At 47.6% G+C, this 286,541-nt stretch overlaps 5 protein-coding genes across 16 annotated transcripts in view; 2 read left to right on the top strand and 3 right to left on the bottom strand.

The window, feature by feature from the left end:
* DDX31 (DEAD-box helicase 31) overlaps positions 1-45,650 on the bottom strand; it is a 78,676-nt gene extending 33,026 nt beyond the window's left edge. For 3 of the 4 annotated variants that reach the window (XM_084821041.1, XM_084821043.1, XM_084821042.1), the window contains exons 1-16: positions 43,054-43,444; positions 41,767-42,014; positions 39,905-39,980; positions 37,627-37,670; positions 36,507-36,577; positions 35,457-35,521; positions 34,407-34,451; positions 33,319-33,360; positions 31,564-31,628; positions 27,820-27,939; positions 27,553-27,659; positions 25,412-25,653; positions 23,847-24,026; positions 19,239-19,298; positions 10,798-10,848; positions 7,113-7,252 (exon numbers count right to left, since the gene is read on the bottom strand). In XM_084821041.1, the coding sequence (XP_084677167.1) occupies positions 7,113-7,252; positions 10,798-10,848; positions 19,239-19,298; positions 23,847-24,026; positions 25,412-25,653; positions 27,553-27,659; positions 27,820-27,939; positions 31,564-31,628; positions 33,319-33,360; positions 34,407-34,451; positions 35,457-35,521; positions 36,507-36,577; positions 37,627-37,670; positions 39,905-39,980; positions 41,767-42,014; positions 43,054-43,353 (1,856 nt within the window). In that variant the 5' untranslated portion in view covers positions 43,354-43,444. Of the gene's footprint in view, positions 1-7,112; positions 7,253-10,797; positions 10,849-19,238; positions 19,299-23,846; positions 24,027-25,411; positions 25,654-27,552; positions 27,660-27,819; positions 27,940-31,563; positions 31,629-33,318; positions 33,361-34,406; positions 34,452-35,456; positions 35,522-36,506; positions 36,578-37,626; positions 37,671-39,904; positions 39,981-41,766; positions 42,015-43,053; positions 43,445-44,742 lie in introns of those variants that run through there. The other variant, XM_084821045.1, reaches the window with a different exon arrangement.
* Positions 45,651-45,746: 96 nt separating this feature from the next.
* Positions 45,747-57,061, top strand: GTF3C4 (general transcription factor IIIC subunit 4). The gene is made up of 5 exons (XM_084821040.1): positions 45,747-46,154; positions 48,975-50,798; positions 53,073-53,203; positions 55,883-55,971; positions 56,553-57,061. The coding sequence occupies exons 1-5, from the start codon at positions 45,768-45,770 to the stop codon at positions 56,615-56,617; spliced, it is 2,496 nt and encodes an 831-aa protein (XP_084677166.1). The 5' UTR covers positions 45,747-45,767; the 3' UTR covers positions 56,618-57,061.
* A 5,596-nt stretch (positions 57,062-62,657) lies between these two features.
* Positions 62,658-195,773, bottom strand: AK8 (adenylate kinase 8). Of its 4 annotated transcripts, XM_084821048.1 has the most exons (15): positions 195,598-195,746; positions 192,558-192,642; positions 171,343-171,392; positions 168,428-168,541; positions 157,610-157,678; positions 138,864-138,945; positions 136,955-137,026; positions 135,236-135,436; positions 129,978-130,109; positions 126,117-126,206; positions 106,092-106,233; positions 84,850-84,931; positions 68,313-68,393; positions 66,144-66,394; positions 62,658-62,888 (listed from the first exon to the last, which is right to left on the bottom strand). In XM_084821048.1, the coding sequence occupies exons 1-13, from the start codon at positions 195,679-195,681 to the stop codon at positions 68,367-68,369; spliced, it is 1,230 nt and encodes a 409-aa protein (XP_084677174.1). In that variant the 5' UTR covers positions 195,682-195,746; the 3' UTR covers positions 62,658-62,888; positions 66,144-66,394; positions 68,313-68,366. The 4 variants fall into 4 exon arrangements, with proteins under 4 accessions (XP_084677174.1, XP_084677173.1, XP_084677175.1 ...); XM_084821047.1 differs by lacking the exon at positions 62,658-62,888 and having other exon boundaries at positions 65,363-66,394; XM_084821049.1 differs by lacking the exons at positions 62,658-62,888; positions 157,610-157,678 and having other exon boundaries at positions 65,363-66,394; positions 195,598-195,773.
* A 1,739-nt stretch (positions 195,774-197,512) lies between these two features.
* SPACA9 (sperm acrosome associated 9) lies at positions 197,513-216,124 on the top strand. Of its 2 annotated transcripts, XM_084821157.1 has the most exons (5): positions 197,513-197,726; positions 204,425-204,588; positions 213,282-213,484; positions 214,628-214,775; positions 216,058-216,124. In XM_084821157.1, exons 2-5 carry the CDS (start codon positions 204,445-204,447, stop codon positions 216,064-216,066), a joined length of 504 nt encoding a protein of 167 aa, XP_084677283.1. In that variant the 5' UTR covers positions 197,513-197,726; positions 204,425-204,444; the 3' UTR covers positions 216,067-216,124. The 2 variants fall into 2 exon arrangements, with proteins under 2 accessions (XP_084677283.1, XP_084677282.1); XM_084821156.1 differs by lacking the exons at positions 197,513-197,726; positions 216,058-216,124 and having other exon boundaries at positions 204,438-204,588; positions 214,628-215,021.
* Positions 216,125-219,144: 3,020 nt separating this feature from the next.
* TSC1 (TSC complex subunit 1) lies at positions 219,145-278,633 on the bottom strand. Of its 5 annotated transcripts, XR_014785928.1 has the most exons (24): positions 278,540-278,632; positions 268,208-268,275; positions 257,527-257,720; positions 255,128-255,231; positions 254,460-254,612; positions 253,008-253,152; positions 251,096-251,250; positions 250,330-250,403; positions 248,569-248,747; positions 246,704-246,804; positions 244,800-244,920; positions 244,145-244,260; positions 243,828-243,900; positions 241,019-241,123; positions 239,899-240,466; positions 237,232-237,275; positions 234,393-234,559; positions 232,469-232,651; positions 230,158-230,268; positions 228,453-228,575; positions 227,620-227,807; positions 226,395-226,556; positions 221,788-222,752; positions 219,145-219,781 (listed from the first exon to the last, which is right to left on the bottom strand). XR_014785928.1 is itself a non-coding variant. In XM_084821153.1 (23 exons), the coding sequence occupies exons 3-23, from the start codon at positions 257,630-257,632 to the stop codon at positions 222,239-222,241; spliced, it is 3,489 nt and encodes a 1,162-aa protein (XP_084677279.1). In that variant the 5' UTR covers positions 257,633-257,720; positions 268,208-268,275; positions 278,540-278,633; the 3' UTR covers positions 219,145-222,238. The 5 variants fall into 5 exon arrangements, 4 of the variants coding, with proteins under 4 accessions (XP_084677279.1, XP_084677277.1, XP_084677278.1 ...); XM_084821153.1 differs by having other exon boundaries at positions 219,145-222,752; positions 244,145-244,257; positions 278,540-278,633; XM_084821151.1 differs by having other exon boundaries at positions 219,145-222,752.
* Between the last annotated feature and the right edge of the window lie 7,908 nt (positions 278,634-286,541).

Here is a 286,541-nt window from a genome sequence, read left to right as displayed (position 1 = left end):
CCAGCGGGGATCTTCTGATGCTCTTATGGTCTCACGATTCCACTGTGGAACGCCTTCTCAAGAGAGGAGAAGGCAACAGAGGCAATCTAAGATGAACAATGGGAAGAACAGATGGAGGAGGAGGAGATGGCCGTGGATGAGTACCAGGATGCAGCCTTAGAGCTTGTTTACAGTTGGAAATGAGGACTTCGGGAGGGGCCCTTCTTTCAAGACCACTGCCTTCAGAGGCACGTTTGGTGGCGACACAGAAGAGGGCCTTCTTGGTGGTTGCTCCCAGGCTCTGGAACTCCCTGCCGAGGATCAACCTTCCCCAACTTGGTGCCCCCCATATGTGTTGGACTACAACCCCCAGAAGTATGTCAACACCAGCAGCTCACATTAAGAACACGTTAACAAGGCATTCTCTGCCTCCCCACTCCATAAACACACCCACCCACCCAAAAGGAAAAAGAGGGACAATGATTTATCAGGAACTAGGAAACAGGACAGTATCCAGCTGCGTCATTCTATTAGCGCAAACGGCATTGCGCTAGCAGAAACTTGGTTCTGAACGATGCCCAGGAGAAAAATCCAACTAAAGTTACATTTGTGCAACCGGTGGCACATTCCACTTGTGCGACCGATGGTGCACTCCGCTAGTGCAACTGCTGCATAAGGATAATGGGAAACAGCTTGCGCATCAGAAAGGTTCAGTGGAGCTCCAGTAGTGCCACCTGAATTTGTGGAATGATGCCGTTGGATGCTGCCCTGGGAAGCAAGGCAGGTGGCTACTAAGAAGAGAGCCTTTTCGGTGGTGGCACTCTGGCTATGGAATGAGCTCTCCAGAGAGGCTCGCCTAGTGCCTCCATTGTGGTCTTTTGGGCACCAGGTGAAGACTCTTTTATTCTCCCAGGCCTTTTAGTCCTTCTGTTTTAAAATCGTATTAGCATGTTTTCGGATCTTTGCACCGCTGCTGTTTTTTATCTTGGTTCCCCCTTTGGTTTTATTCTGTTTTAAAGTTATAGTTTTATATTATGCTTTACTATGTTATTGTATATTATGGTTTTAAGCCTTGTCTTGTAAACCAGCCAGAGAGCTTCGCCAGATGGGAGGTAAAGAAATGTTAATAAATAAATAAATCAGCCCAGTCAACTGGGCCAGTTGGCGTGTACGCAACACATTTGTCAGTCTTTAAAGCACACCACAGAATTCTGCTTTTCCTTCAACGTGCAAACGCAGCCGCCCCTCCAGAAGCTCCCAGAGGATCTGCTGAAACAATAAAGCAATTTGCCTGTTCGTCAGCTCAGCTCAGCGGAACGGTGTTCTCTGCCTTGAAACGTGCTCAAAACTGCAATAAATATGACCAGTCTGATACTGTCGCCAGTATTCAGAAAGGACGAGAGGTAGCTGACCAACCTTTCAAAATGTGGGGGAGCGGTTTTGCTTCCGAGCCAGGCATTTACACGCCAGACCAGCACATGGCGATCCTTCCGCCTCGTTTGCCACACTGAGTTTGTCAGGACAAATCTCCGCGAGGCTCAATTTATGAGCAGGAAGGGCAATTAGATTTGATGCCACGTGTTGTCCTGGGCATGCAGCGGTCTGTCCAAATCTGATCTGTAATCCATTTAGCCCATAACCTATGACCAGTCCCCTCTTACACACACACACACACACACACACACACCGGGGGGGGGGGGGGAGACAGAGAGATCATCCACTTCCACATAGATGCCTGTATCACAGAGCAACAAGAACCTACCAATTGTGTGATATCCTCCCCAGAAGGGCTCGCCTGGGACCTACGTTTGGTCTTTTCGGCGCCAGGTGGAGACATTTTTATTCCCCCAAGCTTTTCAGTGATTCCATTTTTTAAAACTGTGTTCGCATTTTTACAATCTTGTACTGCTGGTGGTTTTTAATTTGGTTTTAATTGTGCTGTGGTCTTATATGTTTTTTTTTTTAATTATATGTTTCATTACATTTTTATATGGTGAGGGTTTTAAGCTTTCATTCTGTGAACCATCCAGACAGCTTTGGCTATTGGGCAGTATAGAAATTTAAGAAAGAAAGAAAGAAAGAAAGAAAGAAAGAGAGGGAGGGAGGGAGGGAGGGAGGGAGGGAGGGAGGGAAAATCCACATTTCCCAATTAGGCGTGTGATTCTGAAATCAGGGCTTCATAATACTCCACTGTTCTTAGGTGCCATCATGCACCAAATGGCTTGAGTCGTGTTTCTAACCTCCCACCCCACCCCCCTAGGATCAGGGCCTCTTGGGTGAAGAAAAGATGGACCTAGATCTTCACAGGGCAGGGCTATTTCCAGGAAGATGATTGGGTAATGTTTCATCTCAGCCGGAGAAGAATCCCAAGGCTTGTAAAGTTAGCTCTCCTTTGAATACAGTCTTTAACAAGCCCCTGAGTTCTTCTCCAAGCCTTGCTCAAGAGAACGTGACTGCCATCAATAGTAATAAATGTTTTTCCAATTACTTCTAATGTTAGCAACGAGCATGGAAATGGTACAACGCTGAAATCTGCAGAACCACCCAATCCAACATGCTAATAGCAAACTCATTCTCTAGGTGCCGATCATTTTGTGATCAAAATGGCACCATCCACACACAAAGGGTGTCAGACGGCTTTGGGGAACCCCTTTGTGAAAGTACAAAAGGTATTCTGGGGGGAACCTTTTTGCGGGGGGGGGGGCAGAAACAAGTCAATGAAGACTGAGCATGCTAAGTGGGCACAGAATGCTGACTGACCATGGGGACCAGGAAGAGAAATTGAATTGGGTACTCTAGAAGTCGGAACCCTGAACAGGAGCACTCCATGCTGCAACATTTTCTTGCAGGTTCCACTCATACTATAAAGCTGGTGTACTGACAAAGAAATGGGTGGAAAATTGTCCACTTCCAATCTGGAAGATGTAACCAAACAAGACCCTCTTTCATTACAAAAAGATATCCTTTTATTTCATTTTTGCAAAATGGCAACTGTCTGGCCAGGAGGCCTTCTTCTCTATCATTCTGGGAGGATACCATCAGTACATAATACTCTGCACAATTATACTATGTAATAGCTTAAATTGGGGGTCTCCATCTTTTGGGGTTAATAGGCACAACTGGCCCCTTCATGGATCACTGCCTTGTTGTGGCGAAGGGGCTTGCGTAACTCAGTGAAGCCATAAGCTATGCCGTGCAGGGCCACCCAAGACGGACAGGTCATGGCAGAGAGTTCTGACAAAATGTGGTCCGCTGGAGAAGGAAATGGCAACCCACTCCGGTATTCTTGCCAAGAAAACCCCATGGAACGTATCACAAGGCTAAAAGAGATGACGCCGGAAGATGAGCCCCTCAGGTCGGAAGGTGTCCAATATGCTACTGGGGAAGAGCAGAGGGTATTTCCAAGTAGCGCCAGAAAGAGTGAAGCAGCTGGGCCAAACCCGAAAGGACACTCAGCTGTGGATGTGTCTGGCGGTGAAAAGAAAATCCGATGCTGTAAAGAACAATATTGTTTAGGAACCTGGAATGTCAGATCAATGAATCAAGGTAAGCTGGAGGTGGTCAAACATGAGATGGCAAGATTGAACATCGACATCTTGGGAATCAGCGAACTAAAATGGACAGGCATGGGCGAATTTAATTCAGGTGACCATCATATCTACTACTGTGGGCAAGAATCCCTTAGAAGAAATGGAGTAGCACTCATAGTCAACAAAAGGGTGGGAAAAGCAGTACTGGGGTACAATCTCAAAAACGACAGAATGATCTCAGTACGAATCCAAGGCAAACCATTCAACATCACAGTAATTCAAGTCTATGCCCCAACCACTGATGCCGAGGAAGCTGAGGTTGATTGGTTCTATGAAGACCTACAACACTTTCCAAAACTAACACCAAAAAAAGATGTCCTCTTCATCATAGGGGATTGGAATGCTAAAGTAGGAAGTCAAGAAATCACTGGGATAACAGGCAAGCATGGCCTTGGTGTACAAAATGAAGCAGGACAAAGGCTAATAGAGTTTTGTGAAGAGAACACGCTGATCATAGCAAACACTCTCTTCCAACAGTACAAGAGGCGACTCTACACATGGACATCACCAGATGGCCAATATCGAAATCAGACTGATTATGTCCTTTGCAGCCAAAGATGGAGAAGCTCTATACAGTCAGTAAAAACAAGACCTGGAGCTGACGGTAGCTCAGATCATGAGCTGCTTCTTGCAAAATTTCAGCTTAAATTGAAGAATGTAGGGAAAACCACTAAACCATTCAGGTATGACCTAAATCATATCCCTTATGAATATACAGTGGAGGTGAGGAATAGATTTAAGGGATTAGACCTGATAGACAGAGTGCCTGAGGAACTATGGATGGAGGTCTGTAACGCTGTTCAGGAGGCAGCAACGAAATCCATCCCAAAGAAAAAGAAATGCAAGAAAGCAAAGTGGCTGTCTGATGAGGCTTTACAAGTAGCTGAGGAAAGAAGGGAAGCGAAAAGCAAGGGAGAAAGGGGAAGATATAGCCAACTGAATGCAGAGTTCCAGAGAATAGCAAGGAGAGACAAGAAGGCCTTCTTAAATGAACAAAGCAAAGAAATCGAGGAAAACAATAGAATGGGAAAGACTAGAGATCTTTTCAAGAAAATCGGAGCTATCAAGGGAACGTTTTGTGCAAAGACGGGCATGATAAAGGACAAAGAAGGCAGGGACCTAACAGAAGCAGATGAGATGAAGAAGAGGTGGAAAGAATACACAGGAGAACTATACAGGAAAGATCTTAATGTCCCTGACAGCCACGACAGTGCAGTCACTGAACTTGAGCTGGACATCCTAGAGAGTGAAGTCAAGTGGGTCTTAGGAAGCATTATTAACAACAAAGCTAGCGGAGATGACAGTATTCCAGCTGAGCTATTTAAGATCCTAAAAGATGATGCTGTTAAAGTGCTGCACTCAATATGCCAACAAATTTGGAACACTCAACTGCGGCCACAGGACTGGAAAAGGTCAGTTTACATTCCAATTCCAAAGAAGGGCAATGCCAAAGAGTGTTCAAACTACCGTACAATTGCGCTCATTTCACATGCCAGCAAGGTTATGCTCAAAATCCTACAAGCTAGGCTTCAGCAGTATGTGAACCGAGAACTACCGGAAGTACAAGCAGGGTTTCAAAGAGGCAGAGGAACTAGAGATCAAATCGCCAACATTCGCTGGATCATGGAGAAAGCAAGAGAATTCCAGAAAAACGTCTATTTCTGCTTCATTGACTATGCTAAAGCCTTTGATTGTGTGGATCACAACAAACTCTGGCAAATTCTTAAAGAGATGGGAGTACCAGACCACCTTACCTGTCTCCTGAGAAACCTGTACGAGGGTCAAGAAGCAACAGTAAGAACCAGACATGGAACAACCGATTGGTTCAAAACTGAGAAAGGAGTACGACAAGGCTGTATATTGTCGCCCTGCTTATTTAATTTATATGCAGAGTACATCATGAGAAACACCGGGATGGATGAATCAGAGGTCGGAATTAAGATTGCCAGGAGAATTATCAACAACCTCAGATACGCAGACGATACCACCCTAATGGCAGAAAGCGAAGCGGATCTAAAGAGCCTCTTGTTGAGGGTGAAAGTGGAGAGTACAAGAGCTAGTTTGAAACGCAACATTAAAAAAACGAAGATCATGGCATCTGGCCCCATCACTTCCCGGCATATAGAAGGGGAAGGATGGAAGCGGTGACAGATTTTACTTTCCTGGGCTCCAAGATCACCACAGACAGTGACTGTAGCCATGAAATTAAAAGATGCTTGCTCCTTGGGAGGAAAGCTATGGCACACCTAGACAGCATAGTAAGAAGCAGAGACATCACCTTGCCGACAAAGGTCCGTATAATCAAAGTTATGGTTTTCCCAGTAGTAATGTATGGCTGTGAGAGCTGGACTATAAGGAAGGCTGAGCGCCGAAGAATTGATGCTTTCCAACTGTGGTGCTGGAGAAGATTCTTACGAGTCCCCTGGATTGCAAGGAGGTCAAATCAGTCAATCCTAAAGGAAATCAACCCTGACTGCTCATTGGAAGGACAGATACTGAAGCTCAAATATTTTGGCCACCTAATGCGAAGAGAAAACTCCCTGGAAAAGACCCTGATGCTGGGAAAGATTGAAGGCAAAAGGAGAAGGGGACGACAGAGGATGAGATGGCTAGATAGCATCACCAATGCAATGAATATGAACTTGAGCACACTCCGGGAGAGAACGGAGGACAGGAAGGCCTGGTGTGCTATGGTCCATGGGGTCACGAAGAGTTGGACATGACTGAACGACTGAACAACAACAACAAGGCACAACTGTAATTCTGAAAGTGTGTTGTGGCACTATCACAAAATGGCTGCCATGGGCGGGGCTTGCCCCTTAATAAAATGGCTGCTGTAGTGGGCCTGGCTGGTCACAAAACACTCATTTCCCAGAAGGAAAACCGGTGAGACTAAAAGAAAAGTGAGAAAACGTGCCCAAGAACCTAGGCAGAGGTGGGGTTTGAGTTCCAACACACAAAACCATTCCTTTGAAGCCAAATAAAGATGGCGCCAGAAGCTGAGACTTTGCTTTGCAGCATTGAGCAGGGGGCTGGACTCGATGGTCTTGTAGGCCCCTTCCAACCCTACTATTCTATGATTCTATGATTGATTAATGCCAGCCTCCCAGTTTAAATATAATCAATTCTTAAAAATCGTAATAGAAAAAGATCAGAAGGGGTGGGCAGCCTGGCAAGTTCCAAAGGCGGTGTCCGTGGGCAAACTGGGGCCTACAGGCCCTACGTTGGAGGTTTAAATATTTTAAATTGCTTTTAAAACTTAAATCTCCAGTTATATTGTTTTGCTCAGTAATGCTGCGTTTTATTTTATGCCCTTTTTATTCTCCCTTCACTTTTCTTCTTTGTGTAATTCAACTTTTTAAAAAAGATCTATTTTAACAGCAAACTTGGACTGTTATTTAACATTAAAAAAAAAGCCTGCTGAAACAAGGTAAAGGACCACCATCCGCTCACAACGAGACGCCACACTGCAGCTGCTTTATTAGCTTGGGTTGGCGACGAAGTTTGGTTGGGGGGGAGGTAGGGGGTGCGGTTGTGACTCACTTAATCTTGTGAGAAGCCAGGAAGCTGACATATTCTGCCTCAGAAGGTGCAAGGATGAGCAGGCTGTTCCCGTGACTGCCAATTCGAGCCGTCCTCCCGATTCGATGGACGTATTCAGCAAGCGAAGGAGGAGGATTATACTTTTTTAAAAAAGGGATACACAAGGGAAGGAGCAGAGGGGAGAGAAAAGAAGGAATTAGCAGATCGCGAATGTGGTTAATTATAACAGAGCTTTGCATCAGAGGTCATTAAAAAAGAAATCCCCAAACACAGGGTCTCGTGGTTCCCTTTAAAAAAAAAGGGGGGGGGGAGAAATGGCTTATCAGAACTCATCATACTCATCCCTGCAACCATCACTCACTGCTACAGCCATAACAAGGTTTTTTGACATATGAATATGACACATTGGCCAAGCTGTCTCGCTGCTATTTCTGTTTTTTAAACAAAATTCATTTCTACACAGGGCTCCATTCGTGACCTATTTGCTTCCTTTCTTAAACATGCGTTAGTCGCTCGCCATCGGCTCGGGACAAATAAAAAAAGGGAGAGGGGGAGACTACACTGGTGCCCTTAAAATTATACCAGCTTAAGGCTAGGATAAATAATTTGCTAAAAGCTTTTTGATACCCGTTACTCAGCAGAGAAATACCAATAAGCCAGCTTAGTTAGGAAGGCAGGATATTTTAGGGCAGGTCCACAGGTTATGATTGTACTATGGGAGTGCAACTGAAGATGTTTTAACGTGTGTACTTGAAAATGTAAAGCCTAAATGATGGGCAGGGACAAACCTGCGTTTGATACACTCACGTGCCTGCTTTGCACATACATGTTCCATCACTTAATGCAGGGATAGGCAAGCTTTTGGGACTGTGAGTACATCTGGCAATTTGAGAAACTGTCCTGGGCACCGCCACAAAATGGCTGCCATGGGAGGTGGGGCAAAGGACAAGGAACCTGCCCAAAGAACTACGTACAAGTCAGAGGTGGGGTCTGAGCCACAACATGCTAAAGAATTCCTTTGAACCCAGTGGAGGCTGGTAGCTCCAACATCAGTGGGGTGGTGAATTTGCTCCAGGTTTCAGTCAGAATTCTAAAGGAGCTCTCCAGGGTGCAGAGCGCCTAGAAAGCTAGTATGTCAGGGTCAGAGTTAGCTTAGAGCGGTCTTCCCCAACCTGGTGGCCTCCAGATGTGTTGGACCTGTAACTTTTCTCCTTGATATGCCAGTGTTGTGTACACAGGGAGGGTGTACAACAGGGAAGTCTGAGGGGGCTGGCAGATGACATCAGTGTCCCTCTAACATTATATTCAGTGCTATATAAGTACCACAAATAAAATAAAAATGAAATAAATTTTCAACACCAACAGAAACCTACGTCACACCAACCCCAGCCGCCAGTCAGAAAATGTGTGAATTAAAAAACAAACGTGGGAGGGGGAGGACATCTTGGCGGGCGCCAAGGGAAGCGTCTGGGGGTGCACTGGAGCCAACTGACACCACGCTCTCTACGCCTGACTCCATGATGACAACATTGAGCACCGTTCACACAACACGACAGCCCCCTGTGGGTTATTTAACCCACAGTGAGGCTGCGATGCATGCAGGGCGTGTGCGGCCGCCATTTCCAACATCCAGCCCCCGCTCAGAGGCTGTCGTGCCATGCAAACACGACGTGCGCAGGTTACGCGAGGGTTAAGCCACCTGCGCATAGCCCGTGGCCTGGCCACTCCCACCCCGCCTCGGGAGAGCATCCCGACACGCCACCCCCACAGCTGCTGTCTGAAGTGGCACAGTCCTTGGTCAGCCAAGCGAGGACGCTGTCGTTTATTTCCTCGCCAGAGATACAGAAGCCCAGCTAAAGAAAGCCTCCACTTTGAGCACTTACCCCGTGCCCGCTGGCAAGGTTCCCGTTGGCTCCAGGGCCACGTGAGATTCTGGGAGCAATGTAATTGCTCCCTGCAGGTCTCTGCTCAGGCTCACGCTGCTTCTCCGGACAAGCCCTCGCAGCCGAGCCCTCTAGACAAGCAGAAAGCTCCCCGGGGCCTCGGAGAATTTTTGACGCAGCCCGTCGTCTTCCAGGGGAGCTCAGGCCAAGCCTGGCCCACGAAGGGGGAGCGGGAGCATTTGGGGGGCAGCATGGAGCAAACACACAGAGGGCAGAAGAGTATCGCTCTTTCTCTTAGGGACTAGCGAAATGCCTACCACTGTGACCGGCACAGCATGCCTGTGGAGGGGCAGCCGGTATGTTAGAACATAAGAAGAGGCAACAGCCGAAGTCCTAGTCTAGCATGCTGTTCACACGGTGGCCAACCAGATGCCCAAATAGGAAACCTACACGTGGAGTGTGAGCGCAATGCGCCCTACCGCTCACACTCCCCAGCCACTGGCATACGGCCTCTGATTCTGGAGGTAGCATCCAAACTGGTGGCCATCACTACACCTTGTGGAAGTGAATTCCACAGTTTAACTATGTGCCGTGTGAAGGACTTCCTTTCATCTGTCGAAATCTCCTCCCATTCAGCTTTGTGGGATGACCCCTTTGGGTTCTAGTATTACGAGGGAGGGAGAAAAAAGGTCTCCCTCTCCACTTCCTCCATGCCAGGCATCACTTTGTACATCCCTATCACGACTCCCCTCTCTCGCCTTTTCTCTAAGCTGCATGTTGGTCCAGCCCCTTGATCATTTTAGGACGCAACCCTATAGGGTGCGTCCTCAATGATCGGAAGCGTCCGAATTTGGAGGCTTCCGAACATCCAATGCAGGGCAGGAGGAGCAGCGGGGTCTCCCTGTCCTCCTGCCCTGCATCTTGCGCTAGATGGGCTTTTTTGCCTGTCTGGCAACGGTGCTTCAGAGGAGGAGGGAAAGAGGCCAGAGAGGCCTCCCTGCCCACCTAAATGCCCCCTTTCCCCCTCTCTCCAAGATCACTTTTCTGACCTTGGACGGCAGCCAGTGCAGTTCTTGCACCGGCTGCAAGGGGGAGGGGGCTCAGATCTCTGACACCCCCTTCCAAGGTCAGAGCACTGTCCCAGACCCTGGAGAGGAGATTATCCAGTGCCCTATGGCCCCTCAGAGAATGTCTAGGGGCCACAGCATTGCTCCCTTAGTTGCCCTTTTCTGCACTTTTCCCAACTCTACAATATCCCATTTTAGGTACAGCGATGAGAACCGTACACAACATTCCAAGCGTGGTCACGCCGTAGAGTCGTATAAGGGCAGTATGATCTTGGCAGTTTCGATTCCTTTCCTAGTACGCCCCATGGGATTTGCCTTTCCCACAGCAGCCACACAGTGGGCTGGCCTTTCCATCAAGCGGTCCACCACGACCCCCAGATCTCCCTCCTCTTGGAGCGATGTGCGTGCGCACACATATGCGTGCAGCGTGTCTCCATACGTACACAGTGTGCACACTCTCCAACAGGGTTCTCACCGGGGGAAACTAAGCCATACAGTGGTGGGGCAAGCAAGCAGGTTTTGGCCCACTGCCCCACTGTCCCCAAAGCACGGTGGGTTCGGGGACAGAGCAGCCCTTGGGGGCAGAGCACATGGTGTGTGTGCAGAAGGTCCGAGGTTCAGTCCCCTGGCACCTCCAGTTGGAAGCCCCACACTGAGGCTCTGGGGCGCCACCACTGGCAGGAGCGGATGTCTTGGAATAAAACTCGCATCATCCCTGGTGGGTAGAAAGCTTACCTGGACAACCCAGGTAACTTGCGGCAGGTCTAATCCACGAGCAGCAACATCCTTAAAAGAAGAAGAAGAGGTCACTAAGCACTATGAGCTTCTGAGCTCGATTCAAGGTGCTGGTTTTAACCTGCAAAGCCCTACACTGCTTGGGATCACAATACCTGACAGCGCGCCTCTCCCAAAATGAACCGACCTGTACACTGCGCTCTGCATCTAAGGTCCTGCTCCAGGTGCCTCCTCTGAGGGAAGCTCGGAAGGTGGCAACAAGGGAGGGGGCCTTCTCAGTGGTGGCCCCCAATCTATGGAACGCGCTCCCCAATGAGCGCACCTGGCGCCAACGTTGTTAAGACCTCTCTCTTTTCCCAGGCGTTTGGCAACACATGATGAGTTTTAATCGGTCCTGGATGTGTTTTTAGTTATGACTGACAGTTCGAAGTTGCTTTAGTTATATGTTGTTTGTGGCTACTGTCTGTGTGCTTTTATGTCAATGGCTTTTAAACCTTGTATATTGCATTTTAATGTTTTAACTTCTATAAACCGCCCAGACAGCTTCAGCAGTGGGGCGGTATAGAAATGTAATAAATACTAATATGATGATGACGGCGAAGAAAGGACTTTGTTGCTGGCCTAAAAAAGTCAGTTTCATTTACTGCAGCCTTCCCCAACCTGGGCCCTCCAAATATTTTGGACTTCAGCTGCCATCAGCATGGCCAAGGGTCAGGAATTCTGGGAATTGCAGTCCAAAACTTCTAGAGGGCAGTTGGGGAAGGCTCATTTATTGTATTCTATTTTGCTCCAGTCGTTTCTCTAATTAGGAGACCATTAAAATTGTCAGGAGGCAATTAAAACCAACTTTTCGTTGTTGTGGATGTGTGGCTTGGTTCAGGTGCGACACCAAACCAAGGTTCGGCACAACAGAAATAAGCTCTGTGCTCATGCGCTGTTCTTCTCCTGGCTTCAACAAGTTACTCCCCAGTTAGCATGAGCCATTTTTACCGCTGCATCTGATCTGGCAACTGTGGTTTGCACTTGCCTCCCAAACCAGGATCGCAAACTACAGCTGGAAGCTGGTTTGCTAGACAACTGCAAACCATGGTTTGCCAAGGATTAACTCATTTGGAGTGGAGTGAGCAAATGGGGGGAGGGAGTGCACAAGCACAGGGCTCATCCCCAAAGCACCAAACCAGTACACTTAAAATAAGCCTGTGTGTGTGTGTGCATGTGTGTGCATGACGACGTTTCTACTGACAGCTTGGCTGATAGCTACAGTGCAACCTTAGAATAACTGTTGAATGCAGGCAGGCAGGCAGGCAACGTGGATCATTGTTCTAAACTGAGAAAATTAAAAAGGCCCTAAATATGGTTTTGCAAAATGTGGAATTCCAAGCAGATTTGCGCAAAGCCTGTGAGCAAATGCGCTATGAGGTAGGTTAAGCTAAGAGTGTGTGATTGCCCCACGTGCAACTATTGAGCTTCATGACCTGAATGGGGATTTGAACCCCCAGTCTGAATGGGGATCTGGTCTCCCCGGTCCCAGTCTAACATCCTAACCACTAAACTGCAGTAGCAGCAATCGCAATTCCAATTTCTGTTACAAAATATCAGCTTAGCAGGCTGGGAAAATACCACACACACAACATTCTGAATTCTGCAAACGAAAACCCCTCCACCCCAAAAGTGCTATTTAGAAGAGCACATAAGACTAGGGCTGGCAATCGAAATTGCCCTCTGCCTAATTTAAAAAGCCCTTTGAAAGTGATTATTTTCAGACCTCAGGAAAAAGTAGTGGCAAAGAGAGAAAAGGGGTGGCAGAGAGAGAGACAGAGAGAGAGAAAGGGGTGGCAGAGAGGGAGAGAGAGAGAAAGGGGTGGCAGAGAGAGGGTGGCAGAGAGACAGAAAAAAAGTGGGCGACGCCACCGACTTCTTGCTCTGTCTCCACCCATCACCAACATGTGGCCCCTGACAGATTATCCCCAAGGGATTATCCTTTGACCAAAAACAGGTTTCCCCACTCCTGCCATAAGACGATAAGAAGAGCACTACTGTATCTGAACAAAAGTCCTTCTAGCCCAACTTCCCGTTTCCAACAGTAGCCAGTGTGAGGCCTCCATGAAACACATGCATTTTATTCATGTCTCTCCCCATTTTAACCTAATCCCCAAATCTGGAAACTTATGGTTGCAAAATCTGCGCTTCGCAGCTCACGCAACCTCGACTCAAAAATCAGCCTTTCAACCTACACTGGGCAACGTTCCTACACCACACATGATTAACAACAGCCTAGAGAAGAAACCCAATTATTATTTTATTTTTTTTGGCATGCTAACTATAATGACCCCATCTAGTCCAATTTAACCAATCTTCACTATAGTTCTGCTTTCCTTTCGCAGTGCCAAAAAGGGGAGGGGGGATTTAAATTGGATTTGACCGATCACTTGAGCTTATTAGATGCCATTATGCCAAGATATTGGATTCAGTTTCAAGGAGCCACCGAGTAAGAATGGGGGATTTATTATACCCAGCAGCGATCGGTGCGAGTCGCCGCCTGTTCCCAGTCCACTTGATGAAGCAGATACGCTGCCAAAAGAGGTTATTAGTTTAAGCGGATCAAGGCATAACACCATGCAAAGCAGTAATGAGTATGCAAATATATCATCACTAGTTACAGCCCTTCGCCACCAAGGTTTTCCACTCTTCTGGTGCAATTAAAGCCAGCTACCTCCCACCACGGTCACACTTACAATCTCTCTCTCTCTCTCTCTCACACACACACACACACACACACACACACAGACAAGCAGACACTTTGTGCCCAGTCACCTCCATTTCTACAGGTATAACTATTATCCCCGTAAAATGTTATTGGGCTTTTGAATGAATGGGGTAAATATCTCTACACTAACAATGTGATCTCGTTTCTCGGACATTCCAGGAAGGGAGGAAGAAGAAGGGCACACACTTGGGGAAATGGGTTAAATCAGATTTTCAGGGAAATGAGAGTTTTGTAGTTTTCGATAACGGACACAAAGCAACATGGAGGCTGGCGCCTAAAAGTGGAGTTGTCTGATGATCCACTGAGCAGGCAAAACCTCCTGGTATTTATACCAAGGCTAGCCAATCCAGATGATTAATACTGCTGGCCAATCATAGGGGCTGATGTTGCATGCTTCCCTTCTGAACCTCAAGAGGCTCTAAGGCCTAAGGGTTCACCCATGGTAGTTTTTCTAGTCCCAGCTTGAGAGGTTCCTGGTTGAACCAAGTCTCTCTCTCTCTCTCTCTCTTACCCTCACTGCTGTGTATCAACAGCCACCCCCCAACACACCTGAGCTTGGAGTGAGCCCTTCTTCAAGTGATCCCTGAATCTGAGATTAAGGGGATGGCAACAAGAGAGAGGGCTTTTTCGGTGGTGGCCCCTCCCAGCTCTGGAATGATCTCCCAAGGGAAGCACATCCACACTATTTTCAGCACCAGGCTAATATTCTCCTGTTCCCTCAGGCTTTAAAAAAATCTTTTTAAGGGCACAGACCTATGCATGTTTAGACTGGTTGAACAATGCTGGGAGTTGTAGGATTTATTCTGCTTAAATATGCATAGGGTTGAGCCCTAAAATATTTTTGTGTCTTATTATTTTCACCCTACAGTGTGGTTGTACATCTTATACCTGACATTGTAGCTTACGCTGCACTGGCACGTTTATTAGTTTTATTTTGTTTTTATTGCAAGTTTATTTGTATTATTATTGTTGTTGTTGTAAAATACCTAGAGAAATTTATGTTATATGGAGTTTATTAATAAATAAATAAAACTCCAGGGGTAGTGGGCATGCATTCTAAAATGCATACTTCTCATTCTAGAAACCAGCTACCATGGGGTGGTACTTGGGACGAATGGGCAGACCTGCCACAATTCTTGCTCTCAAGAATTCTCGTCACGTTGCACTAAACAAAAGAAAGCAAAATGAAACCAAGAAGAGGGCCTTTTCTGCTGTGGCACCCGTTGTGGAAAGAGCTTCCCAGAGAGGCTCAACTGGCACCTACACTGTGCTCTTTTCAGCACCAGGTGAAGACCTTTTTATTTTCCCAGGCATTTTAGCATTTCAGTTTCTGTTTTAAATCTGGTATTGTGTTTTAAATCTTTGCACTGAAGCTAGGTTCTATTTGGTTATTATTTTCATTTTTATCCTGTGGTTTTAAACCTTAAAATTTTTAACTGTATTTTATTGCCTTGTATTTTACAGGTTAAATTGTTGTGAACCACACAGAGAGCTTCAGCTCTCGGGCAGTATAGAAATGTAATAAATATATAAAATCAATCAATGAGGTCCCAAGATCTCAAGGCCACACGACATTTAGCAGGAGCCCCGGGATCAACAATTCCTCATGTCTGGGGCCTAGTGCAGTGAGCCAGTGTGTATGTTCAGGCCTCAGAGCCCTCTTCAGGTGGAGAAGAGAACAAAAGTGTGAGATCAGCCCCTGTGATTGGCTGGTAGCATGAAGCCTCTGGATTGGCCAAGCCTGGTATAAATACTACGCCTTCTGTCCTCGTCTAGGCCTAGTATCAATACCTTCTGCCTCACTACAGGCCATAGCCAAAGTCCTCACTCAGGCAACTTACTTCAGGGATTCTGGGATGGAGGACAAATAAATAAATAACCAAATCCGGATCCAGCCTAGAATCCCAAGCCCAAACCCAACGCTCATATCCACCAACGTCCCAAATTTAGGGCGACCGAAATGTGGCAATGTCGTTTCTGAAAGGCACTCGGCAGCAAGGCCTTGAAGGCCTCAGTCTTGACAACTGGCAGGCTACGTGAGGCCTCGAGGTACAGATGGAAGGCAGCTCATTCAGGTGCCAGGCTGTCAGTTGGATTAAAATGACTCATTTATTTACCAAAAGAAGCGCATGAAGCGCTTGAGCTAAACAAGGGGAGAGAAAGAGAGGCAGAGGCAGAGAAGGCCAAGGCGGAGGTAGGAGCTCTCGCGTCTTCCCGGCCTGCCAAGAGTCATTACAGCCGAGTGTGGAAAGCCATCAGCGGGGAAGAGACCCCCGTCGGCCGGGTGACAGATTGGACTGCGTAATCAGAGGAGGAAGGGGGGGGACGCAGAAAGCTGTCAGAGGGCGAAAGCGTTTGGCCGCACCCGCCAGAAAACTGGCAAGACGCGTTAGTGTGATGGAGCCAGCGAGCAAACAAATCTCCAAACGATCTTCTCTCGCTGAACTTGCTTTAAAGAGGGCACCTCCCCAGGACGGCCAAGCAAAAACTTTGGTGAAGGAGAAAGGAAGACACGTTTGTGCCCTGGCTTTGGGGACTGTTGTTTATCCTACCTGGGCCAAAAATGGGCTATTACTGCTGCTCTGTCAACTTCTACGACTAATTACTTGGTTTCTGAGGGGTGCGCTTGACATTATTGCCTCTATCTCTGTGCTGAAAAAAAATGGTGTACAGAAGGTGACAGAAAGAGATGGCAGGCGCCTGGGTTATGACAGGAATGGGATTCATAAGCTCCAGAGAAGGTCTGAGGCCACACAGGCCTTATATACTCTCTCCTCAGAAGGAGACATTTCGATTCCCGAGACAGACAATTCAAGTGGCTTCCCACCCCCATGGCAGAAACTGTATATAATACGGAAGTGTAAAGCTTATTACTAGAAATCCACCAGACCGATTTTGCTCATTTTTTGTTTTGAACTGAAGCTCGAGCAGTGCAGACGTGCAGAAAATGCTGAAACTCTGAAAAAGTTCAAAGCTCGAGCTCTGGGCAGCTCAGGAAGGGGGAAGGGAGAGGGATGAGGCAAAGGGGAGATTAATGCATATACCCTACACTGCGCATGTAATGTCGCATGCGACACAGCGTGTGCACGCACATGTCAGAATGCTTCCTCCTGTGAGCTGTTAGAGTGCTGGGCCAATGAAAGAACAGGCACAGAACGTTAGGGAAAGAGCGGAAGAAAAGTCCACTGGTGATAGAGTAGGAGGAAGAGAAGCTGAGCAGAAGGAGCTGAACGGACACCAGAGGGAGGAGAGAAAAATCTTACGTCACGTGTTTTTGATCTCAAACTTCAAGAAATGGTGAACCATCTTTTTTAAAAGAACTTTTCTTGTTGTTTTCACCTTTGCTAGTTTATTTGTAGTACATTTATTTTATAAGTGTAAAGCTGTTCCCGTCGCAAGGGAAATGGGCAAACATATTTTTATCCAATCTTTCTCAGACTACTAGGCCCCGTGGCAAAGCGGGATTTGCACTAGCTAAACTAAAATACTTGATAGATTTGTTGCCCTCAAATATAAAATCTGCCACCTGAGGAAGACTGATTCCCCTTGCCAAAATGCACGTGGCCTATTTGTCTCTGATCTCTGGGCATTACCAAGGCCTGCATTCCTGGCTGTTTTCCTCTACCATTCTGTTTCCTTACTTGTGTTTCAATTATCAGGCCCCTGGTTGAAGGAAACCCTCTAAGGTGGAACGGCTGTAGCCAGACCGTGATGCAAAGTGAAGTGGTCACCTCAGAGATGGTGGATTAACAGTGCCTGTTCTGAGAATCAAAGTGGGAGGCTCTGACTAATGTAGATAGTGGACAGAGAGAAAAACAGTTTCTCCCCTTCACATAATAGTAGATCTTGGGTCTCACCCAATGGTCCTGTTCACATGTAACAACAGCCCATGGGTTAAACAAACCATGGGCTGTCGGGGATGAGCAGGAGAGAGCACGCAAGCTGGCTCCCATGTGCCCGCCACTTCCGCTTTTAATCAACAACCTACAATCGGTTCCTTTGTAAGTTGTTGAGTGTGACGTCTAAGCCCGGAGCGTGAGTTGTTTAAGGGCGAAACAACCCAGCAGTTAACCCAACAACAAACCATGGATTAATTGCTGGGTTGCTTAGCCCCTAAACAACCCAGCAGTCCAGGTTCTGATGTCATGCTCAACAACCTATGAAGGAGCTGATTGTGGACTGTAGAGTAAAAACGCGCTCACTCTCCCCCACTCATGCACGGAAATCCATGTTTTGTTTAAACCATGAGTTGTCATTATGTGTGAGCCACTGAAACTGCGCCACAGTAAGTTACCTTATCAACGTTTAATCAATTAGGATCATTCAATCAATTAAGATCAATTAAACGTCACGGCAAGGGGAGACCAACCTGGGCAGAAAAGGAACAGCCACAAGGGAGCTTGTTTCACCCTTCCCTACCAGAAACACCTATAAGAACTTTGAAGCTAAGACCTGGCGCCTGAGTTTGGCTTCCCTCCTCTTCCCTCCCAATCCCCATTCCTTTTGTTTCCTCTCTTTTAGATTGGAAGCCTGAGGGCAGGGACTGCCTTATTATTAACCTTTGTAAGCCACTCTGGGAGCGTTTTTTGGCTGAATAGCAGAGTAAAAATGCTGTAAATAAATAACAATAAATAAACAATTTGGGACCCAGGTACCCTAGGGCATGCCTCCCCCATCACCAGCCAACTAAGGCTCTCTGATCTGCAGGAGATGTCCTGCTAGTGGTCCTCCCTCCCTCAAATAAGGTGAGGAGGGTGGGGATTCAAGGGAGGGCCTTCTCAGTGGTGACCCCCCATTTCTGGAACTCCCTCCCAGGAGAGGTACGATTAGACCCCACTGCGACTGTTTTTAAACATAAGTCAAATACTTTTTCTATTTACGCAAAGACTGGGCTCCTGATCTGTTGGTTTTGGTGTTTTTAGGTTAGATTATCACTGTTGTATTTTAATTGTTTTAGTGAGAAAATATGATTTTATGGTGGTTTTATTGGTATTTTTTTAATCATGCTGTCAGCCGCTCTGTATTGCTTTTGGAGGGAGGACAGGGGGAAAGAATTTGAAAGAGAGAGAGAGAGCTCCTGAAAATTGCTACTGTTTTTCCAACAAAAAAAAGTCGGCAAGCAAAGCCACATGGTGGCAACTCGAGAAACGTCTGAGGAGGCCAAGAGCTCTTCAGCTCTAATGATTCCCGATCGCTGTAATTTACACGTTTGCAGTAGGTAGCCATCGCCAAGGCATTTTTTCCCAGACCGACAGCTGCTGCGATTAGTGAGCAAATTGTGTAGTGATGCAGCAGCCTGAAGCACCAGGAGGTCAGAAACCGAGAAGGCAGTAAGAGAGGAACAAACCCAACACCAGCAAGGAACAGTCGCCTTCTATCTGTCCTTGAAGAGCAAACTACAACAGGCAACACGGAAAGACCTTTTTAATCAGATAGGCTGTTGAGTTTTGGGCTCAAACCCAGTGTTCTTGATTTTCTAGGTTAATCATGAGGACTAGCCACAGTACACTGCAGCCATGGTAATTAGAAATCCACAGGGCATGAAGCAGTCACCCACCTCTTCTCTATTATGGACACCTCCTCTGAATTAATTCCCCCCCCCCACCCCCAGATGGCAGGATAAACCAGGCTTTAGTTATATTTGGTTACAGCCAATTCTTACTTGGCAACTTACAGTGCAGAGCAAAACACCTGTGTTCAATTGCAAGAAATCCTGGAAGACAGACGTCCTCTCCTAAAAGAAGAAGGGGGGAAAAGTGAGACAAGAGTCACTCACCTTGCAAGTAAAACTAATCCCATAGATGGGGAGAATGTGAAAGTTACCAAAGATTTTCAGCTGTTTGGGGACCCTTTGGAATTTGCCCACTTCTAGGGACCAAGAAGATTATGCAAACTAGACATGAGTAAATTAGAGATGCAAGACTTGATTGGTTTTTAATTATTTAGACTGTATGCTCCTTGGAGCCAAGGCCGAACGTTTGCTTATGTTATTCTCGAGAGCCATGCACACGGATGGCGCTACAGAAATAACGGACTGATTGACGCAGGGGTGGGCAACTTCGGGATATCCGGGGGCCATCTTTGCCCCACAGCCCCGCCCCCTGATGGGCCGCACACATGCCGGCACCCTGTGGAACTCCATGGGCCACCAGCAGCAAACGAAGAGCACCAGTTTGCCACCGCTTTTCGGTGGCAAATGATCTTTTTTTGCTGCTGCCACCAATTTCTGCAGCGCAGGCCGCGCCGAGGGGCAGCCCGGCAGCGGGGGCACATGAGACTGATGGATTAAAGCTTTAGGGAAGCTGTTCAGTGGGGGTAATTTTAATAGGTACGGTGGGTTATGAAGGGCTCAGTTGTTTGTCTGAAGCTTACCTTGGTGCTGTAATACGGGGTGAAAAAGAAAAATTAAACATGCCCTTTCCTTCTAAAAATGACTAGGTATGGAGCAGATGATTAATGGGATGAGAGCAGGCATGGAGGGGGGATTTAACCCTTTCCTCCACTGCTATGGTCCCAAGCAAAATCACTCTTCTGAAGCTAGTATTTGCTTGCGGGGGGCCGGGGCAGAAATCTCCCACTGGCTCCAAGCACACCTTAGATGCAAAAACGTATTTAACTTTATGTGTCTTTTAACCCTAAGTGTCACATGCTACCACACTGCCAAGAAGGCACCTATATTTAGGCGAGGGTAGCACGCCGACTTGCTTAAAAATCAATTGATTAAACCAGATTTATCACCAGATTTGCACGTAAGCTCTTTGGGGCAGGGGCCTGCCTTCCTTGCTTAGGCTACCTAGTGGTGCTGCCTTTAAAAAGTGTTCGGAAACGTCATCCGATCCAGAATGCTGCAGCCAGTCTGTTGACCGGGGCTGGTTCACGGAGCACGCAGCTCCCTCATTACAAGAGCTTCGCTGGCTACTGGTCTGTTTCCAGGCACAATTCAAAGTGCTGGTTATGATCCATAAGGCCCTAGTTTACTTATTTATTCATTTACAATACTTATACACCTTTCCACACCAAAGATTTAGGAGCGGTGAGCAACAAGATAAAAGAATAAAACACCATATTGACACAATTAAGACATTTAGAAAGAAACAGATCTGAAGGGATGCTCTTGGTCTGGGGGATGCTCTTGGTCTGGGGGATGCTCTTGGTCTGGGGGATGCTCTTCGGTCCAATGTCGTCACTGGAGGCACAGGTGGTCTTGGAGACTTGGATCAGCTTTGGCTGATATACCAACCTTTCATCAGCTTTGGCTGATATACCAACCACGACCCGACCTGGACAGAGATGGCCTTGCGACCGCCACGCACACTCTGCCAACCTCCCGCTGGGACGACTGCAACGCGCCCTGTGCGGGGCTGCCTTCGAAAACGGCCCAGAAGCACCAGTCAGCTCAAAACAGGGCAGCCACAGGGCTAAGTGGCGCCGGCCAATGTGATCATATCATGCCAGTACATCTCCATCCGCACTGGCTGCCTGTCCGTTTCCAGGCCCAATTCCAAGTGATGGCTTTGACTGTCGAAGCCCTAAAAGAACGGGGCCAGGTGACCTGAAGGAACGCCTCCTCCCATACTTACCTACCTGGACATTAAGGTGCCCCTGCCAAATGAGGTGGCTCTGAGAGAGGCCTTTTCAGTGATGGCACCCTGGTTGCAGACTGCCCTCCATGCCGAGAGGCTTGCCTGAAGCCTACCGTGTGGTCTTTTCAGAGCCGTTTTCTTCTCCCAGGCATTTTACAAACTGCTTTTAGTACTCTGTTCTGCTGCTTGTTTTAATCAGGTTTCACGACATTGTAATGGGTTTATTGTTTGCTGCTGGTTTTATCTTGGTTTTATTCTGTGCTGCTTTTATTTTTTTGTTTTCATATTTGCACTGTACGTTTTTAATGTATTGTATACGGCCCAGAGAACTTTGGCTATTTGGCTGTTTACAGGTACAGTTTATTTATTTATTTTATTACATTTGTACACTGTCCAGTAGCTGAAGCTCTCTGGGCAGTTCACAACAATTACAACTGTAACATTCAACATAAAAGTTTCAAAGTTTAAAACTACAGTATAAAATAAAAATAAAAAACCAAAATAAAATAATTAAATAAGACGGCTTGAGACCAGGCTACCTGAAAGAATGTGTTGTTCCACACAAGCCTCCTGGGCTTCAAGCTTTTTGGGTGAGGCCTTCCTTTTGGTGCTGCCACCACCAGAGGTGTGTTTGGTGGGGAAAGGAGACAGGGCCTTCTCGGTGGCTGCTCCCAAGCTCTGGAACTCCCTGCTGAGGGAGGCTAGGTTGGCCCCCTCTCTGCTGTCCTTCCGCCAGCAGGCAAAGAGGTTTCTATTTAGGGAGGGCTTTGGTATATAAGCTGCCCTGCTGCAAAAGGAGAACTCTATCGGGTTGGGTGCTATTTACGTTTTTTTTGTTGCATTTTGTAATTTATTTGTTGTTATGCCGTGTGTTAATTAAGATTTTGTTTTTAATCTGGATTTTATTGTTAGCCACCTTGAGTACCGTTTTGGGGGGCAGAAAGGCATGATACAAATTAAATAAACAAACAACATGTAATAGTGAAGCGCCGTATCCATTCATGAGGCTGCGTCTATCTTAACAGCTAAGATATAATTAACAATCAGCAGACAGTCCTAGTACATAAGAACGTAAGAAGAGCCCTGCTGGATCAGAACAAGGGTCCATCTAGTCCAGCATTCTGTTCACACAGGGGCCAACCAGCTGCCCACAGGGAACCCACAAGCAGGACACAAGCACGACAGCACCCTCCCGCCCATGTTCCCCAGCAACTGTGTACATAGGCTCACTGCCTCTGGTGCTGGAGGTAGCACACAGCCACCAAGACTAGTAGCCATGGGTAGCCTTTTCCTCCAAGAATTTGACTAACCCCCTTTTAAAACCATCCAAATGGGTGGCCATCACTACATCCTGGGGTAGCCATTTCCATAGTTTGACTCTGTGCTGTGTGATAAAGTCCTTCCTTTGATCTGGCCTGAACCTCCCACCACTCAGCTTCATGGGATGACCCCACTGGGTTCTACTGTTATGAGAGAGGGAGAAAAACGTCTCCCTATCCACTTTCTCCACGTCGGGTATCATTTTGTACCCCTCTATCATGGCTCCCCTCCCTTGCCTAGTAATATACGTATGGCAAAGTATCACAGTAGACCCTGTTCTCCCCCTCCCCCCAAATCCGGATGCACCAGTGTTCAGAAAGTGACCTGGCCAAGTCACACACACCTCCACCATCACTCCTGCAACCCAAATCACGAGAAGAGAGTCCAGTATTGTCGAGGGCAGCCATGCTCAGCAGTACCATACGGGAGCCACACTTTAGCTCCATTAATGCTCTTAATATGAAGGCACCGAGCACTAAGTACACACTGGGTACTAGAAGTCGAATCCCTTCTCCCCTGGTGCCCGCGTCCGAGTGGTGTTGCAGTGGCCTTAACAGCCAGTCAGGTTCGAGTCAGGCCCGGCCCGGTCAGCTCTTGCCTCTCTCAGTTCAAAGAGGGGCCAGGATCCAAGGGCACGGAAAGCACACGTTCCTGGGCGCCCTGCAGCAGGAACAGGCACAACGAAACAGCGGCCTTCCTCACCGCTCGCTGCGGCTGTGTTCTGTTTGCTGCCTGCAGCATGGCTCGGAAATGTGACAGGGCCGCCATGCTCAAGCTGGACACTTCCTCGAGCCCTGCAAAGGACGTCCTGAACCATCACGGAGGAATCTGGGGTTTTCCCTAAATTGCGCCCTGGTAGCCATAGCCGGGATGCCACTAGGGGGTTTCGCAGCCAGGGGAGGGGGCCCTACGTGTCCACCCAGGGAGTGGCTGGTGCAGAAGCAAACACCATTTTATACCTGTAGTCACAACACTGCTGCAATCTGAGTGAGCTTAAAATGCAAAACTGCACATGCTCAGAGCACTATTATTTTTTCAATCAGGGGTCGGCAAACAGTTTTGTTGTTGCCCTAACATGTCAGTAGTGTAAAAGCAGTCGCAAAGTGCTGGACGGCTGTTTCGTTTTAAAATAATTGTACAATACCTAGGGGAACAGGCTTTATAGCTTCATGTATGTATGGTGTATCAATACAAACAAACACATAAACACCTTCCGCAAGGTCAGGCAGGGTAGCGGCAGATACTTCGCCACCAGAATCAGTTCTACGCCAGGGATGCTAGCACTGCTAGGCGGAGAATGTGGGCCGCAATCCTACCCCGCGGAAATAGTATATGGGGGGAAAAGTCTGGCAAGAACAGATGCCCAGGGGGGCGCTCACCTCCTGCTTCATGCCACCATGCAGGCGAACGAACTCCAAGGGCGAAGGAGGACGCAGCAGTGACGGCCGGGGCCGCTCGCCCTCCGGCGCTCCGCCCAGGACTTTTCGGAGGAGGGCGTGGTGAAACTCCACTTGCTCACAGCTGGACAGGAAGACCGCCATCTTGGTGCATTTCCCAGACTGCAAGGAAAGGACGCATGTAAGCATGCACATGCGAACACCCGAGGCCGAGACCTTCAGCTATTGGGCGGCATAAAAACGCGATCAGTGCATAGGCAGACAGCAGACAGACTGACTGACGGACGCCGGCACTCCACGGGAGTAGAGGGAGAAAAACTCCCACGGAACATAGTACGGGGCACGGAATCCACACTCCCGAGAAGCTCCGCTTCCTTTTTTTAAAAAAGACACATGCTTCTAGCCCAAACAGCTGCAAACATGTGCCTGAAGCTGCGTGGGTGAAATCTCAGAACCCAGATGTGTGGCCAATCAGCGTCGTCGCTCGGCAGGAACAGGCCTCCCACACTCTGCATAGCTCCCGGCCCCTTCCCAAGACAAGCAAAGCGGGACTCAAGGACGCAAAGTTGTAAAACTGCGACGTATGTTAAGCAAAAGAGGACTTGGGAAGCTAGTAGGATCAGCTTTTGTCAGAGCAGAATCTGGATGAACTAGGCACAGGTTTGTTTATTCTTTAAACTTAGCACTAATGTGCTTCACGGCAGAAGCTTTCATAAGGAACATAAGAAGCGGCCTAATCGTGGGTCAGGCTGTAGGTCCAGCTAGCTCAGCACTGCAGCGTCAGCCCTGGCTACTACTTGGATGGGAGGCCGCCTGGGAGTCAGGCTTCCTGCGCTGAGCAGGGGGTTGGACTCGATGGTCTTGTAGGCCCCTTCCCGCCCTATGATCCTATGATGTAGAGAAAGGGCTGGATGTGCCCAATCTCACCTGATCTCGGAAGCTAAGCAGGGTCAGCCCTGGTTAGTACTTGGATGGGAGACCGCCTGGGAGTCAGGCTTCCTGCACTGAGCAGGGGGTTGGACTCGATGGCCTTATAGGCCCCTTCCAAACCTATGATTCTCTGTCTATATGTCTATGACACTGGCCTGGTTAACATATAATGCCAACTCATGGTTTATTTAACCCATGGTTTGTTATCCTACCCAGGATTTGTCTGGCAGACTATCAAACAAACCATAGTTTAGTTTTCTCAATCCCTGGGTTGTTTGCTTCCCTTAAGAGCATAAGAACAGCCATGCTGGATCAGACCAAGAAACTGATGACAGATGCATCCACCACTCCATGTCTATAGGAGCTGGGGGGCTCCAAAAAAAACTGAACCATCACCTCTGCAAATGTGCAGCCAGGACGTCATCTTAAGGGAGGCAGGAAGAGGGAATATCCAGGGTAGCTTACTACAATGCCCTCTACGTGGGGCTGCCCGTGGAGACAAGTGAGAAACGTCAACTGGTTCATCTGGTCAACCAACCATTTCCATTGCTCAAAGAAAAGACTGGGACAAGAAAGGCCACCCGCTACCTGCCAGGTGACAAAAAACAGTGCCTCACCGTGAACTTCCCGAGGATAAAAGCCGCCAGCGTCACCAGCCTCAGCTTGCTCGGGACCACCACGACGTTCTGATGGAGTTTTCCTGGCACGGCAAAGCCCTCTCCTTCCAAACTTGCAGGAGGAGCAAGGGCTGCCTCCTGAACGCAGGATTTCACCTCGGAAGCGCTCAAACCCCGGGATTCCCCCACAATAGAAATGCAGACTGGATCGTGCAAGCTGATGCCTGCCAATCGCGAGACTCCTGTTCCAGGCAAGGGGGAAAGCAACAATGAAACTCAGCATTGTACAATCTGCTTTGCAAGCCAAAAGACACCACCCCCTCCACTCCCCAGACCCTGAAAATAAACCCCTTCATGATTCTCTAGGATGTTAGCAAAGTGAACCCATGAGCATCTTCTGATGCCTCGACCCTTAAAAAAAGCCACCGATCTAAATACATACGGTTCACAAGCCATGCTTTGTGGCCTGCAAGAGCCTTTGTTTATTTTACTTATTTGCAACTATAACTGAAAGAAAGGGGAAAGGGGGAAAAACAAAACAAAGAACAAAGCAAAAAAAATCCATTCATGACAAACGTTCACAACACATTAATGCATACAACAGTCCATATAACTCAGTAAGAATCCCAATGAAACTGAAGAACATAGGCCTGCCAAATACTTGATAATGCCTCTGCTTCTGCAATTCCAGGAATGAAGGAGAAACAATGTGGTGCAGTGGTTAGAGCACCGGACCAGGGAGACCCAGGTTCCAATCCCCACTCAACTGTGAATTTCATCAGGTGATTTGGGCCTTTGTTATCTTTCAGCCACACGGAGCTGTTGGGAGGATAAAATGTGGGATAGCCCCCATGGACACCACCCTGAGCCGCTTGAGTTGCTTGCCGGAAGGGGGGGGCAGGGTGATGATGGCTCTTTCTGTGCCAGACAGGCAGGAGGGGCGCTGCCCTGCCGGCACAAAGCAGGAGACCCCCACTGAAGAAACAAGGTACCCCAAGCAGGCTATTGGTTGATTCAGTTTATATCCCATGCCAGCCCAGAGGCTCACCGTGGCTTACCTAACATTTAGAAGCAGTCTAACAGTCATGCCTACGTGCTTGGCCAGCAGTTGGGCTGGGGGCCAACTGCCCTTCCCCGTCACCTCTGCAGCCACAGGGCAACTGGCTATAGGTGGGGGAAGCTTGGGTGGGAGAAGCAGGTCGTCAGTCACTGTTGGTTCTACTGGCTGACGGATGGGCCCAGGCTGGCAGTCTTCCAGCAAGAGGCCAAGACAGGCGCACCTCTCCCAGTAACCCCTCTGCCTCTGGCTGGTGCCTAGGGCCAGACTGCCCATCCCCTTGTTTTGGCAGCCATGAAACAACTAAGCCCTCCAGCAGCTTCTTCACAGAGCAGGTGTGGCGTCACATCCATATCCTCAGGCAGAGCCCACTGCTGGTGGTGACAACTGTGGGGGCCGCCCCCAAAAATAATAGAATCATAGAACAGTAGGGTTGGAAGCGCCTGTAAGACCATTGAGTCCAACCCCCTGCTCAATGCAGGAATCCAAGTCAGAGCATCCCTGACAGATGGCTGTCCAGCCTCCTCTTGAGCGCCTCCAGTGTGGGGGAGCCCACCACCTCCCCAAGTAATTGGTTCCATTGTCATATTGCTCTAACAGTCAGGAAGTTTTTCCTGATGTTCAGCCGGAATCTGGATTCCTGTAACTTGAGCCCATTCTGGGATGATCGAGAAAAGATCTTGGCCATCCTCTCCATGACAACCTTTCAGGTACTTGAAGAGCGCTATCCTGTCTTCCCTCAGTCTTCTCAAGGCTCAGCATGCCCAGTTCTTTCCGTCTCTCCTCATAGGGCTTTGTTTCCAGTCCCCTGATAGCCTTCGTTGCCCTCCTCTGTCATTCTGTGGCATTGTGGATTAAAAATAAACCATGGTGGCTACCATGGTTTTGTGATGGCCGCCGTTTGGCATCCTGTTGGGGGCCCACTAAAGCCTGGAGCTGGCCCTGTCTGGGAGGGTGGGGAGGAAGGAGACACCCTGCGGCTGATGATCTGATGGCTGGAACCAGAGCTGCCTGGGATCTGTCCCTCCTGACTTCCCCCCAGCAGCCACCCCAATGAAAAGACGGACGCCACTGCAGCGCTTACCCTCTGTGAGCGTGGCTGACAAGAGAACATTTTGCCGTGTCTCGCTGTCAGCGTTTACGGCATTCAGCACCGCTGTCACAGCCTTCTCAAAACCCAGATCCAGGATCCTGAGAAATAGGACAGAGATGGAGAAATAAGCCAGAGCAAGGAGGATAAGCAACACATCTAACCTCCTGGTATATGGAGGCATCCTGGTACGCAAAGAAGAAGTCCCGCCTCCCCCACTGGCAGATCTCCCCATCAACAGCGATAGGACCGCTTGCTTACCTGTCGGCCTCATCCAGGATCAACCACCGGACATGGCGGAAATGGATACATTTGGTGGAGTTGATATGGTCCACCAGGCGACCAGGAGTGGCGATCAGAATGTTTATGCCTTTGCGTAGTCTGTTTATGAACAAAAAGAGAGAGCATTTGCGGAACGGGCCTGGTTTAAACGGAACAACTATGTCGTGTTTTGGCTCTCAGGACCGTGTCCCAGGCTCAGCATTCCCTCCACCCCCTCGCACTCTCCAATTCCCACCCCAGAACTTCCCACTTTGCCGCTAATTATCTTTGCGATTACATCAGAGCCAAACAACCTGTAGCTGGCCTGCAAACCAGAATGGGAAACCCAGGCAAACCGACCATTTGCACAAAGCAGAGTTCCCCCAGGTCAGATGTAACAGCAAACTATGTTTTTGTTACAAACCAGGAAGTCGGTGCAGGATCGGAGAGAGCAGAAGGAGGAGGGAGCATGTGTGGCCGAAGCTCATTCATGGCAGCCAAACCATACCTTGGCTGCTATTCGTGAATCAGACCGTACTAGACCCATGTCCCAAGGTTCTGGAACACTGCTAGAGCCGGTCATCCCAAACTGCTAATAGCTGCGGCAAATGCTTTTTTCCCGAATTACGTTTGGAGGCTTTCTTCATTCATATACTAACATTCATTCATTCAAAGTGTTTTTATGCCTCTCCTCAGGCAAAAGTTTCCCACAGCGGCTTACGTCCAATCAGTAAAACAAGACAGACCCTGCCTGCAGGTTTGCAATCTAAAAAGACACAACACACAAGGAAAAAAGAGTGCGGAGGGAAGAGGAATAAAGCAGCTTTTCAGCGGGGCTGGTGGAATGAAGGCCCTGTTTCCCACACATCTCCCTCTGTACAGCCTGCTAGAATGGCTGCTGGTGGTGACAGGATACGGTATTTATTTATTTCATTTCATTTCTATGCCGCCCAATAAACGAAGCTCTCTGAGCAGTTCACAAAAATGAAAAACACAAAATACAACATAAAACAACATAAAATATGAAGGCTTAAAACTACAACGTAAAGGTACAACCAGAATAAAACCTAGCAGCGATGCAGAGATTTAAAATATATATTTAAAACAGCAGAGCTAAAAGACTAGAGCGCTAAGATGCTGTGAGAATGAAAAGGTCTTCACCTGGCACCTGAAGGAGTACAATGTAGGCACCAGGCGAACCTCTCTAGGGAGCTCATTCCACAGCCGGGTGTCACAGCAGACGAGGCCCTCTTCCTGGTAACCCCCTTTGGCAGGGGGCCCAGATATCTGTGGCCCTCCAGATCTTGCTGGACTACAACTGCCATCATCCCTGTCTATTGGCCGTTCTGATGGGACTTGGGAGCCCAGCATCGTCTGGAGATTCCCCATCCCTCCTCTAAAAGGAAGCCCTTTTCAGCTGAGGGCACAATCCTATCGGGATGGCCGTGAGCCTCCGGCCTCTTCGCCTCCACACTCCTGCTCTGCATTTTGGTTAGACGGGCTTTTTCGCCCATCTAGCTGGGGCTCTGCGGAGTGGGAAGGGAGGAGGCTGAGGAGGCCTAAGGATACAACGTAAGCCGGCCTCCCCAGTCCCCCCCCAATCCACCAGCAAGCCCCCTTTCCCTCCTCTTCGAGGTCACTTTCCAAGAGGCAGCCGGCACAGGTCTTTCCACGCCAGCTGCAAGGGAAGGGGGAGGGGAGCTCATCTTCCTGGCCCCAAGGTCAGAGCAGTGTCTCCGACCTCGGAGCCAGGAATCCAAACTATCCTAGGCCCCTGCAGGATTGCTCCTTTACGTTCCGGGTTGGGACCAAGACTGATGCAGAGCCTCACCAGACAATCTCCACAGCACCCGCTGCAAACACCTAGCTGGGTTGCTCCCAGCGTGTGAACGCACAGCAAAATTCACCGCCCCGCTCCAAGGAGGCCGACTGGAAGGAGGCACTCTCCCAGGAGAGACAAAGGACGGAGGTCTTCCCACAGCACAACGTTCAACGATGGAATTCGCGTCCACAAGACACAGCAGTGGCACCCATTCGGATGGCTTGAAAAGGGGACTGGACACGTTCCTGGAGAAGGCGGTCGATGGTTACCAGTCCTGATGGCTCTGTGCTCCCTCCAGGATCAGAGGCAGTGTGCCTGTGTACACCAACTGCTGGGGAACACGGGTGGGAAGGTGCTGTCCTTCTTGTAGGCTTTGAATTGGGGTAGCTAGATGGCCACTGTGGGAACAGAATGCTGGATGAGCGGGGCATGTAGTCTTCTTATGAGGAAAGCGAGGACTGGAGCAGCAGCAGAGGCCGGAGGGTGCTTCCTTTCAGCTCTGCAGTCCCACGGCAACAGTGATTTAAACAACCCTGGGACGTGGTGATGGGTGAGCCAGGCCCCTGAGTACTGACAAAAACTGCAGATGGCAAGAACCGTCTTGAAGATGGAGGGGAGGAGGCATTCCTTCCCGTGTGAGACGGGGGCGGTGAAATACCTCTCCTGAAGCAATGCCTGCAAGGGTGGGCAGACATCAGGCTCCCGGGATCGACTTTGCTAGGTACTAGAACCCCCAGGTCCAAAAAGCGTGGAGCCTGGTGCAAAAGATTTAAAATTCAGATGTAAAGAATTTGGAGCCCAGGAGTTTGTTTTCAGGAGCACAACTGAACAGCGCTCACAGTCCTTCCCTGGGCTGGCCCGACCATGGGGCAGAGTGGAGCAGTGGACTCAGGCGGCAGTTGCTGGGAGGCGGCAGCAAGGTGTTGGAGGAGAACCTTGGCCCCTGAAGTTAGCTTGCTCCCTTCAGGTGCAGTACAGGATGGTGTCCCATCGCCAGTGTTGAAGACAGATTCATTGGCCAGCCCGGTCGGCTTTTATACACAGAGGGGGCACCCTCATGCCCTTCATCTCAGGCAGCAAGATGTCTTGGGCCGGCCCTGGTCCTTCCACACACAAATCCACTCTGGGTTACCCCCAGCTTTCTTCATTTCAGCGGTATAATTGAGGGAGGGTGGGGAGTTGCTTTCTTGCTGCTAGTGTTAAATAACGGGGAGTAAGGAATCTTTGCCAAACTACTGTCAGTCCCAAGAGATCTACCAGCGTGTCCAAATCTACCTTCTGCCTAACCGTGACATAAGGGCATCCTTGAAAAACAAACGGAGCAGGCTTTTCCATATGCAAATCCAATTAAATAAGCGTAAAGCACTTGGAGCACTCGGGTGAGCTAATAGATGCCATGTACCATTATCTTTATTGGGTTTAGGTTGTGACCGGTCCTCGTTTCAAGCAACCCTTGTTTCGACGACACGTTCAGAGCGGCTGACTGGACAGCAACGCAATCTAAATTGCCCTTTTCTGGCTCCCCCCAGCAAAAACATGACATATTTCTATTGCATTCCAAAACTATGTGCTAGGCAAACACAGGCACTGGCAAGAGATCCGGGTGGGAATGGCAGATTTGGAGGGCTGGGCTGGGCAAGGGGAGGGGGGTGCAAATAGGAGCGAAGGAAGCCCACGGATGGCTAAGAAAGCTCATCAACATTGTAAAAAGCGGAGAGATGTGAACATACTTCCCGCTGGGCCGTCCGTCCATTTTCTGTAAGATCCACAGCGGGGGTTGCTCACAGCCTGATCCAGAGTCACAAGCCCCTCTCCCCACTTAAAAAAGACACCCCGGGAGAGAGTGACAGATGAAAGAGACGGAAGGAGAGAGCATGAGCTCAAAAGAGGGAAAAGATGAATTCGTGAAGCTGCCGTCCTACCTGGCTTTCTCCGATTTCTTCTTTTCTCCTCCCATCAGCACACCAGGCACAATCCAGGTAAATGGCTACGTGGAGCAGAAAAGGGCGGTGAGGTGGAGAGGAAGAAAGTGAAATTTTGAAAAAGAGTAGCATAGGGTTTTATATTGTGTTCTAACATGGACAACCCCGGGATTTGACAGTGGGATGGTGAGTAAGAGGGAGGGGAGAGCGCATGAAGCCGAGCATCATGCACGCAACGCTAAAGCCGGGGACGGCAACCACCCAGCCCTCCATGGGCGAATGATGGTAGGAGGCCGGGTCATGCCCCCGGGCGTCATTTGGTCCCTGACTAATGCGCTGGGTGGATGATGGCTGGGAACCAGCTTCACGGAGCATGGGGCTTCCCACACTGGGGAAGGCCCGTGCGCAGCGAAGCCGCCCCAACCAGCTTCGCCTGCTCATTGGGTGAGGCCATGGGGCAGGTGAAGCACATGCAGCTAGTGCTTGCGGGAGTTTCTGCGAGCGCCAGACAAGCGCTCAGTCGGGTTCGCTTACCCTTCGCCCGCGAGGGACAGGTGGTAGATGAGCAAAGAGCACTCGGCTGGCGCTGGCAGGAACTCCCGCAAACGCTGGCTCCATGCGCACTGCCTGCCCCATGTCGTCAGCGGGATATTCAGTGGTACACGAATGCCACAAATAAATTCTCCTCAACCACAGCAGTGGCAAGGAGATCAGAAACTTCAGGTTACAATTAACTGCGGTTTACTGTTCCATCTGAACCCTAAACTGAGGTCAAGCTTAACTGTGGTTTACTGAAACAAGCCATCTTCACAAACCACAGCTTTAAGCTAGTTTGCTTAGTTAAGGGGGCCAATGTGGTGTAATGGTGAGAATGCTGGACTGGGAGCCGGGAGATCCAGGTTCTGGTCCCCACTCGGCCATGGAAGCTCACTGGGTGACTTCAGGCCCGTCACAGACTCTCAGCCCAACCCACCTCCCAGGGTGGTTGTTGTGAGACTAAAATGGAGAGGAGGAGGAGAACGTAAGCCGCCTTGGGTTCCTTGCAAGAGGAAAAAAGGCAGGACATAAATGCAATAAGTAAAGACTAACCATAGTTTGTCTCGGTACAGATGTAACGCTATGGTTAGTTCAAAATGAATGCAAAGCTTCCAATCTCCCCAGCTAAAGGAGGAGGGTGTGCCTAAGTCTGAGGCTCATGAACTCATGTTTTTTCCCCAATTTGAATTCTTTGAGTAACACAATGGATCTCAGCCCCTGCAAACAGTACAAGTCTGTGCATCTACCGTTCCAGTTTGCCCTATCAATTGTATTGTCTATTTATCCATCAACATTTCTATTGCACCCATTCCAACCAGCCTTTCCTACAAGGAGCTTATTGGGACTTACACTAAGGTTCTCCCATCCCCATAAGTACTCTGTAAGACCTGGCTGGGGATGACAGGACTTCTGGTCTAACACATCTGAAGGGAACCAGGTTGTGGAAGGCTGCTGCAAGATATGTTAGGTAGGCCAAGATCACCCCCAGCCCATGGGCCTAATCCTGCCTGACAGGATTACTTAAGATGCCAAGTTCCTTCCCCACTCCACCCCAGAATCCACTCAGTCCAGGGGCTCCAACAAGGTCCTTGCTCCTTTAAATCTCTCTCTCTCTCTCTCTCTCTCTCTCTCTCTCTCTCAGGACAGCAGCGGAGGGTGGCACCAGAGAGAAAAATAAAAAACAACCCCCACCTCCTGCAGTCCCCAATCAATCCTTACCTTTAACAGTTTCTGGACTGTTTCAAAACTTTGTAGGGCCAGCTGCAGAGAACAAGGAGTTAAATCAAATTAAGAAATACACACCCATAATTTGCATCAAAGTATCTTCATCGTGAAGGCTGGATTTAAAATGCTGATTCTCTTGGCACCGAGAATATCCAATTGTGCCTTTTTCATATCCGTTACATTTGTCATGAACTGGTGGGGTCTCGAACCGGCAGAGTCCAGACCTTTTATTCACTGCACCTCCGTGGCAGCTCACAGGAAGAGGGAACCGCTGGCTCACGCCCTGTTGCACTGCAGCACCATCACCACCAGTGGCCGGAAGGTGGTGCTGCAGCTGCCAGCAAAGCAGACGTCACATGACACCAAGAGCCAATCGGATCCCATCTGGTGCTATAAAACTCTGGCTCGTTGTTCAGTCCAAGCAAAGCCTTGTTCTGAGCTGCTCACACGCCTTACCCATCCCCGCTGTGGCTCCCACATGCCACCAGCCCCAAATACATGGCACCAGCTTGAAGTTACTTAATGGGGAAAGAGAGGAATGGAACGCCAAACACAACATGGTACCTCTCTCTGGAGACAGGGCCTCGTGAATCTTATCCTGAATCAAGCCCACAATGCTTTGCGACTATTTCCGAGACCACAGTCACCCTAAATATGGCACAGAGTTGGCATCCGCGTAAGGCGCCAGGGAGCCTCCATCCAGGGCCTCTTGCAGGCAGCCTCTCTGGTGCTGGACCACTGCACATCCAGCACTCTGGCCCCTCAGTCAGAGACAACACTGACCGTGTGAGCAAGGAGACCCTCGAGGATGCAGGACTTGGCATAGCTACAGGGGCAGGGGAGAAATCTTCATCAGGATCACAGGGGGTGGGAAGAGTTCAGCCTCTCGTCCCCACTGCGATCCCCACCTTCTGCGCGTCTCTCTTTGCTTGAGCGGAGGGAGGCTGCGCCCCCTTCCCCCAGGCAGAGAAAGCCCTGCCACATGCAGCCCACGGGCTGCCCACTCCTGCCCACATCACCAGCTGAGAAACCAGCGTGGTCAGGAGCAAAATTAGCCATGGACATCCAGCAGCTTAACTTACCTCTCTGGTTGGAACCAGCACAAGGGCGTACGGGCCGTCGCTGCGCTGTGGAAGCAAGGGAGAGGAATGGAGAATTGAGCGGCAAAAGGGAACACGGAGGGCCGTAAGAGAGACAAGCACTTGGCGTCTTGGATCAATCCACCAACTCAACAGCTTCCTACAGCGCCGGTGTCTTTTTGGATCAGTACGTTTACCGCTATGGCGCTTCCAGAAAGACTTGCTAGGATGGGAAAAGAGGGCCGAGGGAAATGCTAGAGTAGTCCCCTGTCATTCTGAGCTGAGGGAGATGAGAAGGAGAGCAGGTCCATTCCACCAGCCCTGCTAAAGGAATTAGTTGTTTCCCTCTTCTCTCCCTATCCTTTTTTCCTTGTGTGTTGTGTCTTTTTTCATTTTTAAGCCTGCGGGCAGGGACGCTCTCTTTTAATTGATTATATGTAATCAATTATTGATTATATGTAATCAGTTAAAGGGTCTGTTCCGGGAGACTTTTCCGGGAGACTGAGGAGCTGCATAACAAAGACTTCAAATGAAGAAAATAAATAATCCTGCTGAACCTGGCTCTCCTTGCAGTTTAAAAAATGGCGTGCGTACTCCTACACGTGGGATCCAGGGTTGGATCCAGGATCTGCCTTCCACAAGAGGAAGGGCTCCGCTCGCGGAAGGTCCCGCCACCTGATTTTGGGGGATCCCTCCCCCCACATGCACACACAACTCGCCCCATCCAGCAGGGTCTCCCAATTCTCTGGGTAGCATTTTCAGGGAGCTGGAGCGGCTGCCGTGGACAGGAGGGGCAGGGAAGTGCGCTTCTGTCAACATAGCTGGATCCAGACTGACGCTGGATCAACCAGAAGAGTGCAAGAACTGCAGCCCGTAGACCTGAATCCGCCCCGTGGGTGCCCGTTGCTTTAAGACCCCGCTGGCGGCATTTCTGGCTGACCAATCTCCCAGGACTGTTGTGAACAATTACTAACAAATGTAAAGGACTTAGGGAAAGCAGTGTTCTTATTTAGATGAGAAAGAGAGATAGCAAGCTGTTTGCAATGCACCTACCTGTATTTTCGGCTCCGTTCTTTGCAAGGTTTGTACAAGAGGGATACCGTAGGCAAGTGTTTTACCTTCAGGAAACCAGTGACCCAGGGAGGTGGGGGAAGAGAGAATAAAAATGTGTTCAGCTTTTTATAAAAAGTGGGAGGCATTAGATTTCCACAGCCCATCTCCATAAACGCATGGGGGGAAGGGCACGGTCGCACCCACCTGCAAAATATAGGCCTTGATGAAAGACTTTATTTTTAGGGGAAAGACCATAGCTCAGTGGTAGAGCCCCTGCTTTGCCTGCAGAAGGTCTCAGGTTCGATCCTGGCATCTCCTGGTAAGGCTGGAAAAACTCCTGCCTGAAACCCTCAACAGCCGCTGCCAGTCAGTGTCGACACCACTGGGCTAGATGGACCAAGGGCCTGACTCAGCAGAAGGCAGCTTCTGACGATCCTATTTAAATCCACCCCTTATTCAGAACCACAAGGACTAGAAGCTTACTTCATTTAGGGGGAAGGTGCCATCGTTCAGTGGCAGAGCGCCTGCTTTGCATGCAGGAGGCCTGAGGTTCAATGCCTGTCAGCAACTCCAGGTAGGCCTAGAAAAATTCCTGCCTGAAACCTGGGAGAGTCACTGCTGCCAGTCACTGTAGACCAGGTGTAGCCAACCCGGCACCCTCCAGGTATTTTTGGACTACAACTCCCATCTGCCCCAGCCAGCATGGCCAATCGTCACGGATTATGGGAGCTGCAGTCCAACATCACCTAGAGGGCACTGGCTTGCCTACCACTACACTAGATGGACCAACGGACCAACTCTGTGTAAGGCAATTCCTATGTTTAAGTTCCCATCTTAAATGTACTGAAAGACATGGGTGGCCATCTCCAGGGAAAAAAGATAGAAAACAAAGGCTCCTTGCTACAAAACGCCACTCCAGGCTGTGCACCTGCAAAGGAGATTTTGTTTCCTCAAGGTGTGAAAGGCAGCCATGCGGACAACGCTTCCGTCTCGCCCTGCAAAGCCCACGGCGTCCTGAGCTGGCAAGGCCTGGAAAGCAGAGCAGCTCACCTGAACCCGTCTGCGATCTCACCAGGGCGTCTTTGCCTTGCAACAGCGCGGGAATCGTCTGCTTCTGAACACTTTGCAGCAAAGTTCAAGAGACGGAGGAGGAGGAGAGAAAAGACATTAAAAACGTTGACAATCGCTTTGCTCATTGGTCTAACAATGTCGGGGGCCCAGGCTGGTCTTTGGGCTAGGAATAAGCTTGAAAAAGAAAACAACAGATTAAATGCAGACTCCCTCAACCTGTGCTCCTCCCGCTGTGCTGGACTACAACTCCCATCAACCACGGCCAGCATGCTGTTGTGCTGGCTGGGGTGCTGGGAGTTGTAGTCCAAGCACAGCTGGAGGGCACCAAGTTGGGGAAGGCTGTTTTAGCTTTTTATGGCTGCTGTATTTTATTTATTCTTGTAGAACACTTTTAAAAAAAAGAAAATCATTAAGGGAGCAATCCTCTGGCTCCGAAACAACATCTAGGGAGCCATAGGATTGTTCGGAGTCCCCCCTCTGAGGTCGGAGACAGTGCTCCGACCTCAGAAGGGGGAGTCAGGGATCCAACCCCCTCCTCCTCACAGCCAACATGGAAAGAACCGCACCAGATGGCCTCCGAGGTCAGGAACCCGACGTCAGAGAGGGGGAAAAGGGGGCATTTGGTGGGCAGCAAGGGGAGGAGACTGGAGAGGCTGGGATACGAACTATCCTGAGCCTCTTCCAGCCTTCTCCCCCACCCCCGAAACGCCTTTGCTACATTGGTGAAAAAGCCCATCTAGCAAAAAATGCAGGGTGAGAGGACGGGGAGCAGAAGGTCGTCTCCGCTACTCCTCCTGCCCTGCATAGGATGATCGGAAGCCTCTGAGTTTGGGGATTTATGATCACCAAGGGTGCAATCAATAGGACTGTGCACCCCAGGTTAACTTGTGCTGTTAGGCTACTGGAGTAAGTTAGCCTAAGAAAAGAAGGGAAATAAAGGTTTTTAATAAATAAATGTGAGAACCACATCGCTCCAGGCCATTCAAGCAGGAATCTCGTGTTATGTAGAGACATACAGAAAGCCAAATGGAGAGTTAAACCAAAGGTCTCAATTCACTCAGCCAATTACCACGCACACGCACACACGAAAGCTTTTTACCTGGTCATGCTAGAGATTTTCAAGACAGAAGTTATTGTTGAAACCTGATGGAAACAAACAATTGCTGCGTCAAATGCTTGATTCTAGAATGGGAGGTAAAGTTCTGATGGCACAGCGGCAGCTAAGGCCAAGTCATGCCCCCAAAGTAAGCACAGATCTGAGAACCAGAAAAAGGCGGCAACACGGATTCAACAGGGATGTTCAGCATTAGGAGCTCTCCTTCACTGGAGGCATTTAAACTGTCAGGATGCTGCTGTTAGCAAGATACCTGCACTGAACAGGGGGTTAAACTAAATAATCTCCAAGGTCTCCTCCAATTCAATAATGCTATGATCAGAATAAACTTACTACTAAAAATAATTCCAATAAAAATAGAGGGAAGTATTCAGCTAATCCCAGCACTGGATAAGGAGCTATACAACAGGACACTGAAGTTTCATCCTTGAGCCCACCTTCTGAGATTTTACTCAACATTGCCCCACACACACTGATGTGGTTCACACAACACAACAACCCACACTCAACCCATACTCAAGGCTGAGTATGGGTTGAGTGTTGGCTGTCGTTGTACCATGGTTGTTACTGAATTGTGGGTTGTTCTATTGTGTGAACCCAGCCACATGAATAAACCATGGTTTGATAACCACAAAGAACACATGAAGAGAACCAATGGTTTGTTGTTGGGATGTGAATTTTGGGTTGGTCATGTTTAACAAACCTTGCTTTGTTACCACGGCTGGGTTCACCCAACACTACAACCCATGGGTTAATGACAGCTCATACTCAACCTTGAGTATGGGCTGAGCGTTGGTTGTCGTTGAACCACGCCTTGTTGTTGAATCATGGGTTGTTGTGTGAACCCAGCCATTCACACCTAGCATCACAGTCCTAAGAACATCTAGATGATGTGCCCTGTCCCAAATTCAGCAGCTGACCACACTACACACACACCCAAATGCTCAAGACATAGGAAACAATAATTTAGTGCTGTGTGTCAGGTACCATACAGCAGAGACAGGCACACTTCAGGCTTGCAGGATCTACTTTGTGTGGGGTAGAGGGGAGGTTACTAGAACCCCAAGAACCACCAACAGGAGCCCTGATACAAAATAAATACACTCAGCATAAAAGCAAAAGAGTCTTGTGGTACCTTAAGAGACTAACACATTTATTCTAGTGCAAGCTTTCATGGAATACAGCCCACTTCATCAGATGCATGACATCTTATGGACAGTTTCAGGTTTATATACACTGCATATGGTGGGGCGGAGGGGAGAACTCCATGAAGTAAGAAGGAAATGAAGTAAGAAGGAAATGAAATTCAGCAAGTACTGATGGTGAGAATCATGTTAACCACAGTGGCTGCTCACAGAGCAGCTCTTGCTGATAGCACAAACGTCCTGGCACTAGGTAAGCCAATTAACACATGCAGTGTGATAAAATACCCTTTATCCTGATTCAAGCCCCTGGTGATAGGATTAAACCTGCTGATGAATTCTGACTGAGCCAGAGGCTTAAATCAGGATAACCGATTTCTTTGAAAAAAATCACACTACAGGCGTTAATTGGCTTACCTAGTGCCAGGATGCTTGCATTATCAGCAACAAATGAAAGCTTGTGCCAGAATAAATTTGCCAGTCTTCAAGGTGCCATGAGACTCTCTTTAGGTTTTGCTGCAAAAGGTTAACATGGCTACCCTCTGGAAATACTTAGAATAAAAGAATTCTGTGCCCATGAATTGGTTTTGAGTCCCACAACTGAATGGAGCCCACGGACCTTCTGCACAAAATTCACTCCTGATTACCCCGAACCACCTTCATTTCAGCAGTCTAATTTAGGGTAGGGGAGCGTTATTTGGTGGCCACTGCTATTAAAGCACTGAGAGTCAGAAATCCTTGCTGATCCACTGCAAATCACCCAAGGATCTACCAGTACAACCATCTTTGGAACAAGCTGCCATCGGAGGTCCGCCATGCCCCGTCACTGCAGGCTTTTAAGAAGGCCTTGAAAACCTATTATTTTACCTTGGCCTTCTATTGATATGACTGCTACTGGTGCTGTTGCTGCTGTTAACGTCACTGTTGTTTTAATTGTTGGCTTTTATTGTTTTTATTTTTTTATCACTTTTAATATTTTAACTGTTTCTATGTATTTTATTGTTGTAAGCCGCCTTGGGGGGGCTTCTGCCCTGAAAGGCGGCCAAGAAATATTTTAAATAAATAAAATAACATCTACTGTCTGCCCACCTCTGCTGTACAGAGCACAAAAAAGCACTCACCAGATGAGGATGGAGGCCCAGCTGATCAAAGGAATCGGAGGTGAAAACCTTCTCCTGGACTTGCTTCACTGATGTCCTATAAGTGGAGTGAGTGAATGAATGAATGAATGAACAAAATCAAATCAATCAGTCTTTATTTTGCTTAAAACCAAAGGCCTGTGCAAAACAGGAGAGAAGGAAAAGCAAAACCCAATCCACAATAAAGGGTCAAATAAGAGCATTTCCACCACTAATAAATACAATTATACATAATTGCATCTAATTTTAAAAGCAGCCTTTGCAAATAACAAAATTCAATATGTTGCCTATTTGTTCTGATCAGCCAAAAGCATGAACATTTTCTTAAAATCTGACATCTCAGGGCAAGAAAGAAAACTGGATAAAAATCTCTCTCTGGGCACCTCATACAATGGGCAGTACCAGGGCTGGTGTCAAGAGTTGGCATGGTCGGGCTCCTGCCAAGGGCCGACACCCCAGCAGGGGCCCACTGACAAGAGCCCCCTGGAGTTGCTCCTCCTCTTCCCATTGCAACCTTGCTTGTTCGCCTGCGTCTTGCTCTGGCCCAGGCAATGGAGGAGATGAAAAGGAGGAGGAGCAGATGCAGCTGCCTTCTTGCTCACTGGCTCTGCCTGACAAGCAAGCAGCAGAGAAAGAGGAGAAGCAAGGCGGTGAGAAGGCAGACTCACTCGGGGAGAGGGGCCATTGAGGGTTTCTTGCACAAGGGCCCTCAGAAACCTGCAGCCAGCTCTGGCCAGCACGACAAAAATGACAGAGCTCCTCCACCTCTCCCTACTCGCAAACACAGGGCCGTTGGTCTCAGAGAAGATTAAGGAGCCTTCCTTCCAAACAAGCAGTAGCCAGAGTAGGCAGCTTAAGAAAAGCCTTTCTTAAAAAAGGAAGCGTACACTTGTGTAAATACTGCTGCAGGGCGAGGTTTACCTTTACATGCCTATACCACAAAGAGAACTTGGTAGTTGCTCAATTTTCCATATCCCAGTTACAATATTTATTGAACACTTTATCCTTAATTATTTTAGAAAAGAGGCCCCAAACCTGGAACCTGGTCGGAAGGCATGGTTCCAGCTTAGTGGAAGGGAGAGTTCCTTCCACTGTATGGGCTTACAACAAATGGTTGCACATGCCTGTGACAATAAACACATCGGTAACAAGGGCTGCTGGCCCTTTGACAACACCCCTTTTTGTGCCTTGATTTCCCTTCGGGAAACAAGGGACAGGGCTCAACATCATAATCGTCAATATTCCTCATTTCTTTGCCATTTGTTTGGAAAGGGAGAAAAAAGGATAAGAGAGGACCTCAGCAACAACTGGAAAACAGGTTTACTAAAATGAACTGCTGAAGACCAATAGAAACTCTCTGGGCAGCTTTCCCAACTTGGTGTGCTCCAGATGTGTCGGACTGCAATGCCTATCATTCCCAGCCACGCATTCCTTGACATATCTGGAGGGCGCCAGGTTCGGGAGGGCTGCTTTAGGGAAAAGCCATAGCTCAGGGGTAAAGCAGATGCTTTGCATGCAAACGGTCCCGGGTTCAGTTTCTGGCAACTCTGAACCCAACGCTCCTGCACCGTTGCCTCTGAGAACACTTTTTCTGTGGCTGCAACTCCCTTCCTTGCTGATCTCTTTGATGGCCTTCCAAAACTCCACAAAGGCCTAGCTGTTAATTTTCGCTCTCTTGGTATAATAATGCAAAAAACTATTTTACCTGCTGTGTTGGCTTTCTTTTCTTTTTTTCCCCCTGTTGCTATTATTGCTCATCACTGATTAGTCTTTTATTGTATTTCAAAGCTCTGCTGCAAGATGTCTCCAACATTTACAGGAAAGGCAGGATAAAAATCAAATACCTCTGAATGTTTGGAATGTCAGGATTGTTTTTGAAGAGGCAGGAAGTCTTAACGAACGGTCTGCTACTGCCTGCGTTGCGGTCTTTTGCGTAAGTCAAAGGCTTCTTCAGAGGAGACCTTGGCAGTCTGTCTCGCTCAACGCCACTTTCAGGTCCCTTCTGTTGTTTCTTGGTTTGGAGTGAAGTTGAAGCTGGCTTCCGCTTTGGGGGGATCCCTTCCTGAGCCCATTCTGACATTCTTTTCACAGGCTTAGGAAAAGAAATGAAATGAAATAAGACTAAAAAATAAGAAGATTTAGTGACAAGTGCAGGGAGGAACCACAATGACCCCCACCCCACATACATACACTTTCCTCCTGCATGACCAGGAGGAGCTGAAAACTTTTGCTTAAGTGCACTTGGTCATGTCATGCAAATTCCATGTTGGGGATCATTAGGAAAAGAATTGAGAATAAAACTGCCAATATCATACTGCCCTTCTACAAAGCTGTGGTGTGATGACACTTGGACTACTGTGTACAGTTCTGGTCACCACACCTTAAAAAGGATATTGTAGAATTGGTCAAGGTGCAAAAAAAAGGGCAACCAAAATGATCATGGGGCTGGAGAAATTCCCCTATAAAGAAAAGTTACAACATCTGGGACTGTTTGGCTTAGGAAAAAAAAAGGGGAGACATGATAGAGGTGTACAAAATTATACGTGGTTTGGAAAGGGAGACTTTTTCTCCCTCTCTCATAACACTGAAACCCAAAGGGATCATCCCATGGCGCAGATTGGAGGGAGATTCAGGCCAGATCAAAGGAAGGACTTCTTCACACAGCACAGAGTTAAGCGATGGAAGTTGCAGTTGCTACACCAGATGTAATGATGGCCACCAGTTTGGATGGCTTTAAAAGGGGGTTAGACAAACTCAGGAAGCAGAAGGCTATCAATGGCCACTAGTCCTGATGGCTATATGCTACCTCCGTTATCAGGGGCAGCGTGCCTATGGACACCAGTTGCTGGGGAAGACGAGAAGGGTGCTGTTGCGCTCGTAGGTCTCCCAGAGGCAGCTGGCTGACAGAACGCTGGACTAGATGGGCACGTGCTCAGATTCGGCATCCCCTCCTTTTAAGTTCTTATTATCCCAAGTAAAAGTTATTACAAAGTAAAAGTTATTATCCCAAAGATTCTTTCACCTGCAGCCGCAGTAAGGCTTCCCCGGCTTGGTGCCCTGCAGATGTGTAGGGCCACAGCCCCCCACACGTCTGGAGGGCGGCACACTGGGGGCGGCCGCGACAGGCGTACCTTTCTTTCCTTGGCACGCTGGGGGTTCGGAGGTTTCCTGCGACCGGCGCGGGGCTGCGGCCCCGGCGGCGGCGGAGCGCTCGCGTTGCTGAGCAGCCCTTCGCCGGCTTCCATGGCTGGCTGGAGCAGCCCCCGTCTCGGCACCGAGCTAACACCGGCCTTCGGGGGGAGCGGGGGCATCCGCCGCTCCCCGCGGGAATCCCCGGCGAGCGCCTGCAAGCCCCCGGCCGCTGCGCAGGCAGAGCTCGCCGCTGGGCCGGCGACCCACGTGCGGCGGCGGCGGCGGAAGGGCCCCAACATAGGCGTCTAAGGAGATCCCTCACCAAACGGAGCGGGCAGAGACCGGCGCGGCTCAGTCCCGCTCTCGGCTTAAAGGGCAAAAGAAAATACATTCCAGCTGAAAGGCGGGGTTTTGTTTCCCCGCTTGAACTGCGTGCAAAGTAAGGGGTCCGCCGCAAAACCAGCGGAGGCCTGCAAAGAGACGTGCGTGCCATTAAACCGGACTTCGCCAACTCAGCACCCCTTGTTTTGGGCTGCGACTCCCATCAGCCCCAGCCAGCATGGCCAATGGTCAGGAATGCTGGGAGCTGTAGCCCAAGGCATCGGTACTTGAGAACACGCAACCTTCCCCGACCTGATGCCCTCCAGATGTTTTGGGCTGCGACTCCCATCAGCCCCAGCCAGCATGGCCAATGGTCAGGAATGCTGGGAGCTGTAGCCCAAGGCATCGGTACTTGAGAACACGCAACCTTCCCCGACCTGATGCCCTCCAGATGTTTTGGGCTGCGACTCCCATCAGCCCCAGCCAGCATGGCCAATGGTCAGGAATGCTGGGAGCTGTAGCCCAAGGCATCGGTACTTGAGAACACGCAACCTTCCCCGACCTGATGCCCTCCAGATGTTTTGGGCTGCGACTCCCATCAGCCCCAGCCAGCATGGCCAATGGTCAGGAATGCTGGGAGCTGTAGCCCAAGGCATCGGTACTTGAGAACACGCAACCTTCCCCGACCTGATGCCCTCCAGATGTTTTGGGCTGCGACTCCCATCAGCCCCAGCCAGCATGGCCAATGGTCAGGAATGCTGGGAGCTGTAGCCCAAGGCATTGGTACTTGAGAACACTCAACCTTCCCCGACCTGATGCCCTCCAGATATTTTGGGCTGCGACTCCCATCAGCCCCAGCCAGCATGGCCAATGGTCAGGAATGCTGGGAGCTGTAGCCCAAGGCATCGGTACTTGAGAACACGCAACCTTCCCCGACCTGATGCCCCCCAGATGTTTTGGGCTGCGACGCCCATCAGCCCCAGCCAGCATGGCCAATGGTCAGGAATGCTGGGAGTTGTAGTCCAAAGTATCTGTAGTCAAAAAGGTTCAACCTTCTCCAACATGACGCCCTCCAGATGTTTTGGACCACAACTCCCAGCATTCCTTACCATTGCCCATGCTGGCTGGGTTTGATGGGAGTTGAAGTCCAAAAGATCTGGAGGGCACCCAGTTGGGAAAAGGCTGGATGAGACAAATTCAGCGCCTTTAAAAAACACACACACAAATCAGAGTCACTCAGATACTGAATAACCACTGTGGTGTAGTAGTGGTTAGAGCGTTGGACTCAGATTGGGGATACCCAGGTTCTACTCCCCACTTAGCTGTGGGTGGCTTTGAGCCAGTCCCTGACTCTCAACCTAACCTACCTCACAGGGTTGTTGTGACGATGAAACGGGAGAGGAGGACCCTGTAAGCCGCCTTGGATTCCTTGCAAGACTGAAAATGGTGGGGTATAAATGTCATTGCGAAGAGGAAACTCCCTGGAAAAGACCCTGATGCTGGGAAAGACTGAAGGCAACAGGAGAAGGGGACGGCAGAGGATGTGATGGCTAGATAGCATCACCGACGCAATGAATGTGAACCTGAGCACGCTCCGGGAGAGAGCGCAGGACAGGAAGAATCATAGAACAGTAGAGTTGGAAGGGGCCTACGAGGCCATCGAGTCCAACCCCCTGCTCAGTGCAGGAATCCGAGTCAGCATGGATTTGGACCCATGGGGTCACGAAGAGTCGGACACGACTGAACGACTGAACAACAACAACAATAAATGTAATAATAAATGAAATGAGTAATAAAAGCGTTCTAGTCCCCGCTCGGCCAGGAAGCGCAATGCGTGGCTTTGGGCCAGTCCCTGGCCCTCGGCCTCGCCTCCCTCACAAGGCTGTTGTGGGGATAAAGAAAGGGAGAGGAGGCGGCCCCGTAAGCCGCCTTGGGTTCCCCGCAAGGGGGAAAAGGCGGGGCGCAGCCGTAGTCCGAGATGGAGCCAAACGCATGAAGGCCTGAAACCGCCCCGCCAACAAATGCCGACCGCGGAGGCGGCTTCAGAGCCCCGCGGCGCAGGGCGGGCCAGGCCGGGCCAGGCTCCGGGGCAGCCCGTCCCCGGGTTTATCTCCTTGGGGCTGCCGCGGGGGGGGGGGGGGTCCTAGGTGCTGGATTCTTCGGCGCCGGCGGCGCGACTCGCGCCACCGCGTCTCCCGGCTGCCGGGAGGAGCTCGCGCGAGCGGCTCCGCCCCGGGGGACAGATGAGCGCCGCGCCTCTTTTCGCTCAGGCGGCACGGCGGACACCCCTGCCGGGCGCCGCGCGAGGGCCCTTTCCCGTGGCCGCGCGCGGCGCATGCGCGCGAGGGGGTTGTCGCGCGGCCTCTGAGGCGGCGGCGGCGGCGGCGGCAAAATGGCGGCGGCTGCTGAGGGGAGCCCGGCGGCCGGGCCGGCAACGGCGACCTCGCCGCCGCCGCCTGAGGGAGACGAGCCAGAGGCGGAGGAGGAGGCGGAGGAGGAGGACGCGGCGGCGGCGGGCCCGAGCTCCGGCGGCGGCGGGAGCAGCAGCAGCGCGGGGTTCCGCCTGACGGCGGTGCGCCGCGACCCAGCGGTGCGGCTGCAGCACGGCGTGAGCGGCCTGGAGCCGCTGGCGTGGTCCGAGGACCACCGCGTGTCGGTGAGCACGGCCCGCAGCATCGCCGTGCTGGAGCAGCTCAGCGACGTCCACGGCGGCGGCGGCGCCGACCTCGTCATCCACCGCACGGCCGTGCCCGCCCCCGCCGCCGCCTGTCACCTCAAGGTGGGCGGACGGCGCGGGAGAGGGGGAGGAATCGGAAGGGGCCCCCGGGGGAGGCGCGCGCGCGGCGAAGTCGCGCCTAAGCCACCAGCCTCCCCCACACACACACACCTGGCGCCCTCCGCCACTACAACCCCCATCAGCCGCAGGCAGCCTGGGATTATGGGAGTGGTGACCCAAAACAGCTGATTGGGGAAGGCTGGTATAAACTTGTTCGACGGGTGCAGCAAGCGAGGCGTCCTAGGGTAGTATCCGATGTTAATTGTACTTGGAGCGCGCTCATTAAAATGAACGAGACGTTTAAGTCAGCCAGTCACAACTAAGTGAAGTACCATTCCTTGCAATGGGTCTACTCTGTGTAGGACTAACACTGGATAAAACCTCTGATTTTAAGGAAGATTATTTATGGCACACGGTTTTAGTTTATTTCCTCTGTGAAAGCCCTTCGAACTTTTGATCGAATTCCAAACAAGAACAGTTGCCTATCTATTGCTGTGTCTCTGTATGTGTTTAATTGTAACTTGTATGTTCATGCTTTTGTAATACTATAAGCCACCTTATGAGGGGAGTGTGCCCTGAAAGGCGGGTTAAAATAATAATAATTTCTGACTAATACACACATGCACCTTATATATGCTATAAAACTTGTATTTTCATTCTTTCATTAGCAAGTGAACTTTTACTTAGGCTGTTTTACTCTACCCCAGGGTTAGGCAACTTTTGGCCTTCCGAGTGTTTTGGCCTACAAGTTGCCTACCCCTGTAAACATATCAGAAACAGACTAAGAATTGTCATGGGGGGGGGAGTATTTAGTGATCTTGTTCTTATTACATATGTTCTTCTTATGCTGCCTTTTTAAAAACTTATTTGAAAATAAAATAACATTCCATGATATAAAAAAACCAAAGAGTAAAGCATGGTTAACTTGTGGGACTCACTGCCATAAGATGTTGGGACAAAGGCCAACCCAGTGCTCAAATTACTGGGAAGGGAGGAGAACATTAGAAGAGACCTGCTGGATCAGACCAAGGGTCCATCTCATCCACCATTCTGTTCACAGCTGCCCACAGGAAACCCACAAGCAGGACAGGAGTGCAAGAACACCCTCTCGGTCATGTTCCCCAGCACACATAGGCATACTGCCTCTGATACTGGAGATAGCACATAGCCATCAGGACTAGTAGCCATTGATAGCCTTCTCCATGAATTTGTCCAATCGCCTTTTAAAGCCATCCAAGTTGGTGGCCATCATTACATCCTGTGGATGTGAATTCCATCATTTAACTGTGTTCTGTGTGAAGAAGCTCTTCCTTTTATCTGTATTGGGATGACCCCATTCAGTCATGGGATGACCCTATTGAGTTCTAGTACTATAAGAGAGGAAGGGTCCTTAATCAGGAATAGTCAACTTGTGTTCTTTCAGGTGTTTCGGCCTACAATTCCCAACAGCTGTAGCCAGCATAGCCAATGGTGAGGGATCATGGGAGTTGTAAACCTCCAGATGTTTTTGCCTACAAGTTGTCCACCGCTGCTCTTAATGAGACCCATAAGCCCCACCCTTGTCTCCTAGTTTTAGCCAAACCATATTTCTAAAAACAGTAGCTAAGGGGGCCATCACAAAAGCCAAGGGGCTGAAGTCCCCTCTACACCACCCCATCCCTGTAATTCAAGCAGTGACTGCAGGGATGGATCTGGATGGGCATCTTGAATAAACAAAGCAGCTGAATAGCAGATTGCCCTCATCTGGGCACACAGCCTGAAGATGCATGGTGGAGGAATCCAAGCAGCTGGGCCATGGGGGAGCCCTTGAATGGGGGGTGGGGTGGAGGCAAAGTATAGGCCTTCCATAGTCTTCTAAAACAGTAGCTAAAGAGGCCATCACAAAAGGTTGTGCCATGCTTGTGAGCCTCCCAGGGAGATCTGAGTGGCCACTGGGGAGACGATGCTGAACTCCACAGGCTTTTAGTCTGATCCAGCTGAGCTGATCTTACACTGTTTCAAGGATTTGGCAAGTTTACAGAGGAGATGGTTATGAGTCATGACAATTAAATAGGATTTCCATGTTTGGTGGCAGTCTGATGTGCCCTATTTGTGAGCTTCTTGACTTGCTTCCTAGTGCAAACAGTGTCCTGACCACATGTGTGGCTCAGGAGAAGCAGACTATTAACACTGCACCCACCCTCTGTTCTGGGTCTCATCAGGCAATGCGGGAGTCACATCAGGACCTTGGATAGCGTACCGCAGGAGGGGCTGGCTGGAGCATTCTCCCATAAGGAGCTGTTGCCCCAGCACAGGACTGCAGTCAACCAAGACCTTAAGGAGCTTGGTCTTTCAGTGGCTCCACCCCCACTGACTGTAGTTCTTAAAGGGCCAGTGTCTGTTTCTACAGTCTCACGCTCCTACGTAGGTGAGGGTCAGAAGGAGCTACAGGGGAGTCATCCTCAGATTCAGATGATTGGAGAGCTTTGTCCTCAGGTGGAATGGTATAGAAGGGGGGTGCCCTGTGACCCACTTGAGCCCAAGTCCTTGGATTAACATGGCGCCTCAAAACCAGGGGACATGACAAACAGAATGCTAAATTTAACGGACCTTAGTCTGGTCCAGAAAAGCAATTGTTAGGTTCCTATGAGGCCAAGAATTCATAAGTAATACTGGTTAGTGCTTGTATTCTTTAATGCTTCAGAGGGTTCAGCACTGTGGCAAGGGCCTGCTTCATCACGTGCTAGTAGCTGACAAAGTCGGCTTTTGCTAATGAAAGCTCATCTGCCTGTCTTTCAATCTTCATTTTGAATGCACTAATAAAACATATAATTTCTTCCCCAGGTTGGCTCCAAAAAAGAAGTTGCCGAATGTAAGGAAAAGTTTGCGAGTTCTAAGGATCCGACGGTGAGCCAGACGTTCATGCTGGACAGGGTGTTCAACCCTGAGGGGAAGTCGCTGCCATCAATGCGAGGTTTCAAATACTCCAGCTGGTCTCCTCTGGGCTGCGATGCAAATGGCCGGTGCCTCTTGGCAGCTTTAACCATGGACAGCAGACTGACCATCCACACTAACCTTAACAGGCTTCAGTGGGTGCAGTTGGTTGACTTGACTGAGCTCTACGGAGAGCGTTTGTATGAAAACAACTACAGGCTTTGTAAGGGGGAGGCGCCCCGGGCAGATTTAGGAGACTTCTCCGAATTCCAGAGAAGGCACAGCATGCAGACCCCAGTCCGCATGGAGTGGTCTGGAATCTGCACCACCCAGCAAGTAAAGCATAACAACGAGTGCCGGGACGTGGGCAGCGTGCTGCTGGCTGTGATCTTTGAAAACGGAAACATCGCCATCTGGCAATTCCAGCTCCCTTTTGCAGGCAAGGAATCGATCACGTCTTGCAATACCATCGAGTCAGGAATCACTTCCCCCAGCGTCTTGTCATGGTGGGAGTACGAGCACAACAACCGAAAGATGAGCGGACTCATTGTGGGGAGTGTTTTTGGCCCGGTTAAAATCCTCCCCGTAAACCTGAAAGCAGTCAAAGGCTATTTCACGCTGAGACAGCCGGTGGTTTTGTGGCAGGAGATGGACCAGTTGCCGGTTCACAGTATCAAGAGTATTCCCCTGTACCATCCATATCAGAAATGTAGCTGCAGTTTAGTGGTGGCTGCAAGAGGATGCTACGTCTTCTGGTGTCTCCTCTTGATATCCAAAGCTGGCTTGAATGTCCATAACTCACACGTGACAGGACTCCACTCTCTGCCAATTGTTTCCATGACTGCAGACAAACAGAATGGCACTGTCTACACATGTTCTCTTGATGGGAAGGTAAGGCAGCTGATTCCCATCTTCACGGATGTTGCATTAAAATTTGAGCACCAGCTGATAAAGTTGTCGGAAGTGTTTGGCTCTGTGAGGACTCACGGGATTGCAGTGAGTCCGTGTGGGGCATACCTGGCAGTCATCACAACAGAGGGCATGACCAATGGCCTTCACCCCATCACCAAAACCTACCAGGTTCAGTTTGTAACCCTCAAAACATTTGAGGAGGCGGCAGCTCAACTGCTGGAATCGTCTGTCCAAAACCTTTTCAGGCAAGTTGACCTAACGGATCTTGTACGCTGGAAGATCTTGAAAGATAAACACATCCCACGATTCCTACAGGAGGCTTTGGATAAAAAGATGGAGAGCTTTGGGTCCACTTATTTTTGGCGCTTCAAACTGTTCCTCTTGAGAATCTTGTATCAGTCACTGCAAAAGGTTCCCTCCGAGGCCCTGTGGAGGCCCACACATGAGGACACAAAGGTCTTAATAGCACATTCCCCTGGGACAGGCAGTGTGGAAGAGCATCTGCAAGATGAGGGGGCGTCAAAACAGGGCAGCAAGCAGCATCTGAGCGAAGCAAGCAAAGGAGTGGATATGGATGATCTGGCAGATGACTCCCTTGCCCACTCGAGCGACATAGGAGGGCGGGAGCCGATGGAAGAAAAGCTTCTGGAACTCCAAGCCCAGATTGAAGCCGTGGAAATGCATTTGACTCGGGAACACATGAAACGAGTATTGGGGGAAGTCTACCTGCATACATGGATTACGGAGAACACCAGCATTCCCACGAGGGGAGTCTGTGACTTCCTAATGTCTGACGAAAGCTACGATGACAGGACGGCCCGGGTAAGTGCATCTCGATGTAGAAACCATGGGGTTGTGCTAAGACATTGACTCTGTTTGGACATAACTGTCAGCCAGAATCGCTGAGCATTCTGGCTTAGTGTTTACGAGCAGTGTGCTGGTGCCTGCCACCCAATAGCCCCCACTTGGCTCCCTCCACCATTGGGAGTGGCTAAACTAACCAGGAATTAACAAGGAAACAAAAACTTCCCATACGTGTGAACCCAGACTCCTGGTTTGTTGCTCCCCTAACAAACCAGAGTCTGAAGCCAGGAGCTGAAATGGGTTTCTTTGTTGGTAAGGGGAGCAAAAAGACAGGGTCCGGTTTTGGTGGTGTTGGGAAGCTTTTGCTTGCTTCATAGTTTAGCCCTGTCTCCCTCAACCTGGTGCCTTCCAGGTGTGTTGGACTACAGCTTCCACAGTAGCCATGCTGGCTGGGAATTATGGGAGTCCAAAACATCTGGAGGGCACCAGGTTGAGGAAGGCTGATTTATCCATTCCAGCTGGAAGGAGGAGCTAAGCTGCTCATGCACAATAAGCCAGAATTCTCAACAATGCTCACTTATTGTTATGTCTGACCACAGCCAGAGCTGAAACACAACTTCAGATCAGAAGCAAAAAAATGGTGGATAGAAATGGGTCTGGAACAACTGCCTATCAACAGACTTGCATCAGAATGGAGGATGTTATTTTTCTAAGTTTTAGTATCATATAGGGGAGCCTGAGAAAATAATATAATTTAACCTTAAGATGGTGGTGGTCCATGATGCCCTTTCTGAATTTAAAAGGTTATGGAAGGTCTTGGGGATCGCGATCACAAAAACGTAACTGCTGGTAAGCAAAAGTATCATTTTTGTTGAAAAGCCTCAAAGTGCTACACCATAAAACAGATGCAGCCTTGCCTAATTTTGTGTATTCTGCTGTGGCTGAATTTTTAAAAGTTATTTTTGCATAGCACTATCTACGAACATGGCACTCTGTGGCATAAGAAAAGGCTATATGGTATCCTGCCTCAGGAGCTAATAGTGGGGAGGTAGCAGGTGGACGTGCTAGGGTTTCGTTCGGTTACAATTTGCCTGTGTTAGGATGCACCAAGTCCTCAGTTGGCTCAGCCTGATGTGAAGTAGGTCAGAGTAGCACAAGAGAGGAAGCCAAAAAAAAGATGGGCAAAGTGAGGTATAGAAAAAGCCAAGGAGAAAAGGAGGAGTGGCATAAATGTATTGATATGGAAGAGGTAAAGGTGATATATCGGTTAAAAAATGTAAAGTGAGCTGATTGAGGTTCAAGGTGGGTCTCTGGTTTGGGAAGGTCAAAGGCCACTGTGTGTAGGTAACTGGTACAGGCCTCATGATGCCTTCCAGTGTTTGCATCCTTGCTCCCTATGTAGGTTTGGTGACACTGGGCAGGGTCCCATCGGAAAATGGATCTTGGGGTCCCCTGCATCCACAGGCAGGCATTGCATGACACAACTAGAAGGGATCCAGGAATAGAAAAGTTGCTTCCCTTACACACACACGCGTGCATCCACACACACACACACACAAGTAAGTGGTAGGTTGAAGTCCTAATAGTTTGTACTGATCTGACAGAGGATCAGCATAACTGCTGTTATTGTCTGCTGTAAATACTTGTAAGAGTCAAAACATCAACAGTTTTCTAGGGTGACAGGTGAGGCCTTGCTGGAGCCAGGTAATTCTTCCCCTCCTCCTGTTTAAATTTTAGTTGTAAACTCCTTTGAGCAAGGCCCTGTCTTCATTTACATTCCTCTGTAAAGCACTGCATCCATTGATGGTTCTGTATAAATAACAATAGTGCAGTTCTGTGGTTGCCAGAATCCTGTGTTTTATTCCTACAGGTTCCTAAGTAGTTAAAACTTGGAACTTCACTGACACTAGAAAGAGTGTTCAAAAATATCTTATCATGTTCTCTGAGTGGTAACACGTGCTTCGAGGCAAAGCTTCTTTCAGTTTACCTTCAACCATTGGTTCTCTGTTTCTTCTGAGAAGTGTGGGGGTTAGGTCAATTAAGTTCCTCAGACTACCTCAGCGGCTTGCGGAGAAGTCATTCACTCTGCGTTTTGCATGCCTGAGATGCCTGCGTTGCTTTTTCTTTCCATTGTATCCCGTTTTAAAGCAGGGTTGGGCTTTTGCATCATGTGTTCTTCTGAAAGCCCTGCTTGCACTCCTGTGAGATTTCTCCACCTTTCAGCAGGCAGCTGTCTCTTCCTGTAAGTGCTGCTGCTGCTGCTGACTGCTGCATGTGTGTGTGTGTTCTCAGGTGCTGATTGGGCATATCTTAAAGAAAATGAATAAACAGACTTTCCCAGAGCACTGCAGCTTGTGCAAAGAGATCCTGCCGTTCACAGATCGCAAGCAGGCAGTTTGCTCCAACGGACACATTTGGCTCAGGTAAGTCTGACTTCCAACGGGTGCTCTGTGGAGGTATGGTTCCCTTCTTTCTGGTTTAGTCTATTGGAGAGGGGTTTGAGCAGCAATTGTGAAATGTGTCGCTGTACATCAGGGAAGTGAAGGACCAGAGATTGTCTTGTCTCCCCTTTCACAAGGAAGACAGCAAACAGGCAAGGTGCCTCGCTGTCTTTCAAGTGTTTGAGAAGTGTGGCTTGCTGGCAGACAGGTTGAAATCCTTCTAAATGCTGTTTTTTAGGCATCAGCAGTTGCACGCCTGGGTGCCTAACTCTCCATTTGTTCGTTCTTTGCCCTTTCTGTTTGCCTTAAGTTTGCAACAGACATCAAAATGCAGCCTCTCCTCTTTGGAAGAATGAAGGAGTTCCTGGGAGACAAGTAGGCATTCAACACCCAGACAGTGTTTTCCACATCAAATTTACCAGCCTGTGCTGTTAGGACAAACCCATGCATCTGCACATCCTGGGTTATTTTGAAATTATGCTAGAATGTAATTGTTTTTAGCATTGTTCTTGTATTTTAGTATGTGCAAACTTTGTGCATTTGTTTCATAAGCTGTCTTGGGGGCCAAAGTTGGGCTGAAAGGCAGGGTATAAATGCAATAAATAAGAATAAATTAAATAGCCAGGGGAAGAATCCTGGTATAACACTGCAAATCCTGTAGCTGAGTGTTTCAGGTCATCACCATTGGAATCTATTGTTTGCCAGTGCTTAAGTGAAACTCTCCTTGGTGCATAGTTTGTTGTTGCCAGATTGATTTGAAACCAGAGCTGGATCCAATAGGGTAGATTCTAATCCGCAAAATCTTATGCCACAATGAACTTGTTAGCCTTTAAGGTGGCACAGGACTCTTGGTCATTCTGACTTGACACTAGTATATCTCATATTTCTTGTTTTCCTCATTGACAGTGATGTGGGTTCTCCAGAAAATTAATTTCCAATACTGTAAAAATTGACTGGGACCCGATTTAGCATGTTTATTTGGCTTACAGAAAACTAAACATATACGCCATCTTAATTTTACATGCTGTAGAAATAATTGTTTTGTTTCCAGTAGCCAAAACATATTTTTCCTGTAACATTTGATTAAGGAAAGAAATCATTAAAGCACCCATAATGTGATTTAAATGTGATATTCAAACGAATTCAAGGCTTTGCTTAGAAATTGGAATATGTTTAGATATCGTAAGACTTGACAGTCTCATAGCATGCACTTTCCTTACATGGTTTAAACCAGCCTTCCCCAACCAGGTGCCTTGCAGATGTGTGGGGCTGCAACTCCCATAATTCCCAGCCTGGGAATTATGGGAGTTGCAGCCCCACACATCTGCAGGGCACCTGGTTGGGGAAAGCTGGTTTAAATTGTACAAGGTGGTGGTGGAAATGAAGGTGCTGGTACCTCTCGACTTGCTAACTTTACCGCGCTCTTAGTGCGGTCTTATGCATGTCTACCCCGAAGTAAGTCCCATTGAGTTCAATCAGGCTTTCTCCCAGGGAAATGGGCATAGGATTGCAGCCTCAAAGAGCTGCATCTTGGATACATAGATATGTCCTAGGTAAAATTTCTCACATCCCATCCGGGGTGGGGTGCATCTGCTGGCTCTGTCCTGACCTCCAGGCATTCAGTGGAAGGTGAGAACATGCTTTGTGTTCGTGGAGCCCAACCTTCCCAACCTGGTGCCCTCCAGATGTTTTGGACTTCAACTCCCATCATCCTCAGCCAGCATAGTTAATGGCTGATACAGACTGTTCTTGTCATCTCCCGCTGTTTGTTTGGAGGTTAGGATTGCAGACACACACGGGGGGGGGGGGGGGCTGGCTGGCTATGATCCCCTACCACAAATTGAGTGAATACAAGGACAGAATGTGAGAAGAGGAATAAAGCTGCCTGAAAAAAAGTTCTAATTACAACTCTGAAATTGCTTGATTCAGCTGCTACTGTACCTATTTGTTATATTACTAATTTTATGAAACAGTACATTTTTAAAAATTGGGGGGGGGTCCCGTGGACCACCACCACACGCACACATCGCAGCTCTGACTTTTTGGAATGATGATTTGCACAATGTGTTTGTGACGATGAGTGGCAGACATCCTTAAGTTATAGTAGCACTGGAATAGGAAACTTCAGCTGCTGTTATGGGGCCCTTAGTCCAGAGACCTTAGATCAGGGGTGAGGAACCTTTTTGCTATCGAACACTTGGAGGTAATATGTTGGGAGCTACATGCCAGTGCTGGAACGGGCTGAAGAAACAACATTCCCTTTCCTCGGTTTCTTTCTCTGTCTCACTGCCCTCCGGGCTGTTGGGAAAGGGACAGATGACCTCTTGTCTGAGGTCAGAACTGTTTGTTTACAGAGGGCACATGGAGTTAGGCCAAGGACTGGGGGTCACCTGCAGCTCTAGTTCTTCCTATTTATAGTGGGTTGGATCCTGACGGGTGTAGTGGGAATTAGGTCCCATTGAAATCAGTGGGACAAGTTAGTAATGATTTACATTTACATGACAAGTTAGTCATGATTTACCCAAGCTCAGCTAACTTAGTCCAGATCCAGCTCAGTATTTCCTTTCTTGGTATCATTCAAAGGATGGCATGTGTGGTATTTTGAGAAGCATATGACTATTAAGAATGAGCTTTCCCATAATTCTGTTCCACCTTCTGCAGGTGCTTTCTAACTTACCAGTCCTGCCAGAGTTTGGTGTACAGAAGATGTCTGCTTCGCGACAGCATCGCACGGCATCCAACCCCAGAAGGTGAGCTCTTTCCTTTTGACATGGGACGGTTTGATGCTGCGTGTTGATACTCATTTGCTTCAAACAGCTATCACCTTATTCCCCCTTAGCCTTGTTCCTTGCCAACCCAGATATCAATGGGATCAACTGATCCTGACTTTTCAGTTAGTTCTGACCATGTATTTCGTTCCTTTATTTCAAAAACAGCTTGAGGTTTTGCGACACTCATGAAGAAGCGACACTCATTGAAATTGGGTGTGGTCCTCTTTTTCTCTATCCTTCAAGAGACAAAAGGCAAGGGAAATTCCCATTGCACAAAATACTTCCTTGACCCAATGCTTCTGGAAGAAAATCCCCACTCTCCAAATACCCTTTTTTGCAAGTAATCACACCACAAAAGAGTATTTGGAGCACAATAGAGTGCAGAATGCTCTGCTTCACAGAGAGCCTGAGGGAAATTTTCTTCGGAAACACGTTGGGTTGGACCAAGTAATACTTTGTGCCCCTCAGGGCATCCTTCCCTTTGGTCTTGAAACTGGCATTTCCCCTCCTTTTCTTCTTTCCTCATTCAGTCCTTCAACCGCTTCTTTTCTTATTTTCAGATCCTGAGTGGATCAAGAGGTTATTGCAAGGACCTTGTACTTTCTGTGACTCTCCTGTTTTCTAGAGGAACAGCTCAAGCTTGAGGTTCCTTTCTCCAGTGCACAAAAGCACCACCCGGCCTGGGAACCGGCGAAGGCACAGTTGTGTGATTATTCAGAGGGGGAGCTTTAAATAGAGTGCTGTGAGCTGGAGACACTCAGTGCCCCATTTCAAACATGAGAGGCAGTAAAGCCTGCTCTTCAGAAAGCACAGACACTTTGGAATCGGAGCTGACCCCAATTCCGGAAAAACATCAGCACTCAGCCCGTGACTTTTTAGCAAGCAGGGTCTGGATTCGGAGGAGTGCACCGCTGACCCCCTTTCGATCAGCAGCAGGATGCTTTTCTTGCAGCGAGGACGGGGCCCGCCATGGTGCATCAGCAGGAGATCAGCCCGTGGTACTTCCTTCATTAACGTCTAACCAACATCGGCCCTGCTGTACCAGAGACGATTAAATTATTAGAAATAATGTGTGGGTTTTCAACATGTTTTAAAACGTCTTGCATGCCAGTGGTAGTCAGTGCAGAAAAATTGACCATTTTGCTTCTGCAGAGGTTAAGCAAAAGAGACCTGTGGCTTGCCCCATGAAAGCTCAGGCTGCTGAAATCCCTCTGGGCCAAATATGGGATGCTAAGGTTTGAAACGCCGGTTCAGGTAAGTTAGCAATGAGGCATGTTATGCAGAGCCTCTGTTCTAATATATTGCGGATCGGTATTTTTAAATCCAGTTTCCCAGCTCCTGCCAGTGATCCCTTTTTCTCGCCCAGCCGCCCAGCCACCTCGATCACATGATCACTTCAGATTTATGCCAGTGCCTCGTAGACTCCCAGTCTTTTTAGCAAGAATTGTGCTTGCATCCTGCCAGGAGTTTTCCTTCTTCCTCCATTTAAGTTGCCAGGTGTAGATACAGAAATTCTTGGTTGCTGTGGGGTTGGGCAGCAAATGCACTCAAAAATTCAACTAGGCCAAAGTCTAGCTATTCCTACCAGACTTCTGGGGCAGTTCACTCCGCCTAGTAAAAGGAAGACATGCAGCCCTGAGAATTAACTGGCCAAATGCATTCGTTCTTTCAAGATTTTTTTTAAATTAAAAAATGTTTTTAACTGGGAGGCTGGCATAGTGCAAAGCAAAGGGCCACCCTCCAGCGCCATCTTTATTTGGGTTCAAAAGGTTGGTTCTGTGTTTTGGAGCTCAGACCTCCACCTTTGCCTTGGACTTCGGTTCTTAGGCAAGTGACTTTTCTCACCAGTTTGCCTTCTGGGAAATGAGTGTTTTGTGACCGTCTGCGCCCACCCTGGCAGCCGCTTTTTGAATTGGCAAGGCCAATCCCTATGGCGGCCATTTTGTGAGGGCACCAACGCACTCTCTCAAAATTCCAAATGTGCCCACTGATCCAAAATGTTTTGGGGTGCTGGTCTAGCTGTGTGCAAGAGGTCCTGGGTTTATATTCTGGACATGCCCTTGCAGGTAGGGACAAGAGGACAGTACCTTTTCTGTTTTTAAAATCAAAATGAGGGCAATCTCCAATTAAAACACATTTTAAATAAGTGGCCAGGGAATGCTGGGAGTTGTAGTCCAACACATCTGGAGGGCATGGGCTGGGCAAAGCTAGCCTAAGGGTATAATTTCATATGTACATTTGTTTCCCATGGTGGAAATAAGTGGCCCTGCTGAAGGAACTTGTCGTTTTTCCCAGTCATCTCTTTTCCCTGCAAGCTTTGCTTGTTGTCGGAGGCCATTCACTGCCTGTTGAGAGGACCTAATAGTCCACATTAGAGAGTAATGCATACAGGGTTAATTGGATTAAAACAGTGTAAAAGGCTAATTAAATATTGAACAATGTGTTCTTGCTGTGCGGTAAGACGAGCAAGAATGAAGAGCCGGCGGAACTGAACCCTCATCCATCAGCACTGCTGAAGAAATCCAAACTGCTACAATAGATTGGGGGAGTGGGGGTCACACACAGGCCAAGCACAGCACCCATTCTGCTCCAAGACAGGACTTAAGTTCCTCTGTTTTGAATCCAAAAGAATCTCAGCTTCCAGCTTTTTTTCCCTCTTCCAAAAATAAACGTCTTGCACAAGGGTGGGGAACCTTTCCTGCTGTCGGAGCCACATCGAAAAGGTGAACACAGCTGGAGCCAAAAGTCGTCAGGGTGCCCTTTTCTCTCTCTTTCTGCCACTATCTTTTCTCTCTCTCTCTTCCTCCCTGCCCAGCAGCAGAGAATGGGAGAGAGCTCTTGCCAGAACTCTGAACTAATCACTTGCAGAGGGCTTTTGGAATTAGACCAAGTGCCACAGGCTGACCACCCCTGGTCTAGCAGTTGTGATTACAGAGTTCACAACCCGGTGGGGGGGGAACAGAACCCTGAAAGCAAGAAAGAGAGAATTCTGAATTCCTTGTTTTTCAGCTGTCTCACTCTGCATCAAGACCATCATCCAAGACCCGATTCAAACCTGCCCATGTGAATTGGGGCTTCAGAATGTTGTAGTATCAGTGCTACAGGGATTGCCAGTCATAACTTGCCATTGGTGAAATGGCTTTTAAGTCAGCTGAAGTTGTTGGGCTCATGGTGTATTAATGCATTCCTGAGCAACTTGCCCATCTCTAGATCTCTTCAACTGCAAGAGACATCACTCCCTGCCTTGGTCAAGCTGGGCTGACTCTAGAAGGAATTGAGGATAAAATGGAGGGCAGCTTACCGCCTTCCTTCAAAGGCCCAAAGTTTCATAGGCTGACAATAACATCAAGCATCCTCTCTGTTTTCTCCTTTTGCTTACAGATGGGATGCTCACCAATAACAGTTGTTTAAAAAAATAATAGTCCAGGACCTAGAATGGGTGGGCAACCTCCGGAGGTCCGGGGCTCTGGGACCCCTGCTAAGGGCAACAATCCATGGGGCGCCCCACCTCAAGAGACTATCAGGAGGGTTTTGTGAACCACCCAGAGAGCTTCAGCTATTGGGTGGTATAGAAATTAAATAAATAAAAATAACAGCATTGCCAGTTTGTCACTGAAATTTGGTGGCAAGTTACTCTGTAGTGCTAGATTTCGCTTGCAAAGAAGTTAAATGTGGCCCTTTGGGCACACCATAGCCATTACAGATGCCTTTTTGTGAAGGGTGCAGTACTCTAGGAGATTTTCCAACTGGTCATCCTATAATTCTCTTGAAATGGACTTCCCATTTTCCTTCCAACTGCAGAACTTTAACTTTGAATTAAAATCAATGTGGCTTCGCTCCCAGCACAGACTTTTAAATCTGGTATTGTTAGAGCAGTAACTCCACTGGTTTTAATGAAGTGCCAGCCCAGCTTGAATATCTAGACAAAGCCAGGCTTCTCTAAGAAACTGCAGAATTTCTGGCAAGATACAGAGCAGGTATTTCTGAAAGGTGACATGGAGTTCATAGACTAGTTCAGTCTCATGAGGAGGGATGGGGTGCCCTGTTGTGCAATCCACAGCCAAATTATGTTTCGCGACGCATCAGCTCACTGTAGTCTTTTACGCTGTAGCTTCAAAACCAGTTGTTTTGAAACTAGAGAATTCCCAAAAGCTGTTTTTCCTTTCTAAAAGGATACGAAGAGAACTTTGCTCCTCTTTTTACGAGGCAGGAGCCAATGGGCAGAACCCAACCAGGTCCTTTCGTTGCTTGCACTAGTAGGAACTAGGTTCCAAACTATGTGCAAGAGGAGAATCCACCTAAATTAACATTTGCACAACTGGTTATGCAAGTGGCTGTCCAACCGGTTGTGCAAGTGGCTCTGCAACCAGTTGTGCAAGTGTAATGTGCAAGCTCTTGCACAATGGAACGATTTGGTGGAGCTCCACTGCCACCGTTTGAGTTTGTGGAATGGCATCATGGGATGCTATCCAGTGGCTGCAGTTTTGATGGGTGGTGTGCATTTGGAGATAGGCTTGCATGTTACAAGGATGCTGGGAAGCCATAGTGCATCTCTGTGCATGGACATATTTTTCCTTCTGTGGAGATTTCTCCTTCTCGGTGAGAGTAAGGTCTTCCAGTGCCGGGGTGGAGGGCAGGTTTTCCCTCACCGCAGAATTATCTAAATGCAGTGTTTTGCTTTTCTCCATGACAGTGAGTGGCACTTATACTTCGGGGGGAGAGGGGGAAGAGGGTCATTGAGGGGATGAGGGCTGAATCTCACCCGAGCCCCTGGTGACCCCAATAACCCCATTGGTCACAATAAGAGTGTGACAGAGCCTTGGGAACTGGTTTTATAGATATTGTTGGCTAACTGATTCAGCATCCTTTATGTACAAAGTAATGAGCTCCCGTTTGAACATGTAAGTTGAGGGGGGGGGGTTGCAGGGGGAGGGGATTGGTGCTATACCCACATGGATGGTATGTGGGATGCTGCATAAGATGACACAACAAGATGGGGCCAGAAGGAAAATGTAACTTTGTTGCCATACTACAAATATGGGGTTGGATCCAGAATCTGCAAGGGGAAGGGATCTTCCTCGAGAGGAAGGGCTCTGCATGCAGAAGGCCCTCCACCTGATTTTGGTGGATCCCCACACACACCATAGCTCACCCCATTCAGCGAGGTCTCCTGACTCTGTGCGTAGTATTTTCAGGTGGCTGGAGCAGCTGCTGTGGGAAGGAGGGGGCGGGGAAATCCTCCTCTGCCCATGGAGTTGATCCAGGGTCAATCTGGATCCAACCCAATGGGTGTGGAGTCAGGCTGTTCACAACAGTTCTTGAGATCTTGTTCCCATACTGATCTACTCATATGACCGAAAAAGTCTGAAGCCCAAATGAAGAAACTAAAGCTGGGTTGAAACCTCATTTTGAATTACCTTTCCATTTTGAAAAGCTGACTTCCTTTTCCACCCTGTTTTATAAAATAAATAAAATGGCATGGCAAGAGACTTTACATACTGAACCATCAATCCTAAGGAGAAAAGTCACTGAAAAGGAGACGTTGTAACTTGTAAAGACATGAATCTACCTGCCAGTTCAACATAAAGATCAAATACATGTACATATGTCCATTACTGATTGCAAAGGTTGACTAACTGCAGATATGCGCTCATCTTTAAAACACTACGATGCAATAAGGGGATATGATTAAGGTTTCATTCCTTAATCTAGTATCTTTTGCATCTTGTTTAAAAAACAAAACAAAATTAAGAGTGTTGTAGAGAAGGAATATTAAACTAGCTGGCTCTCATGTTACCAATTTGACTGAACTGAGGCAGCGTTAACAAAATGCTGGTTCCTGGTATTTTCCAATCCTCTTTTGGATTTTACGTTACTGTGAATATTAATTCTGTATATACTGTTGACTTCTTTTTGTAAACGTGAAACATTATCTGGAGAATGTGTTTTGTATACTGCAACAGTAGCACTGTTACATGAACCCCTTTCTAAATAAAGAAATACACAAGGTGTGTATTGGTGTTGACATGCATTTTAACAGAGTGGGAGACAAGAGGATTGTCAGGCACCTGGTTCTTGGGTGATCTAGCAAAACACTGACTTTTGTTCAGCAACCAACCCAATGGACAAAACACTGAGCATGAATATGCATCACGTTATTCGCCTGTAGTCTCCACGTGTAAGCCAGGTAGTGGGAGTTAAGAGAATTCCAATGGGCCCCTGACCGCTCTTTCTTATTTCTCTGCATTTTTCTCTCCTTTTGGCTGCCAGAATGGCAACCCATTTTGCTTTTTAACATGCAAAGGATCCCACAAATAATTTCAATGTCCATCTCTAAGTGCAAGTGGAGGGACCAGCAGCAGGAGCTCTAAGGAAGCCGGACCAACAACAAGCATCTCGAGTTGAAACCAACACCTTGGTTACTCTCCGTTGCAACATTAAGAACCAAAGGACATTGTCCTGTCTAAGGATTTGGTGCAGAGTCCCCACCCATCAGTATCTATTGAGTGAGAGCCCACCCCCATGTGTATGCCTTATTCCCCTCCCCATTAAACATGGCTTGCTGGAGCGTCTGGGATTCTCAAGTTTTGCCACACGCCTTTCTGCACACTCTGCTCTGAACTTAGCCTCAATTCTGGGTGATGACGTTGCCCTACAAAACTTACTCCGGTTCCTGTGCTCTGTTGGCCGGCTGTTCTCTTTTTAAGACTCTTGAATGATTGGGAACCAGTCTTGGATGAAAGAACGGCTCTGCATTTTCAGCACAACTGGTGAATGGTGTAATGAGGCTTAAATGCTGTTGTGCCATAAGCTTCACCAGGCCGGCCAGCCCCTGTCCTTTTAGCAGCTAGTTATCCCTGTTGCTCCTCTTCTGAACCCTTAGGGACAGCAAGCCGCTAAAGGAGAAACAAGAGAAATAGAAAGTGATGGAGAAAGGCAGCCAGCAGCTCCTGCTTCCCTGTGAGCTTCCTATCCATTCCAGCTTTCCATAAATGGCTTTGAGGAGAGCATCCTCCTCCTCAGCTTTCCTCGTAATAAATGTAGCATGTGGCCAAGCTGACTGTCTCCTACAGTCCTCAGATTGGGGACAAAGGAAGAGTGCAAATAAAAGGTGAGGCAGATAGTCAGCTGCCGTATGGACAGACGTGTTCTAGTTTGGGAACAACTGCAAATCAAATGTCCTGAAAGTCAAGAGCTTCTCGTAAAGAGCCTGCAGAGTAGGTGAAGATTCTTGGTCCGTGTATATTTCCCTGGCACGCACACATGCACATACACACACTTCTGTTGTGCCTTTGTATATCTTCAAGGGCACAAAAGAAGTGGCTTCTGTTAGGAGAATAGGAGAATCTCCTAACATCTTCTGTTAGGAGATGGCTAGGAGAATATAGGAGTTGTAGTCCAACACATAGTCAACAGAATATCAGACTAGGACTGAGGAGACCTAGGTTCAAATCCCCACTGAACCTTGAAGCTCACTGGATGACCTTTCATTCTCTTCTGGCATGACATGCCCTTCCAGTTCTGCATCAGGGAGGAAAAAGTATGCCAGCAATCAGAACTTGGGAAACACCGCTCTTGGGGATGTGGCAAGGGCAAACAGTACAGGAGGGCTGTTCTAAGAGCCATGCAAACATCCCTCAAGTTGACATTGTCACCTCTTGTGCCCTTAACCTGCCTGCTTGTTATCCTAGTGATCTCCTGGCCTGATGTTTATTTGGCCGAATCAGACGCTAATCAAATCGAGCCCGGGTCCCAAATTGGTTTTGAAGCATCGTCTTCCAATTATAAAAGCCTAATTCCTTCTTTTGCCTGCTGAACCTTTCTAGCATTAACAGGCCCTCTTACTATGCAAAGTGGATGCAAAGGCCTCTTTCGTTTCCCAGTAATTAAATGAATGTCAATTGTTTTAGTTGTTTCTGAGGGAGAGTCCTACAAGAGTATTAGCATGTTCTGCTAACCCAGACAGCCTGCACTCCAGGCCTGGCGAAAGCCCTTGGGGGGGTTGACCGCTGACCCGAGACACTCCGGGCGGACACACCGGCTGCATCTCAATGAGATGGGCTCCTTCAGCTCTGGTTTCTGTGCAACCGGCTGAGCGGAACTAATATTGTGGCTGCATATAGATGAAAGAATTGTGGGGGGAGGAATGGCTTTATGGCTAAATTAATTAAGCAGATGTACCTGTCTAATTAAAGAGCTGCTGTCCCCTTTGTACCCTCACTTGCACAGCAAACAGTATTTAAATGCACGGCCGAACCATTTCGCCTATCAATATTTAGTAGGAACACTCTGATGGAGGTGATATTAGCAAGATGTACTCTCTATTTATTATTAATAGCAGCCCTTCCAATTTATGCATGGGAGCAGCAGTGTATCTTTACAACCGGGGGGGCGGGGGGAGCATCTGCTCAGGTAAGCAGCCACGCAACACGCCAGTAAGGGGAGACTCATCACAAATACCCCTGGGTCAAGCTGCTGTGACCCTTTTTGGGGACATACCAACGTCCTACCATCTGGCTACAGGCTGACAGCTATCGCAGGGTTGTACTTGGACAGATGTAACCATCAGAAGCAATCGGTGTGCAGGAGCTGGCAGACTGTGAATTGTTCAGGAGCCCACCTGTTGGGCTGTGGGGGGCAGGGAGATAAGCCCCATCATCCAGGTCTGTTCTGGAACTCCTTGCTAGGGATCGCAACCAGATGCAGGTGGCGGAGCAGGTCCAGGTAGTGGTCGCTGGACGCGCAGTCAAAAGCACAGGCCTAAAAAGGCAAGGCCATGGGGCCACGCCAAAGAGATGGTGAATGGAAGGCTGAATAGAAAAAAGGGCCAGATGGTTAAGCAATGACTTGGGCTTCAGCAGAGGGATGATCTCACCCCTGGTTCCTATGCCACTGGGGACACAGGAAAGGCAATCCTTTGGTGAACAAGAGCAGGTCTCTCTGTTGCTCAGGCTAGTGACCAAGCCTGAGCCAGAAGCTCTTGTAAGAGTTGGGGGGAAGGTATAAACTGACAAGGAGGCCTGCTTGACTGGGGAAGGCTTATTCTGTGCTGTTCTTTTCTTTGGCCAGAGCTGGGTGTGTTGCGCATAGCTTACATCCCTGACTGATATTCGCAGGGGGATTTGCAACGGCGCAGAGTGGTTTCTGGCAAAAGGTGAAGCAGCCTGGCTTCACTGGGTCATCTGAGGAAGGCTCAGCAGGGCCCAGCCACAGCGTGGCAGGCAGAAGGCTCACCGGGTCTGCAGCACCTCCTGCCAGGTCCTCTGCTCTAGGATTCACAGAGCCTAATCCAAAATGTCTGTCTGGTCGGCTCTTGAGGCAGCTGGATGGCTTCCATCCTTGTTGTTTTTAAAATTATTATTCACAATGTCCTTAAAATAAGATTATTATTAAATATCACGTCTTTAACAAACGACATTATGACCCAATCCTATGCACAGCTGGCTGGGGAATGCTGGGAGTTGTAGGGCTTTTTTCTGTCTAAACATGCATAGGATTGCACCCTTATGTTCTTTTTTACTGCCCCATTTCCAAACACTTCTGATTACCCCCATTAGTTTTTCCCGGTGCAGCTTAGCGAACTTCACAAGAAGTACACCCAAGGACCTGGAACAGCAGCGTTTGCAGTTTGAAGACCTTTTAATAGCCTACACACACCAAACCAAGACACAACAGCCAAACCATAGGGCAGTCATACACATTTCCCTGAACAATCACCAAGATGGGAGAGGACACAACAGTGGAAAATATTTTCCTTTCTTCCCTCTGTCACTGAACCACCTGGGATTACCAGGACACAAAATTCCTTTTAATTTCCCTTGTGATTAAACAATGGGATAAATGAAATCAAATTCACTGGGGTGCAGCGGGGGAGGGGGTTCTAGTCTCTGGATATTCTCAGTTCTGACTGTCAAAATGTATACACTGGCAGCCCCATCTCTACCACTTGTTTTGGGGAGGATGCTTCTAGGGTTTTGTGGGGTGGGGGGGCATGTGTTTTCTTGCCCTCTTGATATTCTACAATATATTTGGGGGGTGGGGGGACTTAAAGGAAAACCAACTCATGGCCTAGAAAGTTGCAAGAAAATAGTTCCAAGCAATCTTAGATTTAGAGGTTGCGTAGAGCTCCGGCTATCAGGGGGGCAAGTTACCGTAAACTCAGAAACCTTCATTTTTGATTGGGAGTGGATTGATGACATAGCTCTCGATGTACTCAAAGACTGTCTGAGGGTCTTGATCAGTATTGATAAAAATAGCATCTTCAAAGAAGGTCTCCAGGCTGCCAGAAAGCCGGAAATAAGCGTCCACCTTGAGTTTCACGGTCTCCTCGATATCCCTTGGGTGCACAAGGAGGCGGTCATGAGTTTCCTTTGTGGCAGCTGGTTTGTACATGGTGTGGTACCTGGAAATCAGACGAAATGGTGAGAAGCTCAGGGAAGCGCCGTCCCACCCTTGAAGATGCTCCAGCAACTGCCAAGGCAGTGTGAAAACAATCATAGCAAGACTATATAAGGACAAGCTTAAAAATCCATAGTGACATTAGCACGTGCCCAAAACGATGGATGTCACTCCCAGAGCCAGCACTCTGCAGTATGATTGATGTTGATAAACACAGAGGCTGTTTATGTCTGCTCTCTTGATCAGGTCTATTATTTAAAAAACTGTTTACCAAAATTGTTTTTAGCTGTTTAAATTGTTTTGCATTTTGTATGTTAAAAAGGTTAGTCTGTTTTTATCATAATGTTGTATTTTGTAATGATGTTGTTGTATGGTTTATAACTTGTTGCAAACTGCCCAGACAACTTCAGCTATGGGGCAGTGTAGAGATGAATGAATGAACGAATGACTGAATGGCTGATATACCAACTATGACCCTATCTGGACAGAGAGATAGCCTAGCTACAGTTATCCATGCTCTTGTAACCTCATGTTTGGATTACTGCAATGTGTTCTACGTGGGGCTGCCTTTGAAAATGGTCTGAAAACTTCAGCTGGTCCAAAACAGGGCAACAAGATGGTTAACAGGAACTGACTGATATGCTTTGATATCTGCACTGGCTTCCAGTCCATTTCCTGGCCCAATTCAATGAGATGGCATTACTTTTAAAGCCCTAAGTGGTTTGGGATCAGGTTGTCTCTTCCCATATATACATGCCTGGACCCTGAGATCATCTTCAGAGGCCCTCCACCAGGTGCCCCTACCAGATGGGGTGAGGCAGGTAGTTACTAAAGAGAGGGCTTTTCCACTGTGCTACACTAGTTGTGGAATGAGCTTCCCAGAGAGGTTCACCTGGCACCTACATTGCCATCTTTTTGGCGCCTGTGGAAGACACTTTTTTTCACCAGGCCTTTTAAGTTCTTCAATCTAAAAAAAAGTGTTATTGAGTTTTGAGACCTTTACACTGTTGCTGGGTTTTACTCCTGTTTTTCTTGGGGGGGGGGGGTCTGTTTTAAACTCCTAAAGGTTCTTATATTTATTACATGGTTGTGTTTTATGGTTCAAGTTTTGTGAGCTGCCCAGACAGCTTTGGTGATTGGGCAGTATAGAAATATAATATATACATTATGAATATAAAGCACCTAACATTTTCTAAGCGCTGTACAAATATTACAAGATAAGATAGCTCCTGCCCTCTAATAAATGGGATACAAAAGGAAAAAAGAATGGGGAGGGAACAAAAATGATCAAGGAGCTGGAGCAACTTTGCTATGAGAAAAGGTTACAACATTTGGGGCTTTTTAACCTCCGAATGGCAGCACTGTTGCCAGTCGGCACCAGCTAAAAGCATGTTTATTTGTACAGGGTTTGGGTATATAGGCAAGGGTTTTATCTATTCCAGTGATGGTTTTACTGTATTTTATTACGTATTTGCAATGTTAGAGTTATGATTTTAATGGTGTATATGTTGTACTGTTTTGGATGGGTTGTTAAATGATTTATTTGAGTTATACGTCACACAGGCAAGGGAGGATGGGATAGAAATCAAATAAATAAGTAAAAATAACAACTCTCATTAGCCCTAGCCACCATATCCAGTGTTGAGGGATGATGGGAATTGCAGTCCAACACCTGGAGGGCCACATATTCCCATCCTTGGCTAATAGCCATGCTGGCTGGGGATGATGTGAGTTGTAGTCCAGCGCAGCTAGAGGGCACTGGTTGAGAAGGCCGTTGCCTTCACGTCCTGCCTGTGGGCCCCGACATCGCACCACAAGGCCGTCCGTTTCCTTTCCCTTCCACCCAGTCTTTCTAGCTACTGATCAGCCTTACAAATCAGTGAAATCGTGCCCTCCCAGCGTGGTAAGGCAGTGCTGCTCACCTTTCCCCAGTGACTGGGTCCACCATACGGTAAGACAGGCGCTCCAGAATGGTTTCAGTTGTGAGAGTCAAGAAAAACACCCTATTGTGGAGGGAGAGGGGGGGGGTGAAATGGTTAAAGCCTTTAGCAGGTAGCATGCAGGTTGATTTGGAGACCAATTGGTTTCTTCCTAAAGTTTATTGTGTTGGACTGCAACTCCCACAATTCCCACCCAGTCCTACACACCCAAAGGGTATCAGCTTGGGGAAGGCTGGATTAATAACGTAAGAAGCTGCCTATACTAGGTCAGATGATCTGTTCATCTAACCCAATATTGTCTCTCCAGGTTCTCAGGCAGAAGAGGGCCTTTTTTCATCACCTGCTACCTGGTTCCTCTTATCTGGAGATGCTGGGATTAAACCTGGGACCTTCTGCTTGCAAAACATGTGCTCTACCGCTGAGCAGGGCTGGCTGCAGGTTTGAGGGTCCCTGGGCAAAGTTCCCTCTTTCATCAGTAGGCTGCTACCAATCTCACTTGGCAGTGGCAGGCATCACAAGCGGCCTCCCAGCAGCACCAAGTCGTTGGGTCCGGCCACCGTTTTAATCTCCCACAATCCCCCCAACGTCACTCTGGGGCATGGGAGAAAGTTACATTTTTCTGCCGAACTTTGCCACTAAGAATCTAGTAACTGAATTTGCTTTTTCCCCTCCTCCCTCCCAGTTCCCTTTCATGTCGTGTCTTTTAGACTGTAAGCCTGCAGACAGGGACTGTCTTATCTTTGCAAGCTGCCTTGGGAGCCTTTTTGGCTAAAGGGCGGGATAAAAAATGCTATAGACAAATAAATACATGCATACATACAAAATAAAAAAAAATAGTGACTAGACCTGGAGTGCCTGCTCTGAATTTTTTTAAAGCACAGTAGAATTTAGTGGATTTTTAAGAGCATTCAGATCTGGCATCCCCCACTTACAGTCTGAAATGGGGCAGTCCCTGCTAACACCTCATGTAGATCGTTTGGCCTAGGGAACAGAGATTCAACCAGTGACGTTGTGGGAGAAGCCTTCTGTCCCTTGACTGCAGGAGATGCACTCCCTTGCAAAAAGCCCCCTGTATGTAGCAAGGTAGCATGTCAGGGAGAAGAATCTCTCACTACTTTACTGTATATATTTATTTACAATCAGTACAATATTTGTATACCACTCCCATTCCAAAGACAGCAGTGAGATTTGCATAGACAGAGCTTCCTACAATCATCAATGAATACCAAATTGCCACCATCCCTCCTTGCAGTGTGAAATGGTACAGTCCAGGGGCTGGATTCAGAAATTATATGGGATCAACCACACTGACAGAACTGTGCTTCCCTGCCTGCTCCTTCCCACGGCACACACCCTCCTCACCAGCCCCCTGAAAATGCTATACAGAGACTCAGGAGAGGATGTTGAATGGGGTGAGCTCTGGTGTGGGGCTGAAGGATCTTGAGACCTTTCTCTTGCGGAAGGCAGACCCTGAATCCAACCCCAGCATTCCGTCACCTCGGTCTGTGTAATGGGTAGTATGGTTCCATGGCACATTCCCAAGACTTTTCAGACTTAGTAGTAGTACTAGGTGCCTCCATCAAATGAAGTGTGGTGAGTAGCTACTAAGATGAGGGCCTTTTCCGTTGTGGCACCCCGGTTGTGGAATGAGCTTCCCAGAGAGGCTTGCCGGGTGCCTACACTGTGCTCCATTACATGCCACCTGAAGACCTTCTTTAGTTAGGTATGTTTATTTGTGTATTTCATTTCTATACTGCCTAATAGCTGAAGTTCTCTGGGTGGGTCTTATTTGAACAGGCATTTTTAATCTTCCAGTTTCTGTTGTTTTTAAATCTGTTACTGTATTTTTGAATCTTTACACTGCTGCTGGTTTTTACTTTGGTTTCATACTGTTTCATACTGTTTCATACTGTCGTTTTAAACTTGGAAGTTTTATATTACGTTTTATTGTGCTATATTTTATGGTTTTAATTGTTGTGAACCACCCAGAGTGCTTCAGCTATTGGGCGGTATAGAAACGAAATAAATTATAATCGTCATCATCATTATTCTATCCATGTACATGATGCTTTACAATCCCCTACCCCAAGGCATGAGTAAGCAGGGGATGAATACATGATTATTTTAAGTTACAAGTACTTCGGCTTAGTTACAATAGCATCTAGAGACATGGGAGGGAATCCAAGGGCTTCCCAGGAAAGCTACATTTTGAGGAGGGACTTAACGGAAGTAAGGGAGTGGTCACACAGAGGCGGCTCCAGGCCTAAGGGGCAGCAAGGGAAAATGGAATGAGTCATTTCAGGAAATGACGAAAGTGTATCTGCAAGGCTGAGGGATGGTGGAGTTGGATGAGCAAAGGGCTAAGTTGGGATATAAACACAGAGAGATGAGAAGCAAGGCGTAAGTTAGAAGAGGGCAATCTCTGTTATATGTTTAGTTTTCTGTCTTATTTTTAAAAGAATCCATTCCAAATTCATAGAAATGGACTTGTATTTGGAACTGTGGAGGGGGAGAGGTAAGTTCTTTGGCAGGCTTTCTTCACAGCACAATTTCTCCTTCAAGTCTACGCTGCTTAGCTTTTTATATATTATTTTTATTTTATTTTCTGGCACTTGTGCCTCTCAGACCGGTTAGTGTAAGCTTTAGACATTCACCAAAGGGAACATTTTACATTTACCAAGGAGGATCAGATCAGATGAAAGCCAGAGGTTTTCCCGTGGCATGCGCATAACAGATTACGAGGTTCCTTTGTAGAACTTAAAGTTATGAAAATCATCCCAGCCGCCCTTCAAATGTTTACAGATAATGACTTCCATTCACATTGCAGGTTGTGTGTGTGATTTGTTTTTTAAATAAAATAAAAAAATAACTCAGCCCAGCATTAACAAAAAGCTGAAGATCTCAATGATTCCAAAGACAGGAGGAGAATATAACAGTTTTCAACAGTCTTTTATCCCTTATACTCCAAACATTTTGTTTCTCCTTTGTTTCTGTTGCCCAACAACCGTATGGAAACGTGATTGTCAGAACAGGTAACTTGTGACGATGATGATATGTCTCCAGATGAATATTCTAGCAGAAGCAGGGGAAGAAAAAGCAGCACCTCCTTATACAGCCCTGATAATTGATACGGCTCCCCCTATTATATACCAAAATAAACAAAAAAAAGTGAAAGGATTATAACCTGGCATATCAAGAAGGCTTGTCGCAACTCATAGTCACTAACTTAAGAAAGGGGGGGGGGAATGTCGCAAGAGGCTGAGATGGAAGAGCCAAAAACACCCACAGCACTTAAAAAGCTGCCAGCAAAATGAACCTTGAAAGATCCTTGTTGGAAATACTCTTCTTTTTTTTTCTTTCTTTTTTTTAGAAGAGACATGTCTTATTATTCAGTCTGGTGTCAGCATTGAAGACAGGCAGAAGGAGGGAGGTGGGAATGTTGCAGAAAGCAAAGCTGGTGTTCCTTAGGTGCATTTACTGTGTAAAATGATGCAGGCATGGAAAAGACAGTGATAAACTGCTGGCAAGCTGCTAGTCCCTTCCGGCATCGCCTAGCAGTGGAAGAAGATACAACCGCGCTGCGGAGGGGATCGCCAGTCCCCTTGTATGCAGTGGCGCTGCGGTAAATTTTGATCTTCATGACAGTGCCATTGGACATGCCCCCAAGGAGAGTCCAAAAAGCCAGGCAGCGGAGGTTGATACAGATCAACAAACCAGTTCTAGCAGTTTTCATCCCCACGAGGAGCAGGGGCAAATGGGTCTTCTTAATTGCCCATTCAAGACCAAGCCACCTCAAGCCACCCTTTGCATTGGAACAGGGGGAAAAAAATTGTTGCTGTGAGAATCCATCCCCTGCCCTCCCCACAGCTACTGCGAGACTTGCAGCTAAGCTCAGAAGGAACAGGGAAGTCTGAGGGGGGTGGCAGATGGTGGCAGTATCCCTGCGATTAAAAAAGTGCCGTCGCTACGTCCCTGCGAGCCCTGGCCCTGCTACACCACTGCTTGTATGCTGTCGAAACTCCACAGATCACCCAATTTATCCGGTTCCCGTTTATCAGGTTCCCGGGCTGATCATTTGCATGTGAGGAGCAAAGTCAAGGTTGGAGCACAACTGAGGGAGACACAACTGCTATGGTTATTTGTTCTTTTTTATCTGTATCCTGACTTTCCTTATAAAATAAACTCCAGGCACCTTAGAAGCAAAATTTTAAACCAAGCGGGTTGGATCCAGAATCTGCCTTCGGCAAGAGCTCTCTCCACCCACTCACCCCACTCCACAGCTCACCCCATTCAGTAGGGTCTCCCAACTCTCCATGTAGCATTTTCTGGGACAGCCGAGGCTAACGGCCCCCAAAAACCTCAAGTTGGGACTGGCACTGGTTTCGGCCCTGACGTGGATGATGGTGGTTTGCTGGATGTGAAGTAACAAGTCAGGAACATCCTTGTGACACAACTTGGACCGAGATCTTCAGTCCCGGATTGTTAAAAGCTACTTTGAACGCGCTGTTTAAACTTTTGTTTTGCAGTGAGACTGCAACTTTCAAAAATAGAAGGCCATTTATCTTGCTCTCCTTTGCTAAAATAGTCTATATATCTTCTCCCTGGTATGCAGGGACCAGCTGCCCCCTTCCAATTCTGCCGGCTCTGCAGTCCTTTCTTTCCTTTCCTTTTTTTAAGGCGAGGCTCCCACGGCCTGCTTCTGGTTTAAAGGGAGCATAATTGATCATGCCACTCTTCCCCAGCTGTTCCTAAACCTTCTCCAGAGGCAAGAGAGAGAGAAATAAACTTCCTGTGATTACCGCTGTTAACTACTACATAGCCAAATGTTCTTTGCCTGCTTTTGTCACAGCCCCACGGCAATATATCCATCGAGAGGAAGATGGGCAAGACAGCGGTGAGATTCTGCCTTCCTCCTAAGCTAGGGGGAGCAACCTTTTTGCTCCTGAGGGCCGCCTGTGGCAATGGGCCATGGGTGAATGTGTTTGAGGAATACGTTTGTTCTTCCTTGGGGTTACTCCAAGCATGCACAAGCCCTTGTTCCTCAGCAGCGCTCTTTCGGCTACAATCCCGTTGGCCCTCACCACCTGAGATTGCTAGTAGCAGGAGTGAAATCTAAGTGTCCCGAAATCCAAATCATAATCTAAATTTCATACACACACACACACACGCAAAAACTCCTGCACGCACACTTCCTGTCGGCACTCACTACCTGAGGTTGCTGTTGGAAGGAGTGATATATATGTCCCTAAATCTAAATGAACCTAAATCTAAATTATAATCTAAATGGGCCAGACAATGGTGGTGGTGAGAAGAAAGAGCAGGAGATGCCAGGGCCTGCTTGCTCCCTGGCTCTCTGCCTGCCAAGCAAGCAGGAGCCATGTTGAGAAAGAGGAGGAGAAGCAATCATTCCTGGTGACAATGATAGTGAGAAAGGAGGGGGCCCACTGAGGGTCTCTTGCCCAAGGGCCCTCTGAAATCTGAAGCGGGCACAGGCAGTGACCACTTATTCTATTGTAAAAGTATGATGACTTATATTTCGATAGATGTTTTGAAAACTCCTCCTCCCACCCCAAGTGGCTGGAAGGTTCTGGGGCAGCTCCCGTGCCAGGAGAGGGGACTGGAGAGGTTTTCTGCATTTGTAATCTCTGTTAATTTACAAATAGCATGTGGGAGCAGGCAGGTCTCCAGACAGACAACAGGCATCTCTAAAGCAGACTCCGTTTTTGCCAGAGCCCAGGATTCCTCTCCTCCCTCCTGCCTCCTTCACTGGCTACCTTCAAATGGCCAAACTGGTTCTCTCCAGCCTTTGCCAGACAGGCTGGGTGTGTACTGGGAGTAGCCGCCAGTCCCCAAGACCCTGGATACTCACTGAAGTGTGCTCTTGTAACCATCAGTACCCATCAAAGAAACATTTTAACTATTAGTTATACAAAGATGACAAGGTCTTCATGTGACCACACACAATACCATTCCCGTTAGTGAGAACAAGCCAGGATCAAACCATGATTTATGATCCTAGCTTGTTCACTAACCATAGTTTGAATTGACCACAGTTCCAATATTGAGCCATAGCTGAGAACCCTGGTTACTTTAAAAGTGGAAGCAGATGCTTCTAATTGCTTCGCTGCCATGCCAGGAAGGAGGGAGAACCACATGAGCCCAAGACTTGCTGCAGCGCGTGCACATAATGCTAAACTATAGTCTAGCAGCACATCTGAACTGAGGCTGTGTGTGTGTGTGTGTGTGTGTGTGAGAGAGAGAGAGAGAGAGACAGAGAGACAGAGAGACAGAGAGAGAGAGGTCTGACGATGGACAAACAGAGTCCACCCAGGACATCAGTCTCAGTCCAGCTCACTAACACGTGAAGGCTTCTGATCCTTTAACCATTGACACACCTTTCCCTGATTCCAGGGCAAGTATGTTTTTATTATGATTACATAGAATGATAGAGGTGGAAGAAGCTGCTGAATACATCGAATCCAACCCCCGGCTCAGTGCAGGAATCCAGTTCAAAGCAGCCCTGACAGATGGCTGTCCAGTCTGTGCTTGAATACCTCTGGAGACAGAGTCCACCACCATGGCTACATTTACCCACGGGGGCGCTCGTGTTGTGCCATTCACCTGCTGGTGGCATTTTTGCATGGCACTCGTAGGCACCCGGCTTGCCGTGTCATGCTAACCCAGACAGCAGGGGTCGTTTGAGGGTTAGGCAACCCTCAAGCCACGATGGGTCAGTGTGTTGCGTGAACCAGTCCATTGCTCTGACCGTTATGATGTTTTTCCTGACGTTCAGCTGAAATCTGCCTTCTTGTAACTTAAAACCACCGTTTCACGTCCTACACTCTTGGATGATAAAGAACAGGTTGTGGCCATTTTGTGTGTGGCAACCCTTTAGGTAGGCAACACGAGGGCCGTATGGGCCCCCGCTGCCCCCCAAAATGTTTGGTTTTTTTTAAAGGTGTCTGGAGTGACCATTTTGACTTTTGGGGGATCATTTAAGTGCTCCATAGCTACTATGAAACTCCCAAAGGGCCAAGATTAGGTCAGAAACAAGCTAACTCTGTGCATTAAATTGCAACCTATCTTACACTTGCTTTGCTGCTTCAAAAAAACCACACCTGGTGCTGATATTTTAGCAAAATACATGTGGATTTAAATGTCATTAACTGAGTCACTGTTTCCAGGGCAGAAGCCAAATCAACTAGAAATTCTCCCAGGGGAAAAGCACTCTGTACCTGCTCAGAGGTATTTTTCTTTTCTTATACAATGTTGCTTCACTCCTGTTTCTTTAAAGAAGGGATGTGGCACAGATGGGAGGCATGTGGGGCTGAATGGATGGGACACCAAAAGAAGGGGAGCCGCAGGTCCCCGAACAACAGCATCTGCACGAGATTTGTTTGCTCTGTTCCCATCACCAGATCTAAGATAGCTGAGAATATTATCCACTGTGTTAATGTTATATAAGCAAATGGTGGGGGGACTTCACTCTTCCTCCTCCTTCACACTCATACAGGGCAAATGTTTTGAGGGCCTTTTAAAGCCTCTGAAAAGCTCCTTTAGAGAAACCGTTCATCACACACCCCCTTTTCTTCTTCTTCAAGATTGCAGGCTGGGAGCTGGCGGTTATCAGCATCTGCTTCTGAAACGGCATTACATCTCCCCTCGCCTCCCTCATTTTTATTCTTTGCCTCCTCCTTGCTCTCGTTTGTTATGCCATCATTGCCAGATTCCCCCTGGAGTTCGTTCCGACGGCGCTTCACGGATCAGGGAGAAAGATGGCGGCAGCAGGAGCCCCGTCAGCATACTGCTGAGCTGGCCCCGTTTCCCCTAACTGTGAGCTTAATCGCAGCAGATTTCAGAGGGGGTAAAGCCTGCATCGGTTGTGAGGCCAGGGGTTAGTGGAGGCGAGGGCATCACCCTTATAAAGGGCCAGCCCCAGGCATTTTGCTGCTGCAGGCTTCTGGGCCTTGCAATCGGAGAGAGGAACACTTAGGATCCCTTATAACAGGCACGGGGAAACTCTGGATGTGGCCTTCAGGAGGTTCCTCATCCAGCCTGCCAGCTTCCCCCTCAGGCCTTGCGCCCTCTCCCACCAGGGGAAAGCTCTTAGCTCTGATCAACTGCTGATTGGAAGGGCCTTTTCTCCACTGAGCACTGAAAAAGGCTCCCTTTCGCAGCACTCCGCAAAGCTCTTATCTGCCATCAGCTGCTGATCAGAGATAAGAGTTTTTCCCTGCCCAGGAGAGGGGGCGAGGAGGAAGTGACTGAGTAATTCAGTCCTGCTTACTTCTGAGCAGACATACAGAGCCCTGTCCTGCTTACTTCTGAATAGGCCTGCTGCTCCTGCTTACTTCTGAGCAGACATGCAGAGGCTTCATATTTGGGATGCTATTTGAAAGTGCAGCTGAGTGATTCAGTCCTGCTTCCTTCTGTGCAGACATGCAGAGCCTTGTCCTGCGTACTTCTGAGTAGGTTAAAAGGGGTGAGAATCACATGCTGGGCTCTCCCACTGTGTCTTTGGCCCTGCCCACTTTGCCTTCTGCTGCACAATCCCCCTACTACCACAAGCAGCTCCCTGGCTGGGCGCTCCACAATCTCTGCTGGTGGGGCACTTTCTCTTTCATTTGAAGTGCAGCGGACTCCACACTTCAAAGAGAAGGGAGCAGCCACCAGGCATTCCATGACCACCAGTGGTGTAGTGGAGGCAGGGCTTACAGGGACGTGGCCCCGACACTCTTTTCTTAGCAGGTGATGTCACCTGGCACCCCTTCCATCTGAGCTTAGTTGCAATCTTCCCAGTAGCTGGGGAGGAATGAATTTTCCTAGCAAAAATATATTTTGTCCCCTGTTGTAATGCAAAGCGTTTGGGGGTGGCTTGGTCTGGAATGGGTACTGAAGACCTGTTTGCTTTACAGAAGGCCTCCACATGAAACCTGCTAGAGATCTGGTTTGTTGATAGGAATCAACAAAGCTGCCTGCAGTTTTAGACTCACCTTGGGGGTGTAGCTATGGGGATTTTCATGATGAGCATCTAGGGATGTCAGAGAAATCCATTTGGGGGATGGAGTTGGATGAGTTTCTCCCCGGACTTCATTTCGGTTCCTGCTGCAGAACCTGACTCAATCTGCAGCAAGTTGGGCCAGTTCATGGATTTTCTGGGAATTCTGCATGTTTGAGAGAGGAAGGTTCTGCAATTTGCGCAAATTATTGAGGTATCTGTGCAAATTTCTGAGCGATATGCACAAATTATGCAAATTCAGCCGTAACTTGCACAAATTCGGCCATAACTTGGGCAAATTGCAGAACCTCCCCCTGCCCCCTCCACTGCCCCCTCAAATGCACAAATGAAGTTCCCAGAGTTCAAGGAACATCCCACAGCTCGGCTCACAGACACAAAGCAAGACATACATACCATGGAACTCGGTTGAGCCAAAAAAGAACCAAATTTCCCAGCAACAGACACCCCTATGAGCAGCAGCACTTCAAAACTTGCCACTACCCCACTGGTGGCCACCAGTATTCATCTACGCCAGCCACCATCTGGAGCAGGAGACTGGGCAGTGGCCAGGGACCAGGCCTTGTGGGGAGGGGCCTTCTATAAACCCCTCCCATGTCTTGCCCAGGCAAGTCTCATGAGAGAGACACTGCAAACTGTTGCGTGGCTCTGCCAAGGCACCTGTGGTAAGTGGAGGCCTCTAGGACTGCTGGAAGGGCTCTGGCTCGGGTGGCAAAATGGCTTGGGCTGACCCAGGGGGTTCAGTCTTTAACACAAAAGCTGCCAGGGTTCCCTTCTGATCAGGACACCCTGCCAACTGAAAGAGCTGCCTGCGGTGAGTGTCGCTCTGTGAGGTAGGGATTCTGCATATGCTCAGAGACATGTGGCAGGGCTCACTAACCTTGACTTGAGATGAAATCATAGAATCATAGAAGAGTAGGGTTGGAAGGGGCCTACAAGACCATCGAGTCCAACCCCCTGCTCGATGCAGGAATCCAAGTCAGAGCATCCCCAACAGGTGGCTGTCTAGCCTCATCTTGAAAGCCTCCAGTGTGGGAGAGCCCACGCTGGAGGTTGTTTGTTTGTTTATACTGGTCCAGCTACAGCACTACAGAGCATGTCATATTCTCTCCATCTTCATATCCTATAAAGCAGGGGTGCAGAAGCTTATGCCTGGGGGCCAAATCCACCCCTCCTGGGGTTCCAATGTGGTCCTCGAGGGGGTCGCCAGAGGGCCACACACCCCACCCCCTTCCCCCTGACTACCAATTGTTTGGTGGTTTCCTGGCTTTTGTGCAGTTTTTCCCCCATTCTAAAAGGTCAAAATGCCTCTTCTGAGGCTTGATTATGGGCAGTAAGACCGTTAAGCTAATGCTGGCATTGTGCGGGGTTTGGCACTGTCCTTTTTGCCTGTGGCCCCGCCCACCACTGGAATGCAGCTGCCGAGAACTTCTCCGAAATTGACTTTTTGAGTAGTAGAGTGTTGGACAAGGACTTGAGAGACCCAGGTTCTGGTCCTCACTCAGCCACAAAGCTCACTGGGTGACTGGGGGCCAGTCACTGATTCTCAGCCTCACCTACCTCACAGGGTTGTTGTGTGAGAATAAAATGGAGAGGAGAAGGACCTTGTGGAAGCCGCCTTGGGTTCCTTGCAAGAGGGAGAATGGTGGGACACAAATGTAATAAATAAATAAATAAATGCAGCCCTCGGGCTGAAAGAAGTTCAACATCTCTGCTGTAAGGGACCAGAGGCCTGAAACCTCTGCATGGTGGGGGCAGCCACCTTACTCCCTCCACTGCCAGGACAGCTGGCAAACAGGAACGGTGTGATCAGGGGATCTGAGGGGCCAATAGGGAGGGCCCACTGGGCCTTATATAACTCCTGACTCTGGTGTAGTTCCACAGGGTGGGTTGAGCAGCTTCATAGACGTTCTGCCCCGGAGCTAGAACTGCTACTGCATCATGTGCCTCCTGGCCTCCAATCTCAACAGATGCTTTCCAAGCCTGCAAAGCAAGCTGGGAAAGGAGGGGAGGGGCTGTAATACTTTGACAATGACATCATGGTGCTGCCTACGATGGGATGATGTCACAGGGGTGTCCGTTAATAAAAACCGCATGGAGCACCAGAGCCAATTGAATGAAACATCAGTGAGAGCAAAGGAGGGCAAGAGCAGTGAGGGCAAAGGCAGGCAAGGGCAGTAAGGACAAAGGACGAGAAGGGCGCCGAACAGCATCGAAACCATGTTAGTGTCATTTATTTGGCTAGGTCAAATGTGTGGATTTCTATGTGAATATCAAAATTAGAGACTATTCAAAATAGCAGAAGATGAGTCAAGAACGGAGAAGTCCCAGATTCAAACCCATCGGCCAGGGCCACTGGGCAGCTGTACCCCTCGCCTCCCAGGAAGGCCATCACAGCAAGGGGGAGACCAACCTGGTGCCATCCACCAGCCAGAGAAGGGACAACAGCCCCTCCCTGCCAGAAAAAACTCCTATAAGAACTAGTGGTGGAGCTTGCTTGGTTTTTTTTTCTCCTCCTCCCTCCCAATCTCTTTTCCTTTTGTGTCGTTGTCACTTAAATGGTAAGCTGGAGAGCAGCAACTGCCTTATTATGAACCTTAGTAAGCCACTTCTCAGGAGCCTGTTGTCACTAAAAGAGGGGTAAAAATACAGCTTCAAATAAAGAAACCTCACCAGGTGACTTTATGCAAAACACTATTTTGACAGCCTTTTCACCTGTAATACAAGGAATAATATTGACCAGTTGTACAGCTTACCAAGAAAACAATATATGCAGGCTTTAAACACTTGGAAGTACTCTCTAAATGCAGGGTATTAGCAATAAATAATCAATGTTTAATCCTGGCTGCCACCACAACACAATATTAGTTAGTCCTTTGTCCCACGCTGCCCCCGAACAGTTTTGGTGGATACTTTTGTAGGGGCTAGATCTATATATGACACACCAAAAATGCAAATGAAAGAAAAGAAAAGAGCGAATGATGTGTCACTTTACATGCATGTCAAAAGTAACCAATTTACTAATAGGGAATAAATTTCCCCTATTTAAATACTGTCAAATAGAACCTCTCCAGTCTAACAGGGTTCGCTTCGGGGGGGTGCAAAATAAATCTGATTAAATATTTATATTTCATCATATTAATTGAGAGGAAGGAGGGAGGCAGCGTTTGCATGTGGGGGAAGCAGTCCATCAAGAGAACCCCAATATGTTTAGCGTGTCCCCAGGAAGCAGGGAAAGAAATTTCACAATCAAGTGTGTAAGTGTTCCAAAAAAGGGTGCTGAATATTTTATGAATATTTGTCATAAGACAGAAATAATAACCACTGTGCAGAGCTATTAGAATTAATATTTATGCTGCCCGCCATGAAATATTCATGGGGGACAGAGAAGGGGGGGCCCCCGTAAGACAAGAAATAATTTACATTGGGTTTGGTTTACCCGCCGGCTTGATGTTTAAAAGACGGGTTTGACAAGCTTCCATATGAATCCGTCAGTCACTTCCAGCTAGTGGGTGGGGTGACGGGAGGAAAGGAAAAAAGGAGAAGTGTGGGGCAGGAGAGAAAGGCGGGAAGAAAGGGTCCAGGCTGTTGACAGCTCACAGATTGAGTTTCTGACAGCCCTTTAAAAAAACACACACACACACCTAAACGGCCCCCCCACCATTCTCTCCTTCTTCTATTGCCGGAGGCGGTCTGTATTGCCGCCGCTCATGCAAGCTCCCCTTCCATCTGCTGAAATTAACGAATTAATGAGCGCGATACATTTTACAGTGGGGCCCTAGGAATGTTTACTGGTGATTAAATTATAATGTGGCCCGAGCTGTATAATTCATGAGCCAATTAAAGGAAGTGTTAGTTGATTTGATGGGGAGCGCAAATACAAAAAGCATTTAACTAATAGGGAACCGTGAGCTGCCGGACCGCCTCGGCTCTCTCGGATTACGCGGCTAATTGCTCTGCTTTATAGGGCTGCCACAGATAGGCATGCATATTTCATTGTTCTCAAATACTTCAATTGTTTGCAGCCGTCTCTGCTGTAATACGTAGAAGCCCAGCCAAACTTCGGTGTAGTTAAGGCACTCCCTGCTCCGAGGGCCGGAGCTGCGGACGTGGGGTGCACCGGGTAGAGCACAGTAGGCGCCCGACGAAGGAGAAACGTAATGCCGCCGAATTGAATGACACACGGCAATTACGCGATTAAAAAAGCGTGGCCCGCTTTTGGACAGTGACTGTTTCGGTCATGCGCTCTGGCGCACACTCAAACAGAGGACTATCCGCTAAATGCTTCCTTCCCGCATACGCACCTTGTTGTTGTTTTTACACGGATGAAAAGAGAATGGACTGAAAACCAAAAGCCGGAAGAGGAGTTGGATCATGACAGAAAGCATGGCCCCAAAAGTCAAGTGTTACAATGGAAATCCAAAGGTTAGCATGTCACATTTTGAGGGCCAATGTGTGTCGGCAGCTCTGTGGAGTGGGTGTCTAAGTGGAGGGGAAAGGACTTCCCGTCTCAGCTGATTCAGAAATCAGACCCACACACACACAAACACACTTTCCGCTCCCTAGCTGCTGTGTTGGCAAAACAGTTCCAGCTTGGCTAGGCACTGCATTCAAATTCTCCGTTGAAAACAGGTGTCTTTTCTTAATGAGACTACAAAGAGCAAGAAACGCTAGAAGGAGTGTGTTGATTTCTTATATATATATAAAAGGAGCACTCTGAGTGCATTTTGTGAGCCCTTCTGTAGCCCTCTCTGGAGGATAATATCAAAAATTTACAGCCTCTGGAGGGAGGCATCCTTCTGCCCAAATCTTTCTCTTTTTTTTAATAATACATCTTTTGTACACCTTCTGGAATTTGTTGTTCTCTAGTGGAGCTGCCCAAAATATCTGCTGGTTTGGATTTCTTTTCTTTTCTTTTCTTTTTTTAATTTAATTTTAAAAAATTTTAGTAGGGTAGCAATTTCTCCTGGGGAGGGGGGAAGTAAAGATTGGGCAAATGTTCTCTCTTTTGATTACTCTGTTCAGAGACACTGACCTGGCTCACACATAATGCTAACCCATGGCTTATTTAACCCATGGTTTATTGCCCTACCCAGAGTTCATTAGGTAGACGACCGAACAAACCATGGTTTGTTTTCTCAATCCCTGGGTTGTTTGTTTCCCTCCTCCTTTTGCCCATTCCCTCCCTGTATCCCAAACGCTTTTGTGGCACTCTGCTACTGTTATGCAGAATGGCTGGGGTTTTTACCACTTTTACCTGCCACCTCTGTAACCTGGCAAAACAACCCAGGAACAACCCACGGTTCTAGGTTCGCACTTAACAACCACCCACGGTTTAAACCACCCAGGGTTTACCACCCTAAAACAAACCATAGATTCTCTTTCTGGGTTGTTAGTGGTTAACAAACCATGGTTTGTTAGTGCCGCTGAGTTCACAGAATTCAACAACCCATACCATGGGTTAGCACTAAGTGCTAACCTATTTCCCCTCCCTGCTGCTTCTTTGGTGCCTTTCCTACCTCTCAGCAGGAGTTCCTTCCTAGTTCCTAGATCACAGGTGTCATCCCATCCAATCAGGGATTATGTAGCGAACAGGATGACATCATGAGCTAACAGCTGACATGCTGATGTCACTGGACATTGGTTTAAAACCCCTAAAACTCCTTAGACTTGGCTATGTGCTAACATTGCTGAGGATAAGGGCCCACTGAGAGAACGGTAGCAATAATGAGCATATTTGCAAGGAGTGCTAAACAAAATCCCCCACAAAGTACATGTGTTTTTAGACACAGTTGACAATGGATTGGATCCAGGCTCTGCCTTCAGTGAGATGAGGGGACCTTCCATGAGAGCAAGGGCGCTGCCTGTTGAAAGTCAGAGGGCCTGGATTTGAGGATCCCCCCTCACTCCCACACAACACAGCTCACTCCATTCAGCCAGGTCCCCAGACTCTGCATAGCATTTTCAGGGGGCTGAAGGGGCTGGCATGAGAAGGACAAGGCAGGGAAGTCCACTTCCATCAGCACAGGGGATCCAGCATGAATCAGGATCCAACCCATTGTTTGCAAAAAGAACAGAAGGTGTTTATTTTGCTTTGTTTTGTTTAATGCCCTGGACAACATTTGCAAAAGCAGCAAGTAGTTTTAGCTCAGTATCCCATTCTCTCCTGTTTTAAGATGCTACACTCTGTCTGTTTGGACCTGATGGAAATGACACTGTGAATATGTCCAAATGCTCCCCGACTTTCTAACAGAGAAGTTTTAGAGATTGGGAGAGCTGGAATGCCTTCTTGAGCCTCACAGTCTAAAATCTGCAGGCAAAGCAGCAGAAAGTCTGGCAGTGCATGGTGCCACCCGGAACAGGCTGCTTGGAACAGGACCCTGACCTCTGAATACCAAGCTACCCCATGCCCCAAAACACAGAGTTCAGCTTCAAGCTGTTCCTGCCAGTAACTCACTCTTAGGAGAGGCATTTCAACCTTTTGGAATGAGGGGAAAATGCACAAAAGCTGAGAAACCGCCAAATGATTGGTGGACGGGGGGAAGTGGGGGGGTGGGGAAAGGGGCGTGGCCCTCTGGGGCCAGGAGGGCCGGATTGCGACCCTGAGCCTCAGGTTCTGCACCCCTGCCATAGCATTGACTAACCCCTGGTTAACAGTACACCACACCAAATTTCCTGCTTGGGCCCAATATGTGATTGCCGCTGAAATGGATCACAGCTGAGAGAAGACCACCCAAAAATAACCAAATCAGGAAATGGAAAGCACAGTGGAAATTATTTCCTGGGCTGCTTTTGAAGTTCTGAGAGGGGAAGTGAGGCCATTCCACTAGCCCTGCTGAAAGACCTCCCTCGTGAAGGATCCTCCTCCCTCAACTGTTGCTACCAGCAGCTATTCCAGCAGGCTGGGAGATGAGAAAGGCCATCATTCCTCCCACCCTGCTGAAAGACAACTTCTTTTTTCCCCTCTTCCCTCCCCACCCCTTTCTCCTTCTGTGTCGTGTCTTTCTAGACTGTAAGCCTGCAGGCAATAGCGACCGTCTGGTTTAACTGACTGCGTGTAAGTTGCTCCGGCAGCCCTTTTTGGCTAAGGAGCAGGATAAAAAAAATACTACACATAAATAAACGAACCAATGAACGAACTAAGCTCTGCCAATACAACTGACCTATCCCTGTCAGCATGGTATGGAAGTGGCAGTTTGTATCTCAGTATGTCTGGAGGAGGAGGAGGAGGAGGAGAAATTGTAATGCAAGGAAGAAGTGATCAGCTTTCTGAAGCGGAGAAAACAAGAAAGATCATCGTGCCGACCTTTCAGATAAAACTGCTCCTTTTTGCCTGGAATGTTTCCCTTCCTGATATTTCTGGTCAAGCAGCTTTTTAGATGAGATCAGTTAGCATTAGGGATGGCAGAGAATTCCGCCACAGATCACGGTGAGGCCCGAACTCCGTGGCGGAACAGCCTGCCCCCCCGCCCCCCCACGGATCCCTCCTGGGACGAGACTCACCTGGGGCGGATCTTCCGGGCAGCGGCGGCTCCGGCGGCGGCAGCTGGTCTTCCGACTGGCTGCCACCGCCGCCATTTCCACTCTTGTAAAAAAAAAAAGAAGAAAGAAAAATAAAGATGTAATAGGCTACGTAAAGATATACGTAGCCTATCATGACTAGGTTTAAAAAAAAACAACAACACATGACGTGATAGGCTATGTAAAGATTTATGTAGCCTATCATGGGCTATCCACACCAGGCATAATGGCTGGGCCCACCCCCAGCAGGGGCCCACTGGCCGGAGCCCCTGGGAGTTTTGCCTCCTCCTCCTCACCAGAACCTGCTTGTGCACCTGCCTCTCGCGCTGGCCCTGGCAGCGGAGGGGCTTCTGGGAGGGAGGGGGGAGGGGGGGAGGAAGCAACAAACTGCAACATCTCCCTCCTGAATCCCAAACATGCAACACACACTATTGGGGTGGGGGGAGTTTCCCCACAAGTCTTTGCAGCCCAAGAAACCCACTTCTAATCCAGTCAGTGATTTCTTCTGCCCTCACTTGGATTTCTGCCGCCTACGTTCTTAGGGGAACATGAGCTAAACTGCCAGAAAGCTGTTCTGTTCTACAGTCAGGTCATTTAAATACTGAAGAGCAATTTAACTAATTTAAAATGTTTGTATCCCAACCTTCCTCCAAGGAATTCAGTCTACCATATCTATGGCCTTCTCCCCCACCACCACCACCACCCCAATTTCACCTTCACAACACTCCTGTGAAGTAGGTTGGCCCGAAGGTGAGCAATCTGAGGTCAGCCAGTGAACTTCGTGGCTGCAGATATGAACGGAGCTCCCCCCGAGTCAGAGTCCAGCGCTTTAACCACTATTCCATATTGTTTCTATTAGGAGTGCAGAAACTCAGGCCCAGGGGTCGCATCCGGCTCTCCAAAAATCCCCAGATGGCCCCACCCCCTTTGCCCCAGCCCTAACCCTTTTGCCTTTGGCTCAGCCCCCTTTTGCCTTCGGCCCCGCCCAACACTGTAATGCGGCTGCTGAGAGCTTCTCCGAAATGGAATTTGTCCCTCAGGCTGAAAGGGATCCTCCACCCCTCTCTTAGATATATGGAATGCGGGGAGAGGCGGAATAAAAGGACCAACTCTGTTATTTCCCCTCTTCGAGAGCCTCCTTTGCTGTCCTGGTTTGCTCGGTCTCCCACACAGCTGCCTTGCTGTTCTAGCTGCCCTCTGAGCCGACTGGCGCAAGCAGCCGGCTCCACTTGGCGCTTGCCAGGGAAGACGGCGAGGAGCCTGTGTTAACTACTGCCCTCCCCGCCTCCCTCCAAGTGCATCTGCCATGTGCCCTGCCCCAAAGTGAACCTCACCCAGCTTTTCATGCCCAGCTTTGAGGTCACTTTCCCAACTCCGATGGGATTAGAAATCTCATTACCGAAGGGCCGCAGGGACAGAAGGGCTGTTTTCCTAGTGCGGCCTCTTGGCCACAGAAGAACGTGTGAAGCTGGATGGCTTGAGTTCAAGCAAATGTGGCCAACTGTCCTGATTTCAGGAAGGAAGGAAGGAAGGAAGGGGATCATGGAGCACTTTTTCAGGGCAGGGGAAGCGTCCTGAATTCTTTACACAGTTAAGGAAATGTACAGCAACCCAGATTTGCTTGGTCAGTGGAGGCTGGTGTTTCAGTCAGAACCAGAACCAGCCAGAACTCCAAAAGAGCTATCCAACCTATTTGGGGATCGCATTCAGCACCTTGGATAGCTCCTTTGGAGTTCTGGCTGGTTCTGATTGAAACCCAGAGCGTTTCACTACCCCACTGACATCGGAGTCACCAGCCTCCACTGTACTTGGTCCAAACTTGGGGAGGTGCAGAAATCCATCCCAACCAGCACCTAGGCCAGAATTTCGGGTGTCAGTAAGGATGGCAGGGGGGTTTGTTCGGTTCATTTTTGGGGATAAGAACTTACCAGAAATCCATACGTCTCTTCATAAACGTTGCAGAAAGAGCTTGGATTGGATCCTGGATCTGCCTTCCATGAGGGGAAGGGCTCTACTTGCAGAATGACCATATGCCCAATTTTGCGGGATCCCCCTCCCCTACACAGCACAGCTTACCCCCATTCAGCAGGGTCTCCTGACTCTCTGTGTAGCATTTTCAGGGGGCCGGAGGGGCTGACGTGGGAAGGAGGGCAAGGCAGGGAAGTCCACTTCCCTCAGTCCTGTTGATCCAGCATGAATCTGGATCCAATCCAAGGAGAGTTCAAAAATTTGAATGTGGGGAAAACCCAAAACTGACAGATTCGGCCAGCGGAGGCAAGTATCTCCGATTTCAATGGGGCTGTGGGTCCATTCTGGCTTTCAGTCAGAACCAGCTCCAAAGGAACTATCCAAGGTGCTGAACCCATTTTGGGACTTGAGTTCAGCACCTTGGAGAGCTTCTTCAGAGTTCTGCCTGGTTCTCACAGAAACCCAGGATGGAAATAGAGCCCCACCGAAATTGGGGCCACCAGCCTCCACTGTATTCATCCCTCCAGGCAGAGGAATCCCTCTGTATTAAGCCATGTCTGTGGTGCTGAATTAGGGTTGCCACCGTGTCGTTTTTCTGGCAGGCTCTTCATTTCGAACAGCGACATGGCACATTGGTCCAACACAGTAGTCTCTATGCTGGGAACAGCCCTACCTGTTGAATTCGGTTGGTGCAGTTGTGTGCAAATTTCATTTGGTTCAGTTTTTTCCTAAGAACTTGCCAAAATTTGCAAATTTCTTCATAAACAGAACAGAAAGAAGTTGAGATTTTTTTAAAAAAATGAATGTGAGGGCTTATTTATAAGGCTGCCCTAACTCCAACTGACATGATTGACAGGTCATTGCTTTGATGCACCAGATTTGGAGGGGGTGGGAATCAGTGCCAGTTCCAGGTTTTTGATGCTCCTGAGGCAGACAACCTCCATGGGCCCCCTCTTTCAGTGAGCCTACCTTCTCACCGTCATCGTCTTAGTTCTCCTCCTCTTTCTCCTCACTGCTCCCACCTGCTTGCTTGGCAGGCAGAGAGCCCAGGAGCCAGGTGGCCGTGGCGTCTCCTGCTTCTCCCCCTCCCCACCTGCGTTGCTTGGGCCAGAGCAAGAGGCAGGGGAGCAAGCAGGTTGTGATGGGGAAGAGGAGGAGCAACTCCAGGGGGCTCTGGTCAGTGGGCCCCTGCTGGGGTGTGGGCCCTCAGCAAGTGCCCAACTATGCCTACCCCTGATGCTGGCCCTGGTGGGAACGTGCATACATTTGTCTTCATTGTTCCAATTACATCACTAGAAAGGGTAGCTATATGGCATCTTCAAATAACTGAACATTTAAAAACATTGTTAAAAATGCCTAATTCTGGACTGACTAGGAATGGATTCTTATGGACCATTCAACTATCCAGTTTTTAATAATGTTATGTGAAATGCAACACCTCTTCTCTCAGGTGGGTTGAAATGCAGGCATTTTCTAAGATGTCAGAAAGGGTTTTGTAACTTGATGCGTTAGCTGCGTTAAAAAACAAGCTGTCTCATACTCCTATCACTGCAATACACACACTCACACCATCAAAATTAGTACCTTGAGACTCTCACTCATCTGATTTCCTCTGATCTACTTATTACCCAACAACTAAATGTTTCACAAAGCCATTTCCCAGAGAAATATTTATGGCCCCCCAATGTTTATTGAGCCCTCCATCACAATCAAAGTTTTACGAGCACTCTGTATACAGCTCTGAATTAAAAAACATAATTCTTGATCTATCAAGCCTCAGCTTGATGCGGCATTTCTCTCTGTTACACCAGTCAGCCTCAGAACATCTTACAAGAGAATTCGTTTGTCAACAAGGACTACTTCATCTCAGTCGGTGACGGCAGCGGGGCTACGTGGGGTTGCAAAAATGCAATGCAAGTCAGGAATGTCCTAGGTCTGAACCTAGAACGGTCTCCCCAACCTGGTGCCCCCCAGATGTGCAGCCGCTCACAGGTTTGCCAAAAAAAGAGAAGAAACGCGTCACCATGAAGGGGGAAAAAAGAGGAGGCAGATTTTCATAAAGCTTGCATATGCTATGTACAAATGCAAATCTGGGTATAAGTACTATGACTTAAATAGTAATACAGTATATCTCACCACAGTGGGAACGGCTGACCAGGTGGCCTCTGTGCCTGGCTCTACAGACTTGTGCCCAGGTGCTGCTAAGTGTTGATGGGCAACAGTTCTTATGGTTCTTTAAACCGGAACTGGACAGGAGAACCCTTCCGGTTTTGACCTTTAAAGCTTCAAACAGTTTGGGACCAAATTACTTGAAGGACCGCCTTCACCCATATCAGCCTAGGGTTGTCGGAGAAATCCGCAACGGAATCAAGCGAATTTGGATTTCTATGAATCTAACACACAGATCCTGCAGCAGGCTGGCTTTTCCCAAATTGCATGGATTCCACGGACTTGCAGGCCATATTTTTTTTTTACTTCCAGAATTTTATGCAAATGCAGTCGCAGAAAAATACATAAAATTAAAAAACACCAGCCAAAAATGTGCATTTCCCCCAAAGGCTAAAGCATGAAAATGCACATTTTGGGGGGATATGTGCATTTTGAGGGCATTTGCACATTTTCACAAGTGTAAATTTGCGCAAATGTGAATTTATGCAAATGTAAAATCACGGAAATCGGAAAAAAATCCAATTCTGCTAATAAATGGACGGCGGAACAAAAGGCACCTGAAAATCCACAGAATGCAGAGGGAACAGATTTTACAAAATCTGTACATCCCTGTAACAGCCTTCCTGCACTTTCAGATCGGCAATAAAGGCCATTCTCAGTTGCCCACCTGTGGGAGCAGTTAGATGAGTGACCAAAGATGAGGGGGCCTTCTCTGCAGTGGCCTCATACCTCTGGAATAAGTTGCCTTGGGGAGTCCACCATGCTCCGTCTTTGCAGGCTTTTAAGAAGGCCTTGAAAACATATTATTTTACTCTGGTCTTCTCCTGATACGATGGCTGTTGTTACTGTGTTTGTTACTATTTTTATTGCTGGTTTTGTGGTTGGCTTTTATTGCTGGTTTTATTGTGTTCTTACTGGTTTTTGTATTTTCGCATTTTGCACTTTTGTCGCTTTTAATATTGTATTGGTTTTATGTATTTTATTGTTGTAAAGGGCTTCTGCCCTGAAAGAAGAAATATTTTTATTTAAAAATAAAAATATTTTTATGGCCAAGAAATATTTTTATTTAAAATAACAACAACAACAACAACAACAACCCTTCAAGTACAGGATGCCTTCAAAGAGAGGACAGTTCTCTGTAAATTGGGACCAATGGCCTGTGGTGCAGTGCTCAGCGTTAAAGTGCAGGTGCTCAGGATGCCTTCAAAGAGAGGACAGTTCTCTGTAAATTGGGACCAATGGCCTATGGTGCAGTGCTCAGCGTTAAAGTGCAGGTGCTCAGGACGCCTTCAAAGAGAGGACAGTTCTCTGTAAATTGGGACCAATGGCCTGTGGTGCAGTGCTCAGCGTTAAAGTGCAGGTGCTCAGCATGACAGTCCCCATAGGGGACTCCAAAACTTGGGCTGATCCATATCAATGAACCAGTTCTAGCAGGTTTCATTTCCACCAGGAGCAGGGCTTCTGGAAAGCCAGTGGGTCTCCCTTGCCTGTTCAAGACCAAGCTGCCCCAAAACACTTCACATTACAACAGGGGAAAATGTAGCATTGTTGGGAAATTCCCTTTCCCCCTAGCTACTGAGAGGATTGCAGCTAAGCTCGGCGGGAACAGGGAATTCGGGGCGGGGGGGGCAGACGACTTCAGCATCCCCGATTACTTCAGCGGTGGCAGTGCTATGTCCCTGCAAGCCCTGGTTCCACTGCGCTTGTGGCTTGGATCCCTGCCTTGAGCAGGGGGCTGGACTTGATGGCCTTGCAGGCCCTTCCAACCCTACCACCCTATTCTATGATAGAATCATAGATTCTATGATTCTACACCACTGCAGATGGTCAGTACTATGACTAGTAGAGTAGGAACAGTCACTAGTACTACTAGTAAGGCTTTCGATTCCAAAGAAAATAAATTAAGTGGTGCTGCATTAAGGAATGTAGATGTGACACCTGCCACTAAAGAAAATCTGTAAATCGGTGTTTTATAAAAGCTGCAGAACGGGGATGAAAACCCACCCCAAAAAAGTCTGCAGACAAGCCTTCTGCAAAGAGGTAGCCCCTGTTCTCATCCATAAATTGCACCAGAATTTATTAAGGATACTGCAGACTCTGACATTAGGAGGAGGGAGGCAAGCTTTGCTTTTCTTTTTTTCTGCCAAATGCTATTCCTTCTAGGTAATCAGATAGCCGTTAATTAATAAAACTGTCAGATTAATTGTCCCGGTCTGGTCTGGACATCCTTATCCGTTCTGTAACACTACCCCGCTAGCATCCCCCCTCCCATCCTTTGCCCTATAGCTTCCAGCTCAATTAACTTAATGCTATGCAAATGAGAGGCTCTCCTCCTCGTTAGCTTCTAGCCTGCGAATGTTAATAGCATAATTGGGCCTTCAGCAAGGTAATTAGACACGATTTCTTCCATTAGTCTTACAAGGCTAATTATTGTTGATGGGAGAGAGGGGACCCAGTCCCACGGCTGCAGGCAAAGAGGGGGCACCGGGGTTAAAGCAAATATAGACAAAACATTGACAAGGTAAAACAAGCACGGAGATCTATAGCGGGGTCAGGTAGAGGATGGGGAGAGGGAAATGAGTCAGTGCCAGGGGCAATGGAGTCATTGCGGACGTTGTGAGAGCAGGAGCCTTGGATGCAGGGAACTCTGTAATCGCTAAGAATGAGCCAGAGAGGAGGCGTCTGTTATTTTACAGAAATATACACAGAGAGAGACACAGAAGGGGGACCTGCAGTAAACTGCTGCAGTGAATCCACAACCCCCCAAAACAGGGGTGTGGAAGCTCAGGCCCATGGGACAAATGCAGCCCACCTGGGGTCCCAGCAGTGCCAGCTCCAGGTTTCGGAGGGCCCTTGGGCAAGACACCCTCAATGGGCCCCCTCCCTCAGTGTGTCTCCGTTCTCACCACCATGGTCAGCAGCTGCTCTTGATCCCCCTCCTCCTTCTCAACATGGCTGCCACTTGCTTGCTCGGCAGGCAGAGGCCACGGCATCTCCTGCCCCTCCTTCGCACCACTGCTGCTGCCTGGGCCAGAGCGAGAGGCAGGTGGACAATGGGGAAGAGGAGGAGCAAACTCCAGGGGGCTCTGGTCAGTGGGCCCCTGCTGGGGTGTGGGCCCTCTTCAGGTGCCCAACCATGCCTACCCTGATGCCAGCACTGGATCCCAATCCAGTTCCCCAGGTTACCATATCCCCTTCCCTTGGCCCCCTCAGTAGAGGTGTCCTTTTTCCTTCTCTTTCTCCTGAACCCTCAGTATGGGGGTGATTTTAACCTCATGGCACATATTCTCCCTAACTCTAAGTGCTCCCTGCTCCAAGATACTCACTACATGCTGTATGGAATGTGAGCGGGTCAATTCCTTCTCTCCCTTTGCCCTCCATTTTCGGGGGGGGGGGGGTTGCTTTCAACTGACTCACAAACATTCCATGTCTCAATTCCCTTAACTGTGGACTCAACTGATAGACTCATACAATCTGCCCCATGTCTGGTTTCTTCAGACCATTTCCCCCCGCCACCCCTCGTGTTCTCTTTAGGCTCGACTGTCATCAGCGTTCTGTAATCTCACAGGTTCTTGTCGGGTAGTTTTTATCTTTTAATGTACAAACCTTGATACTTCTGTGTGCTTAGGGAGTTCCCTAAGTATGTAGAAACTACTCCCTTATTTTGGGGTAGCACCATTCTGCTTCTAAACTGATCAGTACTCCACCACCTGAGTTCACTATTAGAGGGAATGCTGATGATTCGTGTTGAAAGAGCAACCAACCAACCCCCCAAATATTACAACCCATGTGTGATCTGGAGGCAAATCCAATGATAAGGTAAATTATAGAGATATTGAATCAAACTATTATGAGATTTCAATTGTCTAGTGAGCACCTAAGTTTACCCATTCATGAGGCAAATTATTATGTTTCAACTAATGTGGAAATATCTCAGTTTACCCAGTTACGAGGGTTATCTTATGAGGGTCCAGTTGTCTAGCTAATAGGGGTGTACACAGAAAAGAAATTCACTTTGGAACCCACTGCCATGTTCCAGAAATAGGGCTGCTTCACATCAGTCAAGAACCTGTTTTGTTTTGCACTGGAGGCACCACCTCACATCTGTTCTCCAAAGCTTTAGATGTCTCCCCATTGAGGGTCCTGGGTAGGGTGGGTGAGGAGTGCCACCACTATTTCCTGGGTGCAGACTTTATTTTCCCCTAAGCAAGTCAATGGAGACTGCGCTACTTCCACCGAGTTGTGGAGAGGGGAGATAAAGTCTGCACCCCTGGAGATGGCTGGGTGCAGGGAGCCCATCCTCTGCCAAAGACCCTTGGGATGATAGGATTCTTGCCCCCCAGCCATTTTCAGACTTTCTTTTATTCCTTTGATTGCTGCCCTGCTATGCACATTCAGAGCTGTCAGCACCAGGAGGGATTGCTCTGAAGGTGTCCATGTTGAGGTGTCTGTGTCAAAGTCACCTCGAAGTCATAGAGGTGTCTCTATGAAATTCCATAGCAGATCTGAAGCTTTGGCACTGGTATACTTCACTTTGGACTGCTTCAGGAAAGACCTGCTTCATGTCAGAGGAGGTCCAAATACCTCCATAGCAGCCCACTTTGGTTTGGCATTTGAGCTTCGTTCAAAGCAGATGCCCAACCAGACTACCTCATACTGAAAGACCTCCCCATGAGGGCTCTCGCTCCTCCACCAGCAATCACTCTAGCAGGCTGCAACAGAGGGAGATACGCCCTGTCGAAAAGACTACTTAATTTTTTTCCTCTTCCCTCCCCATCCTTTTTTCCTGGCTTGTTGTGTCTGCTTAGATTGTAAGCCTGTGAGCAAGGATGGTCTAGTTTTACTTATTCCATGTGAACCACTCTGGGAGTCTTTTTCACTGAGGAACAAAATAAAAATACTTTAAATAAATAAATAAAATTAGTTTATCCATTTATGAGGTATACTAGTATGGGTTTTCAGCTCCCTAGTCACCAGAGAACTGATCAGTTCACAACTTGGGTCACCCACCTTACTCCAAGCAAAGTCCCATCTGTCTAACAGAACATCTTCCAGGGATTGGGGTCCCTCTCAGCTGACAGCATCTAGCTTTGCGCTTTTATTCCCAAAGTTGCCAGGAGCTAGCAACCGTGGGTTCAAAGGTAATGTACATTTTTAATGTAGTTGCTTCAAAAGTAATTGCTCCAGGGCTCTCAAAAGGCAGATGGCGAATGCAGTAACAGACTTTCTTAAACTAAGTTTTAACCCTTCAAGAAGCAAGAGTGACCTTTCCACATTTACACAGAATAATAATATTCACCAGGTTCCCCCACACACACAAGCACAAACACTGGAAATAAATAGTCTAAATGTCAACTTGGAAATAATAGGTCAGCTTTACTTTTTCATATCTTTCTTTTTCCTCTCTCAGTTCATACTTCAGTCCTTCTGCATCAGGGTGGGGAACCTCTTTCAGCCGGAGGACCAAATTCCATTGTGGAGAAGCTCTCGGGGGCCGCATTCCAGTGGTGGGCGAGGCCAAAGGCAAAAGGGTCGGGGCCAAAAATACCACACACAAAAAAACCCCAACCGAGCACAATGTAGTTTAAAGCTCTTACTGCAAGTAACAAAGCCTTAGGAAAGGCATTTCAATCATTCTGAATAGGGGGAAACTGCTCAGAACCTGGGAAGCCACCAAACAGTCAGTAGTCAGGGGAAAGGGGGGGCAGGGAAAGGAGGCATGGCCATCTGGGGAGGCCCAGAGGGCCTGATTTGGATCTGAGGCTCCCCACCCCTATTCTGTGTGCAAAAATCCCCTGATCTTCCCAATCTCTAACTTAAAGCCCAGAAGAATTGTGTTTACAAGGTTAAAAGATTATTACATCATACTGTTTCTCCCAAACCCATTGTCTACAGTGCAAGGGGGCAACCTGCTCTGGATGCAGGAGAGCCAATGCTTGGGGTCTTTCCGGGAACTGGGGAGGTGGAAGCCTTTTAATGCCTTTCCGTGGCTGAATGCCCTTGCTGGGGCCTGCTCTGGGGTCACTCTGGGGCCTGCTCGGAGGCTAAGCCTAAAGGAAAAGTAACCTGCCCAAGAACCAAAGACCGAGGCAAAGGTGGTGCCTCAGCTCCAAAACACAGAACCGCTCTTTTGAACCCAAGGAAAGATGGCACAGGCAAGCGGCCTTTTGCTTTCTGGCATGCCAGCCTCCCAGTTAAAAATGAATAAGAAATCTCTTAAGAAATGAAATTAAAATCAGGAGAGGGAGAGAGTCTGGCGGGTGCCACCAAATGCTTCGCATTGCAGACCCCTCGGCCAGAACATCATCACATAACAGAATACCACCGCTCCCACTGGGAGAAGGTTAGGTCTGTAAGGGCACAACCCTATGCATGTTTAGACAGAGAAAAGGCCAGCTTTGCTGGCTGGGGAAAGCTGCGAGTTGTAGGCCTTTTCTCTGTCTAAACATGCATAGGATTGCGCCTTAAATGGCTTACTTTTCCCCTATCGAAATTGCTTATATACATCACCTCCTTTCTCTGCAAACTTCCATTTACAAAGCAAGCCTATAGTGTGGGGAAAAACAATCCAATGCCTAGCTTCATCCAAGTATTAATTAATCCTGCCATCAAAAACAGTCACAGAGGTTCCCGGAATATAGTTGGCCTTTTGACTGCTCAGCATACCATGGGCTCAGAAACTTCCCGTGCTTACTCGACGGGACCTTAATTAAGTCACGTACGTTCGTCCCTGCACTGATTTCGATTTGGTCATAGAAGGCGGCAAGTAAATGTTAAGAGGGGGAAAGAAAGGAGGATTTGAAGTTGGGTGATCTTTAACCAAAATCTTTCTTCCAACAGAAAGCGGAGCATCCGTGGAATACATATTCAGCTATAAGTATTCCAGCCCACGTCTGGCAAACTCACAGATAATGGCACCATGCGAAGGTCACAGAGGTTCTATTAGCTCAATTAATAGAGGAGTAAGATAGGGCTAATACCAAGCTCTTCAAATGGCTAAAGAATAGAGCTGGTAGTAATAGAGTTATTAACCTCTCCCAACCATTGAATTTTGCTGCTGGTTCAAACTCCATCTCCTAGTTCAGGCCTCCATTAATGGGCTGTTTATTATCCCTAATCCACCCTGAAAATCAGATGCTGGAATAGGAAGGCCCAAATCAGGACCAAGAGGTAGACAATAAAAATTCAATTCCCACTTTTCCACCCTTTTTTTAAATCTTGAAATTTAAACGCTCGTCCTACATCTGTTGTTAGGGAAACAGTGCCTTTGCCTCCTTTGCCAGGAAGGAAAAACGCAAGACAGAAAGTAAGTGATGTCATTGGAGCCAGACACCACCTCCTTTCAGTACTGCCTCAGAAAGCTCAATATTTAAATGCATAAACATACAACATTTAATGTTATTGGAGTTTTTCAACCTGGACGATCTTGAGTCTGCTTTTGTTTGGCCCTGATCAACCTAAAGCTAGTTGTGACTTGGGCTGCAACATTTATCATGGCACCCTAGGAAGTAAGCTCCATCAAACTTACTTCCAAGTAAACATGCATGGGATTGCACTCTAAGCCCCATTCAAGGTTCATCCCAGGTTTTTTGCTGCCTTTGGTGAATTAAAACTTTGCCACAGCCACCAAGACAATCAAGAGTTGACTGGGATGCTATTTCATTTTGACAGTGCAATCCTATATGTCTCCTCAGAAGTAAGGTCTAAATTCAATGGGACTTACTCCTAGGTAAGCATGTATCAGATCTCAGCCTGGATTGCATCCCACATTAGACTAATCTGGACTAACTGCTACCACTGGTTTTTAGGCATCATCACTGGCATAGACTGGGTTCACACAACATGCTAACCCACACTCAATGGTTGAGTGTGGGTTGTTGTTGAACCATGAGTTATCATGTTGTCTTAAGCCAGCATGTTTTGCTCGAGATGGTTTGTTGACCATACAGTGTGGCTCATTTTTCTCAAACAAGCCACATTCATTCATTCATTCCATTCCATTCCATTCCATTCCATTTCATTTCATTTCTATACCACCCAATAGCCAAAGTTCTCTCGACAACCCATGATTTGTTGTTGGGTTGTTCAGGGTGGTTTACAAGCCACCCTACAGAAAACGCACTGCATTCAGACAACATGATAACCCACAGTTCAACAACAACCCACGGTTCAACAACAACCCACACTCAGCCACTGAGTGTGGGTTAGCATGTTGTATGAACCCAGCCATAGATTGAAAATATGCAACCATTATCTCCAAAGGTCTCTCATTTCTTTACTCCTTCCCCTTTAGAATTGTATCTGTGCCCCAGATAGCCAGTGGACATCAGAAGGTTCTCAATTGTATTTATCTCCTGGAATGCAGGGAATATCACCTAGCAGCTAGACTCCTGGGGGTGGGACTTGGGCAGCATCTGGGGGAGGAGCCAAAGCCTCTCCAGGCCAGATGGGGACCATCCATGGGCCAGGTTAGCTGAACATCTGCCCAGCAGCTCTCTTTCCAGAACATTTACAAGCTGAGGCAGCCCCCCTGGAATTTTTGCACCCCAGGTGATTGCCTGGTTTGCCTCTATGGGTGGGTATCAAGGGCTCCTTGGAGGCCTCTCTCAGTCTAATCCAGTAGCCAAGTCCAGACACAGACAAAGGGATTCTTTTCAAAGCTTTAGTCCTCTTTTACAACTTAACAACTCTACTGTTAGCAACTAGATATGAGAAGCTGAGTACCTATGCCCTAAGTTGGAACAGTTGGTCCCCGTTTGAAAGGGAATCACTGGCAGACCCTGAACTTAAGGGCTAGGGAGAGTCCCTCCCCTTTTCCCTTGGATCCTCTGGGCGCAACCGTTGTTTGCGCGCCTACCGGGCACTACGCCTCCTTTCTGCGCCCTCCATTTGGCGCCGCTCTCTGCGTCGGCGTCGCATGTCCAGCAAGTCTGTTTCCCACACTCTGTCACTCCCAGGACTGCTATCTAAGCTAGGAATGCCGGTGGGAGGAATCTCTGTCAGCTATTGGCCCTGGGAAAGATGAGCGCACTCCTCTCCCAGGAGCGACTCCTCTTCCTCAGAATCAGAACTACTCTGGGATTCTATGGGCTCAGTGTCCACCCTGACAGTGGGCCAGCCCTGGTCCCATTCAAAGCAACAAATGTCTTCCGTTGGTTATGATGGGACTTCAGCCCGGTCTATGCATGCAGCAAAAAGAAGGGGCAAAGTGGGGGCAGTTTGGATGGAACCATTTCAGACTACAGGTGGGGAAAAGCAGATTTTTAAGGCTCTCCTACCTTAAAAACTTCAAAGCCACCACATCAGACAAAGTACGGCATTCAATTTTTTCTCCCTGATGTGCTACTTTTTCTATTTATATGGACTCCCATACACACATGGGGAGCATTCCAAAGTGGTATCTCCCACTAAAGTGATACACTCCATTCTCCCACCTTGGCATACTACTGCATTTGTGGACCCTGACAGCGTTTTTTAAACAATCCTATAAATGTCTACTCAGAAGTAAATCCCACTGACTTTGATGGAGCTTCCTCCCAACTAATTGGGTATAGGATTACAGCCTTACTTTGGCTGGATGGGGGCCTGCATGTTGAACATCACTTCACCCAAAGCACTAAGTGCATAATATATCTCAAGGAATATCTTTTATTTATTTCTCAAATTTCTTATTTCTCTGCCCTATCCTCTCGTAATTGGAAATAAATAAAAGACAGTGAACAGGTATGGTGCAGTTTTGATTATGCTTCCTTCTTTTCAATCTTTTCATATTGCTGCCTAGTATTTTTAGAACATGCCTGTTTGACCAGAGATGCTCGCGAGACAAAGGAAATGAGTCCATACACCACCGACAATGACGGCCCTCTCATGCCACCTTTGACTCTCACAAGAACGGATGTCTGTCTTGCTAGGCACAGAGTAGATGATTAAGATCCCTGTGGCTGAAAATATATCCGCAGCCCACTGTTTGATCATGGCGGCTTATTGCTATATTAGTGTTTACGTTGATGCTTTTAACTGACATAAGCTGCGCTGAGAACCTGATGAAGAGTAGGTTTGGGGGTTTCCTGATGAATGTAGTGAATTAAAGAGAAACCAATCAATTTCTTTATGGAAAAGGTAAGTCTGTTCAAAAACATGTTTTCCCCTTTTCAATGAGAAGGCCCTTGATGGATCAGACCAAAGGTCCATCCAGTCCAGCATCCTATTTTCCACAGTACCCAGAAGGACACTAGTTCCAAGGCCTGAAGGCAAGAGACTTCTCCCAGTTCTTTGTCCCCAGCTTTTATTATTCACAGATACACAAAAATAGCCCTATCACAGGAGTAGACAAGCTGGTGCCCTCTGGTTGTGTTGGACCCAAACTCCCATAATCCCTGACCATTGGCTATACTGGCTGGGGATTATGGAAGTTGTGGTCCAAAACATCTGGAGGGCACTAGCTTTTCTACTACTGATACCCTATAGGCAGATGGCCATCAGCACATATCACAGTGAATTCCGTCAGTTAATTATGTGCTGGGTGAAAAAGTACTTCCTTTTGCCTGGCAGTACATCTTGCGCCAGGCTGCAGCTCTTTCATGGCCAATGTTAATTTAAGAAAAATCTAATACCTTCTATTGGCGGTATGAAATAAATTATTTTCCTCTTTGCTTGGGGGCAGATCTGTGGATGCTATGGCTGAGGCTACAAGGGATCTCTTCTTTTTTATTATTACATATTAAGAAACTTTATAGCCCAATTTGTTTCTTGTTGTTGTTGGGGGGATTTCCCCCCTCAAATAACTTTATTTTTCATTCTTTCCTGCCATCAATTACTGGGTTTGTTTTCTCTCCCTTTCCATAAGATGGAGGAGCTGAGAGACTGATACTGCTCAATGGTATATAATTTAGTATTATTTGCACCAGGTTTATGAGATGAAAGTCAGATAAAACATCGTATTTGAACACTAAACCATTTATTACTTCTAAGAAACAGACTTACAAGTTGATGTCCCGACAATAATTCTGCTTTTTGATCAGCAAGAGAGACCTACTTGGAGTTACAGGCACAAGTAACAAACCTTTCCCACCAATAACTTTGTTTACTGATGTGACGGGATTTTAATAATAAACTTGATATATATGTAAATTTATTTTAATCTAATTTCATCAACCGGAGCCCACCTAAAAATGAGAGAGGGGGGGAGTTGCTATTGGTTTGCGGCTTATGATTTATACCTTTCTGCTTCTATTCCCAGATTGATTTCCAAGTGCTAATTCTATCTGGGGGTTTTCTCTCCATGTCAGAAACACACTTCACTGCAGGCCGCGTGTTTTATAACCTGTGCCGCCGGCGAATGATTTGCAGCCTGGCTTCCAGCAGGCCGCTCTATGTGCTACTGCAGATCGTTTCTCTCTCGCCCGGCGCATGCTGACAAGCTACCTTGCGTGGAAGGCGTCAGCCCCGGAATCGATCAGGTCTGCAATCCCCTAAAATCGTCCCCTAATGAAAGCCAAATCTAGCACTCAAACGAACACACACACACACTCACACCCACCCCTCTTATCAGAATCAGTTGCAATTTCCACACTTGCATCTATCCTCTGCAGCCTGCCTAGCTCACAGTCCCCCATCCCCCCTGCACATTCTGGCCGAAAGTGCCTGCTACGCCTGGATGCATATCCAGACGGCTGTAACTCTGTAGGATGGCCATGTGCCTTCTTTTACAGAGGACTGTCCTTGATTTGAAAGGTGGTCCAGTCTAATTCTGGCTCAAACGTTAAGAGCCATCAGAACTGTTGCCCATTGACAGCACCTGGGCAGCAGACTGAACAAGCAGACACACAGGTCTCCTGGTCACTGCCTTTGACACTACGATGAGATGTGCTGTATTCCTGTTCAAATTGTAATGTCTAAATGCGGATCTATGCATATAAATCAGCACGTGCAGATGTTATGCAAATAAGTGTCCTATGTTGTCCTCTTTTTGAATGATGCATTTCCCCGGGGGGGGGGGATTTGTAAGTGGCCACCCTATATTTAAGGGCCTGGGTGCCCAACAGCTGCATGTACCAGGCTTCCTCATCCTGCTTAGCAGGCCCAGACAGAGATCACAGTTTGGGGAAGAGCCGTAACTCAGCGGCACAGGAATTGCTTTGCCAACAGAAGGCCCCAGGTTCAATCCTCAGAAGGGACGTAGGGATTTTGTAAAATCTGTTCCATCTGTGTTTCATGGATTGTCAAGTGCCTTTCATTCCGTCTTCCACACACTGGCCGAATTGATTTTTTCCAGTTCCTTGAATTTGTGTAAATTCACAATTTGTGCAAATTTGCACTTACAAAAATGCGCAATTCCCCCCCAAATGTGCATATCCCCCACAGATGGGCAAATCTCCCAAAATGTGCATTTTCATGCTTCAGCCAATGGGGGAAATGTGCATTTTCAGCCATTTTTTTTATTTTACATATTTTTCTCCATCTAAATTTGCATAAAATTCTGGAAAGTAAAAAAAATTGGTTTGCGAGTCCGCAGAATCCTTGTGACCCAGGAAAAGCCAGCCCAGTTTGGAATCCACAGGTTGGATACATAGAAATCCAAACTCATTTGATTCCTTTGCGGATTTTCTCTGACATCCCTAAATTCCTCAGCATCTCCAGATGGGATTAAGACTCCTGTCTGTAACCCTGGAAAGCTGCTGCCAATCACAGTAGATGGACCCCTGGTCTGACTAGCCATAAGGCCTCTTCCCATGTTTTAGGGGACGGGCCGCAGCTCAGTGGTAGAGCACACGCTTTGCAGGCAGGTCTCAGGTTCAATCCCCACTATGCCCAGGTAGGGCTGGGAAGATCTCCTGTCTGAAACTAGCATGGCAGCTTTTGAATTACCAAGGAAGAGGGAATGCATCACCAAAAGAAGGATTAAAAAGAGACAGTGGTTTGCATATAATTTGCACATGCTGATCTATATGCATAGATGCAAATTTAGAAGTAACTGCTATAATTTAAAGGGAAACGCAGTCCGTCGCACCATAGTGTGGAAGGCTGTGACTAGGTGAGCTGTGTGCCAGCCTGCTCACTCTGCTGTGCTAACTCTTGATGGGCAACAGTTCTTGCGGCTCTTTACTTTAAACCGGAATTGGACCCGAGATCCCTATCAACAGAGCAGGTGCGGACAGAAAGTAGGTCTCTAGATGCTTCAGGCTTCAACTCCCAGCATTCCTGACCATTGGCTATACTGGCGGGGGCTTCTGGGAGTTGAAGTGCAAAACATCTGGAGATCTACCTTCTGCCTACCCCTGAAATAGAGGACACCTTTAAACAGAGGATGGTCCTCTGCAAAAGAGGACACTTGGCCACCCTGGGACCCTGGAGAGCCACTGCCAGTCAGTGTAGACAACACTGAACCAGATGGACCAAAGGCCTGACTCATTAGCTCAGTGGAAGAGCCCCTCCTTTGCGTGCAGAAGGCCCTAGGTTTGATCCCCAGCTTCTAGCACTACCAATCCACTGCATTGTGCGGCTACTCTGTCTTTCCCTCCTTAACTGATTTTTTGTGGTTAATTTAAAAAAAAAGATGGACAAAGCAACAGGGAAACAAGGGAGGGTTACAAACCGGAGATGCGCGCGCGCGCACACGCACAATTCTAAAACTCCACGAATGGCTGAGGCTGATGGCACAATAAAAGTCTTGTCTGGAAGCACACTTTGCATTGTTACTGTGCACTGCAAGGAAGTCTAATTAAATGACTACCTAGTCTCTAGCTCTCTCCTGTCTCCTGCTTAGGCTGCAGGTCAAACTCAAAAGCATTAGGAACATGGAAATTTCAGTATCCAGCTCTTTTTCTTGCCTTAATGAATCAGAACCTACTATTCACTGAATTACCCTACTATACTTTACAGCTAGTACCTCTTGGCCTCAGTTGTTAGTGGACAGAATAGACAATTGTTCTCTTTCTTCCTTCTGACATTCCTTTAAATATTTGAAAACTACTGAACTATCCCCTTTGATATTTAATATGAATATTTAATACTAACTATCCTGGGCCCTTTAGACTGCCTTGTACGAATCCCCTTTCTAGACATTTCTGTCATTGAAGAGGCGAGGGGTAGAGAGTCTCTTAACAGGGACGGCGGAAACTTCCTGGAGCTTCGTGCAGAGTTACATTGGCTTGCTGTTGTAGTGTAAAGGTGCCCTGAGTAAAATGCACAGGAGGAAGAGGCACAAATGGGTGATTCTCAATCTCTTCCCTTTAAGAGATTTCATAGGCACGTACATTAGCCTGATTAGAGCAGCTTCTCCCAACCTGGTGCCAACCAGATGTGTTGGACTACAACTCCCATTACCCCAGCTAGCATGGCTTTCGTCAGAGAGAATCTCTCAATGTCAGGATTTTTAAACAAGATTTTCTTCTTCTGTTTAATCCTGCCTCCCTCTCCCTCCCAGTTCTCTGTGAAAAAGTAAGGGTATTATTTACTTTGCCTGTCTTGAATCTACTGCCAATCCATTTCATTGAATGACTCCCAGGTGAAAAATTAGGAGTGAGGGGGTGAGGGGGAAACCCTCGATCCACTTTCTCCTCACCATACATAATTTTATAAACCTCTAACTCAGGGGTGTTGAAGCTCTTTCAGCCCAAGGGCCAAATTCCATTTTGGAGAAGCTCTCGGGGGCTGCATTCCAGTGGTGGGCGGGGCCAAAGGCAAAAGGGGCGGGGCCACAACTGCCAGCATATTTTAGCTTCAAGCTCTTCCTGCCAGTAACTCAGCCTTAGGGGAGGCATTTCGACCTTCTGGAATGGGATAAAAACCCCACACAAAAGCCAGCAATCCACCAAGTGACTGGTGGCTGGGGGGAAAGGAGTGGGCCGAATCTGGCCCCTGGGCCTGACTTTCAATGCCCCTGCTCTAACATGTCCCTCCTTAGTCACCTTTTTTCAAAATTAAACATTAATAAGCCCCTAACACTGTAACCTTTCCTTATGGGGGACTTGCTCCAGCCCTGTGCAGTTTGGTTGCTCTTTTCTGCACCTTTTCCAACTCTACAATCTCCTTCTTTACGACGGGGTAATCGGAACTGCATACAGTATTCCCAATGTAGCCACACCACAGATTTCTACAAGAGCATTATGAGGCTGGCCATTTTATGTTCAGCCCTTTTCCTAGTGATCCCTAGCACAGACTGTCTTTCTGACAGCTGCCACACATTCTGGTGTTTTTGTTGCGCTGCCCATCACAATCCCGAGATCTCTTTCCTGGTTAGACCCTGCCAGTTCAGACCCTGGGGGTTGGATCCAGGGTCTGCCTTCCAGAAGAGGAAGGGACTATCCACAAGAGGAAGGGCTCCACTCATGGAAGGTCTCCCCATCCAATTTGGGGGGATCCCACCCACCCACAGCTCACCCTATTCAGTAAGGTCTCCTGACTTTCTGTGTAGTGTGTTGACAGGGATGGACAGGCTGCCGTGGGATGGATGGGATGGGGAAGTCTACTTCCATTTGCACAGTTGATCCAGCGAAAATCTGGATACAATCCCAAATCCACAAACACAGGCTGCCTCACATGCAAGATCATCACCTCGAATTGCATCCCAAAATCAGTTCAGAGCCAGCAAAATGGCCTAAAGACACCTGTTGTGAGTTCCATGCAGGTGGCGTCAATGGCTAACCTCACCACCACATTCTGGGCCAAAAGAAGTTTCCAAAAGGTCTTCAAGGGCAGCCCCATGTGGAGTACATTAAAATAAACCCATCGGAGGCCAGGAAGGCATAAGTGAAAGTGGCAAGGTCAGCATGCAAGACTGCAGTTGGCATGCCTGGCCATGGATACAACCGGCACACCTTGAGGACTAACCAACTGAAGGTATTAGCTGACATTACTGTGTTTGAGCTGACATCAGGTGATAGCTGTGGCACTGCATGCATGAGTGAACCCTCACAAAACCCTCACAGGTGGGGGGAGTGAACCCCCATCTGAGGCCACAGTCAACGAACGATGTACATTTGTGAACCGTAAGAATATAAGAAGAGCCATGTTTGAGTGCCATTTTTCTGGGTAGAAAGGTGGAGGACAAATCAATCAATCAATCAATCAATGCTGTGTCAAACAAAAAAATAAAAACATAAAAAAAACTGAAGGCCTCCTTAATCCAGCATTCCGTTCACACAGTGGCCAACCACTGTGGAAGACCCATAAGCAGGACATGAGTGCAACAGCACCCTCCCACCCATGTTTCCCAGCAACTGGTGAACATAGGCACACTACTTCTGATACTGGAGGTAGCATACAGCCATCAGAACTAGTAGCCACTGATAGCCTTCTCCTCCCGGAATTGGTCCAACCTCCTTTTAAAGCCATCCAAGTTGGTGGCCATCACTATAACTTGTAGCAACTTCTACAGCTTAACTACGTTCCATGTGAAGAAGTCGTTCCTTTTGTCTGTTCTGAATCTCCCAGCATTCAACTTCATTAGATGAGCCCATTGGGTTCTTCTCTATCCACTTTGTCCTTATCCAGCAGAAATGTATGCACCTCTATCATGTTCCCACTTACTCGCCCTTTTTTCTAAACTAAAAAGCCATAAACATAACCTTTCCTCATATAAAAGTTGCTTCAGCCCCTTGATCATTTTGGTTGCCCTATTTATGCACCTGTTCTAGCTCTACAATACTATTACTGAGGTGTGTTGACCAGAACTGTACACAGTATTCCAAATGTGGTCACACCATAGATTTGTATAAAGCCATTATGATATGGGCAGTTTTATTTCTGATTCCTTTCCTAATGATCCCCAGCACAGAGTCTGCATTTTTCACAGCATTTGCACACTGTGTCAACATTTTCATTGATCTTGGATCCACCAGCCCTGTGGTTGAGAGGAAGGAGGTAAACTGCTATACAAAGGCTATTTGAGATGATGGGGTGAAGGAAAATAGGGGCTGTTCACACCATTATATTGGCAGGGTGGAAGGAGTAGAAATGCCCCAAAGCTGCCTCATTGCAGGCTGTGCAGGAAAGGCTGGCATTCTGCCTCCGGCTTTTCAAATCAAGGCTCTAGTCTTCAACGTTACTCATGTATAATATATTTCCAAAGCAAGGGCATTTCTTACCTGTTTGGATTAATCTCCGCCTGCTTCATCAGCTTTGCCTGGTCCTGGTCCCTCGGAAATCCATGGAGCACCCAGCCTCGGATGTGGCAGTCCAGCCGGTTCAGTCGCTCCGACAGCAGCTTCACGACAATGTTATCTGCGACTGGAACAAAGATTTTAGAAACATACATTGTCAGCTGGAATCAGGAAACTATGCAATGGGATGGTCACTGAGTGACCTCGGTCCTCATTGGGTGTCCTAATTTAATTTTCATAGGTTGCCGGTGGCAGTAAGTGCAGTTGATAGGCAAGGAGGCAGAGGGAGGGGGTGGAGACATGGGCCAGGATGTTCCCCTGACTCAGGGGTGCAAAACCTCAGGCCTGGGAGCCAAATCCGTCCCTCTGGGGTTCCCCAGAAGGCCCCGTCGCTTTCCCCTGATTACTGATCATTTGCTGGTTTCCTGGCTTTTTGTGCAGTTTTCTCCCCATTCAAAAAGGTTGAACTGCCTCTCCTAAGGCTTAGTTGCTGGCAGCAAGAGATTTAAGCTTAAAACTGCTGGTACTTGGGGCCATACTTTCTGCCTTCAGCCCCACCCAGCACAGCAATGCGGCCGCGCGCTGAGAGCTTCTCTGAAATGGAATTTGGCCCTTAGGCTGAAAGAAGTTGTGGTTCCTGAATTAAAGAAATCATAAGGCACAATCCCATGTATGTTTAGACAGAAAAAAGGCCTATAGCTCCCAGCATGCCCCAGCCAGCATGAAACAATAGTTCTGAAGGAAAAGCTTTTTTCCTTTGTGTTTCAGTGGTGCACACACATATTGCCGCAGGCCCCATCTATATAAGAATATGTTTGTGTAATACTTATTACTAGAATCTACCAGACCAATTTTGCATATATATATTTCTCAAGCTAAAGCTTGAGCAGTGTAGACATGCAGAAAATTTTGAAACTTTGAAAACGTTCAAAGCTTGAGTAGATCTCATGTAGAGTTGTTCCGGTCGCAAGGGAAACAGCCAAACATATTTTCATCCAATCATTCTCAGACTACTAGCGCCCGTGGCAACATGGGTTTTACACTTGTCTTCTATGAGGCCTTTGCCCCTGTATGAGCAGGAAGGCGGAATCTCTCTTCTAAGATGGCATATGCCACCCGTGGCTTTTGGAACCGCTTGTATTCAAAATCATTTTTACAAACCTGCCCTCCAATCAAACACAACACAGCTTTTTAAGCAATCAAAAGGGTTTTTTTTTTTAATCAGTTAATTGAATGGATTCCTTGATTAGAAACTGCACAGCCCTAGGTGTTGGACTCTCACGCAATATGGGATTGTTGTTCAAAGGCCATTCAGCAGCGCCAGCTTCAAATTTTGGAGGGCGCTTGGACAAGACATCCTCAGTGGGCCCCTCCCGCAGTGAGTCTACCATCTCACTGTCCTTGCCACCAGCTGCTCTTGCTGCTCTTCCTCTTTGTTGTCATTGCTACCACTTGCTTGCATGACAGGCAGAGAGCAGTGAGCAAGTTGGCTTTGGCAACTGCTGCTCCTCCTCCTCCTCACCAGCACCATTGCCTGGGCCAGAGCAAGAGGCGGGTGACGAAGCAGACTGCAGTGGTGAAGAGGAGGAGCACGTCTAGGGGGCTTCTGCCGGTAGGCCCCTGCTGGGTTGTGGGCACTCAGCAGGTACCCAGACATGTCTACCCTTGACACTGGCCCTGCCGCTCAACAGCACCATACGGTACATCACCTGCCCTTGAAGAGAAAGAGTCACTACTTAGAACAGCACATTAAAGCTGTAACATCTTGTTGCAAAAAGCTGGGATGAGGGAGGGGAGGAAGTGAAGAAATCTGCATTGCTTCAGTTTCCCTGTGATTAAAACAAATGAGTAAGGTAGCAATGCACAGTAGAAGTCCTTCTCGTTCACATGGGACTTCCTTGGGGTTGTCAGGAAAATTGGCTAGTCTCTATAATTGCCAGTAGGGTAGACTCAAAAGCTACCCCTGAATCTCTCGGCCTCCAGTGTACGACTAGCTAGCAAAGTTGAGTTCGGAATCCCTCTGATGAAGTCGTCAATCCACATGCTTTAAGGGGATTATGACGCACAAGGATTTCAAACCATCAATTCCCTTTCATCCTAAATGTGTGCGAGTTTCAACCTCCCATCTCAGAGCTGGGAGGGGAAATGAGTCTCTTCAGAGAAAGCATTGAGTCTTTAGAGAAGTAGTCCAAAGGTAACTTTCTAGTGGAGAGTCCAATGGTTGGAAAAGTTTGGGAAAATAAAGGGTAGGGATGTTCATCAGTCATGTAGACATGATGCGCTGAGCTTGAGGCCACAGCATGATGGGATGGGGGACCCCAAAATGCTCGAGTCTTATTATTCTGTGCAAAGCAAACACCTTGGCATTTATGGAACATGTTTCTAGGGTTCAAAATGCTCCACTCACATCGTTTCTCAATAACCTTCATAGTACGGGTGCAGTTTTGATGATCTGCACACTGCAGATGAGAGAGGCTGAAGACAAGAGGGAGAGAGAGAAGCATTTCTAAGGCCAGCTCATAAATCCCATGGAGGCTGGTGCCTCTGATTTCAGTGGAGCTGTGGATCCATTCCAGGTTTCAGTCAGAACCAGTCAGAACTCTAAAGGAGCTATCCAGGGTGCCGGACCCATTTTGGGGATAGAGTTCAGCACTTTGGATAGTTCATTTAGAGTTCTGGCTGGTTCTGACTGAAACTGGAATGGAATCACAGCCCTGCTGGAATCGGAGCCACCAGCCTCGACTGGGTAAATCCACAACAGAGGCAGGTTTGAAGGGGGACCAACCAGCTCACTTTCTTAGGCTCAGGAACTGCCCTGGCTCAAACTAAACCTCTGGGTGTGTGTGGCTGCCCCATGTGGTGAGCATCACAGCACCTGCCTAGGCAGTTTAGCATCCTCTGCCCCTCCTCTCCTCAGCTGGGCATTGGATCCTTGTGAACAGGAAGGAGTATAAGAGGGTTTCCTGATCCAGTTAAGCCTTGCTTGAGCCACAAGGCATTCACAGGAACATTGGAGGCTGCCTTCCAATGGGTCAGACCTTTGGTCCATTTAACCCAGAATGTCCACGACTCTTGGTTCCCGGCTCCTGGCAATACTGGCTTGTCCACAACTGGGGGCCCCAATCCTGCCCTCCAAGTATCCTCAGAAAGCCACATACCCCTTCCCCTTTTCCCCAACCACCGATCATTTGGTGCTTCTCCTAAAGCTTTGTTAGGGACAGTCCTGCTGCTGCCCACTTGCTCACTGGGTCCCTGTCCATCAAGCAAGCAAGCGGTATCAAAGATGAGACCTGCCTGGACCCTAAGATAGTCCTCAGCAGTCCTTCTCTGGGAGCCCCTGCCAAACAAAGTGAGGTGGGCATCTACAAAGAAGAGGGCCTTCCCTGTTGCGGCACCCTGGTTGTGGAATGAGCTTCCCAGAGAGGCTTGCCTGGAGCCTACATTGTGCTCTTCTTGGCACCAGGTGAAAACCTTTTTATTTTCCCAGGCATTTTAACTTTTGGGTTTCTGTTTTGAATCTGGTACTGTATTTTAAATCTTTGCACTCTGTTCAATTTGGTTATTATTTGTATTATTTTTATACTGTCGTTTTAAACTTCTAATTTTTTCTAGTGTATTTTATCATCTCGCATTTTATTATTTTAATTGTTGTGGAATGCCCAGAGAACTTCCGCTATTGGGCAGTACAGACATGTAATAAATTTTAAAGTAAATAAAGAAGAGGAGGAGGAGAAGGAGGAGGAGAAGGAAGAAGAGGAGCTGGTGCCGATGGCGGTGAGAAGATAGACCCACTGAGGATGTCTTGCCCAAAGGCCCTCCAATACCTGGAGCCTGCGCTGAACCTGACCAACCCAAACCTGTGCTGGGCCTCGTTGCCTGCCTCCAGGCTTCAGACTCTCCACGGCTGCTCTTGGACTCGACCCGCCCCTGCCCTGGACTGAGCCACATGACTCCGCCGGGCCCCAACACCTGCAACAAGCTTGCCTGCTACCTTCTCAACGTATGATAAACGGATCTATAACGGCACCACGAGCACCGCCTGCCAAAAGGAAACCGACCCGGCGAAAGGCAGCTTGGAAACAGCATGAGCTGGCGTGGGCTTCTCAGAGAACTCTGTCCCATTCCAGATGGCTGGGCAAGCAGACAGATTTCAACGGCTTCCCAAAAGGGCCACTGTCGCATCAGGAACTGTTGGCATTCAGCAGCATGTCTGATCCCAGTGACTGGTGGATTGCCCTGCGCTGCTCGTTCATAATTGAGACAGGCCCGAGAAATATTTTTAGGGGGAAGTATTAGTGCTCATTGGAAGGACAGATACTGAAGCTGAAGCTGAAATATTTTGGCCACCTAATGCGAAGAGAAAACTCTCTGGAAAAGACCCTGATGCTGGGAAAGACTGAAGGCAAAAGGAGAAGGGGACGGCAGAGGATGAGATGGCTAGATAGCATCACGGATGCAATGAATATGAACTTGAGCACGCTCCGGGAGAGAGCGCAGGAAAGGAAGGCCTGGCGTGCTATGGTCCATGGGGTCACGAAGAGTCGGACACGACTGAACGACTGAACAACAACAAAAATTATTACTATTCTTTGCTGCCTCCAGATTGGGGGGGGGGGGGCATGGAGACAGTCGTAAATAAATGCCTAAATCCATTACTGGGAGGAATTTGGGGAGCTCCATGATGAGATTGGAGACAAATCAGGACCATAACAGGACAGAAACAGCTGCAAATCACCCATTGCTGAAGAATGTTGTGAGTCCGACTCTGAAGCTCTTGCCAAATCACTCTTGGCTCTATCAGCCAGCTAACCAGATCCGCGTCACATCTCCGTGCTTTCCTTCTATCTAGCACCCCCACCCCGAAACCTCAAGCTTGTGCAAAAGAACCAAGGCGGTGCATATTTTTTTGAAAACAGAAACAGAAAACAGAATAAACAGGCCAACAAAACACGTGGAAGTTCTGCAGCAAGGCAACCCAAATTCTGCACCAAATTGCCCTCTGATCTGCAGCAATGAGGCAGGCTGCTCATGACTTTGGGACAAATAAGCTGACACCATTCACACGATTAGCAATTGTCTGAGTGGTGTTTACAGGGTGAACAGCAAGTGCTGTTTACAGGGTGAACAGGGTGAACAGCAAGGGGACTGGGACCCGAATGGGGGAGGGAGGGGGTCTTTAACCCTTTCCCCACCCCCATTGCCCTTGCTATTTGCCAGGGAAGAAGAGCTCCTATTTGTGCCAATGGAATATCTTCTTCCAGTAGAAACAGAAGGGGTGGGGGAGGCTGATCTGGAGCAGGTGAGTGTAGACAAACTGGGAAGCATCCGCCACAGGTCTACAGAGAGAGAGAGAGAGAGATCATGTCTCAAGATGCTGGAAGAGAGGCATCACTCTGAGTTCACAGAAGGTGATTCTAAAGCTCTTAAGTACAAAGGCGGATGGCATTTGCCAGTGGAGGCTGGTGGCTCCACGGTCATCGGGGCGGTGAACCCGCTCCAGGTTGCAGTCAGAACGCTAAAGGAGCTGTGGGTTCAGCACCTTGGATAGTTCCTTTAGAGTTCTGACTGGTTCTGACTGAAACCCGGACCAGATTCACAGCCCCACTGAGATTGGAGCCACCAGCTTCCAATGCCGTTTCCATTGAATGTATTTGCTGTTGTTCATTGTCCATTTTAAGAACATTGAGTCATAAGACCATTCCATCCAATTTCTGTATGTTTGCGACATATATATCTCTAAAATTTGCATTCCAGTGTACTTATTTTCATACATAACTTTCCCTGCTATATGCATTTTTGTAAGCAATTTTTGAGCTGAGAATCGCATTGCAAAATTCACAGAAGTACGCATTCCCAAGGATATGTGCGCTCTGATCTACACCTTACTCCTGGAAGTACGAATTAGGTCACTTAAAAATGTGGACCAACCAAAATTCTCCCCTATCCCTAGCCATTGGAAGAGACAAAGAACTGTACTCCACCCCTGAAGATTTCATCCAGGCATCGGCTGCTATCTTTAAGCATATATTCTCACTCTTTAAGGACTAGAAACTTGTTTTTAAACAAAACTAAAAGTTGAATGTCTCAGGATGCTGAATCATGCATCCAATACCAGTTCCTCCACTTATTTGGTGTGACAACAAAATACACGCCCCCCTGCCAACTGCATGTTAATGATGCTTAGAAAACTGGAATAGTTTTCCAGCTTCTCAAACTGCACCTAAAATTCTTCTAGGAACATGAAGGACTTTTCTGTTGATGTGGGGTTTTTTCATCTCACATTCAAAAGCACAAAATATGGTTCTTTAAAACTTCCAAAATTCACACGCTTCACGCTTCTCAGATCTGATGCTTTACCACCCAATATCTTCGCCTTCTAAAAAAAACAAAACCCACCACCTTCTGACATATTCTGACCTACTCTCTAAACCTATAAATCTTGGGACAGGGGGTGGGGGAGCTTCCAGTTCTATGCTGCTGAAGGTTTGAAGCATCTTTGATAGTTCTGTCCATTTAGCCTTTTCCCTCCTCTTAAGATTTTTTTCTCTCCTTCCCCGGTAGGTCTAAAGCCTTCCACCATTAATTCAGATGCCTGAGGGTTGATCTCAGAGTTTGACAGTTAACATCTTGCCCTGATTATCGGCTACCGCCAAGGGCTACTTTTCCTGGCTCGGCCTGTCATCCCTAAATTCAGCAAAGCGTGAGAGCAGAATACCTGATTATTCCACAAAGGTCAAATTGGTTTAATACTATTTGAGTCCTCCAGGGAAACTGTCAGTTTTCCTGCTGACCACGAACTTTGCAGGAGTTATTTCTTTTGTAAAACGTGTTAGCAAATGAATTCAGGGGAGACAGTTTATTGGTTAGTGTCTGTGGCCAACCCAGTGGGACTAAACTAGCCGAGCACACTGGACTCTGACCTTCATTGGAGCGACATCTGCTCACCACAGGAGCTGTCTCAGGTCCTGAAATTGGCTCTCTACTACCAGGCGGGTGCTTGCTACTTGGAGCCCACTCCCCGCTGCCCTTTTCCGGATCTTATCCCCTCAAATTTTGCCTGGATCTCTGCAGGCATTTGGACCAATCCAGAGAAGATGCACAACTCATGGCCAGCCAGCTATACGCATCTCCACTAAATCCGCATACGTGGGCTTCGGGTTTTGGAAGATGCCAGCACAAATGCTCAAAAGGCAACACATACGACAGCGTGGCAGGGGCTCAACTTCCCTTGCAGTGGTGGATGTTAACCGTGGGCTGGCAAGGACACAATGGCACAGCAAATGTAAGAATTTTTGTGAACTGCCCAGCAAGTTTTAGCTAATGGGCAGTATAGAAATGAAATGAAATGAATAAATACATAAACAAAGAGCCTTTCTAGTCTAGCATCCTGCTTCAGAGAGTGGCCAGCGCGATGCCTCTTGGAGAATCCGTCTCCCTCTGTTTTCCTCCAGCAGCTGGTATTCATCAACATGCTGCTTCCAGTTCCTGGAGGTAGCATATAGCCACTAAAACTGGTAGCTCTTGATAGCCCTGTCCTCACGAATTGGTCCAAACCTCCTTTATCCTAGTGTACATCACCTCGTATAACAGTGGACTCCATAGGTTAACCAAGTGTCGCGTGAAGCAGCTGCTCCTTTCATCTGCAAACCTCCCAGAATCAAGAAAACAAGTTTGAGCCTCCCTGAGTTTAACTGAGACAAAAGCCTACAGCAGGGGTGCGAACTCGGAATTGGGTGGGGAGCCAAGTTGCCCCCCCATGGGCCGGATTATGTTATTGATCATGGCCACCCCTACAGGGAGTGGAGGCTGGTGGCTCCAATTTCAGCGGGGCTGTGAATCCATTCTGGGTTTCGGTCAGAACCAGCCATAACTCTAAAGGGGATCTCCAAGGTGCTGAGCCTTAGCCCCAAAATAGGTTCAGCACCTTGCATGGCTATTTTAGAGTTCTGACTGGGTTTGACTAAAACCCGGAGTGGATGCATCCCCCCCCCACTAACACTGGAGCCACCAGCCTGCACTGCTTCCTATGTTCCCAGTGAGGTCCATAACTGAGCCAAGATCTGAGCCTAAGTCCCACCCATCCCCATCTGTCAAAATCCATGGCAACCTATTGGGTCTCCCTGAGGAAGACCCCTAGCTTATCTTTAGGGAAGCTGGCCTCCGACATGGAGAAGCCGTGGACTGTAGGCCAGTACTCTTCAAACTTTTAAGGCCTGGGACTCGCCTTTAATCCCAATCTGCAGCTCAAGACTGTGTTTCAATCACTATCTTTTCCCCTTTTCTCCAGCTTGCTTCCAGTCTCGCCTGCTGGCCTCCTGTCTTTTTCTCCATCATTCTCCTCTTCAAAAAATGGGAACCAAATTCCCTGGCCTCACAGGCAAGAGGAGAATTTAAGCCAGCTTTCCCGCAAGTTGGGGTCCTCCAGAGCTCATCTGGAAGGCACAAGATTGGAGAAGGCTCAATGAAGCCATGCTGCTTTCCCTAACCTGGGAACAAGACCCACAGCCCCCCACCCCCCATTTGTCTCTCTGGAAAGTGACATGTCTGAGATAGCGATGAAGTCTAATTTCAGTGCCAGGTTAAGACTCTCCTCTATTCCCAGGCATTTAATGGCATATGATGGGGCACCTATGCCAGCTGTCTGAACATGTCTGATACGTTATTGAATTGTTTTTAGCCATTTCAATTGTTTTAAATTTCGTATATTTTAAACTGTTATGCTGTATTTTATCTGTGAATTGTTGTGAACTGCCCAGACAGCTTTGGCTATTGGGCAGTATAGAAATGATTATTAATCATAATCATAATTTAGGTAGGGGACTCTGTGTGTGTGTGTGTGTGTGTGTGTGTGTGTGTGTGTGTGTAACTAGTCGCTTTGCATCTCTTCCTTACCAGTGAAATTGTGAGCAGTTTTTTGGGGGGCGGGGAATTGAATCATATTTTAAATCAGACAGGGCTTCTGCGGGGGACAGAGATAACATTTCTTTGGGGTTCTGAGCCAGTCGCTGGTTGGCTGTTCCTCTTCCATGGAGAATTTGGACAAAAAGGCTCCATTCCTGCTTTCAGGCCAAGAGAGGCTTACTACAGATGGGAGTCCAGATTATTCTTTCGCCTGCGATGCTCTCAGTGGCATGTCCTTTCTTCCTTTACCCCGCTTCCTGAGCGCAGGGGTTTATTTCCCTTTAATAAAGATGGCCCACCTCATTGTCCTTCGGTCCGCAAAGGTTTTTCTTTTTCTTTTGCCATGCTGCCTTTTATTCTGTGCTTCCTTTCTCTCTCTCTCTCTTCTCTGTGGCTTTCTCATCTGAAGATCCTGCTAGGCTCCCGCTTTGAAGAGGACTTCTAAAGCTACATCTAGTCTAAAGTCCGCCATCACACGGATGCATGTAAACTACAGTTTCCATTGAAAACCGAAGTGCAGGCCCTTCAAAGTGTGGCTAACATAATCAGTTCAGGAGATATCTAACACAATCATTATTTCCTTAACTCCGCTGCTGGTTTCATGGCTTTTGAGTCCTGCCAACTGCAGCTTGGATATGCAGCTCACTAACACTTCGCCTGTGATGTACTAATAAACAGAACAGCAGTGGTCAGAGGAATACCGCCTGAAGGAGCATCTTTGTTTATTATGCAGTGCCACCTGCTGACAATACAAGGTTCCTACAACCCAGGGAGGAGGAGGATGCTTCACAAAAGGGAGAAAGGCATAATGGGAAGTGAGGGGAGAAGTCATGGAATGCTTTTCCCTGGGTGCCAACTGATCAGGCTGAGTTCACACACACACACACACAGACTGGGGAGACAGAATAGTTGGAGGTGCTATAATAGAGCCATCACCATCCACTCATGTGTTCTGGCACCTGGCGAAACAGGTTGTGCAGGTTTCTGTAGTGCTCCAAAAACCTGCAAAACCTCTTTGACCAGAGGTGAAGGAAAGAGACATGTACGCTGTAAGCCTTTCTCTGATCGCCTTTGATCCCAGCCTCTGAGCACAAACTAGGTTGAGCCTTGTGGAAGCCCCACTTCAATGAAAGGGGGACAGGCAAGGGTGTTCATCTCTACAGGGCTTCCACCAGAGAACACCCCAGGGAATGATGCCCTCCAGTGGGTTTCACAGGATTTTCTGCACTGCTGAATCCTTAGATTCTCTGAATGAGTAAACATTTCATACTTCATCTCTGAGAGAAAAATAATGTTTTATTGTCCGTGAGCCCTTGACAAAGGCCCCTTCCGTTGCTCCCCCAAATCTGGAAGCGGTGGGGACCTGCAGACCGAGAATTCTCTCAGCCTGCATCTGTACTTCTTGGGTGCTCAGTGGAAAACGCGAATGGGCAGTACTGCTGGGGAAGCAGTGAGCCTTTTGCCGATCAGGTCAGCTCAGAAGAGGCCTCATTTTGCCACCCTCTGGAGCCAGTCCTGAGCAGCTGTGCTGGGAGCCACTGTCAGAAACGCTGCCTGCTGCAGTCTCCCGGAACCTTCTCACAAGCTCATCTGTCTGCTACTTGCTCCTGCTGCTGTCCACTGGTTATCGCCACCCGCAGCTGGCCGGCCTGACATGCCCGGTCAAACTGACCTCCACCATGTACTGAGAGAGCCCAGAAAAGTCGGACCGATGCCATCAGTTTGCTTCACTCATCCTCGCTGATTCTAGCCGCCAAGGCTAGGCTTTGCTGTTTCTGAATGCAAGGGCAGGGGGCTGGGGCCGGTGGGGGAAGCTGAGGTGGAACTGACAGAGAGGACAGCAGCCTGGCCATGGAGCCAGGAGTGACCATGAGTTGTCCCAGGAGAGGCGGGCACTATGAGGCTGCAAGCCTCCGGCTCAGGAGCACCCCCAGGCAGGAGCAGCGACTGCAGCCAGCTTGGGAATGAAGGGCTATCCACGAGAGAGGCTCTGCTCAAGGCTTCCCCGATGGGCCCCCTCCAGGCGCTTTTGACTACCACTCCCATTAGCCCCAACTAGCATGGCCAATGCCCAGACATGATGGGAGTTGTCAGTTAAAACTCCTTCCCGCCCTGGGGAAGGCGGCTCTACTCGTGAGTAGGAAGCGGGGGGGCAGAAGAGGAAATGGGCGCAGCTAGGAGGTCTGCCACTTAAGAGGCAGATGGAGAGGAGGAGGGACCTCCTGGGCAGCTCTTAGAGCAAGCCTGCAGGCACAGAAGAGCCAGGGTGTGGCAGCTAGTCAAGCCCTTGAGGCCTTGGGCAACCAGGCTGCATCAGCCAAGGGTCCTACTGTGGTGGAGGTGGAGAACCTTATTCCAGTCAAGGGCTGCATTCCCCTGGGGGTAATCAGTCAGGGGACACATATCAGCAGTTAGCAGAGCAAAAGCCCAAAGTGGGTAGGGCCACCACTTTCTTCTCTGACACCCCCTTTTCTCTCCTCTTTCTGACCCCTTTTCTCTCTCTCTCTCTCTCTCTCTCTCACACACACACACACACACCTCATTTTCTCTCTCTCTAGCATCCATTTTTCTCTCTCTCCTTCTGACACCCCTTCTCTCTCTCCCTTTGACACCCCTTTTCTCTCTCTTTCTAACACCCCCTTTTTCTCTCTCTCCCCCTTTCTAACATCCCCTTTTTTCTCTCTCTCTTTCTAACACCCCTTTTCTCTCCCTCTTTCTAACATCCCCTTTTCTCTCTCTTTCCCTTTCTAACACTCCCTTTTCTCTCCCTCTCTCTTTCTAACACCCTTTTCTCTCTCTTCCTCCTCCTTTTCTCTCTCTCCCTAACACCTCCTTCTCTCTCTTTCTGACCCCCTTTTCTCCCTCCTTCTCTCTCTATATAACACCTTTTCTCTATCTCTGACACCCACTTTTCTCCCCTCCCCTTTCCCTCTTCCTCCCCACCAGGTGGGCTGCTGGGGAAGGGACAGATGGCTCTTGCCAGAGGTCTCAGTCGATCACTCCCACAGGGTTTCGGAAATTAGGTTGGGAGCCTCAGGTAGCCCTAGAGCCACATATTCCCCACCCCTGCCTATGGCAATGGGGGTTGAAGTGCACCACCCCACAAAGGACCTCTCCTCTGGATATAGCTCCCGACCTCTGACTGGCTGTTTATTGTCCTGGTTGCAGGATTTACATTTCTTTTTCTTTTTCAATAATGTTGCATTCTATATAACTTCCATCCTCAGTAATACATTGTGTACACCAGGGAAGGCCGCTGCTGACCAGGTCAGAAGCTCTGCCAATGTAAGGTAGGGTTGCCAAGACAACAAACCAGTTTAACTTCTCTTTGAGAAGAAGGTTGCTTTCTCTCGGCCACCTGCAGGGAGGCTTTACTGGTTTCTTAGCCACGGGCGTGACCACAGGTGGCCACGGCAGCCCCTCATCATCCTTACTGATGATTAGTGTTTACTGCATCTGACTGTGTTCTCCGGTTTAAGTAGGGAGACAAGGGCAGACGTGAACAGCACTCACACACACTCACACACACACTCACACACAAATGGGAACCTGCCCATGGAATGAAGTGCTACCTGTTCCCGAAAGAGGGAAACCAAAGCAAAATTGCCAGCATGGCCTCGTTTTTATGATGCTGAGGGAGGGACATGGGAAAATAACAGGTAATCGAGAGCCAGTGTGGTGCAGTGGTCAGAGTGTTTGGCTGGGACTTGAGAGATCCGGGTTCAAGTCCCCACTCAGCCATGGAGCTCACGGGTGACTTTGGGCCAGTCACTGACTCTCAGCCCAACCCACCTCACAGGGTTGTTGTGAGGATGAAATGGAGAGGAGGAGGAGGAGGAGGAGAAGGAGGAGGAGGACCATGTAAGCAGCATCTCTGGATGCAGAGCAGAGTCACTCTGCCACCTCCCCAGGGTCTCAGCACTGGGAAGGCCCACCCCTCTGCACCCATTCCACTCGTCTTAAGGACAGGCACTTGGCTCACAGTAATAATACTTAGAAAGGCATGCAGAACCTCAGGCTTGGGGGCCAAATCTGGCTCACCAAGGTTCCCCAGATAGCCATGCCCCCTTCCCCTGGCCTCGCCCCCTTTCCCCTGACCACCAATCATTCGGTGGTTTCCTGGCCTGAGTTGGGGGTTGCCCAGCTCTCACTTGCTGGCTGCAATCATGTATTATTGTTTATATTTTATTTATTGTATTTGTAATATGTATATACTGCTTAATATAATAAAATCTCTAAGCGGTTACATACGTTGGAGTAAGCCCTAGTGAATTCAGTGGGATTTACTTCCAAACAAACATACATAGGTTTGGACTGCATGCCCAAATTCTCCGTCAACTCTCATTTGTAGAGAAGAAGGAATTTTGGAAACAGCAACTTCTCCCACCCAGCATGGCAAAGCCACACCTGCTCAAAATTCCCTCTTCGATACCAAGATACAGAAGAATTCATCGCCTTTGCGTCTGCCAACCCTACACGTTGGGTTATTTCCATGAGGTTTTTTTTTTAAAGAAACAAACATAAACTAAACCTTTGAGATGGGATGGGCGGGGGGGTGAAATTAAATACAAAGTGCAGGAACAGCCACATCAAAAATGAACCACTCTATTTTGTGAATTAAAAACAAACAAAAAACAAAAAAACAGTAATGCATGGGAAACACTCCTATATCTTAAGAAGTTAGTAGTTTGGCAATTTTCTCCGCTTTTATTGAAAGATTAGCACTTGAAAATGTCTTTATGAGAGTGTAAGAAACAGAAAAAGAGTGACAGAGATCCAGAAAGTCTATATAAATGTTCATTTTGTTCTCCTGGCTGTCCATTTTTACCACCAGTTGCGGGGGGGCGGGGGTAGCTCTCACCTCTCTTCCAACAAAGAAAACTAGCAATTCCCAAGCGAAAAATGGCAAAAGTTTTGACTGGAGAGGGGAGGGAGGAACCACCACAGAGCCACCTCAAAAGCTTTCTCAAACAGGCTGAGGTCCCTTTACAGCTCCCTTTAAAATCTATATGCAAAATGATGATTTAAAAAAACCCTAAAATCAACAGCTGTCCAATTTCTCAACTGAGGGTCAGCATTTGGGTGTCATGGAGAGAAAGGCCATTCAATGGGTGGATCAACAGAACGTTTAAGAAAAGAGAAAACTAATTTGTTTATTAGTTCCTATTTGGAGTGTGTGTGTGTGTGTGTGTGTGTGTGTAAAAGAAAAAAGAAAAATGTAGAGGGATTTTTCCACCACCACCATCACCCCCCATAATAAAAAGAGAAAGTAGCACTGCAGGGCCCCTACAGCTTGTGAAAAATTAAACTCGACGGATTCAAACTGTCCTATTTCCACATCAAACGCGAAGACGCACTGAGCTCTTCCCAACTTATCTTCAAACGCCCAGCACCCTAGAAAGTTTCTTGAAAAAAAATGGGGGGGGGGGAGAAAAAGGAGAGACAGGAAAAGGAGAAAGTCTCCAGTTCCCCCAAGTGCTGTGCCCGTTACCGTAGCCGCTGTCTCTCTCTCTCTTCTAATTATACCCCTGTGAGTTTATTAATCAACTTGTAAATTATTTAGAGAGTCACGCGCTGTCTTCAGCTAGTACAAACACACGGCCTGAGAAGACTGGCTGGAAAAACCAGCGGAGATCCCCAAAGGATCTCTCTCTCTCTCGCTCTCGCTCTCTCTCTCTCGGCAATGTTCAGGCAACTTGCGGCTGGCTGTTTTGGTTGTTTTTTTAAGAAAAAATAAGAAATAAAACCAAGCTTACCTCCTCAGATAGAAAGATTTACCTTGCCTTTCAACTCAGAAATTCTTTGCAAGTTATGGATTTTTCCCCCCACCTTCTGCTACAAGAAGAAGAAGAAGAAGAAGAAGAAGGAGAGAAAGCTGCTCTATTGTTAAATCTTTAGCTGGTACTTTTTAGAGATGAGAATGTTAATTTCACTGTCAAAATATATCTATATGAGCTGTGTTCCCAGCCACTGTGGGATCCAAACTCGCAGAGGCCGCACTAAATGAGAAATAAAATAAAATAAGCCATTAGGAAAAAAGATATCACCCCATTTAAAAAAAAGAATACACCAAAGTTATGCCGCTCTAGTAAAGACTTTTCTTGTTAGTAATGGCACAAATTAGGAGATTCCCAAATTCCCATTCTGCTCCCCCTCCCCAAGCCAACCAGACAAGAGGAGGCCGCTGGGACAGATTCAAACATCACTATTTTATAAATAGAGGGCGGGCGGAACATCAACACAGATGGTTTGTTTCTGGCTTTACTGGGCTAGCAGGCAGGAGCAAATGCTATCTTTTCTTTAGTTATTTTCATTTCAGTGGAAAAGATACGGCAAAATGTAAACCCAATAGCAGAATGATGTCTTCCCTTTCTTTCCACTTGCAAAATAAAGGCTCACTCCAAAGGGACATTCTCTTGCACAAGCTCTGTTGAAGTATCAGTGGCTCTCAGCCAGTGCAGTCGGGCTCGTGCAAGAGAAGCTACCTGATGGATCATGCTCTGCTGGCCTTTTCCCTTGCTCATTTGCTGCGCTCACCCTCACATCCCTTTCCTTGAGGCTGTGGGAGAACTGCTTTGGCTGGATCAGAGCAAGGGGGCTTATAGACCAAAGGTGAAGAAAAGGGGCAACTAAAGAAACTGAGGGGTGATAAACGTTGGGGCCAAAAATCCCAATTTCACATATATGCTGATGGGATCTGAGCTAATGGTGACTGACCAAGAAAGAGATCTTGGGGTCGTGGTGGACAGCTCAGTCAAAATGTCTACCCAGCATGCAGCTGCTATGAAAAAAGGCAAATTCCATGTTGGGCATAATTAGGAAAGGAACTGGAGGGGAAACTGACAATATCATACTGCCATTATACAGATCTATGGTACGACCACACCAGTTCAGGTCACTGTACCCCAAAAAAAGGTACTGTAGAATTGGAAAAGGTCCAGAAAAGGGCAACCAAAATGGTTAAGGTTCTGGAACAACTCCCCTATGAGGAAAGGTTATAACAGCTGGGATTGTTTAGCTTAGAAAAAGGGTGAGTGAAGGGAGACATGACAGAGGTGTACAAAATTATAAATGGTGCTGAGAAAGTGGATAGGGAGAAGATTTGTCCCTCTCCCATAATACTAGAACCCAGAGGGGTCATCCCATTAAGCTGATTGGTGGGAGATTCAGGACAGATAAAAGGAAAGGCTTCTTCACACAGCACAGAGTTAAGTTGTGGAATTTGCCACCACAAGACGGAGCGATGGCCCCCAACTTGGATGGCTTTAAAATGGGATTAGACAAATTCATGGAGGAAAAGGCTATCAATAGCTACTAGTCCTAATGGCTGTACATTACCTCCAGTCTCAGAGGCAGGATGCCACTGTATAACAGCTGCTGGGGAACATGGGCGGGAGGGTGCTGTTGCACTCATGTCCAGCTTGTGGTTGGCCACTGTGTGAAGAGAATGCTGGCTGGGAATTATGGCCATTGCAGTCGAACACATCTGGAGGGCATAGGGTTAGGGAAAGCTGAGATAGAGAAACAAGGCTGTGCGGCCACCCCTTCAGTTCTGAGTCTGCGTATTTATTCTATTTATTAAACACCAATGCAAAACAACCCCACCCCACCCCCGGGCATTTTGCAGTTTAAAACCTAACAACAATACAAAGAAAAGCCCAACAGGAAACCAATCAACAGTATAAAACTAATAAACGTGCTGGCACAGCATAAAAGATCATGACCCGGTTCGCACGTTGCGATAACTCAGATTGTTTTATTTCTTTAATCTGGGTAATTGCAAGCAAGCAGGCACACCAGTGCCTGCTGTCTGCTTGTGCCCGCTGCGAGCGGGAGTGGGAGTTGTTTGCTGCGATGTGTGAACAAGGAACTCTGGCTTGTCTCTCCCCTGACAAGCCAGAGTGCGAACCAGCTTGTCGGGGAAGGGACAAGCCAGATTCTTGTCTCACAAATCACAGGAAACAACCAAGGGGTTGTTTAGTGGGAGCTATCAGGCAGCATGAACTAGCACACTCACTTATTTATGAAGACCCCGGGTTTAAAAGAAACCCTGCATCGTCCTTATGTATAAACCAAGGCAATATCGGGCATAAGGGTTAAAACCACATCTCAAGGGACTAAAATAATAAAATGGCAAACATACTAAAAAATTTAAGAAGACTTGAAAAGCCTGGGAGAAAAGGAAGGTCTTAGACTGATGCTGAAAGATAGCAGTGTAGGCACCAGGCGAGTTTCCCTTCGGAGAGCATCCCAGAGGGGGGGGGCACCACTAAAAAAGCCCTGTCTCTTGTTGCCACCCGCCAAACCTCAGGATGAGGGGGCACTTGAAGAAGGGCTTCTATGGATGACCTTCTTCATGGAAGCTGGGATAGCGAGCACAATCAGAGAGAGAGAGAAAGGAAGCAAGCAAGCAAGCAAGCAAGAAAGCAAGCCTCTTATAACGGAGGAGGAGGGACAGAAGAAGAGGCTTCACATTCAGTCAAACTTACTCCCAAGTAAGCAGGCATAAGGGCACAGTCGTTAACAGATAAACAGGACTGTTTTTAACCACCAACCATCAGAAGTAGCCAACTCCATTTCATTTTCCCCAAGGCCTTTTGCAAGGCCACTAATGAATTCTTGTTAGTGTTTACTAATGCAAATTCATTCTTTGTTATCCCTCGGAGAGGAGGATCAGTGAAATGATGGGACTTATTATTTTCTGCTCCTGCAGTATAAATATTGGCTGTGATGCATGCTTTCCTTCTGGAGGATGTGCCCCACTTAAGCTTGAAAGCCACAAATACAAAGAAAGCCCTGGAAAATTTATGGGTAATGTGGGCAGGGGTACAGCCGTCGCTTCTGGGAGTGCTCCCAGGATTTGGTGCTCAATGTTTACTCAAATCCTCTCTTTCTAACAAAGAATCATCATTAAAAGAATCGGAACAGTTCCAGCGTTTCTTTTTAGCAGCAGCCAAACCTTGACTTGATCTGCCTTTTTAGCATCCACATCTGATCCAGAACTGGAACTTTTTCTTTTTCACTTTACACTGTTCCTCCTTCACTGGTTACCTATTTGCACCGGGGTCCCGAACGTGGTGCCCACAGGTGCCAAAGAACCCATGGACATCTTTCTTGGCACCATCCAAGCCCCCTGCCTTGATGATGATGATGATTTAATTTAAAAAAAGAAAAAGAAAAACATACCTTGGGCAGCTGGAAAGCAGAGTGCTAACCTCCAGCCATCTTGTGTGAGGCCAAGAGGCATTCCGGGACAAGGACAAGGACAAGGCAAGAGAGCAGAACGGCTGCAGGCTGATGTTCTGCTTTCTAGCTAACTGCCAAAACTGTCTTTTTAAAAAAGGAAAGAAAAGAGAAAAGAAAAGAAACAGGGACCTTGTTGATGCCCAGTAAGCATGGGAGGCTGGCCAGGGTAGCGGGGAGTAACCCAGGGAACCTTTCCAGTTCAGTCTGAAGCATGTTTACTCAGGGGTAAAGGCCATTGAGTTCTACAGGGCTTGCTCCCTAGCAAGTGTACATAAGATTGCACTGTTCATGTTTCTGCTACCTTTCTGCCCTAACAGAGTTGCCAAGGCAGATCATAATATCAAACAAACAAACAGATAATATGATAGGGACATAAGTAACTTAAATATATATTATGAGGCTCATTATATTCAAGTGGGATTGTTGCATTTGCTTTCTTATTACTTTATTTATTTAAACTGCAAGGCAGCTTCTTTCTTTTACTACTTTTAGGGCACACTCCTATGCATGTTTAGACAGAAAAAGTCCTACAACTCCCAGCACACCCCAGCCAGAATGAAAGCACTAACACAATTTTTTTTAATGAAATACTAAAAAGCCTGGGAAAATTAAAAGGTCTTCACCTGGCTCTGAAAACATGACAACATAGGCACCAGATGAGCGTCTCTGGGGAAGTGCCACCACTGAAAGGCCCTTTCCTTAGTAGCCACCCGCCTCCACCTGGAGGACAGGCTTCGAGGATGATCTTGGGGTCCAGGCAGCTATATATGGGTAAGTTCATTCAAACATAGTATATTTGGGGGGATGGGGCACAGCCCATGATGTCTGCATGTAGAAGGTCCCAGGTTCAACCTCTGGCATCTCAAGTTCAAGGATTTCAGGAAAGGGATGAAGGGAAAGGAACGTCTCTCTGCCTAAAATGTTGGACAGCTACTGCTGATCAGACAATACTAGCTACATGGACCATAGATATAAAGCAGCATATGGAAGCTTCATATACTTAATGGTGTTGAATTGTACTATTATTATTATTACTACTATTTTTGTTGTCATTGTTTTTTAAATCCCACTAATTTCAGTTGATGAGATTTGGGCACATACTTAGGTTTGGCTGGATCATGCTGTGTCGGTGTGTGAGTAGACAGACAGAGACACACGCACAAATAAAGGAGGAAGTCTGTCCGTCTGTCTGTCTGTCTATCCATCAGCACCATAGTACCAAGACACCTGAAATTTGGCATGCATACTACAGGTACCCTAGGGGTGTGTCCCTCGAGGTCCTTTTGTTCTTAAAACACATTCATTAATTTTAATTAATTTGACTGTGTCCGTGTGCCTACAAGTAAAATCTTCAGCCACTAGGTGGCAGACGTCCCTAATCAGTGCATAGCTTTGCAGTGCAGCCCACAGTTTGAAGCCAGGGGAGATTAGTAGGCTAGGATAGAGTTATACCTGCCCCTCCCCCTCTTCAGTGTAGCAGCCCCCCCCCCCATGGAATAGAGTGGGCAGATCCCTCCCTCAGGGGGCCATAGGGATGCACCATGGCAGAAGATGTGCCTAGGGTTGCCAGAGAATCTGGCTTCACTCAGACAGGGCAGGCACAATGTGTCCCACTCTGACAGCTGTGTGCATTTGCTTGAAGCCTTTGCTATATCAAACTAAAGGCTATTCCAACCTATCCAAAGCCGGGTCCATTCGCTACTAATACTACAAAAGCAAGCCTCGTGTAGACGCAACCTCAGGTTCAAACATGGCATACGGATCCCCTCCCTCCCCACCCACCCCCATCCCCGCTCAAACCCAGAGGTTATTTCCTCCTGTAGATTTGTACTGGCTGCCTGGGAAATCAGGAACACAACCCACCTGGCCATCCACTGTCAAAGTACGGCTTAATGAGTTCTCCCAGTTTCGTACCGTCGGCTACAGCTTCTTTTAGCAGTTGCCCGCAGCAAACTGAGAGGAAGGAGAAAACAAAAAGACGGCAGGTTAATTTTTAAAAAGGAAGCAAGAAAGAAAAAGGGAGGAGAGGCAAAAGGGGAGGGAGGGTGGCAAAGAAGCCACAGATTGGAAAAAGGTCACTGAATAAACTAAAAGGAATGGGGCTTGAGATGGTTTCTCCATCTCTCTTTCTCTTGCACATACACCCTTCTACCTCTCTTTTGGCCTAGCCAAGCAAAAGCAGGGAAGAATATGGAATAAAAAAGAATACATTTGGCTGGGAACATATTTTTTTAAGGCAGAGGAAGATACTAATCAAAATATGGGATGGAAATAATAAGCCAAGGGAGAGTGGATGGGTTCCTCACTGGTTACAAACTTATAATTGCCGATGGAAGCTACAGCTTCCAAATTGTTCTTTCGGAGGCACAGAGGGTCTCCTGGCTTGCTCCTGTGAAAAGCTGCCTCAAAGGATGACTGAGCACCCGTGTCAGAATTCTGATCTCTGAGAGGATCCAAAAGGTCCTGCTCTCGACCTGAAATGCAATTATCTTTTGATATCCACCCTTCTCTGAATTTTGCCGTGCAGTTCTCCAATAAAAAAATGTATACATTCATCAACTAGATAATTGGGAAAGAGGGAGGGGGGTTTCTTTTATTGTTAAAAAAAATCGCCCCAAAACACCTTTTCAATAAACAATAAATTTTTAAACATACATACAAAATTGGTATATTAGGCGGAAAATGCACAGAAACGGGTTTATTACTGAAAATAAAGTTCAGAAGCACATCGGATTAGGGGCAACATCTTGGGAGGATTGCCTACCTTAGGCAAAATTACGTATATTGGGAGGAATGCGCAGGAAAATGTGAAAAAAAATTCACATGGACTTTTTTTTTTTTTTTTTAAGTAAACTGATGTGGAAATGGGATGGAACAAACTTAAGATTAGAAAAATGAGACACCGAGAGAAATCAAAATGAGCGGATTTGTCCATTTCTGCCTCTGAATAGCTCCACCACCCCACACATGCCCCATGAACACAGAGAGCGGAACATCAGCAATGTATCAGGGGTTGGCAGAAAGTAGATCTCCACATTCTTCGGACTTCAACTCCCAGTTGCAGGGGCTTCTAGGAGTTGAAGCCACAAACCATCTGGAGGTCTCCCATCTGCCCATCCCTGATCTAGGCAACCAGGCTCCTGTCAGGGGCGCCCTAGCTGCCTCTTACAGTCTACTCCAATAGCCAACTCAAGACACAGACAAAAGGATTATTTTCATGGCTTTAATCCTTTTACAACTTAATTACTCTTTCAGATGCTAATCACCAGTGACTAAGCAAGGAACAGCACTGGGGAAAGATAGCAGAGTAGCCTATGCTCCAGGTTAGGCAGTTGGTCCCTGTTTGAAGGAGAATCACAGGAAGACCCTGAACTTATGGGCTAGGGAGAGATCCTCCCTCTTTCCCTTGGGTCCTCGGGACGCGATAGTTGCTTGCACGCCTAAACGAGCGCTATGCTTCCTTTCCGTGCCCTCCATCTGTCGTCGCTCCCTGTGTCGGCGTCGAGCATCCCCCTCCAGAACTCTCTTGCTGCCAGGGTCACTATCTATCCCAGGAATGCTGGCAGGAGGAATCTCTGCCAGCTGCTGTGCCTGTGAGAGATGAGCGAGCTCCTCTCCCACGGATTGCTGTTCCTCCTCAGAATCAGAACTGCTCTGGGGTTCTATCGGCTCAGTTTCCACCCTGACAGCTCCAGAGCCAGTACAGTAGAATGTAGGGGTGTACGAAAGCCACTCACCAGTCCACTGGGGGGGTCCGCAGGGGGGGAGGCAATCCGTCCCTCCCCCCGGAATCCTCCTCAGCTGGCTCCTCTCCGCGGCAAGTCTGCGGAGCCGTCAGCCAAGCCCGGCCACAGCCGGACTTCCGGCCACTGCCACACAAATGGCGTCTGGCGTAGCAGCTGCCATTTGCGTCCCTGCCTTTTGCCGTGATAGGCTACGTAAATCTTTACATAGCCTATCACAGCAAAGAGCAGGGACACAAATGGCATAGTGGACGCCATTTGCGTCTCTTCTCTTTGCCGTGATAGGCTACGTAAAGATTTATGTAGCCTATCACGGCAAAGAGAGGGGACGTAAATGGCGTCCACTACGCTGGACGCAATTTGCTTCTGCAGGATGGCAGCGGATGGCAGTGGATTGACCAGACCCGGCTGGTGGCAGGTAGGATCCGTTCCGGGGGAAACTTCGTGGGGTGGCACGGGTGAGTGGTCCGTTCCGCCACGGACTCCGAGGGGCCAGATTCTTTAGAATCCGGCCTCATTGGAGTCTGTGGTGGAATTCTCTTACATCCCTAGTAGAATGTGAGGGTTGTTCTTTGAGCCCGGTTGAGATCTCTTGTTAATATCAGCAACCAGTTGTTAATAAATAGCTGTGTATCAGTCATCTTGTCTCCACTACTGTTTCCTGACCTACAGTGTTTGCAAGTATTTCAGGACAATTTCAAGTAGTCAGGACACCTGAGAGCCCCAGAACAAAAAGAAGGCAATCACCCTTGAATTTACTTGTTCGTTTAGATTGGATGCATACCCCATGCCTTTTGGCAAAGAAGTATTCAAGAACAAATTTAAGGATTTAAAAACAGCAGCTTAGAAACAAGACCGATAGTACAGATAAAATCCCATAGGAACATCGGAAGCTGCCTTATACTGAGTCAGAACATTGGTACATCCAGCCCAGTATTGTCGACACTGACTGGCAGAAATGGCTCCCCCAGATCTCAGGCAGGATTCTTTCCTAGCCCTACCTAGAGATGCCAGAGATCGAACCTGGGACCTTCAACATGCAAAGCAAGTGCTCTACCACTGAGCTACGACTTAAGGGGGCCCAAAAACTTCAGTAGCCGTAAAACCTGTCTAAAGAGGAAAATCTCCACATCTCTTGAAAAAACTAACAGAGAGAAGGCAATATGGTCCCCACGGTGACCACGTCGCCTCCTCTTACACGCCAGCATCTGGCAGGATTTAGGGTGGCCATGTGTCCTCTTTTACAGAGGACGGTCTTCTATTGGAAGGGCTTCCAGACAGTGCCAGATCTAGATTGCTGAGGGCCCTGGGGCAAGACACCCTCCATGGGCCCCCTCCCTCCATGAGTCTACCCTTTCACAGCCATGGTCACCAGATGCTCTTGCTCCTCCTCCCCTTTCCCGTCATTGCTACCACTTGCCCACTTGCTTCCTTGAAAGGCAGAGAGCCAGTGAGCAGGTGGGCACCTGCCAAGGGCCCACAGCCCAGCAGGGGTCCACTGACAAGAGCCCCCCGGAGTTGTTCCTCCTTTTCACCTTTGCAACCTGCTTGTTCACCTGCCTCTCGCTCTGGCCCAGGCAACAGAGACCGTGAGAAGGAGAAGCAGGAGATGCCACTAGATTCTTGCTCACTGGCTCTCTGCCTGCCAAGCAAGCAAGTGGTGCCAATGATGAGAAAGAGGAGGAGCAAGGGCAGCTGGTGACCATGGCGGTGAGAAGGCGGGCTCACCGAGGGAGGATACCTTGCCCCCGGGTCCTCAGCCAGCACTGCACGGTATAAAAGATGAACCTCTGCTGATCTGAAGGGTCTACAAAATTATGGCTTTATGATACGATATTATGTTGATGCTGTCTTGGTTCAAGATGTAAGTTTCTATTGCTTATTGGCTTTTATCACAAGAATGCTGTTTGCAATGCGGGGACAAAGACAGCCCAAGAAAAATGATCAAGAGTGGAAAGGAGAATATGTGCTAAGAACAAACCATTGATGATGCCATATTTCTGAGCTAGTAATGCTGCCTGCAGGCTTTTCCCAGAACCTGGGGGTCCACAGAGGAGGATCCGAGGTGAAAATGGGGCCAGTGTTCGAGGCGGAAACTGGACATGAGTCAGAACTAAAAAAAGAGAGAGAGAGAGAGGTGACAGAAGGTTGGACTATCGAAATATAAGTACAAAGTTAAAATCTACCCTTAAGGCATCCAAACACACAGACACCATGCAGAAATCTAAGATACTGTGTGAGCAGTGTTAATAGCCAGAAAACACAGGATTTAATACACACACCCTATACATCTTGAGTCATAACTGGCCCAGAAGAGGGATAAATTTGTACCATGTCATACTTCACATAACATCATACAATAATGGAGTACAGGTGCAACGCTATGCACACTTACCTGGAAATAAATCCCATTGAAACCAATGTGACTGATTTCTGAATCAACCTACCTGGGGTCACTCCGCAAATTGTTATATGGAATTTCAACCCACAACATCCATTATGTTGGGTCGTTTTATTTGAGGGTTTCACTAAGAGGGTACTGGGGTCAGTCAGACCCCAATAAAAGAGGGGACAGGATGAAGCACTGCATGTCCAAGGTATTTCTACCCTAATATGTAGAAATTATCATTTAAACAACCCGTTGCTACTTTTTTTCAGACAGATTTTGGGCCAGATGAGCTGATCTGTTTTTGGCCACTGTAAATGTTGCAATTTGTTCAACTAGCCACTGTTTCTTATTGATTTTATGGATGTGCTGTTTAATCTGCCCTATTTAATGTGGGGTTTGATTATTATCTTGCTGAATATCTTATTTTTTAGGCTTGCAGACATTTTGGCACCAATTGCTGGCAAGGTGGGATAGAAACTGAACAAACAAATAAATAAAAGACATTTACATTGACGCAGAAGAGTCAACCTTTCAGTATTGCTTTTAGTAGTAGTATGCATCCCTCAAAGAGGTTTTGAAAAGAAGGGGAAAGTGCAAGAGAAAGATACCAGAATGTGGATTCAGAAGCCTCCATGGAAATTAACACTGGGGATAATTCATAGACCCCCAATACCATTCCTGTATAGCCGCCTTCCCCAACATGACAGCCTCCAGATGTGCTGGACTTTTGTTGTTGTTATCCTCAGCCAGATTCCACCTGGAGGTGATAGGAATTTTAGTTGGGGAAAGCTGCTGTACAGGTGGGAAAGCTCTCACCTATAATAAAAACAATCAGGGCTTCTTCACACAGAGCTTTTATCCTGCTATTGAGAATGCTCACTCACAGAAGGTTGTGGATCCTTTTCAGGACGTCCACCTCCAGGGCACATCCAGAGGTATTTCCCAGTTATTCCATGTTTATTTATTTATTTATTTATTTATTGCATTTATACCCCGCCTTTCTCCCTCTCGCAAGGAACTCAAGGCGGCTTACATTATCCTCCTCCTCACCGTTGTATCCTCACAACAACAACCCTGTGAGGTAGGTTGGGCTGAGAGTCTGTGACTGGCCCAAAGTCACCCAGTGAGCTTCCATGGCCAAGTGGGGACTAGAACCCGGATCTCCCGGCTCCCAGTCCGTCACTCTCACCACTACACTACACTGGCTCTCAATGTTAAAAAGATCCGGAGAAAATGAAGTATCAAAATATCTCTGACTGTTGAGCTATTAAAATAGCCACTAGATGGCGCTGTCTCATTGAGTTCTATGGAACCTTGAAAATTGAAAAGCCTTCCGGGAGCCCACTGTAAACGCAGAAGGGCTCCACAACGCTGGACTGTCGATTTTTTCTTTAATGTAAAGGCAGCCTCAGTCTTGATTCAATTTCATATTCTAATGTCGAACTGGAGTCACCATCAAAGCTATGTTTCTTCTTTTCTTAAAATGGATTTAGGCTGAAATGCTAACCTTCCCAGGAGACCAGCTGAAGGGTATTAGGAAGCGATATGAGTGCCGCTCAATCAACGGAGAGGGAGGTCTGCCAGTGAGATGACACTTGCACCAGTGGTCTCTTTCTCTTACACTTTCCCCTTCTTAACTTGGCTTGCTATTATCCATCTCTCTGGAGTCACTCTTAAGGTGACCACAAGGTGGATATGTTTTAAAAACAGATCTGGACTGATGGGTGAATGAGGGGATCCTAACCTCCATTAGTAATTCTTATCTCAGATCCAGGACTTTTATTTTTCTGGATTACTGAAGAATATAAAGGTGTGATCTTACACAGGACAGCCTGCAAAATGGAGGTGGTGGAATGCGCCTGGCAATCCTGGCTCCAGGTTTCGGAGGACCCTTAGGCAAGATACCCCAATGGGCCCCCTCCCTCAGTGATGTGACCTTCTTACCACCATGGTCACCAACTGCTCTTGCTCCTCCTCCTCTTCCTCCTCATGGCTCCCACTTGCTTGCTTGGCAGGCAGAGAGCTAGTAGGCAAGGTGGTCGTGGCATCTCCTGCTCCTCCTTCTCACCACCTCCGTTGTCTGGGGCAACGCGAGAGGCAGGTGAACAAGCAGGTTGCAATGGGGAAGAGGAGGAGCAATTCCAGGGGGCTCTTGTCAGTGGGCCCCTGCTGGGTGTGGGCCCGCGGCAGCTGCCCGACCATGCCTACCCTTGATGCCAACCCCTCGGGTGGAGACTGAAGTTGCTCTTGAGTTACACTACAAAGTGATAGTAGGAAGGTGACTAGTTCGTTTGTTTTTAAAGGAAACTAGCAAGAGGTTTGACTCGCTTACATGAGTTCTCTGGGCAGAGGACTCTGGAACGCCGTGTGTGCATACTCCATCCCTTGCTGGCTAAGGAGGCTCACTGATGGTCTCTTGACTAGTCTGCCCTCCCCACAAATCCAGAAGCCAACCTCACTCACAGCGGAAAACGATCCATTTGCACATAATTTATCCCCAAATAAATATCAGCTAACCAGAAACAGCTCGAAGCTTTTCTTCCCAGCCCAAGCATATCCACAGCACAAACATAACAGGCCAACCAGCCTGCTTACAAATGATGCTTAATTTGCAGTAAATAACCAAGTTAATTAGGAGTAATGATCCCCCAGACAGTCTCCACATCTAATTATTCTTTAAAAAAAAATTCTGGCTCGTTGATGCATCAGTTGAAAAAAAGAAAGACAGAGGGAGAGAGATCTAGAGAGGATTTTTTTTCCATTCCAATTTTCAATTTATCTCACTGCATTATTAATTAATAATAATTAATATTCAGCTTGCACACAGATATTTACAATTCAAGGCATGAATTGTTTATGAATGATGATGTGAACTTTTAAATTTAATTAAGTAATTTAGAGGTAATTAATTTGTAAATTCCAAATATAAACTTCCGACTTGTTTACCTTAAAGTGCAGCACTTGTAATTAGAGGCAGGCCTTTTCCGAAATGCAAAATATAGCTAGGCTACATAAACAGACCCAACAGCAGATTGTTGGGGAAGGGGCAATTTTTTTAAAAAACAAGAAACAAACAGAAAACATGCTTTAGAGATGTTGATTCCTGCATTTTCCCTCTGAAGAGCCCATATGAAAGGGATGATTAATATACACAGTTAAGATGGCAAACCAAAGTAAATTAGGGAACATCACATGTAAGAACACAGAGATGTGCTTTGAAAAGCAAGATTAGGGTTCTTTCAGGCACAGCATTCCACTCCAACACACTCCTTTTTAAGGACGTTTCACATTTCTTTCCCCAAAAGAAATAATCCACATGTTAGCATGTCCATTACAGCTTCTTGGACCCCATTACAGGTAGATGCTGCAGCTCCTCAGGAAAAGGGGCCATTCAGTGTATATGCCATGACTCTGGGAGGGTGCCAAATGTCACATTGGGCATACAAGTTATCGTCATTTAAAAAAAAAACCTTAGCTTTAATATTAATAATTTAAAAGGAGTAGAAAGTTTCCAGCTCTTATGGACAAGGAGATATCTTTATAACAGTGTGGCCATTGGGTGGTGATGCATCAAAAGCCAGAGGGGTGGCTATATAACAGGGGTGCTGAACCTCTTTCCACCCAAGGGCAGAATTCCATTTTGAAGAAGCTCTTGGGAGCTGCACTCAAGTGGTGGACGGGGCAAAGGCAAAAGGGACGGGGCCATCATACCACAAATACCAGCATAGTTGAGTTGAAGCTCTTACTGTCAGTAACCATTGCCAGCTCCAGGGTTGTGAGGGTCCTTGGGCAAGGCACCCTGAATGGGGGCCCTCCTTCAGTGAGTCTGCTCTCTCACTGCCATTGTCACCAGCTTCTATAACTCCTCCTCCTCTTCCTCATCATGGCTCCCACTTGCTTGCTTGGCAGGCAGAGAGCCAGGGAGGAGGCAGGCCCTGGCATCTCCTGCTCCTCCTTCTCACCACCACCATCGCCTGGGCCAGAGCAAGAGGCAAGTGAACAAGCAGGTTGCAATGCTGAAGAGGAGGAGTAAGTCAAGGGGCTCTTGTCAGTGGGCCCCTGCTGGGATGTGGGCCCTTGGCAAATGCCCAACCACGCCTACCCTTGACGCCAGCCCTGGTCCCAACCCACCTGTTGAAGATCAATGCCTTATTGAGACCCTGCTGGGGTGTGGACCCTCAGCAGGTGCCCAACTATGCTGACACTTGATGCCAGTTCAGCCAGGAATTAAGCCTCAGGAGAGGCATTTCAACCTTTTAGAATGGGGAAAGCACTGCACAAAAGCCAAGAGACCACCAAATGACGGGCAGCTGAGTGAAAGGGGGAGGGGCCAGGGAAAGACAGTGCGGGAAGACCTGGGGCCATCTGGCGAGCCCCAGAGGGCCAGATTTGGCCCCCAGTCCTGAGGTTCCACACCCCTGCCATATAAAATTTCTGATTACTTGGGGCCATGGATTGAATGCCTTACTTCGCTCAGCGAAAGCTGGTGGACTCCGATTTCACTGGGGCTGTAAATCCATTCTGGGTTCCAGTCAGCACTACCCAGAACTCTAAAGAAGCTATCCAAGGTGCTGAACCTTTTTGGGGGCTAGGGTTCAGCACCTTGGAGAGCTCTGTTAGAGTTCTGGCTGGTTCTGACTGAAACCCAGAATGGATCACAGTCCCATCAAAATCAAAGCCAACCAACAGCCTCCACTGACTTTGCTCCTTGCCCCTCCCCATGACCAGGCATCAGAACAAACTGCACACATGTGTTTTTAAAGCAACTCCATGCTCCGCCACCCTCTGTAAAGGGTGGCCCTGCAACCTGGTGCCAGCCACAGGATCCAAAGGTTGCAATGCATTCCTACCCTGCATGAAGACATCCGCGCACGGCTGGTCGGCATTGACCAATTTCATGGGCTTCCCGAAGGACTGGAGAATTCCAGGGTAGTTTTGGTGGTATTCCAGCAGCCGCCTCGAGGTGTCAGCTTCAGAGATGTCTTCAGGAGCCTCCAAATTCAGGCGTACGGACTCGTCGCAGGGCCAGTCAAACGTCGTATGGTACACCTCTGGCAATCAGGTCAGTGTAAACAGATCCATTTGAATAGAGTGTGTCAGTAAGAACTTGAAACTACTAGCAAACGCTCTTTAAACCGTAAATAAAGTATCTCCCAGTAATGCTGGAAACAGCTGGAAGAGCAGCAGCTGAAGCACGCATGGAGCGGGGACGTTTTCCATCATCAGGCCTCCAGAGCAGCAGTCCCCAACTTGGTGGGAGTTGTAGTCAAAGACCTCTGGAGGGCACCAGGTAGGGGTCAACTGCTCCAGAGCCTTCCTCAGTGCCTCCTGGGAAAGCCAAGAGCTGAACAGCCTTTTAGGATTGCAAAGGGAGCTGCACGAAAGTCGGGAAATCACCGAACAATCAGTGGTCAGAGGAAAGGGGAACCATCTGGGGAACCCTGAAGGGCGGGACTGAGACCCAAATAGGGCTGGATGTGGCTCCAGGGCCTGGCGTTCTGCACCCCTGCCCTCCAAAAAACCATGGGCAAAGAAGCACTAGCATTCACAACAGAGGGTATAAACCGCCGAGCTAAAGTATGGGAAGGGGAGGAACCAGTGGCATAGTTTTGCATTCATTGTGACAGTGCTCACAGCCAGGGCTCCACAGCCACTGCAGGCAGCTGCATCAATCCAGGTCAACAAACCAGATCTAGGAGTTTTCATCTCCACCTGGAGCTGGCCTTTTGCAAAGCAAATGGGTCTTCATTGCCCATTCATGACTGCGCCTGCATTGAGCCTGCATTTATTCCTGCACTGAGCAGGGGGTTGGACTCGATGGCCTTGTAGGCCCCTCCCAACCCTACCGTTCTATGATTCTATGAGCCATGCCAAAACACTTTGCATCACAACAGGGAGCAAGACATTGTTGCTGGGGAAATCCATTTCCTCCCAGCTACTGTGAGGATTGCAGCTGAGCTCGGAGGGAGCAGGGAATTTTGGTGGTGGTGGCAGATGACATCAGCATCCCTGCTAGTGGAAGTGGCAGGGCTGTGTCCTTGTGAGCCCTGCCTCCGCTACGCCACTGGTGAGGACCTTTCCTGGCCCAAGGGGACCTCCTGGGGGGCGGTGCGTACCAGCAGTGGCCGTGGCCAAAGGTAAACTGAGCATGGCCACCCGAAGCCCCATTCACCCAGACACACATACACACCATACACGGATCAGCTAGGGAGGGGGATATTGGGGGGGGGGGTGTCAGCTGATTCATACAGATTAGCTGAGGAGGGGAGCGCTTTCTTCCCCACCACAGCGCACTGGGTGGGGAGGTTTAAGCCTCCCACGCAGCCCGCCACAATGGGGATGAAGACTGGGACCCCTTCACTCCTCAGCTGACCGGCATGGATCACCTGAAGAGAGGAAGGGACAGATTCCCGTTCCCACTGGGGCATGCTGGGTGGTGGAGGTTTAAACCGTGAAGCCCATCCCTGAGCAAAAGGCTTCGTGGCCCCCGCCTTGCCCAGAAATTCCAAATGTGTTAACTCTGCCATTCCGTGTCCACGTAATATCGAGAAAACAAAAGCATGCCTCACCTCCAGTAACAACGTCCACTCTTTTCCCAAGGTTCCTTTCAATAAGCACAGTGTCAGGAGCATAAAGCACCACTGGTATAGCAAAAAAAGACAACAATTGTAAATGCAGCTTTATTAGGTTACTTCCGGGGAGCCTCACCCCCAAAAAAGGCTTGCAATAGTGTGCATTGCACGGCGAGCCCTGGATTTTAGGGCTGAAGTCCCGGGGCAGGGAGGGGGAGGGACAATTGACCACCCAGAGAGTGGCAAGTGCAGAAGCAAAGTCCATTTTACTCCTGCAGTGATTACGGTGCTGGGACCGAAATGAGTGTAAAATGCACATGCTTAGAGAGTTTGCGGGGGGCGGGGGAGTTGACATCACGGCTGGCAAACAGTTCTGTTGTTCTTGTACTTCTGACATATCAGGAATGTAGAAGCAGTTGTAAAGCATGAAATGGCAGTTGGAGGGGGAGAAGAGGACTGTGAATTGGGTGCTTCGCAACAGAAGTAATGCCCATGTCCATTGAAGCCACACACCCCCACACACACATATGACAAATACGTCCAGGGTATAAAATTACCTAGCTGTACCACCGTGCGCAAAATGTGCCACTACTTTGTATCTTTCCCTCTTTCTACTCATCTAAGAAGCTGCTAGATCAGGGGTGTTGAACCTCTTTCAGCCTGAGGGCCGAATTCCATTCCAGAGAAGCTCTCAGGGGCCACTTTCCAGTGATGGATGGGGCCGAAGGCAAAACGGGCGGGGCCAAAACCACCAGCATACTTTTGCTTTAAGCTCTTTCTGTCAGTAATTAATCCTTAGGAAAGGCATTTTGAGCTTTTTAGAATGGGGGAGGGGGAGAGAAACACACAAAAGCCAGGAAACCACTAAATGATTGGCGGGTGGGGAAAATGTAGAGGTGCCAGGCACTGGGAAAATGTAGAGGTGCCAGGCACTTGTGGGAAGGGCATTCCACAACTGGAGCGCCACCACTGAAAAGGCAGTGCACAACAGCACCTGAGGCCACAGCTAGCCCACACAGCGTTGCAACACCTCTCATGTGGTCTTTCGATACATGGGGGGTGGGGGGAGCAGGGGTGGCAATAACAGGCTTTCCTGGCTCTGGCTTGTAGTCTGGCTCCTAACTTGGGCCTCCAGGTCTGACCCCTGGCTCCTGCTTGATGGCTGCCCATGTCTCAGCTCTTGGCCTGTCCAACTTGGTTTAAGGCACCCAGAGGTGCTGAAACCAGCAAGGCGCATACAAGAAAGGAGGGTCAATGCAAGACCCCCAGTGGGGCAAGCCTGGTCACATCCAATCAGGTCAGGTCAAGAAGGGTCAAGTCCCATTGCATCCAGTCCCATGGCACCGGGTCAGGTTACGTGTGCTGGATAGCAAGGCAAGGTTAGAACAGGCAGGGTCTTTCAAAACCTTGGCCAGCTCCAAGTTAGCTGAGACTCGGTCAAAGTAAGCTGTTGTCTCAGCAATAGTCGAAGGCTTTCTGAAGCCTTAAAAAAGGCCAGCAGCAAAAGACCTGCAGTTAGCTCCAGCCCCTCAGAGAAGCAGTTTGTTTCTTAAAGTGCTTCTGCCTGATTTGTAGCCGCTGGCTCCTGTGGAGTGGGGGTGGTGAAGGTTGTCATGGGGAAGTGTCCTCTGCATTTGAGGAGTCAGGCAGAGGCACAAGGCCCTGGCATAGCAGGAGCTGGGTTAATGGAAGGAGTCTCCTCTGAGTTCTCTTTGGAGCCAGAGGACAGGTCAAGGCTGGGGAACATGACAGCTCTGGCAGCAGACCCGCTTTCCCATCTTGTGGCTCTAGCAAACACCCAACGTCACTGCTCATGGGTGCCCCTCTTCCTCCTGATATTCTCAGAACGTAATTAGAGAGAGTTGGAAAGAATTTTTTTTTTAAGTCTGATAAGACCCATTCTTACCAACATGCCTGGGAATGATACCCATTGCCTGCAATATCCGGGCAAGTTCTCGGGTCTCAGGGAGCCCTTCCATAACCCAGCCCTGTTGGAATAAGACATGCAAAAGTTAGGGTGCAAGCCTATGCACGTTTAGACAGAAAAAAGTCCTACACCTCCCAACATGCCCCAGCCAGCCATTTTACCTCAGAAATTTTACCTCAGCATTTGAACTCCGAGTGCCTTAGGGCACAACTTTATGCATGCTTACACAAAAAGAAGTCATACAACTCCCAGCATCCCCAGCCAGCCATTTTACCTCAGAAATTTTACCTCAGCATTTGAACTCTGAGTGCCTTAGGGCACAACTTTATGCATGCTTACACAAAAAGAAGTCCTACAACTCCCAGCATCCCCAGCCAGCCATTTTACCTCAGAAATTTTACCTCAGCATTTGAACTCCGAGTGCCTTAGGGCACAACTTTATGCATGCTTACACAAAAAGAAGTCCTACAACTCCCAGCATCCCCAGCCAGCCATTTTACCTCAGAAATTTTACCTCAGCATTTGAACTTTGAGTGTCTTAGGGCGCAACCCTATGAATGTTTAGACAAAAAAAGTCCTACAATGAAATGCTGGGAGTTGTAGGACTTTTTTCTGTCTACACTTGCATAAGGTAATACCTTCAATTGTTTAAATGAAGCGTGTATACAAGGCATGACCATAAAACACAGTGAACCAGATGTAGAGGACTTTGTAGGGCAGGGGTGCAAAACGTCTTTCAATCTGAGGGCTGGATTACATTTCGGAGAAGCTCTCGGGGGCTGCGTTCCAATGGTAAGTGGAGCCAAAGGCAATCGGGGTGAGGCCAAAATACTAAAAATGCCTGTGTATTTGAGCTTAAAGCTCTTCCTGCCAGGAACTAGGCCTTAGGAGAGGCATTTCAAATCTTTCAGAATAGGGTAAAAAACTGCACAAACGCCGGGAAACCACCAAATCATCAGTGGTCCGAGGAAAGGGGGCAGGGTTAGGGGAAGGGGTGTGGCCATTTGGGGAACTTGGAGGGCTAGATTGGGACCCCAAGAGGACCGGATTTGGCCCCTGGCCCTGAGGAGGTCTGAGGACATTGGACAGAACACTGGAACCATGGCATTAGTGTCAGTAATTGCTTTAAGCCAAACTATGCTGGGTTTTTTCAGCCCTGCCCCTTTCTGATTGGTTGTTTTCATGTAGCCTGCCTGATTTAACGGAGTTTAAAATCCAAACAGTGGAGGCTGGTGGCTCCGTTGTCAGTGGTGCGGTGAATCCGCTCCGGGTTTCAGTCAGAGCCAGTCAGAACTCTGAAGGAGCTATCCAAGGTGTGAGGTCCCACTGACATTGGGCATTACCACCCCACTGACATTGGAGCCACCAGCCTCCACTGAATCCAAAAGTGCACATGCTCCGAGTATTACTTTTTTAAAATCAGGATTGGCACACAGCATTGTGGTATTCTTGTTCCAACGTATCAGGATTGTAGAAGCAGTTTTAAAGTACCAGGCTGACCACTGCTCATTGGCAAGGACCACAATCTTGTCCCATCGTTCCTCACTCTGGGTTCACCTCAAACCCAAGGCCCAGCCATGACAGGCATGCCAGGCTACCAATGTGATGGCCACCAACTGGAACGGCTTTAAAAGGGGATTGGACAAATTCGTGGAGGATAAAGCTATCGATGGCTACTAGTCCTCACGGCTCTATACTACCTATAGTATCAGAAGCAGGATGGCTATTGTCAGGAGCGCCCTAGCTGCCTCTTGCAGTCCCCACCAATAGCCAACTCAGGACACAGACAACGAGGAATTCTTTCCGAGACTTTATTCCTTTATTCCTTTATGATTCTTTCAGATACGAATCATTAGCGACAAAGCAAGGAACAGCACTGGGGAAAGATAGCAGACTAGCCTAAGCTCCAGGTAAGGCAGTTGGTCCCCATTTGAGGGGGAACCACGGGAAGACTCTGAACTTATATGGGCTATGGAGAGATCCTCCCTCTTTCCCTTGGGTCCTTGGGACGTGACCGTTGTTTGAGCACCAAACAAGTGGTATGCCTCCTTTCGGCGCCCTCCATCTGTCGTCGCTCCCTGCGTCTGCACCGAGCGTCCAGCAAGCCCCCCTCCAGCGCTCTCTCACTGCCAGGGTCACTATCTATCCCAGGAATGCTGGCAGGAGGAATCTCTGCCAGCTGCTGTGCCTGTGAGAGATGAGCGAGCTCCTCTCCCACGGATTGCTGTTCCTCCTCAGAATCAGAACTGCTCTGGGGCTCTATGGGCTCAGTTTCCACCCTGATAGCTATGTACACCAGTTGCTGGGGAACACGGGTAGGAGGGTGCAGTTGCACTCATGTCCTGCTTGTGGGTTTCCCGTAGGCAGCTGGTCAGCCACTGTGTCAACAGAATGCTAGACTAGATGGACACTTGGTCTGATCCAGCACAGCCCTTTTTATGTTCTTATGCTAAGAAAGACATGTGGAGGGGGCAGGAAGGCTTAGAAAATGAAGCCCCATTTTAAATGCACGATTTTAGGCTGGTGCAGAGATGCCCCTAGAACTACCAATCATAAGGCACTGTGTAGCTATTGCATCTTTTCCTCAACGGATTCTCTGTGGTAAGAAAAAAAGATGGAAGACATGGTGGAAAACACAGAAGGGTTATGAGTGGAAGATGACTTTGGCAAGAACCCCCCATAAAATTCCAAGAAGGAGGCAGGCTGATGGCATGATAAAAGCCTTGTCTGAAAGCACCCTAAATCTGCAGTGTAGAATGGGGGGTGGGGGGCAACTTCAGGAGGTCAATCGGCCATTTTCTCCCTCAGCCCTCCTCATGGGAGGGGGGCTGGGAGATTAAAAGAAACCTTTCTAATAAAGTTTTTTAAATTACTTTTTTAGGGGAAAAGGTTATCGATAGCTGCTACAGACCAGCAAAGGGGGCAAATTTAGCTTACCTGCAAGCTAAAGTTTATTCTTTGGGGCTCTGTAGCAGCTACAGAGGCCATTTTTTTCCTATTTTTTTTAATTGCATCACTCCAAATTTGGCAGGTTGGGTGGCAGTGAGGGCCACACCAGAGGGCGGCAGGGGCCACATGCAGATCCCGGGCCACATATTACTCCCCCTGGTGTAGAGTATTCCCATAGGCTATTTGTGATGGGTTAAAATATATATCCTTCTCTGAGCTTTCAGAACTAGAAATCTAAGGTTCCCAATCTCTGGGAAATTCTTACCTGTGCAAACCCCATTGAAATGAATGGGAGCAACCTCTCTAGAGCTTAAGTGAGTGCATTTTGGCTAACAGGGTAATCTATTTCATAAACCTGCAGTTGCTAAATATTTCTATTCTCAGATAAAGTTTGTTGTAAACAAAACTCTTTGCAAGCGAGGGTAGGGAGTCTTCCAATTTTGAAATATTCAAGAGCATACCAACCCACGCAGCAGATGAAAAAGCTAAACAAAGCTAAAGAGCAAAGAGCGCAAAGGAAAATATGCACATTTCATTCTTTTTCCTAAATTATACAGGAAATTTTGCTGTAATGGAAACCTCCCAACTCCAAGAGCTAATGAAGCCACAGAGCTGAAGAGATCTATGCAGAAAGGGCCGTTTGCTCCCTAAAGTCCTTGTTATAGCCAGCTAAGTGTTGGATTGAACATCTTTATTTTTTTTTTTTAAAGGAAGAACAAAAAAAGTGAAAACGCAAGCGCTTAAAAGATCTACGCAATTTCAGTACTCTGGGGGCCAAACTGAACCTGGTTCAAATACTGAACCGAAATTTTGGTCCCCCCACCCCCCATGAATCAGAAATTAATTTGAATCACTTTGTAAGTCTCTGCGGAATGTGAACTGGAACAGAACTTAGAATCACAGAGCTGGAAGGGAACCTTTAGGCCATCAAGTCCAACCCCCTGCTCAGTGCAGGAATCCAGTTTAAAGCATCCTTGACAGATAGCTGTCTGGTCTCTGCTTGAAAAAAACAACAACCCACACCAATCTGATTACTGACTCAAAACAATTTATAACACCTCCATGACACCACCCAGAGTGGGGCACGTGAACCAGCAGTTCCAGGGATTCACCGACCTGCATACCAACCCTTTATTAACTTGAATTAGAACAAATCGAATTGCAGCCCAAACCAAATCCTTTCATGGTTTGACTGCAGGCTACTGTTTATCCAGCCTTCCCCCACCACCCCATGGTGGGAACCACCAAATGGGCCCCCTTCTGAGGTGCTGCAACCAATCAACCTCTCCAAAACTAGCAGGTGTGACCTATCAGGGTTACACACATACCCCATGACCTTACCTGGCTGGACCAGCATAGTTCCTATGGGAGCCTAGTAGCTGTTGAGCTCTAATCAACACTGGGCAGCCTCCATTTTTTAAATTTCCCATAATGCAACGCTATGGACCACCTGACATAGCAGGGAGGGGGGAGCTATCAACAGGAGTGCTGGGGGGGGGGTCACCAGTGGCACTATTCCAAAGGGCCCATTCAAGCCAGGTGCCAACCACATTTGACTCCCTGAATCATAGCTCAATTTGGCCACAACAAAGAATGTGAAACCTGTGTTTAAATCTGCTAAATTCTGGTCAAAATTTTTCTCAGCTGGTTGCCTACCTGGGCTGTCGCTTTATTGCCAGTAACTTTCAGAAGGGGATGGGGGAAATTACATCTGGGTGCACGCATGTACATGCAAAACATGTTAATATTGCATTAAGCCATCGATAATTACCGGCTCCTACATCAACTTGAAGCCATAATCGGTAGGGGACCCAAACAAGCTGCAGAACTATTTGAGGGAAACATATCCCAGTGAGGCAGAAACCAGGACATTCTAATTACACCGGAAAATACAACCATCGACTTGCAACTCCCTAATTAGCCCAGTTTTACTAACATGCCATGCCACGGTTTTCTGCAGGAAATCAAAAACAGACTCCAGGAATGCCTAGATATTGTCTGCTGCCACGACTACGCCACCTCACATCACTATCTTATCAACAACCAGGACAGGACCACTGTTAAGGAAATCAGGGTATTTAAGACAGACGGCGGAGCGCAGCGGGGCATATCCGTCATGGCTGGCAGGGGCCACTGCTCATGTAGCAGAGCACGTGCTTTGCATGCATAAGGTTCCATCCCTGGCATCTCCAATTAGGAAGATCTCAAGTATTCATTGGCGAGAATGGCTGGGACCACAGACAGTCGGAGTGGACAATACTGGGCTGGATGGACAAGTAGTCTTACTCAGTATAAGGTAGCATGTGTGGAGATGGTGGAGATGGACCACTGCTTAGTGACAGTGTTCACACTTTGCATGTTAAAGACCCCAAGTCCAATCCCTGGCATTTGTCAGGAACGTTTGACTGCCCCATGTGGCGAGCCGCAATGCTGCAGCCTCTCAGTAAAGTCAGGAACGGCTGACCGCTGCCCCGTGTGGCGAGCTGCATCACTGCAGCTTAACAGGGAAGAACCTTCCAGGCTGACTCTGTGCAGGCTGGCCATTGGCTCCTCCTGGACAGGAAGAGCATAAGAGGGTTTCCTGTCTCAGTGGAATTTTGCTTGAGTAGCAAGGTCTAACTGAGCTCTGGTCTTGCTGTTTGGTCCTGACTCCTGGCTTGTGTTGCCTTCTGGTTTGCCCTCTGATTGCTCTACAGTCCTGACTCTTGGTTCCCAGCTTCTGACTCGCTCCAGACTGCTGTCCAAGGCCCCAACCCAGTAAAACTTCTCCCTCTGAGACACTAGAGAGCTGCAGAGCAGACAGCCTTGATCCAGAGGTCCCCATCAGAGGGCAGCCCGTTCTAGTAATGACACAAACCACAACAGATCTTTAATATGTGCAGCAAAGTCCCTGGTTCAGATCTTGAACTCACTAGTTGAGTTCTGCAAGACACAATCTCAGCCTCCTCCCCTCCCTCTATTCTGCAATGTGGGGACAATCCTACTGACAGACCTCATAGTGCTGCGGAAAAGATTACTGAGAGGGTGAGTGGGTGTGAGATCTTTATAGATACGCTTCTCCACACAACAAATAATAGCTTGTGAAACTTGCCATCACAAGATGTGGTTGCGGCCACTACTTCAGATGCTTTCTAAAAGGGACTGGACAAATTCATGGAGGACAAACTAATAGCCATGACAGCTAAAAGGAATGCTCCAGTGCTCAGAGGCAGTACCATTCCCTCTATTTCCAGTGTTCAAGCTTTAAGAACATAAGAAGAGCCCTGCTGGATCAGACCAAGGGTCCATCGAGTCCAGCATTCTGTTCACACAGTGGCCGACCAGCTGTCGACTGGGAACCCACAAGCACGCAACAGCACCCTCCCGCCCATGTTCCCAGCAACTGGTGTACATAGGCTCGCTGCCTCTGGTACTGGAGGTAGCACATAGCCATCAGGACTAGTAGCCACTGATCGCCACTGATAGCCTTTGAGTGCCGTTGTTAATGCAGCCAAAACAGCACCATGATAAAATGGTCAAGGGGCTGGAGCAACTCCCCTACAAGGAAGGGTTACAACATCTGAGTCACTTTAGCTCAGAAAAAAAGGCGAGTAAAGGGAAATATGATAGAGGTATACAAAATTATCCATGGTGTGGAGAAAGTGGATAGTGACACATTTTTCTGCCTCTCTCATAATATTAGAACCCAATGGGGGGTCATCCCACAAAGCGGATTGGTGGGACATTCAGGACAGATCAAAGGACGGACGTCTTCAAACAGTGCAGAGTTAAACTATGGAACTGGCTACCACAAGAACTAGTGAGGGCCACCAGTTCGGATGGCTTTAAAAGGGGATTGGACAAATTGGAGCTTTGGCTATTGGGCAGTATAAAAATGTGATAGATTAGATAGATTAGATGATAGATTAGATGATAGATAGATAGATAGATAGATAGATAGAGGACAAGGCTATCAATGGCTACCAATCCTGATGGCTGTATGCTACCTCAGGTATCAGAGGCACTATGCACCAGTTGCTGGGGAACATGGGAAGGAGGGTGCTGTTGCACTCACATCCTGCTTATGGGTTTCCTGTGGGCAGCTGGTCGGCCATTGTGTGAAAAGAATGCTGGACTAGATGGACCCTTAGTCTGATCCAGCATGGCTCTTCTTATGTTCTTAACCAAACATGAGAGGAGGGTATTGGCAAGCTTGGGGGAGTGCTGAATTTTGCAGAAGTAAAATCTTTAGGAATTTTAAAAAAAAAACTTAAGGGGGACCCCAAGCACAGCCCAATGAGAACTAATCATGATCTGTGGCCCTGGAGTGCTGAGTGACTGTTTTGGGGTGGGAATCGGAATCCCACTGGAATCCTGAAGAGCAGGACTCCTCACAACAACATTTTGTTGCAGGTCTGACATGTACCTGTAAATACTAGATGCTGGGGGCAAAGGACATGGGAAGCCCATTGAATCCAACTCCTATTTGTGAGGCCTCTAGCTGACCGCTGCTGGAATCATTATACTAGGCTTGACAGATCTTTGGCCTGACTCAACAATTCTTCCATCGGAGATCACAAAAAGCGACTGCAGCCAAAGCCACCGAGCTACCAGCCCGTACAGCAAGTTGCAGATCTCCCACCCATGAGCAGAAACACGCAGCCATCTATCACATATGAACTGAGCTATTTGAGGTGTGCGACTTCACCACTCCTGGTTCAGAGCAATGCAACAACGAAGAGAGGAAGGTGGCTCAAACGAACAAGCTGTTCGTAATTAATTGCATTGCAAGGCACCATGCTAATGCATTATAAATAAGCCCTCTCTAAAACCGTTAGATATATGGGTCATTCTCCACCCCAACCCCCACCCTCTAAGGTCTCCCAGTTCCAAGGCCCCAGCCAATCCCTAATTAGAATACATTATCCGTCGGCTTGACACTTCAGTGAAATGTCTCGTCCGCTGCCGAGATGCAGCTCCGCTCGGTGCAGGTTTATTGATATTCCGCCAAACGCTCCCTTCACCATGCCCCCAGTGGCTCAGTTCTGTTTTATCACACATCAAAAGGGCCGTATGCTCAGGGCAGCCCCCCACCCCCCACGCATGGCTCAGAGCTGGAGGTCTGGAACAGCTGCAAGGAGGATCGTATCACAGAAGGGACAAGCTCCAAACAGATGTCAGAGATAAAAAAAAAAAGAAGATGAAGAAGAAGAAGGATAAGAAGACAACGACAAAAAAAGAAGAGTACAAAAAGTGCACTGGGATGTGTGGGGGGAATGTGGCTTGGGAGCCCAGCAAGAAGAAACAACGCAGAACAGTGCAAGGTAAATCACAAGTGCTGATCTTTTCTGCCCTCCTGACTAGCATTAAAGTCTAATTAATACTTTCACGCGCTAAGGATTTGTTTCTTTATGAAGCCGTCTTGGGAGGGCAGGGGGAGAGGGGTTCCCCTCGAAGACAAATAATCCCAGATGCTCGGGGGTGTCTCATTGTGCCATGCATAAATAGAATTAAAGATCCGTGATGCCCTTTCCACATGTCTCCATTCGTCTCCTGCTTCATCTTCTTTGAAATGGGTCACCTCGCGGTCAGACCAACCATCCAAAATGGCCACCACGCATCCCCTTTAGGATCCTTTAGGAAGGCTGCTGCTTCTTGCGGAGCACAGAGCCGACTTTGCTGCCAGAGGAAGACAAGGAGAAAGCGCCCCATCAAGCAGTCAGGGCTAAAGACAAAGGTCAGCTCCAGAGGGGTCAGAGGAGTCCGGCCTAGCCAGGCCAAGCTATTTGCGGATGGGCGGCGTTGTACACGCCTTCCCCGCACAGAAATGAAAGCTGTGTAACTGCATTTGTTACCTTCAGGCCTCTGCCATCCCTCACTGTCAGAATCTTGGTTTTGAACATGCTCCAAGGCAGGGACCTGTCTTTATGTATTTATATTAAAATGTACACCCTGCTTTCCCCCTCCAAAATGGAGACGCACAAAGTGTCTAACATCAATTAAAACCGCCTTTTAAAAACAACAACCGAGCAACAATAAAACGCTAAAAACATATCTGTGCTAATGTTACTCTGTGGAGCGCCATTTCATAGACTCCAAACTGTCCGTTCAATAGGCTCAGACCATACACTTTCCGGTTTCTATCCCTGATAAATCACTGTCCAGATGTTGCTCTGTTTTGGCCTTGTGGGGAAAATGCCTTGTTAAAATCCTTGTTAGTCTCAGTTGCAGGAGTTGCCATGAAGTTCCCCCCACACCCTACACGGAGAATCTCTCAGAGTGCAACCCTACGCATGTTTAGACAGAAAGAAGTCCTACAATTCCCAGCATACCCAGCCAACTATGCTGGCTGGGGAATGCTGGGAGATTTTTTTCAGTCTAAACATGCGTAGGATGACACCCTAACAAGTTCAAATCTCTACAGGTGGTAGAAAATGCAACTTGTCTGTAGTGGACACGGTCATTGGAGGTGCCTGCGGGTGCCACATTGGGACCCCTGCTGTGAGGGGCTCAAGCAAACCATCCCATTATCTCCCTGCTGCAGTTTTCCCTTTTTCTTTCCCAACTGACACGCAACATTTGGAGACTCCTGGAGGCAATTTAACATGTTCACTTCTCACTGAACTGCGTGTGAGGGGTTGCCCTTCTTTTTGGTATTTTTGTACTTCTGCATACCTCAGGATTCACTTGAGCATGTTAATACCTCCCTCTTCTTTCTCAGTGGTCCTATGCTAGCTCCAATCCTGTCGGCATGGGGGCATTGAATTTGCTATTAGAGGGGTGATTGATTCAATAACATAAAATAGATAATGTCATCTATCAAGGCGAAGTATCTAAACAAACTGGTGTACGTTTGCATGCAAGTTGCACAACTGAAGAATTCTAGGTGGTTGCATTTGCGTTTTTTGAGAATCTTCATCTCCACCATTTGAAAATACTGGGGTACTATTTCTTTTTTTTCCTAAGGAAGGAAAAGCTTGGAGGGAGAGAAACAGGTCCTTACAGACAGGGAATCAGGGAGGAACAAAGGGGGACAGTTATGACCTTGATTCCTCACCCAGACCTCTCTTATTTCCTATTTTTGCAATACCTGTCAACATATTGTTTGGGCTTTATTCCCCACAAGTACCAGCACCATTTTTATTGAAAAGCTTTTCCTTGTATTTATATAGAAAACTGAACAGCAGAAGAAGACAGGGCACCCCAAATGAACAAGGCCAGGAAAAGCATCAGATAAATTGACTAGAAGAGCACTATACATTAGTATACGTTAGAAAGAATGCCAAAAAATCAAATTAAAGAAGCAAAATAGGATATTTGGAAAGAAAACAAAGGATCCTTAAATCATTAACTTCCAGGGCTATAATGTGCAATGGTAGCTATATTTACAGCTAACTAAATTGTTCTCCAGTACAGAGATACGGTAGAATTACCTGGCTGCCCTGAGGCAAGGCTAGGTTGAGCTCTGAATCATGCAGAGACACAGCAGCCCCTCTCTACAGGTTGGTACTTTGGGCTCATGGGAACGTTTAACCTGTGCCAGTTCCAGGTTTTTGAGGGAGGGGGCCCTTGTCCCTCAGCGAGTCTGCCTTCTCACCAGCATTGTCACCAGCTGCTCTTGCTCCCATGGGGAAGAAGAGGGTCAAGTCCAGGGGGATCTTGTCAGTGGGCCCCTGCTGGGGTGTGGGCCCTTGGCAAGTGCCCAACCATGCCTGCCCTTGACGCCAGCCCTGCATTTAACTATTTAATTTATTCCTCACAGCTTACAGTTTTGAGCCAGCTGTAACTACACTGGCGCATTTGGCAGGAGGTGTGTGTGTGTGTGTGTGTGTGTGTGCGCGCGAGTGTGAAGGCCTTAGAGAGATTCTTCATCAGGCTTCTTCAGGGTCCATAAATTCACTTTGCTGCCACACTAATCCACCACAACCAAGGATCCAAGCAACAGCCAGTGGGGCTGTGAGGACCTTCTGCGAACCCCATAAGGCGCGAAGGCTCCAATCCCTGTCCCCATACATCCCCAGTTCTAGAGCATAATGCCTGCCATACGTTTTCTCAGCATGCCATAAGACCCCCTTCTGTGATCCCTCACTATCCTAACTGCATTTGTATTAGTAGAACAGGCCCAACAGTGTCCCAGCAGAGCCATCAATCAATAAAACCGTACTCCGTCGAGGATACAAGCGACATCTATAAACCCGGGAGTGTCAAAACAACGGCACACAAAATCCAGCATTGCTACCATTGGTGGGATGAAAGCCGGGCAATTAATGCCAGCCGAATGGCACCATCAGGAGAAATAAAACAAACAGCTGGTGGTAGAGTGGTCCGGCAACCCACTTCTTGCAATCTATTAAAAATTTTTCTAGTATAAAATACCGACTCGTGTTATGAACCACAGAAAATAAATCTGGCTCAAGAAGCAAAACCTACGGCCTCTGCAAGATTTGGGGAGGGGGTGTTTGAGATTGTTTTTCCGTTCTAAAGGGGCACTCGAGATGTAGAGCGTTTCCCTTCTGGTGGAAATGTTAAGCATGCCCTCTAAAAGAGCTATCTTAATCTTCCACTTAAGAGCTGCTAATGATCCAGTCAATTTCTGCGTATGGTTCTTCGGTTCTCATCCCCTTGACAAAAGCGGCGGCATGAGCCAACTGTGATGGCACCAACATCACTCCTAGAGATCACCAAGGGCTCTAGGACTTGAACAGGTCTGAGGCCTAACTTAGCAAGCAACCCGCAACTAGGGATGGGAGAGAATTTCATTTGAGTTTGGTTTTGATCAGAATTTACCAGTGGGTTGAATCCAGATTTATGCTGGATTAACTATGCTGATGGAAGTGGACTTCACCACGTCCTCCTTCCCACGGGAACCCCTGAAAATGCTACACAGAGAGTCAGGAGACCATGCTGAAGGGGGTGAGCTGTGGCGTGGGAGAGATCGAGGGATCCCCCAAAACCAGGCACAGGGACCTTCTGGGAGCACAGCCCTTCTTGCAGAAGGCAGATCTGGGATCCAACCCAGCATCTGCAAAGTTTAACATATTCAGGACAAAAAGAAGTTGAGATTTTAAAAAATCAAATGTGGAAGAAACCAAAATGGACAGATTTGTCCATCCAGGCGCAGAGCTTTGAGTGCTTTGCATCCCTGTGTATTCAACCACACAAGTGTTGAATTGGTGTTGCCACCTCTTTTTTCTGATAGGCTCCTCATCTTTATCAGCCATATAACAGCAGGCTGGGAATAGCTATACCAGCTGAATCTGGCTGGTGCAAATGGATGAGAATTTTATTTCAGTTCATTTTTGATATTTACCAAAATTCACAAAGTTATTCATATCTGGGAGAGAAAGAAGTTGAGATTTTTAAAAAATGTGAACGTGGGAGAAAACGAAACTGATGGATTTGCCCATTCCTACCTGTGACAGGTTTGGTACAGAACTGTCAGTGGGAAAGCACCAATCAGGATTGGCTTCAGTTTTGAGAGGGGCAGTGAAGTGCCCTCTGTTGGGTCCCTGCTACATCGGTCCTCCTGACCCTCAACGGGCTTCCCTACTGGTGGAAGATCAGGCTGTGGTTTGCACTCTAAATAATGGGTGGGGTTAACCAGGGTCTGTGGTTTAGCACTTAGCATACTTAGTTTGAAAAACAAGCCAACTTCAAGCCATGGTTTATTAAGATGGCTTGTTGAAACTAAACACAGTTAATGTTAAACCAGGATCCCTAGTTTGGACACAATGACAAGTTTCAGAGAAAGTGAAGGTCAAACCTAATGAAAACTTCTCACAGTTTAGAGCAGCATGCCTGCTTTTACTTTCCATCTGCTCATCATATCTATGTCTAGGCGTAGTGGCCTCTGGGAAATGAAGCAAAGGCTATAACCATCACTGGTCTATTCAGACATGATGGCAATAACAAACCATGGTTTCTGATTTTGCTTTGCCAGGCGATCGCAAACTTTCTGAACATTATGCCAAACCACTGTTAAGCCTCTTGAACTATGGTTTGGCATGATGTCTGAAAGAAGCCTTAGAGGTCTAATTCCTGGGTGAGTTTATATACATTTATGCAAATACAGGAAAACCACACCAGATATTTGGCCCAGTGGGATACATATCTATCTTCAGTTGAGGGGGTGGGGAGAAGGATAAATAAATAGATAAATTACTGAAGCGGCTCAGCCTTAAAGAGCTCTAAGAGAAATCAGGCAGATCCAAATAATTCAAGGGGAAGTGATTTGCAATGCAAAAGTTTAATTCTACTTTGCAAATTCAAAATGAGTAGATAAATTATGGATTAAGGCACACAGTATTTTGTACAGGCAAACTGACAACCACTTTCCAGTCATTTAGATTTCCCCTCAAATCTCTCACCTCCCATTTCCTTGAACAATTCAAAAAGACTGACAATTTTCTTGAGGCTGAGGAAGAGAGAGGGACAGAGAGAAAGAGACACCCTAAAAATGCAATTATTGCCCCTTTAAAACAGAAAAAGGAAGACAAGAAGGTGGGTTTTTAATAGTTAATGAACTAAAAAAAATAACTCTACCATATCCTCCCCCCCCACCCTGGCAGATCTTTGACGCAGACTATTATGAAATGGAAGTTTGCAAAGGAATTAAGAATTAATTAAGAGTCACTGTGGTGTAATGGTTAGAGGTTCAAATCCCCAATGAGTCATGAAACTGACTGAGTGACTTCGGTTCAGCCTCTCTCAGCCTAACCTACCTCACAGGGTTGTTGTGAGGATAAAATGAAGGGAAGGGCCACATAAGCTCACTTGATCTCCTTAGACAAAAGGTGAGGGATAAATGTAATAAAGTAAATTGCATGGATGAGTAATACTTCAGGTTTCTATGACCAAGATGAGGAAGGGCAAACTGCAATCACTCAGGAGACAAACAAATAAATATATGACAATATTTACTTAAATTTAGGATTTTCAGTGTAGCGATATGAACTAAGAACAAATAGAACTATATCAACCAAATGCAAACAATCCTTACTCTAAACTACAGTAAATCCATAATAATAAAGGAGATCTTCAGTCCATCTTTCAGCACCATAGCTCCAAAACTGTGAAACCTAGACACCTGAAACTTGCCCTCATATTAGGGGGACACTAGGGGTGCACACCTCATGTAATTTAGGGTTTTTTTAATGCATTAATTAAGTGCAATTAATATAAACATGTCCATGTGTTTGAAGCCTGTAGTACCATCTCCAGCCACTAGGTGGCAGGCTTCCCTGGCTGTGGCAGCACTAGGCAGCCGGGTCCCTTGAATTTCCCACAGTTCTCCAGCGTGGTGCTAGGTTAAGCAGAGCAAAGCAAGGAGGGGCAGAAAATATCAGCGATATGAGTCACAAGCAGCAAACTCTAAACAGGAGCTGCTAACCGGCTATCCCCTTGCTACTTCCTTTTATGGGAGCTACTGGGAACCAAGGAAGGTCAAGCAGCCCCAAGGAAGTAACTCATAATACTAGAACTCAATAGGGTCAATCCCATGAAGCTCAATGGTGGGAGATTCAGGACAGATAAAAGGAAGGGCTTCTTCACACAGCACATAGGCAAACTATGGAATTCGCTACCACAGGATGTAGTGTTGGTCACCATTTCGGACAGCATGAAAAGGGGACTGGGCAAATTCATGGAGGAGAAGGCGATCAATGGCTACAAGTCATGGTGGCTATATGCTACCTCCACGACCAGAGACAGTATGCATACGTACACCAGTTTCTGGGGCACACGAGTGGGAGGGTGCTACTGCCCTCAAGTCCTGCTCGTGGGATGAGGCGTCTGGTTGGCCACTGTGGAAAGAGAATGCAGGATTACACAGGCCTTTGGTCTGATCCAGCACAGCTCCTCTTACATTCTTATGTGGAGCTGAAGAGGAGCGATTCCTGCCAGTAGGCCAGCCTGGTGCCCTTCAGATATGTTGGTGTTCAACTCCCATCACCCCCAGCCAGATGATGGGAGTTCTAGTCCAACACATCTGGAGGGCAACAGGCTGGGGAAGACCGCAGTAAGCCAAACAAGCCCCTTAGGCTCAAATTCCAAAGGCTGGTAGGCATACTGGTAAGCAACTACTTCCTTTTGTCAGGTGATGTCCTTTCATTTGGGATTCACTTTATAATAATCACTGATTTAAAAAGAAAATGCCCTCACAGGTGCTAATAATGAACACTTGGATTAGTTTTAGATTCCTTTTTTATTTACTTTTTGGAGGGGCACAAATCCCACCTCCGTGATCAACATACCTTTAGTCGAACTGTGGTGCTGGAGAAGACTCTTACGAGTCCCCTGGACTGCAAGGAGGTCAAATCAGTCCATCCTAAAGGAAATCAACCCTGAGTGCTCATTGGAAGGACAGATACTGAAGCTGAAGCTCAAATATTTTGGCCACCTAATGCGAAGAGAAAACTCTCTGGAAAAGACCCTGATGCTGGGAAAGACTGAAGGCAAAAGGAGAAGGGGACGGCAGAGGATGAGATGGCTAGATAGCATCACCGATGCAATGAATATGAACTTGAGCACGCTCCGGGAGAGAGCGCAGTACAGGAAGGCCTGGCGTGCTATGGTCCATGGGGTCACGAAGAGTCGGACACGACTGAACGACTGAACAACAACAACAACAATTAATTCATACCACGTTACATGAATATACCTTCAAAAACACTGACATCGATTTAAAGAGGACTACTTGGGGAACGAGAGAAGGCTGCCTCTACCACAAGGCAAAGTGAGGCAGCTGCCTCAAGCAGTGGATCTGGAAGGCTTCTAAAGAGCAGCCAAGTCAGAGAGAACACAGACGTCTCTCCAGTGGGATAGAATCTATCCCCGGGACGTGCTCCTGCACAAGCCCGACAGAAAGGAATGGGATCTGGGCAAAAGCACAAGAGAATTTCCTGGTGGATTAGCAGTGCTAATTCCCCATGCTAATTAGCAGTGAGGATTTGGGCTTTCTCCCACAGGCACCGAAATGCCATGGGCCAGATAAGACACCACACAGACTGGATCCTTCCAGAAGAGGTAGGGCTGCGTACAGAGCTCCCTGTGGTTTCATTCTCCTTCAGGTTTTGCCTTCCTTCTTAACAACCTCAAGCAGGGCTGCAGTGTCTAGACACAGGGAACCCATGGACCTTTTTTTTGTGCGCCACTGTGGAAGCTTGCTTGTCACAGCCCAGGAACAGGAGCCCTCAGAGACCCCGGAACAGGAGCACACAGAGATCTCCAGCAACAGTGATGCTGAGAAGGCGCCAGAACCAGTCCCTGGTCCTTCTGTACTGCGGCCCACTACCTCGGACCTTGTGTCCTATTTATGTGACCCCCAAGAGGTGCCACTGCTGTCCGACTCTGAGGAGCGGACCTCAGGCTCCTCTAGGGAACAGGGAAACACAGAGGAGCAGTCCCCAGCTACCTCCTCACCTTCGCTCCCCAGGCCTACAGGAAAAGGCCACCAGGCCTTCAACAGCAAGATGCAGCGCCTGAGGAGTGGCGCTTCCAGAAATACTCTCCTGGCCTGCTATAAGTCCAGTCGCTCCCAGCCAGCGCTGGAGTAACTTCTCACCTCTCTAGTTCCAGGACGACTGTCCAAGGTCCTGCAACCAACTCAAATCCTGGGTGTGATGCGGCCACCGCTGATTCCCCGGTGGAGCAGAACATTGCCAGAGGAGGGAGCTGCTCTGCACTGTATGCCGGGGCCACTGCTGTGGGCGGCCAGAAGGTGACAGTGCAGCTACCAGGCTGAGGAGGAGCCAACAGGGTTCCAACTGGCTCTGTAAAGCTGCCACCTCCAGCGCAGGACCTTAATCTGAGCAACGGGTTGTTTAGGCACAGACAGACCCTGGAACACTTGCCACTCGCTCACAGCAGTGTGCCAGAGCTGGAAGTCAGGGCCTAGCAGGGATGGAGGCAAAGCTGTGGTCCAAACAGGCCAGTGGTCGCATTCTGAGGCAAAGTCCAAGGGGGCCAGAGGCAAAAGACGCAGTAAAAGGCAGGCTGGTGGTCAGATACTGAAGAAGCAACGCAAGGCTGTTTAGCACGTTCTTCCTCACTCTCTCTTTCAGGAGAGTTGCTCAGAGAAGCCAAGTGTTTACATAAGGCCAGCAGGGCCCCTACTGTCTCCTCAAGTTCATCTGATGCCTTCTGGGCAGGAAAACTTTGGCAAGTTGGAAGAGAACTACTTTTTTTTCAAGCTGTAAGGCTAACAGGGCAATCCTGCACATGTCTACTCAGAAGTAAGTCCCACTGAGATCAGTGGGGCTTACTCCCAGGCAAGCAGGTATAAGACTGCTGCCCTAAGCCATTTCTTGATGTTTGGCTCAAACGTTCTTCGAGGAAAAAGTCAAACACCCAGTCAAACACCCCTTGCTACCGTATGTGTGTGTAGAAGAGTTCCCAGCAAAGACCCTCAGGCAGCAGGGGCAGAGTGGCCAAGAACAGCCAGACCAACTTATGAATTATTACCCAGGTGGGAAGGCATTTAAAATGCAGCATTTTTGCTCATAACGGCCGACCCGGAGATAACGGTCAGCAATAAAGAATACTTCCACTTCTTCGTTCAATACCAGTTAACCACCAACATCACGCATTGATTTTTTTTTAACATTGCCTGTTTATCCAGCTTGCCCACTTGGAACTCTGCCAGCTGCCCTAGGCAGTCAACACAGCTACACAGTGTCCCACCTTTGATTGGCTCAGCACCAGAAGATTAGCATATGCATACTCTCTTCCTCCCTTGTCTTCTGTTCATGATGCTCCAAACTCCCCATGCTGATGTTCAAGGGATCCGTTGAACCCCCACCCCAAGAATCCCTTTGCGCCCCTACTCCCCACTCCTTTCTTTGCTTTTAGACTCTAAAAGCTCACTATTGCATGCAAGCAGGGGTGTTGCTAGCCACTTAAAAGATCCGGAGCCCAGGCCCATAAGACACTTGTTGTTGTTCAGTTGTTCAGTCGTGTCCGAGTCTTCGTGACCCCATGGACCATAGCACGCCAGGCTTTCCTCTCCCAGAGCGTGCTCAAGTCCATATTCATTGCATCAGTGATGCTATCTAGCCATCTCATCCTCTGCCGTCCCCTTCTCCTTTTGCCTTCAGTCTTTCCCAGCATCAAGGTCTTTTCCAGAGAGTTTTCTCTTCACATTAGGTGGCCAAAATATTTGAGCTTCAGCTTCAGTATCTGTCCTTCCAAGGAGCACTCAGGGTTGATTTCCTTTAGGATGGACTGATTTGACCTCCTTGCAGTCCAGGAGACTTGTAAGAGTCTTCTCCAGCACCACAGTTTGACCATAAGACACAAATCTGTGCAAAGTCTGCATATGGTCGTGTATATCCGTCCATGCAAATGTAGAAATAATTCCTACCATTTCTTTCAATTTGACAGGAGGCAAATGCAGCCAATTTACTTCTCATCCAAATAATCTCAAATAAAATAAGATCTTCAGTTCATTTGCACCGTGACACAGATCATCCCAAACCAATGGAAAACATGTATTTTCCTCTCTAAACTTAATTGCCATACAGGGGAAGATTGGGGGGGGGGGTGTTGAAGCATGTGTGGAGGGGAGAGTTAAACTTTCCCTCCCCAGCTGTAGTCCCCCTTGAAAATTGCCCTCTGAATGGAAATTAAGCTCAGGGCTGGGGGGCTAGGGGGAGAAACCTTCCATTGGCACCAGTGGGCACTCAGGACTCACGTGGAATGGATCCAGGGCCCTGGGAAATGGATCCAGGGTCAGGGACCCAGACTGACAGCACCACTGTACATATTTTCAGCCAGGCGGTCCCCTGAGGAGCAAGACTCACATTGTGAAGACAGTCTTCAACCTTCAGGCGTTCCTGAACCAGTTCAGCCCACAGCATGTCAGGAATGTTCTAAACGTTTTTTTAAAGGAGGAAAAACAGAAAGAAATTTGGTGGGTTAAGTATTCACAATGCCATTGAAAGGGAATGTTTACACCTTCTATATCTGAATAAACAATCCTGAATGGCTAGAGGGATCAAATCCTTTGCCAAAATAACACAGACAGTGGTGCACTTAGGTAATGTCAGACGCTGGACTTAATGGTCTGATGGGGGCCCACTCTTGGGATGTTCATGTATGTTCCTTCACTTGCTTCAAAACGTTCTCAGCCCTTCTGCTTATTCTGCTGAGTGTGGCACTGGGCATTTGCCCCAAAGTCCAGCCCTGCACTGCACAGAAAGGAAACAGGGATGGATAGTATTTTACCTACAGTGGCCATGTGAGAGTCAGTGTAGTATAGCAGTTAGAGTGTTGGACTCGGGAGACCCGTGTTCAAGTCTCCTCTCAGCCATGAAGCTCACTGGGTGACTTTGGGCCAGTCACTGACTCTCAGCCTAACCTACCCCACAGGGTTGTTGTGAAGATAAAATGGAGCAGAGGAGGACTATGTAAGTCACTTCCTAGCGATCATACATGGGCTTCAACAAAAGCTGACCAGATAGTCAAATAAGTATCCATCTGAATATGGCGTCTATATGCCACCAGTTCAAATGCTGAAAGCGTTATAAGGTCATCAATCCATTGTATTATAGGAGGTGAGTGCTTATCCTTCCAGTGTTGGAATATCAGTCTTTTGGCTATCAAGAGGGCACGGAGAATCTATTTATGCTGACCGTTCCTTAATTTCCATGAAGCAAGTAAATAATTTAAAAGAGCATGTGCATCAGCGAATATTAAAGACTGTTCCAGTACAAAATTTATCTGTATAACAACCTCCTCTATTTGAAGGCATCCCCTATCTGGCTGGGAAGAACACCAGGTTGGAGAAGGCTGCTCTGTTTAAAGGCCTCTCCTGTCGAATTCCAGTTTAAAGATGGAGAAGTGTAGGAACTGTTGTCTGGCCACAGATCACCTGGCCACAGTCTTCCATACTATGGTGAGATGTATTTGTATGTCTATTTAAATTATGATAATGATTTCTAAATTTACATCTATACAGCTAAATTAGCATGTGCAAATTTTATGCTAGTGTCTGACTCCTTTTGTCCTCTTTTGGGTGGGGGGGATGCATTTCCTCTTTTACTGATTTTACTGGTCCAAACCATTAAAATATGTTCTGTCTGGTAAGCACTGTGCCTGCAGTATTCGATCAAGAGATTTAAAAGATATTTTTAATCTTCTGATTGACTAAAAAGGAGACCTGATTGTCCAGACTTCAGGGAGCAATGTAAAAAAAAGCTGTTACTTTAAATTTAAGTATTTACAAAAACTGCAGATGCCAAACACCATCTTAAGAAGCATTCCACCTTCACTTCCAAGATGATACACACTAGGAAGGACGGAAGGAAGGAGTGTATATGTAGGGGGGCGCTACTGAACTACTGTTTTATTCACATGCAAATATAATCACCCAACTACAATTTGTATGATTAATCAGCTAACGTTTAATTAATGGAGTGGCAGCCCTCATAACCAATATTGAGGCAATTAAATCCCAAATCCCTTCAGGATCCACCCCATCGCATGAGATTCTGTTCCCTGGCCACATCCAAGAGACCAGCATTTTGAAATTAGAGGTGAGCAACTCCATTTTAACACTGAATTGTAATGGGGAAATGAACAGAAATAAAAGATGTTTTGCACAAGCATAACTAAAAGATGTTTTGCGCAAGCATAACAAATGTAGTGTGTGCCTTACCAAAGTAACCAAGGGTGATTTAAAAAGATGACGTAAAAGCCAGGTGCTGATCCTAAAATGAGGGGGACCATAACATGGCACCCATGAAATGAGCCTAGGGGCGACCATTGGACTTAAACCCAGGAGCCCTGCTGGTCAGGCCATGATTCCCTGTGTTGTTCTAGGCAGAATCATGGGATCGACATGCTTAGTGTAGGAACATTGCAGGCCATGGACAAACTGGCGTGTATCCAGAGGGTGGTGACCAGGACGACAAGGGGACTTCAGGCCAAATCCTATGAGCAATGGCTGGAAGAGCTGGGTATGTTTAGCCTGGAGAAGAGAAGATTAAGAAGGGTATGTCTTCAAATACCCAAAGCTACAGTTTCCAGCATGGCGTCTGCGGGCATCACTGTGCCCAGGGACACCTCTCTTCGTGCCCACCAGGCTCCCTGCCCCTCCTGTTTCTTAGATTTTTATTTATTTATTTTAACTGGGAGGCTGGCCTGCTGCAAAGCAATGGACTTCCCTCCAGCGCCATCTTTATTTGGGTTCAAAAGAGTAGTTTGGTGTTTTGGAGTTCAGGCACCACCTTAGGTTCTTGGGCAAGCGACTTTTCTTTCAGTCTCACCCACTTGCCTTCTGGGAAATGAGTGTTTTGGGACCAGCCATGCCCACTCTGGCAGCCATTTGATGAAAAGGCAAGCCCCGCCCCCTGGTAGCCATTTTGTGAGAATGCCTGTGACTGTCTCAAAATTCCAAATGAGCCCACTGACCCAAAAAGGTTGGGGATATGACACTGAGCTAAGAGGAAGTTCGGCCAGATCTGTCAGGGCCAGGCCATGGGCAGCCTGAATCCTGTGTGTTCTCTGGTCCTGGGTGTTTGCTGATTGCTGGAACTGAGGCTGGAGGCTTGAGCTGGAATCTGATGTGCTGGAAGGAGCAAGTACCAGGAAGAGCAGAAGGTCAGCATCCGGGTACTTATACCAGGCCAGGCCAATTCAGAGGTTTCACACAGCATCTGCCAATTGCAGAGCCGGCGTGACACATCCCTATTCCCTTCTGTACCCAAAGAGAGCTCTGAGGCCTGGGTCCACACAGGTCCAGGTAGCCCCTCTAGCTTAGGTGCCAGCTGGAAGTCAGGAGACTCCTGGATCAGGTCCCTGACAGCATCTAGAAAAGAGTGTGGTTACTGACTGAGAGAACGGCTGCCAAGAGGGACGGCGGATGGTTCTTCTTCAAAGAAAACTGGACACAAACCATCCAGAGAGCAAATGAAAGCCAGGCAGTCAAGAGATGGACAAATTGACACAATTAGGCCTTTTCCTTGGTCCCCAATGTCTCCGAGACTCAGTCCTCTCAAAAGCAACAATCTGGAAGGCAGCCGCATTCACACAGGTAGAAAGAGAGAGAGAGAGAGAGAGAGAGAGAAAGAAGGGAAAGGAACCAGTGTGTTTCTTGGAAGTCAGCAGGTCCCGCAGGGCGGCACGTCAAAGCCTCCCGCAGCCTCTCGTGGCTGGAGCCCGGCTCGGCGGCTTTGAGGCTGTCATTTTACAAAGGTGCCTCACGCTGCTATCAGAAAGAGCCTGTCTCCCACTTCCCTCTTTGATGTGTCATTTCAAGAGAGGCTAGCGGCTGCCAGGGGGTCCGCCCTGCTCAGACTTGTGGATCCAATTTAAACCAGAGTGGTCTCCAACTCCTTGAGCAGTGCAACAACGTGCTTCCGTCCTCCCTTTTGACCAGAGTTTGTGGATGGGAAAAAAATAAGTCCAGGGGGCTTTCAGAGACAATGCGGGGGGTGGGAGGACAGACTGTCAGGCAAAGCTGATCTTGCAAAAGGCAGAGGCCCCGTCCAGCCTAGGCTTCTAGCTAGTTATGTTCTCGGGCAAGTTTTGTGCCCATTTAAGCTGGCTTGTAGGAATTAGTGGTGGGGTTTTCCGGTTTCCAGAAGGCAGCAGTCACGGGGCCTTTTTGGCCTTGATCTACCATTAAATCCCAGAAGTAGACGAGGAACTTTGCTGGAGCATCATCCTAACTTTGCTTTGCATCCAGACTCTGATATCTGCTTCACAGGGAACATGCCGGTGCTCTGAACTCCTGTCCTGTTGCTGAGTCTTGTCAGCATCCTCGCTGGGGCCCAGCTTGGAACAGGATAGTATTTCACACTCAGGGGCCTTCCCTGCGCAGGAGGTAACCAGACAAGGGGTGACACACGACTGTCGTTGACTGCCTTGGAGAGGCTCTCTGTGTGACACTTTTGAGAATATGAAAAGGTAAGATGAGACACCAGGGATCTTGAACTGGGCACAACTCTGGCACCCAGACACAGGACCACCATAGCCACTTGCCAGAAGATGAAACTGCCGTGTGCTGCATTTACGGGCCACCAATGCAGCTGGGATAACCGGGATAACAGGCAAGCATGGCTTTGGTGTACAAAATGAAGCAGGACAAAGGCTAATAGAGTTATGCCAAGAGAGCACGCTGATCATAGCAAACACGCTTTTCCAACAGCACAAGAGGCGACTCTACACATGGACATCACCAGATGGTCAATATCGAAATCAGATTGATTATGTACTTTGCAGCCAAAGATGGAGAAGCTCTAGACAGTCAGTAAAAACAAGACCTGGAGCTGATTGTGGCTCAGATCATGAGCTGCTTGTTGCAAAATTTCGGCTTAAATTGAAGAACGTAGGGAAAACCACTAAACCATTCAGATATGACCTAAATCATATCCCTGATGAATATACAGTGGAGGTGAGGAATAGATTTAAGGGATTAGACCTGATAGACAGAGTGCCTGAGGAACTATGGACGGAGGTCCGTAACATTGTTCAGGAGGCAGCAACTCAATCCATCCCAAAGAAAAAGAAATGCAAGAAAGCCAAGTGGCTGTCTGAGAAGGCTTTAGAAGTAGCTGAGGAAAGAAGGGAAGTGAAAAGCAAGGGAGAAAGGGGAAGATATAGCCAACTGAATGCAGAGTTCCAGAGAATAGCAAGGAGAGAGAAGAAGGCCTTCGTAAATGAACATCGCAAAGAAATCGAGGAAAACAATAGAATGGGAAAGACTAGAGATCTTTTCAAGAAAATTGGAGATCTCAAGGGAACGTTTTGTGCAAAGACGGGCATGATAAAGGACAAAGAAGGCAGGGACCTAACAGAAGCAGATGAGATTAAGAAGAGGTGGAAAGAATACACAGGAGAACTATACAGGAAAGATCTTAATGTCCCTGATAGCTATGATAGTGCGGTCACTGAACCTGAGCTGGACATCCTAGAGAGTGAAGTCAAGTGGGCCTTAGGAAGCATTACTAACAACAAAGCTAGCGGAGAGGGCAGTATTCCAGCTGAGCTATTTAAAATCCTAAAAGATGATGCTGTTAAAGTGCTGCACTCAATATGCCAACAAATCTGGAACACTCAACAGTGGCCACAAGACTGGAAAAGGTCAGTTTACATTCCAATTCCAAAGAAGGGTAATGCCAAAGAGTGCTCAAACTACCGTACAATTGCGCTCATTTCACATGCCAGCAAGGTTATGCTCAAAATCCTACAAGCTAGGCTTCAGCAGTATGTGAACCGAGAACCACCGGAAGTACAAGCTGGGTTTCAAAGAGGCAGAGGAACTAGAGATCAAATCGCCAATATTCACTGGATCATGGAGAAAGCAAGAGAATTCCAGAAAAACGTCTATTTCTGCTTCATTGACTACGTTAAAGCCTTTGATTGTGTGGATCACAACAAACTGTGGCAAATTCTGAAAGAGATGGGAGTATCAGACCACCTTACCTGTCTCCTGAGAAACCTGTACGAGGGTCAAGAAGCAATAGTAAGAACCGGACATGGAACAACCGATTGGTTCCAAATTGGGAAAGGAGTACGACAAGGCTGTATATTGTCGCCCTGCTTATTTAACTTATATGCAGAGTACATCATGAGAAACGCCGGGTTGGATGAATCACAGGTCAGAATTAAGATTGCCAGGAGAATTATCAACAACCTCAGATACGCAGACAATACCACTCTAATGGCAGAAAGCGAAGAGGATCTCAAGAGCCTCTTGTTGAGGGTGAAAGTGGAGAGTGCAAAAGCTGGTTTGAAAGTCAACATTCAAAAAACTAAGGTCATGGCATCTGGCCCCATCACTTCCTGGCATATAGAAGGGGAAGAATGGAAGCAGTGACAGATTTTATTTTCTTGGGCTCCAAGACCACCGCAGACGGTGACTGTAGCCATGAAATTAAAAGACGCTTGCTCCTTGGGAGGAAAGCTATGGCAAACCTAGACAGCATAGTAAGAAGCAGAGACATCACCTTGCCGCCAAAGGTTCGTATAATCAAAGCTATGGTTTTTCCAGTAGGAGTGTATGGCTGTGAGAGCTGGACTATAAGGAAGGCTGAGCGCAGAAGACTTGATGCTTTCGAACTGTGGTGCTGGAGAAGACTCTTACGAGTCCCCTGGACTGCAAGGAGGTCAAATCAGTCCATCCTAAAGGAAATCAACCCTGAGTGCTCATTGGAAGGACAGATACTGAAACTGAAGCTCAAATATTTTGGCCACCTAATGTGAAGAGAAAACTCCCTGGAAAAGACCCTGATGCTGGGAAAGATTGAAGGCAAAAGGAGAAGGGGATGGCAGAGGATGAGATGGCTAGATAGCATCACCGATGCAATGAATATGAACTTGAGCACACTCTGGGAGAGAGTGGAGGACAGGAAGGCCTGGCGTGCTATGGTCCATGGGGTCACGAAGAGTCGGACACGACTTAACAACTGAACACCAACAACAATTCAGCTGGCTGGAAGGGAACCAGATCTACTAGCTCAGTAGGGCTCCACCTTTATTTATTTACTTTTATTTATATCCTGCCTTTCTGCCAACAAATGGTGCTCAAGGCAGCTAACAATAAATGCCAGATTAAAAAACGAAATCTTAGTTAAAACATAGCATAAAAACAAAGAAATTAAACACACACACCAATAACAACAGAAATAAGCAGGACTACCCAATTAAAGAAAACAACAACAACCTTCAGCAACAGAAAAAAAAGTCCTACAACTCCCAGCATTCCCCAGCTGCGGCATTCTGGGAGTTGTAGGGCCTTTTTCCATCTAAACATGCATAGGATTGCACCTTAGAAGCTAAAGGCCTGCCTGAATAGAAAACTCTTTGCCAGTCAGCAGAGGGACAACAGAGAGGGTGCCAACCTAGCCTCCCTCAGCAGAGAGTTCCAGAGCCTGGGAGCAGCCACTGAGAAGGCTCTCTCCCGCACCCCCTCCAAACATCCCTCTGATGGCAAAGGAACATTTTCCTGTACAACTGCAACCAGTTCCATTCCCAAAGGCCAAGCTCCTCTCAAGACTGCCCACACTTTCTATTGGCCGGCCTGGCCTTGCTTTGTCTCCAGCCACGGAAACCCTGACACATCAACTCTCCTGATTGGACTGCAGCAGACTCTGAGAGCAGGCCTGCCACAGAAGCAACCAATGAAGCCAGCACATGTTCAAGGACACAGGGTTCTATCCAGTGGGGTTCAGGCTTACGACAAGAGCAGTCCAAATAACAGGTAGAGGTCAAAACACAGGCAAGCTGTCAGATACGTTACGCAGTCCAGAGGCAGAGCCAAGGAGTCCAAAAGTCGGTAACACAGAGCATCAATCACAGGGCAAGGTCCAGGAGGCAAGGTGCACAGCACAGAAGCTGGAAGAACGGTGTTGTTCCAACACTGGCTAGGCCTACGGTGACGGCTTTTCACCCCAAAGCCTGCTGAGCCCCACCTAGAACTCAGCTGCGGTAATCAGCACTCCCTGTCCAGAGCCCTACTCCTGCAGAGCTACTTTCTCCTGAGGAGTCCTTCTCTGCAAGCGAGCACTCCTCATTTGCAGAGAGCCCTACTGGCCTATTGCTTGAGGCAACAATGCTCCTAGGGGCCAGGTGACAATGCTCCTAGGGGCCAGGTGACAATGCTCCTGAGGACAATGCTCCTCAGAGGCAGAGTCCCCTCCTCCCGACAGGGATGGACCTGTAGCCATCTCTCCCCAAGGGCCCAGGCCTCCGCTGGTTTGCTGGCAGTACCTGATCTGGAGTGCCCTGGGTCTCTGGGGGCTTCAGGTCCTCCTTTGAGGAGGAGGACTCCAGAGTGGCCATGACATCAAACCTCTTCTAAACCTTTTGGCTCAATCTGAAACCCACACCACAGACTTACGAAGGAGCTCGCGCCTCTCCGTCACTTGCTTTTTGACTCCTGAGGGACGCTGGCCTTGTGTTTGGGACACCAGGGGAACGTTTTCATTTTCTTTGTACCAAAAGCATACTTCTATACAAACACCTGCAGAGCCAAAAGGATGGGTAAAGTGCCGTGTCGATTTCAGCCCATCACACACACACACACACACACACACACACACAACGCCTGATTTTTGCCAGATCTCTTTGACTTTCATGTCCCATCCCATCATAATCAAGGAAACCCTACAGGGCACCCTTGAAAGTGCTGCTGATAAGCCTGAAGTATGCTAATAACGAGAGTAATTAAACCGAAGGGGATTTGTGTGCATGTGTGTGTGTGTGTTGCTTTATATTTTCTACCTCCAAATTAATAGTGGTTTTGCTGTGCAGTTAAATAAAAATCATATTTGACAAGAGGAAAAAAGTTTAGGATCATTTCTCTTGTTAAAGCAAAATAAAGAGAGTGGCCAAGAGCAGGGCGGTAGCAAGGGAGCTGTCCAGCCAAGCAGTCCGAGCTGGGGAACAAGACTAGGAGATGAGCAGAGGGAGGTATTGCAGCAGCAGCAGTCTGACAGCAAGGGAGAGGTTTTATACCTGGTCCTGCTACCTCAACCACCCCCCCCCCCCCGGGGAGCATCCGTGGGGCCCTGATCCAGAGAACACAGGCTCACCCTTCCTTCTCAAGAGGAGGGCTGAAAGATGGAAGCCCTTACATTGTCCATTGTGTGTTGTGCCTCCTAGACCGGTCATCAGCTTGGACCCATCAGAGTCTCTGTTCCTGGAGCCTGAGGGGTGACTGTGGAGCGTCCAGAAGAGTGGGAGGAATGGGGCCATTTCAGGTACATCAAGTCTCTAGACTCTACAGACTCCCTGGGTGAGACACGTTTCAAGGCAGCCTTGGGAATAAGCCCACGAAAGTTAGACGCCTGCCATTCTTTCATTTACTAGCCTGTTAAGAGGCTAGCAGCCTTCTGTTTCCTTGCTGGCTGCAGAGGAGGGAAAGCTCCCTCCTCTGTGGCCAGCATGGAAATGCAGGTGTGTGTTTTTAATTGCCTTCTATCAAATGGACTGATGGAGGAGGGAAGGATCCGTCCCGCCCTGCACCAGCCCACTCTATTTTCATGCTGGTTGTGGAGGAAAAGACTTGCCTTCCTCCATGGCTAGCATGGAAGCCAAGCACCGTGGTGGAGGAGGGATGGAACAATCTGTCCTTCCTCTGGCAACCTGCCCACTCACCTGTATGGGATTCCTGGTTGCCTACAGTCAACAGGTAAAGTACAAGGCTGTTTCAGGGCAATGGTCTTGGGGTGTTGGTCAGAGTCTGCTATCTCCATTTCATCGCCATATGAAGTGGGCTGGCATTGGGGTTCTCCTTTGAGAAGGAAATCTCCTCTGGTTCTGGGATGGTCCTGACAGGTGGGTGGTGTGGGCCATGACATTCCCCCAGCTCTACCTTTGCCCTCCTAAAAACAAAATATGCTGCTGTGACCCACCTTACATCCAGACATGGCCCCCCTGTGGCCCCCCTCTACCAGATGAAGGCCAAGTATTTACTCCCTCACTTGTAGTATTTACTTATTTACTACAATTGTATACTACCCGATAGCCAAAGCTCTCTGGGTGATCCACTAACGTTCAAACCATAAAATACATGACAAAACCTAATATAAAACTTTTAGAAGTGTAAACTACCATACAAAATAAAAGTGTGTTCCAGTGTAAAGATCTAAAAGGACAAGAACACATTTAAAACCAACAAAAACTGAAGGACTAAAATGCCTGGGAGTATGAAAAGGTCTTCACCTGGCGCCAAAACCCCCACAACCGAGGTGCCACCACTGAAAAAGTGTAAGATTTTGGTACTCGTCTACAAAGCCCTAAACAACTTGGGACCAGGATACCTGAGAGAGCACCTTCTCCCTTACCAACCTGCCCGGTCACTGAGGTCATCGGAGGGCCCAACTAGAGTCCACCATGAGAAGAGCCTTCAATGTGGTGGCGCCTTTTCTTTGGAACTCCCTGCCCCTGGAGGTCAGGCAGGGCCAACACTGGGTTGTTTTTGGTGCCTCCTGAAAACAGCTCTTTTCTTTGGTTAACCAGCCTTGGTTTTATTGGCACTCTGGGTTTTTTGTTAAAGAATAATATTAATATCATGTTTCATTCTTTTTATCTTTTGTTCATTTTATCGCTTGTTGTTCACTGCTCCGGAATCTGTTTTGATGGGGAGCGGTATACAAATGTTGTAAATAAATAAATAAAAGGCCCTCTCCTTAGTAGCTACCATCTCACCTCATTTGGAGGGGGCACCCAGAGGAAGGCCTCTGAAGATGACCTTAGAGTCTGGGCAGGTATACATGGGAGAAGGCAATCCTTCAGGTAACCTGCCCTCAAGCCATTTAGGGCTTTGAAATTTAATGCCAGCACTTTGAATTGGGCCCAGAATCGGGCTGGAAACAGTGCAGATCACATGATCTTAGTAATGACTGCCCACCTTAAATCTACACTATGGTCTGTCAATTCAAAAGTTAAACAGGAACTCTCAACTCAGAACATGAAAGCTCTCTTTTGCCACTTCTTCGCAGCTAGGAAGCCCATTTGGCACAGGTTCACAAGCCTGTGCTGGAACCGCCGTCGATCCAAATGAACTGCAATAATTGGACTGCTCATCATGTGTCTGCAGGAAAACATGGCCAATGCCACAATTTATCTTTCCCTTCCATGCAGAGGTGGCATTGTTACCTCTGCCTACATACCTGTTCACTGTCTAGATACTCCTGTGCTTTGACTGCTAGGGTTGACCATTCAGTGGCTAACAAAGTCTCCAGAGAGATCCGTGGGGTTACCAATTGTTTACAAAGCCACATTGCCTGCAGGGGAAAAGCAGAGGGAGGGGAGGAGAGGGGGAGAATGAATAAGAGAGGGCTGCAACTTTCCAAAGGAAAATAAAGTGCATCTGAAGAAAAGAAAAACACTCAGCGTTTTCAGAGATCTCAGTTTGAGTGTGCAACTCGTAACACTTAGTCGTAGAAAGAGAAACCTGCAGTATTGATAGAAAGCTCTGTCTGTAAGAGAGAAGGGAAGTGGCAAATATGTTTTCAGTTGCTTAAAGATGGTATACAGCAGCCATCCTTATTCAACACAATGGAAAACTGGGATGTTTTCATTTATGGCATCACTTAAAAAACCTATTCTCCTTCGGCCCCCTCCCACAGCCTGGAAGAGACTATCAAACACAACCACCCAAAGGAACCCAAACTTCTGTTATTGTTTCTTTGAGACAAGAGTTAAATTGCCACAAGCTGCTTTGGGAGTCCATCTTTTTGTATCCTTGACAAGGGGGTATACGGATAATTAGTCCATTAAGAGTTATCCAGCTTTAGGTAAGGTTGTTGGATATGATGTACGAACATAAGGGCAACATGAAATGAAGATAACAACAACAACAACAACAACAACAACATTTCAGGCTGAAGGAGAAGCAGCATTGCCTGTGCCTTAGAGCAGCCTTCCCCAACCCGGTGCCCTCCAGATGTGTTGGCTGGGGATGCTGGGAATTGTAGTCCAACATATCTGGAGGGCACCAGGTTGGGGAAGTTTTCCAGTGCTTTTACATATATTATCTCAGAAATCAGTACTACAACCCTGTAAGATACGCTGGTATAAGTTGCAGAGGTGAGCGGTGAAGAGCCAGAGAGAATAGTGGCTTAAGGCAACTCAGAGAGTTTGGAAGAGAAGCCAAGTTTGAGCTGGGAACTTTGTCATTTGAGAGCTCAGTCTTTCAGCCACTACACTATGCTACCTTAGTGTCAGGGACTCTGGCGGGGTTTGAACTGGGGACCACAAAGTCTGAGCCTGAAGCCTTGCCTAGTAAGCTACCTGGGATGGTTTGTGCTCACTTGAGCCTCAGAATCCTCTTCAAGAAGAGATGGAACAGAGGTGTGTAATATCGGCCCCTGAAATTCACAGGCAATGCGATTATCCAGGCCTGGTATCAGTACTAGAAGTGTGGATCCTTTGCAGGGCACAGGAGAACACTCTAACGAAGATAAGGATCAGACTGCTCTTCTAGAGCAAGGATGCTCAGTCCCGTATTCAGGGTCCCCTCGGCCAGAAGACATGGACCTCCCATCATCCTCTGAGTCAGAGGAGGAACCCCCAGCAGAACCTCCATCTCCCCAGCCTCACAGAAGTCTGAAGCTGCAGAATCAGGTAAGGGCCCTTCAACAGCTGAGCCAGCAAGTCACAAGGGAGTGGAATTAACCACACTACAGATTGTGGCTGCCTACATAAGGCTTCAGTTGGCTCCACCTTGCTGCTGAGACAACATCCTCCTATTTTTCTGGTAGGAGAGAGCTCCAGCCAGTAAATCTTACTCGGAGCTATTCATGGTCCTGCTGCAGCTGCCCTTTACACAAGAGGGCTTCTGCCTTTACCTAGCTTGCTGTGCCTAGGGATGTGCATACAAGCAAAACCTGAGTTCATCAAAGTTCCCCAAATTCCACCTTGAAGCTTGTTTCATGTCGTGTCTGTGTCAGGTTGCAATCTTTGCTTTTCTCTTTTTGTATGAATCTTTGTGTGTATTTTCATGCGCATTTTTCCAAATGTATACATCCTTTGTGTGCATCTTTGAAATATACGCATTCTTCTCCCATCGATTAAAGCATGTTTGTATACAAAAATATGCATTTTTCATGCTTGTGTTTCAAATGTATGCATGCTGTTGAAAGCTTTTGTGCAGGAGGGCGGGTTCACAAATCACATCGCAAGCTCAGAAATGTACAGACTTCAGCTGCAGATTGCGTTTGAGTCCGTGTTTGGTCCAGAAGGTGCAAACAGGGTAAATCCTAATCAAAAACAAACTAAAATTAATTTCTCATACATCCCTATCCGGGCCTGGTGCATTTACCTTGACTGGACTCTTCCTCCCTAACACAATCTTGCCTGCCTTGACCTGACTGTTCTATGTAGACTGGATCTCTTTGCTCAGATCTGACCCTATCTGATGACATTAGCTTCCCCTGTGAGCTTCAGGGACAGAGGAGAAGCCACTGCAGCATCCGGGGGGGGGGGGTGGCGGAATATTCCTCTCTTGCCAACCCATGACTGCTATTTAATATGGGTGAAGTATATGGGCTTGCCATTAGGAAGACTGTTGAGATCGAGGCAAAACACATCATCTCTTGGAGAGGCGATTCTTCTCCAAAGACCTCCCACACGTATCATCCCAGAAGCTGGTGCCTGGGTTGCAAGTTGACAACGTATCTACAATGTACTGCCTCTCTTCCCCATGCTTGGTAGGGGTGGGGAGGAGCTCAACCATTTGGAAGGTGTCTCTTTGAAGGGAAGGAGGCGTAGCTCAGTGGTAGATCCCCTGCTTTGCACACAGAAGGTCCCAGGTTTGATTCCCAGCATCTCCAGGTAAGCCTGGAAAAATTCCTGCCTGAAACCCTGGAGAGCCATTGCTGTCAGTCAATGATAACAACACTGAGCTAGATGGACTCAGGGTCTGACTCAGTAGAAGTCAGCTTCCTAGGTTCCTATGCTATTCTCTGAAGCCTGGAAAAATGCTGAGAATTTATATAGGCTCTAATAAAGGCAATTCTACATCAGGTGCCCTTTAACAACAGTTCCATTTGCAAAATATAAACAAAGAAGTGAAACCACTTACAATAGTAGTTTTCCCAGACGCTGGAGGACCAAGTATAAGGATCCTTGGAACTGTAGATGAAAGAAAAACACATGAACGTCAGGCCACAGTTTAGTATAACCCCAAATTATACTACACAACACACTACTTCCTTCCCATTCCACTTCCCTCTATTGATATTTTTTTTTGCTTAAAATCTCACTCATCGCTAAGTGAGAAGACATCTAGTTTGAGACTAGCGGTCTCAGGATGACTGGGGTTGCGGGAGAAGAAATGCTGTATTCTACCTTTTATGCAGCAATACTCAAGACACAGTTTTTTAAAAAACAGTAATTTTCCGTTTTCCTTTTTGAATGCTCCCCATATATCCCAGAGTGCTGGAAGTCCACGGGGCAGCCTTTTATGGCAGTGGTGTAGCAGCAAATTTTGAAGGATTCATAACTCCAGGTCCGCATAAGGAGGGGTGAAACCCAACATGACAAAGTAGCCACAGCCATTTATTCGCTGACCTGTGCAGTTTGTGCCCAAACAGCTGAAGACAGTGCGGAAAAGGGCAACCAAAATGACCAAAAGGCTGGAGGAAGAACCCTACGAGGACAGGTTACAACATTTCATAGAATCATAGAATAGTAGGGTTGGAAAGGGCCTACAAGGCCATCGAGTCCAACCCACTGCTCAAGGCAGGAATCCAAGTCAGAGCATCCCTGACAGACGGCTGTCCAGCCTCGTCTTGAATGCCTCCAGTGTGGGAGAGCCCACCACCTCCCTAGGTCATTGGTTCCAGTGTTGTATTGCTCCAAGAGTCAGGAAGTTTTTCCTGATGTTCAGCCAGAATCTGGCTTCCTGTAACTTAGCCCATTATTCCATGTCCTGCACTCTGGGATGATCGAGAAGAGATCCTGGCCTTCCTCTCTGTGACTGACTTTCAAGTCCTTGAAGAGCGCTATCCTATCTCCCCTTAGTCTTCTCTTCTCAAGGTAAACAGGCCCAGTTCTTTCAGTCCCTCCTCTTGGGCTTTGTTTCCAGTCCCATGATCATCTTCATTTGGGACTCTTCAGCTTATAACAACGGCAAGTGAGGGGGGAACATGCTAGAGATGTACAAAACAATACATGGTGTGGAGAAAGTGGAGAGGGAAAGGTTTGGCTCCCTCGGTCATGGTACTAGAACTCAACGGGGTCCCATGAAACTGAATGGTTGGAGATTCAGGGCAGATCAAAGGAAGGACTTCTTCACACAGCACATAGTTTAATTATGGAATACACTACCACAAAATGTAGCAATGGGTGCCAATTTGGGCAGCTTTAAAAAGGGAATAACCAAATCCATGGAGGGTGAGGCTATCAGTGACTACTGGTTCTGATGGCTATATGCTACCTCCAGTATCACAGGCAGTATCCTCTGAATACCAGTTGCTAGGGAATATGAGTGGGAGGGTGCTATTGCACTCATGTCCTGCTTGTGGGCCTTGGTATGGTCCCTATGGGACTAGATATGCCTGATCTAGCATGGCTCTTCTTCTGTCTCCCCACGCTGGATTTGAGGAAATGTGAGGCAAGGAAGAGAAGCAGCAGCATACAGTGAGCCGAACTGCCATCTTTGCCTCCTCCATCTCTTCCCAGAGGCATCTGGTTGGCCACTGTGGGAAAAGAATGCTGGGCTAGGTAAGTGGGAAAAACCGCACCACCACCACCAGGGCTGACGTCAAGGGCAGGCATGGTTGGGCACGTGCCAGGGGCCCACATCCCAGGGGGGGCCCACTGACAAGAGCCCCCTGGAGTTGCTCCTCCTCTTCACCTTTGTAGCCTTGCTTGTTCACCTGCCTCTCGCTCTGGCCCAGACAAGGGTGGCGAGGAGGAGGAGGAGCAGGAGATGCCGCGGCCTCCTTGCTCACCGGCTCCCTGCCTGTCAAGCAGGCAAGCGGGAGTGAGGAGGAGGAGGAGGAGGAGGAGGAGCAAGTGACAATGGCGATGAGAACATAAACTGACAATGGTGACAATGGCGATGAGAACATAAATGGCGATGAGAACATGGAGCCGGCACTGACCAGCCCTCTCCCTCAACTTATGTCCAGGCGCTCCACTCCTTCAGGCACTTTTCTCCCCATCTGGCTCACTTCTGGGATTGGAGCTGGGCTGGGGGAAAATGAGCTGGAGCAACGAAGCATAGGAAGGTAAGGTAAGGGAGGGGAAAGTTCATCTGCCTTCACCCAAGCACCCCCTTTGATGTAAAAATTAGACCCACCCCACCTACCCACTTTATACAAGCACGCCTGCCCCCAATCACATCTAGTTGGGCTCAAATTTTGTACGGAGCAGGAACGGTGTACATCTGTTTCCGAAGTTCTGCCTCGCTTAAGTGTGACCAAGAAACAAAACATAGAGCAGGTCTATGCAAACCAGGGCAAGCTTCATTGACTGTCCCCAAGCTCTATGGGGACAGGCTACAATCTGGAACACTGTTGAGAGGGAGGGAAACCCAACCGGTCAGAGAGTGGGGTCACCAAGCAACAGGTTGAGCTGCCTTCCCATTGCTTTCTCCCAGATTTAGAAACTTCCGCTGGTTCAGAACATAGCGGCCCAATGGCTACTTGGGGGGCACACCAGTCTGATCATAATTCACTCTTGCTGAAAGAGGTATATTGCCTCCCAGTATGTTTCGGGTACAATTTGAGGTGCTGGGTCTGACTTGGCTTGATTCGGACCTGATGTTAGAAGGGCTGGCTTCTCCCATATGAACCTGCCTGGAATATAAGACCTGCACCAGAAGTCCTCCACCAGGTGCCCTCAAATCAGAAGTGGGGTGGGTGGCAAACACAGAAAGGGCCTTTTCAGTGGTGGTGCCTTGCTATGAAATTTTTTAAAGGGTGATGCATGGCTGCTGATTTTATTGCTCCTTTTAGAGCTATACTCTGTCTATTTTTACATGACTTTACACAGACGTGCGCTTTTAATTAGATGTTATTTTCTTAGCAGAAAAGCAGGTAATGTTTTTAAAATTAAAAAAAATAAATTCATTTTAATTTGATGTTTTAAATACTTTTCTAAAGTGTTATTTTGTGTCAGACCTCATCCTGAACCATTCTGGTATATTGTTTATATAGAAAAGAGGTATATGTTTTTAAAAGTCAATAAATTAATGGCAGCTGCTCACTCCCAAGGAAAATGCAACAATGTTGCAGGGAGGTCAAAACTTGCCTTCCAGCCCTGACCCAGGATGGGACGGCCCAGCCTCCATCAACAAGAATCCCGTGGAGAGAAAGGACGTAACGTGTCTCTGTGTGCAGAGCACAGCTGAACCCTTCTGGATCGGGGCAATACGCAGGCCCACACGCCAGCCATCGCCGCAACAGGCATTTTGCTAGTTAAGAAAGAAGATGCATCCGTTTCTCTTTCCTCTCACGTCATCTTGACTTGAGACTAGCTACCTCCCGGGCAGAGCTGGAAAGATGAGACATCCTGTGCATTTTCGAGGTTGCTTCTGGAGCAGACGGTAAAACTTTTCCCTCAGCCACTAGAGAAAAACAAGTTACCGTGCGTTTTTCCTCAGTCCTTTTGTCTGGTGCCCTCCTTTCCCGCTGGCCGGCATTAATATCCAATTCTCCCTGCTCTTGTTCTTTGTGTGTGTGCGTGGTTGTCTCTGGCCAACCTCCTTTTGGTTGGGAGCAAGATTAAAGCAAAGAAGGATAAAAAAATAGTAATAATAAACCCAGATGCACCAGCCGCCTTTCCCCTCGGTGCGTGTTATGTCCCTGCGTCTTCTCCGTTACGTGGACGTGTGTGGGTTTTTAATTCGTTATTCTGTCTTGAGCATCATGACGGTTTTAATGATTAAAATATGGGCCCTGGTGCAGTGAATTTACCATCTAGCCAATGTGGATTACGCAAATAATGATTTAATTAAGGGGGAATTTAATTTTAGGGGGAGAGAAAACCAAAAAGGAGAGGGGAGACAGTTCTTGGGAAAGCTCTTGGCTGCGATTTAGTCAGGAGTGCAGTTTAGGGAAAGCGTTCTTGTGATTATTCCTCAGGAGCGTGGATCTGTCTGGCAAAGGCTCTACACACTGGGCAGCTACTGGCATAACCCACTCTTTCCCAAACTCCTGAGAACTGCGCCATGCGTTATTTCCAAATTAAAATTGGAGGCACAAAACTGATGCTTCACGCGCTCAGAATTTCACTTTTATACCATGAAAGAAGCAAGAATACCTCCCTTGTGTGTCTCCATGAGTCTCTGTTCCGAGCAGGGCAAGCAAGCAGAGACAGGCAGCAACGTACCGGGTAGCCTCCTCTGAGACTGGGCAGCTCTGATGTGTCACTACACTGAAAGTTAGTAAATGCAGAAAACCTACGGATGTGCACAGATACACATACACACACCCCGTAGAGCAGGGGAAGGCACGCATGGCCCACTGGCCACAGGTGCCCCTGCCCCAGCCTTTTCTGCAGCCCCTGCAACCCCACAACCGCCAACGCCACATGTCGGCAGCATGGCGGTGGGAAAAGGGATGCATTTTCACTTTAAAACAAGAACATGGGGACCACACGCCTTGTTTCAATGCAAATCCACACTCCCTGGGGCTTCTGGGAGTGTGATTGTGCATTAAACCAAGACACGCACTCCCTGCGCACCTGTTTTAAAGGTGAAAGGGGGCTTTTTTGCTGCCACCAAGTTCGGTGGCGGGGGGGTGTTGCCCGCGGTGGCTTGTGAGGGTGGCAAATTGGCCCTTGGAAGTTGCTCACCCCTGAGGTAGAGATCGACTGGAAGGAGAGAAGGTAAATAGTTAATCATACAGAGATGCAGATAGCAGCCTCCTCTGAGAAGGAAAGCTTCAGGGTCCCAGGAGAATTACTTATAAGTCTCCTGGCGAGACGGGCTAGTGGTGCACCCTACAGTCATCAGTCTCAGGATCTCGCCTTGGCGGGCCGGTCCTCCCCTTCATCGCGCAAGAAGGCGTTTGTTCAAGCCATCGTGCATGCACAATGGACGCCTCGTTCCATGTGTCGAGACAGGACAGGTGGGAAGCCAACATCGCTACTGAGCCCAGCCGCCTGTCGCAGCATCACCACTGGCCCTACAATGCAGTCAGCGCACACTGATAACAGGCTGTGCCAGGAGCAGGGGCAGGGCGACCCCTGCACAGCCCCGGTACTAGCTCCCCACAAGGAGAATGGGCACAGAAGTGGGTGACAGTCGCCTCCCTCAGCCAAGGGATGCAGAGAGGCGCCACCGCAACACCCGCCACCCTTCTCCAGGCACATCAGCACTTCCCTTGCCACATACTAGAGTGCCCTGGGCCACAATTTGGGGGTGACTGCACGCAGCAATGCAATGGTCCCATGCACAAGGAAATGCGAAAAAGGCCACTGGTTCTTCCTTGTGGATACCACTGTTTGAGGTTAAAGGCAGCTTTACCATGGGGGTTAACGTGAGATGCCTGCCTTGGGTTATTAGGTTGTGGGTGCTATTAAGGAGCGTCAGAATGGGAGGCAGACCGGTCAGGCCCACAGGGGTGCAATCTGCCAGGACTGAGCATGGCAGTGCTTTTGAGCATTTGTTCCAATGGGACTTGGGCAGGAGAACGTCTCAGGAGACGGTGTCCAGGACGGGGGCACTATTTAAACTTTCCAACTTTCCAAGACACCCAAACCACTTTGTGCCAGTGCTGGCTGTAGTTATGATTTGGTACAAAGCAGACAGAAAATAATTACCGCAAAAGCTGGTTTGAAACTCAACATTCAAAAAACGAAGATCATGGCATCTGGCCCCATCACATCCTGGCATATGGAAGGGGAAGAAATGGAAGCAGTGACAGATTTTATTTTCTTTGGCTCCAAGATCACCGCAGATGGTGACTGTAGCCATGAAATTAAAAGATGCTTGCTCCTTGGAAGGAAAGCTATGGCACACCTAGACAGCATAGTAAGAAGCAGAGACATCACCTTGCCGACAGAGATTCGTATAATCAAAGCTATGGTTTTTCCAGTAGCAATGTATGGCTGTGAGAGCTGGACTATAAGGAAGGCTGAGCGCCGAAGACTTGATGCTTTCCAACTGTGGTGCTGGAGAAGACTCTTACGAGTCCCCTGGACTGCAAGGAAGTCAAATCAGTCCATCCTAAAGGAAATCAACCTTGACTGCTCATTGGAGGGACAGATACTGAAGCTGAAGCTCAAATATTCTGGCCACCTAATGTGAAGAGAAAACTCCCTGGAAAAGACCCTGATGCTGGGAAAGATTGAAGGCAAAAGGAGAAGGGGACGGCAGAGGATGAGATGGCTAGATAGCATCACCGATGCAATGAATATGAACTTGAGCACACTCCGGGAGACAGCGGAGGACAGGAAGGCCTGGCGTGCTATGGTCCATGGGGTCACGAAGAGTCGGACACGACTTAACGACTGAACAACAACAACAACAACGCTTTTCAATTACTCCACTTGTTTTTTATGGGGGGGGGGGAGATATCATTTTGCAATTTAATCCCAATTTCACCAGCAAGCTAATATATCCTTTGACCTTGCCCCCCCCTTCCCGAAATCTTTCGCCTCCTCCAAAATCTGAAATGGGGACTCCTGCCGTTTTCGCATTGACATCTGGGACTGTAATCTTTCTCCCCCCCTCCACCGTTTTTATGTCTGAGTGGTGTGATGACTGACCATCCAGAGTCTTTTTTCAGAACCCGTGGCCCCCTCACCCGGGCGTCTTTTCTGAAAGTACCTGTTGTGGAGATCACTCCAGTCGAGGAGTCTGGCCAGCCCAAATATAAAATGAAAAAGTGAAAACTCTTTGCAGATCTCATTCTCCAAAGGGAAGCCGTGCTCTCTGATCTCGCCAGATAGCTGAGGGAGGGGAAAGGACTGTTTTCTAAAGCTCTGCAACCCCTTTCAGGATGGAGCTGGGCAGCTGCAATTTTTAAATCATGTATGAACCCCCCAAATTACAAATTCATCTTTACAAAGTTATTTGACTTGGGAGGTTTAAGGAAGTACTCTTCCACTTATAGGCTCTTGCAAGTGTGACAGACAAGGGTACACAATGTCGGGAAAAGAATACTTTAAAAAAGATACATCAAGGTGTTTTGATCGCCTAATTTCTTTCAAAACGTAATGTGATTAAAACATATAGGCTTTTTTTTTCCTTTTCTTTTTTAAAAAAATCTGAACACCTTGCAACTCCAGCCTGGTAGTGAGGAATTATTTATAAACAGTGCCAATGAAATGTGCTCTGGTGCCAACACTAATCAACTTCTTCAACCCGCTTCAAAGCAAAATATAAAAAACCCTAAAAAAGAACCTTTCTATCTACAGATCCTTTTGAGGTTTAAGTAGGAGCACGATTTAAAATTCACAAGAAAACCCCACGGTACTGAAGCTTTAATACACAGCTTTCTTGGACAAACGTTTGATAAAAAACGAAACGTACCATTATACACACCATATCACGCTTTAATATTGCCCAGGGCTACTGTAAATGCTCACTTTGTACTAAATCTGGTTTTCCTTCTGCTTAGGAGTTGGCAGCAGACGTGGCAAAGCAGAATGCGCCGATTTACTCATTTGCACGCTGGTAAGAATGTTCTACCGCTTGGTCCCTAAACATATGACATGGGGGCGGGGGGAGCATTTCCTGGGCAACCTCATATGTACTGTTTAACCCTTCCAGTCTGTAGACAGATCCCATTAGAAAGCCAAAGGCCAAAATTCCACAGAGTTAAATGGTCCAAAGCCCATTGATTTCGATGGATTTAAGCATGTTTGACTCTTTCTGGATTGTGGCTGAGGCACGAACCAGCCACTAAATACTACTCCAGAAAGAGTGTGCATTATCCATTTCCCAAGAGAGAAATTCTAGAATGGAAAGACTGCCAAGAACATTCCTTCCGAACCTTCTGCTACCTGCAGAGATGGGACTTTGCCTAATGGCAAACAACATCCAAACACTAGGCAACACTACCTGATTCAGCTTTTGTGTACAAATGTAAGGACTAAGTGTAGCAGACACATAGGCTGTTTTAGTTGTCCAGATGTTTTTAATAAATTTGCATGAGCTTTCATGGGTTACAACCCCCTTCATTAGATGCTATAAGTGAAACCTGTAGTGCGTTTTGTGGTTTGAAACTGTCACTTAAAGAGACTATAACACTCACAGAATCACAGAACAGTAGGGTTGGGAGGGGCCTACAAGGCCATCAAGTCCAACCCCCTGCTCACTTGCGGCAGATCTACCTGTTCAGCGACCTTTGCTGACTCAGAACGTCCAGTTCCACTTATAGCATCTGATGAAATAGGTTGTGACCCTGGGAAGCTCATGCAAATTTATTAAAACAGAAAAATAAACATGTTCTCCCCCCACCCCTTACTTCTGTTCTTTCCCTTACAAAGGCTTTATGTGTTCAGATTCATGTTAGGGGCAGACTGAAATAACATTTTCGTCTTGCCAGAGGGAGAGCATCCTTAAGAGCCAGTGGGAGGCTTCACGTGCATCGCTACAGCCATGGTTTCACGCTGTGTGCATGAGCAGAAAGGCGCATGAGTGAAGTCTTGGGCTCACACACCCACACACACTCACCCCTCCCCTCCCCTCTTGCACAGCCAGGAGGAATAAATCAGGATTCGATTTCACTTTGCCCACTCCCTGGCTTGTCGTCATGTGCAAACCAGGAATCACAACTGTTTTCTGAACTGCCCAGAGTTCTTCAGCTGTTGGGTGGTATAGAAACACACTAAATAAATTAAATGAATGAATGAAGAAGCTAATTACAAATGCAGGATTGTTTAGCTGGCTTCCTCAGCAAACCAGAGTTTATCCTAAGCCATGATTCCTTGCTCACACATAACAACAAGCCAGGAATTGACTAAAGCAAAAAAGAATCCTGGTTTATTCCTGCTCCCAGTCGCCTGGGTGAAAGACGAAAGGAGAGGGAGCAACGCAGAAGCCCAGCACTTTACATGGGCTCCTTTCTGCTCGTACAGGTTTAGCATTACATGCAAACACGGTCCCAGTAAAGTATCCAAACACAGCGCTGGGACTCTTCGGTCCGGTCCCAATTCCCTATCAGCTGTAATACTCACTGTAGTTGGGAGTATGTGCATTTGAGGCGTTGGGCAAACTGAAGATGTACGATATTACCTTTGGGACCGTGCTTAGTTAGCAGGACTTAAGGGGGAAATGGTTGATGTCTATCCTGAATAAATATATTAGATTCGGAAAGACTTTATGTGGAAAATATTACGCTACTACTATGAACTGTACAGCTCATTTTGCCCACACTGCTTAAAAGTGAGACCTTGTAAACTAAACCTAGAGTAGGTGTGTGTGTTTTTACATGTGCATATATACACACGCGCACGCACACATATATTACTGCCCTGTTTCATTGTTTCATAATGTTTTTAATTATTTAATTATTTATTTTTAATTAGGTATGTGTGTGTGTGTATTTTATTTACAGGATTTACATACCACTTTACCTCCAGTAAAATACCTGAGTGGTGAACAATAAAAAGGAGAGAAATATTAATAATTGCAATGTAGAATTAAAACCATTACAATCAGATTGTGCTAATAAAAGTATGGGTGGTTAGTTTTAAAGAAAAATGGTTTCTTTTAAAGGCTTGTTTTAAAGAAAAATGGTTCCAGCAGGCACTGAAAATGAAACCATGTTGGTACCTGCCTGACATCAACAGGCAGGGAGTTCCATAGAGAGAGAGGGAGCCAATACACTGAAGGCTCTACTGCGAGTGGACTCCAAGCAGACAACAGGTCCATTCGGAACTGCCAGGAGTGCTTCATCTGATGGCCTCAGTGACCAGGCAGGCTGGTAAGGGAGAAGGCGTTCTCTCAAATATCCCAGTCCCAAGTTGTTTGGGGCTTTACACACCACAAAACCTTAAACCTGTCTTGGTAGCAGATAGGTAGGCAGTACAGTTATCTAAGTAGAAGTGTGACATGCTGAAAAGAAGCTGCTCCCGACAACAGTCAAGGTGCTGCATCCTGCACTAGCTGCAGCTTCTGGACCAACCTTAAGGGCAGCCCCACATAATACATTTATCTGGTTTTTATATTGTATTGTACTTTATATTGTATTTTTATTTTGTATTCTATTTTTTTTACTGTGAAGGGCTTAGGGATTTTAGTATATGGAAAGAGCAATCTGATGGTCCCTGGACAGCGTCCCAGAGAACATAGGATGTTTCAGAGTCCCCCTCCAGAGGCCATAGATACTGCTATGACCTCAGGAGAGGGGTTCTGAGTTGCAATTCCCCTGCTTCCCAGGGTCGCAAATGTGGCCTTGAAGGGAGGGAAAAGGTGTTCCCAGTGGGCAGGGGAGGGAGGGGAGGAGAGAGGCCAAGTTACACTTTATCCAGCCCCAGCAGCACAATTCCTCTAGATGGGAGGAAAATAAAACAAAAGGAGGACACAGAGGTCAAAAACACCTCCACTGCTCCTCCTTTCCTGCCAGCGGCAGCCTGGGAGGGCACTGGGTCCGAGATCAGAGGCTTCCTTCTAAGGGGAGTACAGAAGTATTATAAATATATAGGAACTGTTCTCCATAGGAATGCTCAAGGATTTCATTTCTTCAGTCTGCAGTTTGGAGCTAACAGACCTGACCCACACCACCAAGATTAATGTCTGGTTCAGAACACAGTTATCCTTTGGATTTCACACTTCTCCTGATGCTGCAATCCAGTTCTTGGCTCAAAAAACAGACCAAAATGCATATTTTAGTATAAAATACATCTAGAAATGTGGCCTGTGAGAGAAAATAAATTTAGGAATGTGTATCATGTGAGAAAATATGTATTTAAATACAAATTTCATGGCTTTTTTTAAATCACAGATTCATCTGGAAATGAGACACATGCAAAACTGACACACTTGTCTACCAGAACAGCGCCTCTTATTTCCTAGAAATCCTTCCTCAAAACCTGCCTTTCCTGTGAAACCTTTATTTGCACAACCCTAGTCCAATGTTGTAAACAAGCCCTTAAAAGTTACTAGCCTGCAACATTTTTTTTACTAACCTGCTAAGAAGCTAGTAACCTGTTTTGTTTTTACTTGACCACTGCGGAGGGGACACGAAAGCTACTAGCTAGCAGAAAAAAACTTGCCTTCTAGCAAGCGGATGGAAGGAAGAAGAAGGGAACAATCCCTCCTTCCCCCACCACTGCATTTCCCTGCTGGTCATGGGAGAAGAGGCTTTCTTTCCTCCGCAGCTAGCACAGAAACCAAGCAGGCTGCGGGAAAGGATCAGAGTCATTCATCCCTCCTCCATCAGCCTCCTGTATTTCCATACTGGCCATGGTGAAGGGGGAAGCCTCTTCCTCCACAGCCAGCATGACTTAGATGACTTAGACTTAGAATCATAGGATGGGAAGGGGCCTACAAGACCATCAAGTCCAACCACCTGCTCAATGCAGGAAGCCTGATTCCCAGGCGGCCTCCCATCCAAGTACTAGCCAGGGCTGACCCTGCTTAGCTTCCGAGATCAGTTGAGATCAGGCGCATCATGGAAACCAAGCAGGCTGATACTGGACAAGGGACAAAGCAATCTGTCTCTCCACTGCTGGCCCACTTACTGAACAGTTTCAGGCCACAGGTTCTGCTGATGCTCTGTGCTCTAGCCTGGGTTGCAGGATTCGGCTATGGGTCAGATCTTTAGCAGGGAGTTAGGTTTCTCAGGGAAGTAAGACAGGAAGGGATGAGCACCACAGAAAGCTCAGCATGGGGCTGGAGGCCAGACAGGCTTGTCTGTATGTTGCTTTAACGTGGAGCAGATCAAGACTGAGCTTTAAATAAGACCTGGGATACATTTAGGCTGGTTCACCCCACCACCACACTGACTGAGGCTTTGTCTTCTATAAGGGCCTAGCCTCTTTCAGCTACCTCAAACTGTGACAATGTGGCTGTGGCATGGTAGTATCCTCATGGCAGGACCTCCTCTGGATGCTCCGAGTGGGGCTGGAGGCTACACAGGGTTGTCTGCATGTTGCTCCAACAAGAAGGAGATCAAAACTGAGCCTTAAATAAGAGTTTGACCCTGTTTAGGCTGGTTTAATCTGCCTCCACACTGACTGAGGCTTTGTCGCTTAAAGGGACCTGGCATGTTTTAGCAGCCTCAAACTGCAGCAATGTGGGAATGTCTGTGGCATGTGACTGTCCCCATGGCCAGAGTCCTAAGATGGCAAAGCAACTTCCTCTGGCACAGGGGACCTCCCTCCCCTTCCTCTGTATGCCCTTTGGGGCAGGGAGCTGGGCTCTCAGTCTTTGTAAAGAACGGTGCCAGGAATGGCACTATATAAATAAAATTATACACAACACACATAGATAGGCAGAGTGACAAACACCCTATCTAGCTACCAAACCCTACTGCAGGTGTGGGCATTTTGTGGCTCTCCAGACATTGCTGGCTTGCAACTCCTGTCAGCCAGTGTAGCCAGTGGTGAGGGATAATGGGAGTTGCAGTCCAACAACATCTGGAGGGCCACAAGCTGCTCAACCCTGCCCTACTGTATTCAAGCTTAGGTTTATGTAACTGAAATGCTTGCATCTTATTCCTTTGTTTATCCCTGCCTCCATTTCCACCCTCTCCTGCTGTTTTCTCCCCTGTGTTAACATTTAGATAGTAAGCCTCTTGGGGCAGGGACCTGTTCTTTTGTACTTTGTAAATCATAATTCATATTGATGGTGCTAAATGATAATTTATTATTATTATTAATCTACACATACTGTTGATCTTTTGTACTTTGTAAAGCATCATGCATATTGATGGTGCTAAATAATAAATTATTATTATAAAACTGCACATACTGTTGATCATTTGCCATGGTATATGGCTTATGCTAGCCTTCCCCAACTGGGTGCCCTCCAGATGTGTTGGACTTTAACTCCCAGAAGCCCTTGCCAGCATGGCCAATAATCAGGAATTCTGGGAGTCGTAGTCCAACGCATCTGGAGGGCACCAGGTAAGACTGATGTGCACAATAAAGATTCTGACAGACTGACCAACTGACATAAAGATCATCAGGTGAACAAGTTCCCCTTTCTCAGGCAAAAGTAACTTGAAGGGTTGTTGTAAATAAAGGGTACACATGAAAAAAAAGACCCAAGTTAGAGCTGGGACTCTTGTCTCTGATGCCAGTTTTTATTTTTATTTTTTTCAACCCCCTCAGGCAACATATGCACACCAGGGAGACACTGCAACATTTTGTTGCGGGGGCCCGCTCGCCCTGACTAATAACTATTGACAGGCCTTCCACCGCATGAATTTGTCCAACTCTCCTTTAAAGCCATCTAAGACTGTAGCCATCACCACCTCCTGTGGCATCCATTAATTCCATAAGTGAATTCTGCAGCGCGTGAAGAAGTAACCTCCTCCCCACCCAACACCACCACTGTTTATGGGGGTGGGGGGTTGAATCTAGCCTGAGGAAGAACTCTGCGTAAATTGAATGCTCAATGCAGCATTTCGTGAACACTGACTAGGTCTAGATTTGATTGTTGCTGTGATTTTCTCCGTAATTGTCACCTTTGAACGCTTTCCCAGGCCCGTCGCTGTTATATTGTTGCGATCAGCTATGAATTATTACCACTTTTGTGAACAGTGTCTTTTTTCCAAAGCAGTACTTTAGAACCTATTATTAATTAAAAGCTTTTCTGACTTCACAACTGGGATAGATACATTCCTTTTCCTTTCTTCCACATCTCTGTTTGAAATTTTCTCTGGGGCGAAAACTGTCTTGCAAGGAGAGATCATGAAAATTCATAGCTTAACTGATGACTTTAATAAGGTGAGAGTTTTTTCAGCCCTTCCAAACAGTCAGCACCTTCTTCCATGATCAAGAAAAAAAAAATAAACCAGCTTTCTAGAAATTTCTCCTCCACTGCTCTTTCTTTCAACAGCTCTTAATTTTTATTATTGTTCCTTCCATCCCTTAACATAGATGCTCTGAACTTTAGCAGATAGCAGTAGTTCTTCGTTTAACAAAATACTGTCTGATCCGATGAGCCTCTGGTTTTACTAGAGCTGTGGAATCAAAAAAATGCTGGTTTCTTGGAAGATAAAAGACAAAATGGTATCTCGGTCATTTCTTACAACTGCATCCATATCTTCCTCCATGGATCTCTGAGCAGCAACATAAGAACTTAAGATGAGCACTGCTGAATCCATCTAATCCCACCTAATTTTTATTTTATTTAAGTTTTTTTATTAAAGCATTTGTTTTTCAGACCGGGAGGCTGGCATGCTACAAAGTGAAGTTCTGCCCTCCAGCACCATCTTCATTTGGGTTCCAAAGTGCGGTTTTGTGTTTTGGAGCTCAGACCTCTGCCTTGGACTTGCGTTCTTGGACAAGTGACTTTTCTTCTTAGGCTCACCAGTTAGTCTTCTGGGAAATGATTGTCTTGCGACTGGCCATGCCCACTTTGGGAGCCATTTTATAAATATGCAAGCCCCATCCCCAATGGCAGCATTTTGTGAGAGTGCCCACAACACTCTAAAAAATCCAAATGTACGCACTGACCCAAAACGTTTAGGAACCCCAATCTAATCCTCACCCATGGTGGCCAAGTACATGCTTGCAAGTAGCCCCTAAACTGGACATAAAGGTAACAGCCATCCTTCCATCAACTGGTATTCAGAGACAGCCTGCTCCTGAACATGAAGGCTTCAGACAGCCATAGTGGCTACTAGCCATTGATAGAGCCATCCTCCAGGAATTTGTCTAATCCCCCTTTAAAGCCACCTAAAATAAGAAGCAACCGTGGCCATGTTGGCCATAAGCAGAACTCCAAAATCCTTATCAGTATAATACCTTTATTAAGCCAACTGAAAGATCACCCCCAAAACTCTTTTCATCAGGCAACACATTACAAAAAGCTGGTTGGATCAAAGGTATGCCTCTTTTCCCCTCAGCAGCCCTAGGAGCAGCCCCCAGCAGCTGCAGGTGAAACCGGAAACCATCACATCACCTGCCAGGGCTTTCTTTGGATGCCTGCAGACCCTTCCTCCTCCATTCCACCTCAAGATTGTGACGGTACAGACACCATGACTTCAACAACAAGTCAACTTCTCCCACACACACATCCCTTTCCCCCCACCCACCCCCGACCTGCTTTTTCCACCCACCCTCGACCTGCCCCGGGCCAGCCCTACCACAAGGTAGTGAGGTGGCAGGTGCCAGGGGTGGCGGTGAGTTGTTGGTAACAGTCTTAGTTTTAAATCCCGTAACCAACCCACAACACAGAGTTAGGCTGAGCAATAGTGAGCCCCTGTAAGATGCCAAGAGTCACCGACCAGGGACTCTGGCAGCAGGAACCAGGCACCTGCTTTCTGCGCCACTATGGCGGGGTGCTAGAGGCGTCTGGCCCCTTTGATGCCGCACTTCAGCATCGCCACTGCGGATGGACAGACAGTGCCGCGCCTCAGGTAATACAGGCGGCCAACGGGGCTGCCCTTGGCTGTGTGAAACCGCTGACTCTGGCTTGGCCCCTCAGCTCAAGCAGAGACCAAGTTGCTCTTCAGCCCGCTGGCCCTGTTGACTGGCTTGTCTGCCTGCTTGGCTCCATGCCTGGACAGGACCTGCTTGCCTCCAGACAGGTGGCCTTGGCAAACATCCCAGTGAGCTTCAGAGCAGAAATTTGAGGCTGGGTTCCCTGCTTCCAAACCCAGCATCAGCTGTGGCCTGTTGGGAAGACAATCCAGCCCAAAAGTAGGCAGAAGTCTCACAGATTTAAACGGGAGAGATTCCAGCACATGCTGAGCTGTCCCACTAAAACCAATGAGACTCAGAAGCTTTGAAAAGTTGTTAACGTGTTGCAAGTACATTCCACTTTATTGGGGTTTGTCTTTTAAAAAATGTTTTAACTTTTTTAACCTGCTGTTTTATTCTTTTACTGTGTTGTTCACCGCTCCAAAATCTTCTGATGTGGGGCGGTATATAAATATTGTAAGTAAGTAAGTAAGTAAGTAAGTTTTAACTGTTAAGTCACTTCGGGGGCCCTATTTGGGCTGAAAGGTGACTCATAAACTTACAAACAAGTGAATGCATTAAAAACAAACACTTCCTCAAAGACTGGGAAGTCCCAAGATCCGATTCCTCCTAAGGAGAGAACGCAGGAGGCTTATGTACTAGAGCATTTTTGTAATATCTGTTTATTTACAAAAGGCACAAGTTGAGCATGGGAGAGCAAGGAGCAGTGAGATACACAGTGCTCATCTGCAGTGCCAGTTCCCCCACAAGCAAACGCGCACGCACGCATGCGCACACACTCTCCATCTTGCCAACCAGCTGCAAGTCTCAGATTTCCATCTCCCTTGCTGGCAACATTCAAACTGTTTCTCTCCTCTCCCACCCAAGCACAGGTGGAGAGTGTCTGTAGTGCAGGCCGGGGGGGGACGGGGGACTTGTGGCCCTCCAGATGTTTTGGCCTACAATTCCCATCAGCCCTAGCCAGCCCAGCCAATGGTGAGGGATGATGGGACATGCCAGCCAAAACCTCTGGTGGGCCACAACTTGCCCACTCCTGCTGTAGTGGGTAGTAACTACCATCCATTTATGATTATTTAAACAAGCACCTTCTAACCATCAGTGCCCACTAAAGAAACAAAGTTTAGGTATTTATTTATTTAATTTATATCCCAACTTTCTGCCCAAACTGGCGCAAAAGCGCTAAAGGAAAGGCCGTCTCCATTCCTGATTACCATAACAAGCATTTGACATTACTCAGATCGTGCCCCAGACTCACATCTGCAAGGCTACCTGAAAACTCTTCCATTCTGTACTTTTGAAAAAGTGCTCTGAAACTAATGCACTGGTTGCCAGTTGTTTTCCAGGCTCAGTTCAAGGTGTTGGTTTTAACCTTTCAAGCCCTACACAGCTTAGGGACAACCTTGCTCAGTTACTAAGATCCGCAGGAGAACGGTTTCTTCCCTTTTGAAGAAACCCCCACTTGCAGAGGCCCACTTGTCAGGCATGTGGGAAAGGGCTTCCTCCTGTGTTGCTCCCAGACCCCTTTGACGTTACAACCAGCCCCCACTCTCTCTGCATTCTGGGAGCAGCTCAAGACACATCTTTTTAATCTGGCTTTTTAAACTGTTATGGCTTTTAAGGTTGTTTTTAAAATTTTACCATGTTTTTACTTGTGTATGGTTTTTGTTTTCTGAATTTTTTGCAGACTGCTTTGGTTGGGGCCAGAAAGGCAGTATAGAAAAGAAAGAAATAGTAAATAAATCTGGGTGTGTGCAAACTATATCCAGAAACATCTCCTGGATGCAAACTGGATATCCGCTTTGCTCGCCTCTCTCCACCCCCTTTTGCAAAGGTAATTTAGCTACAAATCCACATCCGTCTGAAACCCAACCCTAAAATTTAAAGAGCCCTGTATGCCTCTAGCGACAAGGATTTTATTGACGTCGCAAGAGAACTCCGGTAATGGTTTACTCTGGGTTTTTAAAGAAACATCAAAACAACACGACACCAGCCTTTCCTTGACAGCTAAAGGAGAACAAAAAATTAGAGTGCCCTTGTGCATAGCCAAATCCGATATGTCTAAGGGCAAATGGTTTGTAAATCAAATAATTCTGATTGGGGGTACAGGACTTTCATTGTGGCAAGAAATGCAGGCTTCCCGTTCGATTCATCAGCCTTGCTTACTTACACACAGACACACACAGGTAAGAGACCTGCATGCTGCTACTCTGGCTGAGATGCCGTTTAGCTGTGGAACTCATTAGCAGTAACAAGTAACTATTTTTTTTTTTTAAAGACAAAAGCTGCCAACCGACATAGACCAGAAACCAAATATATACCTGACAAAAGCAATAATTAGCAAGTTTAATGATATCATGAAGAATCAGGTGGGGACACGGAGAACATAAATAATGGGAACACAAGAACTCCTGCCAGCCCTTAGGAATGTTTCATTTTTGTTTTTACACATGCATTCCTATTAGGTTTTCCAGGCGGAAAGAAATTTAAAGCATCTTCAAAACTCTAAAAATTAGCACCCATGAGCAGGTCGCTGTGCTGATGGTGTCCATGGTACAAGGGATTAAGCAGGGAGGAGGGACTGACAGATTTTCAAGCCACAAGATAAAACAGTTAAACAGACAGGAAAAATTAATTTCTCTTGGCAACTGTACTAATGTGAAGTGCCTCACCAGAGCTGCTCTAAAAATGTGAAGTCTGCATTAATGTAGGGGGAAGTTCAGAGGAGAGAGGGTTTTATTTTATGATTCCAAGTAACCATTCAGAAGGCATCAGAATAAACCCTTTTTACACACTATAGAATTATAACACTTGTATATAATATTTCCTCTTCCTTCCCCGTTCCTTTTTCCTTTTGTACCATGTCTTGTTAGATTGTAAGCCTACGGGCAGGGACCGTCTTGTTTTACTGATTATATGTAAGTTGGATAAAAATATGTTAAATCGATTAAATAGTCTCTTCAAAGTCCTTCACTTGGATTCCCAACAACCTGTGCAACAATGTAGTACAGTAATGTAGGCCAGCACTATTTTCAAGAGTGCCATTTCAGCTTTCAGTACAGGGAAGATGAAGAGATTCCAGTAGCAGGAGTATAGTTCACAGCAATGTTCAACGGGCTTCTCTTGGACATACTCAAGGGCAAAAATGCTGTGTATCTTAGGAGCATTTCTTGTGTCTATTTTTTAAAAAATACCTCATAGTAACTGGTGATATATGGGTGCTCCTGAGGAATAATTGTGTAGCCCAAAATACAGACCCCTATCCATGTGCCCTTCCTAAATGGGGACACTGAGCCTTTTTATCCTTGTATTCCAGATGGTGGTCAGGGAGCATGCTCGTCAGGCAAAGCTGTACTGACAGGAAGTCACTCCACAGAAGTAGGCTGTACTGAGAGAGGTGAGACTGGGAAGTGGGGCCATTCCACCAGCCCTGCTGAAGACCACCCCCATGAAGGCTCCTCCTCCCTCAGCTGTTGCTACCAGCAGCCATTCCAGCAGGCTGTACTGAGAGAAATGAGAGGGGAAGCAGAGCCATTCTGGCTGCCCTGCTAAAAGACTACTTCATTTTTTTCCTTTTCCCTCCCCACACTTTTTTCCTTGTGTGCCATGTCTTTTTTAGCTTGTTTCGTTTTACTGATTGCATGTAAGTGTCAGGGTGGACACTGAGCCCATAGAATCCCAGAGTAGTTCTGATTCTGAGGAAGAGGAGTCGCTCCTGGGAGAGGAGCGCGCTCCTCTTTCCCAGGGCCAAGAGCTGACAGAGATTCCTCCCACCAGCATTCCTAGCTTAGATAGCAGTCCTGGGAGTGACAGAGCGCAGGAAGCAGACTTGATGGGCACGCAACGTCGACGCAGAGAGCAGCGCCAAATGGAGGGTGCAGAAAGGAGGCGTAGTGCCCGGTTGGCACGCAAACAACGGCTGCGCCCAGAGGATCCAAAGGAAAAGGGGAGGGACTCTCCCTAGTCCTTAAGTTCAGGGGTCTGCCAGTAATTCCCTTTCAAACGGGGACCAACTGTTCCAACTTAGGGCATAGGTACTCTGCTGCTCATATCTAGTTGCTAACAGTAGAGTTGTTAAGTTATAAAAGAAGAATAAAGCTTTGAAAAGAATCCATTTGTCTGTGTCTGGACTTGGCTACTGGATTAGACTGAGAGAGGCCTCCAAGGAGCCCTTGACAGCAAGCCATTCTGAGAGCCTTTTTGGCTGATGGGCTGGATAAAAATACCGTGAGTAAGTAAAGTAAATACATAAATTAATACGCCACCACTACCTCCTTGTCTGCTGCACTATGGCCTGCCAGCAAGTCTCTTAATCCCAGAGCCAATCCAACCAGAGACGCAAGCTAGGCAATGGCATGGGGTGCCTCAGGTATGTAAATGTCTTGGGGGACAGAGAGAAACAAAGAGCGACTGCCTGCAGTTTGAGAGGAGGCCAGAAAGCTTGGCTTCCCATCCATGGCGTCAATGCCCCCCTGTGCTCCAGAGGACACGATCAAGAGCCCTCTGATCTCCATTGGCTGCCCAGGCAATAGGCACAGTTGTAAATGGAAGACAGCAAAGCACTGGCATGCATTAAAAAATATACGTAGGAAAAATCTATCCCTGTCAGCTCCTGATCATTTCAGTTGCTATTGTTAAGCAGCTCAGCATTTAGGAACAGAGGAAGTTGCCTTGTGCCAAGTGAGTCTATGGGTCCATCTAGCCCAGTATTGTTGACACTGACTAGCAGCAAGGGCTCACCAAGGTTTCAGGCAGTCCTACATGGAGATGCCATGGATCGAACCTGGGACCATCCGCATGCAAAGCAGGGGGTCAACCAATAAGCTGTAGTCCTTCCCCTTAACACAGGAAGCCACCTTAAACTGTCAGACCCTTGGTCCATCTAGCCCAGTATTGCCCACATTGCCTGGCAGCAGTGGCTCTCCAAAGTTTCATGCAGGAGTTTTTCCAGCCCTACCTGGAGATGCTGGGAATTGAACCTGGGACCTTCTGTGTGCAAAGGAGGGACTCTACCAACGAGCTATGGCCCCTGATAAGATACATTGGGGGGGGGGGGCTTGCAAAATTTTAATACTCCCACAGCAGCTACAAACCCTTGGGCTGGCATCACTGAACCTTCTTCACATTCACACACTTGCCCTCACAGCATCCTTGCTCCTTCTTCCTTCTTCCCTACCTCGCTGTCTGTACTTGAAGGGATTTCCCTACCTTGCTCCAGGTTCTGGAGGACCCTCAGTGGGCCCCCTCCCCCAGCAAGTCTACTTCTCACTGCCGTTGCCACCAGCTCCTATTACATCTCATCCTCATCATTGCTGATGCTTGCTTGGCAGGCAGAGAGTCAGGAAGCAAGGAAGCCATAGCTTCTCCTGCTCCTCCTTCTCACCATCACTGTTGTCTGGGCCAAAGAAAGAGGCAGGTGAACTTTCAGTGGTGAAGAGGAGAAGCAACTTCAGGAGGCTCTTGCCAGTGGGACCCTGCTGGGGTGTGGGCCCACAGCAAGTGCCCAACCATGCCTACCCTTGACGCCATCCCTGCTTGTTGCTTTCTCCCCAAAAACCTTTCATGTGGTGGCTGCAATCATGGGGGGAAATGAGTAGGAAGAGGAAGGGGAGGCAAGGCAGCAGACAAAGGTGATGATGAGAAAGACAGGCTTGTGAACAACAATTTGCCCCTCCGCATAGCAGATTCAGCTGAATAGCTGCCAGCTGCTGAACCCCTGCACATCAATTCCCTCCCTTTACTCACCATCATAATTGTCTAGCTTTAGCTGCTTTATCAAGAAGTCTACGGGCTCATCTGGCTGGTGGATTAGCAAACCTTCCAGCATGCCCTGGAAATAAATAAAAGAAAGAATGAAATAGACCCAGAAGGAAACAGTGCCGAGTTCCCAAATCAAACTCATGGCACCCTTTTGTGCTTCTTTTCGAAGATCAAAAGCACAGCTGAGAACATTAAGCAAACCTTAAAGCAGCCTTCTCCCAACCTTGTGCCCTCCAGAAGTTTTGGACTAGAACTCCAAGCATTCCCAACCATTGACCATGCTGGCTGGGCTGATGGGAGTTGGTCCAAAACAGCTGGTTGGGAAAAGGCTGGGTTAAAGCCTTCCAAGAAACAGACAGGGCTCAGGAGACTTTATTGGGCCCTGTTTTTAGAGAGAGCTAAGATAGAACATAGAAAGGTTATTTTGGAAAGGAAATCAGTGCATCGATAATCCCGGGTCTGATCACGTTATTTCCTATGCCTTTCACGACACTTCCACATCTCCCTCATCAGGCACTGAGTGTTTATGCTGGTGGAACTGAATTCACCTCCCAACTCATCCAGGGATCCCGTTATGAGCCATGCTGCTCAGCTCTGAAAAGCCAGCCTAAGGTCTAAGACTGGGAGAGCCACCTTGAAATGCCCATTCTGAATCAGCTCACTTCAGCCAGTCATGATCCCTCAACGTAACTACCTCACAGGGTTGTTATAAGGATAAAATGGGGCAGAGCCTTGAACTCTGTGGAGCAAAGGCAGGATACAAATGTCATAAAGAAATGAACAGAAGACTAATCCTGTGGTCTCTAGGAGGGTGTCCCAAGGGCCATAGGAGATGGCAGATTTCCGTGCTTGGATCTTTCCTCCCCGCAATCTTTAACGGAAAGCTCTGTGGAGGCTCCTCTAGCTCGGAAGTTATGGCTTAGGACTTAGTATGATTCTGTCATTGCTGGGAAACCATGCATACATGAACATTTAGGCCATTTTTGCCCCTCAGCAAGCCGCTTTGGAATGTATCAGTTCACACCGCCCTGAAAGATGGGAGGAGGCCAAAGCTGGATAAACCAATCTGTGGGTAGGGAGCATGTCCACAGAGAGCTGACAGTGAATGACTTTGGCTTTTTGCATTTCAGGAGACTTGTAGTCTCCTTGTTCACTGCCTTGTGTGTTTGCTACTTGCTACTGTATTGCCCACTCATCCTGCACATAAAAACATCAGAAGAGCCCTGCTGGATCAGACCAAGGGTCCATCTCTTCCAGCATTCTGTTCACACAGTGGCCAACTGGCTGCCCACAGGAAAACCACAAGCAGGATGGGAATGCAACAGCACCCTCCCGTCCATGTTCCCCAACAACTGGTGTACACAGGCATCCTGCCTCTCATCCTGGAGGTAGCGCATAGCCATCAGGACTAGTAGCCATGGGTAGCCTTTTCCTCCAGGAATTTGTCCAACCCCCTTTTAAAGCCATCCAAATGGGTGGCCATCACTACAACCTGTGTAATGGCCACTACATTTGTCAAAAGGACAAAAGCACCATAAATCTCCGGCACTCCTTCCTCCAAAGAGCCTTGGCTGCCTTTAAACTTTCCACTTTGGGCAAATCACTCTCTCTACCTCCGTTTTCCATTTGAAGAATGGGAATTAACAATGCCCTACTGCAGTGTTGCTTTGGGCAAATAAGATAAGGATTGTAAAATACTTTGCTGATGGAAAAAAACTATAGATGTCTGAGTGGGGGTGTACATATACATATAAGAGGGAGAGCTGTTTATGTGGATGTTGATATTATCCCTCTGCTCTCTCTACATCTTGGTAGCAGATCACAAGCCAGAAGGAGTTCTGATCATTGTGGCCAGGAAGTGTTCATGGATCGAACTAAATGGCAAATGCCAGCCCCTCTTCGGTCTCATCATATGTTCTTTGAGCCAGTTTGGATTTAGCTGCAGCTGTGCCTAATGGCCACCAGAGGCCACTGTGGCCCCTGCCAAATTAGCAGTTAAATAAATACACTGTGGCCACCCCGTGGCTCTCATTCCTCAGATCTTGCTGCCTGGAGAAGGAGGGAACAGGAGATGAACCTAGAATTTTAGAGATGGAAGGGACTTTGGAGGTCATGTAGTCCAACCCAAGAGCATCCATAGAGGGGCGCAAGGGGATAGTTGACCGTTCCTCCTGAATGAAACATAACGCTTAGATTCCCAGCTTTCATTCTGAAAAAAAGGCAAATCTTTAGCCCTTGTAGAACCCAAGATACAAGGCAAAACGTGCACACATGATTCTGCCCATTAGTTTTATGAGCAACTACACTGCTCCCGCCTTTCAGTGTTTTTAGCCAATGAATGAAATCATAACAATGACTGACACATCAACTGTCTAGAGAAGTTCATGGAGGGCAACTTGTGGCCCTCCAGATGTTTTGCCCTACAATTCTCATGAACCCACAACATTGACTATGCTGGCTAGGGCTGATGGAAGTTGTAGTAGGCCAAAACATCTGGAAGGCCACAAATTGCCCACTCCTGAGATAGACCCTTTGGTCTGACCAGCATGGCTCTTATGTTCTTATATAATATTTGGCGGCAGTTGTTTATTCCATGGGTGGGCAGGAAGTAGCTCTCCAGATGTTTTGGACTTCAGCTCCCAGCATCCCCTGCCATTTGCCATGCTGGCAACGGCTTCTGGGAGTCGAAGCCCAAAACATCTGGAGAGCTACTTTTTGCTCTGGAGCAGCCTTCCTCGAACCTTGTGCCCTCCAGATTTAGTGGGCTACAACTCCCAGCATCCCAGATTCTGGGAATTGCAGTCTACCACATCTGGAGGGCGCCGGGTCGGGGAAGGTCTCTCTAGAGAATGCTGGGAATTGTAGTCTCGTAGTAGGTCCGCTCGGCGCGGTGGCTGCCGGGAGTCCTCACGCACCCCCTCGTACGCACCGTCTCACTCCGACAACTCCCTAATGAACCCTACCGTTGGGGGCGGCAGTTCTTCCCCTCGGGCCGCCTGGGCGCCTCGGCCCAGCTTCCCCTCACCTGCATCATTTCGTAAAGCCGGTGTTTCTCCGCGTACAGCCCCATCTGCGGAGGGATATAGAGGGGCCTCGAAGTGGCGTCCATGGCGGCCTTAGCAACCGCTCGTCGCTAGGCCGTGATGTCATCAGGAGGAGACGAAACCAGTGCCCGTCCCCTTTGGCCGCGCCCTCGCCCTCTCTCCAGGCCTGCCGGCGAGCGCAGAAGCCGGGACGTCATCAAACAGCGACAGGCCTCTCTTTTCCCCCCTCCCTCCCCCATTTACAAATTAAAGGGACAGCGACATCCATGTATCTTATGCCTGACAACAACATGAGGGGGGCAACCTCTCCACGTTGCCATGTGAAAAAGCCTACACGTGACAGTTTCGATACCCACTCACACACGGCTAGTCCTCGACTGCCCTTTATTTATTTATTTATTACATTTATATCCCGCCTTTTTTCCTCATTTAAGGAGCCCAAGGCGGCATACATAATCTTCCTCCTCTCCATTTTGTCCTCACAACAACAACCCTGTGAGGTGGGCTGGGCGGAGAGTCTGTGACTGGCCCAAAGTCACCCAGTGAGCTTCCACGGCCGAGTGGGGACTAGAACCCGGGTCTCCTGACTCCCAGTCCAGCGCTCCAGCCACTACACCACGCTGGCTCTCCTTTACCCTCCATTTCATACATCTGGGGTGGGCCACATCTGGCCTTCCACATGTTTTCCTACAACTCCCATCATCCCTCACCATTGGCTATGCTGGCTAGGGCTGATGGGAGTTGTAGGCCAAAACATCTGGAGGAGAAGATGGCCGCCCCTGTCATATATCCTACCCTTCATGTCTTCTCTTTTGTGTGTGTCAACACAGTGCTAGGCGCTGGACAGAAATTTCCAATGGCGCAGAGCCGTCTCATACTTCCCATAGCTCTCCTATTCTCCCCGATGTCCTTGCCACCTTTATTCACAGCAGGGCGCTGTGGGGTGCTGCGTGCTGCGTGTGCTGATATAAAGACAGCACACAGGGACACAACATATATCTAAAAACCATTTTTAAACACTCAGCCAACTGACCCTTGGCTCTTCTCATGTTCTCACGCCTCTGGACAGCCCCGCTAGTAGGGCGTGGAAGGAGACCGAAGCAGGATGAGACAGATATTCCCCCTGCTGCCTCCATCAGGCGTGCAAAGGTAGAGTGCTTCGGAGTGTGGAGGCTCCATCTCGCTCTTCTGCCAAGGCAGTCGCTAGTCCTGAACTGTCTTACCAGCTTCGCCTTGCTCTTGGATCAGACCGCGAGTCCTCTGCCTTGCAATGCCGAGCTTGCCCCAGAGGTGTGCTGCACGCGGACCAGTGGAGGCGGGAACACCTGGGGTAGCTCCGTGAGAGTTCTGACCGGTTCTGACTGAAACCGGAGTGGCTTCACCGCCCCACGGGCATCAGAGCCACCAGCCTGCACTGCCAGGGCCCGGGCAGCTGTCCCCCCGTGGAGGCTGGTGGCTCCTCTTTGAGTGGGGCGGCACAGCCGCTCTGGGCTCCAGCCTGAACTCCCGAGGAGCTCTCCGAGGTGCTGAAGCCTAGCCCCATGATAGGGTGGGCACCCCGGGCAGCTCCTCGAGAGCTCTGGCTGGTCCTGACTGAAGCCCAGCGCCTCCGCTGCCAGGGCCCCGGGGAGCTGGCCCCGGTGGCTCCCGTTTCAGCGGGGCGGCAAATCCGCTCGGGGTCGCGGCCAGAGCCAGGCGGAGCCGTCCAGGAGCTCTCCAAAGTGCTCTCCGGGTTCAGCACTTCGGAGAGCTCCTTTCGGGCGCCGCCTGGCTCTGGCCGCAACCCCGAGCGGAGGCGCCGCGCCCCTGGCGTGGGGGCCCCCGGCCTCCGGCCCCCGGCCGGCCCGCGGGGCAGGCGCTCCGCCGCGGCCGGCGTCCCGGCCCCTGCTCGCCTCCAGGCTGGTGGGGAGGCGGGCGGCCACGTCAGCCTCCTCCTCCTCCTCCGGGCGCGCCCGCCGCCCGCGCCCGGTTGCCCGGGGAGACGCTTGTAACAATTGCCCGGGCGCCTCGCCTCGCCTCGCGCTCGCCCAGCCGGGAGCCGCGCGGATCCATCCAGGGGGCTGCGGGGACGGCAGCTCCGGGACATGCAGGATCGCGGAGAAGAGCGCAGGTGAGCTGCTGCGCGCGCGGGAGGAGGCGTGCGGGAGCGACCTGGTTGGGAGCCTCACGAATCCTGCTCGATGGGCAGGGTTGTTGTGCGGGGATATGGCCGGTTGGAAGCCAGATGGACCGGGTTGCAGAGAGCGCGACTCACGGTGGTCAGGCCTGCCTTGCAGGGCTGTCGTGAGCCAATGTGGAAAGTTGGAAGCCAGAGAGACCAGGTCGTGGAGAGCGTGAATTGTGCTGGTCGAGCCGACACTGCAGGGTTCTTGTGAGCAAATGGATGCCTGGCCTGGGGAAAGCTGGAAGCCGGAGCAACTGGGTTGTGGAGATCATGAATCGTGATCGTTTGGCCTACCTCGCGCGGTTGTTGTGAGGGAATGTGGAACGTTGGAAGCCGGAGGGAATGGGTTGCAGAGATCATGAGCTGAGCAAGTTGGGCCTACCTTGCAGGGCTCTTGTGAGGGAATGTGGAAAGTTGGAGTGGGTTGCAGAGATCATGAATCATGCAAGTTGGGCCTACCTCGCAGGGTTCTTGTGAACAAGTGGATATCTGGCATGGAGAAAGTTGGACACCAGAGTGACTGGGTTGTGGAGAGCATGAGTCGTGCTAGTTGGGCCTACCTCACAGGGGTCTTCTGAGGGAATGTATGCCAAGCACTAGGAACATTCTAAAACGCTGCTGAAACGTGACGGGGGAATGCCATAGCTCAGCGGCAGAGCACATGCTTTACGCTGGAGATCTTCCAGGGTTTGACCTCAGCATCTCCAGGTACAGCAAGGAAAGACCCATGTCTGAAACCACAGAAAGTGGCTGCTGGTCCGTGAAAATCAGAGCTATGCTGGTGTAAAGTCCAAATATTGTTGGGCTGGACCACCCATCTTCCCCCACCATTGCCTGTGCTGGCTAGGGCTAATGGGAATTGCAGTCCAACAACATCTGGAGGGTCACATGTGTTCCCCACCCTGGGTGTAAATACTGAGCTAGACAGACCAATGGCATGGTTCTGTATTAGATAGATTCTTATTCATTGCAACTGGGCAACCTTCCTTCTGCTGTAGACACTGGAGCCGTTCTGGGTTTGAACTTTGGAAATCCTCCTTCCTATGATGTGTGTGTGTGTGAACATATATAATCACTTATTAGAATGCTTTGCTAAATCAAAGGTTGAGCTAGCCCAGTATTCTGCCTCCAACAGCAGCCAGCCAAGAAGCCTCATTTAGTAATCTAGGGGAGAGTGCTTTTGAAGCTGGAAGCACCACCAATGACAGTGGATGCAGCTTGCTCTCCTCTTCGAACCGTCAGCTAGTATTTAGGGTGGTTAAAACAAAAAGGGATTGTGAGGAGCTCCAAAAGGATCTCTCTAGACTGGATCTTGGGGTCGTGGTGGACAGCTCAATGAAAATGTCAACCCAGTCTGCAGCTGCTGTGAAAAAGGCAAATTCCATGTTAGGCATAATTAGGAAAGGAATTGAAAATAAAACTGCCAAGATCATACAGCCCTTATTAGAAATCTATGGCACAACTACACTTAGAATAGTGTGTACCATTCTGGTCACCACAGCTAAAAAGGATAATGTAGAGTTGGAAAAAGTCCAGAAAAGGGGAACTAAAATTATTAATGGGCTGGAGCAACTCCCCTATACAGGAAGGTTACATCTGGGACTGTTTAGCTTAGAAAAAAGGCGAGTGAGGGGAGACATGATAGAAGTTATGCCTGGTAGGGAGAAAGTGGAGAGGGAGACCTTTTTCTCCCTCTCTCATAATACTCGAACCCAACGGGGTCATCTCATGAAGCGGAAAGGTGGGAGATTCAGGACAGACAAAAGGAAGGGCTTCTTCACACAGCACACAGCTCAGCTCTGGAATTCAATTCACTTCCACAGGATGCAGTGATGGCCACCCATTTGGATGGTTTTAAAGGGGGATTGGACAAATTGCTGGAGGAGAAGGCTAAGGGCTACTCGTCCTGATTGGCTATGTGCTACCGCCAGGATTAGAGGCAGTATGCCTGTGTACACCAGTTGCTGGGGAACATGGGTGGGAGGTGCTGTTGCACTCCTGTCCTGCTTGTGGGTTCCCTGTAGGCAGCTGGTGGGCCACTGTGTGAACAGAATGCTGGACTTGATGGACCTTTGGTCTCATCTAGCAGGGCTCTTCATATGCTCTTAGGCATTTCCGTCTCAGGAGAGGCTGTGAATGAGCAGCCTTTATGGGCGCTTGCAGCAGAACCTCAGACCTTTCCAACGGAATGTTCTCATCGAGGGGCTCCAGGGATCTCCTTGCTGCTGATAACAGATGGGCACTTTGTCAGTACCGATGCCTGTCATCCCTCTCACCATACCATGTATTTATTTAGGGTTTTGGATCGCCCCTCTGCTCAGTGAGCACTCAGGGCAATGCACGATAAAAAGAACAAAATATATAAAAATACAAAAAGCGACACCATGAATTGGGTTGTCCTGAAATGATTTATCAGCAAGTCCCCCAAAAAGGTGCTGGGAAACATGGGTGGGAGGGTGCTGTTGCACTCCTGTCCTGCTTGTGGGTTTCCTGTGGGCAGCTGGCTAGCTACTGTGTGAACAGAATGCTGGACTGCATGGACCCCTGTGGCGTGTTTCCGCCAGCGATGTACTCCAAACTGGCCGCATGTGGAGGTCATTAGGGATACATGACATCGTGGCCATCCAGCAGCCACCCAGGAGTTTATCATGGAGAAACCCGTTCTTCTGAGACTGGTTATTATAGACTGACTTTTCCTCTTTGGCTCGGTTACGGTCCTGTTGGGGTGTGTTTCATCCCCTGCACTTAGTTTGGTATCACACCTGCCCTTGACCTCTTGACCCAAGCCCTTAACTCCCAGTTTTGGGGAAGTCTCACTGCGATTTTGGAGCAGGACGCAGAGGGACCAACTTTTAATGAACATTGAAAATAAGCGCTAGATCACGAGCATGTGTAAGCGTTCTATTGCAGACAAGCAAGAACTCCCACCGCAGCCTGAAAATCAGATTTATCTCAGGTAAGCAGTGGCTCCCACAGAAGCCACTAAGCTAAGCTAAGCATGGTTGGGGGGGGGAAGTGTATACTGTCACTTGTGAGTGGTGCTGTTCTATTTTGCTTCAAAGCATTGCCCTTTATCCTTCTGTTTAAGCCACCTTTTAGGGCACAAACCCCTCGCAAGGCAGCTGACATAATCAAAACAATGCAATGACAAACATCAGCATTAAGAAAAATCCTCCTGAAAGTGTACTTGCTAACACTTTCCCTGGCTTGTAACTGATGATCATGACGCGCCTCCATTTTATTGTTTCTTTTCTGTCATTGTTTCTTTTTATTTATGTCTTTTTGTTGCGTCACTGAGGGAGGGGGCCCAATGAGGGTGTCTTGCCCGAGGGCCCTCCAGAACCTGGACCCAGAGCTGTTATGTGCCCTTTGACTCATGAAGTCAAAACCCTTTGACTCATGCAGAATAGAACCTCTGCCTTTTTCCTATACATTTCATCCAGCTCTCCCTTTTCTGCTGGTTATTTTTTGGATTTGCTGAGGACTACATAGCCCTCAAAGCTGGGTTTGCTGGAGTAACATGAATGCTGGAGCAGAAGATGACATCAAAAGTGCTCTGCTGGATCAACCAAGGGTCCATCTAGTCCAGCATTCTGTTCATACAGTAGCCAACTGGCCCAGAAGTAGAACATGAGCGCAACAGCACCCTCCCGCTCATGGTCCCTAGCAACTGGTACTGAGAAGCATACTGCCTCTGGTATTGGAAGTAATATATGGGGCATCTCCACACCAGCCTAAAATCCTGCATTTAAAACTGGGCCTTCTGCTTCTGTTTTAAAAGCAGGATCACGATGACTCCCTTTTTCACATGCTTCCTTTCCCCCCTCCTTCTCCCCGTATCTGAGTCTTCCATTATCTTTCATGGATCTCGCTCCTCTTCTTGTCGCTTCTCCTCTTTTCAAGGAGGGATGGGGTAATTTGATAGCTCAGTATCTCCGTTCTATTTAAAAACAGAACAAAGGGCATTTAGTGCAGGAGACGCCTTGGAGGTTGACAGCCTCATGTTAATTGCCCACAAACTTCTGTGAAGGAGCCATCTCAATCACAGGATACAAGCTCCGTGTGAAGAAAGCCATAGCCATCACAGCATTCATAGGAGTCCGTCTGTAGGAAGGAGTCTCCCTTGCAAATTCTGTCCCTCTCCCAGGTTGGCTGGGATTACATCTGGCTTCGGGGACAGGGGAAACACACTGAAAACTGTTTTTTGCAAGGGAGAATCAATGAGTGGAGGGTTAAGCAACCCTCTCCCAAGCAAGAGACACCCGGTTTTTGCTTCATGTGGGAAACACAGAGTTAGGGACCAGCTGATTTTCCTCAAAAAATGTTGTTCCACCCTGAAGAGATAGTTGTGTAGAATGCTTCAAAGTATAAACTTCCCACCGTTCCACACTTGGGCTTACGATCTAAAAGACATGACAGAAAAGGAAAAAGAGATGAAGAAGCGGGGGGGAGATGAAGCATATTCCAGCACCATTTCATAAAGTTACTGTTCTTATGAATGACCAGACGGGATGAAGAGTTCAGGGAGCCTGATGGAATGGCTGCTGCGAGGCATCAAGGGTCAGCATGGTTGAGCCATGGCCTAGGGCTCTCATGAGAGGAGGGGCCCACTGGATGTGCTCCTCCTCTTCAGCGCTGGAACATGCTTGTTCACTTGCGTCTTGCTCATGGTGGTGAGAAGGAGTGGGAGATGCCGCGGCCGCCCCGCTCCCTGGTTCTCTGCCTGCCGAGCAAGCAAGCGATGAGAAAGAGGAGAGGAGCAAGAACAGCCAGTGACCATTGCGGTTGGAAGGTAGACTCACTGAGGAAGGGTGCCCATTAAAGGGGTCTTGCCAAAGGGCCCTCCAAAATCTAGAACCGGTGCTAGATAGGTTGGCCACCTTCATTCCAACCCAGCCTACCATGACACCTACACAAACCCTAATGCTCCATTGAAGTTCATAGCTGCGCATGGTCCATGCTCCAAGCCACTGACTCCTCTAGTGACTTGTCTCTCTGATAGCCACAAGCGAGCAAAGGTTAACATCAGCCCCAGGGTCTCCTCCTCCCACCGCCCATCAAGCTAGCCTCCCGTTTAATGGTCAGAGGGAAATCTAAAGCCGCTTGGGCCATCGTTTTTATGCTAGCCAGGAGGAGATGTCCCTCCCTTTGGTCTTTTCACAGCGTCACAGTTGATGCATGGCTACATTATGTTTACAATCAACTCGCTCGGGTTTATGGCGTCTGATTGTCAGTGGTCCCCTCTGAGTTGTCTGCCTGTATCTGCAGCATCATTACAACCATATTGACTTAGTGTTTGGGGCTCTGGGACTACAGAGCCTGAACGTAATACATCTTCCTCGCTTTCTCTCCCGTAAACCACACACACACGGTGCAGCTCGGCCCTTCTGTGGCAGTCAGCTCCGGGAAGGAAGAGACACTTGCTAGCGCCCACAGAAGCAAAAGCAAGCAGAACTACCAACAATTAAACCAAAGACTTGGATCATCTGAGATGTACTAAATGGCATAAGATTGTATAAAAGCACTAATCAACTAAGGGTGCAATCCTATGCATGTTTAGATAGAAAAAGTCAATTCCCAGCATGCTGCAGCCAGCATGGTTGGCTGAAGAGATGCTGGGAGTTGTAGGAGCTTTTTCTGTCTAAACATGCATAGGATTGGTCCTAAGTTGATTTGAACGTCTTTTAAACTGGCTCTAGCTTGTGTTTATTGCCCCCTATAATTAATGCTGTGTTGCCACGCTTTCTCTGCGTAAAGCAATTCTGCTGTGAGTCATACCAGACTTTCCAACAAGTATCATCTACACCCAGCCTTCCCCCCAACCTGGCCCCTCCAGATGTGGGGGACTACAACCATGGGTGCAGTGGTCCATTTTGAAGTGCAGGCAGTCATCATGACCGTCCCCATAGCCACACCCCCAAGGAGAGTCCCCAAAATACACACAGCTGCGTGGATCTAAGTCAATGAACCAGTTTTCATCTCCAGCAGGAGCAGGTATTTGGTAAAGCTCATGGGTTCTCACTGCCCATTCCAGAGCAAGCCGCCCCAAAATGCTCTGCATCATGGCAGGGGACAACTTATTGTTGTTGCTGGGAAAATCCATCCCCCCCCCCCCCCGTGACTGTGAGGTCAGAGGGAACCTGAGCTCAGAGGGAACAGGGAATTCTGAGCATCAGCGTCCCTGCTAATCAAAAAACACCTGTGCTTTGACCCTGAGCACCCTGGCTCTGCTGCTGACTACAATTCCCATCAACTAGCTGAGAATTATGGGAGTTGCAGTCCAGGGAATCTGGACAGCACCAAGTTGGGGAAACCTGCACTTTTCCTCCAAGAAGCCCAAGGCAACTTATAAGACCCTCCTTCTCCTCTCTATTTTATCATCAGAACAACCCTGGTTAGGCTGAGAGTCAGTGACAGGCCCAAAGTCACCCAGTGAGCTTCATGGCTGAGTGGGGACTAGAACCCAGGTCTCCCAACTCCCAATCCAACACTCTAACCATTACACCACACTGGCTCTCAATGTCAGTTACAAATATTTTTTAAAAGCCACCACAAGATCGATGGTGCCGCTCAACTGGACTGCTTATTTACAAATATCCTAAGCTCCTCAGTTCAGCCTGGTTCTCCTTCTCTTCCCTCCCCAGATCTCTTGGAGGGGGAGAAAATGAATGAAATCAAGGAGAGCCTACGAAACATCGAACAGAGCTACAAGATCTTTCAGCAGCAGCAGTTCACCTTTATTGCTGCGCTGGAACACACCCGAGAGAATGCCCACGACAAGATCAAGCCCGTATCGAGCATTGGACAGGTACGAAGGCCATCCCACAACATGCCTTTTCTTGGGGCAAACCAGGCCAAGTGCAGGGATTGTGCAGGGAAGGGGCACAGGCAGGGCACCCTTCAACTGGAAGAGGTGAGGCACTAAGAAAAAGAGAATCCTCTTACACTGGTTGGTTTCAGACAACACGACAGCCCACACTGAGAATAAGTTGAAATGTGGGTAGTTGTGTTGTCTGAACCCAGCCGTGCTAACAAGCCATGGTTTGTTAACCATGAACAACCCAGAGTTCACAACCCAACAACAAACCATGGGTTCTCTTCCTGGATTGTTTGTAGTTATTAAATCATGGTTTGTTAGCACGGCTGGGTTCAGACAACACAACTATCCGTATTTCAACAACAACCCACACTCAACCCATACTCCACCTTTGACTGTGGGTTATCATGTTGTGGCAACCCAGGCACTGTCTCCGACCTGCATGGACAGAAAGTGAGAGTGGGATTGCAGTTTTATCGGGGGGGGGGCATGGGCTGTGCTGGTCTTGGGACCCCAGCAAACATCCCAGCTTCTAGAGTAAGGGCGGGCAACTTCCAATGGTGTTTGTGCCCATTTCTGGCCCCCGGAACCCACCAGCAGCCGCACCCCCTGTTGTTGAGATCGCCACTGCTTTGCCAAATTGCTGCTAAATTTTGGAAGCGACAGCAGCAATTTTGGGTCAGCGGGGGGCATGTGTGGCCCATCCCTGTTATGGAGCCAGATCTGCCCCAGAATTACCACGGAGCAGAATTCCAGCTTTCCTTGGATCCCTAGCTATATGCACGTGGCTTTCATTCGATCGCAAGCAAGCATTCACACTCGGGGCCTATGGCACGCACGGGGCCCTCCCGCACAACCCGTGCCTTCACTCACCAGAAAGAGGCTCCCTTCGCTCACGATGGGAAATGGGTCCAAAATTAAGGGCGCTGCAATTAATACACCCATCTGCTCATTGAAAGATATGCAGCTGATCTTGCCTAACTCCCTCCCTCGCGCAGTAAATCCGGAATGCATCACACGTTGCAGCAACAGCTTCGTCTTTCCATTTCTCCACCCCACCCCCTCGCCTTGCTTTTCTTCACCCCACCTGCACATCCCCACGGTGTAACTATAGCTTTGGAAGCCGCCTATTAAAAATAATGGCTGAGTGGCCAAAGTGGAATGATGAATGAAGAGGCAGCCTGTCTTTCCTTTGGGGAACAGGTGGAATTTTTCTGGGCTGTACTAACACAGAAAAATGTGTCAGCTCTTAAGTGATCAGTCTTTGAATTTCTCTCTGAAAAACAAATACACACACACACACAAAACCCTTCTCATTTTTCACACTTCCTGTTCACAATAACGTTTAGACCTGGGTGGGGGAACACGTAATAAGCGTTACACGCGAAGAACACACTTTTTAAAAGACACATCGACGTCTGGCTCAGTTTCCCAGCCTGGAGCCCACTCTCCAGATGTGTTGAACTACAACTCCCATCAGCCCCAGACAGTATCATTCCATCTATGCAGTGTCAGAAAACGAGGAACAGAACTGACATTTTGAAGAGGCTTGTAGCTCCTTAAAGCATTAACGGATTTATTCTGGCAGGAGCTTTCATGGACAATGTGCCCACAAACACCTCTCTTGGCGTCTGTCAGGCTCCCACCCTGCCCCTCCTGGTTTTCATTTTATTTCTTAAGAATTGTTTGTAATTAAAAACATTTAATTTGGAGACTGGCATGCTGCAAAGTACTGCCGTCCTGCACCAAAAAGCACAGTTTTGTGTTTTAGAGCTCAGATACTTTTCTTTCAGTCTCACCGGTTTGCCTTCTGGGAAATGAGTGTTTTGTGACCAGCCAGGCTCACCACTGCAGCAATTTTATTAAGGGGCAAGCCCTGCCCATGGCAGCCATTTTGTGAGAGCGCCCACAACACTCCCTCAAAATTCCAAATGGGCCCACCAACCCCTGGCCCAATTCATCAGATGGCAAATGTGCCAGTTAGGATTTTGAAGACCACATGGAAAAGGAGGATTACAAAGGGGATGACGAAGCGGTGGAGGAAGGACTTGGGTCCGGAGTGGTGGACAAATCAAGTCCGGGGGACCCACTTCTCTGGAAACAGGAGATGAAGTGGACATCATCCACAAAAGCTTATACAACGAATAAATGTCTTAGTCTTTCAGGTGCCGCAAGACTCATTGTTTATGCTGCAACAGTCTAACACAGCTTGTTGTTGTTCAATCGCGTCCGACTCTTCGTGACCCCATGGACCAGAGCACGCCAGGCCTTCCTGTCCTCCACTGTCTCCCGGAGTGTGCTCAAGTTCATATTCATTGCATCGGTGATGCTATCTAGCCATCTCATCCTCTGCCATCCCCTTCTCCTTTTGCCTTCAATCTTTCCCAGCATCAGGGTCTTTTCCAGGGAGTTTTCTCTTTGCATTAGGTGGCCAAAATATTTGAGCTTCAGCTTCAGGATCTGTCCTTCCAAGGAGCACTCAGGGTTGATTTCCTTTAGGATGGACTGATTTGACCTCCTTGCAGTCCAGGGGACTTGTAAGAGTCTTCTCCAGCACCACAGTTCGAAGGCATCAATTCTTCGGCGCTCACCCTTCCTTATAGTCCAGCTCTCACAGCCATACATTACTACTGGGAAAACCATAGCTTTGATTATACGGACCTTTGGCGGCAAGGTGATGTCTCTGCTTCTTACTATGCTGTCTAGGTGTGCCATAGCTTTCCTCCCAAGGAGCAAGCGTCTTTTAATTTCATGGCTACAGTCACCGTCTGCGGTGATCTTGGAGCCCAAGAAAATAAAATCTGTCACTGCTTCCATTCTTCCCCTTCTATATGCCAGGAAGTGATGGGGCCAGATGCCATGATCTTCATTTTTTGAATGTTGAGTTTCAAACCAGCTTTTGCACTCTCCTCTTTCACCCTCAACAAGAGGCTCTTGAGATCCTCTTCGCTTTCTGCCATTAGGGTGATATCATCAGCGTATCTGAGGTTGTTGATAATTCTCCCAGCAATCTTAATTCTGACCTGTGATTCATCCAACCCGGTGTTCCTCATGATGTACTCTGCATATAAGTTAAATAAGCAGGGCGACAATATGCAGCCTTGTCGTACTCCTTTCCCAATTTGGAACCAATCGGTTGTTCCATGTCTGGTTCTTTCTGTTGCTTCTTGACCCTCGTACAGGTTTCTCAGGAGACAGGTAAGATGGTCTGGTACCCCCATCTCTTTCAGAATTTGCCACAGTTTGTTGTGATCCACACAATCAAAGGCTTTAGCATAGTCAATGAAGCAGAAATAGACGTTTTTCTGGAATTCTCTTACTTTCTCCATGATCCAGCGAATGTTGGCAATTTGATCTCTAGTTCCTCTGCCTCTTCGAAACCCAGCTTGTACTTCCAATAGTTCTTGTTTCACATACTGCTGAAGCCTAGATTGTAGGATTGTGAGCATAACAAAAATGAGAAAGTTCAGTGACCGCACTATCATGGCTATCAGGGACATTAAGATCTTTTCTGTATAGTTCTTCTGTGTATTCTTTCCACCTCTTCTTAATCTCATCTGCTTCTGTTAGGTCCCTGCCTTCTTTGTCCTTTATCATGCCCGTCTTTGCACAAAACGTTCCCTTGAGATCTCCGATTTTCTTGAAGAGATCTCTAGTCTTTCCCATTCTATTGTTTCCCTCGATTTCTTTGCATTGTTCATTTAAGAAGGCCTTCTTGCCTCTCCTTGCTGTTCTCTGGAACTCTGCATTCAGTTGGATATATCTTCCCCTTTCTCCCTTGCTTTTCGCTTCCCTTCTTTCCTCAGCAACTTGTAAAGCCTCATCAGACAGCCACTTGGCTTTCTTGCATTTCATTTTCTTTGGGATGGATTGAGTTGCTGCCTCCTGAACAATGTTACGGACCTCCGTCCAGAGTTCCTCAGGCACTCTGTCTATCAGGTCTAATCCCTGAAATCTATTCCTCACCTCCACTGTATATTCATCAGGGATATGATTTAGGTCATACCTGAATGGTTGAGTGGTTTTCCCTACGTTCTTCAATTTAAGCCGAAATTTTGCAACAAGCAGCTCATGATCTGAGCCACAGTCAGCTGCAGGTCTTGTTTTTACTGACTGTATGGAGCTTCTCCATCTTTGGCTGCAAAGTACATAATCAATCTGATTTCGATACTGACCATCTGGTGAGGTCCATGTGTAGAGTCGCCTCTTGTGCTGTTGGAAAAGAGTGTTTGCTATGATCAGTGTGTTCTCTTGGCAAAACTCTATTAGCCTTTGTCCTGCTTCATTTTGTACACCAAAGCTATGCTTGCCTGTTATCCCGGTTATTTCTTGACTTCCTACTTTAGCATTCCAATCACCTATGATGAAGAGGACCTCTTTTTTTGGTGTTAGTTCTAGAAGGTGTTGTAGGTCTTCATAGAACCGATCAACCTCAGCTTCTTCGGCCTCAGTGGCTGGGGCACAGACTTGAATTACTGTGATGTTGCACAGTTTGCCTTGGATTCGTACTGAGATCATTCTATCGTTTTTGAGATTGTACCCCAGTACTGCTTTTCCCACCCTTTTGTTGACTATGAGTGCTACTCCATTTCTTCTAAGAGATTCTTGCCCACAGTAGTAGATATGATGGTCACCTGAATTAAATTCGCCCATGCTTGTCCATTTTAGTTCGCTGATTCCCAAGATGTCGATGTTCAATCTTGCCATCTCATGTTTGACCACCTCCAGCTTACCTTGATTCATTGATCTGACATTCCAGGTTCCTAAACAATATTGTTCTTTACAGCATCGGACTTTCTTTTCACCACCAGACACATCCACAGCTGAGTGTCCTTTTGGCTTTGGCCCAGCCGCTTCACTCTTTCTGGCGCTACTTGGAAATTCCCTCTGCTCTTCCCCAGTAGTATATTGGACACCTTCCGGCCTGAGGGGCTCATCTTCCGGCGTCATCTCTTTTAGCCTTGTGATACGTTCCATGGGGTTTTCTTGGCAAGAATATTGGAGTGGGTTGCCATTTCCTTCTCCAGCGGGCCACATTTTGTCAGAACTCTCCGCCATGACCTGTCCGTCTTGGGTGGCCCTGCACGGCATAGCTTATGGCTTCACTGAGTTACGCAAGCCCCTTCGCCACAACAAGGCAGTGATCCATGAAGGGGACTAACACAGCTAGCCCTTTGGAAATGGTTAGAACCAACAGTGTATGGTAAACAAGAGCCACAATGCTTCATCCCAACCTCTCTGTGTTACACTATTATTAAGTTATCTCCTAGAACTATCCCACCTAAGAAAAGTTCAAAAGAAAAGGGGGAGAAAAAAAGGTCATTAAAAAGTCATAAAAAAGAAAAGAAATCATTCCCTTTATTTTTTATGTTCAGGCACTGAGTGCTGTTGTTTACGTTGCTAAAATGGCACTGCTCATGTACAAGCAGGCGATATTAGCAAGCCTGGGGGAGCCCTGAGGCTTGCAGAAGTACAAAATACTGGGGGGGGGGCAATCTAAGGGAGAGGGATCCAAAAACAGCTCAATCAGGACTGAACATGCTCAGCGACCACAGAATGTTGCTTGACTGTTAGGGGAGAAAGAAGGAAACCCAGGGGGTACAGGGTAGAGAATGCAATATCCTAAACGAGGGAGACTGGCTGGAACCCTGAAAAGGAGTACCCCACGTGGCAACATTTTGTTTCAGGTCCTGCTTGCTAGCCCTACTAATCCCATTTCTCTTTTACTTCAGTTACATTTAGTTTGGCATTCTCGTCCTGACTCCTTCTATTCCAAGACCCTCTATAAAACTGATCCATTATTTCAGCCTCCCCCAACCTGGTGCCTTTCCAGATGTGTTGGGCTGACAACACATCTGGAGGGCACCAGGTTGGGGAAGGCTGCATTATTCCAAAGAAGCTTTGTTGGGTTTAGAGCCATCTCACCGTTCCTTCCTGCCGGGGTGTGGGCCCTCGGGAAGTGCCCAACCATGCCTACCCTTGACACCAGACCTGCATGGGTGTCCCTGCAGACGTTGGTGGACTGCAGCTCCCATCAGCCCTAGCCAGATGCGGAATGATGGGAGTTGCAGCCCAGCAATACCTGCAGAACCACACGTTCCTCACTCCCGTTTGGACGGGGGCAAAAAAGTCAGCCGAAGATTCTTTAACAGGCAGCAACGGCCAAAGGTTTGAGCAACCTCCTTCCAACTTCCTAGAAGGGAGCCGCCCCCTCGGAGGCTTCCGTGCGAGGAACGGCCTCTCCTCCTCTTCTTAAGAGTCATGCCACTATTCTGATCTATTCCTCCCATTATGGGTGTGTGCAGCGCCGGCGTTCTGTCGCGTCGGTGTGCCTGAGTTCGAAACCCGGCGGGGCCACTTAAAAAGGAGGAGGAGGAAAGTCCACACAGCCCCGTCTGCACAACCCTTGCCTTTTTCCACTGAGTCCGTCATCGCGGGACTCAATTAAGCAGAGCAACTCAGAGTGGCTTCTGTGCACAGGGAGGATACCTGTCCGCCAACAGCTGACCCGAGACTGCCAAGCGGCCAACTGAGGATACAGATTTGCAGCAGGTGCCGGCCGACTCCGTATTTGAGCTGGCAACCTCTGAACCCCATTATCTTCTTTCCCCCAAACCATCCCCCATTCGCATCCTCTTGTGCGGGAAAGCAAAGAGAGCGCAAGACAGTGATGGTGCTCTCTCGAGGCGTGTCAGGTCCAGAGGTCTCTTCCCCTTTGCAAGCCTGCAGATCACATCTCAGCTCTTTACAGCTGCCCCAGCTTTTAGTTAGAGCTGTAAAAAGAAGTCCATTAATCCTTCTTTTTTCACTGGGGGGCCCTTTCGAGGGCCACTTCATCCAAGCCACCTAGATTATTGCCTACAGCACAGAAGCAGCAAGGATGTTCAGCCGCAGCATGCGAGCCAGAGAGAAAGGGGTTCATTGCTCCCGCAGACAAGACCCGTGATGAACAGAGACACAGACTGGTTGGCACGATTGTGGTGTGGTAAACGTGTTAACTCTGCCGCACATGCTGGCCGGATTTCCCCAATGACCCTCGCTGGTGCAGCTGGCCACGTTGTTCGAACCCGGGCAGCATGGCTTGTTTGAGGGGGCACCAACCCTCAGTAACCCACAGACTGTTGTTAGGTTATTTGAGGGCTGCCACCACCACCCCCCACAACATGCTGCCCGGGTTTGGACATCACAGCAAGCCATGCCAGTAGGGGTCATTAGGGAAATCTGGCCGACACATGTGGGGTGGGGAATAAGCCCCTGTGGCTTATTTCCCTTCTGTGATTTTGCAAACTAGCCCATGGAGAGAACGAGAGGGAGAGTGGGAGAGAAAGAGAGTGGGAGAAGGAGAGGCAATGACATACACACATACACAGAGAGAAAGACACAGAGAAACAGAGAGAGAGAGCGTATGAGCGCACAGAGGGACACACAGAGAGACAGAGAAAGAGACAGAAAGAAAGAGAGACACAGAGAGAAACAGAAAAAGACACAGACAGACAGACAGACAGACAGACAGAGCACATGCAGAGGTACACAGAGAGAGACAGAGAAAGACAGACAGATAGACAGAGAAACATAGAAAATACACCAAAAGAGACAGAGAGAGAGAACAGAAACAGAGACGCACACGCACAGAGAGGCAAATGGAGACACACACAGAGACAGAGAGAGAGGTAAACGGAGACACACACGGGAGGGGGGAGGGAGAGACAGGGGAGGGGAGATTCTCCTGCTTCTCTATTATCTGTACTCAAAGGAGCAACACTGGTTAAGAACTCCAGCACAGACACTAAACAGGGTTCACAATTAAATTTTATGGGACACGACTGCAAACCTACGCATAGTTACCTGGGAGTAAACTTGGTTAAACTCTTTGGTGCTTAATTCTGACAGCACAGGTTGAACCTGGAAGACATACGGAACTTTTATCAAAAGCCCTTCAGCCAGCTGAAATTCAACCTTTCATTTTGAATTAGGAATGCAGACCATTTTGCAAAGGAGTGTTACCATTTAGTTCCGGGGGCTCCAACGGGCCCACAGGCACATCTCTTGGCGCCCATCAGACTCCCTGCCTCTCCTGATTTTCATTTTATTTCTTAAGATGTTTTTTCATTGTTATTTTTTAACCGGACGGCTGGCATGCTGCAAAGGAAAGTGCCGCCCTCCGACGCCATCTTTATTTGGGTTCCAAAAAGCGGCTTTGCATTTTGGAGCTCAGCCTCCACCTCTGCCTTGGACTTCGGTTCTTGGGCAAGTGACTTTTCTTTTAGCCTCACCGGCTTGCCTCCTAGGAAGCGAGTGTTTTGTGACTGGCCAAGTCCAGCAGGGCAGCCGTTTTGTGAGAGCACCCATGACACCCTCTCAAAATCCCAAACTGGCCCACCAACCCAGAAAGGTGGAGGGCCCCTGCTTTCAAGGAAAAGGTAAAGGCGATGTGCACTGGTTGCCCTGTTTTCTCTCACAACCACCCTGCAAGGGAATTTATTCTGAGACCCAGGGACTGGCCCAAAGTCACCCAAGGTTTGGGGCCAAGCAAGGATTTGAACCCCTAGCCACAGCCCCACAAGTCTCCTAGGAATGCCAGCCTACAGATTTTGAACGTCCCTGTGCTTCTGCCCGACTGGCTGCGCCGCTGGATTTCCAGTCGGTCTAATGCCCCCCTTCCTTGCTCGTGTCATGCCTGACAGGTGCAGACTTACATGGACCATCACTGCAACAATTCCACCGACAAACGCATCCTCCTCATGTTCCTCAACATCTGTGCTGATCTGAGCAGACTTTGCCAGAGGCTGGAAACCCTCCATTCTGGCAACCCCACAACCAACGCGCTCCTGGAGAAATGTAAGATGTTGGTGAGCCACAGCAATGACCTCAGTGGAATTCGAGCCAAGTAGGTCTTGATTTACGGAGCATCTTATCTACTGCTATGGGGGCAGCGGCGGGGGGGGGGGGGTCCTTTGTTTTTCTACACAATGCCAAACTGAAAAACGAAAGTGATGTAATTTCCAGCAGTCCCAAAACCCCGACATAAACCCATTTTTTTACCATTTATTCTGAAGATTATTTAAAATAAGCAAACACTAGATATCTCACACACTCACACAGAGAGACGTTTGTTCAGGATATGGAATGTGTTTCAACAGAGATCGAACATGTTAAGGGTTTTTCTTTCATTCAATGAAGCCTGCTCAACCAAGTGACTAGCTGTTCTGATGAGCAAGATATGCTTTGCAAGAGGTCAGCTGCAAGTCAATTGCTGCTGAACTTGCAAAGCAGAAGGGAGGGGGGAAATCTAAAGTTCAAACCTTATTTTTAACACTAGAAAGCATGGAAGGTGATTTATTTTTCTCTTTTTCTGTCTTGCTGGCTTCGTTTCTCAGATATAATACATATTCAATCATTTTGATCCAGGTGGAGTGGCCTTAATACTTTCGCTTTAACAGATATCTGTATAATTAAGATAGTGGGAGTTGCTGTCCAACACATCCAGAGGGGAATGTTGGGAGAGGTTGGACTGAGGATTGTTGAAAGGGAAATTGCTCCTGTGAGCCTGCTGTTGGCTACACCAATGCATTTGTGAACCCAAGAACGTCAGAAGAGCCCTGCTGGATCAGACCAAGGGTCCATCTAGTCCAGCATTCTGTTCACACAGCGGCCAACCAGCTGTCGACCAGGAACCCACAAGCAGGACATGAGCGCAACAGCACCCTCCCACCCATGTTCCCCAGCCACTGGTGCACATAGGCTCACTGGTACTAGAGGTAGCACATAGCCATCAAGACTAGTAGCCATTGATAGCATTTTCCTCCAGGAACTTGTCCATCCAAGCCATCCAAATGGGTGGCCATCGCTACACCATGAGTTCAACTCTGCACTGTGTGAAGGATGACTTCCTTTGATCTGACCTGAATCTCCCACCAGTCCGCTTCATGGGATGACCCCATTGGGTTCTAGTATTTTGAGAGAGGGAGAGAAATGTCCCCCTGTCCACACTGTGCTCATCTCCCAATCCCTCTCCCCGAATGATTAACAGGTACCCTCACGACGTGGTGAACCACCTCAGCTGCGACGAAGCCCGGAACCACTATGGCGGCGTGGTGAGCCTCATCCCCGTCGTCCTGGACTGCATGAAGGAATGGGTGGCCCACAGCGAGAAGCTCCCTCGGAGCATGTTACAGAGCGTGAGTGCGAGGAGGGCGGCCATCTACCAGCAGCCCGAACTGCCGAATCGGAACGCGAGGGGCTCTTGCCCAGGCCTGCCGCCTTTTGTCACCGAGGCCACTCAGACCTCGCTTAGTTTGACAGACAAGGCCCGGGAGAGGGAGAGTAGGCGGGCGGCTAAAATAAAACAGCTGGGTGGCCTAAGGAAGGCCATTCGCAAGTTTCTCGATGGGCCCTGGAAACCACCTGGTAAAAACGCTTTTTAGAGAGAGAGAAAAAGAGAGAGAGAGAAAAAGACCCAAACCCCCACATACATTTGCTTGGCATCTGGCGATTAAAACACAGTCTCCCTATATTCGCTTCAGTTACGCCCTTTCCTGATGACAGTGCAAGAAAAGAAACAAAGGGGTGGGCGGGAAGAGACCGTGGTCAGCTCTGTCAAAGCAGATATATCCTATCCCGCCATAGGGCAGGCGTTCCCCTCAGGTGAAGAGATTCTGCCCTACTCCCCGTTATGTTCTTTTTATCCTAGCTTTAGAGTAAGCCAGGCCTATACAGCGGAGCCACAAATTGCACACAACCTGCCATGCGCTCGCTCGTTTTTGCAGTGCCCGAACGTAGCCAAAGAGAACTTTAATGGACCCCTGGTGGGCCACCATGGCTAGCAAGCGGGCTTCGGTTAAGATCGGCAGGTCCCGTGTCCTGTGGGCTTGAGTCCGATACCTCGAGCCGGCAGGTGCCTCCAGCGCAGGTTACATATTGTGGGAGAGGGGGGGCAGTGTGCTATGGCAGGGAGGACCCATTCTCACAGAGTTTTTATTGAGATGGCACAAAACGCCCCTCGCAAATTTGGACACCCGGTTGGCCCCCAGCTCACCGCCCTCTGGCAAAGGCTGGACCAGGCACTAGTAAACCACTACAGAATTTGGGGTCAGATTAGAAAGCAGTTGCCCCCATTGGAGTCGAGCTTGGCTCACAGGGGGAGATGGGGAAGGGGAACAGTCTAGGACAGGGAATATTTTTTATACTTAAATGTCAGTTCAGTATCGAGGCCGAATTGCACTTTTTAACCACACCTCTGGGAAAGAAAAAAGACAGGCAGCCAATGGCGGGAGCATACACTCTCTCTCTCACTCTCTCACACACACACACACACACACACACACACGCACACAAACTCATGCCAACATCTGTCGGGGCAGGGGAGACCCGTGTTTTCAGAAGAAATTGAGATTGTAACATTAGATCTTCTCAGCACAACTCGCCTCCTTTTGTCTGATTACTTTTCTCCCCTCCACGCAGGCTGCTTAGCTCCTGTCTTTTTTGCCTCCTGCCGGAAGATGCTTCTGAATAAAGCCATTTCCCCTGCATGCACGGCTCGTTGCTAGAATTATAGAGGTGCTCTTGCGATCAGATGACAAAAGGAAAATTATCTTGAGACGGGAAGGAGAGGGGTAGATTAGGAGGGTCATCTTTCGAGTCTCAGACCCAAGGTGTCTGCCCCCTCCACTTTAAGCCTCCAACCTGGTACCCCAACTTTTAATTACTTTCTAAAACCACATCTGTCTTTTCCCCCTTCTCTTCCTCTCTCTAGGGGAGAGATAGGAGACTGGAAGTATAGGCTCCAAATCCAGATCACTAAATGCTTCCAAGACGGCGCCTGATCTCAAGGGCTCCCACACCATTATTCACCTTAATTGCTGTACTGTTTTACTTATGTTCACTGCCTTAAATAGAATGGTTGGTGAACACAGCAGTCCTACCTACCTTGGGACGGAGGGAGAGATGTTCTAGGCCCTGTTGGGCTTGCAGTGGCAGGAAAGGAGGGAGAGAGACTTGCCCTTTCTTTTCCTGTTCTGGGGTTTATTTAGTTTCCCTCCCATTATGCACCACCTCCAGGCTAGCATACTACTGTCCCCCTTCCCGGTGTACGGCCTCTGGGAGTTGCTTTGGATCTGTGGATCCACAGTCTCCTTCAATCCACCATTTTTATCTCTCCCAACAGAGAGGCAAGGGCTGCAGAAGTTTCCACAGGCACTTAGTCGGATGTCCGCCTTCAAGGGCTGACCGCCCCACACTTGGAGGGGGGATGTGAACTGTCCTATAGTCCAGGGGGGCAGGACCTCTTTCAGCCCAAGGGCCAAATGGCATTTCAGAGGAGCTCTCGGGGGCCACATTCCAGCAGTGCATGCAGCCAAAGGCAAAAGGGGCATGCCCAAAAAACAGCCTGTTTTCGCTTCAAGCTCTTCCTGCCAGCAACTAAGACTTAGGAGAGGCATTTCAACCTTTTAGAACAGGAGAACTGCACAAAAGCTAGGAAACCACAACAAAATGGGGAAAGGGCAGGTCTGTCTGGGGAAAACCAGAGGGCCGAATTTGAACCCTGGGCACCAGCTTTTGCACCTCTGCTATAGTGCCTTCGGCTAGAGAGCTTCGGCTATTGGGCAGCATAGAAATAAATAAATAAATAAATAAATAAATAAATAAATAAAAATAGTGCCTGGTATACTCTGCCAGGGTCCGTAGGAATGCAGTTAAAAATTATCAAAAATAGTGGCAGAATTTGCAGAATCCAAAGCTCCCTGGTTAGTTCGTCTTCTGATGTCAGATCAGTTCTAGGATTCTCTTCTTTTTTAAAGAAAGCTATCCCTTTCTACCGCCACCTTAGTAATAAGGTAGTAAGTCAAAATACATGGAGGGGTTTGGGTTTCTTCTCTACATTCAGGAAGTGAAGTAAATGAATAATTGAGCCCTTTCAACCTACATCCCTAGCTCTTACAGCATAAAGTGTTTATTATTTATGGTGGTGTTTATGGAGCTACCAAGGTATTCTGCTTAGCACTAGAAAGCATGGAAGGTAATTTATTTTTCTCTTTTTCTGTCTTGCTGTCTTCCTTTCTCAGATATAATACATATTTAATCATTTTGATCCAGGTGCAACAGCACCCCCCTTGAATATTAAACCAGGATTGAGATTTTTTTGCAAGTTTTTAAAGTACCAAATTCCTTCAGTCATATAAGCAAGACTCCCCACTCCAAATGCTTTATGCAAAAGGTCCAAATATTTAAAATAAAATTATCAGATCACCTATACCCTATCCTAAGGGGTTTCAATATGCATGGCAGGTTTGCACATTAACAATCTGTTACTGGCATTGATTTTAATTCCCCATATGGTCAAGCCAACAGACCACTTCAAACAAGCGTCTGAAAGTGAAAATGAAATTTGCACTTAGTCACCTTTAAAGGGTTACGTTTATGCACAAAAACTGGGCTCCGTTGTGGGATAAAATCCACTATCATCAAGAGACAGGCTGAAAAAGGTATGACCTGGATTTCTGCACTAGAAAAAAGCCTTGTTTTCTGAACTCTCCACTCCTCCTCCTTCAGATCCTGATTCCATATAGTAGTGCTCAGCATGAAACTTTTGAGGAGGGGTCATGGGATGGCGGGGTAGCTGTGAAGCCCCCCCCCCCATCCCACGCCTACCATCTTTTGCTCCTCACCTAGTATATACCCTCGTGCCTCTGGGATAGCAGCAGATGGGCCAATATTGGGCAACCGCTAATCCCTGCTAGGTTAGATACATAAAGCTGGGATTCTTGAGACGCATTATGCCTCAAATGTTGAGGCAAGCAGCTTAATCCTGAGCTGGAGGAGCTGATCGGCAGCATCTATAGAACGCCCAGGGGTCCCAAGAGCAGCCACAGAAATACGCTTGCTGGGTACACTGTGCAAGCCGCATTGAGGGCCTTTGTTAAAAGGCTGGAGGTATGCATGGATGCTAGGAATGGGGGACTTCTTTCAGCCAGAGAACAGAATTCAGTTTTGGAGCAGCTCTCAGGGGCTGCATTCCAGGAGTGGGGCTAAAAATGCCCCCAGGAAACTCAAAAACTAGGCATGATGGGAAATAAGCTATCCTATTTCCAACTAATACATACATACTGCCTCTGAAGATGCAGGTTTCATTTAGCTATTGCAACTAACAGCCCTCCAGACACCTATCCCCAATGAATGGGGGGTTGGTAGAAAATCCACCATTACAAGTTGGTGTTACTGAATTCCTCAAGTTTTGCATTATGTGAAGTCTTTTTGTTATGTCAAGAACCTCGCTCCATACCCAGCTGCATGCACTTGGTGTCCATGGCTGGCTGGGGGATGCTGGGAGTTGTAGTACAACACACCGGGGGAAGGCTCGTTTAATGCTATCAGTGAGTCAAACCAGCTGTACAGAGGTCTGGAAGAAAAAGCACCCCTTCCCCAAACTATCCTTGCAGTAGTCAACCCAGTTTGGATGCTGCAAAGGTTCCTTTTACATCAGCTAGTGGAGCCCCAGAGCATTTTTCTTTTCTTCTTCCCAGCCCCACGCCCACAAAAACACAAGACCAGTGCAAAACAATACGTTTTTATTTTGTTCACAGTTAAACACAAGCAACTGCTTTGACATATTAGAACATTCTAGTAAGGACAGCAAACACCCTCCATTTGGTTTTCATTTTTAAAGTTATCTTTTAGCTTAGATTGTACCATTTCGTATCACCATTTCATATTTATGGCATTTTGTGTTTTTTAAAAAAATGTCAATTATTCTTTAATCATGCTTACAAAGAGCGAGGCAGGAAACAACGTTAACCCTTTGATGGAGAAGCCGCTTCTTTTTTTAGATTTAACTAAAAGCCATCAGTTGTTTTTTTTTAAAAAAAAAATCATTGCCAGCTTTACCGATGGGATTTCCCCCAACAAATTGCAGAAGTTCGTAACATACGCTACATCCATGATTCAAAGAGATTCACTAAAGAATGGCAAGAGATTTGTTCCTCCATAATTATTGTGGTCCATTGGGGTGGGGTGGGAAAGAGTATCTTGAAATCCCGATTGTTTACCACCAGCAAGGTGCTCGTGTCCTTTTTAAGAGTGAGGAAAAGGCCATCTCAGTTGACAACAGCCTATTGTTGCTATTAAAAACAGGAAAGTCCTTTTTTTGTAAATAAACAGAAGGAGGCTGTTCGTTTTGTAAATGAACAACCTGCAAGGAGAGGGCAAAAAAAATATTCAGTGTAATTCCTGTTACAAAGAATTATGTTCAAGAACTGGGGGAGGAGAAAGAGCTGAAGGTGGCGATGTGCAACTGTTTTATTCCCTATGGGACCTGGCCTATACATGCAGCAGAAATGAGAAGGTAGAATGGACTGTACCACTGTACTGCAGAGGGAATGGGAAATACCACATTTACACAGCTCTTCTCCCATCAAATAAAAAGAACTCGCATATTGGGGAGAAGAGATTTTAGACCAGCCATCCCCCTGCTGTGCTACTTTTCTTACAGGGGAGAGCAGTGGGGGGGGGGGTGTGCATGTGCGCACGCACACACTTGTTAGTACAGGAGCATTCAGTTGCGTGAAGCGATACAGTCCGTTCTATGATCTCAGGACTATCACCACCTCCTGTTACATGCGCTAAGTCTAGTGAACTTGGAAGGAACGGGGTAGAAACGCTGGATGATTAACTGCCTTGTGACAACCTGCCACCACAATGTCACAGGCAACCTGTCCACATCCTTGTTAAACCCCATTTCACTATTGTGGAATCATTAAAACTTTCTACACTAGCACTATCCCAACCTCGCCATTTATTTATTCAAGAAACCTTTCAGAGGGGTCCAAAGATGGATTTAAAATGGGTTGCATTAGAAATGTACACAGGACCACGGGAAGGAAAGTGCAGGGGACGGCGTCTTTGTGTGTGGGGGACATCTTAGCAGCTTACTCACAGATCAGAACGGCCTAGGGAGTTTTCATCGCTGGGAAAGTGTTCGGGGGGGGGGGGGATATTCAGGTATTGAAGGGACAGGAAGATGCATTGTAAGGGTTAAGTAAGAATCAAAGATCATTCCTGGGAAGCCAAACTACCGACACAATTCCAACATTTAATGCTTTTCCAACAAGGGGCAAAAGTATCTGTGAAAGACATCCCACATTCGGGAAAGGGAGGAAGGAATCTTAAGGATCCAGCTGCTGTTCTGTTCTGGAAAAAATGAAAACCCGTGCAGCTTTTGCACTGCAACCCAACATAGCTTCTGTCTGAGCCCATTCTTCCAAAGGGCACTGGTGGCTGGGGGGGGGGGGGGGTTTACAGACCCAGCCATAAATGCTGTTCAGTTTCAAGCACCCGCATGCCCGCCTGGAGGCCGTGATGTTCTCTGCCTGCCACCACAGGGGATCCCAATCTTCAGGGAAGACAGAGAGCAAAGGCTTTCCAGTCTAGTAATGGACCTACAGCTGAGCAACCTCCAACCAAGAATGGAACTACCCCTTGCTCAGAAACTAAAAGAGCGAGGAGCTAGGTAAGGAAGAACCTTTTTTCTGGTCAGATGGGAAGCAAAAACCACACGAACAGGAGGACTCTTCCAGCTTAGGAGAGACCGTAGCTCTCCTGAAAACGGGGTGGGTGGGAGAGGAGTCCCAAACCCCTCCACAATTTTCACCAGGAATCTCTGCACGCTTCCATTACGAACGCCTCCCAACCTCAGAGAAACCTGGGCTTTCTTCTTTTGCTCAAAGAGACACACACACAAGGTCCAGCTCAGTACCAGCTTACTGGGCAAACGATGAGAAACTGACTTTGGAGGATGGGGAGAGAAGAGGAATAGTGTTTCACAGAGACCCACCCATAGACCTGGGGGTCTCTGCATGAGAAATTCCAGTTTCTTGGAAGGAGCGCCTGTAAAAGGTTTGCTCACACACAGAAATGTTAAGGACAGCACAGATTAAGTGATGATTTGGGGTGGGGGGGGGAGAAAGTAATTTTTAAATGCTGATGGGCACTCTTGAAATCATTTCATTATTAGAGCAAGTCCAGCCTACTCGCCATGAGCAGGATTTGGGGTGGAGGGGTGAGGAACATGACAGGAGCATTAGGAACAAGAAAGGCAAAGTTATCATCAAGTGACCATAGTTTAAAAATGCAGAGACTTCCTCCTTGGGATGACAACAGTGACCCAAGTCCCCTGCAGGGAGAAGCACTCCTACCTACCCTGAACGAGGGGACCACTGGTGCCTTGTTCTTCAGCTACGCACACCACAGCATTTCTTGGGGGAGGTCAGTTTAGCCTCATATTGCACACAGGTTCATTGGAGGCAGCCTCTCCGAGAGAGGCAAACAAGGGGCGGAGGAAAGAGCAAGACTCGGAAGATCCCAGCCACTGTCCTGTCAAAATTAGGATGCTCTACAGGTGGACTTGAGAGTGGCAAACGTGTCGCGGGGGTGGGAGGGCGAGACTGAGCTCTTCCGACACTTCCAGACCTGAAGTCCATTTCGCATTCATTCAGCCTCAAGTCCACAAACATCAGGGTCCAGGGTCCGCTGCACAAGCTGATGGCCCTAGAACAAACCATGAAAGCTTTTAGTTAAACGTGCATTCACGCCTTCCTGTTCTATGCCAGGAACATGAAAAGTAACACTGATTGGGGGATTCTCTTCCTTCTTAGCTATGGCCATGATGCGATTCGTTGTAGTCCATTATATGAAGCTGTCCAACACTGCTTTCCTGATTCCTGGGGGAGGGGGCTGGCTCCTCGGGGCTCGGAGGAGCCCTGGCCTCCATGCTCGGGTCTTTACACAGTTCAGTCTTTAAAGTGTCACAAAGGCTACTAATGGTCGCACTGTCTTCGTCGCACTGGCTCTCGCTCTTGTTGCGAAACAGCTCCCGCGCCTTCATCCCCAGGAAACTCTCGGAGCTCGGGAAGGAGCCGACGGTCAGTGGGCCGCCACTGGGGGAGGCTTCCAGCAGCACGGACGGTTCCCAGCGGCTGTTGAACTGCCCGGTTCTCTGACTGGGGGGCTTTTCGGGGGTGGACACCTCGCTGCTGCCTTTGCTGCTGCTGCTGCCGCTGCCCCGAGCACTGGGTGGCTTGGTCTCGCCATTTCTGTCGATCGCTTCTTCATTGCGTCCTGTGACAGAGTCTGTACTACTTTCCTTTGCACCAGACAGCCTGTTGCTAAGGTGAGAGACACACAGACAAGGAGACAAGTCAGCAGGAGAGATCAATGGTTTGACTTCTAAGGCAGCGGCATGCAAATGGGAGGGCGGGGTGAGGAAAAGGTGTCATCCTTACCTGCCTCTCCCCACTACCCTCAACTGGGCACCTCTTAAATAAAGTTATAAAATACATTTTAATCCCTGCCCAAATGGAAGGCAAAGGGGTATTTTTATACTTTTAGGCTAGCGGTCACAAACAGTTCGAAGAATCATTCTGTTTTGGTGTAGCTAATTAGAACGTGTGTACAATAAGATCCCCCAGAATGCATTGCTACTGTTGCCCCATGAGAGACTGGCCAAGGCTGATGCCAGGGAGTACAATCATACTTGATTTATAGGAGATCAGGGATAAATATAGGAAAATTTGCAGGAAAAAAATCCCCATCACCTCCATATTATCGGTTCCTAACTTTTAATAAAGATGCACAGAAAAGCTTATTTGAGGGATGGGTTGCTCGGGGTATTGTCCAACACAGAGACTGGATCCCAAGTGGTCAGATTCAGTTATACTCTACATTCCGAGAAGAGATGGGTGGAATTTGAATCTCACCCTTTGAATACTTTCAGGTCAGACATTTCCTAGCTGATGGTGGGTGCAAACTTGGACCTTTATCCCATTTTGAACAAATATTAACTTTTAGGCTCAGGAAGTAGTTATTTCCAATATATCAGATTTTATTATTCCTAAGAGGAGAAAATAAAAGATAAACCAGGATATGTTGCAAAATGGCCTTTGAACCCAGAGACTGAACTCTCAAATGGGATACTGGCACTGTGTGTGGAATAAGTTATGCGAGTTTCGACAGACACGGAAGGAGGGTTGTGTTAAAATGATGGTCCAACGGTGTATCACACCAGCTAAGTTATCCAAGAGAAATCTGAACTATGTGGATCAACGTGGAAATGTTGCGGGCGATTTTACACACTGCCGATGAATACACAGGGTGGGGCTCAGGAGTAGCGGAGGCAGAGTTTAAGAGCGATCAATAATATCCGGAAAAATACGTTTTTGCTGACCTTCCTAAAAAGGGGAAGCTTTTAAAGCAGAGGTGGGAACCTCTGTCAGCCCAAGGGCAGAACTCAATTTCGGAGAAGCTGGTAGGCATTGCCTTCTAGTGGTGGGCGGGGCAAATGCGGTGGGGCCAAAACACCCGCAAATCGTAGCTCAAAGCTCTTCGTGCCAGTAACTGAGCCTTAGGAGAGGTGTTCCAACGCTTTAGAATTGGGGGGTGGGGGTTGTTTTCCACACCCCTAGCCTAAAGAAAGTTACTTTCTGTTTCACATTTTTTTTTGCAGCCACAATTATATATGCAGTGTACTGAAAGATACAGCAGATCCCAAAACTGAAGTGATGGGATGTTGTTGTGGGATCCAGCAGCACTTAACAAAATTTATTTATTTAATTAATTACAACCTGCCTTTTTTCCTCCTTAAGGAGCCCAAAGCAGCGTACATAACCCTCCTCCTCCATTTTATCCTCACAACAACAACCCTGTGAGGGAGGTTGGGCTGAGAGTCTGTGACTGGCCCAGAGTCACCCCGTGAGTTTCCATGGCCGAGTGGGGACTTGAACCCGGATCTCCCAGCCCAGCACTCTAACCACACTTGTCTGTTTGAATTAGACAAGGATCGTGCAATGCAAATTTGTTTGCAGTGGAGCAAAGATGGTTCAAATACCTTTGGAATACTAAAAAGGTTATAATCATTGGTAATCCTTCCCTACTATTGTAACATGGTTTGTTATATTCTATTAAGCTAACAAACCAAAGAATAATAACATGTGCAAACAAAATAGACAACCTCAAGCCAAAAAAGGACAGTAAGAGAAACTTAACACAAAACTTAAAAACAAAACCAGACAAGAAAATATGGAGCCAAAACACGCAGCAGCACTACCCTGAAGGCAGCTCTGGATTGAAATGCTGGCCCGGCAAATAAGGAATGTTCATACAGCACACCTAGAACAGGCTTGTAAGTAGCCACTTGCCTGCAGTAAGAATCCTCTCCAGGCAACCAAACGGGGCAGCTTTCATGGGGAGTTTGTTCTTTTTTCATCACTGGCCACTGATGTAATACAAATGGCACACATAGGGGATTGTGGGGAGATGGGCTAAGAACATGCTTTTTTTAATTGATTACTAACTGGAAAACAAGTTTGCTAGGCTGACTTAGAATTAAGCCACAAAGTGACCTGATGGGTTTTTGTAGGGATCTTATACCGTAAGAGTGGCATGTCAGGGAAAACTCTTGTTTCCACACAGTAAGTCCATACCTCTCCAAAAAAGGTACTCACAGTTAAGGCCTCCCCAGGAGATCATATGGTCCCTACAAATGTGCTAGGATCGCAGAATCAAGAGGTGGAAGGGGCCCTGAAGGTCTACTAGTCAAAAGGAGATACCCTCTGGAGGTCTGCTTCATCATGGCTCAGAATAGGGCCTTTAGAATAGCAGCAGCCACTCTCTGGAACTCGCAGCCACTAAAAACTACAAACCCCTTCTGGGTTTTCGGCCTCTTCTGAAAACACATCTTTTCCAACAGGCATTCCCACAAAGGTGATCTTATCCTCTGTACTAAGACTTCTTTTTGTATCGCACTTAGGGTTTTTTTAAAAAATGTGTGTGATTCATAAATATTGTTGAATAAATAAACAAACAGAGTCCCTGCTCAATACATGATGCAGCATCCCTGGCTCATCCCTGGCAGATGGCCATTCAGCCTCTACTTAAATACCTCCAGCAAAGGAAAGGCCTCCAACTCTTGAGGAAGTTTGTTCTACTGCCAAAAGCTTTCACCCATTCCTCGTAGGACCTGGGTTTCCACACCCCTCACTGTCCTGGTCACCCTTCTCTGGACGCACTGTAGATTGTCAATGTCCTTCGTAAAACGTGGCACCCAGACCGGACACCATCCTCCCAATGCAGCACCGACCAGCACAGAACGGTGCACAACTGCTACTTCCCATGATCTGGACACTGCGCATCTGCCCAAGGCTGCATTTGCTTTTTTCTCTTTTTTCCCTATTGCACTACCGGCTTCTATTCCTGGTTCTTGCGTGCAAAGTAGCCTGCTCAGAGACTTCAGAGAGCTTTGAAAGGCTGCAAGTCTCTCCTTCAGAAACTCCCTAGGACTCCCTTACAACAGGTTGGGTAACGCTCCGGACCTAGTCCCCACTCCACAACTGGGACGAGGAAGGCTGCAGGGCGCACAACGGTGCTCCTTAACCTGTCAACCTGGTGACTGGTGGAAGGCAGTGGTCCACTCTGGAAGGCTTAAAACCGACACCCTCCAGCTTCAGCCTTTAAAACACGGGTTTAAAGAAAGAGTATGTTGCGCAAAGTAAGACAACACGCACACTGGCATGACTGATGTGGGTTGTGGAATTCAGCTCAGCTTCGGGTTGGTTTTTTGCAGGAGGGGAGGGGAGGGGAGCAGTCTGCCGATGGCCCTAATCCCAAAGAGCCCTTTTCAGACCCCTGGAATTCTATGAACTCCACGGGACAGGCGACACAGCTCCACCCCATTGCTTCCTTCTGAATTCCGAGCAGCGTTCTTTCATCATGAGCAGCCCACAAGCCCCGTGGCTGCACTGGGGTGCCTTTACCTTTCTTCTGCTGTTTCGGCTGGCTCCATTTTGTCATCTTCAAGTTTTTCCAGCACCCTGTTGTTCTCCAGGCGACCATACAGATCCAAGATCTCCCGCTCAAATGCCTGAGTAATCCTTTTCTGCACCTTGTACTGGCTCTCAACAGCTTGCAGCTGGCCCCTGAAACACACACAAAAAACGTGTCTGTGTGTAAGAACTTCCCTTTCAGGAAAGCTGCGTGCCCTCCAGATTATATGAGAACATGATGTACTAAAAAGCAAGACCAGCACAAAGGCCAGTGTGATACTCAGCACAGGTCAACAAATTAGTGTGATCAGAGTCTCACTGTTATCTTCTATTTATTTACAGTCTGCATTAAACTCTGCCTTTAATGATGGTTAATGTTTTCCAGAGGGGAAACTGTGTTAGTATGTTCTTGCAGAAAAAACAGCAGCCTTGTCCATGAAAGCTTATACCATAATGTGTTCGTCTTTAAGGTGCCACAAAATTCTTTGCTGTTTTTGATGGAGAATGTAACACAGCCCCTTTCAATAAAAACCAAGTGAACCTCTGGGGAAAAAGAGGGAGAACACACAGACCTCAGAGCGGTTGAGTGAGATTTCTGTGCCTGTTGTACTTTGTTTAGGCCTGTGTTGAGTGGCTCTGGAAGTCTGGATTGATAGTTTTATCATTGTTCAAATGACAGGAGTGTAATACAAGCACAGTTGCTCACATTTTGAAGTGAGCAGCAATGAAGTGTGCATGTGTGCACAACCATATGAGAGAAGGGAAGCATAACAACAAGTAAACTAGTCTTGATGGCAACATGCTACCCCCGGTGCCAGAGGCAGGATGCCTCTGTACACCAGTTGCTGGGGGCCATGGGTGAGAGGGTGCTGTTGCACTCATGTCCTGCTTGTGGGTTTCCCGTGGGGAGCTGGTCAGCCACTGTGTGAGCAGAATGCTGGACGAAATAGACCCTTGGTCTGAACCAGCCTGGCTCTTCTGATGTTCTTATGAGTTCTGAGACTTAACTTAGCATCCCCATTTCTCCTCTGAACGAACATCTCCTCGATCTACAAACCCAGAGAGCAATACAATTCTGTAACCTCCTTCCTAATCCCCACCTCCAGTGAAGTTTTGCCCCAAGTCATACAACTCCAAATCGTGAAATGAGCTTTCAGAGCAGTGTTGGCTCAGGGCTCCCTAGAGCAGGCTAGGCTGGGGAGAGAAGAGACACTACCTGGCTTGAACTTTAACATCCTCCAAGTATTTCTTCTGCTCCAGTAAGAGGTGGTCTCTCTTTGTGAGCTGAGATTCCAGTTCAACAATCCGCTTCTGAGATGCCTCCAGCTGCTGACTCCGCTGCTGAACGCAACACTTGGCTCTCTCCAGCTCTTTTCGAAAGGCTGTCTGCATGCTTTCTACTTCCTGAAGAGGAAAAAAAGCAAGAGTGGGAACAAGAAGCAGAGTATCTGCAGAATCCACAAGGGAAGACAGATGGGGTGGCAGGGGGGATGGAGCAAGAGGCCAGATAGAAGAATTTGGTGCAGGGCTGGTAAGCAACTGCTGCAGTCCACTGGGTGGGCATGCCAACTTTGGACCTGGGTTCATGCCTCAAATCAAACATGAGCTAACCAGCGGTCTCCAATCTTTTGGGGACGGTAAGCACAGTCGGAATTTTTAGTGTGCTGTGGGCACTCTCACAAAATGGCTGCCACAGTGGGCCTGGCCGGTCACAGAACATGCATTCCCCAGAAGACACACTGGTGAGACTAAGAGAAAAGTAGCTTGCCCAAGAACGCATTTACAAGACAGAGGTGGGGTATGAGCTCCAAAACACAAAAACACTCTTTGGAACTCAAAGAAAGATGGTGCTGGAGGGCAGTGCTTTGCAGCATGCCAGCCTCCCGGTCAATTTTTGCTAAAAAAAATCTTAATAAAATAAAAGTCAGGAGGGCCAGGGAACCAAGAGAGGCGTCCGCGGGCACAATGGTGGCCACAGGCACTGCACTGGAGACCCCAGATGTAAGCCATAAAACGACACCATTGGTATATATCCCGCTGAAGACATACCTTCGTTGTGTCTGCGTGCTTGTGCTGAAGCTGCTCCAAGTACAGCTCGTTTACTTCCCCAAGTACCAGAAGTTGCCTGTTCAAGAACTCCATCTGCTGCTGGACTGACTCGCTATTAGAAAGCTTAAAGAAAACGTATCGGAGGCTACATTTAAGCAAAATCAAAGCGTTGCTTGTACCCACAGTTGTTCACAACAGCAGAACAAAAACTCAAGTCCTATGCTCAAAATTACACCAATCAAATCTCACACGCAGATGCCCCATTTGCAAGTTTTAGTACAACTTGTGGCCTTCCAGATGTTTTGGCTGACAACTGCCCATCCTCCCTCACCTGTGGCTACACCAGCGAGAGCTGACCGGAGTCGTAGGCCAAAACAACTGGAGGGCCACAAGCTGCCCTCCCCTGCCTCGGTATGACTACTTGCACTCTTGCAAGGAAAAGGAAAAAGAAAAAGGGAAATCATCATAAGCTGATGTAGAGGCAGAAGATAATGACTGGCGACGTTCATCAGCTTCTCCTAGCTGAATTTCTCTGTAGTTTTTGACATTTGGAATTACATGACCTTTTTCCCGTAGCACCACCAATGCATTAGTATGGCACCATTTTTCTGCATGGTTCCAAAGAAGGCACCCATCCATGCATACTTTGGGGCCTGTCCAGCTTAGCTTCACAGCAACAGAACCACATCTGGTGCCTTCTGCCCACACTCCCTGGAGGCCCTCTCTTTCTCTCCCAAACAAGGGCTTCCACAATATTAGAATGCACCCCACCCCCCAAATCTCATTCTACATCTTGGATCTTTTGCTTTAATTAGCATTTGGGCACCATCCTATATCCAGCATCCTCTCTTAGACCCTGTTTGCATGTCATGGAGGCAATTCTTGGGCTGTTTAACCCAGGAATTGTGGCAATGAGTGGAGCACGCGAGCCATTTCTGATTTCCATTAATAACCCAGGAATGTTACTGGGTTGTTAAGTGATGTCGGAACGTGGAATGTCTGGCTTACTTATGGTTAAACAACCCAGAGTTAACCCAACGATTGCCCATGTTTGTTGTAGGATTAACTCTGGTTCCAATTTCAATTAACAACCCAGGAACGTTCCTGGATGGTTTCATGACATCCGAACCTGGAAAGTCTGAGTTTATGATTAAACAACTCAGATGTAACCCAACAATTGCCCAGGGTTTGTTGCTGGGTTAACTCTGGGTTGTTTAACCCCTAAACAACCCAGACTTTCCATGTTCAGACATCACGAAACCACCCAGGAATGGGGTGTTCCTGGGTCAACTGAAATCAGAAATGGCAGACTCAGCTTGTCACCACGATTTCTGGGTTAACCAACCCAGGAATTGCTGCCATGACGTGCAAACTGGGACTTACTGTTATTTCCTGGGGGCTCTAATGGTCTGGATGGCTCTAAGGTCAAGGTAACGTTAACAGTTGCTACGACTTTGAAGATTACTATTACCCGTTCTCAAATGGTAGCAAACTAAGCTGCACTCGCACTCTGAACATGGCTCTTTGTTTTTTGTATTATGGTCGGTTGATTAATACAGCTGGTATGAAAGAGCGAGAGAAATCTTATTAAACAGAGTATACACCCACAGCCCCAAAATGCAAAACTGAGGCACAGCTCCAGGCATAGATTCCTACATGTTTAAGCGTATGCAAAGAGGAACCCCACGGGCGGTTTAGCTCTTGCCTTTTGAGACACCTGACTCAGAAGTAGCTCCGTGTGGCAGACTTTGTTGTTGGCCTTCTTCAACTCCAACCGCAGATCCGCAATGATGCTGTAGCAGTCTTCCAGTTTGGTCTGTTCAAAACAGCCACATTAGCAGAGCTGGTCAGGCTATGAAACTGCTCAGAGAATAAAACAGTGACCAGAGAAAGACCCATCACCCGTTATATCCAGATTCCCAGGGCCCAGTCAAGGCGCTTGCTGCGTTGTGTGGCCATGTAGACCAAACCCCAAGTTTACCTGGGGCACCAACAGCACTTCTGCAAGCCCCGGCCACATCCGAAGTGGAAGTGTGGGAGAAAGTATCTGCTTTCTGACTTGCGTACCTGGACAGACCCTTCAATTTATACTTTACAGAGTACGTGGTCACGTGTATTCTGGCTATGGACACTGTGATTAGTACAAGGAGAGCGCTAATGATTCAGACAACAAGCTTTTGAGAGGGAGGACTGGGGGCCATAATAGGCACACGGTGCCCCATTTGAACCTTCCAACACTATATTAAGCACAAGAGTCAGCATGCTGTAGTGCTTAGAATGCCAGGTGAGGAACAGGGTGACCTGGGTTCATATCCTCACTTGGCCAGCAGCTCAATGGAGTGACTCTCTCTTTGCCTAATCTCAACAGGGTTGTTGTGAGAATAAAAACCTAACCTCAACAAGGCTGTTGTGAGAATAAAAGTGTGGGTGGGGGGTAACATCAGGGGTGCCTCTGAGCATAGGCAGTGGCAGAGTAGCTCAGATTCTGAAGAGGAACTGCAAAAAGTGGGGGAGGAACTTCCCCAAACTCTTCCATACAGGGAGAGACAAACTCCTCAGGTTTCAATAGTCCAGCCCGACGGAGAGAGCCTCTCTTCACACACCCCTGTGAGAGACAGTGAACTGAGAGAGGTGGGGCTTGGACAGCCTGAATTCTTAGACACCAGGCACAGACACAGGGCCAAGAGAGAGATGGCAGGGGCAGAGCTGAGGCGATCTGCCTGATTAGCCCGGCGGGAACAGCTACGCATAGAGACCTCACGAGACAGAGGGAGATCCCGCCCCACCCCTTAAGTTAGGGAAACGTGCCCACCTTTTCTCAAATGGTGGGCAACTTTCAACCTTTCTGGTTTGCCTTTGAACTCCCTGAAGGCTTTTCCTTTGTAGACTGTGAGTTACTGACAATTAGCATCTGCTTGACCCACTGAAGTAAAAGGATTAAAGAGTTGTGGATAGAAGCCTCTTGTCTGTGTTTTGATTTGGCTACTGAAGTTCAGCATGGAAAAAAGGGAGACCTGACAGGTGGGGAGAGAATCTTATAGACTAACCTAAGAGCTCCTTGGAAGAAGGATGGGATATAACTCTACCAAACCATTGTAACACCAGCAAATTTCCACATGCAGGTGAGTAGAGAGTTCTATACACTACACTTAGCATCTAAGGTCCTCCTCCGGGTGCCTCCTGAAAGGGATGCTTGGAAGGCGACAAAAAGGGGGAGGTCCTTCTCGGTGGTGGCCCCCAATTGTGGAATGAAGCCTGCGTGGCACCAACACTGTTATCTTATTGGTGCCAGGTTAAGACCTTTGTCTTTGCTCAGGTGTTTGGCAGCATAGGATGAATTTTAATCAGCCCCTGGACTTGTCTTATGGTTGATTGTTTAAAATTGCTTTAGATATATATAGTCTCTGTGTGTACTATCTGTGTGTTTTTATGTAAATGATTTTTAAACTTTGAATACTGTATTTTTAATGGTTTTAACCTTCGTAAACTGCCCAGAAAGCTTCGGCTATGGGGCGGTATAGAAAAGCAATAACTAATACATAAGGACCAGCGGAGGCCAGACACGCAGTGCCTGCTGCACCAGCTGGGTTACTCAGTGCCCGCACTCTAAATCCGGATGCCCCCGACCCACCCAGCCAAACGAAGTCGAAGGGGCTGGGCTGCGCCCCCCGACATCATTTGGTGCCCAGCGGACATGCCGGAACGATGATCCTCCCAAGGTGTCTACAGGGAATCAGCTTCAGAGCTTCTCCCACTGGAGGAGGCCTGCATGCAGCAGAGACGCTTCCTCTGCCGCACACCTTCACCCATCGGGGACAGGACACAGGGCAGGTGAAGCTACTCAACTCAGCTTTGCTGGTCTTTCACCTTCCCCACGCAGGAAGGGGAAGGACAAGTGAACCCCCCTGGCAGGGGGATGCTGGGAGTTGTAGTCCCACTCATCTGGAGGACACCAGGCTGTGGGAGGCTGCCTCAGGAGAAGCCACTCTTGCTGGGCACAAGGTGCTGTACTCTACCTTCAGTTCCTGGCTCTGATTGTAATACTCCTCGCGCTCGTGCTGCAGCTGGCGGATCTGGCTGTGGAGCTGCGCCACCACGTTGTCGTGCTCCTCCTGGAACTTGCGGTTCCTGGTCTGCTCCTTCTGCAGGCTGAGCTTCAAGGACTGGATGTCCTTCTCCTGGAGCCTTAGCTGGTCTTTCTGTCCAGAAGCAGAGATCAGACGTCAAAGCCCACACCCACGCCGGCTGCCTCTTTCATTTCTCTCAAGTGAAAAGCAGCTGTTTTGCTGCACTGAGCGGATGCGGGGTGCGATCCGAAGGGGGCGCGCAGGATCTTCTGCAAGTGTCACATCTCCCAAATCGTCCCTAAATATGCTGCCATCTAGAAGGGCCATTTGGTCTGCTTGTACAGTTCCATCTAGATGAAGGCATGGAAGGGCTGTAGTTTAGTGGCAGAGCACCTGCTTTGCATGCAAAAGGTCCCAGGTTCGATCCCTGGCATCTCCAGTTAGGGCAATGAAAGAATCCTGCCTGAAACCCTAAAAAGCTGCTGCCCGTCAGTGTCAATGATACTGGGCTAGATGGACCAACCATATGACTCAGTAAAAGGCAGCTTGCTGTGTTCCTAAGACAGTTTATCCTGATAAAGAAGGACCTCCTGGAATGACGTCCAGTCCGACAGCACTCTAAATTTTGTAACCTGAACATCAATTCTGTTTTGGTTGGCCACCATTTCAGAGTACTTACACTGGCCACAGATATGAACGAAGGGCCAGTTTAAAGCACAGAACAATTATGACATAATAGTTTTACACAAGGAGGACAGTAAGGAACTCAAAAGTTCCCTTACACAATGACATAAGAACCATCATGCTGGATCAGACCAAGGGTCCATCTAGTCCAGCATTCTGTTCACACAGTGGCCAACCAGCTCCCCATAGGAAACCCAGAGCAGGACATGAGTGCAACAGCACCTTTCCACCCATGGTCCCCAGCAACTGGTGTACATAGGCACACTGCTTCTGATACTGGAGGTAGCATATAGCCATCAGGACTAGTAGCCATCAGGACTTGACAGCATTGTCTGCCCTGATTGTGTTTCTCCCCCATCCCTTTTCACTCACATGCTCTGCCCACACCCCACACTGCAACTCATGCTTTCTGACCAACCCTGCTGCAAATGCTTCCCTGTTGCGCAGACAGCAGAGTGGTTATGGGAGAACTTTAGCAGCTTGCCCCAAGAGACCACCATTGTCCAGCTTCTCTGTAACCGAGGAACAGGAGGTCTCACATAGGCACACTAAAATACTAAGTGTGGTGCAGAAGCTAAAAAATGACCATGTTCACAACTTCAAGAAGACCCAGCCTGGTGAAGCGGTTACAGCAACTGATGTGCACCAAGGTGGCCTGGGTTCAAATCCCTCCTCAGCCATGAAGGAGCCTGAGCCAGTCACTCCCTCCCTCAGCCTATCCACCTCACAGGTTGGACTGGCTGCAGGGGTGCTGGGGAAGGAAATAACATCAAATATCTAAAGAAAGGGGATCCCAAGCTTGCAGGCATCGCCTGAGGAAGGTTTACAGGAGGGGTGGGCAACTTCCTTGGATCCAGGGATGAATTTCACCCCACCCTCTGGAACTGCCACCACCGCGCTACTGATCTTGCTGAAATCCAGCAGCTCAGTGGGAGCAAAAAACGATAAATGTTATTTTACAACAAGGCATACTCTCCCCCGAGCCTTATTTTAAAGTAAAATGTGCCCTTTTTTGCTGCCGCGCTGCCAGATTTCAGCAACAAAACCTCAGCAGTCGTGAAGTGGCCCATAAAAGGCCGGGGGGTGCCCATGTGGCCCACCCCAGTCTAAAAGGCCCTGTGATAATACGAGAGATGAGCCACCCCGCCGTGGAGGGCTGGCGCAAAGACCTTGGCGGCTCGCAACACACCATGGCAGCATTGTGTTCCTCCAGGGCTGCTGCTCCGATGACTTTCCGCAGGAGACGCCGGTTCCGGACAGCGTGCTGCTGCCTCTTGAAGCGCTCGTACAACAGCTGGTTGTGCAGCAAGCGCAGCTGGTTTTGCAGGGTGTGAATCTCATCTGAAGGAGGGGAACCTGCAGGGACGGCAGGACAGAGGATGGCGCTCAAAAGCTGGCGGCAACGTGAAGTGGGTGTGCCCCAAACACCCTGCACACTGGAGACACAACCCCCAAACTCCAACAGAAAAAGAGGTTAACCTAATAATGTGCAAACACGCGGGTCTAGTCACCTCTATCACAGAATCATAGAATAGTAGGGTAGGAAGGGGCCTGTAAGAGCCTCAAGTTCAACCCCCTGCTCAATGCAGGAATCCAAGGCAGAGCATCCCTGACAGGTGGCTGTCCAGCCTCGCCTTGGGTGCCTCCAGCGTGGGAGAGCCCACCGCCTCTCTAGGGAATCAGTTCCATTGTTGCACTGCTGACAGTCAGGAAGTTTTTCCTGATGTTCAGCTGGAATCTGGCTTCCTGGAACTTGACTTAGATCTAAGTCTATGACTTAGATACCACTATTTCGGCAGTTCAACTGCAAGATGTACCCAGAGAGTGTATCTAATCACTAATGCTTTCAGTTCTTGTGGCCCAAGGAGGTTGAAAGGGTGCTTGGAAAGGTTTGGCTTACCACCTCTGAGATGGCTCACAACCCTTACCTATTAGGGCTTGTCACATCTAGCAGAAGAGAAGCAAGCCTTTGGGTGGAAGACATTCACAATGAGGCATGGACTGGAGGGACACGGTCCCAGCCTTCTCTCAAGGAGGTGGCCATAGGACGTCCCCTGAAGGAGGCTTCCTTCGCCCCCGGCAATTTAGGCCATCAGCCGGTTTCATATTATTACGCTTGAGAGTTAAGTGGTGATGGCTCAACCCCAGACATTTCTGGATGAAACCCATGATCTAGATCCTCTCCAATCTGGCTGTAGATCTTCTGAACAAGTTCTGGAGCTGGTAATTGGTTGGATGGGGCGGTTCAACAGACAGACGCTCAATCCAGGTAAGACCCAGATACTGTCGGTCAGTGACGTGACTAGCGAGGCAGTGGGAGTTCAGCCTGTTCTAAGCGCAAGTCACACTCCCCCTAAAGGATTACGTCGATAGCTTGGGGACGGTGCACAAGCCGGCCCCGGAGGTGGATATATAAGTACTGTCTGTGGCACAAAGTGCCTTTAACTTGGGTCGGTATGCACTCTGCAGCCCTTCCTGAAAAGCTGCCATCTGGCCACAGTTGTCCATGCTCTGGTTCACATCTAGGTTTAGTCACTGCAATGCACTCTGCATAGGGCTGCCTATGGAGAATCCATGTCGGGGTTAGATCGGAGCCCATAGAGCCCCAAAGCAGTTCTGATTCTGAGGAAGAGATAGAAACCGTGGGAGAGGAACCCGTGCGCTGTTCAGAGACACCACCGGAGGAAGAGCCCCTCCCTGATCACATTCCTGTGAGTGGTAGCGACCCTGGCAGGCAGGGGGAGGGACAACTGGAGCTTCGGGATGCTAGGCGCCAGGACAAGCGGGAGATGGAGGGTGCTGAGAGAACGCACTCAGCCCACTTTGCGCGACATCAACAGCTGCGCCCTGATGCCCCACAGGAAAGGGGTGGACTTTCACCTCCTAGCCCTTAAGTTCAGAGGCTTCCCGCCTTTACCCTCAAAACAGAGACCAACTGATTCACTAAGGCTAGAAACCCTAGGTAGGCAGCTCTCTTAAGTTTCCCTCATTAGGCTCCTGCAATTAGCATCTGTAAGCGTCAGTAGGCTGAATGAAAATAAAGCCTTGGAAAAGAGCCCTATCGTCTGTGTGTTGATTCTGGCTACTTGAGGATTTCAGAAGGCAGCAAGGGCGCTGTCAGGGTAGAAACCCCAGAGCAGTTCTGATTCTGAGGAGGAACAGCAATCCATGGGAGAGGAGCCAGCTCATCCCTCATAGGCACAGCAGCTGGCAGGGATTTCCCCTGCTGGCATTCCTGAGATAGACAGTGACCCTGGCAGTGAGAAAATGTGGGAGGGGGGCTTGCTAGATGCTCGACGCAGAGAGCAACGAGCGATGGAGGGCACAGAAAGGAGCCGTAGCGCCCGTTTGGCATGCAAGCAATGGTCATATCCCGTGGACCCAAGGGAAAGAGGGAGGAACTCTCCCTAGCCCATAAGTTCAGGGTCTTGCAAGTGCTTCTCCTTCAAACGGGGACCAACTGCCTAACCCAGAGCATAGGCTATTCTGCTGTTCCTTGCTTAGTCGCTGGTGATTAGCATCTGAAAGAGTCATTAAGTTGTAAAAGGATTAAAGCCTTGAAAAGAATCCTTTGTCTGTGTCTTGAGTTGGCTATTGGAGGGGACTGAAAGAGGTGCCGGGGCGCTCCTGACAGGGACTCCTGACAATCCAGAACGCAACTGCAAGGCTGTTGCGAGGTACTGACAGCAGAGAACATCTTGTCAGTTCTTCAAAAGACACCACTGGTGTCCAATCTGAATCACACCAAAACTTAAAAAGTGACAGGAAAGGCAGGAGCTTCAGGCAGAATTGTGCCGAATGGCACGCAAGGCTTATTTGGAAGTTTGCATTTTAATTTTCCATGTGATTTTTTGTATCAAATTTAGTAAGCATGCTTTAGTTGTCAAGCACGGCCACATACTAGATATCGTCACAGCAATGAAGAGGGGCACTTAAACAGCTGAAGGGTACAAAGCAGCTGGAAGATACAGCTGGGCAAAGTTTGTTCAATATAGAGATTAACACATAGGCCTGAAATGCTGATTTACCTCCAAAGTGAGTCCAGTCAGCGGATTTGCTCGGCAAAGGTAACCTGAGAAAAACAAATAAAGGAGAGTGATTTATTCTAGATTGTGGTAAAGCTTTTACAGAAGAGGTACAGAATCTGAGGCCCTGGGGTTCCTCAGATGGCCCCTCCCACTTCTCCCCTAGCCACCAATCATTTGGGAGGGCTCCTGGCTTTCATAGTTTTTTTTTTATTATTATTCATTAATTCATTCATTCATTCTTTCATTTCATTTTATTTCATTTCTATACCGCCCAATAGCCGAAGCTCTCTGGGCGGTTCACAAAAATTAAAACCAAACAGCACACAATAAAACAATTTAAAATATATTGTGGTTTTAATGTTCTATATAACAATACAACCACAATAAAACCTAGCAGCAGTGCAGGAGTTTATAATACAGATTTAAAACAGCAAAGCTAAAAGTTTAGAAAGGTAAAATGCTAAAATGCCTGGGAAAATAAAAAGGTCTTCACCTGGCGCCGAAAGGAATACAATGTAGGTGCCAGGCGAACCTCACTAGGGAGCTAATTCCAGAGCCGGGGTGCCACTGCAGAAAAAGCCCTCCTCCTAGTAGCCACCCGCCTCACTTGCTTTGGCAGGGGCTCATGGAGAAGGGCCGCTGAGGATGATCTTAAGGTCCAGGCAGGCACATATGGGAGGAGGCGATCCTTCAGATAACCTGGCCCCAAGCCGTTAAGGGCTTTGAATGTTAACACCAGCACTTCGAATTGGTCCCGGAAATGGACTGGCAGCCAGTGCAGCTGGAAAAGTACTGGCGTAATATGAGCTCGCAGGCCAGTCCCTGTTAACAATCTTGCTGCCCTATTTTGGACCAGCTGACGTTTCCGGACCGTTTTCAACGGCAGCCCCACGTATAACGCATTGCAGTAATCCAGACGAGAAGTTATCAGAGCATGGATAACTGTAGCTAGGCTATCTCTGTCCAGATAAGGGCGTAGTTGGTATACCAGCCTAAGCTGATAAAAAGTGATCCGTGCCACTGAGTTCACCTGTGCCTCAAGTGACAGTTCTGGATCCAAGTGCACCCCCAAACTACAAACGTGATCCTTTAGGGGGAGTGCAACCCCCTGCAGAGCAGGTTGAATATCACCTAGCCAGGCAGACGAACCACCCACTAACAGTACCTTCGTCTTGTCTGGATTGAGTTTCAGTTTATTGGCCCTCATCCAGTCCATTACCGTGCCTAGGCACTGATTCAAAACAGCCACTGCCTCACCTGGTTTTGATGAGAAAGAGAGGTAGAGCTGGGTGTCATCCGCATATTGATGGCACCTCAGCCCACGCCTCCGGATAACCTCTCCCAGCGGTTTCATGTGGATGTTAAAACAGCATAGGGGATAAAATAGAGCCCTGTGGAACCCCATGGCTCAGAGCAATAACCCCCAGCACCACCTTCTGGAATCGACCATCCACGTAGGAGCGGAACCACTGTAGTGCAGTGCCTCCAACTCCCAACCCAGACAACCTATCCAGAAGGATACCATGGTTGATGGTATCGAAAGCCACTGAGAGATCCAGGAGAATCAACAGGGTCGCACTCCCCCCGTCCCTCTCCCGGCAGAGGTCATCCCACAGGGCGACCAAGGCAGTTTCCGTTCCAAAACCAGGCCTGAAGCCCAATTGAAATGGATCTAGATAATCTGTTTCATTCAACAGTGCCTGGAGCTGTCCTACAACCACCTGCTCAAGCACCTTGCCCAGGAAGGGGATGTTGGCCACTGGCCTATAATTGTTAACATCCTCTGGGTCCAGGTTAGGCTTTTTCAGGAGTGGTCTAATTACCGCCTCTTTTAAAGCGGCAGGCACCACTCCCTCTCTTAAGGAGGAATTTACAACTTCCTGGACCCAGCCAGACATCCCCTCGTTTGATTTAATAAGCCATGAAGGGCAAGGGTCAAGCACACAAGTGGTCGATCAGACTTGGCCAGGCACCTTGTCCGCATCCTCAGGCCTCAGTAAATTTTTCTCCATTCTAAAAGGTTGAAATGCCTCTCCTAAGGCTTCCTTTCCTGGCAGGAAGAGCTTTAGGCTCCAATATGCTGGTATTCAGTCTTCAGCCACGCCAACCACTAGAATGTTGCCCCCCGCCCCACCAAAGGGCTTCTCCAAAATAGAATTCAGCCCTTGGACTAACAAAGGTTCAATGCCCCTGTTTTACAGGAATGGTTTCAAGTATCATCATCCTTGCTCCTGTCTCCACCAAGGTTCAGGAACATTTAATGTGCATTTGCATCAAAGCAGGGGTGAATTCTGCAACTAGGAAGTCCCCCTTGCAAAATCAAACAAGTTACCAAAGTCAAGTACATAGTGTATATAAGCTCTACATAATGTAGTCCAGTTTTTGAATCTCTGGACTACTGGTAAGGTTGGGGGGCACTGTGCCAGAAGAGAATGAAGGGGAGGGAAAAGGGCACAGAGATGTTTCCAAGCTTCTCTGCAGCCATGAGCACTAGAAACTTGCTTTAGCTTATGAGAAATGACTTTGGATGATGAGTTCATTAGAGATATTCTTCCTCTGGCAACATGTAGACACACAGGCCTAAGTAACCAGTACAGATAATCACGCTTAACTTGGGAAGCAGGAACGAAGACATGGCTGTGCATTAAGGTATTTACAGTCACTTACTTGTTGAGCTCTTTGCTGTGGGCATCTGCGCCATGCTGTATAAGCTTATCTAGCACTTCCAAGGGGGAGGTGGAGAAAGCACCGTCTTCATCCGGACCTGCTTTGGCTTTCTTTAGCAGCTCTTCCGTCCTTCTGGTGACAAACAGGTAGGCTGTCTTTGGCAAAGCCACCTCAAACAGGTGCTCGTAGTCGCAAGGCTGCTGGCTCCTGAAGCCTGTTCTCTTGCGTGCCGGAATCTTGCAAGGACTGGGGGTGAAAATGCTAGACTCCAGAGATGCCAGGCTTTCCCTGTTACTGGAAGGATGGTCCCGGCAGGGCCGGTCTATGGGCGTGAAGGCTTGCTTAGGCGTATCCTGCGTGCTCTCAAGCCCAGACTGGTCCAGAAATGATGACGCCAGGGGCTCAGAGTTGAGGATCTGCCCCTGAGTGCTAGAGGCTGCCGATTGGGATTTCTTGGAGCCAGAGAGACTCTCACTTGAGTGGTAAAAAGGAGAGTCAAAACCTCCACGAGGCACCACAGGTTCAGCATCCGCTGTCGTGATCTCAGAGATCTCTTTTGATATGGCATCTAAGGAGAGGATGAAAACAAGTCTCAATGTACTGGGCACACTACTTTCCTTCCACATGTCACTGGGGGAAACCCATCCAGTTTAGATACTGTCACAAAAGTGGACACTGAAAATCTTTTGTACTCACTTGTGTTAGACTTGGGAACATATTGTATTGTTCATTTTGGTTTTACTAGTTGTGGGTAGCCAGGACAGTGAAGGCACACTCCTTGGAAGCCTTATTTCAACTAGCCCAATGGCTTCTGAGATTTCAGCAGAAGTTGCAACCATAAGGGCTAGAAACGTGCTGTGTTTTTGTTTTGTTATTAAAATAGATTGTCAAGCAGCTGAATTTGGTGCTTCATACCACATTCCACACTCCTGAAGAACCAGGGATAACACACAGCCCCCACCTATGGCTAAACTGCCCGACTGATACTTTATAGCTGTCTTCCCTGAGCGGATGCCTTCCAAATGGTCAGAAATCCTGCGAGTTGCCAGACAGAGAACTCCTGGGCACGCAAGCTTGCCCTCTTCGTCACTGCACTAAGATGTTTCAACCACATTGTTACCTTCCTCTCGGTCCTTCTCACCACTGTCTTCAAAAGAGGCCTCCAGGTCACCTAAGATGCCGGGTAGATCACTTAAAGTTACCGAACTTTTACTGCCATGGGAGTCTGGGGAGAGCAGAAGAATTAAATATTAGGCTTAACCAGTGGCCTGACTATGATGGAGCACCAACTCTTCACTGCAATGCAAGTCCGAGGCCTACTTCTGCCAACATTCTCTTCTGCAAGTACAGAGAATATGTTAGCCCTCACTAGCGAATGGACCCGGCTTCACATGGGTTGGAACAGCCCTAAGTTTGGCTAAGCAAAGCCTTCAAGCAAACTTACACAGCTGTCAGAGTTGGAAACCTTGCGCCCGCACCCTCTGAGCAAAGCCATTCCCATGGGCACCCCGAGACACAGCCCCTGCCGCAGTGCACCCTGGTATTCCCCTCAGGGAGGGGTCTGTCCACTCCATTTCCCCTGCAGGGGGTGGGGAGCAGGCCTATAACTGGGTCCTTGGCCTGCTAATCTCCCCTGGCTTCAAACTGCACGGACTGCTAAGCTACACACTGGTTAGGGAAATCTGCCCCTGGTGATCCAAGAAGTTACTGCAGGTTTCAACCACGTGGGCACATTTAAATCAATGTGTTTTAAGAAGCAAATAATCTTGAGGTGCACACCCCTGGGGTCCCCTTAGCATGCATGCCAAGTTTCAAGACAAGACACACACACCCCTTTATTATTATCTTTTGAGTCATCTGGCTGGGTTCTTCCCTCCCCCCACTTTAAACACAGGGGAATCTTTTATGTTTCAGGCTGAGGCACATTTGAAGTAGCCACTGGAGATTCCACATAGCTCAGGTTGCTAATGAAAGTTGCCATCGTACTGAGCTAATGCAGACATAACACGCCAACCTCTTAATCCAAGTTAAGGAACTAGGAACAGGAAACAGAAGGCCACAGAAACACACGGTGTCTCTCCAGCCCTCTTGTCTCCTGAGCACAGGTATCCCCTGCTCTTAACCAGGGTTATGCTATGCCTCGCAAACAAATAATTACTTTTAGTACACATAAAGCACCAGAAATTTAAAGCCATCTGGTTGTCTTTTCTTGAACTCTTCAAAAATGTAAAACTGGGCATTTGTGTGGATCCAGTTGAAAAATACTATGGAGCCACCATGGATTTATGCAGATTTCATCCCTATAGTGCTAGAAATGAAAGCCATATTAGCACCTGCATCTTTTTTCTTAGTTTCTTCTCTTTTAACTCAAGTATGCTTGGGATTTGGGTAGGTCTGGAGAGGGGTTATTATGGCAATCTTTGTATTAATTTTTAAAGAATCTTTCAAGGAAACATTGCAATTTTTAAAAGAAAACATGAATTGTGGTTAAGGAGTGTGTCTGCGAATGCTAACCAGATTTCCCACAAACTTGCTTCAAGACTTGGTTAGCATTAACCAAGGTTAAACGCATTCAGGGAAGGGCAGGTGAAATTCACATGCAGGAGGGGGAGTGCCTACTCCTGCAACTTCTCCCAATCTCTTTCCATGGTTAAGCAACTGGGAATAGTACCACCTGGTTCGCACGATCGTTGGCAAAAAGAAGTCAAGTGGCTTGTTTAAGCCATGGCACAAACAAGCACCATTTGCCCAATAACCTGCCCAGGCACAGCTTGTCATGTCATCCAAACCCAAGCAGCTTGTTTGGAGGGGGAAACAACCCTCAAGTAAACCATGGGCTGTTGCTGGGTTATTTTTATTCAAGGGTTGTTTCCCCCCTCCAACAAGCCATGCTGCCTGGGTTTGGCCAAAACCCGTGCCCAGACAGGTAATTAGGCAAATGGCATCCACATGCACAGTGGCTTAAACAAGCCAGCACGGCTTGTTTAGCCAATGATGAACATGAGAAGAGGCTCTATGTCTGCATCAGCCCACTGCCAAAGGACAGGTGTGCAGCTCTCCTAGGTCTCCAGAAGGATGATAAAATTCAAGTCTTGCACAGCATATAGTAACGCAGAGAGTTTTCATTCTGTACTGCTGAAAACAGGCCTAGAACTCCACTACTTAAATACTCCCAAATACTGCAACCAGACTACCCTGCCACTCTAAAAAAAATTAGGAGTTCTGCACTCCTTGTTTTCTACATGACTGGGGCTGTTCAGTACTTAGATACATTCACATTTAGTTTGGCCCTAGCAGGAAGCAGAAAGAAGTTATATTGGAATGGGGGTGCCCGTTTCTTTTAAAATGAATGAGAATACAAAACCACCAAGCCCTATTTCAGCTTTCCCCAACCTGGTGCCCTCCAGATGTGCTGGACTGCAATTCCCAGCATGGCATGCTGGCTGGGAATCATGGGAGGTGCAGTCCAACACATCTGGAGGTACCAGCTTAGTAAAGTCTGCCTTCTTTGTTTCAGTTACAAAAATTAATGGAAACTGAAACAAATTAGTTGTGAACGGAAAACATTTACTCATTTCCCCATCATTTCAGCGGGAGATCCAGCAGCCAGCCTGCCAGCGCCTGGAGCTTTGCCCAAAGGTTTTAGCACTTTGGATGGAACACACCAGTTATAGGTGCAAGCTGGCTGGGTCCCCCTGAAATAAAAACCAACAGGAGTAACAAAAATGAACTAACTCCCAAATCATTAAAAAAAAAATGTATCACTAACAAAGTAAATGAAACTTTAAAAAATGAACACGGAGAAAAACCCAGAAAAACCATGAATGGGGTATTGATTGCATACTCCTGATTTAGAAGAGATTACTGAGGATAAAAACTTAGGAGGTGGGAACTAGGTTTTAAGAGGTCGGAACCAAGATGAAGCTTACCCAAAGTTCTCATGTTGTTTACGATATTCTGCTGCCGGGATAACAAAGGCCTCCCAGAATCTGCTCTGTCCTCCTAGAAGAGGGTAAGGAATCTAAGTAGCATTTACATCAATCACAATACAACCCATGTTCCCCAAACCCTATAGCAGAGGCACGTTTTTTGTTCTGAATTGAAATTGGAAGTACACCCAGAGTGAGTGAGTGAGTGTGAGTGTGTAAGAGACTAAAAGAACAACCTGCTTTCAGAGGACCCAGCAGCAAATGTTTCCAAGGGAGTTTGTTTGTTTATTTATTTATTTATTTTTATTTGTCTTTACCTTCTTAGGAGCGACAGCAGTAGCTGGAGGAACTGAAACATGAACGAACTCATCTGAAATGGATGATGGAGGAGGTGAGGTGGCAGGCGTTCCTAAGGGGGTTCCTTTCCCAACTGCTAAATAAAAGTACAGAAAAGATTATTCCCTTATGAGTGGTTCTCGTAGAGGCTTCAATTGCTTGCCCCATCTCCTCAAGATGAAACATCTTGGCACTTTAGAGGGATTGCTGGTGCACACAACTCTTGAGGCTGCATGCAAAGAAAAGTCATAATTGTTAACTGGAAATCAGCAAATAAACTTTCTCTTATCATATGGAAACAAAAAATTTGGGAGCTTGCACTAATGGATAAACTCATTAAATATCTTCAGGTACAAAGGGGCCAAGCAGAAATTGACACTTTTTGGGAATATGGTATCCATTTATTGAATTTGCTAATACTGAGAAGAATACATGACAACCTCCTAAGACACAAGGAACTCTATGGTGTGAACTATTAGGATGATGAGTAATAACTTGATCAGATAATCCTGCTTGTACCAAACAGAGATCCTGAGTGATCAGAAAGACTGTAAAGAAATTGACTCATATGTGGCATACTTAAATTTGTTACTGTTCATTGTTACTTTGAAAAATTCAATTAAACGGTGGACCTACCGGGTGTGCTAAAGAATTTGCTGCAAGGCTGGGATGATGTCTGTGAAGACTCCAAAGCAATTCCAGGGGAGGTGGGGGGAGTGGTCATGCCACAAACAGCAGAGGGGCTCCAGAAAGTCACCTGAAAGAAGAGTTGCAGGAGTTTGCAGAATAGACACGGATGAGAGGGACCTGGCCTCCTACCCTGGTTTTCAATATGAGCCTCACGCCATGGCACTCTTGTTATATCCACTCCTCAGAAAGTTACATTATATTCAATAGCATGCTTTGTTTATAATTGCATGTCACACATACATACTTAACCGAAAACAGAGACAGTGTGGTATAGTGGTTAGTGTTGGACTGGGACTTGGGAGTTCTAGTACCCAGCAGGCCATGAAGCTCACTGAGTGACTTTGGGTCGGTCACTGACTTTCAGCCTAACCTACCTCAAAGGGTTGTTGTGAGAATTTAAAAAATAGACAGGAGGGGAATCACATACACTGTCTTGGGCTCCTTGAAGGAAAGGCAGGATACAAACATAATAAAAGCTCGATATCTCGATTTTTTCCATGATGGAACTCAACGACAGCATGCACAAGTTCTCCCACCAGGCACTGACCAGACCCATGTCTGCTTAGCTTCAGCAACATAGCTGCATCACATGCCTTCAGTCCACGCCCCTGGAGCTTATCCTGGGCAAAGGGCAATTCAGAGTAGAGAGGTTTTGTGGGGAGGATTAAGGAGGCAATGCATGCCACGTATGGAGTGCCCCGTGTTCTCCAAAAGCACACCCATTGATGCCTTGCACATGATCAGGCCAGTACCTCTCTCCAGCTGAGCCCTAGCTAACCAAAGCTCTCCAAGGTCTCAGCGTTACATCCTCCGCAGCCCAGTTGGCCAACCACCTTTTTCATGGAGAGGCAAGGGACTGAAGCTGGGATCTTCCAAGGTCAGGGAAGGAACGCAAGCAGCTTGGCTGGCCAAACGTCATGCTTGCACAGGCGCCCTGGGCTTGCACCAAGCTTTTTATCAAGGCTGCTGGGTTTGATGGGGCAGGAGGAACGAGCCAAGAGCAGCACCAGCGGTCAACGCCCCTTGCTAGCCAGTCCCAGCATGCCCCTTTGTCACATCTAGTCCCCCAGAATCCCTCCACCAGCATCGCTACTGCAACCCTGAGACCAGCCCCGGAGCCCCTGCCCTTCACCACCTAAGACCCTCCCACCCCACATGCCCCTGCTGGCCCTCCAAAACCTCACAGGCCAAAGAAGGTGCCCTCAGCAATGCTCCGCCACTCAAGTTGCCTCCCCCACTGATCAGGGACTGCCACCGCCACCTAGTCCACACCCTTGCACTGCTCATTTTAAGCCAGGGTGCACAACGACAGGACTAAGGGCCAAATCCAGCCTGCCAGGAGTTCCCCCAATGGCCCCACCCTCTTTCTCCAGACTACCAATCGTTGGGCGGTTTCCCAGCTTTTGTGTTGTTCTAAAAGGTTGAAATGCCCCTTCTAAGGCTTAGTTTCAGCAGTAAGAGCTTAAAGCTAAAATATGCTGGTATTTTGGCCCCGCCCATCACTGGAATGCAGCCCCCAAGAGCTTCTCTGAAATGGAATTCAACCCTCGGGCTGAAAAAGGTCCAACGCTCCTGTTTTAAGTGGAATGGGGAGAGGATGACGCTGACATAGACCACAACGGCCTCTAACAGGTTGCCCTGCTAAGGCCACTGCCTTCCTCGCCCCGAAGTCGGTCCAAGTAGTGCTACGTAGCATGTGGCAGGGATACCAAGGGCTCTGCTGAGGACCCCAAACAGCCCCGAGGCCTCACACTCCACAGCCCTAGCCCGTTTGCAAAGCACACGCTCTTCCGACAAGGAATGGCCCCTTCCCTTCAACTCATCTCATGGTGCAAAGCGAGCAGCGTTACCTGCTGAGGCTCAGTTGACAGACACGAGGACTGAGAGTTCAAGATCTGAGGTAGCTGCCCTGACATTTGTGATAGCCGAGAAGGGGTAGATGTTGACACTCCTGGATTTAAAAGGCAGGGAAATAAAGGGCAGAAATGGGATTATTTATCCCGATTTCAATGAAGCTATAATTATTTCACATTCAACAGGATTTTTTTAAGGTTGCATTTGGAACTTGTTTTATTGATTTATAGTACTCGCATGCCACTTAATAAAGTAAAATCTCTAACTTCTGCATACACACTTGTTCATACTGCATAAAATGCAGCAGCAGAAGTTACACAGCCATGGGAATAGATGCTGGAGAACAGTAGATCTTGACCAGGGGGATGGAGGGGGCACTTCAGGATGGGTTCCAAAAGGAACAAGGGGCTAACGTGGCTTTTAAAGGCATGGGGCACCACCAAAACCTAAGCATTCCTTGTGACATATGCCTTTTCCAGAGAAGAGCCTTCCTCATCAGCCAGAGGGGCATGGTAGGAGCAGCGCTCCCAGGACGACACGAAGTTTGGAAGGGAGGCTCGGAAAGGGAGAGCGCCTGTCACCTCCTGCCTCAAAGCAACAGCAGCACTCGACTCAGGCGCAGGGAGCAGGTTCAGATGCCTGGGTGGCCTTGGGCAAGCAGCGGGAGACCAGTGCAAACATGATCTTGGCTCCTTGCAAACCGTGGCTCACCAAAAAAAGGGCCCAGTCTCAGAAGGATCTGCCTTCCTACTCTTGTGCCCCTTCCTCCCGCAACTACCACCAAAAGTGCATCTGAAAAACATCTTGACCTGGCAGAGTAAATATTTTTCTGGTTTCAGCGGGGGGGGGGGGGGGGTCAGGAAGCAAAAATGGCCCCCAGACCACCCGAAGTTGCCCACCCCTGTTTTAGACTGGGAGCCTGAGAGCAGGGATAGCTTGATTCTTGAGTCTTGTAACTCTGAGAATCTTTTGACTGAAGAGGGGGACAAATGCTTTGAATAAATAAACAGGACATGTACACCAGCATTAGCCAGATTCTATCTTAAGCAGCTTTGCAAAACCTGGCAAAGACAAATTCTGGTTAGCGGTGCACACCATGTGAAACCATGGCTAAAGCTAAAAACAGAGAAGGGGGGAAGCGTGCATTCCAGGGGCTTCATTGGATCTGCAGGTCCTGGTTTGCCAGGATGAGCGCTACAGCTGCTCCAGATCAAGCCTACCCCAAAGGGCCGGTTCAAGGGTCAAATCTGCTCTTTACTGGCGATGTGTGAACCTACTGGGGTGAATTCATCATTTCCTTGGAAAGTAACAAATTCATCCACATTAGCTGGGACAAGAGTTCTCCTTTTAAAAACTTTGAAAAGTTTTTGCACATGAGCACTATCAAAGTGCATCTTGGGAGCTGTCATTTGGAATCGCATAGTGCAGCATGACATGATGTTTACTCGCTGTCGTCAATTAACAGTAGATGGAGAGAAGAAGATGGATCACCCTCCTCCCTCCTCCTCCTCATGGAGCCGAGAAGACGCACCACCAACCTCCTCCTCCTCCTCGTGGAGCCAGAGAAGAAGATGGCCCACCCTCCTCCTCCTCCTCATGGAGCCAGAGCTGCAGCAGTAGATGCACTGGATCAATCAAGGGTGAAACCAACCAACTCGTTGTTTCAATGCAGACTGCGCAAGCTCCAAAGCTTGCAATCAATTCCAAACTTAGCAGCAAATTTGTAATACATAAACGCAGCCATGCTACAAAGGTGAGCATCGCAAACGGATGAGTTTTGATCAACAAGCCAGTTAATTACAACATTCAGCAGCATTGCTACTCTTTACACATTCTGAAAGGGTTAAAAAAAAGCCTTTACCAAAGGTATTGTGTGAGGGGAGATAAGGGCTGGTGTCTGGATCAGCTGGGCAATGCTGCAAGTGCAAGCACAAGTGCTGGGATACTGAACAGTAGCCGTCTTCATAGGAAGCTTCAGCTGGGTCTAAGGAGATTTTGGCACATTCGATCACAACGTCGTGCGTTTCTAGTCTCTTCCACCTGTTTTAGGGCCCCAAAAGCAGTCAGAATTCACCCATTACAGAATCAGAATACATACAGGGCCAGCCTGGACATAAAGCAAAGGGAGGTGACTATCTCAGGCGGCAGATGCTAAGGGGCAGCAGTGCCAGCCTCCCAGCTGTTCTCATGAACTCCGCTCCCTTCCACTGGAGGACAGAGCAGTGTATGAGAGACAACTTATCTTGGACCCCCTAAACCAAGGGTGTAGATCCTCAGACCCAGGGGCCAAATATGGCCTTCCATGGTTCCCCAGATGGCCATGCCCTTTTCCCCAACCATGGATTGTTTGGTTTCCTAGCTTTTATGCAACCCCCCCCCCCAATCTAAAAGACTGAAAGCATCTCCTAAGGCTTGGTTACTTGCCGTAAGAGCTTTGAGCTAAAGTAGGCAGGGAATATTATTTTGTCCCTGCGCAACACTAGAATGCGGCCACCGAGAGCGTATGTATCCAAAACGGAATGCAGCCCTTGGGATGAAAAAGGCTCTGCACCCTTGCCTTAAATATACCCTATGGGGAAGGACACTATCCCATTGTTCGTGATAAAGTAAAACTCAACTGATAATTCAGTGAACTTGTGTATGTGGACTGGGGACACCCTGAAAATAACTTCTGGGTGGGAGGCCCACGCAACACCCTCAAAGCACTTGCTCAAAGGGGTGAGGCCCAGTCTTCTTGCACCATTCCTAATGGCCCGCTGCAGCAGACCAAAAGAAAGCCGCCGCATGAGAGCCATTCAGAAAAGACACCTGCAGCAGGAAAGAAGGCCAGGTATCACAAGGGCACCTTTGTGGGGGACCTGCTGATAAATCATTTCAGGACAACCCAATTCATGGTGTCGCTTCTTGTATTTTTATATATTTTGTTCTTTTTATCGTGCATTGCCCCAAGTGGTCACTGAGCAGAGGGCGATCCAAAACCCTAAATAAATACATGGTGTGGTGAGAGGGATGACAGGCATCGGTACTGATAAAGTGCCCATCTGTTATCAGCAGCAAGGAGAGCCCTGGAGCCCCTCGATGAGAACATTCCGTTGGAAAGGTCTGAGGTTCTGCTGCAAGCACCAGTAAAGGCTGCTCATTCACAGCCTCTCCTGAGACGGAAATGCCTAAGAGCATATGAAGAGCCCTGCTAGATGAGACCAAAGGCCATCAAGTCCAGCATTCTGTTTGCACAGTGGCCCACCAGCTGCCTACAGGGAACCCACAAGCAGGACAGGAGTGCAACAGCACCTCCCACCCATGTTCCCCAGCAACTGGTGTACACAGGCACATTGCCTCTGATCCTGGAGGTAGCACAGAGACACCAGGACTAGTAGCTCCTGATAGCCTTCTTCTCCAGGAATTGATCTAACCCCCTTTTAAAGCCATCCAAACAGGTGGCCATCACTACGTCTTGCAGTAGCGAATTCCATAGTTTGACTCTGCGCTGTGTGAAGAAGTCCTTCCTTTGACCTGTCCTGAATCTCCCACCCGTCAGCTTCATGGGACAACCCCACTGGGTTCTAGTACCATGAGGGAGGGAGGAAAATGTCTCCCTGTCCACTTTCTCCACACCGCATACCTTCGAGGGTCCAGCTCATGATCCTTGGATCCGGTCACTAGCTCTGGGTGGATGCGCACATGTCCCATCATCGGCTAGAAGAACAAAGGGAGGAAATGGGCAATTGGTACATGGGCTGGCGCGCAGCTAGAAGCGTGAGCCAAGGATTACATGATCTCTGATCTGATACAACACTGCTTTCATGTTCCCTTATTTCCAGGTAGCAAGATGCAAGCTTAAGCACCGAGTTCAATATATACAGCCTTCCTTGTTCTGCAGAGGCAACATCTTGTGCATAATCTGAATATATACAATTCTAGTGGTGGCTTTTTGGAGGAGCACCAAGTTAGGAACATAAGAAGCTTATACCAAGCTGGACCATTGGCTCATCGCACTCAAACTATCTAAGCTGCCTGGAAGGAGCTGTCTAGGGTTTCAGACAAGGGTCTTTCCCAACTGGGAGATGCTGGGAATTGAACCGGGGACCTTCTCCATGCAAGACATGTGCTCTGCCACTGAGCTATGCCTGTCCCCTTCCACACATACCCCCAATCACAGATCTGAATTAACTGAGTCTGGTTGACCCCTGGACTTCCATTTTTCTTTAGAAACCTGTTCCTGCTTCCCTCTTTTTCTCTTTGAGAATCAGAGTTTCATTTCACCACCTACAGGTTATATTAGCATTTCAGGTTTAGTCCAATTAGGTCAATGCAATAAATTACCAACCATCACATAGTTCCAAAAGGTCTTCCAGGGTTGGGAACATCAAGATGGTTTGTTTGTTTACCTTGACCACCTCTTCAAAAGTCTCCAGGTTTTCCTTCATACTGTAGTGAGAGCGCAGAAAGGAAACGAAGTTGCAAGGGTACATCCCATAAAGGCGGTGAAAGAGGGCATAGACACTGGCATGGAGGTGGACTAGGTAGATTTCTGCCACATGACCTGGGGAGGGAGGGACAGAACACGGGTTAGAATGCCGCCTCTGACTCAGGTCAGCACAGGTGCCAGGATTCCATGCAAGCACAGAAAAAAAGCTCAGAACAGAACTGGCTGTGCATTTCAGCCTCTTGAGAAATGGTGACACTCATTTTTAAAGTTTCTAGCCCTTATGAGCACAACTCTGCCTGAAAATATGTGGACAATGCCTGCTAAGATTTTATTTATTACCTACATTTATATACTGCTTTCGACAAGAGTTTTCAAAGCCATGAACTTAGAATGTCGTTACCATCAAAAAAACAATAAAGCATAATAAAACTACACAATAATAAATGCTAATCAGTTGAAAAACTACACACTGTGTTGTGCACTACAGACCACAGCTGGCTGGGTCACACTTCAGGGAAAGCCTGTGTGAGGAGATGGGTCTTGAGGAGGTATCTAAATGTCAGAACTGTGGGGTCCTGTCTAATGATGGATGGCAAACTACTCCAGAGGGTGGATGCTGCAACCCTGAATGCTCTACTGCAACTGCTCCTGCGGTGAACCTCAGAAGCATGTGGCACCCTCAGAAGTGCTCCCCCAGAATGATCGCAAAGATCAGGCAGGGGCAAGGCAATCCCTAAAGTCTTGGAAGCAAGAGGGACGGCAAAATGAAATGCCCAAGGGTCAGAGGGTGGCACTTCAGGGGCCGGTATAACTCCTTGGCCTCCTCCACAACTAGCAGAAGAATTATGAGTAATTTTAAAATGCACAAGTACACAAAATAAGAAATCGCGCAAACCAACACTGAAGCCAGCTGCTAACATGACAAAGTAAGGGCACAATCCTATGCATATTTAGACAGAAAAAAGGCTTATAATTCCCAGCATGCCCCAGCCCTACATGTATTTATAGCATTTCTGCCTCCACTCTTTAGCTGAAGAAAGGGCAGCAGAGAGGCTTTCAAAGATTAATCATGAGGCACTCCCTTGCCCTCAGGCTTCCAACCTAAAAAGCCATGACACAAAAGGAAAAAGGATTTGGACAGAGCTTCAAGGCAGGCATGACTGGAACGGGGGGGGGGGGGGGAGGCTTCTCTCACTGACGGGGGCCAAGTACAAAGTCATTTGCATGGCTCCACCTCCGGAGCAAGTGGGAGGAGTCCTGGATAACCTCTGCCAGCAAAGAAGAACTCTGCTTTTCTTGGTTGTCTTTTAGCATCAGAACAGGGCACCCTCAGCCCTGCTTTTACTGGACCAGCTTGTTGGTGGAAGTCCAAAGACAAAGTGCACTTCAAAGCACCACATGCAAAAAACAATAAAAAATGCAGGCAAACAAAAATGTGAAATAGCAGGTGGGTTGTGCAGTGCATTAAAACATCCAACACAAAAAGACTCAAGTAAGAAGGGGGCATTAGATTGAAAACCTGGATGTTAAACCTTTATTAGCCACAGCTAATGTGCTAGTTGTAAAAGGAAATTAGATGAATTCATGGAGGGGAATATCAATGGCTATCAGGCATGAGGAGGAAAAAGGAGCCCAACATTCACCTCATCACTGCTGAAGTTGGGGGGGGCGGGCTAGAGCCTTGAACTGCACTCCCTACTTGTGAGGCTGCCTAGGAGGTATCAGGACTACACAACCCAATTGTGGTCTGATCCAGCCCCAGACAGTTTTTATGTCCAGGGCCAGAATGCAAGTCAGAAACCTGAGATTCTCCTCAAACCTGAAAGCAACAGAGCAACCTGCTCGTAACAGAAGTCGTCTTAGCATCTCACCTGGGTTCTTCAAGTACCAGGATGAAAGGCGGCCAAAGATGCCAAAAAAGTCGTGAAGGTACTGCTTCCCAGACTGGGGGATCATTGGCAGCATTGTTATTAACACTAGCACACCTGTAGTGAGGACCACTACATCCGTGTCAGTCTGTGAAGGGAAAAAAAGCAAGCAATAACTGTCCCACTGTTGGCAAAATACATCTCAATTCCCAAAGGATGAATTATGAGCATTAGGAGACCCCTCTGCCACCACCTACCCCATTTCTATTGACCAGTGGGTCACATTACTGGCTTACATGTCCCACCACCAAGATGGACACAGCCTTTTCTGTAGCAGCAGTCTGACAGTGGACTCTCTTCCTAGGAAAGTTAGCTTGGCTCAATTTTTGCCTAGCTTCAGGGAGGTAGTAAAAACTGTTCTACTCTGCCTGACTTTTGACAGACTTTAATGTCAAGCTCAGGCTTGTTTTAAGGATGGTTCTGCCCTGCTTTCAATTGTCTGCATTGCTAAATTTGTATTGCTGTCTTTAAGTTGTATATCAGCTGGAGGGAGCTGGTGGGCAGAAAGGCAATTTATAAATAGCTTTAGTAAATAAGAAGTTAGCATCAATACATTTCTACAGCTCTTTAGCACAGACTCATTTTATAATCTTCAAATGAGATGTGGTAAACTGCTCTTAAAAGGCAACACTTCATCACCACCAGAATCACATGTTTGCACACACACGCACACACCCCACTATATGCACACAAACGCCACTCTACACACAGAAACTAGAAGGTTAGGCAGAAGGCTGGGTGGCCTGACAGCTAATTTTCTCCTTGCAGGGAGTTGGTGTTTTGCTGCTTGTTAGTTTTTAAATAAAGGGAAACATTCCATAATTATTTTTCGCAACGAAGCTCCCATAAAGCAGACTATTAGTTTTTGCTGTTTTCACATAAACAGGAATTATTAAAACTAACTCAAAACATAGTTCAAAAATGGTGAAGCAAGGCTGAGATGGAGACTTGGCCAAAGCTACCTAGTAGTTTTAGCTCCCCAGGCCAACAACAGTTGGAAGTATCAAGAGGGACAGCCCCCCACCCAGCTGTAAAGAAAGACTGTATTCTTTAGTTCAGAGATGGGAAATTTCTGGCCCTTCAGATGTTTTGGCCTGCAACTCCCACAATCCCACTACACTGGCTAGAGCTGATGGGAGTTATAGGCAAAACATTATCAGCCCTAGCATTACAGTCATGGGATGATCAATGGGGAAATCAACCAAAGATAAGGTACTGTGCAAATGTACCTTCCCAGATGGGCAGTCCTAGTTTGGGATTCCTTCGCAGGGTTGCAAAGGTCTGGGTCACAGACACAACTGACAGAAAGGGTACTACGTCCTTATGTCACCTGAACACCATAGCCTCCTCCACCACATAAATGTAACACGGACTACAACAGCATAGCATCCATACCTTGAGACACTTGAGCAACGAAAGCAGGACAGGTGCATGAGAAAGCTTATGTTTCCAAGATGGCTGACGTCTTATCACATGACCAAGTAGAGAGAGGGTGGAGAGGCGGGTGGTAGGTTTGCTCATATATTCATTGATTTTGTCGAGAAGGTGCTAAGAGATGTGAGGGAGAAGAGAACAGTTGTGACAAGAGAAAAAGCATGCTTAGGATTTCAGTAGAGGGAAACCCAAATTGAACACTCTCATGGGCCAGAGAATATTATTTCCATTACTTATATCCCATCTTTCTTTATTTAAAAAAACAAAAGCAAAGTGGCTTACAATCTAAAAATCAACATTTCACCCTTCCTGGTAATAGCAAGCTCAGCTGGGCGTGCCAACAGGACTGTAGCCAAAACAGAGCCACTAAGAAACAAGATGGAGGTGTCAACACACTCGAGGGAACCACAACATTTGCACAAGTACAAAAGATATTTAAGAAAAACCTCTAAAGGGACAAAACAAATATCAACCCAGCCCAATGAGAAGTATGTCTTTTTCTTCCCTTTGCCATAAAGTTACTCTTAGCAATTTTCCATTTCAAAGAGAGAGGACAGATTTTACATTCTCCCTTCTATTTAGCATTCCCTCCATTTCTGGAGAAACATTCACAACAACATTTATTTTACCTTGTCATGTGGCTCTTGAAGCGTGGACAGGATGTACAATGCTTGCTCGGAACTGGTTGCCAAGTAGTAATCTACCAAGGTATTTACAAGCACGGGCCCACGGTCTGTCATGGTTATCAGCCCACAAAAGAAAAAAACACATTACAAATCAATACAGACAGAGAAGACTTCTTAGCTAGAAGAGATTTGTTGAATTTTAAATAAGAGGATATAGAATACACTATGTGCGCCATGGTTTCAGCTTTTTCCAGCTTGGCTTGAGAGATTTAATTGCAGACTGTAAAGCTTGAACATACTATGGTGTTTGGACTTAATGTTAACGGCTATTTGAGAGCCATTTTGAACACAGCTTTGGTGTCTATTGATTTGTTACCTAGGCAGTGCAGCCTGAAGGCATATGATTCCGAGCAGATCTATGTCTTTTCAGTGCCTAGATGACCAATTCCCAGGGAATCCTATGCACACTACAATCCCATGAAAGAAAGGCAGGATATAAGCATAAAATAAAGTGTGTTGATTCTGAATTTAAGTCTGTGGATGCAGACATAAGGCATATGTTCTGTAGAACAGCCTTCCCCAACGAAGTGCCCTCCAGATGTATGGGGTTAGATCTCCCCATATCCCAATGCTGGGAGTTGTAGTCCAAGACATCTGGAGGGAGCCCGGTGGAGGGAGTCTGTTCTATAGCTTTTGGTACCTGAAATGAAATACTTAACAGATATATTTTTGGAAGCATACACTTTTAACTGGGAAAGTCACTAGCCCAACCTGCTTTTGTGCTCTCAGAAGAAACACCCTTACTTGTGGAAATGAATGAGCATCTCAAGGAAAACCATGTACTGCAGGCACCATATCATGTGAAAAATCTACACAATTCTTTATTCTGCCAATACACCAGCATGTTAATAAGCACAGCTGAGGAACACCAGCAGATCAGAAGAAAGCCAGCAGTACAATGGTTCCTTTACACATCACCACTCTAAGGAGAAGCAGAATGTTGCCTGCTCCCCAAGTTTTCTTAATGGCCCCGTTTGCACATCATAACAACCCAGGACTATTTTTAAACCCTAGGTTATTGTGAATTGAGTGGGAACAAGTTAGTGGGCTGGTTCCAAAGCCCAATTGTTCTATCACTGGGTTGTTTAGCATTGTGTGCAAACCAGGAACGCTGGATTGTTGGGGGAAGAGACAACCCAGCTGGAACTCTGGGAAGGGCTGTCTCTCCCCGCAACAACCCAGCGTCCCTGTTTCGCACACAATGCTAAAAAACTCTCTGGGTTTTTTAGCCCCTCCTGTCTGCAGTGGGAGTGATTGGGCCGCAGCAACCAGCACACTCACTCATTCTTACTTGTGTGCAAAGTTGCTGTTGTGTGCGAACCTGGCCAGAAAGCTTACAGGCAATTTCCCCATCTGATTTAATGAAAGTGACAAGAGCGTCCTTTCAGCTAAACAATGGAATGCAGCTTTCTTTGCAAACAAAAATTAAGCTCTCGCATTACTTGGGTGCTATATAACATGCAAGCGTATGTTAAACAAATGCAAGGTCATCTCTGGCTGCTCGCCATGCTACAGTTACTGACCTGGTTCACACATAATGCTAACGCATGGTTTATTTAACCCATGGCTTGTTGCCCTATGCAGGGTTTATCTGGCAGTTGACTGAACAAACTGTAGTTTGTTCTCCCAATCCCTGGGTTGTTTGTTTCCCTCCTCTTTTGCCCACTCCCTTCCTGTATCCCAAATGCCTTTGCAGCACTCTACTATTGGCATGTAGAGTGGCTGGGTCTTTTACCACTTTTACCCTCCACCTCTGTAGCCTGGTGAAACAACCCAGGGACAACCCATGGTTCTGGGTTCACACATTGACAACAACCCAAAGTTTAAATAACCCAGAGTTCACCACCCAACAACAAACCATGGGCTTTCTTTCTGCGTTGTTCACGGTTAACAAACCATGGTTTGTTAACGCGGCTGGGTTTGCACATCACAACAATCCAGAATTCAACAACCCTAAGGTTAAATAAAGCATGGGTCAATATTGTGCAGGTTTGGGCTGCTACCTCCCTTCTTTCTGGACTATGTATCTGGGTGTCTGTTAGTTAAGTCGCTTTTGCCTACGGTTTTTTTAAACATTTCTAGACCCACCTTTATCCCCAACCTACAACTTGTGGACCACTTTTTATGTCTATGTTTTGTCTCTCCCTCCATTTCAACACTCATACATACATACGCACGCACGCGTGCGTAAGTACTACCATCCACAGCCCACCTTAGGTTGGGGGTGCAATCCTATTGCAGATTATGATGCAGCAGTTGTGGTAGCTTATGCCACTCATTAATTGCCTTAGAACAAAACATGAGAGGTTCAAAGAGACCCCGTAGACATGACCAATACCTACCTGAATTTAGATTCTCTCTAAATGCAGCCGTTATATCTTCCAGGACAGCCAGGACTTGAGAATCAAGCATGGTGAGGAGATCACCAACGTTTCCTTGCTGAGCCATCCTGCTTCGTACTATGTGCTTACATGCATGCTACTGTGATCGTGCAAGGCACAACTTCTACGGGTTCTTCATTGATGTTCCTGTTAAACTGAGGTCAAGACAGACACTGATTTTGCAATGTGCTCCTTTTTGTCTTCAACCTATTATGATTCTTTATGCCAGCATCCCACAGCTTTCAGCACATGCATTTTGAAGCTATGACTGATTGGAATAAACTGTTCTCCCGATGTACTCCATCGGTGATTCCCAAAGTGTGGCCTTGAAACACCTCAAGAGAGCACGTGCAAGACAGCGTGTGTGTACTTGTGCGTGCACACACACACACACACACACACGTATATAGGTGATGACATCACCCAAAGGATGCACTGCAATTCCCGAAGTAGCCCATGGTACAGGGGAAACCCAGTAGCACTACCTAGAAAGCACATCTCCACTTCCTGCAATTGTAAAGAGGATTCCCACCCGTTATGTATCTATTTTTGAGAAGAATGAAATATCTTCCCCAGTTTAAATCAAAGGAATATGTATATATCACACACAGACAGTCCCCAGCCCCTGAAATCAAAATTTTCAGAAATATCAATACTGGGAGCTCAATAGCTGGGCATTCAAAATAAACAATTCCACTCCTCTAAAGGCCAAGCCAGAGCACCTTTCAGAAGCAGCACAATAGCTGGTTTTAAGTCAAGAAACTAATTTATTTAGAAAAAATATATATTTTGCTGAGTTTTGTTTGTGTTCCCTGATGAAAGGGACAGGCTATAAATCAAACCCATCAATACATCTGCTTCCACCCCTGCACTGAATCACAGCCTGAAAGGTCATCTCCAGTCTACCATTTATAGGCAAAATCAGGTTCATAAGGGCACAGAGAGAGCACCCACAGAAGCGGACTCTCAGCTTTCTAATTGACTTTCACAGGAGACTCCAACGCTCAGGCCTCAGTGACTCTTCAGAAAGCGTCACCAGCGCCTTTTACTCAAACTGGGTTTTGGTGACCAAGGAAGACAATTTCTGGGGACTGGGAGCTACATTTCTGGGGATTGGAACCCACTGGAGGCCGCACCTCTGCCTCCTGCTGCCTCCAGTGAATTTGCCACTACAGCATAAAAATAGCAGCATTTTTGCTTTAAAAAAGGTGCGCGGGGACAACACACCTTGTTTGGAAGCAGAACTGCACTCCCAGAAGGCTTCAAGGAGTGCAGTTCTGCAAGGTGTGCACTCCGCATGCGCTTCGTTTTCACGCAAGATCACCTCTTTTGGGGGGCACTGCTGCACTGGCAAATTCACTGGCAGGGGCAGCAAAAAAGCTGGGGGGGTGCATGTGGTCTACAGGCTGCATATTGCCTACCCCTGAGTTAGGGCTAGTAACTGATTTGGCTGACCCTACGTAGGGATGCTTGAGGAATGCAATCTTTGTGAATTCCAATACAAAGTGGCATGATCCACACCTCCTGGACTGATGCACAGATCAAGGCCTCCAAAATTCTGCACTCCCACACGTTCCGATGCACTTCTCACCACCAAAAAAATTAAGAAACGATGTTTTAAAACTGCTCATTGAAGAACCATGTATTTAAATGTGCTTGTGACTTTTAAAAATTGTCAATTAATGCAGAAATTAGATGGAACAGAAATCTGGGTGAATACCTGCGAAAGTGACATGGACTGGAAACAGAGCGATTTGCCCATCCTGAACTAGAAAGTGCCACCAAGAAACTGATCAGCTGATTTTTGACATTTTGCATTATTTAATACAAGTACTTAAAGACTGGATGGCAAGTACTCTCTTGAAAGAGGCATTGCCCCTGTGCTTGCTCTCTCACAGGAGGGAATGCCTCTTCCGGATGTGTCTGCTGTGACAGAGGTATGCATCATCAAAAAAGAAAGTATGCCTTTCTCTTCACAACTAGCTTTCTCACATGCAAATGTATGGGGATTTAAACCAATTAAAACTGATGCAACTAAGCAATTAAGGGTTTTGTTTGATTGGGCAACAGCCCTGAGATTAATTAGTAGACTGTTACTTGCCCTATGCCCTCAGGATGGGGTGCATTACAAGCCCAATACATAAAACAACCCTCTTCCAATTAGGCAATCACCTCTGCAAACTGCCCTTGGCTCTCTGAAATTTATCAGATCAACAACCAATCATGTCATGTGTTGTAGGCAGGAAAGGCAATCAGCTTTATTTATAGAAGATTTTTATCCCACATTATTGCACACAGCCTCAAGGTGATTTATAAGGTTAAACACACACATTTAAAAAGAGATCACAAAAGCAGTACAACTGTACATGCCAGACAGTAATGCCAATTAAAAAACACCAAGGCAATAAAAGGCAGATCAAAAGGTATCAGATATTACAGGCCAGTTTTAAAAAGCATGAGAACAAGGCAGACTTTGTGCTTACAGGGCAGTAAAGGCAGTGCCAGACTTAAATATCCCAGGAGAATGTCATAATTGCGTGCCACCACTGAAAAAACCCTCTCCCTAGCAGACACCTGCCTAACTCCAGCTTTTAGGGCCAAATTCAATTCCAAAGAAGCTATCAGGGGTCACATTCCAATGGTGGATGGGGCCAAATGCAAAGGGAGCGAGGCCAAAAATCCCAACAAATTTGAGCCTCAAATTCTTACTGCTGGTCACTAAGCCTTAGGAGAGGCAGCCCAACTTTTTAGAATGTGGGGAAAACTGCACAGAAGCTGTGGAACTACCAAACGCCTGGTGGCTGGGGGGTAGATCAAGAGGATGGGGGCTCAACTATATGGGGAACCCCAGAAAGCCAGATTGGGACTCTAGGCAGGCCGGATTTACCCCTGCCTCAGAATGTGGAGGAACACAGAAGACCCTCTGAAGAAAATGTCAACTGGTGGGAAGGTTCATGTGCTAGGATGCGGTCCTTTAGATAACTAGTCGGGAAGCTATTTAGAGCTGGCGAAAGTCAGAACCAACACTTTGAATTGAGCCCAGAAACACGCTGGTCATCAGGGCAGGTCTTAACATTGCTGTAAGATGCTCTCTGCGGTCAGCCCCAGGTAACAATGTGGCAACCAGCTGCAGTTTCCGAATGCTTTTCAAAAGGCAGTCCCACATTACGCATGACTGTAATTTAGCCTGGCTTTTACTAGAGAGCATAGATAACTGTTAGCAGACCATCTCTCTAAGAAGGGATGCAGCTGGTGAACAGCTCTACATGCTACAGATGGCACCTGTGCATCCAGCAGCAAGGCTATGTTAAGAGTCACTTTGCAAATGAGTGGCATTTTAAAAGACAGCAAAATCCACAGAAGTCAGAGGATCTGAACCACTGACCCACGGGATTAAATCACTACGGGCGCAATCCTATGTATGTTTAGACAGAAAAGAAGTCCTACAACTCCCAGTATTCCCCAGACAGTCATGCTGGTTGGGGAATGCTGGGACCTGTAGGACTTTTTCCTGTCTAAACATGCATAGGATTGCACCCTAAAAGTACGGAAAGAGTGGGGCAGTGTATTTTCATTTGTGGCACAACAACTGTGGAATTGTCTGCCCAGGTAAATTCATCCCTTTTATTTTTAGGAAGAGAGTGAAGGCAGATTTAAAATGGCTTTCATAACTGACTGAAGTGTTACCATTCACAAACTTATAGAATCATAGAATAGTAGGGTTGGAAGGGGCCTACAAGGCCATCGAGTCCAACCCCCTGCTCAGTGCAGGAATCCGAGTCAGAGCATCCCTGACAGATGGCTGTCCAGCCTCGTCTTGAAGGCCTCCAGTGTGGGAGAGCCCACCACCTCCCCAGGCAATTGGTTCCATTGTCATATTGCTCTTACAGTCAGGACGTTTTTCCTGATGTTCAGCCGGAATCTGGCTTCCTGTAACTTGAGCCCATTATTCCGTGTCCTGCACTCTGGGATGATCAGGAAGAGTTCCTGGCCTTCTTCTCTGTGACAACCTTTCAAGTACTTGAAGAGTGCTATCATATCTCCCCTCACTCTTCTTTTCTCAAGGCTAAACATGCCCAGTTCTTTCAGTCTCTCTTCATAGGGCTTTGTTTCCAGTCCCCTGATCATCTTTGTTGCCCTCCTCTGAACCCTCTCCAGTTTGTCTGCATCCTGCTTAAAGTGTGGTGCCCAGAACTGGACACAGTACTCCAGATGAGGCCTAACCAGTGCTGAGTAGAGGGGAACTAGTACTTCCCGGGATTTGGAAGCTATGCTTCTATGAATGCAGCCCAAAATAGCATTTGCCTTTTTTGCAGCCACATCACATGGTTGGCTCATATTCAGCTTGTGATCGACAACAATTCCAAGATCCTTCTCGCTTGTAGTGTGGTTGAGCCACGTATCCCCCATCTTGTAACTGTGCATTTGGTTTCTTTTTGCTAGGTGCAGAACTTGGCATTTGTCCCTACTAAATGCCATTCTGTTGTTTTCTGCCCAGCGCTCCAGTCTATCCAGATCACTTTGAATTTTGTTTCTGTCTTCCAAAGTATTAGCTATCCCGCCCAATTTTGTGTCATCTGCAAATTTGATCAGCGTTCCCTGCACCTCCTCCTCCAAGTCATTAATAAAAATGTTGAAGAGCACTGGGCCCAGGACTGAGCCCTGCGGTACCCCACTCGTTACCTCTCCCCAGTTTGAGAAGGTCCCATTGATAAGCACTCTTTGAGTCCGATTCTGTAGCCAACTGTGGATCCACCGGATCGTTGTTTCATCTAGCCCACTTTGAGCTAGTTTGCTCATTAGGATATCATGGGGCACTTTGTCGAAAGCTTTGCTGAAGTCGAGGTATATGATGTCTACAGCATTCCCACGGTCTACAAGGGAGGTTACTTGATCAAAAAATGAGATCAGATTTGTCTGGCAGGACTTGTTTTTGACAAATCCATGTTGGCTTCGAGTAATCACGGCGTTGTTGTCAAGGTGCTTCCAGATGGATTGCTTTATGATCTGCTCCAGAATTTTCCCAGGGATTGATGTCAGACTGACTGGTCTGTAGTTCCCAGGTTCCTCCTTTTTACCCTTTTTGAAGATAGGGACAACGTTAGCCCTCCTCCAGTCATCTGGCACTTCCCCCGTTCTCCATGATTTCTCAAAGAGAATAGACAGCGGTTCTGGGAGTTCTTCTGCCAGTTCCTTTATGACTCTAGGATGCAGTTCATCTGGCCCTGGAGATTTGAACTCATTCAAAGTAATGAGGTGTTCCTTGACCATATGCCTGTCGATCTCAAGCTGCAATCCTGCCCCTTCAGCCTGTACTTCGCCTTTGCCAGGGGGGTCATAGACCCTCTTTGGGGAGAAGACTGAGCCAAAGTAGGAATTGAGCACCTCTGCCTTTTCTTTGTTATCTGTCATCGTTTTTCCATCCTTATTTAATAGCTGAACCACCATTTCTTTCCTCTGCCTTTTACTATGCACATAGCTGAAGAAAGCCTTTTTGTTGTTTTTAACATCCCTTGCTAACCTCAGCTCATTCTCAGCTTTAGCCTTCCTGACGCCATCCCTGCAATTCTGTGCTATCTGCCTGTACTCTTCCTTTGTTACTTGGCCTTCTTTCCACTTCCTATATGTGTCCTTTTTTGTTTTCAGGTCATCCCTAAGCTTTTTGTGAAGCCACATTGGCTTCTTCTGTTGTCTTCCACCTTTTCTTCTTGTTGGAATTGCTTGTGATTGTGCCTTGAGAATTTCCTTTTTTAAAAGCTCCCACCCATCTTGGACTCCTTTTCTCGCTATCATCGCTTGCCATGGGACCTTACTGATCATTGTTCTGAGTTTATTAAAATCAGCTTTCCTAAAATCCAGGGTACACGTTTGACTACACTCGGCTTTTGCTTCCCTTAGAACCAAGAACTCAAGTACAACATGGTCGCTTTCCCCCAGAGTTCCTGTAGCTGCTACTTTATCCACTAACTCATCTCTGTTGGTTAGGATCAAGTCAAGGATAGCCGATCCTCTAGTTCCTTCCTCTGCTTTCTGTAGGAGGAAGTTATCCGCCACACAAGTCAGGAATTTCCTGGAGGGGCCATGTTTTGCAGAATTTGTCTCCCAATAAATACCGGGGAAATTGAAGTCCCCCATTACTACTACATCATGCTTCCTTAAAACATTGGCTATTTGCTTTTCAAAAGTTTCATCCTTGTCTTCTCCTTGATTGGGTGGCCGGTAGTAGACTCCGACCACCAGGTTCCTTTTATGCTTTGCTCCATTTATTTCAACCCAGATGCTCTCGATGGGGCTACCAAGCTCCTCCTCCTGTATTTCTGTGCAGAGATATGTATTTTTCACATACAGTGCAACCCCACCTCCCTTTCTGTTCCTCCTGTTCTTTTTGAACAAGTTATATCCTTCAATTGCTGTATTCCAGTCATGAGAGTCATCCCACCAAGTCTCAGTTATACCTATCAGGTCATAATTTCCCTCTTGTATTAAGAGTTCCAGTTCGTTCTGTTTGTTTCCCATACTCTGGGCATTAGTATATAGACATCGAAGACCATGTGCTTCATAGTCTGGCTTTCTTCCTACATGTGTCTGAAGACTATTATTGGGCGCTATCAGAGCTGTTCTCTCCATTGCAGTGCATGCGCCTATGTCCATTGTTACCCCCAACATTACATCTCCCTTCCCCGTAGGATTCAGTTTAAAGCCCTCCTGATGAAGTTCTTCATGCTGTGGCCAAACACATTCTTCCCATACTTTGTGAGGTGCAACCCATCCCTAGCCAACAGCCCATCTTCCAGGAAGTATAGCCCGTGGTCCCAGAATCCAAATCTCTCTCGTCGGCACCACCTTCGTAGCCAGTCATTCACCCGGAGTATTTTTCGTTCCCTTTCTATCCCTCCTCTAACTACTGGAAGGATGGATGAGAAAACTATCTGGGCCCCAAAGTTCTTGAGTTTCCTTCCCAAAGCTTCAAAGTCTGACGTGATCTCTTCGTAGCTCCGCTTGGCGGTATCATTTGTTCCCACATGGATGAGAAGAAAGGGATACCTGTCAGTGGGCTTTATGAGTGCAGGCAACCTTTCAGTCACGTCTCTAATCTGTCCTCCCAGGAGACAACATACCTGGCGAGTCCATGGGTCTTCGCGACATACTTGGGTCTCAATCCCACGCAGCAAGGAGTCTCCCACTACTACCACTCTTCTCTTCTTCTTCTTGTAGGCCTGGGTTTCATCACCTCTGTTTGACTGACCTTTAGCCTCTTGCTCCCTCTCATGCAGCTTCCCCTGTGATTCTTCCTCTGCAGGCTGTCCTCCAGTCTCATCCGCAAGTACCTGGAATCGGTTCCACAGCTCCACTGCTTCCACTGGTGCAGAGTGGCGTCTAGTTCTTCTTCTCCTAACTGTCACCCTTTTCCAAGGAGTATCCTCTATTCCATTTTTCTTCACCTCAGCATTTCCCACTGCCTCATCTTGCTGTTGCTCTTCAAGCTTCTGGTCTGCCCTTTGCTGCTGTAGTTCCCCCATTCTGTCCAAGAACTCTTCGTGTTCTCTTATTCCCCGGAGGGTCGACAGTCGCCGCTCCAGTCCACTTACTTTTTCCTCCAGCAGCATGATCAACTTGCACTTGTTGCAGGTGTAGGCCATGTTGTTCTCAGGCAAGAAAACAAACATTGCACACACCTTGCAGGTCACCACCACTGAACTTAATTCAGTCTGGAAACTAAAGGTCTTTCTTCTCCTATATTTAAGCTTATTACCGTTATTAAATTCTGTGGGGCTGTTCGCACGACACAACAGCCCAGTCCACAATGAGGCTGCGGCATGTATGGCTGCCATTTTGAATATGCACTCCCTGCTCAGGGGTTGTCATGTTGTGCAAACCCAGCGAGCATGGGTTATTTAAGGGATAAACAACCCTCGCATAAAACACAGTCTGTTTTATCCCCGGGTTTGCACGATGTTGCAACCCCTGAGTGGGTGCTGCATATGCAACGTGGCACATGCAGACACTGGGGCTTGTCCTGGGTTAAATAATCCAAGACAAGCTATGGCACATCTTCAGAACCCGGTCAATATCGAGAAATTTAACACAGTCTGAATGCAATGTGTATGCAATAGCCAAAGTGATGCACTTTTAAGCTGCATCAATTACAATGAGTTTAGCATGTGCCTAAACCTCTCTCCCTGCTGTTTAGCTTTGACAGGATCAACCCCAATATGATAAAGGGGAATCAGCGGAATACAACCCTTTTGCTGGTTAACAGTTGTCTTCTAGCAGTTATGAGTCAGTTTGAGATTTCCATCCTGATACTTTTTCATATCCCTATCTTCCATGAGTTCATTCCTTTTACATTTGAAAGAAGGCCATTATTCCCATTTTACAGAAGACAAAGAATTTATTTGTTACATTTATATCCCATCTTTCCTCCAAGGAGCTCAAGGCGGCATGCATGATCCTCCTCCTCTCCATTTTACCCTCACAGCAACCCTGTGAGGTAGGTTACCCAAAGTAACGAGCCCAAAGTCACCCAGTGGCCGAGTGGGGACTAGAATCTGGGTCTCCCCAGTCCAACACCCTAACCATTACACCACACTGGTGTATATATTGCAGGTTGGTCAAGACAGTCCAGAAATCCTTGTAACAGGCCTGATGTCTGAAGCTGGGCACCTCATGAGATGCAAAAGCTAAAATTTATCCCCCTGAACTCATATTGGCACAGGCATTCTGATTAATTCCTGTTCCATCCTTCAAAAGGAGAAAAGAATTCTCTCAACCTACATGATTCTATTTTTGCAGACACCAATTTTCTAGCAAATAGCAAAATGGGGACATATTTTTATCTTGCCTGCAATGCCAAAAACTAGGCTGAATGCCTCAAGCCAAGTCACGCTGGCTCTTGCTAAGTCAACTGGACTCATGCCACTGTTGTCTCCTGCTCCAGTGTTATCATCCTTTTCACTGCAATTTCGACATTGTGCAGAACGTTGTCAGGGTTGGAATTACAAATTTTCATTCCATGCTAGACTCAAGTGCCAACCATTTTTTAAGCAAAGAAGCTGCTGCAGAAGCAAACCCTGTTCCCCAAGTTTGGGAATCATCTGGCTAATTGGATAGTATCCAAATAGGTACACGATATTCATAGAGGTTTAAAAGACCAAGTCCTTCAGGTGAAAGACAGGACTGTACAAGCCAACACAAGCCTGATAGTATGTGAGGAAAGCGCTGCTCCTTAATTGAAGACGTTCAATAACTGCTTAAATTTCTAAGGCAGCTTTTTACCAACTTAGGCTAGGGAGGGATGCCCAATACAAAACAGGAAGTGTCAAGTTCACAAAACATAATTGGCAATGTGTTTAATAGGATACCAGGAAATTCTGATAGTCTGCAATTTAGAGTCTTCCCGAACCACAGAGAACAGGAAACTTTAACTGAGGGAAGTAGTAATGGCAAAACAATCTGCAAAGACAAACATCTAAACTGCCATTTTATTGTAACCTTAACCCTTAAAACTAAAACTACAAAAGGGGAACTACGACGAAGAGACTTAGGATGCAACCCTATGCCTGTTTAGACAGTAAAAGTCCTACAACTCCCAGCATGGCTGGCTGGGGAATGCTGGGAGTTGTGAGAATTTTTTCTGCCTGAACATACATAAGATTGCACCCTAAGTTACCCAAACAGCCTACACTTTTCATAGAAGTATGAATCACTGAAAATATGCAGGGCTGAACCAATGGAAGTGTCGTACATCTTCTCCTGGAAGGAACTGGGTACAACTATGAACACAGCAATCCTGTGTCAAATGCCCCCTTTCCTATGAGATGTACTTACATGTACTTACAGAAATGCACCACTTCACTCAGGGAAAGGGGAATGGCCCAAAACCAGTGTTGGCTATCCCATGGTTCCAGGAGTGCTTGATTTATATTTAAAGTGTTATGTACCTTATCTCACTACATTAAAGGTGCCTTAAAAATACAAAAAAATCTAACCAAGATGGCATCTAACTTCTAGGGAGGAAGTTACAGATTAGGGACATGACTCCCAGTTTCAGACTTTGGGGAGAAGCTAGAAGTCCATGTGAAAGCTCCAGTCCATGTGACAGCATTATAAACTTGTTGCTTCCACTGAGAAACTTCAGAATTTTTCTGAACAGGAGTTACAAGTTCATACAAAACTGGAGGTGGGAGTATGGTGATAGAATGGATTTACCAACAGTCAAGCTGAGGGTCACATATTTAATGCATTCTTGCATACAAGAGACCCCTCCCTAGAAGTAGAAAACTAACACAGGTGGAGTAAGCTGGTCTAGAATCACTCTGCCTACTATGCTAGGGTTGCTTAATGCAGAGGAGCATTTTTTTTAAAAAAAGCACCCCCACCTGCAGCCTGTAAGTGCAGGGGTGGTGAACCTGTGACCCTCCAGATGTTGTTGGACTGCAAATCCCAGCAGCCCTAGCTAGCAATGCACAGCCAATGGTGAGGGTACTCACCATTGTGCCCTATGCACTTCAACAACATTTGAATGGCCACACGTTCCCTGTACCTGCTGTAGCAGTACGGTTGACTCCATCTGTACTTCATGCATAGACCAGGCCAGACACACAGCCAGTATATAAAGCACAGAAGTTCAGAACTCTTTTACCTGGTGTGCTGACAAGTAGACCCTCGCTTTCCACTGCTATCAATCTGACCCTTTTCATGATCACAGAACTGGAAGAGCAGGGAAAAAAAGATTGATGAGTACATGGTTCTATTGAGCATCCTCCATTAGACACAGCAACTAAACTACAAACTTGCACTTCACATCTCTTTGCAGAGTTACTGTCTCTGCCCTACAAAAGCAAGCACATACGCACAGAGAGTTTGAAACAGCTGGAAAAGAGCACAGAGTGAATTCCTGGTAAACAGCACCACAAACCAAACACATTGTCTTTCACGCTTTTAGCTACAAATCTGTCACATGTCAGATTCCACACCAAAAACAATTAGTCCCTGGAAATGAGATTATAGCTGTACACATAAACCCCCTTGCTTTGCACAAAATATTTGAGATGCAGGATATGAGCTCTTGCAGAGCAGATCTAAATTCCCAGAGCAGAATTGGAAGAGGCCATCTCAAAACAGAACTGACCCCACTGAAGAAAATGGTACCTTAAGAACGTATCGATTTAAATGCACCTTTTACACACCCTGCCAAGGCAATCCTAAAACCACGGAACAACCAGAGGCATGTTGATGCCATGTCAAGCCATGTTTGCTGGTTCAGATCCTCAAAGGAGGGAGATCTAATCTGGATGCTTAAAGCAGGGGTGCAGAACCACAGGCCCAGGGGACAAATCTGGCCTCCTGGGGTCCCCAGAAGACCACATCCCCTTTCCCAAGCACAGTTTGGTAGTTTCTTGGCTTTTGTGCAGTTCCCCTCCCCGCATTCTGGGGATCCCTTGAGGGCCAGATTGGGACCCAAGAGGGCTGGACTTGGCCCCCAGGCCTGAGGTTTCCCACCCCTGCTCTAGAGCACTGCATGAGAAAAAGTTAAACTAATTCCAGCAGTGTACTTCCTGCTTGTGCTGGGGTTTGGGCAACATCACGTGTAAGCATGCAAACTGCTATAGAGCCTACTATTGTAGTAGTTCATGAACTCTTGTGGAAGTTCTTGCACAAATGTTCACAGAACAGCACTTACAACTGTTTTTGCACCGCTCACCGTTCTTTGGATCCAGCCCTACACATTTTTAATGACCTTTGCTTCGGTCTGCCTTCATCAGATATGTGAAGACTAGGAAAACACTGGAAAATTCAGGTGGGGGAGGTGTTTTCCTATCTCTCCCTCCTCCCCCACCATCAGGCAGAGGTCTCTCTCAACCCTACCTGGAAAAGCGAGGGATCGAACCTGGGACCTTCGGCACGCAAAGCACTTTGTCAACCACTGAGCTATGGCCCTACCCCAAACACAGTTACAGGAAAACTGATTTATACAAACTTTACAAATAAACCCCCAGAAGTTCCTGCTCCCCCATCCAAAGCTACTAAGCACTTTTTGGTGAGCTAGTATTACATACCCATGTTAATCATTTGCGGCCTAAACAAAAAAAGAACCAATCTGCCGGTTTGCATGAATGGAATTCACCCTCGCTAGAAGTGGCCAGACAACTGGCTGATGGAAACTAAGCTGAGAAAGCAGTTCTGCCATGCCCTGCAGGGTCTGAGGAAGTGGCGGCTCTCTTCCATTGGAGGTTTTGAAGGAAAGAATTAGGCAGGCCTCTGCCAGAGATACTTTAGGCACAGGATGTCCAACTTCAAGGGAAAGGAGAAGAAACCATCCCAGGGGAATACAGGCAATCCCAAGGTACTACCACATACCATGAGTGGAAGATTCAGTGTGTTGGCTAGGGCTGATGGGAATTGTAGGCCAAAACATCTGCAGGGCCACAAGTTGCCCACCCCTGCCACAGATAAAGAGTTGGTGCAGCCTAATGGCAAAGAGCGCAATCCACGTAGTCCACAACAGGAGTCCACAAAGGCATTCCTTTGTGGAAGCCGTATTAAAAGTCTGGCAAATGCTTATTCCCATCACAAAATGGTTCTGGCCTTCAGAAGCAACAGGAAGGCTTGCTGCTTCCAAGTGCCTCTGAAGCTGGTATAACATTAGGGACAAGACCCTGCCCCTCCCTTTAGTTTTCATGCAGGGGAGCATCAGGGACAATGGTAAACAACAAAGACTGGCTACCAAGACCAGCCAAAGTCTGCAAACCTCAGGTCCCCAGGTTAAACCCCACTGCATTCACAAACTCTCTAGGCAGCTTTAAAAAAAAAAAATGTATGCACTGCCCTACAATATTTATTTGCTCTACTTTTAAATTGCCCAATAACCAAAGTTCTCTGGAGATGTACAATACATTAAAAACATAAACATTAAACAAAAATATTAAAACAGCCCAGAATAAAATCAAGTTAAAGTGACCAGCAAACAATAAAGCTATCTCAGCACATAAAAACAAATTAAAACCAGCAGCACTAAAACCAGTCCTTTAAATGCCTAGGAGAATAAAAAGCTCTTCACTTGGAACCAGAAAGACCATAATATAGGCACCAGGTGAGCCTCTCTGGAGAGAGTATTCTGCAAAAGGGGTGCCACCACTAAATAGGCCCTATACAAATACAATGCAACAATTAAAAAATTCAAAACACAGCATCAAACAATAAAATCTGAATGACAGATACAAGTAGAACAGTTATATTGTTTAATAGGTCCAGCAAAATACAGCCTTTGCCTGGCACTGAAAATTAGGTGCCAGGCGAGCCTCCCTGGGGAAAGCCCTTCTTCCTCTCCAAACACAGAACAGGAAGGCATGGTGAAGGGAGGATATTCACCACCACAAAGCAGGTAGTTCCATTTCCTGCCCTATCAGCAAGGTCTCAAACAGGAACCTTCTAAATAGAAGGTAGGGGTAGAAGAGAGAAGAGAGGAAGTACTTGGAAAAGTGAAATCAAGACAAGCCCAAGAACTTTTCTGGTTGTCTTCACATGCTAACATCTCCTCTTTGTCAGGAGGGGAAGATGGAGGTGCAAATAAATGAAAAACCAGAACCTCAAGGACTCACAACTACACCCTTGCCACCTCCCTCTCTCATACTACTAGAACTAGGTTCATCCAGTAAAGCTGATTCAGGAGAATCTAATGACAACTACTTCCTTCACACAAGTTATAAAATTCCCTTCTATTAGAAGTGGTGGATTAAAAAAAAAAGATTTTAAGGATGTGAACTTGTGGGATAAGTTGGGAGAAAAGTTTGTTATACATGGATTTTCCCACAAATTTTTCCAATGGAAGACATGGAGCTGGGAAGCTTACTGATTTTTTTTTTTTTTTAAGAACAAGTGAAATGCCTAGTAAGGCAAGGTTTTCCAATTCTGATTTAGCTGATCTGTACTAAATCCTCCCTAATAATTATGTACAAATCTACATTATTAAGTAATTACAATTTCTGTGTACTGTAGACACATACAACTCTCAACCCTTCTGTCTGCCCCAGGTACCGCCATTGTGTACAGCTTGTGAAAGAAAGTGATGTTTGTGTGTATATATGTGCGAGTATATGTATATATGTGTGTGTATACACACACACACACCCTGCAATCGAGAAATACGCTAATATATGAAAGAATAGAGAAGCTGCACAAACATTCAGTTTTCTGAAGTCCAAGGTAATAAAAACAGAAGTTAAGATAGATTCTGATTAGAGAATGGATCGTTACTTGTGGCTCTCACCTCTGTCTGGTAAACAAGTGTTACAGATTTTTGTATGGTTGCTTCTGAATAATGCTGACAGTAAGGAGAAGAAACTCTTTCTAAGTCCAAATAAAAACACCTTCATTTTGTTTAATACACGGTTGACACTATTTTCAAGTTTATTTTTACCTATTTCCCCAACTGCCAAAAACTAAGAGATGCTTAGGTATCCTTAGGTGTAGCACCCTGCAACTCCACCCCTAATACTGGCTGCATTCATACAGAATGCTACGCCATGGTTTAAGTTAATGATCATTTGTTGCTTTAGCCATGAATTGTTTTGCAGAATAGTAAATAAACTGTGGCTTGTTTTCCCCATTTCTCGTTTCTCTCCTGCCCTTTTTGCCAGCATCCACAGCTGTTTCATTTTCAGGCTGCTCTTGCCAGTGCCTCTGCTTCAGGGTGGACAGTAGTACAAACAAGTAAGGAATAAGCCATGATTCTGGGTTCAGATATCACAGCAAGCCATGGTTCAAACAAGCCAGATTTCATGAGCCAACAACCAACCATGGCTTCTATTTGTGGTTTATAGCTGGTTAAGAAACCATGGCTTGTTTGCAGGGATTGCCAGATTGCCACAACAAGCCAGATTTCAACAAACGACACCATGGCTTAGTGTTATGTGCGAACCAGGCCACTATGTATGTTAGTAAGAATTGCCTGACTAAAACTAAGGCATTTATACTTCTGAACTTCATATGTTTAGAACAGTACAATTTTGACTGCTAGGTTATATTTAAAGTATTATATATTCTTACAGCAGTTAAGTGTAGATCTGATAAGAAACTAGGAATTGTATATATTTCAATTTACCCTAAAAGGTGCATTTTATTTCCAAACACCAGGAAAAATTGGTGTTACCATTTCACAATTTCCAGAAGTTTCACATCTCTTCTGAGCACTTTCAGCTTTCTCTAAATCAATGGTCTTCATTTCCCACCTACCCATTCCGATGCCCATGAAAAATATGGATTGTTTCACTGAAGTTTGAGCACATGCACACAATCATTTTGCCACACATCTATACCTGTGCAATACAGCCTCACCCCCACTTGGCAGGATGATACACACAACCAAGGTCACCCACAGCTTAAGAACACACGGTACGTTCATTTGGTCATCTGTACAGATTCACATAAATCAGTCGTATTGTACTGTTTGGAGAAAACATGGTTCTCATTCCTCCTTTTGGTTCAATCAAGACAAAAGCCAGGCTGGGAGATGTAAAGGAAGATCATGTGTCTCTTTAAACACCACTTTACACCTTCCAAGTCATACACCAATAAGATATTAAATGATACAGTATAGTGGTTGTTGTTGTTCAGTCGTTCAGTCGTGTCCGACTCTTCGTGACCCCATGGACCAGAGCACGCCAGGCCTTCCTGTCCTGCGCTCTCTCCCGGAAGATGCTCAAGTTCATATTCATTGCATCGGTGATGCTATCTAGCCATCTCATCCTCTGCCATCCCCTTCTCCTTTTGCCTTCAGTCTTTCCCAGCATCAGGGTCTTTTCCAGAGAGTTTTCTCTTCGCATTAGGTGGCCAAATATTTCAGCTTCAGCTTCAGTATCTGTCCTTCCAATGAGCACTCAGGGTTGATTTCCTTTAGGATGGACTGATTTGACCTCCTTGCAGTCCAGGGGACTCGTAAGAGTCTTCTCCAGCACCACAGTTCGAAAGCATCGATTCTTCAGCGCTCAGCCTTCCTTATAGTCCAGCTCTCACAGCCATACATTACTACTGGGAATACCATAGCTTTGATTAGACGGACCTTTGTCGGCAAGGTGATGTCTCTGCTTCTTACTATGCTGTCTAGGTTTGCCATAGCTTTCCTCCCAAGGAGCAAGCGTCTTTTAATTTCATGGCTACAGTTACCGTCTGCAGTGATCTTGGAGCCCAAGAAAGTAAAATCTGTCACTGCTTCCATTTCTTCCCCTTCTATAGGCCAGGAAGTGATAGGGCCAGATGCCATGATCTTAGTTTTCTTAATGTTGAGTTTCAAACCAGCTTTTGCACTCTCCTCTTTCACCCTCAACAAGAGGCTCTTGAGATCCTCTTCGCTTTCTGCCATTAGGGTGGTATCGTCTGCATATCGGAGGTTGTTGATAATTCTCCCAGCAATCTTAATTCCAACCTCTGATTCATCCAACCCGGCATTTCTCATGATGTACTCTGCATATAAGTTAAATAAGCGGGGTGACAATATGCAGCCTTGTCGTACTCCTTTCCCAATTTTGAACCAATCGGTTGTTCCATGTCTGGTTCTTACTGTTGCTTCTTGACCCTCGTACAGGTTTCTCAGGAGACAGGTAAGGTGGTCTGGTACTCCCATCACTTTAAGAATTTGCCACAGTTTGTTGTGATCCACACAATCAAAGGCTTTAGCATAGTCAATGAAGCAGAAATAGAAGCTTTTCTGGAATTCTCTTGCTTTCTCCATGATGCAGCGAATGTTGGCGATTTGATCTCTAGTTCCTCTGCCTCTTCGAAACCCAGCTTGTACTTCCGGTAGTTCTCGGTTCGCATACTGCTGAAGCCTAGCTTGTAGGATTTTGAGCATCACCTTGCTGGCATGTGAAATAAGCGCAACTGTGCGGTAGTTTGAGCACTCTTTGGCATTGCCCTTCTTTGGAATTGGAATGTAAACTGACCTTTTCCAGTCTTGCGGCCATTGTTGAGTGTTCCAAATTTGTTGGCATATTGAATGCAGCACTTTAACAGCATCATCTTTTAGGATTTTAAATAGCTCAGTTGGAATACTGTCATCTCCGCTAGCTTTGTTGTTACTAATGCTTCCTAAGGCCCACTTGACTTCACTCTCGAGGATGTCCGGCTCAAGTTCAGTGACCGCACTATCATGGCTATCAGGGACATTAAGATCTTTCCTGTATAGTTCTTCTGTGTATTCTTTCCACCTCTTCTTAATCTCATCTGCTTCTGTTAGGTCCCTGCCTTCTTTGTCCTTTATCATGCCTGTCTTTGCACAAAACGTTCCCTTGAGTTTTATAGTGGTTACATAGAGCCAATTCTCTCCAAATCCATTACAGATCTGCCTTTTCAGATATGTATGTCCATATGCTATTTATTCACTATGCAAATACCACCGCCCCCCCCCCCCAATCCTGGACAAAGGAAACAATAAGCAATCATCCTCTTTGATGGTGTTCCTACCTCTATATTTTTACAAGTGAATTTTAAGAGAGACAGAAGAAAAACACTTGGCCTTGAGAAGTGATAGAATAAGCTACCCTTTCCTGTCTATAGCAGCAATCCTAAACATACTCAGATTCAGGACAGATAGAAGGAAGGACTTCTTCATACAGTACGTAATTAAATTATGGAATTCGCTACCACAGGACGTAGTGATGGCCACCAATTTGGATGGCTTTAAAAGGGAATTAGACAAATTCATGGAGGAGAAGGCTATCAATGGCTACTAGTCCTGATGGCTGGCTGTATGCTACCTCCAGGATCAGAGGCAGTGTGGCTTTGTACACCAGTTGCTGGGGAACATGGGTGGGAGGGTGCTGTTGCACTCCTGTCCTCCTTATGGGTTTCCCATGGGCAGCTGGGTGGCCACTGTGTGAACAGAATGGTAGATGGACCCTTAGTCTGATCCAGCATAGCTCTTATGTTCTCACTTAAGAAGAATGGGGAAATAAGCCCCATTAGACATAGAGCAACGTCTGAAAAAACATCTGGCTATAAGAGTACATAATCTTATGACACCTATGGTGTTCCATAAAGACAGCTGAGAGGGGCAAGGTTAAAAACCCAACAGACTGGAAATTAATGTCTGAGAAAGGTCTCATCATCTCATCTAGGAGATCATTTTAGTCTCTTGGCCATACAGAAGCCAACCAAGCCAACCTCAAATCCCTACATTGGCTTTCCATCCGCCCCCATCTAGCATGATTCTCAACCATTCTTTCTGTCTTTACTTCCCATCATATCCCTGCCTCAGATCTTCACTCCTTCATCTCAGCCACCCCAAAATATCCTGCTCTCAAACTCTTCCAGACATCATGCCTCATCTTCTCCTATGCCTGGCAGTAACTCCAAGAACAACTAAATGGCCAGGGAGGGGGTCAAATTTCACTCTTCCTTTAACCCCTTCTCAAAACGCACCTCATGTTAAACCTTTGACATAATCCTTAGTCCTAATCCACAACTGAAACAAGGCTTAAGTGTACCCTTGTTTACTTAAGTCCATCTATTACCCATCAGACCCCTCCCACACTGAGATCAGAAAGGGATCAAAAAACAAAGCTGCCAATATCACTATGCTTTCATACGAATCTATGGTGTGACCACACTTAGAATACGGTGTACAGTTCTGGCCACTCATCTTAAAAAGGATATTGCAGAGCTGGAAAAACTGCAGAAAAGGGCATCTAAAATGAATAGGGGCCTGGAGCATGTAAAGTTTACAACACTTGTGGCTATTTCATTTAAGAAAAAGGCAAGTAATGGGCGACATGATAAAGGTGTATAAAATTAGGCGTGGCAGGAGAAAATACATAGTGATCAAGTTTTCTCCCTCTCACATAATACAAGAACCCAGGGTCATCTAATGAAGCTGAATGGTGGGAGATTAACGGCATATGGCAGTACTTCACACGAGTTAAACTATGGAATTTGCTTCCATCATGAAATGTGGTGATGGCCACCAATTTAGATGGCTTTAGAATGGGATTAGACAGATTCATGGAGGATATGCTTATCGACTGCTACTAGCCATGAGGGTTATATGCTACTCTCAGGATGGGGCAGTACATCTCTGAATGCCAGTTGCTGGGCAACAGTAGGAGAGAGGCTGTTGCATTTGTGTCCTGCTTGTGTGCTTCCCGTGATCATATGGGTGGCAAGTGTGGGAAACAGAATATTAGGCTAGATGAGCCTTTGGTCTGATCCAACAGAGCTCTTCTTGTATTTTGAAGCTCCTCCTAGCCTTTTATTTATTATGATGTTACTCTATAAGGCATCTGACAATAATAGTGAGATATGTAGAATAAAAATATTAGCCATAGAAGGGCCAAAAATGCCTGTGTGGAATAACTTTTATGTGCTCTGAAGGATTAGTCTCATTTTAAATGGAGTATAATGAGTAGCAAACTAATTGAGAAGTGTTGGCCTGAGGTACTCTAAGTAGGTCTGCCATTTCAACAAATTAACAGTGGTTGGCATTAGTCAGTAACCTCCTACAATAGTCATCAGTCAAAAAACACACATTAGAAAGAACTTTTTAGCATGGTATACATCCACCTTGAATACCCTCTACCAACAGCTTTGTTTTCTTCTCACATCTAAGCCAAAGATCCACAAGAACAATAGGATAACCAAGGCAGCTGATTATGCCTGAAAAACAGTGGGATTCAACTACAGAAGTAATCCAACTGAAAGACAAAAGGCTACTTTGTTCCTTTAGTTATGTATCTTTCTAGATTAGGACTGGTCAACAGGATGTTTTTCAGAAGGCAGAGAGGGTGTAGGGGTTTAAAAGATGGTTAAATAATAATCTACCCTCCATTGTCAAAAAAAATCACTCAGCTTTTTGCCAAGATTTAAATGAAACCCAGATAAAGGGACCCTTAGAAGCAAGGAACTTCCTAGTTTGGGAAGGGGTGGAGATCACACATGGGCCTGGAGTGCTACTTCATACTTGCAATGGTTTTGGAAATAAACTTAACTTGTAGAAGTGACATTTGAACAAATGCACTTCACTTTATTCTGTATACCTTTCCCTTTCTTTCTCTCCCAATAATTAGTAATTTTTCCCTTTCTCTTTACTCTGCTTCTTTGCCACTCACCCCCCATTAACTCTTCCCTTCATACCTTATCCTGTCCCTTCACCCATGTTTTTCCCTTTCACTCCCCATCTCCCTAGCCCAACAGCCACCTTTATTTAGCCTGGCCTTCCTCACAGGGCTGTTCCAAGGACTGATGACACATTGCACATATAACACAGACACTCAAGGCTAGCAAATGGCTAAGTATCCATTCTTTTTTGTTTACCCCTTCCTTCTCCACCGCTCAGACCATCTTCGCTCAGTCTCTCCTTCCCCTCTTCCATATCCCCGCCCCCCATGTTGCAATCACACCCCATTTCTCCCCTCCCTTTGTTGAATGGATTGGAAAGACAAAGCACACCTGAAGCACTTTGAGCACTACAAAGATCAATATTGCTTCACCACTACAATATTCTCCCCTTCCCCTCAGTTTCTATACCACCACTCTCGTCTCCTTTCTCATTCTCCCCACTCACCCCAAACACTTCCCACGGTTATCTTCCATCCGTTTCTCCCCTGCCACCCCTTCTCCCTTGGCCTACCTTTCAGGGCCGTTTTTTGAGATATTGTCTGCAAAGCTATCCGGGGCGCTTATCAAGGGCTGCTATCTGAATGCGTCTTATCCCGTTATTATGCAGCTGCTTCCCCTTCTGCCTCTACACACGCCTGCGATTCCCCTCCCTCGACTCCTTATCCCCATGGCCCCTCCCCACAGCCCTTCTTCCCCATATACTTCAGCCTCTTCTCTGCCTGGCCCACCCCCTTTGATCCCCTCCCCCTTTCCTCACACCGCCTTTCCCCCATCCTTTTCCCACTCTTCCACCCATGTATCCCTTTTCTCCTCTCCCCCCACCCCGCCGGTCTCCCTCTTTCGCCCCCATCCCCCAAATACTCACCTCCTTCTCCTCCTCCCCTCAGCTGTTTACCACTCAGGACTCTTCTAACCCACAGGGCGCCGCCATCTTGGCCCCTCCACCCTCTCTGGCGTCCTCTCAGGGATCCCTCCGCAGCTTCCCCCCTCCTTCCCCAAAAAATAGTCCCACCGGCACAAGCGCCCGCCGAGCAGCCCACCTCCTCCAGCGGGGCCGGGGGTCTTCCCTCTCAAGCACGCCCACTTCTTTCAGGGCACCGAGTCTAGAGGGGACGGGCCAGAGGCGTCCCAGGTTACGGCGCGGAAGGATCCTCCGACCGGGCGGCGCTGAGAAAACGAGACGAAGGGGTCTCGTGATTCTGAGGGAGGCCGCAAAAAGGTCCCGGCACTCGGCGAGGGTCACGTGACGCGGAGTCTCCGGAGGAGGCTCTGAGAGGCGGGAGGGGAAATTGGCAGGGTGGTAAACAAGGCTTGCGGCGGGCGGGGCCTAGCGAGCGCCTGAGGGGGCTCGGCGCGCCGGAGCCACGCCCACCCCGTTGCCATAGGCAACCGCGGCCTAGCCGAGTCTGGGCCTGCTTGCAGCCTGCCTCCCAGTTTGTTTTGGTGCTAGAATGGGCGCCGTTCAGGGGGGAAAGCCGCAGGGCGGACCCGCGCTGTAATGCACCACATACTTTCCAACATGTCGCATGTGAAAACAAATACACGGTTGCAATGTTCGTATCAAGCGCCCTCCTCGACCCCTTGCTTAGGGTGCAATCCCATGCATGTTTAGACCGAAAAAAAAGCCCTACAGCTCCCAGCATTCCCCAGCTAGCATGGTGGCTAAGGAATGCTGAGAGTTGTAGGGCTTTTTTCTGTCTAAACGTGCATGGGATTGCACCCTTGAGGTTCTTAATGGAGGATGGCTTCATTCCTGGCCATAGACTATGCTGGCTGCTGCTGCTGATGGGAGTTGAAGTCCAAAACATCTAGATGGCTCCAGGTTGAGGAAGGCTGGCCTACCCTGTTATATTGCAGGGGCAGACAAACTTCAGGATTTTCAGATCCTTTTTTTTATGACTAGAACCCCAAAATCAACCCAGCAGAGCAAGGTACAAAAACATGGCTGGGGTCAAAGGTGGGCAAGGTCAAGCACCTATTGGAAAGTAGGTGCCCAGTGCCTTAACCTCAGCCATCTTGCATAAGGTAAGGTGAGCATTAAAACAACCAGGAGCTACAAGGGCGTGGAAGGCCAAAGTTCACATATCCATACAAACAGTGAACTAATTCTAAGGGTGCAATCCTGTGCATGTGTAGACAGAAAAAAGCCCTACATCTCCTAGCATGTCCCAGCCAGCCATGCTAGGAGTTGTAGGACTTTTTTCTGTCTAAACATGCATAGGATTGATTGCACCCTTAGAGAATTGGGGGGGGGGAGTGAACCCAAAGGTTTGTCAAGGTACAAGGGGGGGGAATAAAGTGGGGGAAGAGGCCCTATAACAGCCCAGAAAGGGCTGACCACAGTCGGTGGCCGACTGACTGTTGAGGGGGCAAAATCCCCAAACGGGGGGGGGGGAGCAGAATGGAACTTCCTGGAAGAGGGCATGGCTGGCTGGAACCCTGAACAGGAGCGCTCGACACTGCTATGTTTTGTGGCAGGTCCCACTTCTTGATTTGAAGTACAACTGGGTTAGTGTGAATGCTTGAAGGGTGACATGCAAGAGTGGCTTCAGCCGGCAATCAAGGTTGGTACGATTGCAATGGACTTTTTACTGGCTGATTATTTTGATCATCTTCCCAAAGCGGGACGTAAGGTGCTTCTTGCACTGCCACCATGCGGAAAATGCAAAGCATTGCAGGTCCGTCGAATCTCATGATCCTATAATAAGCTAATAGCAAACTCATTCTCTGAGTGTGGATCCTTTTATAGCAGCGGTGCAGCACCTTAGGCCAGGGGGCCCAATCTGGCCCGCCAGAGTTCCCCAGAAGGCCCCGCCCCATCCCCAAGCCCCACCTCTTTTCCTTGACCACCAATCATTTTTTTTATTTTTTGTTTGCTTTTAATGGCGTTTTTTACAGATTTGTTTTCATGTTACATTTTTACTGAGATTGTGTTTTTAATCTGTATTTTATTGTTAGCTGCCTTGATAGGGTGGCCATTTGGGGGTTAGGGCTCAGCACCTTGGATAACTCCTTTAGAGTTCTGACGTGAAACCCAGAGTGGAGTCACAGTCCCACTGACTTTGGAGCCAGCAGCCTCCACTGCATATAAATTAGTGTATGCATATTTTATATGCAAATCGGTGTCCTCCTTTTTTTGGTGATTCGTATCCTCTTTTGGGGGAGATTCAGAAGTGGCCACACTGTATTGGGACAGCACTGGGCTAGAGTTGGGGTTCAGCGGCTTTTGGCATGGCCCAACATTGTGTAGGATGGGCTTGCTTTAAGTCTGCTGTTCTTTCTGCACGTGTGTAGGAGGTGATTAATTCAGGATAACAACCTTGAATCAACAGCCTTTGAAGCACACTCCGCAGTCCGGAATTGTCTCTGCATATTTCACAATTCCCCTTGCATGGGATGCTATGCCGGTTTCCCTTGAAGTTTCACCTGTGAGAGGTCAGCCCATCTCCGAGAGAGAGAAAACAAGTTTTTTGATGTGAGCATCTTTCTAATGCAGTCCCGCTTTGTGAATTACAATTAATTTTTACTTCAGTCTTGGGCACGGCTCGTTTTCTTTTCCCCCTCCTGCTGTGCTGGAGACATGTTTATTTAATCTTCCCTGGGGTTGGGGGGATATTTAAAAAAAAAGAAAGAAAGGAAGAAAAAGGAACTTACATTAGGATGCCCTTCAGAAAAGAAATAGATATAAGCAATTAGTAAAGTTATTTCTCTTGGACTTAATTATCATAACATTGCATTGGAATAAACCAATTGGCGCACTACGGGTGCTAGGGGGAAGATGGGGTTTTTCCACGTGGGGTTTGCTTTGGAGAGATGAGGAAAAAAGAACCCCCAGAAAAATGCATAAAAGATTTCTCCTTTTTTTTTTCTTTTTATGCTACCATTAACCTTGTTTCCTCTTACTAGGCTATGGCCTTTAATGATTTATTTATTGCATCTCTTCTGTGTTGGAGAGGGTGCAACAAGCCTCAAAAGTCAGCAGAAACCTTAGAACTGCTTTCCTGGTTCTGACCAGTGGTCTGCCCGTTCCACCCCTCTGCCTTCGAGAGCAACTGGTTGGAGGCTATACCACAGAGGTCGAGAACATCAGGCCCGGAGGCCAAATGTGGAGTTCCAACCTGTCCCTCTGAGGTTCCCCGGTAGCCATGCCCCATTCCCCCCGACCACTGATTGTTTGATAATTTCCTGGCTTTTGTGCATTTTTTCCCCCATTCTAAAAGGTTAAAATGCTTCTCCTAAAGTTCAGTAAGAGCTTTCAGCTAAACTAGGCTGGTATTTTGGCCTCACCCCTTTTGCCTTTGGTCCCACCCACCACTGGAATGCAGCTCCCAAGAGTTTCTCTGAAAGTGAATTCAGCCCTCCGGCTGAAGGAGGTTCCCCACCCCGGTGTATGTTTTATTTTGTATTTTTATTTTTGTTAAATTTAAACTTCAGGCACCCATCATGACAGTCCCCAGTCACGCCCCCAAGGAGAAGCCGAAAACGCAGGTCTAGCAGTGTTCATCTCCGCCAGGAGCTGGCCTTTGGTAAAGCAAATGGGTCTTCATTGCCCATTCAAGACCAAGCCACCCCAAAATACTTTGCATTATAGCACAAGAACAATATATTGCTGCTGGGAAAGTTCATTCCCCCCCAGCTACTATGAGCGTTGCAGCTAAGCTCAGAGGGAACAGGGAAGTCTGAGGGGGGCGGCAGATGACATCCGTGTCCCTGCTAATAAAAAAGCGCCTCCGCTGCCTCCCTGTTGAGCCCTAGCTCCACTACACCACTGTTCAAGAGTGTGTAATGGTAACAAGAATGACCGTCTCCATGGGTAGGAGCAGGGCTGGCCCTCTCATGAAGCAGGGTGAAGGCCCAGCCTCAGGTGGCGGAGCGAGAGAGGCGGGGAATTGCATGCTCCCTCACCCCGCCAGCAGGACCTGGTGTCTCCACCACTGCTGTGTTTCCCACCCCCTCCTTCCCTACCCACCCACCCACCCCATTGCCGCCACTGCCCACTCCGCGAATCCTCTCACAGCAAGCCGGCAAGTGGCTGAGCTCTCTGAAGAGCCACATTAGCCAGAATAGTAGCCGGCGTGGCTCTTCAGAAAGATGTCCAGGCCCAAATGCCTGGCTTTGAGGGGTCCTTCCTTAGAGCCAGGTATTGCAGGAGGAGAGGTGTCCCTGGAGTTGGCCTATGTTCTATACAAAGTATACAAGGATCTGAGCTTGGTGAGGGAGACAGCCAGAACCACAGCTGGCATCAGCAAAGGAGAGCGGCAAGTCCATCAGACCCCCTCCTGCAAGGGTTCAGGTCCTCTTAGGAGAGGCCAAAGCAGTCCTGCCCTCCCAGCCTAGACATTACTGGATCTGTTCCAAAATTTGCTCTTGGAGGGGTGGGAGGAATGGATCCTTCCGGGGAGGAGTTGCTCATCAAGGCTGCCAAGAACAATCAAGCTTAAGGTTCCGCAATTGGCTTTAATTAACAAATGCACAGAAGGAATAAAGGAGCTAGGTAAACTATAGCAAGAGCAACCGAAACTCAAGAAGGAAGAGGCAAAGCTGAGACACTGAGCTGCAAATATCTAATCACTAATACACCAATCCATATATAAGGGTGGCCAGGTGTCCTCTTTTACAGAGGACAGTCCTGTTTGAAGGCCTGTCCTGTCTAATGCCAGTTTAAAAATCAAGAACCATCAGAACAGTTGCCCATCCACAGTTAGCACCTGAACAACAGACTGAACAGGTGGGCACACAGGTCACCTGGTCACTATTTTCCTCCACACTATGGTAAGATTCACTGGGGCTGCTTACATACACTCAGTGGTTGAGGTTGTTTTGAACTGTGTGGTGTTTGTTGAACTGTGGTTATCATGTTGTCTGAACGCAGCCAGGGTGGCTAGTTAAGCATGCAGTGTGGGTTAATTTCTCAAACAAGCCAGCTTGAGAACCCATGGTTTGTTGTTGGGTTGTTGAGAGTGGCTAACAACCCATGGTTCAACAAACAAAACACAGTTCAAGACAACCCACACTCAACCACTGAGTGTGGGTTAGTGTGTTGCGTGAACAGCCCCACTGTATTTTCCTGTAAAAAGAGCCAGCATGGTGTAGTGGTTAGAGTGTTGGACTGGGATTCAGGAGACCCTGGTTCTAGTTCCCACTCAGCCATGAAGCTCACTAGATGACTCTGGGCCAGTCACTGTCTCTCAACCTAACCTACCCCACAGGGTTGTTCTGAGGATAAAATGGAGAGGAGAAGGAGCATGTAAGCTGCTTTGGGCTCCTTGCAAGAGGGGAAAAGGTGGGATATACAGTACTGTGCAAAAGTCTTAGGCCACCATTAGATTTGTTGTTTTAGCAATTGTATAATGGCCATATATAGTTATTTCTCAGTCTCTTCATTAGAATACAACCAGAAAATACAGGAAATTTGTATGCAGTATTCAACAATAGAAAAAAAATCAGAAAAAACAGCTTCCATAGGCAAAAGTGGCAAGTATTTAGTGTGACCTCCCCTTACACTAGAGTAACAGCAGGCACCTGGCCAGGAATGGTCTTTGTGGAAGGGTAGCAGCCAAGATACCACTTTTGCGGAAGGGGAACAGGGTGAAAAGGCTAAGATATGCTAAAGCTCACAAAGATTGGAATGAGGATCAGTGGAAAAGAGTATTATGGAGTGATGAATCCAAGTTTGAAATTTTGGGGTCCAGTCATTGACAATATGTGAGAAGAAGAGTTGGAGAGAGATGGACAAATGAGTGCTTGCGGCCTTCAGTGAAACATGGTGGAGGGTCTGTCCTGGCTTGGGGCTGCATTTCTGCCAGTGGTGTTGGCGATCTTGTCCGTATTGATGGGATCATGAATGCTGAAAAGTACAGACAGGTTTTAATTCATCATGCCATTCCTTCTGGAAAGCGCCTGAGTGGGAATGGTTTCATTTTTCAGCATGATAACAATCCCAAGCACACTGCTAATGCAGTGAAATCATATTTAGCGAGGAAAACAGCTGATAAAACACTGACAGTCAAGGACTGGCCTCCACAGAGTCCAGACCTGAATATTATAGAGGCAGTATGGGATCACCTGGACAGAGAAAGAAATAAAAGACAACCTACATCTAAAGAAGAACTATGGGAAGAGCTGAAAGAAGCCTGGTATAATATACCAGAAGATTACTTCAGAAAACTTCAGGATAGTCTCCCCAAAAAAGTTCAAGATGTGCTTAGAGTCAAGGGAGGTCACACTAAATACTGACTTTTGCCTGTACATATTTCTTGTATTTTCTGTTAATACATAGACCGAAAAATAATTATGGATGGACCTTAAAACTTTGCTAAAACAACAAAGCTGGTGGTGGCCTAAGACTTTTGCACAGTACTGTATATATAATAAAAAATGATAATTATTTCTACATATAAATTAGCACATGCAAATAGTATGTAAATCACTGCCCTCTTTTTTGGTGAGTCATAAAGTAACAGATTTTGATTGTAAGTCACTCTGTGGGAGCCAATCTTGGCTGAAGTGTGGGGCCCTGTAAATATCAGGACTTGATCAAGTCTCATGATAGGCCCCATCATTTATTTAATGTTTTTCATTACTTTCATCCAAAATGGTCATATCCTGGGACAGGGCAGTGAAAATGTGAACAAGTCCAATCAGGATGCAGTGGCGGGAGGTGCTGGGCTCTCCACTGGAGGGGTAATTAAGTAGAGGCTGTAGTTGCAAGATTCTTGCACTGACCTGGGGGTTTGACTAGATGATCTCCAGGGCACCCTCCAACTCAAATCTATGATGCTATATGACATAGGATATAGTTAGGATTCAGTGTTTTAGACTATCTTTCTGCCAAGCTTGCCCTCAAGATACTGTACAAACATAAATAATAAAACAATAAAAATAAATTGTACAAGTGGAGACCTGAGGGAATTGTCACCCAATTAAAGAAAACTTAGTTGATTAATCACATGGGTTTTAACCCACACATTAATTAACAAATCTTCATGGATTTGCACATGACGGAGGAGGAAACAGTATGACAGAAACAGTAGCAGTACCCCCAAAAAATATATTTCTGGTTGTTTCTCCTGTGTCAATTTTAGACTGTAAGTTCCTCAGGCAGAACCTGTCCTCTTCTACTCCTTAGATGCCTCCAGAAAGAGGATTACCAACCAAAAGGCATTGTGCAACTGTGCAATTTTTCTTCCTTAATGGTTCTTTTTCTGGCAAGAAAAAAAGACGAAAGAGGCGGTGGGAAAACAGGGGGCGGGGGTTACAAATGGAAGACAGTCGTCTGGAAACCCCCTGTAAAATGCTGTGTTTGAGGCAGGGTGACTGCACAATAAAAGCCCTTGTCTGGAAGTACCCTATAAAGCTCAATGCAAAGTGATGATGTAATTATAACGATGACGTATCAGCGATGTGCAATAGCACATCCTGCCAGCAGATGGACAAGAGACAGATTGTCCCACCAGCAGCAGCAGCTGTTTCAAGAGATCGGTGTGTTTCTCAACTTTTTTGGACTCGGCCAACCTTCCACTGCTAAACGTTCGCAGCATCTCCCCACCCAGCCCCTGCCCAAACCCAGCTACACATTCCACAGCAGAGTACATTGCAGAAGTCCTTGCATACTTCACCTTGATGCTGTGTGCATTGGGGCAGTAATAGGGCCACCTGAGGGATTGATGGGGGGCCCTGTCGTTGCCCCCTACAAGAACTCATTCATGTCTGGGGCTCTGCCAAATCAAGGTTTGGGAGGCCTTGACAAGACACTCTCCATGGGCCCCCTCCGTCAGCGAGTCCACCTTCTCACTGCCATCGTCACCAGTGCTATTTCTCCTCTTCCTCATCCTTGCTACCAATCACTTGCTTAATAGGCAGAGAGC

This window comes from Heloderma suspectum, chromosome 14, assembly GCF_057233095.1.
Source record: "Heloderma suspectum isolate Gila_16-S chromosome 14, 16-S_ref, whole genome shotgun sequence".
NCBI lineage: Eukaryota > Metazoa > Chordata > Lepidosauria > Squamata > Helodermatidae > Heloderma > Heloderma suspectum.
Note: the sequence above shows the minus strand (reverse complement) of the source record. Positions and strands in the feature narration are given on the sequence as shown.

Excerpts from the sequence above, each read along its gene's own strand:
- TSC1 (XM_084821151.1), bottom strand. The coding sequence starts at position 257,632 with ATGGCTCAGCAAGGAAACGTTGGTGATCTCCTCACCATGCTTGATTCT. Across the intron at positions 244,261-244,799 it reads CAAATTCTTTAGCACACCCG|CAGTTGGGAAAGGAACCCCC; the intron begins GTAGGTCCACCG and ends ACTTTTATTTAG. Across the intron at positions 227,808-228,452 it reads AGCACGCAGACACAACGAAG|GAAGTAGAAAGCATGCAGAC; the intron begins GTATGTCTTCAG and ends TTTCCTCTTCAG.
- GTF3C4 (XM_084821040.1), top strand. The coding sequence starts at position 45,768 with ATGGCGGCGGCTGCTGAGGGGAGCCCGGCGGCCGGGCCGGCAACGGCG. Across the intron at positions 46,155-48,974 it reads CCGCCGCCTGTCACCTCAAG|GTTGGCTCCAAAAAAGAAGT; the intron begins GTGGGCGGACGG and ends TTTCTTCCCCAG. Across the intron at positions 55,972-56,552 it reads ACGGCATCCAACCCCAGAAG|ATCCTGAGTGGATCAAGAGG; the intron begins GTGAGCTCTTTC and ends TCTTATTTTCAG.
- AK8 (XM_084821046.1), bottom strand. The coding sequence starts at position 195,681 with ATGGACGCCACTTCGAGGCCCCTCTATATCCCTCCGCAGATGGGGCTG. Across the intron at positions 192,643-195,597 it reads GGCTTTACGAAATGATGCAG|GGCATGCTGGAAGGTTTGCT; the intron begins GTGAGGGGAAGC and ends ATTTATTTCCAG. Across the intron at positions 126,207-129,977 it reads GAAATATGGCATCATCAATG|TTTGCTGCGGGCAACTGCTA; the intron begins GTTTGTTCTTAG and ends CCTTCCTCTCAG.
- SPACA9 (XM_084821156.1), top strand. The coding sequence starts at position 204,445 with ATGAATGAAATCAAGGAGAGCCTACGAAACATCGAACAGAGCTACAAG. Across the intron at positions 204,589-213,281 it reads CCGTATCGAGCATTGGACAG|GTGCAGACTTACATGGACCA; the intron begins GTACGAAGGCCA and ends CATGCCTGACAG. Across the intron at positions 213,485-214,627 it reads CTCAGTGGAATTCGAGCCAA|GTACCCTCACGACGTGGTGA; the intron begins GTAGGTCTTGAT and ends AATGATTAACAG.